The sequence below is a fragment of the Podarcis pityusensis genome (genome assembly GCF_964106645.2).
Source record: "Podarcis pityusensis genome assembly, chromosome: 3".
Lineage (NCBI taxonomy): Eukaryota > Metazoa > Chordata > Lepidosauria > Squamata > Lacertidae > Podarcis > Podarcis pityusensis.
Window position 1 is genome coordinate 72,099,268 of NC_138026.1, and position 288,358 is coordinate 72,387,625.

Below are 288,358 nucleotides of genomic sequence, written 5' to 3' on the forward strand. Positions count from 1 at the left end.
AAAACTTTTGCCACACACACACATACCCCAGCTCTGCTCTGTGCCTTTCTCAAGTGCTTCTCCCTAAGAGGATTGTTGTTTCCTTGATCTGTGATAATGCCTCCCACTGTGATCCATTGCTCCATGCACTTTTCCCATGTCCACCTTTGCCCCCAGTCACACCTACCACTGGGGATGCATGTTGGGATTTTGGGTGGAACTCAGCTTGCAGAAGAGGGATTTGCATGGCGTTAAGGCAGAGAGAGTGAAGGACCTCCACATTCCCAGACTATCCCTGTACCTTTAACCTATCAGCATACTTCTCCATCCCCATGATGTATAGACCGATATGTTTCAGGTTGCATCCTGTTTACAGCTTCCTCCTCCATATCGCACTTGTCTGTCTGATCTCAAGTTTTAACTATGCTCTAAGAGAAAAAAGAAGGAAGCATGACTGCCTTGTTCTTCTCCAGACTGATTAGACTAGCACAAGAAACTTTTCTATCCACGTTATGTATTTTCTACAGTAAACAACTCCATTGTTTTATTACCTGCAAGCATCTCTGGGTGTGTGATTGCATCAGGTAATGTCTACTCTCTAACCAAAATTCGCTAGCTAAACCCTGCTCACTGCATACTAAAGGGTTTCAGAAGGTAATTTGGACCCTGTTATCCCAACTGTGCAGCCCTCCCACTGCCAACTCAGGCTCTCCACAGACTCAAAAAAGGTTCCCTACCATGAGGCTAGACTATTGGGTCTGCTCCTGGAAACCCTGAGATCACAGCCCCCCCCCCCCTTGCTTGGTTACTTATGGTAGCTTATTCAGAAGCCATGATAAAGTGAATGGCTCTGCCTCCATGCCATCTGAAGCCAACTAGGCATGCAAGGTATGTCTGCTAGATGTACTAGATCCAGATGTGAATCTTCATTCCTAGATGCATGCAGCCAGTTCAACAAGCTGGTGTGAGCATCTCAAAGTGGAAGGTGAAAAGTATCCAACTTTCATCGGCAATGCAGCAAAGAAGGCTGTGTGTGGATGTGGCTCTTGCATGCTGGATCATGGTGTTACAGCTTTACCTGTCTTAGAAGGTGTCACATGGGAAGATGCTGTCCAGTGCTCCCAAGGGGAAGAGACAGGTACAAAACTGTCCTTTAAGTGGAGAATGGGATGAATCTGAGGTAGGGACATCACAAAAGGCCATACCGAAGCCAGGGCAATTGTTTTCCAGCAATGAATTTTAAGGAAAACCTGATGTAGGAAGCTACAGATGTTCTACCCATGGATTCATCAATGCTCCACCCCATAAGCTCCTTGGATATGAATGATCTTCAAGCTCCCCCTGGTGGAAGCTCTGGTATCTACTTCTACAAGCAAATTTAACAAGCATTATACTGTTTTAAGTTGGGCACACAACACGAACAGAGAGAAAGCTTAAAACTACTACGATAATTTGCCAGTTGATTGTCTAGAAATCTTTCCCTGACCAACTATGTAGGGGTTACTTTAGATTTTGAAATCACAAGATTTTGTGAAGCTTGGCTCCTTCTCATTAACGCTGTCTAAATGCAGCTTCCGGCAGAGGAGGCAAATCCTTTGAAACAGGTTTCTGGGAAAGGAAGCAAATAACACAGCTCTAAAATGCCAAGAGAAGGAGTTAAATTATTCTTGCCATTTTTCAGGAGTTCAAGCGATAATTACCAAAGCATAGCTTGTAGGAATGTTTGCAGTGTTCATTGTAGTTCTTAAAACCTTCCTCGCAGTGATAAAAATAATTTGAAGGAGTGCAGTGCTGCATGCATTAGAAAGGGCTGAACAATAGCTCCATACCTTAAGGCATCAGGCAGCCATTTGCAAAGGGAAAAACCATCTTTACTGAACCTTTTTTTCCCATTGGCAAGGCTTCTGGCCCCTTCGTCCAAGACCCCTCATCAAAAACATGAATGGTAAGAGAGCTATTTCCCATTTTGCTGTAATGTCCCATGCCTGAGAAATGTGTTGTAGAAGAGGCCACACTTAATTGCAGAGCTACAATTTCCAGAGTTCCCTGGTAAGAGGGGTTGATTGTTTAACTACTGTGTGTGAGGAGAATGAGGTCTCCTAACAGCTCTCAGCATCCTCCACCAAGTATAGTTCCCAGGATTCTTTGGGGGGAGCACCAAAAAAAGCAGGGGGGGAGCAGGGGGGAGCAGGGGGGGAGCAGGGGGGGAGCAGAGACATCACCTTGCCGACAAAGGTCCATATAGTTAAAGCTATGGTTTTCCCAGTAGTGATGTATGGAAGTGGGAGCTGGACCATAAAGAAGGCTCATTGCCAAAGAATTGATGCTTTTGAATTATGGTGCTGGAGGAGACTCTTGAGAGTCCCATGGACTGCAAGAAGATCAAACCTATCCATTCTGAAGGAAATCAGCCCTGAGTGCTCACTGGAAGGACAGATCCTGAAGCTGAGGCTCCAATACTTTGGCCACCTCATGAGAAGAGAAGACTCCCTGGAAAAGACCCTGATGTTTGGAAAGATGGAGGGCACAAGGAGAAGGGGATGACAGAGGACGAGATGGTTGAACAGTGTTCTCGAAGCTACGAACATGAGTTTGACCAAGTTGCGGGAGGCAATGGAACACAGGAGTGCCTGGCGTGCTCTGGTCCATGGGGTCACGAAGAGTCGGACACGACTAAACGACTAAACAACAACCACAACAATGATTATTGAAGTGGTATAATTTAAATGCAAGGTCCAGGTGTGACCAAAGAGAACATGAAGAAGAGACATCTGAAGGGCTCTCAACCTCCTCTGTGTTACTCCAGAGGATAGGATTAAAACAACATAGAGGAAATTACAGGGAAGCAGATTTTAGCTTAAAAGTAGGAAAAACTGTTCAACAGCAGGTTTTCCAATTAACTTTTTTTCTCTCTGTGTAAACAGTATTTCTCTGCTGCAGCAAGCATGACCTGTCCTGGCACTGCACCCAGAATGCCTCACTCTGAGGAGGGACACACTTGGCCCTTCCTCAGCATCAGGCAAGGAAAATGAGGTAGAAGGGGCAATAGAAACCCTTGCTTCACCAAGTGGGTTGTGGCACTGGTGGCGGCAGCAGGACAAGCAGCCGATAATGGGGAAAGTGGGAAGGAGAATCTGGGGTTGAGTGAAGCCACGGCTTCCTGTGCCCCCTGCCTGATACAATTGTCTTACTCCACATTTTTATTGTGCCAGTCTACGCATGGGAAAGATGGCAACTCTGATCAGATCCAGGAATGCAATCCCTACCTTCTGTTGTACCAAAGTCCAAAGAAGAACATTCCAATCACACTTCCATTGATGCCATCCACTTTTGATGGATTTAGCAAATCACAGACCTTTAAGGAAACTGCAATTACTCTTTGGGGAGATTTACCATCATTTGTGGAAGGTCATTAGCAAGCGCCTAATATGCCTGAAGTGCCTCTGAAAGATTGAACAGGCCAGAAGCAAAGGTGCTTGAGGATGAATAATCATTCATGGGTGTTATGATTTTACACCTATTAATATCATCTTGACAACTTGCACATCAAATACTGAGTAATTAATAACTGCTGTAGGAGCTTTAGGGCCTTAATATGACATAAAAATAAGACTACATTCATTTGCGATTAGGTGGCTAACCAACAGAATGGAGTAGCCAGTTCAAGAGGAGGGTTGATTCAAAATGAATTACTCTAGGTGGTGTTTTCAACCAGGCAAGGCCAAAAAGGAAAACCCACTGGCAACAGCAGCTGCTACTTTATGCAGACAATTTCATACATGCACACACACACACACACACACACACACACACAAAATCATACAAATACGTGGAAAATATTTGCAGGACAATACAAGCCTATGGGAGTTAGGAGCCAAATCACTGCCCTAGCACCTAGGACTGATCTACAGAGTAAGTTTGTTAAATGTATGCAGTTTAAATATTAAATTATATATTTTTATTGATTGATTTGTTATGTTTGTACCCCACCTTTCCACCCAAAATCTCAAGTCAGTGTACATGGTTCTCCCTATTTTATCATCACAACAACCCTGTGACGTTGGTTAGGCTGGGATGCAGCCAGGGTCACCCAATGTCAGGAACTGGGCAGAGGAGGAATGGTGGTGACCGCCTCTTCAGCTTGACCCTTCCAGGGAGGCGGAAGAAGAAGAGAGTTTAGATTTACAACATGGGTTTGTGGGAGGTCAAGTTCAGAGGCAGATGAGGGGAAGAGTTGGGAATAGGGAGAGGAGGAGGAGGAGGAAGAAAAGGAAGCACCAGAGGGGTAACAGCTGATGGATACAGTGTCTTTAGAAAGCATTCCAGACCCTCCCCCCCCGCCAGAACCCGGTGAGCCTTGAAAGTAGGAGAGCAAAGAGCCCAAAGATAGAGGGATAGATGAATGAGGAAGTAGGAGAGATGGGGGATGGAGATTCACTTGGGACAACGCCATTATCCAAGAGGCTAGGTTCTATAGTTTGTAAATACTGAATAAATAGTGGATGATAAGAAACATTTCCTATAAAATAAGAGAAGAAGAAGAACATACGTTTAAAGAAGGTTGGAAAAGTTTTATTGAATATATGGGAATTAATTGTGTACAGCTGAAAGTATTAAGATAAATTCAACAGTGTAAATAAGTTTGATGGATGCAATAATGGAATACTGATTGGTATAGTTTTTGTAAAATATGCAGGGATTTTTGATATGTAAAATGAACCATGGAAAGAGAAGAAGGGAAGTCATTGATATCTTAAGAATGTAAAATGAGTATTTTAAATTGTAAAACAGAAAACGTTATATATATATATATATATATATATATATATATATGAAATATTTCCTTGTCCTTGGCAACCAGCCATGAGAGTCACCCGCAGCAGCCTGACACCCGGCGAGCTTCATGGCTGAGTGGGGACTAGAACCCTGTTCTCCCAGGTCTTAGTCTGATACTCTAACTCCTACACTACACTGGCTCTTCATAACGTAGTAAAGTCAATACCTGATTACCAGAGTATTAAGTAGTCAGCTGCTTTACTGAAGCAATGAATGGAATGGCTTTGGGTGTGGCCTGGGGGAAGGGCCACAAAGGGATATAAAAAGGAGAACATTTGCTGTCAGAGAGCAGTTCCTACTCTGGCTGGTGTCAGCTTGCACCACTAAGTCACATGAAAAGTTAGTAAGGCTGCAGTCCTAACACCAGTTACCTGGGAGCAAGCACCATTGAAATCAATAGAATTTTGCTTGAATAGATGCGGTTAGGACTGCAGTGTTAGTAGGTAACTGGGCCCCATTTTGTATGAGATTCTAGGTAAGAAAGTGAGGTTTTAAGAACATAAAAGTCTTGTACAAGCATCACCTGGATTGATAACAAAACATAAATCCTACTTGGAAATCAACGTAGCCTCACTAAACATAGCATGCTTAAGGGGGGTGGGAGGGATATTGTAATTCTGGATAGCAAAAGGAGGGGAAAATACCTCTCCATTCCCATTATTACCTCTGCATATTTTTGGAAAACACCAAAAGGAAACAACAACAACAACCCTTCAAGCAAATACACAGATAAAATGCATCCAGCATCATCCAGACATCCAGGTGCCTGTCAAAACCTCTCAAAACCTTTTCAGCAAGTTGCCTTCAGCTTTAATATCTTTATGCCGTCCAAGTCAGTGAACCAAGTCACAGGCTCCACTGGCAATAAAAGAAATGCACACCCAGGCACTAATCAATTATTTCCCACTAATCAAGCCCAGAACACAAGGAAAAGCCATCTCTCCAGCCTTCCCAAGGGAAAATTTGCTAAAGGCAGAGGGTCACACATACCATTCAAAATCCTGTCAGTACTTAACGGGAGATTAAACAAAGGGATAAAGAAAGTGTTAGGAGATTTCATTGGGCCAGGATTGAAAAACCAGAATAAAATCTGTACTTTATTTTGTTAGAAATGTAGTATATCCCCCCACTTGCCTTTTTTTTTTTTTAAAGCAACACTGCATTAGCATTTTGTGATTGTGCCCCAACGAGTCTGTTTTTCAGTCGATCGTGTCAACTTCACTTCGGTTTACAACATTCTCCTTGGGAGTCTGCTGTCAAGCATGAAAACAGCAAATCAGCCTTTATGACTATGTATTAATTTCCTGCTACTTCACAGGACAGATTCTTTTTTATATAAAAAAGGAGAACATTTAAAAGTGAGCTTTCACCTTACTTGTTCATACATAGATTTATTTGAGATTTTTCATGTGTAAGCATGTTCGCTGAGGTTTTCCTCTGAAATGGAACGAAAACACGTGAAATCATTTTGAAAGCAGAACCTACATCAGTGTTAAATGTATGTTGAATATATCAACAGCGGCGTAGCTACGCACTTGGGGGGTAGGGTGAGGCACCTGTGGGGCAGGACGGGGCAGGGTGCGCCAGAATCCCAATGCCCGAGCCCCTCTCCACTCTGGCGCCCTACAGGCCCATGTTGCTTTTTTGGGCAGCGCAGAGGCTGCAGGCACCCGAGCAACTGCGTCACTCCCAGGAGAGATGTGTGGCTCCAGTGTGGTAAGTGCCACCCCCCGTGGTGTAGTGCCCAGTGCCCCCACCCACCCACCCCAGCTACACCTCTGTGTATCAAATCTCTTCCTTGAATAAATATTGGTGGGGGGAGTTTATTCACACAAACACCACAATGTAGCCTTACGTAAGAAAAGGCTGCTCAGTTCACACAAAGCAGCTCAGCCATTTTGGTATGCTTGGCCTGCATTAAAAGAACAGCCGTGGTTGTTGATACTTTAGATTTCACAGTTCAGCAATGCTCGTCAACGAAGTCACGTGTAAGTTGGGCAACTGGATGCAGCAAAGGATGCAGCAGAGGTCACAACACCAAAGCTTTAATAACTGTAGGGGAACTGAGATCGAGACAGGTTCAGCTAGGGACAGGTGGAGAGCTCTGCTGGGTCAGAACAAAACCCTCTTTAGTCCAGCATCCTGTTTTCCACAGTGGCCAACCAGATGCCTACAGGAAGCCCAAGACAAGTTCGGGCAACAGCACTCTCTTGCTTGTGACTCTCAGCAACTAGTACACCATCTCTGATACTGGAGAGCATATAGCTTAGTAGCCACTGGAGCAGGGCCGTCTTAAGCATATCCAGCACCGTGGTGCAAAGATCCCTCTGGCGCCCCCCTTGCAACTCCAAAACAGGGGAGGAGGGGGTGGAAAATGTCCTCTGCCTCCCCCACCACCCCGATCCCCAGCATGGTGGGGGGCGATCAAGCAGGAAAACGTGCTGGCGGACATGCTCTCTGGCGTCAAGGTGCCTGGGAAAGCTGCGCACCGCCTTTCGCCCGGAAGTAGGAGGAGGACAATGACCCCATCTTTAGCAGATGCAGAGGCTTGGGAAGGAAGTAGCATGCCAACCAGCCATATAGTTGGCGGGGAGCAGCTGGTGGGCATGCAGGGAAAGGGGAGGCTGCCAGCAAAGCCGCGCATCTCCCCCACTCGCTAGGGTGCCCCTGAGAGGCCAGCGCCCTGGCGCAACGAACCATTAAGACCAATGGGAAAGACGGCTCTGCACTGGAGCCTGATCTTCTGTGGACTTGCATAATGCCCCTTTAAAGCCATCCAAGTCGTGGCCTTCACTGTATCTTGTGCTAGCACATACCATAGTCTTAACTCTGCCTTGTGTAAAGAAGAACTTTGTTTTGTCTGACATGAATCTCCCACCATCCGGCTTCGTTGCATGACCCAGGTTCTACAATTATCAGAGAGGATGAAAAACTACCCTTGGACACCACAGACATTAAAGCTTCTATTTTCAGGGGAGACCCCCAGTTGGTCCCTTTCTGCATTTTCCCCCAGCTCTAAAATACCCTTTTTGACCTTATCCTCCCATTCAGCTCTAAGGATAAGAAAAGATGTGCGGCCCAACATCTGTAGTTTTGCGCAAGTCTTCTAATGCCTCTTGAAATCTTAGTTCCAAAACAATTGTTCTATTTAAAAGTAAACACAGTGGAACCTTGGTTTTCTAACGCAATCTGTTCTGGAAGACCGTTCGACTTCCGAAACGTTCGAAAACCGAAAACTCAATACGGAAGCCTCAAAACGAAAAAAGAAAAACTCAAACAGGAAGCCACCTTGGAAGTTCGACTTCCAAGGAGCATTCAAAATTGGAAGCATTTACTTACGGGTTTTTGGCATTCAGGTTCCAAAACATTAGTCAACGGAGACATTCGAAACCCAAGGTTCCACTGTAATAATAATAATAATAATCCATGCATTCCTATATTGCTTCAGTATTGCTGCTCAGGGTGTGGAAAACCCCCACCCCTCCCCCAGTCTGGGTGCAACTTCACTGCCCAGTTGGATGAGCAAGAAGAAGCGATGCTTAGTCTTAGCCTGCCATGTGAGCTGACAGGCACAGAATAATCAGGGCAGGCTGCAAAGGGGTGTTGTGCAGCTAGAACATCTAAGATCAGCAACCTTGGGTCCCCAGGTGTTGCTGGACTACAACTCCCATCATCCCTGGCCAGTTTAGCCAATGGTCAAGGAGGATGGGATTGTAGTCCAACATCTGGGTATCCATGGCTGAAGAAGGCTGATCTCAGCTATGCTGGGTGGCCACACCCTAGGTTTGGATATTCTAAATGGGGAAGGAGAGCATGAAAGGGCAAGGCATGTGCTTCCTAGTCCCGCTCTCATTTAAAGCAGCTGAATCTGTAACCCCTCACCCCTGCCCTTGCAGAGTGGTTCCCATGACTTAGGGACAGGGAACACACACTTCACAAACCGCCCACCCAAAAAAACAGATGCAGGGGTTCCACTTGGAAGAGGAAGCGCAGTTAGCTTGTTCTTCCTTCCCGCTCGGCAACAGATGAGAAAGGTCTAAGGCTGATTTGCTCAAAAATCTCTAGTCCGGAAGCACTTTTAGAAAAAAGAAGAAGAAATAATTCCCTTTAAAGTAGGAGTTTACTCTGAATTTAAAAGAAAAAAACCCGATGGTCAAAAAGAAAAGTCAGGTCCTGCTTATTTCGTGCTGTCAAAACCTGCGTCTATGTTGTAATTTTATTTTTACTGTTTTTTCTTTAAAATTCTTATCTCTGTCCCGCCACTTCATTTGCTCTGAGCGCCGTTGTCAAAATGACTTTGCTCAAAAAAAGAGCTCTTCTCATCTCGAACCGTTTTTCTATTTTATTAGTCTCATTAGTATTCTACTGCCCTTTAAATGTCACAGGTTCAAGAGCACAGCTGTACATATCCTGGAAATATTTCTGTTTGCGGTAATAAAGCACAAGGATACAATTTCCTGGGACATAGATAAGCTGAAATGGTGGGATGTGGAAGGAGAGAGGCCGAGGCTGCGCGATCGGAAACACGGGTCTGAATGGGAAGAAAGGAGAGGAAATGAGGGCCTTTAATGTCCCATTATGATACTTGGCTTATTTGTTTTGCCTGTGCCTGCAACAGGCATAGGCAAATGACAACGGCCCTCTCTGACCCATCTGTTAACTTTTTCAGAGTTGCATAGCCACTTCCGACAATGAACTTTTATTAGCAGTGATTTACGGGAAGTGAGAAGCCTGCAGAAACCTCCTGTTATATATATAAATATATAAATGTGCTAGGGTTATCATCAAGAGCAAAGTGGGACTTGCACCTTGACATCAAGAGCCAGGGATAAGACAATCAAAACCTATAGGTGTGCTGCTGAGAATATTGCTTCCATGGTGGGAAAGGCCATCAATGACTTCTAGCCATGTTGGCTATGCTTCTGAATACCAGTTGCTGGAAGCCATAATGGGAAGACATATAAACGGCCTGCAAGCAAATGAAGACGGATCCAGGATAAATGCCCATTGCTATATCACTGCCCTTTAAACTAATCAAAGTCAACAGACCAGACTTAGGCCACATTCACACCATGCAATTCACATTAAACGAGCATGGCTTCCCCCAAAGAATTCTGGGAGCTGAGAGTTGTTAGGAGACCCTTATTCCCCATCTGCAGTGTGGTTTAACAATCAATCCCTCCCCAGGGAACTAGGGTAAAGTGCACATATATTAGTTTAAACAAAACCATACAAAACTATATTAGGGAAAATAGCTTTGCAAAAATGTGCATACAGTGGTACCTCAGGTTAAAAACTTAATTTGTTCCGGAGGTCCATTCTTAACCTGAAACTCACTCTTAACCTGAGGTACCACTTTATCTAATGGGGCCTCCCGCTGCTGCTGCGCCACCGGAGCACGATTTCTGTTCTCATCCTGAAGCAAAATTCTTAACCCGAGGTAGTATTTCTGGGTTAGCGGAGTCTGTAATCAGAAGCATTTGTAACCGGAAGCGTCTGTAACCCAAGGTACCACTGTATTAAGACAACGGCTGACAACAATGTGTATGTTAGGAGAAATTTCACACTAAAATGTTGATGAATTTTTATGAGGACTTCCTAAAAAAGAAAATTCACACACTGACATGCAAATGTGGAAACTGAACTAAGTGATACAGGATCACACCCTAAATGGTTAAATTGCACACACACAAAAAAATCTCATCTCCTGTTAAATTCAGGCGATGCACAAAGCGCCAGTACTGCACGTGGGTTCCATTGAGGCTCTCTCCCCTTCATTTCCTGTATTCAAGATATTTTATACTTTTAGAATAAATATAGGCACTGCAGAGAATGCATTTCAATGCTGAGTAAAGTGGTTTCCATGTATATAAAAGTTTGAAAGCTCTCCAGCTCCTTTCAAATGAAAAGACACTGTAGCATATATGTATTCATATAAAAGCAATCTAATAGTATATCAAAAGAAGGTGAAGGGTAATTGAATATATATGTTTTTCAGGGCAAAGCACTTGAAACTGCTAGGAGTAATCTAAATGTTCATCTTTAAAAGCAGTGTGATTTCTTTTATGCAAAAGGAAATGAGCAGAAAGCAGAGAGGTGGGTAAAAATGGAAGACACCACTTTTCTTGTTTTGTATTTTCAAAGCTTTCTGCTTTAGGAGACATGAAAGGGGCACATTCTTTTATCTCCTTTGCAGTGTGTCTGCAGCACCACAAAATTGACGTGCTTCCATTTGGGGTGGTATTGCTTTCTCAGAACAAAGGCAAAGGGAATGTGTTGTAAACAGAGTGCATCTTCCCAGGCAGTTCTCGCCATTTTTGTTTCTGCTATTCCCACCACACTTTTGGAGGAGTGAGGGGCAGGAGAAGCCTTCTCTTCCCCATGACTTGAAAGGAGATAAATTACAGTCAGTACCTTTTGTAGTTTTGTGCTCAGATCAAAGGAAAGGAACTCCTCCCCACTGAGAATCAGGATAGCTTCCAAGAGACAATAGTCTCTTTGGCCAGGTACAATTCCGTATCGCTCTGAGCTGAAACCAAACCTGCCATCTGCAATGCAAAAGAGAACCGGGTGGATGTGAATTGCTAAGCAGTGGTGACAGGCCCAGTGCTTTTGACGCTCAGATCCCTGGGGCAGGACTCTCCTACTCTGTAAATCATCACTCACGCTGTGCACGCGTTCCTCAGTCAGTAGCAAATAGGCCTTGTGTGTATCTTAAGAGGCTTTTGTGCATTCTCTAGGCAACATGTGTACTCTCCATTGTTTCCTTTATCTAGTTCCCAGATGTGCAGCTCATTGCTTGCAGTCCACTGCTGAACTTTATGGTACTTGTATGGTACTTGTATGGTACGGTATTGGTATCCCACCAATCAGCTGAGCGGTGAAGAAAACAGGGTGTAACTGCAGTAACCTGTCTCTTGCTGCTGAGCTGTTCCCTGCCAATCAGCTGAGCAATGGGGGAGATTGGGAGAGGAATGAATTTTGATGCCAGAGTGGTTACTGCTGTCACAAAAAAGCACTATACACAGATATGCATACATTGGGGAGTTAATGGGTCTGTGTGACTCCATTCACACCCAAAGCCATACACACCTATCCATCCATTAACAAACCATTGGCTGCAGCAGTGATAAAGTGATTAGTCATCCTTAGCAAGGGTGCTGCCCGCTGAGTGCTGAACCTTCAGAGCTGCCTCTGCATTTTGTGCTCTAACTTTCTTCAGAAATGTCAAATTGACATTTCTGAAGAAAGCCTAGGGGCCCTGTTAGCTCAGGTACATGTGTTCCCCCATACCCCTCTACCAGGGCACCTGGCAGACATGCTCACATTACCTGTACTCTTCTCATCTCTCAGTCAAGAGTATACTTCCTTGCCTGTCACTGGGTCCTTCAATAGCCACAGCCACACTTTGGGGTAAGCTGCGTGCCCTTACACAGTATGGGCTATGCTCTGCCTCTGTAGTTGGAGGCAGTTCTGCTTCTGATTTCCAGTTGCTGGAACCTGTAGGAGGGGAGAATAGCCTTGTACTGGGGTCCCACTTGCAGGTTTCCCACAGGCATCTGGTTGGCCGCTGTGAGAACAGGTTGCTGGATTAAATGGGCCATTGACTTGATCCAGCAGGCTCTTATGTTCTTACAGTCCAGCCCAGAAGCTGCCAGCTACATCTCCTTGGGTAAATTGGAATTGCACTCTGGCCAATGCAGTGACAGAAGTCTTTTAAATGCTCTCCAAATGAGTACCCTCAATATTTTCAATTCTTTTAATCTGTCTTGCATTTTCCTTGCAGACCATGAAGCTGATGATTGGTTTGTTTTTGGCCCAGTCCTCTCTACCATATCCATTAAACATTCATACTTATGACCATGCGGAGCTGGAGAAGGCCAGAGGGTGTACTTTACTAAGCTTAGCACATTTTGGCAATGGGGTTTTATCCTCTTTGCTTACAAGGGGGGAAGACAGCCCACAACGAGGCAAATCTCCAGAGCAAGGAGGAGCTCACGATAGCAAGCAGAGTTTAAAGCGAGAGAAAGGAAATGCTTCTATGCACACAGAAGCACCCACACAAAGAGATCATAGACTTGGATCTAATTCATTTTTTCTGTTTGAGAAATGAGGAGCTGTAAGCTGATGCCCCTCTTAAGTAGCCAGGCCCTGTCAACACTGACCTTAGCGGGTGATTTGTGTGTGTGCCGTCTGTAGCACAGGCTCGTATGCCGTCTGCTGGCACTGGAGAAGACCGTTCATCATCATCTGCCGAATTACTGGAAAGAGATGAAACTTTGTTCTGTGTGCGCTTGCGTAAAAGCCAGGAGAATTTGCTGCTGCCTTGGGGCCTGGCTTAGTTTGTGCTGCAAAGCATGGTCGAGAGAGAGGCTGCTAGAGGGAAGGTCAGGCATGATCACATGCCTATGGTGGTGCCCACCCTCGCTTGACTCAAACAGGCAGTTTGTGTGAAAATATGCAAACAAGGTGTTGGAACTCAGTGTAAAGCCTTGCATCCTGGCCACTCAATATCTAAAACCCCATATTCATTATCTTAGCTGCACAGTGAGCTTGTTGTGATAGTCAAACTAAGTTAAGTCAAGGAACCAAAATATGCACTGAATGCAGAGGGATGGAATCTAAGGTGCACATGACAAAAGATGGAGAAAGCAAACCAAACCTCGCTATTCTCACTTGCCTGTTAGATAACGTCCTTTGCATAATATTCTACAACTTGCAGGCTCCTTGCATGCAAAAGAGGAGCTTGAGGCCCAGCAGCGTGGTGGGCTTCAAAGGTTCCACCAACTAGCTCCTAGGCACTCTCAGACTTGTAGGCCCCCGAGATAAATCCATAGATATTCATTGTATAGGTTCCATAATCACAGGTCTATACACGTGAGAATGCTGGTGCTACCCAGTTGTCATTTCCAGCATATTCAGTGAGAGAGGAAACCCATGAATCGTCACCTCTGTGAGGAAGCTAGAAAACAAGAAGCTAATCTGTGGAGCTAGTTGAAGACAGAGAGAGAATTAAGTAAATACCGTAAGTCTCTCGAGGTCTGTGTATGAATATGAGATGGGGGGGGGGAGTCAGTGAGTTCTTTAATCACCATTATTTTTTCCCAGGGTTATGCTTGCTTTATGAGGAAATGCACAGCAGATGACTGTGCCTCTGCCCTAATGTCAGCCATGCAACCAAATTAAATGTTCAGGTATTCTCTGCAGATGAATAACCTACAGGTATTGCTATCTCCCACCAACAGCAACATAGCAGTTCCCCTTTTGTCCCTATCACATTCTCTCTAAATTTTTATCTAGTTGTCGCCCTTAAAAATATTCAAACCTAGCTTTCTTCCCCACACCCCCTTCTTCTTTGCCATGGTAGGCCAGAATCCTATTTCTCTTGACCATGTTCTGCATCTGCCTTCTTCCTCCCACCAAAAGTCCCCATTCACACACATGCTGAAGCCTGGAACTCTTATTCCCGCTTTTTATCTGTTCAGGGGTTCCTTTGGAAATCCAAGAGACTGCTGTGGGCAGTTTCTTGCCCAGTCATTCTAAATGGCTAGCAGACCCTCCAAGTGTCCCTGTTTTCCAGTGACAGTCCTGGATTTACAGAAGCTGTCCTGGTTTCTGATTTGACTCTAGAATAGCCCGCTTTTCCTTAGGACGTCCCTATTTTCATCAGAGAAATGTTGGAGGGCATGGAGTTATACGACCCCCAAACCAAGGAGATAAGTTACTATACAACCTTTAGAAGACATCTGAAGGCAGCTCTTTATAAGGAATTTTTTTTAATGTTTCATTATGTCTTTATATTTGTTGGAAGCTGCCCAGAATAGCTGGGGCAACCCAGTCAGATGGGCAGGGTATAAATAATAAAATTATTATGATTATGGAATAGGATGATCCTATTTTCACCGGAGAATCATTGAAGGGCCAGCAGTAGAGTCCACACCACGGTCTGGGTAGGTGGAGTCAATCCAGGAACTTCCTCTGCAGTTCAGTGGTTTACCAGGTGGCAGGAGTGCCAGCTTGGCCCAGCGCCCGTGGGTGCCCGAGGCCAAGGGTGCCATGCAGCATGCATGGCCCCAGCACCAAAATTTGTGGGTGCTTGGGCACCCAGAGCCACAGGTAGTTGGCACCTATGCCAGGCAGGGCAGCATCACACAGAAGTCATGAGCTCCTGAAAGACTCCAACTACCTGGTGCCTGACAATGCTAGCCTTCTAATGCCAGCTGTACAACATGAATATCAGCAAACCATTTAAAAATAAGTTAAAATTTGCATTATCAGGAAATGGACTGAATTCTGGGCCCCTCGTAAATTGTAAATGTGACACATTCAACCGATATCCTATTTTGTTCCAGATTAGCTGTTTAGTAGCTGCTGCGTCTGAGCTTGCTTCTCTTACCCTTTTCTGCTGCTGTGTTTTCTTATTTGTTCTCTCCTCCCGGCGCGCACACACCACATTTTGACACAGATGTCCTTAGGTGGGGTTTATCACTTAATTTCAATAGGCCTGGGTACATGGAGCTTGTAAAGATGCATCCATGTGACACAAAAGATAATTAGAAGGAAAGGTCTGGGGTCGCTAGTAAAAGCTGCTTTCTGCCTTCTCAGAGAAACACGGGCATCTCCTGGCAAGGGAACAGATTTTGCATTTGTGCGGCAGTGGCAAAGAGATAAAGCACCAATAAACGGGTAAAATTTATGTGAGCTGAACTTCCTTTTGGCAGAAAGAAAATAATGTTTCGGTTTTATAAAGCATCATGCCACCGTTGTCACTTTAAAGGCCAAAATAACAAGCAGCAGCTCCAGCAAGTTTTGGTAAAGCTGCTGTAACCCTATTCTCCAGAACTGAGAACTGGATCGTATGAGATTAGAAAGAGCAGTTGCAGATCCTTTCACTAATCAAAACATTTAAGGTAATCCAAAGGCGGATCTAGGGGAGCCTGACAGGTGCAGTCAAATTGGGTGCTGAGCTTTTGGGGTGCTGCAGCAGGTGCTGCAACTACGTATGACGTCAAACAGAAGGTGAGAGGAACAGGGTGCCAGATTCTGCCGTCGCACAGGGCGCTGCTGAAATTTGAGCTGCCAAGGTCCACCTTCTAGGCTAATAAGGCAAGAAAATACTTTGCAGCAAAGCTTGAGGACTCTCCTCTGGGGAAAATATCATACAAAGAATGTCTTGTATGAGGAGAATTATTTTGCAAAAATCTGTATCTTGGGCAAAACCGCGTATTTGGAGAAATATGCACCAAACGCTGTTAAATTGTGATGAGGGCTTTTAAAAAAACTGGTGTGGGAATGCGGAGAACATAATTTAAAACTGGGGAAATGAGAAGCTGAAATTGTCAGATTCACCCACCTCAAGAATGAGTTCACACAATCAGTGCAAATCATCAAATTTGTAGTGATTCTCGCACCATCTCCTTCCGTGGCCTGGTTTGTGGGAGGTGAAGCAACTTTTGCACCCTGAGACACAGACAACTGTTGGGGCAAGCTGCAAATTAATTTACTTGAACATGACACAAGCTCCTCCTTCTGCTCCAGTGTGACTTGGTTGGTCCTTGTTATACTGTGGGTTTTGACATGGTTCCCATTTATGTAGGAATTTCCCCCCTCAGGTCCTAATTGGCTTTGGATTTCTTGGGTGTCACATAGCCTTTGGTCGTCAGGTGGTTTTTTAAGGCCTTTGTTCGCCATTCTTTGGGCAGATACAGTGTGGGGTTGGGTAAATCAGGATAGAAGGGAAAACAATTGCTGAGCAGCTTGTGACTCCATCTTGGAGATGAAGTGGTTCTTCCTCAGACTTGCCCATCAACGACACGAAGGGCAGGGACAGGAACCATACTTGAGGACTAGTCGGCTCAACTGCTTAATGCCTCATAGCTTGGGGGGAGTCATAAGGAGCTCAGAATTCCCTCAGCACCATTGGAGGAGGAGGGAGTTAACTACTTTGATCCTCTGATGACCCAGAGATTGAGCAATTATGCTCCCACCCCACAAATTTCTAGGAGCCTGCACTTTTTGAGCGAGTGCACACCACAGTTTTACTCATGTGCAGATCCAGTTGAAATAATTTGATATGCTTGATGCCATTTTAAAACCCCAGCTTTTGAGTCACTATGTCTTATGGGGTGTGTGGGTGCCACAATCGCACGGAAAATCAGATGATGTGCATACATAAGCGGAATCGTCCCAGAATCTCCTTCTGGGTCCTGTTGCTCTGTGAGTTGAGGCTCTTCAGCTGTGGCAGAGCAGCAGGCAGAATGTATAGTTGCTGCAGCCTCACATTTGGGCAGGACTGAGCATGCTGTTGAATGCAGAGGTGAGTCAAGGCTTTCCAGAGGGAAACTGCAGGGTGGGGTAGAGAGAAACGTTGCCTAAAAATAGTTCCTTGGTCAATGCAGAGTGTCTGCTAGGTGTGCTTATCTTCATCCTCATTCTTAAAGCCGCACACACTTCCATCAGGTACATTTATTAACTAATTCCCTCTCCATTTTGGACTCGGCACTATTCTGAACCAATTTTGTGAGCCTCAAAGTACTCCGAATGAGGAAGTTTTAGCAATATTGTAAATGCGTGAAAAGAAAATTAAAGTCAGTTGCTAATGCTCTTCTCTCATCTTTTCCAGCCACTGCTTTTCTATCAACTTCTCCACCTTTGCTGGCTTAATGTTTTCTTAGGCATTTCAATGGGAAGCTTAAACTACATGACACTTCCCCCCCCCCTTTAATGATGGAGTTTTGAGCCTGGGAAGCCAAGGATAGATATAGCCACACTCGTGAACCTTGTGACCAGTCTGCTGTTTCAACATTAAAACCATATTTCCTAAACCTTCCACATGATTGCATTTTGAATCCAAGAGCTTTTAAATATATGCATAGTGCTTGTTCTGCCCAAATAGGGGGAAAATGATTTTTTGCTGAGTGACAGTTTCTCTGTGTATGAACTCTGAAATGTGCAGTGTTGTTGTTATTCCGAAACTGCAATCCTATGCACACTTACCTGGGAATAATCTCCTTTGGACTCAGGCCCGGTCTACACAAGCAGCAAAATAGAGGGGAAAGTGCTGAAGTGGCCAAATGGACTCCACCACTTCAGACTGCGAAATACAGAGACTCATAAGTCACAACCTAAGTTATTACCTACATATCTCGGGTGCAACTATGAAACGTAATACATATCCAGTAACAGCAGCCTCTTGAAAAAGAAGGGAAGGAAGAAATCAGCAGCAACATACCTAAAGTGCAGAAGCTGTACAAAGTGCATATTGTTACGTGCCACCCCAAACTCTGAGCACTGAGAGACACCTGGGTGCCTGCACTTTACCTGGGCCTCAGTTTCCTTGGAATGAAGATCAATGGAGACTGTAGTATTTTAGCTCATTCTTTTAAGATGCAGGTCCTGCGTTCTTAGCTGAGCAGCTAAAACCATTACCTTAACAAAGTTACTGGCTCGACTGGTTCAGCCAGTTTCCTCCTAACTTCTAGCCTCCATAAAGAGGTCTACAGATGTGGAAAGGACTCGGGATATCATCCAGACTGACCCTGCCAAACTTATAACAATATACTTCTCTCTGTAGTGCTCACTTCAGCAGCACATATACTAAAATCGGAATGACTTCTCTCTGTAAAAAAAGTAGCTTGTATTGTGTCTCCTACCTCCTACTCAAAAAAAAAAAAAATGACAAACCCTCTCACCTGGGAGCTTTCCTTTCCTCTCATCCTGAGGGATCTCCACCTCATTGCCTCTCACTCTGGGTCCTTCTGCCTTGTTCAAGGGGATGCAGTCCTTTACTCCATAACTGCACCCAGAAGGAGAGAAACCAAAGGGATTAAGACCCTTTGATGTCTCCCACTGGGGATGACTCTCACAGGCACCAGGCCATCACTGGATGCTCCTCTGTCTGCAATATGTCCAGCTGCTGCAGAGTGATCCCATTTTAAAAATAGTCTCCTCTGTAGTTGTTTTTTAAAATGCCCTATCAATAGAAAATGAGAACAGCTGGCAAAAGGTTTTGATGGAATCTCTCCACATCTGATGTGCTAGTTTTCTATTTATAGGGTAGTTTTTCCCCCCTGGAGAGAAGCATTCATAACTGGAAGCCACCATCATTCTATCATCTCAGCCTTTTGTCTCATCCCCACATTATTCTTCCACATGTGTAGACCAAGCCTTCATGGGACTTATTGCTTAGTAAATATGCTTAGCATCAGGCTGCATCAATTGTACCTTCAATGCACAGTGAGTCAGGCTGCAAAACCATCATACTCTGCTTTTCTCTTTTGTACAGTGGCACTGCTTTGGCATTGTAGGCTATTGCTGAGTTGCAGTGATAGAAAACGTATTCCTTGCCAAGTCTCTTTAACTCCCATGTGATACTCCAGGAGCTTGGCTCCTTCTGAACTAGGGGTGGGCAACCAGGGAACCTTCAGACACTGCTGGACTTCATTTCCCAGCATCCGTCACCATTGGCCACATTGGAGGGCCACAGGCTCCTCCCCCCGCACGTGCCGCTGCACGCTCTAAACCTCTCATTCCTTTAATAGCTGAGGTCCAGCTCTGAGGGCCTTCTGGCAGTTCCCTTCCTGCGAGAAGTGAGGTTACAGGGAACCAGGTAGAGGGCCTTCTCAGTAGTGGCACCTGCCCTGTGGAACGCCCTCCCATCAGATGTCAAGAAAATAAACAACTACCCGACTTTTAGAAGACATCTGAAGGCAACCCCGTTTAGGGAAGTTTTTAATGTTTGGTGTTTTTAGCGCATTTTTAATATTCTGTTGGAAGCCGCCCAGAATGGCTGGAGAAACCTAACCAGATGTGTGGGGTATAAATAATAGGTGGTGGTTGTTGTTGTATGTGGGAGATTGTTTCCTTATATGAAGAGGGTGGGAGCAGAGCTTCACAGCAAGGGATTAAGAACAGATTCAGAAACCAGAACTGGCCCTTTACTAAACTCCTAGAACATTGGACCCATCAATAACAATTTTCCAAGAAATTGGCATGGAGGAACTTGCTGTGAGGACACGGATGCTGCAAACGGTAACAACTCTGAAGTCTGCATTTTGCATCAGCTTCCAATCCAATCCAGTGTACTGAGTTTTCCTTTAGAAGGAACCTGGTCCGTCTGAAGTGCTACTCTCCGAGAGCTGTCAGTTTATCAGAATCTGGAGCCATGACCAGGACAGACAATAGAACTTTAGATCCATGCACATGATATGCTAATAGAACTCTTCTACAGTAGGTTTGGTATCCTCCATCGTTGGAATAACCTTTAGATGGATCAGTTGTGTAGTGTTTTGGATTTGAAGAGAAACGCCCCAAATGTGATCTGCTGGTTAATTTTCTCTGGGAATGCTAAGTCTCCCAAAGGTATTTAGAAAGTGAAACTGAGCAAGAACTCTTAGAGATGGTAGAGGAAGAGAAGGCTCAAGAATTTATAGAACATACTGATGAATCCTCAGTATCTCAGCTACAGGAAAACTCATGGCGCACCGATTTCTAAGGCTGCCCTTGGGCTACATCAAGAGTTTTTATTCAGCAAATCTGACAGAGCAAATCATAGGAGGAACTAAAAAGCCATTTATTGAGAAGAAAACACAGTGTAAAATTATATTTTATGATTCCCTTCTGAAGTGGTAAAAGAAATGGAATGGAATATATATATTTATATGTTTCAGGCCTAATACTCATTTCTCTTTGTCCTTGAAGCCCAGTCTTACACAGGTGTTCAGAAAAGTCAAAAAGAGTGCCCTTGTTACACTTCTCTGTGTCAACCATCCTAGCCCCACACATCTCAGAGCAGGGGTCCCACTTAATAAAATCTAACAAAAAAGTACTTTATTGGGTATCTCACATACTTCTCTTATTTCATGTTGTTGAGCTGAACATCAGCCCCTAAATTCGCAAAGTGAAGTCACCTAGTACAAACCCAGTCATGTGATGTAAACACTAGGACTGGTCCCCAGAAAACGAGCACATATAATGAGTTTGTTTTTGCGGAAAATGCTCAACTTAAAAAAAGAAAGAGTGGCATGCAAAAGATAAGAACAGCACAGAATAAAATAGCATAAAACCAATAAAACTAAAATAATTTCAGATACCAACAATAGCCAGCAGTATGCTTCATATCTGACCAATCTGAGGAAAAGATTAGGGGCAATAAAAAGAACCTGTGAGTGTGTTTTTATCATGTACCCAAAGCATAGAATCATTGCAGTCCCAGTCCCAGCTCCACCTTCCCCTAGGCAGTGACTAAAGTAAGGTGCCCACTAGAGGGGGCCTCTGATTGGCCCATTTAACTTTAACTTCAGGCAGGCAATCCCGCCCCGCATCCTGGCCACATGGCTACATTTCATTAAAATGAAAAGAAAATGTCAGGGCGACCAATCAATCATCTCCCATGCAATGTGCTGGTGGCGTTTATTCTCCTCAGTTATCACTTGTAGTTCACACTGAATCTCAGCAAGAATACTATAGAGCAGGGGCAGCCATTATGGTGTTCTCCGATGAGAACAACTCCCATGATCCCTGACCATTGACCATGCTGGCTGAAGCTGATGTGAATTGTAGCCCCAACCATCTGGAGGGAACCATGTTGCCTACCCCTGATGGCTGTAACATCACCCATGAAGGTGATTCTCCTGGGTTAATGTGCAAAGATCTTTGCTGACTTCTGGTTTGCCACAAGGGGAGAAGGAAGCCAGTGTCACTACCTCAGTGAACCTGCAGCTGATTTTGGCATTTGGGGGAAGTGGAGGGAACCTTTTTTCACATGTGGTAGACATGTAAAAAGGTAAAAGTATATTGGGAAATAATTTATAATGAATTGAAAAAAATGTTTAAAACTACTTTCCAAAAAAACAACAACACAGAGTCCTTTTTGCTGGGAATAACCCAGACAGAAATTCCTAGGTGTCAGAAAAGGTTATTTATATACGCAACAACTGTGGCCTGTGTTTTGTTAGCCCCAAAATGGAAAGTGAGCAAGGTCCCAACTAAAGAAGACTGGCAACTTATAAGTTGATAGAATATGCAGAACTTGGAGATTTAACGCACTGAATAAGAGAGCAAGAAGAACATATATTTAAAGAAGAGTGGAAAACATTTACTGGATATATAGAAAATAACTGTATGCAGCTGAAAACACTGGCAGCACTAAGATAAATTCAACAGAGTAAATAATTTTTGATGGATGTAAAAATGGAAAACTGATTTGAATGGTTATAGTAAAATATGCAGGAATGTCTGATATGTAAAATGAACCATGGAAGGAGAAGAAGGGGAGTCATTGGATATTTTAAAGTTCGTAAAATGTTTATTTTGAAATGTTAAATTGAAAACTTAATAAATTATTATTTTTAAAAAATGTGCAAAGATCTTTGCCACATAAGCTTTCGTCATCTTTCAGCAAATATGACCTAGTTATTGCCCTTCTTCTGATCATCTGGAAAGCCAAGCCAAAAGATGCATATTTCAAAAACTGAACAAAACCACTCTGTCATTGGGGAAGCTGTTTCAGATGGTCTGAGGCCAAACCCAAGTGCTATTTTTAGCTGGCCGCCTGGTATGGCAAACCTCATCCCTTGAAAAGAGACACTATAACTTTTTAAAAGTAGCTAATGAGATTAAGGAGTAGCAAAGCTGAAAAGGTTACCGTTCTTGACCTTTTATAGAGGTCTACCTGTCTTAATGAATTCACTAGCTGTGACAGGTCTGCTGAAAACATTGGATTCCACATCCCTTGCCCATCGCAAGGGAAAACATCTCCTCCGACTTATTGAAGAACTGACTAGTGGCACACGGGGAACAAAGGAAAAGCACTCAATACTGAAGTAACCCAGCTAACTAAAGGAGAAGCAGAGGTCTCTGCAACTATACACAATATACACAGTTGTCAACGCAGAGAATGTCAGTTCAGTAGCCTTCTGGGATGAGATAGATAAAGAGTAAAAAAATAATCATCATCATTTCCCCCTAAAAAGGAAAAGACCCTAGAAGCACAACCTACTGGGTTTTCAAAAAGCTGAATTCTCTGCTTTGTAAAGACGCAGGCAACTGCACCTGCTTCTTAGGATCTCTATGTAAATATGTAACAAATATGCAGTATTTTTGAGCAGTGCCTATCTTATATAGCAGGGGTGAGTAGAAATCAGGCTTCTCAGGTCTCCTTTGTTTTCTACCAGAAGCCACAGACCTACAAACAAGAGTGAGGGTTGAAGAGCAGGATGCCTCTGAGCACATTCTGAGCCTGGGAGTTTGGTTTCAGGATTGGAACTGAGCTCAGAGTGCTTTCACGCAAAAGCCCACTAGCGATGAACTTCATTTCAGAAGCCCACTTTAAGTGCCATTTCATTGTTGAGATTGTTAAACCAGGAATGGAAAAACATTTTCCAGCACAGGGGCCACATTTGGGCAATCTAGCATTCAAAGTCGCCAGCAGTGTCAGAGAGCATGTGCATCAACCTTCAAGTGCTGAATCCATACACATGTTGTCCTCGCAGCATTTGTAAATACATAGGTTCTTAGGGCTAAAAAAGGTCACTGCAAATACAGGGCCCAAGTGAGGGGATAGCAACAGTCTATCCCAAAAGGTCAGCGCAGTGATTGTTTCTACGAGATCCCCACTAAGACATACATAGTGAACCAGGCGAAAAGGAAACCCTATTGTACGTGAACTATTACCTTATCTCACTTCTGGTTTTGCCAGTGTGTGAGACAGGATTCTTCACCTTACACTAGACAGTGCAATTCAGCCTTCTCAACACTCCTCAGATCTTGTCCTTCTTAGACTGCATTCCAGCAAGCATGCTCTTTGTGTGACTTCAAATCTATCATGAGCACGGCAGGTGCATCTCAAAGTGCACCATCTATGTGCACCATCTGCCTACATGTAAAGGTAAAAGACCCCTGGACCGTTACGTCCAGTCAAAGGTGACTTTTTAGGCCAAGGGAGCCGGCATTTGTCCACAGACAGCTTTCCGGGTCATGTGGCCAGCATGACTAAATTGCTTCTGTCACACGGAGGACCGTGGTAAGTGTCAGAGCGCATGGAAACGCTGTTTACCTTCCCGCCACAACAGTACCTATTTATCTACTTGCACTGGCGTGCTTTCAAACTGCTAGGTTGGCAGAAGTTGGGACAGAACAGTGGGAGCTCACCCCATCGTGGGTATTTGAACCGCCAACCCTCCAATCAGCAAGCCCAAGAGGCTCAGTGGTTTAGACCACAGCGCCATCTGTGTGCAGAGTGACATTCAGAAAGGCAATGAGCACTTCCACATTCACTTTAATGGAACTGGGTAGGTCATCCTAAAATCCCACTACTTTGTGTTAGATTGATGGTTTATTCTGTTCAAATTAGACAATAAGACCCTTCATTTCTTTAATAGTGCTTTGGAGAAGCAAGCATTCATCTCATCATTCCCATTTCCCTGGAAGCTGCAACAACTACAAAAAAAGTTTAATCTGATAGTGAACAGTCCTGTGATCCATGGGTGTTTGAGCAGAATATTATGCAGTCTCGTATATCCAACCCTCCTGTGTCCAACTTCTTTCATACACTCGATATTCTTCACACTTTATGGAAGAGAGTTTATAGCTCAGGAACCACAGAATAATACAAGGCTGAGTTAAAAGTATAAGGCACATTTCAAAGATTTATTTATTTTTATGTAAGCTTTCAACACAGAGCAAACAGTAGATGGTGTATTAAAGATGATGCAGGCCAATTCCATATTGCACTAAAGCTAATACTTTTGTTTTCCTAGAGATATTCTAAGAAGCAGCTGCTTCTTTGCGTTCAGTGTTACGAATGGCTGAGAGATGTATTGAGATGCAGGGCTGCAGCAGAGTAAATGTCTTGGAGGGTCTGTTTGTGAATGAATCATCAATTGGAAGTCGCCCCTTTCAGCGACTTGCTTTGTTTGTGTTAGTGTGTGAGAGAAATATCCCCTGTGGTATTAATATGGAAGGTACCTTCTCCTCATCCTCCAGCTCTGCTCTTCTGCTGAGAATATACAAAGCAATAACCAGAGAAATTAAGGAAGCTTCACAGCCTTTAAAAGTGCTTGTCTGAGTTTACTGCCCACCAGTACCGAAGGCCCTTCCAATTTACCAGAACAAGATACTTTATCTTCATGATGACAATTCAGTTACACCATTCAACCTTCTAAACACTGCATAGATCATGTCCTTATTATCTGCATTCCAGGAAGAATGTGATCATGTTGTCCAAGGTCAGGAGACACATCTCTAACAATTATTTCCTTTGGCCAGCAGTCACATTACTTAGCATCTAGCATTAGATTTTAGTGACATGGGACAACTGCAAGTCACTCCTGCATTGTTTTTAAAATAGTGGTGTGGAAAGGGTTGGAGGTGCATTACAATGTCCCAAGAAAGGCAGGACTCCTGACCTGGATGCTCCCAAATCCTGAGCAGTAAAAAGGTAAAGGACACCCTGACAGTTAAGTCCAGTCGTGGCCGACTCTGGGGTTGCGGCTCTCATCTCACTTTACTGGCCAAGGGAGCCGGCGTTTGTCCGCAGACAGTTTTTCCGGGTCATGTGGCCAGCATGACTAAGCCATTTCTGGCGAAACCAGAGAAGCGCATGGAAACACTGTTTACCTTCCCGCCGGAGTGGTACCTATTTATCTACTTGCACTTTGACGTGCTTTCGAACTGCTAGGTTGGCAGGAGCAGGGACCGAGCAACGGGAGCTCACCCCGTCGTGGGGATTCGAACTGCCGACCTTCTGATCGACAACTGCTTTCATGCAGTATGTTGAATTTGTTGGGCATTTTTTCAATTGTACAAAGCCTACATAAAATAAAGATTGTAAGAAGAAACACGGTGCAGAGTTAGGAAGAGAATGAAGTTTTTTGGTTTTGTTTGTGTTAGGAGTTTGAGTTTTCTTCCTTTTTATTTCCTTGTTAGAATCATCATTGCCTTATTTACATGTTTTGGCATCTGCTTTATATGCTTTATGTGCAGTTTCCATCTCGGGCATCTCCAGGTAAGGCTGGGAAAAAATCCTGCCTGAAACCCTGGAGATCTTTGGCCATTCATTGAAGACAGTGCTGAACTTAGATGCATAAATAGCTTGGGAGCTTATCCACATTCACCTTTCCTCCACTCTTTCTAGGCATGGCCTATACTTAAAAGCCCCATTTCTGAGGGTTTGGTTTTTTTAACATGCCCCATAAAAAAAAAAAAACACTCTTTAAAGCTCAATCAGAGCAAATGGCAGGTAGCAGAAACCCTGAATTGTCATTTCCTCCAATTGAGCTTTAAAGAGTGAGTTTTTGTCGGGAAAGCTTGGGGCAAAAAACAAACCCACTTGGACACAGAGTTTTTAAGTGAGGACCTGTGACTGGAAAGAGTAGGACAAAAGAAAAGTGTGGATAAGCCCTGACTCAATATAGGAAGCTTCCTTTGTTCTTAATATGTTCAGCACTTACCCACACTATAAGAAGCATTGTCACCTAGCTGATACTGAGTGCTACAGGCAGTGATGGACCTACAGTTTGGGGGCTCTGTCATGGGGGCTCCTTCGCAACCAGCAACAAGCTCTGGGTAACCACCATTATCTTCTTCAATGGGGTTGTTCCACGACAGATCGCCACACCTTTACAGCATCTGTACTACTGACTCTCAGACATTGGGGTTGTTGAAATATATGCAACAAAAAAATAATCAATTTGAGTCATGTGACTCAAATCAGATCTACTGGACCCAATTTTTTAAAACAATCTTAACTAAAGTTGCATGTGAGGCCCTTTTCGGATAAGGGGCCCTGAAGCTTAGGTTTCATTCGTTTCATAGTAGATCCACCCCTGGCTATAGGAACTGAATATATTCCTCCAACACAGCTTGGTCCTGGGATTGTTTCTTTATTTCATGTCACTTTCCAGCACCGGCTCTGCCATTAGGCAGAGTTAGGCAACCGCTTCAGGCAGTGGTTGCTGCGATATGGAGGAGGCAGCAGCCATCCCTGATTGTTTCTCCTTGACCACTCTGACTGTTGGAGGTTTAAGACTGGGGTCTCTTCCAGCACTACCTGCAGCAACCAGGAATTGAAACTGGGAACTTCTGTTTATAAAACAGATTTCAGTCTCTGTGCTACAGGCCTTGCCCAACACAGGATCTTCAGTAAAGAAAGGCATGGCCCTGAGCATGAGGCTAACTTTCTATTATGGGAGCAAATGTGCAGCTTTGCTACCAATCAAGCAAATGCGGAAGAAATGAAGCAGGTCACAGAGGGACTTGATGGCACTTATTTGCTTTCTGACATTTTCCTTTTTCTTCAAATTTTAGCCATACATCATAGAACTGTAAAGTTGGAAGGGACCCCAAGGGTCATGTAGTTCAACCCGGCAATGCCGGAATCTCAGCTAAAGCATCCATGACAGATGGCCATCCAACCTCTGCCTAAAAGCCTCCAAGGAAGGAGAATCTGCCATCTTCCAAAGGAGTCAGGGTTGAGGAAGAGGGAGAGTAAAGTACTTTGTATTCCAGTTTTATTAGTATAACAGATGCCATACCTTTAAGCTCTGTAATGACATGCACCTCTGCCTTTGCTGAAATGGCAAGAATATTTGCTCATTAACATGTGCTCAGCAATGCCTCTTTAAAAAATGAAAGAGAGGTTCTATGGAGCGTTTCATTCTTCTTTAATTAAAAAGGAATGTCACAGGGCAGTCGCTTTTTTTTTTGCCAAAAGATCAATCCATAACGGGAAAGAGAATGGAGCTATGGTAAATAACCTTCTTTCAGACACCATCTAAATTACTCAAACTATAAGTTGTGACAATCTATTGATCGTCTATTAACTATAGTGAAAACAGAAACAGGGAACAGACAAAGGGACACATCTGCCTAAACACCAGTACAATTCATGGGATATGTGGAACAGCACACTGGTGCTCATGCACAGTTTCCATAGTCATTCAATGGTACATTTGCAGGAGAAGATGTTGCCCTGTAATCATGCTGTTTGTATTTAGGTGGTGTGTTTAAAATGCCAGCTCTTTTTTAAAAAAAAATGGAAGCAGCAGCAATTTTTGTAGGTGAGCTAATAATCACACCTAGTCATCAAGAATGACACATAAGTGCTGTAGAAACGAGGGCCTTTTGTTTCTTCAATAGGTAATGCTTCAGAGGCATCATCCTGGCTCACTTTCTCCCTGAAGTGGTACAAAATGCAATCAAAATATTTTGTTCTTCGATCCTTGCCAGATAGCATCAGGAACGACTTGTTCCATTACAATCATTTAGGTGGGTGATACTACAAAAAGGCAAAAAAGGAAAATAGAGAGAAGAGCAGAACATTATACAGTTATTGAAGATAGGGGAAAAGGAAAATGTGGGACACAGAAAGCTGGAGACAACCCGTCATTAAGCAGAGAAGTGACATTTCAAATAAATGATGGATGTGGAGTGTCTGGGCCTCTGCAGTGCTACTCAGCAGACCTAGCAGAGAGAACATGATTCTGGCTGAATACTCCTCCCCTCCCTCCAAAAATTAATCACCACATCTCACTAACCCTTAGGCTCTCTGTCTCTCTCTCTCTCAAAAAAGTAAACTTTAAGCAGGTACACTGTACTATATTGCCCTGCTCTCTTCCTCTCTTTGTGTGTGTGTGTGTACAAATGATGCCTGATTTTGGTCTTCCAAAGCAGCTACTCTATTCCCAACTTCAGAATGGAAAGCGAAATACCGGTGGTCAACAAAAGGGGTTTAAAGACACTCTCAAGGCAAATTTTTAAAGCACAGATAATTGGGAAACACTGGCCTGCAAGCACTCCAACTGGAGAATAGCCTTTGAAGAAGCACAAACCCAGGACGAAAGGGAGAAATGTGCTAAGAAGAAGGCACGTTTGGCAAATCCTCGCTTTGATCAACTCCCATCCAGAAACCTATGTCCCCGCAGTGGAAGGACATTTGGATCCAGAATTGGCCTCCACAGTCACTTACTGACTCACTGTTAAGACCGTGTTCATGGAAGACAGTCTTCCTCAGCTACAAGTGATTGCCAAAGAAAGATATGACCACCTACCTTGGCCTCAGCCCAGTATACCCGAAGGAGCATCTCCATCCCCATTGCTCAGTCCAGACCCTGAGGTCCTCCTCCAAGGGTCTTCCTCTGGTTCCTTCATTGCAAGAAGCAAAGTTACAAGGAATCAGGCAGAGGGCCTTCTTGGTAGTGGCGCCCACCCTGTGCAACACCATTTCTTCAGATGTCAAGGAAATAAACAGCTATCTGACTTTTAGAAGGCATCTGAAGGCAGTCGTGTTTAGGGAAGTTTTTAATGTTTGATGTTTTATCGTGTTTTTACTTTTCTGTTGGAGCCACCCAGACTGACTGGGGAAACCCAGCCAGGTGGATGGGGTATAAATAATAAAGTTGTTGTTGTTGTTGTTGTTACCAAACAGAAACGTATCAAGGGGTGCAGGTGTCATCAAGAATACACAGCTGAGTGGCAATGATAAGTTGGCCACCATCTTGGACGACATCCAAAGAGGATTTCTCAAAGTCATTGATTTGCCAAATTACATTATTTAACCTCCCTCTCCACCCAAAACATCCTTTAGCCCCTGGGATTATATGCAGAGGCAGGGGCAGAGGAAGGGGGGCCACCCCAGGTGTCATCACTGAGGGGGGTGACATTCGGCACACCACCCACCCGCGACTCCCAAGCCTACCCCGAGCCTTCAGGAGAAGGGGCGGAGCTGCGCCGTCTTGCAGGCGGCCTTCCCCCCTTCCCCCCTTGTTTTGACATCTCGGGGGAGACTTGGGAGTCATGGGCAGGCGGCGCGCCATTGTCCCATGCTCCCAGGCTGCTTCCGGGGGGGGGAGCCTCCCCCAAGCTGTCAAAAGGAAGAGGGAAGGGAAGAAGGCTGCTGGCAAAGCAGCACAGCTCCCCCACCCCAGAAAGCAGCCCACCATGGCCAGCTCGCTCCATTCTCTATGGGTGGCTCGCTCTGCCCCCATAGGTGTCTTGCCCCCTGGGATGCTCACCCTGCCCCCATGGCCTCACCCCCAGGTGCACAGGATGTGCGGCACTCTGGGTGCCAGGGCAGCTAGCTCCGCCTCTGATTATATGCACATGTGCATGCGCACACACACTGTGGTACAACAGAGCCACAATGTTCCAAATCTGACTTGATTACTTTGTAATAACTATTTATTTGTTTTGTCTTTCAAATAGGCTGAAAGCAATGTGAATTACTTTAACAAAGTTGGCATCTGCTAGATATTCCTAACCATTTAATTGGGACCATTTTAATTAGTGAGTTTCTGCCCAGCTCTGATTTTTTCCCCTCAAAACATCAAGAATAAACTGAAGTAGAGTGACTATCAATTTTACTTAGTATTTTGTCATTTTGATTTTTCCCCCCAAGTTGGCTTTCTTTTAAATGGCCCTTTATTAATCAACAGAGCTATTTAGTTGAGATGGCTGATGTCCACTTAATTTGGATAATAAGCTGTCAGCTTAATCCAATTAAAAAGATTCTGATATAACATGATTGAAGGCAGAAAACAAGGACATGCAGAGAATGAAATGGCCAAACTTCTATAATGGGCTTAGTTTCTTGAAGGGAGGCAAATCTTTGAAAGTCTCCACTAATCAAATTGTTCTAATTTGCCTTATTTTAAATCTGGCATCGTATAACTGTGCAATTGGATCAGAATTGTTTCAGAAATAAAACTACATTGATTGAAGCCTGATTTAAATAAAATACTGTTGGATGAAAAACCCATGCATGTGTTCTGAGACCAGCATTTTTTACTTCAGGGCTACAAATCACAGGCACGCAGATGCTGCACTCTGTATGCATTTTGAATTAAAGCAGGCTTCAGAACTAACTGTAAGGTCAGCTACCAAAGACACAGACATAGGAAGAGCCCTGAGAGCTGAAACTAAATGTCTGTCTGGCCCAGAATTTTGTTTTCACAGCGGCCAACCAGATTTCTATGGAAAATTCACGAGCAGAATGTGATCACAACAGCACTCTTCCCACTTGTTTTGGTTTCTCAGTACTGGCTCCTGAAGGAATTGTGATTCTATGATTAAAATTGGCACGTAATTGAGGAGGACCATCAAATAAAGCCAACAGTTGGAAGTGCATGTGCACCCAGTAGTCTGTCCTGCAGGTCTTGTTTGTCAAAGAAAACCCACAGAATAATCCTACCCCAAACAAACTTGGCATAGTGGAAGCTGGTATACTCTGCTTATATCCAAATGAAATTCTCAAAGGGGATAGAATCTAAGTCTAAATCTGAAATGTTGATCCAAAATAAAGTTTCACCCTATCTCTAACAAAACCTGTACTCTGATCATATTTAACTTTCCTCACATCTCTTACTAGATATTAACTTCGGCCCGAGAAAATAACTACAGAAATACAGCCCATATTTTCTGTCACTTGACAGAAATTCCATTTACAATTGTTCAGGAGACAAGAAAATATCTCTAAATTTGTATGAGAGTTATTCTGACCCATTTTGGTTAGATTTTGAGAAACAATCTGTACCCTCAATAAAGTGGAAATAAGTCCTGTGCAACCTGAAAAATAACTGGAAAATAAGGAGTTATGTTTTATATGTTTGAAAAGGGGATTCCAAAACTAGTGGGGTGATAAAATGTGACCTCCTTGGTAGTTGAAAAACATCACTAGTGGGAATAGGAATGTTTAGTATTGCTGCAAACATCCAAGAATAATTTGTTGTGACCTTTTTAGAAATAATGGCCTAAGAACTATCTTGAGCACAATATTCCTAACTCCAAGGCAGTATCAACTAATAACATATTGGCACCACAGCAATAGTTTTTCTCTGTCCTTTGGTGTGTGTGACAGGCGTCCCTGAATGTGGATGCCCTTTCTCATATCCACAGAAAAGCTTTGCAATGTGCATCTTCATCAGCTGCACATTTGCTGGATTTTGTATGATGTTTCTGGTCAACTTAAATGGAAAGAAACTGTAGATGAAAGCCTGTTGTGGTGGTGGTGGTGGTGGTGTTTAGTCGTGTCCGACTCTTTGTGACCCCATGGACCAGCGCACGCCAGGCACTCCTGTCTTCCACTGCCTCCGGCAGTTTGGTCAAACTCATGTTAGTAGCTTCAAGAACACTGTCCAACCATCTCATCCTCTGTCGTCCCCTTCTCCTTGTGCCCTCCATCTTTCCCTTTTCTAGGGAGTCTTCTCTTCTCATGAGGTGGCCAAAGTATTGGAGCCTCAGCTTCAGGATCTGTCCTTCCAGTGAACAACTGCCTTTTTTGCAAGCAGAAAAACTATATTACACTCACTGATCTCCGTTGGGCCATATACTGAATCGTTCGCCACAAAGGTCTTCAAGCAGATTAACACGGCACAGTAAAATAGCTTCTGTAAAGCCACTCCGAAGCATCACATCAAAAGCTCGACTTATGCAAATCTCCAAGCTATGGAATGACAAGATACTTTGTCTGCAAGATCCGCTTATTAACATCTCCATATAACTGATTGACATGATACATTGTGTAAAATCCATCGTGCAGTCTCAAGCTTCTCTGAGTAGGGTGTTTTGCAGCTTATGAGCAGCTCCATGGCAGACGAGTAATGAATTATCTGAAGCGAAAAGACCGCAGGGAGCCATAAACAAAAGGGTTTACAGATTTGTGAACCAGCTGGTAGTTGATATCTGTCATTCACAGAAGACCATGGATGGTCTTAATGGCTACTGGCGCCCTAAGAGACCATGCGAATTGAACTTGTACAGAAGATGCCTTATTTTGGCTGAGGCACTGCTCAGTAAACCAGCAGAAGAGGGCTCAGTATGGAAACTTGATTCCTTTCCCTCTCCACCTGGCCCCTACGCTAGAAGGAAAGAGTGGGTTCTTCTGCCATATTCAGGATGCCACCAGGTTGCCAGCATTTTGTAGAAGGGATTAAAACACATATGAGGATTTCAGGCTTGCTCAGTTTTAAAGTGATTTAAAATGCCGTGTTGCCTCAGCACCGGGGTGGGGAACCTATCGGCTTTGCGTGACAGATTCTAATCAGGAGTGGCCTCACAGGCCCCATCACCAGATGTAACAATAATGTCATTTTCAATGTGCTGATAAAATGAAGGTTTTCTTCCCCTTAGAGAGTCCCCATGGGGTATGAATGGAATCCTACTGAAATGAGCATCAGTTGCAAAGCAGAGGGTTAAATCCTGCTGCTTTGGCAGTATTTGTTTCCTGTGGTTCCCTACTGAGAACAGGCATACTCAGCCAACTGACTTCAGGAGTAACTATAGCAGGTTGGTATAGTTTGAGGGGGATGGCCTTGTGGGCCATATTGGAGCCTCCTGGTGGGCAGGATTAGCCTGCCAGCTGGAGGATCCTCACCCCAGTCCAAGCACAATAAACTTTTTGTCGTTTGCAAAGTGTTGGGGAAATGCATCAAAAGGTGTGGGATAGTTAAGCAAATTATAAACAGGAAGACTTGTAGACACCTTGCACGATTGACAAAGTTATGCCGTGCTGATGTATTTCTATAAAGGGCCAAAGGAAAGTGAAAACCTTTGTATTCATGATCTCATGGCATATTACATTTTTTAAAAACACAGTGTGCTTTAGTGTGTGCTGGAAACCTCCGAACTGAGCAAACAGCAGTTTTTTTCTTAAGCAACCTTGTGTCATTTTTGCGAAAAGAATAGTAATATTAGCTACCACTTTATAGCTCAACCTCATGTTAAGAAATGATATGTTGGGGAATAAACATTCATTTCATCTGGCTCAATGTGTCTTGGGATTTAAGACACATACTTCAACACAATACCAGTTAATTTGGATCAAAATTTCACTAAATTAGGCACGGATGCATAAAGAAAAGTGGAGGGAGGAGAATCATTAACTGTAGCATCCTGCTTGGAGCTGTCTTCTAGCCACTGATGCAACACTATTTGACAAGGAATGTGGCTGTGTACTGAGAGCCCAAGCTTAGTCTAAGGCAGATCTGCCTACTGTCTTAGTTTTCATAACATACATCAGGGATGGGAAACCTTTTTCAGCCAAAGGGCCACACGTATCTCTAAAACAACCTTCCAGGGACCACAGGCTAGTGGTGGGCAAGATCAGAAGCAAATGTAGGAGAGGGGACACTACACATTTGAATTTTACCTTTACACAGTAAGCTCTGTCATACACACAGACACACACATCCCTCTCTATCCTCCATCTAGACAAGCAAGAAGCATGATCAGAGTTTGTGGACATATTTAGCACTCAAGGAGTGTGCAAACTGCAAACCAGGGCCACTAAGTGGCATGGTTCGGGAGGGAGTGTTCAGTGGTGTAGCTTGGGTTGCCAGTACCTGGGGCCACATGGAGGGGTGGGAGGGAGAGAAACGGACAGAGTACACATGCACATTCAACTGCCTAGCAGCATCTGCGTCACCCAGGAGATCGCAGCCGCAGGGATAAGAAAAGAAGAGTTGCTCTATTATCTGGAAAGGTCACTTCATGGTTCACATGTTTCCAATGGAGCCCAGTGACACAAGTAAGTCCACAGCTGTATTGAGGCCACACCGGGTGTTGAAATTTTACACCCCTAACCATTTTGCGCCTGGGGCAACCACCCCTGTGGCCCTCCACACGCTATGACACTGGGTGTATGACCTTGGGAGAGTCCTGAGGGCCAGATACAGAGGTGTGGGGTGGCATGCAGCCTGGGCCTGAGGTTTCCCACCCCTGACATGCAGCTCTGTACACAGATGTGGCCTCTGTGTCTGCTAGCTTTAAGCACAATAGGCAGCCTCTCCAAACAGAGTTCATCCTTGATCCTAAGATTCAGAGCACAGCTTTTCTCAAAATAAAATGAGCAGCAAACAATTTCATTTCAGCTCCTGCCACCCTGAAAAGCTAACTCATACAGACACTTCATTTTTCAGGAATGGGCACTACATAGGAGAAATCATGATGGATTGCAGCAAACGCAAGCTAGTTATCCTGATAAAGGATCTTGGGGGGTCACAGCCATAAGCAAGCACAACCCTTAACATCTTCCTTGCAGGCAACAGTAACAAAAGAATGTGATATCGATTGGCTGTTGATCTGAAAGCAGCGCATTTATCTGAAGCTTTTAAAAAAAGAAAATCGTGCAAAGGGGCATTCTGCTTTGTAAGATCATCGCCAGGGCTGAAATCCATACCATGGAAATGGTGTTTAATTTGGGAGCCGAAACTCCAGCCAGACTCTCCTTTGCTGTTGCTGCTGAAGCAATAGTTTCGTACCATATTGTGCTGCTTACATAAGGATTCGTTGAGGTTTTCTGATGGCAGCAAGGAGAAAAGGGTCAGTGAAGTGTGAGAAGAAGGTGAGTGGGGATATCATGAAGGATGAACAACGTCTTAGAGGCTTGTCAAGAAAAACATTAAAAAATGAGCAGAGTGGTTATTTCTCAGGTGATGAGAAAATCTAACAATGTTTCAAGATGACATGGGCATCTGCCCCCAAGACACAGTTGCCGGGAATATGAGGCCAAGGTCATGGGAGGCTAGATGGCTCATAGGTTTGCCCTGGACCACGTGCCGAAATCTAGCTCAAAGGAGGTGTCATTTAACATTACCATCTTCTGGGGCTTATGTTTTTCTTAAATTGTGTGGCATTGGTGGCCTTAATCGAAGGCCTCCTGCGTATCACACAACCCATTTGAAGCGCATGTCACTGGAGTGCAAGAGAGACATTCCCGTACATGGTTATAGCATTGCAAGTTTACCTCCTCTCTCTTGCAAAGCTCTCCCAGTGGCATTATTATGAGAGGAGCATCTTCCAAGGCCAAACCCTGGAGATCTTTCCTAACCATTCCAAGAGTTAGGTAAAGGTAAAGGTACCCCTGCCCGTACGGGCCAGTCGTGTCCGACTGTAGGGTTGTGCGCCCATCTCACTTAAGAGGCCGGAGGCCAGCGCTGTCTAGAGACACTTCCGGGTCACGTGGCCAGCGTGACGAAGCTGCTCTGGCGAGCCAGCACCAGCGCAGCACATGGAAATGCTGTTTACCTTCCCGCTATAAAGCGGTACCTATTTATCTACTTGCACTTAAGAGTGCTTTCGAACTGCTAGGTGGGCAGGAGCTGGGACCGAAAGACGGGAGCTCACCCCGCTGTGGGGATTCGAACCGCTGACCATACGATCAGCAAGCCCTAGGCACTGAGGTTTTACCCACAGCGCCACCCACGTCCCTTTATTCCAAGAGTTACTCCCAGGCTATTTTCCTACTACTGTTGCCTATTTGCATACTATTCATGTTTACCAGTCACATGCCACACACTAGAGGGGTTTCAGTGTGTGTCTGGGACATAGAGATGAATCAGTGATGATCCTCAGCATGTGTTGCTCTGTGCTGGAAGGATTCCTCATAGCTGCAGTCTATCAGCTTTAACACTTCCATGATGATGGAGCCAGAGGATATGCGATGTAGGTCTTTTAAAAAGAGAGGGAGAGAAGGGGGGAATTGTTTCCTTGACGTGTACAATTGATTTGTGGGCCACACTGGCACAGAGCTCAGTAGTGGCCCGTATTACAACGGAGTGTTCAAAAATTCATACGAAACAAGGGGATCCAGGCCATTGCCAATCTTGGCATATTATTTTACCCCATGTGGTGGTCCTTGCTCACAAATGCTTTGGCATGGCAGTACTCCACCTAGTGGGAAGTATCGTTTTGCACAGGGATGGCTGTGTGAAGCATCTCAGTTGAGTGGATCACCTCCATATCACTGCAAGCCACTGCCAAGGAACAGCAGCGTTGGCAGGGATATTCCAAATGATTGGGATGCCGCAGGAAGTAAGCCCAAATCAACCATGTACAAAACGCAGCCTGCCTGGTTAGTGAGTACTATCTAAGCACTGCTCAGTGCAGTGGTGATCAGATATGCCTGTGTCAGTGTAAAGGTGACCCTAAGCACTTTTTTTCATGATAAAAATAGGTACATTCATTAAATTTATATAAGGTGGTAAGCCTTCATAATGAGGGGATTGTTTTTTTTTTTGAAAAAAATAAAAGCGGCTTTATTTTATCTTTTAAAATAAATCGTATAATGTGATGAAGAATCATAGAATTGTAGAAAGGGCCCCGAGGGTCATCTAGTCCAACCCCCTGCAATGTGGAATCTCAGCTAAAGCATTCCTGACAGATGCCCATCCAACCTCTCCTTGAAAACCTCCAAGGGTAGAGAGTCCACTACCTTCGGAGGGGGTCCATTTTACTGTTGAATAGCAGAACAGAACAGAACAGAATTGAATAGAATAGAGGCTAAAGCAGTATGCATATGAGATCTTGGTGTCAGGTGCACCCCAAGGTTCTGTCACACTCTAGTGTGACCAAGAAACAGGACCCAGAATGGGGCTATATGCATGGGTATAGGATTGGTTCCCAATGAATTACTAGGTGACTCTGAGAAGATCCAGCAACCTGTCTCATGGTAGGAGGAAGTCCTCTGTATAATACCTTATAGCTCAATTTCTAATTTCATTTGTCTCCACTGTTTACAGCCACCATCTCCCAGATCCGTTTTTCTTCATTTACACCTGACTGACAGAAGACCTTTGCCTTTAACCTACATGTTAACAGTCCTTCTTAGCTGCGAAAGAAATAGAAAGGCAGCCACCAAAAATCCACCAGGAAAAGAAAGATTGTTTGAGAGTCATTATATCCCTATCTAGGAAGACACACATTTACAAAGGATGAGGCAGTGAGCCAGGCTGTGCCAGGGACCTCTTACTGAATTAACCTTTGAAACTACCTGGGAAATGTTCATTCTGTACAGCCCAGCTGATCCACAAGAAAGGCAGAACAGGCCTGAATATGCTGTTATGGCAGGGCATAATCTTCTCAGGTTGTAGCTTGGAGACTATCTGCATATCTTTAAATGTCCCATGATAGCGAGAGGAGACAGTCACTGCAGGGTTCGCAATCATGTACCTGTTCAAGATGGGGGGGGGCAGGGGGCAGTTCTTGCTGTGTCCTTATGCATGTCAGCTTGACCAGCTCCCACATTCTGAAAAAATGAAGTAATTGACTTCATTCCTCCAGACTGTGTTGTGAGAACTCCTCACGCAATGGATTTGGCTATTTGCAGTTCTGCTACTGCTAATCATTGTTGACCTTCACCAAGTATCCATTTGATCGCCCCCAGGGGTATTGTAATTTGCATGTCTGAGGGTGTTTTTGCTCTCACCTTCTTGCAATGCTGACAAAGCAGTTTGTGCTTCAGACTTTCCCAACCCTTCTAAATCAAGCTGCAAATACTTATTTTGTCAACAAAAGAAGTTGGCAATGACTTGTGAGTTCTTTGAAGAAGCGGAACCTCAAAGAAAGTGGATGGAACGGTGAGCTAGTTGTTATTCTTTTTAAAAAAAAAAATCCCCACTATTTGGCTATTATTAAAGTTTATTCATTCATTGATCCTGAACTGAGTAGTTGGGCCTGTTTTTGTATGGTGGGAGGGATGGCACTAACAAGTGTCACATCATGCCTGAAGTTTGTACATTTTCTCATGTCTGCGGTTTAATCATGGTAGCACTGTGTTCTCTTTATTTTTCTTTCCATCGACCTTCTCCGGGCTGGCCTGGATAGTTTTTCTTCACCAGGACACAGACTTAAGCAAACTTGATTTTGCAGATGGTAGGATTAACTCAAGTACTCAATGGCCTCGGTCCAGTATACCTGAAGGAGCGTCTCCACCCCCATCATTCTGCCTGGACACTAACGTCCAGCGCTGAGGGCCTTCTGGTGGTTCCCTCACTGTGAGAAGCCAAGTTACAGGGAACCAGGCAGGGGGCCTTCTTGGTAGTGGCACCCGCCCTGTGGAACACCCTCCCACCAGATGTCAAAGAGAAAAACAACTACCAGACTTTTAGAAGACATCTGAAGGCAGCCTTGTTTAGGGAAGCTTTTAATATTTAATAGACTATTGTATTTTAATATTTTGTTGGAAGCCGCCCAGAGTGACTGGGGAAACCCAGCAAGATGGGCGGGGTGTAAATAATAAATTATTATTATTATTATTATTATTATTATTATTATTATTATTACTATTACTACTACTACTACTACTACCACTACCCACTCCATCAAATCCCATCCCATCCAGCATTACTACCTTCCCCACCACCCCACATAATCATGGTAGGTCACAGGAATAGGAGCATAACAATGAATGTTAATGGCTCCTGCCATCACCCCACTCAGTGGCGAAGCTGCATGCTCCACTACCGGAGGCGGAGAGCAGGCGGGGGTGTGGCTGGCGCCCCCGGGGGCATAACACACATCCCGGGGGCGTGGTACACCACCCGCGAGGGCATGGCGCCCGCAAGGGCATAGCGCTTGGCGTGCGGGGGTCTGTGTGACATGTGTCAGGGGGCCACTGCGATGGCACCCTACCGGAACAATGGTGCCAGGGGCGGTCTGTGAGGAGAACCTGAGCTTACAGGGTTAAACAGCTCAGAGTGTACGCCCTGCCTACTATTGGGAGGGAGGAGATTCTGCGTCATATCTGAGAGTCTAAACCCTTTGTCTCTCTCTACTTTCGCTTTTGAGGAGAGAGGACGTGTTTTCACGATGCTGTTCGCTGTGATAAATAATGGATAGTCTGCTGTAAATAAAAACTGCTTCTAGCTGCTAATATCCTGAGTGGACTTTATTTAAGCACACTGAAGAATGCACTGGAGTTTTGCAGCTTTCTCTTACCGCTGCTGATCTCTGCGTGTTGCTCAGAGCCTTTGGAATGTGGCCTTTGAAGTCCGGAGGCCTGGCCAGTAGCTACGCAGCCGAAGCGTAGCTAGGATTTATCTGAGCAATAAGTCTTCTCCAGACGGTCCACTCCCTCCGCACTCCTGTTCCTCTGCCAGTGACCCCAGTTAAGCAGAATTCAAGGGGATACACATTTCAGCAGCATGACAGAGCAGACACTGAAATGGGTTGCGTTTGATAAGTTGCCTTTTGATGTGTTGTTTTTTCCATGACGTTCTGCTAAATATCGCTAACACACAGGATACCTGATTGATTCACAATGATTGCAAGGTGGCGATGGGGCTCAGCTCAAGTGCAAGCTTGATTATTGAGGGAATCAGCATCCTTACTCCCACCACAACCAAGTCTCTTCCAGACAGCCTGGTTGTTCAACATTCGTCCTGATTTGTCTGTGGAGAGCTTATAGGACATCGGCTGCTTATTGAGTATTCCTTCTGATGTGACTAGAGGCCATGCTGGGCAGGGCTGATGGGAGCTGGAGTCTAGCATCATCCAGATGACCACAAGTTCCCCACTGTTACACTAAGGACAAACAAAATCACCCCTTGTAGGGTGGAATTCATGACGTATTGGAGGCACTACGTGTTTTTAAGCCATCTTTCTACAGTGCATAGACTGTCTGCTTATGGTATGTGCTGATCTATGTGGGTTTGGCCTATAAGTGACATGCCAAACTCTTTTTGCCTTTTCATTCTGACTCTGGTGGAGCCCAGAAGCATCTGATGTCCCAAAGGTTCCCCAGCCTGGCCTTAGGAGGCTGAATATGTATGTAGCCATCTCATTCCCTTCTCCTGATAAATCTACCCGCTCTTTAAAAAATAAAATTAAAAAATGCATCCATCAAATGCAACATCAGCAGGAATCTAATCTGTCTTCAAACCACTTACTCCTGAGTAGTTCCGTTGAAGCTTCCTGAGTAAGCCGCATGGAAATCCCTGCCACCCTAGCGAAATGTCTTATCGCTGGCAGAGAAGCATCCTCTCTCCCCCTCCGGTCCTAATCAAACCCTTTTGTTTGCTTCTTTCCTGTGATGAGTGCGATGGGGGTGCTCCTCTCTGCCACTCAGCCACACAGCCTGGTAATCATCATTGGCTGAGCTGCCTCCTCGTCTACTTGAGAAGAGCTCTGTCACTCCAGAGATGAAGGCAGCATCTGGAAGAACCTGAAAAGGATGCAGAGGAGGGGGAAGAGTTTGCTCCAACAGCTGCAGACCATTCAGCAGACTTATCAAAGTACATGCTGATTGGCATAAATTACACTGACTCTTTCTGAATGGGGTGGCGAGTGGGGGGGGTGCAAAGTTTCCTGCTAAACTTGCCAGGATAGTTTTCTTGTTTTTTTTGTCTAAAATAAAGTCAAAGCAGCATGCCAAAATCATCACCATCACCAGAGTTGTAACACAATTAATTATTTAGGCAGCTGGGTATGTTTTTAAAGAATCAATTATACAGAAATGAGGTATTAATCCAGATTGTTATGCTACAGGCCAGATTTCATGAGATGAGATGAGCTTTAAAAAGACCGCAGGCACACTTTTGCTCATCTCTTTTAAGGGCAGGTACAGCCACAGCGAGCTTAGCTGTGCTCACTGCAATTCCCTCTTCTACACACTATCAAAAGCACAAAACCAGGTTCGTCCTCCTTTGAGACAATCTCAAAGTTGCCATCTTGGTTTTGTGAGTCCTAGTACACCTGCAACCTGCCTTACAGGCCTTTTCTACCTGGCCTGGAGTTGAGGCTGCTGAACAGATGCTTGGGCTAGGGTGTTGTTTATGAGGGTTTGTTGGGGCCATTGTTGCTGTTGGTTTTTCTATCTTTATTTTAGATTTTGTGTGATTTATGCGGAATTTGTTTCATTTGGTTGTGTATTTTTTAAAATGTTTTATTGTTTATGGCTCCTTTTGTTCTGTTGTAGTGATGTGTTGTTGTTGTTGTTTTCATGTTGCAAGCTGCCTTGAGCATGGTTTGAAGTGTGGAAAAGCAGCCTACAAATAAAACGATGGATGGGTGGATCTGCCCCCCCCCCCTTAAAAATGGGTTCCTGTGTTTTCGGATGTGTACAAGAAAATGGCAGCAAACCTAAGGAAACAAAGCCATGATTCTCCACACAGTTTCACCAGTTCTGTTCTAGCATAAATCTGGAGCTAGGGGCTAATCAGGCATAAAACTGACTTAACTAAGTGGAGAACCAAGCTTTAAAACTGAATGACTGAAGCTAAATACTAAATATATAAAGGGCAGTTTTACTTGGAAAAGATGGTTTTCTATGTAGCCTTGGGGAGCATTTTAATCCCATCATCTCCTATTCCCAGGACAAGCTCCAAAGCAAAGGCAATCTTTTAAAACATCAATTTCCAGGCGCATTGTAGTAATGAGATTTACTTCTTCAACAGTAAGGCAAAAGTGGGGAACCTTAGGCTTAGAGGCCAAATATGAACTCTCACCAGGTTACACCTCCTCTCTCTAAGCCACACCTCTCACTGGCCCTACTTGGTATCCCTGTTTTTGCATGACTGGAAGGTGTCTTTGAACTCTGATGATAGCTCTTGTTTGTCTGGATGGAGGAAAGACAGGGATGTGGGTAGGTGTGTAGAAACTAACCTACAAAGGTAAAATTCCTATGTGTTGCCCTACATCTCCAGCAAAAACTTTAATACACACAGGACATGATAGTCGTGAGCAGGAGGAGTCATATTAATATTGGCCTGCAGGAGCTGCTGGATTGGTCTGGAACATGAGCACCATTTTAAAGCAGCATAAATATTCTTTTAAAAAAGTAAAAAACATCCTCAACATCTAAAGTTAAAACTATGCTTTCAGGCTCCCCAAACCACCCCTTAAACTAAAAACTGCAGCAAGAGTACCCATTAAATAGACTGCTCGACAAAACAGAAGGTCCAAGAATCCAGATTAGAACTATAGTATCAAGAGGACTTGATGCAGACACAAAGAGATGTTTTGGGCAAAATGAGAAACTAAAAAAACTGAAGATGGTTTATGTTCCTCCAGAGGCCAGGAGTTCCACGACGAAGAAAACTCTAGCTCGGATCATCATGCCAATGCTGGGGTAATGTAATAATCTTTGTAGCTGAACTGGCATATACCAGGAAAGAGAGACTCCACTAAGTATTGAGGGCCTTATAAGCCAATATCAATACTTTAAAACTGGCAGGCAGCCAATACAGGTGTAATATGGCTTTGACTACATGCCACTCAATACATAACATTCCACACTAGCTTCAGCTTCTGAGTTGTCCCCAAGGGTAGACCAATGCAGAGGACATTATCACAATCTTCATTATTGGATTTTTAAAAGTTATTTTGGAAAGCATTTTAATGTCTATACCTTTAAACTTTATCCTTAGGTTTACTAAGTCCTGACTGCATCACTTTCATATTTTATTTCTATTCTTTATCCTTGACACTTTCTTTTCAGGATTTTGCAAAGTTAGCCAGTAGTTCAACCCAAAGGAAACTGTTAACCTGTTGCATATTTGTTATAAATATAAGCTGCCTTGGGAAATGCTATAGTCTTGAAAGATGCCTTAGAAATAGCTGAAATAAAGGAATAATTTTCTATGCAGAATCAGAGCAGCTTAATATTCATTTCTTTTCCCAATCTCCTTTTACAAACCTTTCTCTCTCTCTCTCTCTCTCTCTCTCTCTCTCTCTCTCACACACACACACACACACACACACACACTTTTGCTTCAGCTCCACTGAAAAACTAGGTTCACATTTGCTGATAGGCAGCTAGCTGAACATTTGTCCTGAGCCGCTTGCATTTAAGCAGAAAATGACACTGATTGTCACTAAATATAACGAGTGCCGTATGTGTGTTTCATTGGAACCGCAAGCTCAAATTAGCCTGTCAGAATTTCAACGTACCCTGATGCAAACCTGTCAACTGACACAATTAGCTCAAGAGACTAAAGAAAAGGCTTGTCAAAGTCGTCAAGGCTTTCTTCTTGATCAAGTCCTGTCCCTTTGCTCAGAGCCTTTATTAAATCCAACTGCATTCCACACTTCCAGTTAGGTCATTGCTTATACTCCTTGCCTCACGCCAACACCATCGTTTCAGACTTTTAAATGTGTTAATTCTAGGAAGGGCAACATCTTGTTTGCAGGGCCCTAAATTCTGGATTAGCAAGATGAAGATGATGTTCAGCTGTATGTGAATTCTTATCAAAGACTGAACCCTAGTGTTCAGGAGGATTAGGCAACATATTATACTCAGGATACAGCCAGTCTTCAAGAATGGATTTGCAGCCTGATCATCTTCGTCTAGGAAGAAAGACATACAAACAGTGTGCAACATGTATTTGTTTTGTTACAGGAACGCGGCATGTATTTCCAGGAAAGAAAAATTTCGCATTGGGGAAAGGAGAAGCTCACTGCTACTGTCAGGTTTTCGCATGAGTGTGTCTTAGGCGGGCGAGAAGCACTTGTTAACATGTATTTTATTAAGAGACGCTCATTTCTCGCCTTTACACGTTTATTGAAAACCATTTCAGGATCTCACGAAGTTCAGCCTGGCTGTCTGCAGAGAAAACGGTGTCAACACAAGAAATGGGCTCTGAGTTCACTGAACTTGATAGCGGCCTACAGAAATAAAAGTGAATCCAGAGGGACATGAAAGAAGGAAATTTCATCCTTTCCCAACAAAATGCAGGCGCCCTGTTGGAAGTTGCATCAGACCATTTCCTGGCCCTAAACCCACAGGGCTTCGGTCCCCTGGAGCCAGCGCCTATGTTCTCCCACCTTCCTCCAGAGGAAGCCTCCATTGGGTCACATTCCCTTCCACAAATGGAAGAACCCCTTTTTTCATAGATGGGACACTGAATCCAACCAGTGTCTGTGGATGTCCGTTGGCCAAAGGTAATGGGCTTCTACTGGTTCTTCTACCATCATGGTCCTCTCCTGTTCTCATTCCATTGGGAGGATGCCTATCATACCTGTGAGAGTCTCCATCACATCCATATTCTTTAGGCATTAGCTGGCAGCACAGGTTCTAAGCATGATGTTTTCCTATCAACAAGGAACTGGAAACTGTAGCATCCTGGTTGATTGAGTATATGGAGAAATTCCAAGATTCTTTGCAAACATTTCCATACCTAACAACATTTCAGTACCATGAAATAAAGGAATTTCTCCTTGCAGGTATTACACAACCCCAGTCCAAGGACTGCTAAATAAAAACTTCAGATGAACACAGTAAGAAACTGAAAGAGCATAACTAATCTCTTGAACAGTTAAATATTAATTAGACCAGAACAGGACATGGAAATGTTTAAAACAAATGTTCTTGGTGGTATTATTAAATGTTAACTTTTATGCATACTAAATCATTTTGTAGCCAGTTAAAATAGCTTTTGTGGTCTAGCAAATGCATAATTAATATATTTTTTCCTTGCCATTGATGTTTAATAATTAAATGGTGTGCTGAACATTTAGACAGCAAAAGAAGAGAAGCCCTTTGAAAAAAAATGCTATGTTTCTTGAAGAATGTTATAGAGATTAATCATTTCCATTAAAGCTTTGTTGTTATAATTTATTTTACTATACCAAGTAGCAGGCTGTTTAGATCCCTTTAAAGTCTGATTAGGGAGTTATAAGGCTCTTTGCCTATTTCCTGCATCAAATACATTATTCTACATTTCCTAGTTGTGTGGGCAACCAGCATGTGCAGAATAACTAAATGCAGACGCTTTTTAATTTTATTTTTTCGGTCTCGCTTTGATGAACTAGCCTTTAAGCCTGGCAGACCCAACTCACCAGTTAATATCATGAAAGAAAAGGCCTCTTATTGACTGCTCACTCAATATGAGCTGACTCGGTGCCTAGCAGAGCAAAAGGTTTGCTGACGAGAGCTCAGCAGTCTCGGAAAAGCCAGAAGTTAGAGCGGAAACGGCTGCTTGCAGGTGGGAAGTGGTGACCAGGGGACAAAGAGCATACAGAGCTGTGATCTGGATAAATTTTTCAAGTTCTCATCCAGAGCAGGAGCCACAGGCAACATGGGAGGGGGCCTTATTCTGAGTCAGAGACCATTGGTCTAGTCAATCCTTTCAGCTTGGTATTGTCCACACTGAACAGCAGCAGGATTCCAGTCAGTCACGGTTCTCTCATAGCCCTACCTGGAAATGCCAGAGATTGAACCTGCGGCCTTCTTCAGGTCAGGCAGATGCTCTGCTACGGAGATGCAGCCCTGCCCCACAGGTGAGAAAAGAGGAAGAGGCCAAAGAAAATAGCACCAGGTGAGCTCTTCTTTGTGCCTGACTTCATTTGGGTAAGGAACTGGCAAACCCTATTTATTTATTGCTTTTATTTCCTGTTTGATTATAAAAAAGAAAAAGAAAAAACCCTCAAAGTGTTTTACAAAAAGGTAAAATCACAACCATACCTTAAAACATACCAAAATTTTATATATATTACCTCAGCTTTCAAAGCACCATAATGTTCTAGGCTTCTATAATATTCTAGGCCTCTAGGTAATCTTCTAGGTTATGATGTGAGAGGAACAAGGACTGCAAGCAAACCTCATTGACAAAGCTATTTCTAGGAGACTAATGCTCAATAGATTAATCTAATAATGGCTTTTTTAAAAAATCTAACCCCTACTCCCAAGGTATTCCTGATCCACTACCCCTAAATGCTTGATAGCCAATTTTGTGAAGTGATTCCCCCCCCCCCCAGGGTGTCAAGTTGCATGGGCGGTTACTGTAATACACAGTTCAGTGGTGCAGCAGACAGATCCAAAGGTTCCCAACTCAAACCTCAGCAGATATTGATGGATGGAATTTCCAGTCAACCTTTTTCTTCAGGGAGCTCACTGTGGAGTGAATGGTTCACCCCCCCCCCCTTATTTAATCACCACAACAACCCTATCAGGTAGGTTAGGCTGGGGTAGTGTTGCAGCTTGCCTACATCCATCAGTTAATTTCAAGGCTTATAAGAGAATATCTGAAAGTCAGGTCATCCTAGCTGCAAACATCCTTTTAGTTCTTTTTTTTTTTTTTTTTAAAGAACAAATAAATCCTTGATCTGTTGGGTTCTGGCTCAAGTAAACTGCTGAGCCACCCTGAAGCTAGATGCCAGGTGTCAAGAGAGGCAGGGTGGCATAGTGGGTGGAGTGTTAGACCAGGACCTGAGAGGCCGGAGTTCAAATCCCCACTCAGCCATGAAGCCAGTCACTGCCTAACCTGCCTCACAGGATTGTGGTGAGAATAAAATGGAGAGAGGGAGAGACCATGGATGCTACCACGGGACATAAATGCAATAAAAATAAAAATAAAAAGAGGTGGGAGAAGCTTTCCCTGCCAGCCCTAAAGCAACTGAAGGCACATGAGCTCTCCCAGAAGTGGAATGACTACTCAAGCTCACAAAACTATGTAGCTCTTCCGTTCTGCATTTCTAATGGGACAAAGTGACACTGCAGTGCATTCTTCTGTCAATTTAGTGACAGCTGTCCTCCTGGACTGTATCACTTCAGGATGCAGGCAGCACAGATGCCTATGTAAAAAGCATAACCAAGACCTAAGAGTTGCCACCTAACCATCTCTGCGATCTGACAGCCTCCCGCATGCAAGGAATATTCAAATGTGCTCGCCTCCATCCGCATCCTCAGTTGGTATAGTAGTCAGTCCCATGAAAATGCACCGCATTAGAACAATCATAATGTTTACACAGTCTTCTCTTATTATACACTCAGAGGTCATCCAAGTACTACAAGTAAGGAAGTAACAACATATCAGTTCAAATTTCATGAGAGCTACTGCCTTTTTTAAAAGTTTCTTTATATATTTAACATCTTTTTTTCTATTTGTGTATTCTGCAATCACTTGGATTCCACTGCCATCTAGTGGATATTTGAAAATAAACGAGCTGTTTCAGAAAAAACTGAGCATAGCCAGAGCTGTTGTAATGCCTAAATGGGATGAAATGCAATTGAAATGCATTTGTTATACATGGCGCATCACAGAATCCAGCACAGGAGAATCAAAAGTAGGATTGTGTCTGTTAAAAGTAAGAGTGCATATATCTCATTAAAGGAACCCAAGAGAGGAATTTTGCTTTTGCATTGTCTTCAGCTGTTCCGGTAGAAACTCGCCATAAGCTGAGTTAGTGGTTAAACAAACTTTCTTCCTGATTTGGCCAAGGAGCCTGCACACAGCAGCAACTAACCAAATCACCCAGGCCACACTTTTGGGACACAGCAGGGGCCCATGTGCCAGAGATTTGGTTAATAATGCACACGTTTTCCTCTTTGAACTGTTTAACGCGGTTGCATATATCTTTGTTTACATTAGAGAGTATGATAGGGAACAATTACATAAAAATAAAAATAAAACCACAGTAAACACTGGCTATGCAAAGCTTTATCTTGCCTTTCCCTGTGTTATTCAACATCTACATGAAACCACAGACAGAGCTTGTCTGACAGGTTGGGTCCTGGGTGCCGTTGATACGCTGATAAAGCCCCCAGTTCCCTTCCATCATACTTGGGAAAGCACTTGAAGTCCAAAACCTGTCTCTGAAATCAACAAAGGCCTGGATGTAGAAAAAAAGCTGAGGCTTAATCCAGACAAGAAGTGAAGAAAGGAGGGTGTGGTGGCTTCTCCAGTCCTCACCACCCATTCACTTACCTTCTTCAACATCTGACAGGAGCTGCTCCACATTTTTTAGATTTCCCTCAGGCGGCCTTTATCAGTTACGGACGGAAAAGCCACTTCCGAACTGGAGAGGAGGTGGGGTTGCGGGCCCACCCCCTCCCACTCACGCGGGGGCTGGCTCTTAGCCCCCGCGAGAACGAGGGAATCCTCGGGCGCGTCTCCAACCCGGCCAGCCAATTGCCGGGCCGGGGAGGCGTGGCCTATCACATTTAAGGCCGGCGCGCCCGGGGACCGCCCTCTTTGCCCCGTTCCAGCTGCCCGGTTTTCCCATAGAATCATAGAGTTGGAAGAGACCACAAGGGCCATCGAGTCCAACCCCCTGCCAAGCAGGAAACACCATCAGAGCACTCCTGACATATGGTTGTCAAGCCTCTGCTTAAAGACCTCCAAAGAAGGAGACTCCATCACACTCCTTGGCAGCAAATTCCACTGTCGAACAGCTCTTACTGTCAGGAAGTTCTTCCTAATGTTTAGGTGGAATCTTCTTTCTTGTAGTTTGGATCCATTGCTCCGTGTCCGCTTCTCTGGAGCAGCAGAAAACAACCTTTCTCCCTCCTCTATGTGACATCCTTTTATATATTTGAACATGGCTATCATATCACCCCTTAACCTCCTCTTCTCCAGGCTAAACATGCCCAGTTCCCTTAGCCGTTCCTCATAAGGCATCGTTTCCAGGCCTTTGACCATTTTGGTTGCCCTCCTCTGGACACGTTCCAGTTTGTCAGTGTCCTTCTTGAACTGTGGTGCCCAGAACTGGACACAGTACTCCAGGTGAGGTCTGACCAGAGCAGAATACAGTGGCACTATTACTTCCCTTGATCTAGATGCTATACTCCTATTGATGCAGCCCAGAATTGCATTGGCTTTTTTAGCTGCTGCGTCACACTGTTGGCTCATGTCAAGTTTGTGGTCAACCAAGACTCCTAGATCCTTTTCACATGTACTGCTCTCCAGCCAGGTGTCACCCATCTTGCATTTGTGCCTCTCATTTTTTTGCCCAAGTGCAATACTTTACATTTCTCCCTGTTAAAATTCATCTTGTTTGTTTTTGCCCAGTTCTCTAATCTGTCAAGGTCGTTTTGAAGTGTGATCCTGTCCCACCTACCCTTTAGGCTTAGCTAGCTTTGACCTTGCTATGGACTCTGGTTGGGCGCCGCAAGGGGCCTGGTAGGAATTTTTCCACTTGGCGCACTTCCAGCCATTTGGTTTTTTCGCCTACCTCGTAGCAAACATCACAACTTCCTCGGTACTGGCGGTTAGGCATTGGCAGGGGTAATTGTTATGCAAATGAAGGGGGGAAGGAAGCGCCATCACCTTCCCCCAAGGAAAAGGGTAGTCAGGTAGAGGACTCCGGGGGGCATTGCCCTGTCCGAAACCTAGGGAGGTGAGGGCCTACGGCACGCCCCCGAGCGGTGTCACCCGGGGGATCCTAGTTGGCGTACTTCAATGGGACTCCCCCGGCTGGTGGTTAACCCTTCCCGGTCTCCATGCCGGGTAGTCGATAGGAGCCAATGCCTAAGGCCAATACCTTCCAATTCCTGTAATCAATAAAGTTGTGACCTTTTTACGCCCATTAACCTTAAATAATGTGGCCGGTGTCTTTATTTCACATGGGGGGAGGGGACTTGCCACGCAACAGCACTTGGACACCACTTTGCCCAACTTTGTGGCTGCTCACATGTTGTCCCAGTATCCAGACCTTTGCTCTATACTTTCAAGTAAGCCGTGGCTGTGGTGAGCCAAGTAAAAACATATATAATGGAAACAAATCACTTTATTAAATTTATGGGTATTAATCTGATTTGCATAGTTTATTACAAATCTGGTGCTATTTTGGTTGCAGAATATAGGGATTACACATTGTGCTGTTAATATCTTTTATCAGTCCTGGCCGTTTATTTCTAAGCATATATCACAGACACACCAATGCATCATTCTTGATATGATCCAATATATAGCATTTTTAAAATCTGCTTGATTTCAATGGGCAAGTTAACGTTCTCTAAAATCTCTTCCCCACTGGACTCAATGGACTTACAAGTGCTGTACTTTGGACTGTGCCTTCAGATGTTGTAATATTGTGAGGCATTTCTTTGTCAGACAGATTGCAGGTTGATAGTCCAGAATGCTCTTTGATGTCTCTTGAAGGGAGATAATGGTTAAGAGATACCTGGAGATCTGTCTTGACAGGTAGCTGTCAGCAGCATGGAGAGAGAGAGCGCGCCAAGAGAGGGAGGGAGGGAATGGGTGGGAGAGGGAGCTCTGACTCACTTGAAGGTGTATAGGAGTGCAGGGTTGCATCAAACTCTCTCTGGGAGTTTGATGTGAAGTAGTGGATCCATCAATGCAGTTAGATAATTTTAGACTCTGGTCCACATAACTTGGTGGGGGATTATTTTTGGGTAGATCTACATTGCAAACTTCAAAGCAGCAGATTTCAGTGCACATAATACCCTGTTGGATTGTGGCCTCGGACTGGGTTTGATAGTCGATTCCTCTCCCCAGAGAACACAAGGATCTGCAGTTTGGCAGGCTGGGAGTTTTTAAAAGCCTCCCTCACCAAACTGCAATTACAGGATCTCTGGGGAAAGCCAGTACCATTGACGTGGCATGCAACGGATGGCTACAGCATCTATATTTTGATAGCAAGCCCATGTTTTCTAATTCTTGAAAAGTGCCTAGCAATTTTAGATGAAATCATATATATGTGGTTTAATAATCAACCCCTCTTCACAAGGAACTGCGAAATGTAGCTCTGGGAGAGGGAGAGGGGTTTCCTAACTGCTTTTTGCACCGTTTGCAAACTGCAGCTCTCATAATTCTTTGGGTGAAGACGTGACTGTTTAAAGTGCTATTGCAGGGCTTTAAATGTATGGGGTGAATGTGGGCTAGGTGATCCAGCAGGGTTCTTACATTTTTAGGTACACCTCTGTCTACGATGGCATCATTAGAGTTAAGTCTGTGGTAGCTAATACTACACACTCTTACAGCAACTCACTGAATGATAATGACTGCTTACCTGGTCACAGGGTGGACGGCTGTTGTGGCCCATCACACCAAGCTCCTTCCCCTCAGGTGCATTGCCAGGGCTAGGTGGTCGGCCATTGGGAAATTCCCAGGCCAGTCACGGGCTTTCCTGCCATCTGTTGATTTGAATCCTAGCCGGGCCATGTAGGCAGGGCTTTGGACCTGATAAAGGTGGGTTGTCCAACACTGTCTTACACCAACTCACTGACTGATAACAGCATCTTCTCCCTGCTCCCACCCAGAGCCCTTCATCCCCCAAATATGAGTTTCCATATGGGCTTTGGACCTGATGAATCTTTTTCCCCGCCATTCCTATGGGCACAGCAAAAAGCTCTTTTTCTGTTAAAATTTCCACATTGGAAGTGGAATTAACTAAGGCAAGCCTTACACCTCATTTGAAGCCAAAGAGGCGCATGTCACAAATAATTCTGATCAGACTGCAAATGCGGAAAATGCCTTCATCTTTATATATCCATTGCTGGTATACAGGCTATGACTATGTAACCAAAACAGTAAAATGTATCAAAAGGAGAGCACTACAAAGCGGAAACAAAGAGAATGGCAACAGGGAAGAGAGACCAATTTATTAATGTGGTTCAAATAAATCACAGTGCATTTCAAGCAATGAGCTCTTTGTGAGGGGTCTATCAGGAAAAGGAATTGTTCAACTCTATTGCAGTGTCTTGGATGATTTGCTCCAAGAAGCTAATAAACATTGAATCCTATAATGGTACAAAGGATTTGGGAGGTTATCAAAGAAATTGTAATGGATGTGAGCTAGTCTTTTTTTTCTTATAGACTCTCCAGTAAACAAAAAATTGCACAAACTACTTTGAGACTTTTACCACATGAATTAGTAAATTGGTCCTTTGCATCAGCTGGTTTTTAAAAAACAACAACAATGGCAGTAGCATAAACATAATTGTACAGTGGTTGGGGAGGAGGGCACATAAATATTTCCAAAATTAATTCACACGTAAACCTAATTTTATGGAAGATTGAGAACATGTATTGGAAGAAGATGGGCTAGTGTGTGATTTTAATGACACCGTCAGTGGATTGATTTTATACGTGCCATTTAATGGCATTCAGGGGAATAAATCAAAGTCACAGTGGAAAATATCCTTACAGTCAAACCATCCAAGTACTCCATTGAAAAGTTTGAAAGATTACTCCGGACTTAATTTTGAAGTAGACAATAGTACATATTTTGTAACTGCTGTATCTTCTGTCTGCCATTCACTTTACTTCTTGGGTAAAGGAAAGTAATTAATCTGTTTTCAGTTGTTTATGGCAACAGAACCCAGATTTGCCACAGCAAACTTCAAGTATGGTGGGAAATTTTCTGTCAGAACAAGAAGCAACCTATGGGAAACTAAATTAGCATTTTATAGAGTCATAATACATGTTCACATATGCTAAAGAATAGAGACATATTTCTGGTATGTTTGTTTTTTCAAGTAGCATACAATGCACAAGTTCAAATATCTCTCATCATTCATTTTTCACAGTACTGTTTCATTCTTATCACAAAGAATCATCAGAAGATGATTGTTCTAGTGGCACAAAGCATCTTTCTGTTCCTTCAGGTGTCAAGAAGTCCTCCACCATCCCCCACAGATGCCTAAAAACAAATGAAAACAACAACACACTTGTGGCTAAAACCCACTGTGGCAAGTATTTGGCTGAAGCACCCCACCAAACTGTTCTCTACTTTTTTATTAAAGAGTAGCCTCAAATGTTGTGGGGAAAGAGTAATTTGCTCTCCCATCTTCTCACTATTCCATGTTGATTTAGCACTAGACAATCTACAAGGGAGAAATTGTCAACTGTTCATTTATCTAAGCTAGAAAGACTCAAATTTAGAAAATATTTTACCCTTGCCGGATTCAATGCCCCTCCCATATTCAGAACGAATATGCCCATGCAGTTGGAAGGAAGTTGAAACTGTTATTCATGTCCTACTATACTGCCATTATTACAGAGATATACTTTCAGTATTTATCACCCCAATCATGCAACGAATCCCAAGCAGATCTGATGACCACAACTTAAAATATCTAATAGAGAACAGGGAATCAGAGATTACCTCAAAAGTGGCTAAATTCTGTGCTGCTGCTGCTGCTGTTGCTATACAATTAAGGAGAAAAGCCCTGAATGAATCCTAAGGTCAATGTCTTAGCACACATATTTTAAATTAGCGGTTGTCAGGGGTTCAGGAGCAGAGGCAAGGGCAAGGGAGGAAACAGAGAGCGAGGGGGAGGAGGCAGAAGAAAAGATGAGTGATGACGACGACCCGAGATCTCCGAGTCTTTCCAGTGAATCAGAAGATTCACAGAAAGGAGCACCAGTGGCCAGGGCGAGGGGGGAGCCTAGGGGGACACCCCAGGAAGATAGAGCCAGAGGGGACTCAGAGGGGAGCAGTTGGAAATCGGGACCAGCGTCACCGCCAGAGAGCAGGGAAGAGGAAGGGCGCCAGGGATCAAGCGCTGGCAGCTCACAACAGGGGGGAGGGCACGAGTCAGGAGTGGCCACACCTCCATCGGGGAGCGAAGAAACGGTCAGACGGAAGGTGGAAGGTTGGGCGCGCGTGCCAAGTTCAAATGCACAGGAAGGTGGCGCAGTAGGCAGCCCGGAAAGGGAGCCAGGTCCTAAAGCCCGGCGCAAGGAGACAGGAGGGTCCGGGGGGTCGGCGTCAGAAGAATCCCGGAAGGAAGAGACCCAGGGGGGCAGAGGGACCCAGAGAAGAACAGTCAGGCGGAAAAGGTGGAGCAGGGCTAGGATATTAAGTTGGTGTACAAGGGGCGGAGACTCAGACGGAGCTTCGCCGGTCTAACCATGAGACGTAGAGTTGCACGCAGCAGTTTGAGAATGGAAACTGTAACTCAATAAAGACTTTTATTTAATGATCGCTGGCTAGCGTGATCCTCTGTGAGCTAGGATCTGGAAGCAGCTCTGACAGTAAGCTCCGTCTCTAAATTGTGGGCATCTACGGCCTCGCGGAGAGGAGAGAAAGCGGGTGCCTACTAGCGAGCTCACGAACGGCAGACAACATGACGGCCGAACAGCAGATAGCGGAACTCAGAGAAGCAGTGACACGACTGAATGCCGAGGCTCTTGCATCCAGGAAGAGAGAGGAGGACGCAGCTGCCGCCTACAGGGATCTCCAGGTCAGGTTGGAAGTGCTTACGAAGCAAGGGCAACTGACACCCAAACCGGAGGGGATTGGGTTGGGGAGACGAACAGGCGGTCTGGTCTCTCACTTCGATGGGAATTTGCAACAGTACCCCAACTTTAGAGCAGATGTAATGTGTGCACTGCAACTGCTGAACAAAGACTTTAGAGATGAGCAAGAGAAGGTGGGATTCATCATGTCCCATTTGCATGGAGATGCTAAAGCATGGCTGCGCAATTTGTGGAGAGATAAGGATCCGGCGCTCCAAAATGCGGATGCCTTTATTAAAGCGATGGATGGGTGCTTTTTATCAAGCATTGACGTGGATCTTGCTCGGCAGCAGATACATGGACTGAAGCAAGGGAGGGCCAGCGTAAGGCAGTACCATGCCCGCTTTTTCGCTTTGGTCAGTGCCCTGGAATGGGACAGAGATTCGGCTCCTGTAAGAGACCTGTTTTGGGAGGGATTGCACGGCTCGGTTAAAGATGAAATTGCGAGGGGGGAGAGACCCCGGACCACGCAGGAGATCGTTCAGAGGGCGCTGGCGGTGGGGGTGCGGCTGGAAGAACGTCCGTGGAGCAGGGACGAAGGGCGTGGAGGGCGCGAACCAGCCAGGGGCTCCTCCTTCCTTCCCAGAGAAGCAGCGCGTGCGCAATCCACGCCTCCACCAGGAGGAGGAGCGGAACCTATGGAGGTTGGAGGTGCAAGGGCTCAGTCAGCAGCCAGAGCCCTAGCACCGGCAGCAGTGAAAGCGAAGCCTCCTAGAGGGAACAGGAAGTGTTACATCTGCGATGATCCACAGCATATGGCGAAAGAGTGTCCCCAGAGGCTCCACAAGCACACTGCAGCCTCAGCAATGGTAACTGCAGCAACGCAGCAAGGAGAACCACAGCAGGGAAACGACGGAGTCTGGCTGGAGAAAGAGGCACTGGGGCCCAGCCAGACGTGTCAGTGAAGCAGTCCCCAGAGATTTTACAGCCCATGGACCCCCTCCCGCCCAAACCAGTAGTGAGGCTCACCGCATCGCTCCAGCTGCCCAATGGAATCACCATGGACGTGCCAATCACCATTGACTCAGGAAGCAATGCGGACTTTATAGGGCAGGACTTTGTCGACCGGCACGCTACACAGTTGCTGCCTGCCACGCTGCCCCTGCAGGTTGTCACGGTGGATGGCAGGGAGCTGCTAGGGGGGCAAGTGGTGAAGCAGATGCCACCAATGGTGATGCGACTTGGGAATCACAGGGAAATCATCAGCTTCAATGTCACTCAACTATCGGACACGCCCATTGTATTGGGCATGAGTTGGCTGGACAAGCACAGCCCGACGCTGGCTTGGTACCAGAGACAGCTGACCTTCGGCTCTTCCTTTTGCGCTGAACACTGCATCGTGCCCCGGCAGGAAGGAGAGGAAGAGGAGTCACAGCTGCAACTAGGCACGCTGCAAGCGGTTCCCCACAAGTACGCAGAATTTTTGGAGGTTTTCTGCGAGAAGGAGGCAGACAGGCTACCCCCCCACAGACCATATGACTGCAAAATTGACCTGCTGCCGGGGGCGGCGCTGCCCAAAGGGAAGCTGTATTCCATGTCTGAGGATGAACTGCAGGAACTCAAAGAGTTCATAGATCATAATTTGGAGCGCGATTTCATCCGAGAGTCCAAGGCAGCGGGGGGCAGTCCGGTATTCTTTGTTAAGAAGCGGGACACGCCCCAAAAAAGACTTGTAGTGGACTATCGCATTTTGAACAGTGTGACCAAGCCATCGGACTTCCCCATGCCCCGAATCGACGACCTCCTCGCAAAGGTACGGAAGGGCAGCGTGTTCACCAAGTTGGACCTGCGAGGGGCGTACAACCTCATTCGCATGCGGGAAGGAGATGAGTGGAAGACAGCCATGTTCACGCCCCTGGGCACCTACGAATATAGAGTTATGCCTTTTGGATTGCAAAATGGCTCCCACGTTTTTCAAGCTTTCATGCATCACGTGTTGGCGGGGCTCCTCTACAAGACGTGCGTCTGTTTCTTGGATGACATCCTGATCTTTTCGGAATCGCAGCAGGAGCATGACAGACACGTCAAGGAAGTGCTGAGCAGGCTACAGCAGCATAGGCTTTACGCCAAGCTGGAGAAGTGCCAATTCGACGTGACGGAGGTGGATTTCCTGGGCTACAAGTTGTCTGACAAGGGGCTCGCCATGGACAGCGCCAAGGTTCGAGCAGTGTTGGATTGGAAAAGCCCACGCAACCGGAAGGAGGTCCAACGGTTTGTCGGCTTCGCGAACTTCTATCGCAAGTTTATCAAAGGCTTCGCCATGCAGACAGCGGCCATCACGGACACGCTCAGCTCCAAGAAAAAGAAGTTCATCTGGACAGAGCAGGCGGAGCAGTCCTTTCAGGCACTCAAGCGTCTCTTCGCGTCGGAAGAGCAGCTGCTTCATGTCAACCCCAGCAGGCCGATGAGGGTGGAGACAGACGCTTCGGACAGAGCCGTGGGAGCAGTCCTGCTGCAGAAAGACCAGCAGGGGGCTTGGAGGCCGGGAGCGTTTTACTCCAGGAAGCTCAGCAAGTCTGAACAGAACTACACCATCTGGGACAGGGAGTTGCTGGCCATTCATGCAGCATTCAAAGTGTGGAGGCACTTCCTGATCGGCGCCAAGCACACGGTGCAGGTCTGCACGGACCACAAGAATCTGGAGCACTGGCGCACGGCACAGTTCCTGAACCAGAGGCAGATACGTTGGGCTGAGTTCTTTGCGAACTTCGACTTCCGAATAGAGTATGTCCCGGGGGACACCAACATCATGGCGGATGCTCTCTCCCGTAAGCCACAGTATCTGGAGGAGGCAACGCCAGCGGCCGCCATGCACATCTTCGCACCGACAGTGTGGGCGTGCGCTGCGGCAACAGTTGACCTGGAGGCGGTGCGACGAGCGTTGCAGGATGACTCCTTCGCGCAAGCAAAGATGGCAGAGGTGCGCAGGGGCACGGCAGCGACCGACGAGTTCCAGCTGCGAGATGGATTGCTCATCCGTAAAGGGGCCATCTACGTGCCGGGAGGCGAACTTCGCGCCAAGGTACTGCAGCAGCTGCACGACGCGCCCACTGCCGGGCACTTTGGCAAGGAGAAGACGGTGGACTTAGTCGCCAGAGACTTCTGGTGGCCCGGAATGAGAGGGGAAGTCGCGGACTACGTGGCGAGGTGTGACACCTGCCAGAGGGCCAAACCAGTGCACAGACCGCCGGCCGGACTGCTGGAACCGCTGCAAACTCCGTTCGAACCATGGGAGAGAGTGGCCCTGGACTTTGTCACGGATCTGCCCAGCTCGAGGGGCAAGACGGCTGTGCTGGTGGTGGTGGACTTGTTCTCCAAGATGGCACATTTCATTCCGTGTGCGAAGGTGGCCACGGCGGAACAAACCGCCAAACTGTTCATAGACCACGTGTTCAAGGTTCACGGTCTGCCGCGGTCTATTCTGTCCGACTGAGGGCGACAGTTCATCTCGAACTTCTGGCAGAAGCTGATGGGCTTCCTGAACGTCAAGATCAACCTGGCGTCGGCTAGACACCCGCAGACCAACGGGCAAGCGGAGCGAGTCAATGCCATCATGCAGCAGTACCTGAGATGTTATGCGAATCAACAGCCTGCGACGTGGGTGGATTACCTGCCTCTCGCCGAGTTCGCCTACAACAACACGAAGCACGTGTCCACGGGGGTCACGCCATTCTTCGCCAACAACGGGAGGCACCCCAGAACCTTCCCGGGACTGGAAAGAATGGGGGAGGGGGAGCCGCAGACAGCAGATGCGTTCGCGTCGGAGTTGCAGGAGGTCCACGATCAGCTGCGGCGGCACCTGGAGCTGGCTAAACACGCATACAAGGTACAAGCGGACAAACACAGAAGGGTTGGCGAAGAGATCCATGTGGGAGACTGGGTCTGGTTAGCAGCCCACGCAGTGCCGGCCAGGTCGTTGGCGAAGAAGAAACTAGGGCATAAACAACTGGGGCCCTACCAAGTCGAAGAGCAGGTCAACACGGTGGCTTTCAGGCTGGCGCTTCCGGAGGGTTCCAGGATGCATCCGGTGTTCCACAGATCGGTGCTCACTCCCTACAAGGCACCTCACAGGTTTCAGGAACCAGGAACGGCACCGAGTCCGCTCCGAGAGAGAACCGGGCAAGGGGGAGTGGCACAGGAGGAGCGCATCAACGAAGTCACGGAGATTTTGGACTCCAGATGGGGGGAAGAGGGGGTAGAATACTTTCTCGCCAAGGAGGGCACCCCGGCCAGTGCCAACAGCTGGGTGCCGGGCTACGCTTTAGACGAACCTCTGCTCAAAGAAGAGTTTCATGCCCTCTTCCCACATAGGCCCATGCCAGCAGACTTTTTCGACGACTGGCTTTTCACGCCCACGCTTTCAGCCAGCACGTTCCGGGGGTTCGACTCGGACGAGGAACCGACACGAGACGCCCGTTCCCCGGAGGGGTCACCCTCGGGATCTGCTTCAGAACCCTCGTATTGGTGGGATGATCGACCAGAGGAGCAGTTCCGCAGAAAGTGGCTGGAGGGTCCAGGACGAGCAATGTCTCCAGAAGGAAGCGAGGGAGAGACGGACATGGACGTTTTCGGGGACGACCCAGGTTTCGAGCACGGCGGCACAGAGATGGAAGCGGAGGTGACCGTCGTCGACGAGAGCAGGGAGGAAGAACCGGAAGACTTCAGAGGGAGGCACGCCACGGGAAGTGAACTGTATCCGACATTCGTCCCCCTGACACGGCAGCACCCAGCTCCCGCACCGGAAGGAGGGGAGGGGGGAAGAGGGGGCTTCGAGGGGGGGATGGATGTCAGGGGTTCAGGAGCAGAGGCAAGGGCAAGGGAGGAAACAGAGAGCGAGGGGGAGGAGGCAGAAGAAAAGATGAGTGATGACGACGACCCGAGATCTCCGAGTCTTTCCAGTGAATCAGAAGATTCACAGAAAGGAGCACCAGTGGCCAGGGTGAGGGGGGAGCCTAGGGGGACACCCCAGGAAGATAGAGCCAGAGGGGACTCAGAGGGGAGCAGTTGGAAATTGGGACCAGCGTCACCGCCAGAGAGCAGGGAAGAGGAAGGGCGCCAGGGATCAAGCGCTGGCAGCTCACAACAGGGGGGAGGGCACGAGTCAGGAGTGGCCACACCTCCATCGGGGAGCGAAGAAACGGTCAGACGGAAGGTGGAAGGTTGGGCGCGCGTGCCAAGTTCAAATGCACAGGAAGGTGGCGCAGTAGGCAGCCCGGAAAGGGAGCCAGGTCCTAAAGCCCGGCGCAAGGAGACAGGAGGGTCCGGGGGGTCGGCGTCAGAAGAATCCCGGAAGGAAGAGACCCAGGGGGGCAGAGGGACCCAGAGAAGAACAGTCAGGCGGAAAAGGTGGAGCAGGGCTAGGATATTAAGTTGGTGTACAAGGGGCGGAGACTCAGACGGAGCTTCGCCGGTCTAACCATGAGACGTAGAGTTGCACGCAGCAGTTTGAGAATGGAAACTGTAACTCAATAAAGACTTTTATTTAATGATCGCTCGCTAGCGTGATCCTCTGTGAGCTAGGATCTGGAAGCAGCTCTGACAGCGGTTAAGGTTTTAGCCTACATATTTCGATTGTTTTATATCTGTACTATTTACCGTGTTCTAGCTTATAGAGTTTAATTTTAACCTATTTACCTGTTCTCTATTGCCGTATATGTCTGTGTTTCTGGTCTGTGTTCATAATAAATCAATTATTTCATTCATTTACTTCATAGGATATGAAGCAATGTTCTGTGGAGAAGCAATGTTCTGTGTCTATTATGGTCTCCAAGACTGTTCCAGAATGTTCCTGTCATGATGCCATCTATACAGAAAGTCCTCCTCATAATGAGAGCATGTTTGGGAGATGGGCTCTTAGGGCTCCTCCACACTTACCTTTTGCCCCACACCAACTCTATCCCCCCCAAAGTATGTTGGGTGGAGTTGAGGCCCCCCCCCATCTTGAGGGGCTTGGTCTTGCCGGGCCTTCCTGCGATGGTGGCGGGCTTGCCGGGCCTTTCCATAGCGGTGGCGTGCCTCATTGTCCCCCCTTCACAGTGATGGTGGGCCTCATCAGGACTCGCAGGCTCCTCCTGACATGCATGACACCACACATGTGCATCACATGTGTGATGTCACATGCTGAGCTTTCCACCCCCACCCCACCCCGCTGGGCAGAACTCAGTGTCTCTGCTTTCTAGGCAAAGATCTGCGCTTTCAAGCTCTGTGTTGGACAGCTCCCCTGCCCCCGCTGATTTCCACAGCTGAATCGGAACAAACAGCAAATTTGGGTTTTCTGTGGGTTGTCATTTGCTCTGATTCAATGGTAAGAGTAGGTAAGAGTGGGATTCAATGGGGAAAGCGCTGGGGCAAAAAAACAAAACAAAAAAGTGTTTTTTTGAGCTTTAAATTGCAGACTGTGCTTAGAAACATGGCACAAAGGGAAGCCAGGATGAGGCCAAGGGTGTTCATCTTCTACAAGTGCTAGTTCCTACCTGGGTTGAAGCTGACAAAGTCTTCAGGAGCTTTTTTGTTAGCAGGGACTTTTCTGCAATGCACCTCTTCTCTATCTAGTATGTCCCTGAGCCACTGGATGGGGGATTGCATGTGACCCCAATGAAAACTACTTTGGACATCTCAAAGGTAGAGTGGAGGATAAAGAAATTTAACAGCAGCAGCAACAGCAGCAATAATAACAACATTCGAGCTTACATATGTTGATTTAGGGAGTGAATAGAAATATAAGAATATTCCTCTGTAGTCCATTCCAACTCTAATATCCTAATCTAGTCCCAGTTTCAGTGAAGATACAGGATTTATGCATAACCCATTGCACCAAAATATGGCTGGAGATGTGTGTTTCAAATGTGTGGGCTACTGAAAGCAATTCAGTGTGGACAGGCAGTATCCATACATGCAAGCATATTCATTCCAATGCACATCTGGATATGCATCTGATTCGTTCCTCTAGTTCTTGCTTAGGTTCATGGGTAGGTTGGGCTATGTGTGATTCTATATTATGGAGAGTTGGTAACAAGAGCTAAGCCAGCTGGGTATATTGTGTGCAGGTAAATATTGACTTAGTCACACATTTTGCCTTCAGTTCAGCAGATAACATCACACAGCACCCAAGAAGTTGCTCCTTTGGGGACTGAATAGTCTCGTTATTAATCTGTGCCTTGCCGCTAATTAATGCCATTTAAATAAGCTTCTGAGCACTAAGGGCAAGGGGGGGGGAGATGATCCAGTTCTGACTTCACGCAATTAGACACCCTCCTTCAATTATGCCTCCCAGACAGACTTTGATTCTCAGGCTCCTCACAGCCTTTCAAATTCCCTAATCTATAATGAAGGAGACTGACGCCATCTCCCAAAATGAGAATCATAATAAAAGGAGCACCCTCATTTATAAACTGTCTTATTATGCAAATATCTCCAAGGCATGGTACAATTTAAAGGAATCTGAACGCGCACTTTCACTGGGAGCAAAATTGGAAATCGTCTTAAAAGTTTAACACATTAAAAAATATTTAGTAAGGGCATTTCTTTAACTGTCTCCCGGCTAATTACTTTTAATAATTAACAGCCTATAAAAGAGACTAATTAACCTTGTATCCCACTATTATCTGCTGCTAATTGCCTTAATATTTTATTGCCAATAACCTCTAGGATAGCCATATTTCAATGATTTTAAAATAACACCACTGTGGTTTGATTTGGGTTTTTTAACTTCTGACATAACAAATTCCATTATTCTTGCAGGAAAATGAGCTGTTCATATCCTTCTGCATTTCCCTTTTCCGATGTCATCAAGGCAGAGCAGGCTTAGCTTTTCTCTTCATGGTACTGAATAACAGCACATGTTTTTCTCCATCCTTACAAAATCCCTTCATTGACTATTAGTGACTAACAAATGGATGAATGGAAGTTTGGCTAGAAAAAATCTTTTGGTGACCATCCTCTGACGGCTCCCCCCCCCCCCCCCCCGCTTGCCAAAGGCTCTCACACCAGTTGTCCCAGAGAGAGCTACTGTTTGTTCACCTCACAACTGTAGAGGAATCAGTTATGTTGGTATAAGGCCTTTCAAAGGGTCATCACCACAGATTGTCACAAACAGTGATTGTTTGCTACAGTTTGGGTGGCTGGCACTCAAAAGTGTATGGCTGATTCTTCATAGCACAAGTCCCTTGACTGAATACATCATGCATGCTCTCCTCACAATCCCTAACATGGCACATGTCCCTATGCAGGTGTAACTCAAAGTAAACTCCACAGAGTTCAAGGGGACTTATTTCCAGATAAGTGTCCAGAAGACTGCAGCCTTGCTTAATGTTTTTGTGCGCATGTGCACGGTGTAAATATAATGTAAGGGGGATTCCATAACCAATTTGTGGCAGGTAGTATAAAGAACAGAGCCATATCTGGCTTCAGTCCTCAAGATTTGTTAAAAAATAAAATATTATAGAACTCAGATTTATGTGGAAGCACGGTCTTCTGATCTGGGGACCTTTTTTCCAATGCCTGATGTGCGGCGACTCTACATTTACTCAGTAATGAGAGAAATGCAGTTTTCAGGGTCATTCTCATCTGCTCTTGCTGAATGCACTCCATAGTTAAGCCCTAGGTTACTCTGACTCTGAGTGAGCTCAGGCACAATTTAAGCATCGCCTAGTTTAGAACGTTCAGACTCACCGCTGGCTTTTCTCACTAAACTTCTGCCTCTGTAATGCACTTGTGATTGTCTGCTCAGCATCCTGAGAAACACAAAATGAGACAGATTCTTTACTCGAAACAAATTGGTTGATATAATATACATCCACGCGATTCACAGATGACTGATACAGATATATAATGTTTATTCATAGCTATTTGTTTACATATAGAACTTATAGATATTTATATGTGTGACTTAATGATGCTGACGTACATATACTGATGAAATGAGTGCCATATATATAGGTCTATATATGTAAATGTTGGTGGTATCAGCTCTGCACATGGCACAGCGCAGGAATTCTAAGAAACCAAAAAAGTTTTGAACTCAGTGGTTAAAATCAGTGCAGTATTGGAAAGTTCAGTTTGCCATCTTGATTCAAAATGGCACCCAACTTTATCTAAACATAGATAGAAATCTGTTTTGTTTGTTTGTTTCTTGTTTCAGGAACTATCATGCTAGTTAGGTGTTGTCCAAATGCATAGTGGGCAGAAAATATATAGCAGACTTGTGAAAAGTACCCGGCCTGAAATTTATAAGTGGATAATGTAATTATCCTAGTGAGAAAGCGCAGCATGGGCTGACTGAAAGCCCTTTTGCAAAAAGTCCCACACTGCTCTTTGTAGAGTCTGCCTGCCTCTCCTTCTTCCTGTCCTGACAAAACCCCAGATTGCTGCAGTGTGGTCTGGAATATTTCAGTCTACCATCCTGATTCAAAATGGCACCCAGTAGTGTCCAAACATGGGCCAAAACCCACTCCTCCATCTTGGGATCAGTCACATCAAACAATGATATCTCACGAGATATCTGAACCCATAAAGAACAGACAGACAGATAAACCATTTTCCAAAACATTTCGTAGCCGTAGGGCAAGTACCTTTTCTAATGATGCAGTTTTTGATGTACTGAATGGATGTATTTGACTAAAAAATGAATCAAACTTACTCCTATTTGTTTCTTAAGAAACTTGTTAGATGCCTGGAGCTTTGATGCTTCACCCTGTAAAAAAATCATAAATATGTACCTTCTTAAACGTCTTGCTATCTTTTTTGATCAGCAAAGACTGTAATATTTTGCTAAAGTCATAATCCTATATAATCATAAGAATGTCAAAAAGTAAAGAGCAGCACTACAAATTCAATATTAGAGGGCCCCCCCCCCCATTTTTAATACTTTCAAACCATTTTTATACTTGCAAGCTTCCTGTAAGTTTGTCCAGAATCCCTTACACTTTTTTTTAAAAAATCACCTTCCGGATTGTGGGGAGGCGCTGCTAAGCTCTGTCTTAACTGGTAGTAGCATCATGCTTGGTATTGCACAAGAGGCAAATAAAATGTTGAGGGGCAGTTTGTCACTGTTCAAATAACATAACAGGAAGCTCATGTTTTCCACCTACATACATTGCTATCTGCTCAGATATATGTAAAATGTGTGTAAAAAAAACAAAACAATAAAAATAGATGATCATCCCCTTTCCTTAGTCATGGATTCATTCACTGTTCCTAGCCATTGTTCCTTTTCTAGAATGCCCTGAAATATTGACACAGTTCATTTTGTTTGTGAGTTTCTCCCTCCAGTGAGAAGACTGTAAACTTTTGCTGCACTTTTGATTCAGATTTCAGCTAGCCACAGTTTAGCAATACATCCAAACCCTAAGCTGTGGTTAACCTTAACCAAGGTACGCTTGGTAGGGCCATGGGAGAGGGCCTTCTTGGTGGCTGCTCCCAGACTTTGGCACTCCTTTCCAAGAAAAGTTATACTGGCTCTCTCCTTGTTATTTTCTGGCAAGTAAAGACTTTCTTGTTCAAACAGGCTTTGGGGAACTGGCTGTTTCTTAAAGAAAGGACTCATGCTGTGGTGTTCTTATTTTAACAATCTGCATGTTTTAGTGGATGTGTGTGTGTTTAATTGCATACTCTCCAACTTGTTGCTGCTGGAAATCAGGATGTGTGTCTTCCCAGCTGCGCTCCTGCATGAGTCATGTGACCTGTGTGAGCTCACAGAGCCCCCAAACACATGTTTTCAGGCAAAACTTGCAAGATCACAACCTTGCACGGAATCACGGAGCCCAGAAACATAAAACTAAGGCATACCACCTTCAACAGAATGGAGCATGGTGATATCCCCATCTACCTTTTCATTATACCCTTGGATCTTACCTCTAATTCTTTAACGGTCTTTTCTCGGATGTTGGCGATGCCAGCAACCGCCATCGTTTCTTTAATTTCTTTTTGCATTGCTTGGATTTCCTCCCATGTCGTGATAACCTGGCACCGCAAGGATGCAAGTAGTTCCGTGTTGGAAAGGACAGGAGTCTGTGCTTTGGACGCCTCCTCCCGTTCCTTTTCTGCAGGTGCAAAAACATGATGGTGGTTTGGAATGGAGCATTGCAGCTGCAACCTTGCAATCCAAGGTCAAAATCCAAACAGGTTGAGGAGATAAAAGGAGTGAAGTAGCTTTTCCCTCAGCAGGATGTCTCTCTCAGCAGCCTGACACTGTAGAGAACTATGGCACAATATTAGTCAAACTCAGAGTGCAACATTGGACAACGCCCACTGATTTTACATCAGTCCCATTGTTCAAGCAAAGCTACCACTCACCTGTCATTTTTTCATAAGACTGGCTCATCCACAGCTCCATTTCCAATTCATTTCTTAATCTGAAATGTAAAAGAAGGAAAACGAAACCTCTAATGCATTCCAGACCAGCAGCGGCAGTGTTTTAAGACTTGCACAATATACGCCAGACCCAAGCAAAAGTGGAAGAGCTGATCCTGTTGAATGTGTCTACATGAGGATTACTCCAAATGCAAAATGACTCCAAATGTGCTCTGTGCGTTTGCTCACCCACCATTTGATTAGCTGCATGAATGAAAGGCAGAAGCCCTTGGATAGCAATCAGATTCTCCTGATTGCCCTTTTCTCAAATATAAACAACAAGGGCGATATTCTCCAGTCATTTCCATGTTTACCTTTTGTGGGTATTGTATTTTGTGGGTGTCAGGCGTAAGCCATAAGGCAGGATATCAGTGAATGAATGAATGACAAACAAAACAAAGGGGGGGAAGCACTCCTTGCAAAGGCTGACGTTATTATAAGTGCACATCAAACTAGGTTGGCTTCACTCAGCCCTACAAATTGCAGGTGCTCATTTCTGGGGTTAGCAACATACATAGTTTTTCCCCAGTTCTATCGTATGGGACAATTTGTAAATCCACATGTACAGCTCTGAACATTTGTCAATGCCAGATAGTAAAGTGAGTTCCTTGATTCATCAGGGATGTGTCTACACAATCATTTTAAGAGCCCTATGAGATTTTAGTGGAGGCAACCAAGAAGTCTCCTTCAAGGTTTCAAAGTTACTTTTAATAATATACTGTTGATATCATTCTGAGGGCATGAATATTCATGGATATAACAGAGAAGCAGAAAGCATGACAGACTTTGTTCACATCCTGCTTTTACTGGGAAAACAGCCAATAAGTTCCAGGACTTTTGGCAAGAGATTAAGCCTGCAAGTCCATAACATTGTTATTAGAGAACAAGTCCTGTTGAACTGAATGCAACTGGGAGTAAGTAATTTTGGAACTGCACTGCACAAATGTACTTAGATCCCATTGGCATGAATTAGGGTTAAGCTGCCTAACTGTGTGCAGGCTTGGAGCCTAAGACACCACATATATTCACAGCTGAAAAAATTTGTTCTGTGCCAAGTGGATTATGATGTGATAAGTAAGAAAGTAAAACGGGTGAGACTTTTTGAGTCACAGAAGAAAGACAGAAACAGGAGCAACCACCCAAAACACCTCTCTGTCTGTACCAGTTACTTATTTCTGCCCCATTAATAGCATTATTGAAGGACAATAGTGGAACATTCAGAAGGTGTGGAACTCTGGATATAAGCAAATCTGTCCATTTTTTGTTTCTCTGTTTTCCATTTTTCCACCCTTAAATTCAGTTCTGCACATTTCCACATCAGTTTCTGATTATTTTTAATAATAATAAGGTCCTCTTGAAAATTAAGCAGCATTTTCATGCAAATGTCTCCTCACAGACACAATTCTGTGTATTTTTGCCTAGCCATGGCCCCTTATTACATGTATTTTTATATGCTAGTTTCACCAATCCATTTACCCTAGTATATGCATATTACAACACATTGTGTGGCTGAAGAACCGCATTGCAAAATTCAGAGAAGTGCAAATTTCAAAAGTTGGCTGAGTTTTCTTCACATCCTGTTTCAGAAACTGCAGGTTGGGTAGGTTCACCTGTAAGTGCCAATTGAATTCCCTACCCACATCCCTGCAGGCCAATTCATTTAGCAAAATCTATGTCTAGGCCTTGGTGCTGTGCCTACCAAACCCACAAGAATATTGGCTACCCTGGTTAAGGGTGTGTGTGTGTGTGTGTGTGTGTGTGTTGTAGAAACATTTCACACTTACACAACTTACTCTTCGTTTCTTGCTAAAGCCAGTCTGGATTTCTGCACAAGATCCTGTACCTCCTGCCTATTCTCTTCTATTTCATGAGTCATCGCTGCCCTCTTCTCCATGCCTTTGACTTCATTCTGCAAGGTCTATATTGTGGTGGAACGACAAAGACAGCCATTAGGACATTCCAGCAGGAGGGAAGCATAGCTGTGAGCAAAGCCGGTTTGCGCTATTTTTTCTTAACTGGGGTGACAGAACATATCTTGAGTTTGTGTTTATGTGCATACATTTGACACACCATAGATTTAACACACACACACACACCATTGAATCCTGGGAACTGTAGTTTTGCCCTTCTCTGAGCTACAATTCCCAGCAGCCCTTTTACAATTGTGGTTACAAGAATTTGGGGAGGGGGCTACTTTAAATGTGTGGTGTGTACACTGCCTATGATTCATGTCGCTGCATAAAGGCCAATTACAAATACTGAGCAACATCCAGTACAGGAGAACAATACACAGGCCAGATCCAAATTTACATCAGAATGAGTAATCTGTAATCTGAACTACAGGTGAGGGATAGAATGCTCCCCTGTGTTAGAAACGTCTTAGAAGAAGAAAAATCTAACTCAGCTCTTTGCCTGCTTTTTATACACCTTTAAGCACCAGGCAAAAACTTTCCTCCTCAAGCAGGACTTTGGCTGATTGACATCCAATGCCCTTTCAAATATGCTTTGGAAAGGGGAAATTATTGGTTTGTTTCTGTTCTTATTTTTATTATGTATTATACACACACACATACTGAAGTTAATGTTGTGAACCACTCTGAGATCTATGGGTACAGGTTGGTATACAAGTTTAATAAATAAAATAAAATAAGTTCATTCTACTGCAAGTGCTAAGGAGGCCTAATAGAGCACACACAGAAGGCTAACCCAGCTATACCATGAGACGTAAGGGACACTTGAGTTCTGTGCTGCCTGAAACTGGGGACACATGTTATGTGAAGTGTGGATGGCAGAAAGTGCCATCTATTATGTTTACAACAAAGGAGCATTGGGACAGGCCCAGACAGGTTCATACATTGCATTATATTGAAAAACAAACAATGATTATTTTTTTACTCTGTACTGCATTGTAGGGAGAGATTCCAGCAGGATTAGCATGTAGAGTTCATATTCAATCTGTAAAGCCAAACAAGAAAGTTAAGTTAGACAATCAGATATCTACATAGCTTAGAGACGGCACTTAGGTGTTCTTTGTTCCCACACAGTGATTTTGGAAAGGTGGGACATCTCACTCCTTCCTGATCTTCAAATACATTTAAAATTTCCTATAAGATGCGAAAGAACTTGATAAGCTAGTGGTCAACTGCAAAGGATACTCAGAGTTTTAATTTGTACATTTTATTTGGGAACTACCACTTATTCTATGTAACAATGACTTTTAGTATGTTAGGCAGCCCTCCTTGCCTTCCTGCACTTCAAGAAAAGCCCAGCTCATGAGGTCATGCGGTTTACAGGAAGTGTGAGAATTCAGGGAGGCTGCAGAAGGCAGACCGCCCAAAATATTATTTATAGAGTGAAAGGGGACTCATGAAACTCATTGGCCACATTGAAAGCAGGTTAAACACGATAAAAAAAACCTGCAGCCACCAATGGGAATTTCACTGAAATTTTCCCTTTCCTTTGATAATTCATAAATGCAGTTTCTTTTTTAATAAATTGTCCAAAGTTCAGCTTTCTTTTCTTTTCTTTTCTTTTAGAGAAGGGGGGGATTTCCAGCACATTTACTAGAGAAAACATGCACATCCTTCATAGCATAACTTTGTACAAATGTCCCTTTGTATCCTGTGTTGTGATTGAGAGGTTGTGTGAGCTACATAGAGCCACAATGATGTTGTTAACTAAGCAACTGTTAGTTGAGAATGAATTAGGTGTTAAAGGCATCACAGGTGCCAAAGCAAGCCGCCAGGGGCTCGGGATATACAGTGGTACCTCAGGTTAAGTACTTAATTCGTTCTGGAGGTCCATTCTTAACCTGAAACTGTTCTTAACCTGAAGCACCACTTTAGCTAATGGGGCCTCCAGCTGCTGCTGCACCACCGGAGCCCGATTTCTGTTCTTATCCTGAAGCAAAGTTCTAAACCTGAAGCACTATTTCTGGGTTAGCGGAGTCTGTAACCTGAAGCGTATGTAACCTAAAACGTATGTAACCCGAGGTACCACTGTACTGCCTTAAATGTTAGGAACAGCACATACTTTCACTTCCTTCAGTATGTCACCAAATATCAAAGAACTGTTGCAGATATCTTCAAAAACGTCACCCACAGCCTGCAACCGGTTGAAATGAGGCCGGCTGCAGTCGCAGATATTCCGTAGAGCCTGGAAAGGAAGAGAAGGAAATTCACAAGGTTTATTCAGATCTGATCCCTTTGGCATGCAGGCCAAATATAAATTTCAGACAAATCAGTTAAATCCCAAGCACTTCCAAACCAATTTCTCTTCCAAATAGGGAAGAGGTGTAAGCCCCATCACAGATGGTGTTTTGGTTCATAGAAAGGCAAGCAAGTTCCTGAAGAGAACATTTGTACAATTTATATCCTGTAGTGTCCAAAGATCATGTTACTTCTTCCAGGAACCCAACTTCTCCCTTGATGTGTATACTCCATGGTTGTTGTTCTTGTTGTTTTCTTTTTAAAAAATACAACCAATAAAGTCCTTCATGCCCTGGGCAATACAAATTCAAAGCCAAGAAGGGCTGGATTCTGCTGCCTAAATTATGCAAACTGTTTCTTTGTATAATTTCTCAATTTTTGCTAACTTTATTCATGTTTTGGGAGTCAAGGGAGGGACAAAGTTGCTGGAACGTCAGTAACAACACTAAACATCTCATAGAATCATAGAGTTGGAAGAGACCACAAGGGCCATCAAGTCCAACCCCCTGCCAAGCAGGAAACACCATCAGAGCACTCCTGACATATGGTTGTCAAGCCTCTGCTTAAAGACCTCCAAAGAAGGAGACTCCACCACACTCCTTGGCAGCAAATTCCACTGTCAAACAGCTCTTACTGTCAGGAAGTTCTTCCTAATGTTTAGGTGGAATCTTCTTTCTTGTAGTTTGGATCCATTGCTCCGTGTCCGCTTCTCTGGAGCAGCAGAAAACAACCTTTCTCCCTCCTCTATGTGACATCCTTTTATATATTTGAACATGGCTATCATATCACCCCTTAACCTCCTCTTCTCCAGGCTAAACATGCCCAGCTCCCTTAGCCGTTCCTCATAAGGCATCGTTTCCAGGCCTTTGACCATTTTGGTTGCCCTCCTCTGGACACGTTCCACCACCTATTCTGACTTCTTAGATGTTAGCAGACAGTGAATGTGTTCATAAGCCCCATGGCCCTGTCAGGATCAGGCATGGATTGGCAGGCTCAGGCTGAGGAGAAGAAAGCAGATGGAGGGGTGAATCATGGGAACTGGGGATAGAGGTTCTTCACCTTCTAGCCCTCCTGCTCAGTGGAGAGCCTCACTGGGGCTGAGGACAGTATTGATCACCCACCAAGGATGGCTGAGCCAGAGGCAGCAGAGGCTGAACAGGAGGGGAAGATGGAGCCTCACCACCAAGGACCAGACTCCACATCTGTTGGTAGGAACAGACTCACCTACCCAGTTGGTGTGCATGTTTACTAATTTAGCCTTCTCATAAGGTGAGATACTCTTGCGGCTAAGTGTACCATGCCTCATGTTTGAAAGTTTTGCAGGAGGGGATTGGAAACTTATTGGGACATCTTCAGCTGCTGCTGCACTGTGAGTTGGGAAGGCCGCTCCCTCCTCAGGCTAATTCCACCTGGCCCAGGGGGCGGGGCCCAGACTGACCCACCACCGCCAGAGCTTAAGAGGCCTCATTGAGGCACTGGGACACCGCTGCTGCTGCTGCTGCACTGTGAGTTGGGAAGGCCGCTCCCTCCTCAGGCTAATTCCACCTGGCCCAGGGGGCGGGGCCCAGACTGACCCACCACCGCCAGAGCTTAAGAGGCCTCATTGAGGCACTGGGACATCGCTGCTGCTGCTGCACTGTGAGTTGGGGAAGGCCGCTCCCTCCTCAGGCTAATTCCACCTGGCCCAGGGGGCGGGGCCCAGACTGACTCACCACCACCACAGCTTAAGAGGCCTCATGAGGCACTGGGACATGGCTGCTGCTGCTGCACCGTGGGTGTTGGGGAAGGCCGCTCCCTCCTGTAGGCCCACTCCACCAGGCCTAGGGGGCGGGGCCCACACTCACCACTGCTACAGCTTTAAGGACACTGGTGCTGCTGCAGCAAATGTTAAAAATGTTTTTATATATTTTAAAGTGTTTTAAAGGGGTTTTTACTTTTTACTTTGTTGTACCACCGTGAACGCTGGTTTTTATTGATGTATTTTTATTTTGTTCCGTTTTATTTTGGTTTGGGGTTGAAGATTGAGTGGGGTGGGGATTGGTTTTGTTTGGTACAATTATTTTTGGTTTGGTTTGCTTTTCTATTTTGTAAATGGAGGTTGGTATGAGGCTTGGGATTGCTACCATGGAGGGGCGAGGGAGGTACAGCGGTGGGGGCAGATGTCATAGGCGAAGGGGATCGAGATACGGATATGCTCGTACCCCTTCCAATCTGCGCCCCATCCCGTCACTGGTGTTGTGCAATGCCAGGTCTATAGGCAACAAAACCGCCACCCTGCGAGATTTCTTCACCTCGCAGGGGGTTAACCTGGCTTGTGTGATGGAGACCTGGGTGCGCGAAGGGGAAACTGTTACCTTACGAGAGATGGCGCCCCCGGGTTTCTCCGTCCTCCACCAGTCGCGGACTGTGGGCCGGGGGGGAGGGGTAGCATTATTAATCCGGGAAGATTGTTCTTTCAGGGCTCTACCATCGCCATCGATCCCCGGCATTGAATGTGTTGGCCTAGTGTGGGGCTCCAAGGTGAGCTTGGCTGTCTGGCTGGTGTACCGGCCACCTAGCGCACCAGCAGCCACCCTGTCAGGCCTGCTGGAGGCGGTGGCCGGCTGGGCCTTGGAGTTCCCTAACCTATTGGTATTGGGGGACTTCAACATCCATGCTGATGCCACTGCCTCCTCACAGGCTCTGGACCTGGTGTCTTCCATGGCAACACTAGGGCTCTCCCAGTTTGTTTTGGGCCCCACACATCAAGCAGGCCACACGCTGGATTTGATTTTTGGCGTCGGTATAGATGTGATCATGTCTCCTTCTATGAAGGTGCCATGGTCTGATCACTACGCTCTGAAAGCCAGGATTGATTTTCCACCCCACCCTGCTTAGGTGGTGAGCCAATTTGGGCTCGCCCGCAGAGGCTGATGGACCCTGATAGATTCCGTCAGGCCTTGCGGGACCTTGCTCCCCCTGGCGACTCATTGACTGAGCTTGTTGAGGGCTGGAATATCCAGCTCCTAGCAGCCATCGATGAGATCGCACCTAGGCGCCCTCTGCGACCCCGCAGAAACCGGGCTCCCTGGTTTACCGAGGAGCTTCGGAAAATGAAGTGGGACCTCAGACGGCTAGAGCGAGTATGGCGGGGTGCCCGTGATGGAGCCTCAAGAATATCTTATAGGGGTTTTATGAAAACCTACGAGATGGCAGTGAAGGCCACTAAGAAGTCCTACTTCTCTGCCTCCATTGCCTCCGCTAGCTCTCGCCCGGCGCAATTATTTAGTATAATTAGGTCTTTAACGTCCCTTGAAGGACAGCCAAATTTAAATAACAATTTGACACACAGCTGTGAGGCATTTGCGAGCTTTTTTGCGGAGAAGGTCCTGTTGCTCCGCCATGACCTCCCTGCCAATTTGGATACAATAAAGGAACTGGAGGCCCCTCGACTGTCCTCGGGTCCAGTATTGGACCACTTTGACCGGATACCCCCAGCCGATGTGGACAGACTCCTCCGAGCTGGAAAGCCCACCACCTGTCCTCTTGACCCGTGCCTGTCTTGGCTGATTAGAGCGTGTCCAGACGAGGTGCGGGCCCCCCTGGGTGATATCATCAATTTGTCCCTTGGCACCGGGATATTCCCAGGGGAACTGAAGGAGGCAGTGGTGCGCCCGCTCTTAAAGAAAACATCATTAGATCCCTTAGATCTATCCAATTACCGCCCGGTTTCGAATCTTCCATTCTTGGGTAAGGTGATTGAGAGAGCGGTTGCTGAACAGCTTGGTAGGTTTCTGGATGAAACATCGGCTCTCGATCCATTCCAGTCCAGCTTCCGCGCTGGTCATGGGACCGAGACGGCTCTGGTCGCCCTAACAGATGATCTCCGCAGGCAGCTGGATCGAGGCGGGTTGGGGCTGCTGATTCTTCTAGACCTGTCAGCAGCCTTCGACATGGTCGATCACGAACTCCTGGACCACCGCCTTGCCGACGTGGGGATCCAGGGCACAGTCCTTCAATGGCTGCGCTCGTTTCTCTCTGGTCAGGGACAGAGGGTGGCGCTTGGGGGGGAATTGTCATCGCGCCACTCCTTGGTGTGTGGAGTGCCTCAGGGTGCGATTCTCTCCCCGATGCTTTTTAACATCTTTATGCGCCCCCTCACCCAGCTTGTCCGGAGTTTTGGGCTGGGTTGCCATCAGTATGCAGATGACACCCAACTCTATCTGTTGATGGATGGCCATCCTGACTCAGCCCCAGACACACTGACCAGATGTCTGGAAGCTGTGGCTGGATGGTTACGTGGGAGCCGTTTGAAGTTAAATCCTTCGAAGACAGAGGTCCTCTGGCTGGGACAGGGCGATATGGGATTGAGGGGGCAACTCCCATCTCTTGCGGGGGTGCAATTAGTGCCAGCATCATCCGTTAAGAGTTTGGGTGTAATCTTTGATATCTCCCTCTCTATGGAGGCGCAGATTACAGCTATAACAAAGGCGGCATTTTTTCATCTCCGCCAAGCTAAGCAGTTGGCTCCTTATCTCTCTCGCCCTGACCTAGCCACTGTGATCCACGCGACGGTCACCTCCAGACAGGATTATTGTAACTTGCTCTACGTGGGGCTGCCCTTGAGACTGACCCAGAAACTCCAGCGGGTGCAGAATGCCGCGGCGAGACTCCTTATGGGGTCTTCGCTGCGAGATCACATTCATCCGGTACTATACCAGCTGCACTGGCTCCCGGTGGAGTACAGGATCAGGTTTAAGGTGCTGGTTTTAACCTTTAAAGCCCTATACGGCCTAGGACCCTCGTACCTACGGGGCCGCCTCTCCTGGTATGTCCCACAGAAGAACTTACGGTCTGCAAATAAAAACATCCTGAAGATCCCAGGCCACAGAGAGGTTAGGCTGGCCTCAACTAGAGCCAGGGCTTTCTCGGCCGCGGCTCCAACCTGGTGGAACACTCTGTCACAAGAGACTAGGGCCCTGCGGGACCTGACATCCTTCCGCAGGGCCTGTAAGACAGAGCTGTTCCACCAGGCCTTTGGTCAGGGCGCAGCCTGACCCCCTCCTCTGGCAACCTGCACAGAATTTTGCTTAATGGTTGCCATCAATTTGATTTTAATTAATTTTTATAATGAAAGGTTTTTAGAATGTTGGATTATTTTGATTCAGCTGAGGAGGGCAGGGTATAAATAGAATTTATTATTGTTGTTGTTGTTGTTGTTTCTTTTCTGTTCTGAACTTCTTGCCTGGGCCCAGAGCTCTTCACTCTGTCCTCGTGTTTTGGGTGAGAGTCAGGACAGATTGCCACAAGAGCTAGAAAGCAGCTACTAGAATGCTTGTGGGAATTAGAACATAATTCATTGATACTATACCGGTTGTGTTGGCTATGTATCAGCTTCTGGGCACAATTTAAAGTGTTGTTTTTTGCCTTTAAAGCCCTAATCCACAGTCTGTGGCAGTTTTTGTCAGTTTACATTTCTTGGTGCAGAAAGTATTGATCTGATGTGTAGAGATCTTTCCTATTCTAATTAATTCAAGAGGGTTCTGGAAGCTTCTCCGTGTGAAAGAAACAAGCAAAAGGTTCAGGATGTTTGGGTCACTCCTTCAGAGAAGCTGAGTACAGCTGGCTTAAACTGGTTCTGTTATCTCTTCTGTTAAGGTCATGATTATTATAATAGTAAGGCCAGAAGGAGCCTAGGTTTCACTTTCTCTTTCCATCTCTCCTTCTGGTGTGGTGCTCTGTATATAGTGTTAAGGTTTAGTCTTATTATAAGTTATTGTAAGTTTAAGTCAAGTCTGCTGCAATTGGACTTCTTATGGACAGTGCCGATCCGGAATGTATTGGATTTGTGACCATTATGCTCATTTGCCTTTGGCAGCAGTAAAGCTCTGCTGGATAGTAATAATAATAAATAATATTTATTTATTTATACCCCGCCCCTCCTGGTTCAGAAAACTGGGCTCAGAGTGGCTAACAACAAATTTAAAACACTTAATTGTGATACAACAAAAAACAGCATAAAATACAGTATAAAAGTGTGAATAACAATAAATTCAAAAATCAAAAATCAGTTTAGAGGAAAATCCATCCAATAAACATTAGATGATCACCAGGGCTAGCTGGCTAAATTAGTCCTATGAAATACAATTGCCTCTGGTCTATTTTTGGGGAAACCTGCAAGATGTTTAAGTTTTTACTCTGCTAACTATACGTTGGAATCTGCTCTGGATCAATATTGAGCAGAATTTCGTGACAGTTTTGGCATTTCCAGACAATCTAGTTAAACTGGGTTCCTACAAAGCTGCTGAAGGGTTAATTCAGAATTTGGGGGGACAGTGGGCTGCAGTAGTGGTTGGTGGTGCAGAGTGGGGTGTGGTGGCACTGCTCAAGACTGGCTTCCCAATGTGGAGATCACTGCTAGTAACCAAGAGGGGGAGAGTAGAGGAAGTGGTGGGGTCAGTGTGGTGTGGAAAGAGCAGTGGGGTCTGTCCGTCACCTTTGTCCTCTTGGTTACCCTCAGCAACCTCCACCTTTGGAAGCCGGGTGAGCAGGGCCAACCCACTCCACCCTGCTCCATCAACCACTGCTGATTAATTGAACCCATTCTAACAGATGACAGGTTTGAGAGCTTGAATACCCGGCTGAGGACTAGTGATATTTCTCACTCTTCTAATAGACAACCAATTATCATCTCAAGATGAATACATGGCTTACCCACAACACTGATTCCCCCCCCCCCCCACTTATCATTTTTCCAGAGTTTTACATGTGTTGGGAGCCTGTGTTCCTCTCTCATTCCACACTACCCTTTACTTACCTCAGCCAACGTCCTTTCATGGTGCTCTGCTGAATCGCTCCCAATAAAGTCGTTCTTCAGCAAATCTTGCTTTGCTATCACATCTTTCTGAAACTGCATGAACTTGCGAAACTGGTCCGTTCTGGTCACACCAGCCAAGTAAGAAGGAAAGAATTGGTATTCATCTTTCGTCTCCTCCATGGCACAAAGCCGACTGTTGATTGTCGGTTTGTATTTCAACGTTCTCATCTCTGGAACCTCCAGCTCTTCCCTGATAAGTTGCTCTTGAAAAATGCCCAGTTCCTCCTTTGCCTTCTCAGCATCCTTCTTTCTTTGCTGTTTGAAAGATGTGGAATTGAGGGAAGTGCTCACTGGAGATCTGTAGCTGGCCTTGAATGCCCGAGGTTGAAAACATGACTGAGAAGCAGATTTGGCACGGGTGGGTGTGGGTGTTGAGTCCACACAGCTGCTCAAGGTAGCTTGTGTCTTTCTGGATACCACACTGGATGTTGTGAAATTGGTTCTTTTTGTGAGGATTAGTGCAGATTTCTTGGCACTTTCCCAAAAGTTGTTCTTGATCCATTGCTGGGGCTTGTAAAGCTTGTCATGGTTCAGGTGGCCAGAGGTGTAAAGCTGAATGTCAGCTTTGTGGGCCTTTTCCATTCTGTCTAAGAGGTCCTTGAGGCTGCTTTTTTGGTTCTCGCCTGCCATGAGGAATGTTCGTCGCTGTGCATACAAACAGAATGGTCAGGTCAAGCAAAAGAAAGCAAAACACTCATCTCAGTGTCTCTTGTCTTCCGTCAAGAGTTCTGGAAGTATTTTGGTTCACACTGGATATCTGGATGCTGTTGACCTAACCCCACCACACTATAATGCCTCTCCTTTAGGAAAAAAGCACCGCTCCCAGCCAAAACAAATGCTCCCTTTATTTTGCACCTCTCTTCCCCAATTCATTCTCCAGAGGACTGTTTGTCACACTGGACTATATAGGCAAAAATGCAGTCAGAATGAGTGTGAGAAGAAAGGTTTTCGCTCACTGGCCAAACCTGTGCACAGAGTCTGTGTACATAAAAACAAAAATGCAGAGAACAGGCTGCTTGCGTATAAGTTGTACCCATACGATCTGTTGTACACATAGGATCCGTATACAGCTTTGTATGAACACAGATGTTTGAGATATGGCCAATGGTTGCCCCACTTTCCATGTGTTTATTCTATCTATATTGTCATCTGCAGTGAGCTATTGCATTTAGTGAATACATGTCATAAGAACTGCATGGATGTTTTGTATATGTCCTTAAGCCTGTCCTGCTAAGATGGCTATTTTACTAGGGACCAGTAGGCTGACATGCATCCAAATGCACTTTCAGGTGGTAAAGCTAGATTGTTGTTATTATTCAAAGAAGGGCTACTTGAAAAAAGCAAAGACAAATGAATGCCTTTTGTTTAAATTTCAGACTAACATGCCAGCTATGCTACTCGCATTTCTCAAGGTGTAGGGTGTTTGGCCAAAATGAAGAATCACTACTTGTGCTATGTGGGAAATAGCATCCACTTGGGAATGAAGGCTGGATCAAGTTATAGGATTTAATGGAAATGACAACAACAACAACAACAACAACAACAACAACAACAACAACAACAACATCATTATTATTTAAACCCCACACATCGGGCTGGGTTTCCCCAGCCACTCTGGACAGCTTCCAGCACATATAAAAGCATAATAAAATGTCAAACATTAAAATCTTCCCTGATGCAGGGCTGCCTTCAGATGTCTTCTAAAAGTCTTTAAAGCCAGCCAAATCAGTGGGATATAAATAATAAAATTATTATTACTTATTCTAAGTGGAAGGGTGGAATGTGTGCCCATCATATCCTTTAGTCAGCCTTTTAGATCCCTAAATAGCACCCACTGTCTGGTACAGGGTCTGCCTGCCCATCCTGTGTGTTGTGGCTTGAAGTGTTCCACAGTGGAAAGACCAATGTTCCTTTTCTGCTTAGATCATGATCTCCATTGCCTCCAGACGCTGCATAGATGATCCTTTCCCTCCTGGCCAAGGATTGGTTGAGAAATGGTCCATGTGCAAAGGTGAAAAAATAAAAAAACGACCTCTGGATGGTTAAGTCCAGTCAAAGGTGACTATGGGATGCAGCGCTCATCTCACTTCAGGCTGAGGGAGCCAGCGACTGTCCACAGACAGCTTTACGGGTCATGTGGCCAGCATGACTAAACAGCTTCTGGTGTGACGGGGCACTGTGATGGAAACTAGAGTGCACGGAAACGCCGTTTACCTTCCCGCCACAATGGTACCTACTGTATTTAGCTACTCGCATTGGTATGCTATTGAACTGCTAGGTTGGCAGGAGCCAGGACAGAGCAACAGGAGCTCACCCTGCCACACAAATTTGAACTGTCAACCTTCCGACTGGCAAACCCAAGAGGCTCAGTGGTTTAGACCACAGCGCCACCCGCTCTCTTTTGGTCCATGTGGCTACCACATGTTATGTTGGAATTCTGAGCTTCAACATGATTTCTGAGTTTCCTACCAATAAACACTTTTCAATCACTTAGAAAACAGCAGAGGTTCAAAACAGCAAAACACTGCACATTTTTTTGCTTGGGTCATCTTATAAGAAATTACCTATAAATACACCAGCATGGCTAAGTACAAGAAACTTATTTTTTAATTTAAATATAATGGAAGAAAAATAAATTAACAAGTAGCAGTCTTTCAATAAATTCCAGCTTCAAGTAAGCAAGATATGTGTTGTTGTTTTTTTGTGGCATCTTGCTTTTACTGTTTACTCATTCAACACAATTCCTTACTTGTTCAAAACAGGAAAAAAAACTCCCAACAATTACTCTAACAAACCCGATTACTAAAATGCATTTAAACTGCGCACTAACTTACATTTCACAAACTCCACAAAGTATAAGACGTTAACTGCTGCTTTTATGCTGGTTCGTTCCCAAGGAAACCCGTCAAACATTCCAAGTTCTATTTAAACTGCCTGTGCTTGTTAAACAACAATGCATGCGTGACCAGGCCTGATCAGAAGCAAAATCCCAGTTCCTGGATATTCCACGAGATAATCTTTATTTGCAACAGAGGATATTTTAAATTCTTAATGGTGAATGGTGAGTCCAACTTCTTTGTTTGAAAGGATAGCTGGTTGAAAAGTGTTGAATATAGCAAACTTTCCAAGATAGGATTGCCTGCGGTAGTTTTTTCAAGTTCTGAATTCATAATATACAATATGTGTGCATCAAACACAGTAACTTTAAGGTGTGGTGCAAAGTAAGGTAGAGATGAATGAGAGGCAGGATGGTGGTCAAAAGAGCCAAAAAATGCCACAGCAGCAGAAAGAAGAGTTTCCAAGCTGCTTATATTGTTATGATCAACAATCAGAACAAAACTAATGCTGGATTTTTTGAGCACACAAAAATGCTTCCGTGTGCTTAACATCATACAGCAGTCCTCTCAAATTAGCAAGAAAAGTGAGTTTGATTATGCACCGATATTGAACTATTTATGCAGCTCCCCCTATAGACACATAGAGAGGGAGAGTACACAAACTGAGCAGAGGTTTCTGTTCCCACTTCTCCCCAGAAATTGTAATAAAAATGAACACAAGATGCTTTTTATAAAAAAATCTCTGTATTCAGTAATATTCACAACATGTATATATGTATATGTCTGTATAATTCAATTAAAATTATGAACAATTCTAAATATTTAATGTATCATACATATATTTATATGTATAATTACATATCCACAGAAGATGCCTTGCTGCATTACAGCCAGCTGTTAAAGCAGAAATAGGATTCACTATAGGACTCCAGATATGCATATGTTCTGGCTGTTTGGTTTTGCAGACTTATTTACAACTTATCTAGTCCATAATAAACCATTTATGTTCTATTGTACAAACATAATTGTAAAGATTTGAGATCGTTTAAATACAAAGACTGCAAATGAATACATGAAAATATTACATACCATATACAGTATTTATAATTCATAGATGCAAAGTTAAGACCTATTTAAATTATTGCACTTGCATATTTTTTACAAAGTTTCCTCAGCATTATACATAACTTCCCACCTGAACTCCTTAGATATAATAAAATTGGATAGTGTTGCCTCTGAAGTTTTTTTCTTCCCAGAACAAACCACCAGAACCTGGAAAAACATGGATCTAAATCTACAAACCAGTTACGTTATTAATGTATGGAGTAAAAGGTAAAAGTAAAGGTACCCCTGACCATTAGGTCCAGTCATGGATGACTCTGGGGTTGCGGCGCTCATCTCGCTTTATTGGCCGGGTCATGTGGCCAGCATGACTAAGCAGCTTCTGGCGAACCAGAGCAGCGCACAGAAACGCCATTTACCTTCCCTCCAGAGTGGTACCTATTTATCCACTTTCACTTTGACGTGTTTTCGAACTGCTAGGTGGGCAGGAGCAGGAACCGAGCAACGGGAGCTCACCCCATCGTGGTGACCTTCTGATCGGCAAGCCCTAGGCTCTGTGGTTTAACCCACAGCACCACCCGTACCCAATGTATGGAATACACTCCCATATTACAATCAAGCACAGTTTTTTGGTCAGCAAACTATGAAAATTACTCTGGTGTGCCTTTGATCGGTTGTTATATTAGAACTATATTCTGTGTCTCCTAATGCCAATTTAGGGAGAATGACCTGTTGTCCTCAGAACAAATGTAGTTGCCTTACACATTGCACAACAAGGGGACTGCATCACAGTGCTTTTAAAACTTGCCAGAACCACGTGGAGACTTACAGGTCATCTACTTTTTTTTATGAAAACAAATGCCTTACATATTCTATATAGCTTTAGCACTCACTGAGCAAGTGACTCGCCGACCCGTTAACACAAACCAGAGAATACAGAATTTTGTCAAATTATGTGCTTCACAATCGATTCCATTGGTACAACCGCTGTGCTCCCCCAGTGTCAACCATGTAAACTGCAGTGACATTGGTATGGGGAGGGGCAGCTCCTCAGCCCTGCCCCATTATGTCATCCACTGCACCATCCATTTGCATTTGTGGCCTCTGTAACCTTTTTTCCTCTAACTTCTTCCACAAATGGTTAACAGCTTGCGGCCTCTTTCAACTTTTATTTAGGCAAAATGATTCAGGGTGGCTCCAAATGTGACACAAATGACGAGCAAGCATCTACTTGCAGGTTGAAGTTTGGACTGGGACAATGCCATGTGACCCAAAAACACGCCTACTTGCAACAAAATCCCAGGAGATGGAAGGCTATGCATGTACTTAATATAAGCATGTAAATTTTACACTGTAAAAAGATAGCAGTTACGTAATACTGCCAAGAACATTAAATGACTTCAATCTACCTAACTTCTGAGACTCTTTTATATTGTAAAAAGGAATACAACTCAATTCTGGTTAAAATTTGCTGTGGAGGAAGGGATAGAACATAAAAGGATAGATATATGTATATATACCTAAACCATAAATTAAAAAAATTCAGTGCCAATGGCAGACAAGAGTAAAGTGCATCTGCTGATCATCTGCAGGCAGCCTGCGATTCTGCCATCCATGGAACCACTGCGTATGTGAGTGCAACCTATTTCCATAATAATAATAATAATAATAATAATAATAATTTATTAAATTTGTATACTGCTCTTCATCCGTAGATCTCAGGGCAGTTCACAACTTAAAAATAAAGGAAAAAAACACAAAATACGTAATAGACATGAACAAAAACAAACCAATAACCCCCCCCCCCTTTCAAATGTGAGTCATCATTATGGAAATAGGTTGCCCTCACTTGCAGATGGTTTGTGTAGTGCCCACACATACCAAACAACTCCTAACATGGTCATCGGGTGCATAGATATCAAGCTGCACCATATGTACCATTGCCACTACAGTGTGAACCAGCCTGAAGTCTGAATATTTGGCAATTTAAAAAAATATTAAAATATCACATATATGGAACTGTTTCTTGCATTACTAACTCTGTCATTTTTCTAGGGTGTGTGCGTGCATACTGTGCATAGAAATGCTTTGCATTAATCAGAAAAAATATATAAGACATACATAGACACATATATGCAGTTGTCCGAATGAACAAAATCTGATCATACTAGTTTATGTTCTTTCTTTAATAGGGACTCGGTTCTGCTGGGCAGCAATGCCCATATATGAAGATAAGAATGATTAAAGTGAATCAGCAGACCACCTTTACCCTTAGGGCAGTGAAGTCAACTGGATCCATTCAACAAACTGGGTCTTTAAAAAGACCCCCCAAATCACAGATTTAAATCTAAATGTTTTGTGTAAAACAAAGGCTCAAACATATTTCTGCAATTATATTTCTGACCAGATAGTGCACATTTACATACAAACTTGTAACAGTATTTGCTGTTAAAGCAAATCTTTTTGGAAACCCATTTGATTGGGGGGGGAAAGATAAATATTTTGGGGCTAATGCAGCATTGTGAACAATGTACTGACAGTACAGTCTGTACAAAATGTTGAACAACAATGAAAAAGTCAGCACTGTCTATTAGTCAGATAAAAACTAACAGATATTATGCTAAAGCAACATTGCCTCAAATCTACCATAGGATCTATGTATGTGAACTGTAAAAAGAGTTGTTTATTCTGCACAGGGCATTGGCGAGAACGAAGTCTGCTTCTAACAGTCCTCCATAATGGCAAGGGTTCACTCTTAATGATTGTGCTATATTTAAAGTTTTGCAGCAGCAACAGCAGCAACAAAAAAGTACTCCGAGAATTATAGCATGTGATTCTATTGTCAAGTAATGAACTTGGCACACCAGTTCTTTTCAGGGTTATTAGACCATCTCTCAGATATCAACCTGCATAAAGATATTCTCACAGTACCTTCCATTTCATTGTCACACTGTTGAGAATACATCTAAGCAGCAATAGAAAAAGCACTAGTAAAGTGTCCCCTACCGCTTCTTCACATGCATGTCTTAAATCAGGGGCGGTGACTCTTGAGAGCTGCATTTCCTGTTGGCCATGCCTACAAGGGTTGCATTGCAGTGGTGCACATGACCACAAAAGTAAGCAGGCCAACATGGACATGGCCATTCCACAGTCACACACACGCCACACACACATCACACACAGCATGTGATTTGTGCAGATCAGGCCTATACATGGTGGACATTTTATGTACAGTCATTTAAATGTTACATACAGTACATAAATGGCAGCCAGGCCCATAGGAAAGTGCAATCTTGCTCCCTCGCCACTCATAGACTTTACACACCTGGGAGATTTGAGAGAACAGTGTAAGATAAAGGGAAAAGAAAAGGATATACTAGCTCAAAATTCATTCAAGTTAACAACAGAACTTGCTGAGGTCAGAGGAGTGAGGATTAAACTCAATGGCTTATTTATACATCCTACATGCCTATTAAGGTTAATATGTTTGCACTAGGTCTGAAACTCAATTCTGCAAAGAAGTATACACTGACTTCACATAATGTAATTATTTGCAGAATAGGGGCCCAAGTTAGTACAGACCTTCATTCACAGTATTCAAGTGCAAGGGTTTCCAAATCACTCTCTGGTTAAGAAGGCAACCTGCTTACAATACTAAGGAGGGTGTTTTTTGTTTTTGTTTTTTGTTTTGTTTTTTAAAAGCTCTCAGTTGTTTGGGAATTCAAATGGAAGGGCAGAACAGAACGCACACAGTACAAGTGAGCAACACAAAACCTAGTTTCATTTACTGTGATGGTACCATGAAAACTTTTGTCTGGAAGGTCCTGTTTTTTGTGGATTAGTTGGGATTTGGAGACTTGTCTCTAATACTTGCTAAAATATAAATTTAAATACCTGGCAGATTTCTGTTGCCAAATTTGAAATTTAAGCCCATTACTCTTACTAATGTTGACAGGAAGGCCTCTTAGTACCTTACAGGACAACTACATCTCTACTTATCAGAGGCACATATTCTATTATTTCCATTGTAAAAATGGGCACATATTGTAGCTGATGAAATCACTTTGAAGAACCATAGGTCACACCCAGGGCTTTTTTTCAGGGAATGCACAGGAACCCAGTTCCAGCACCTCTCAAGTGGGCACATTGCCATCATAAGAGAACATGGGAGGTGTCCATGGTAAGCTCTGGCACCTCTTTTTCTAGAAAAATAGCACTGGTTATACCTTTCAAATGTTTAACATGTTTGCAGTAGAGCAGTGTTCCATGATGTAAACAGAATAATTTCTGGAGTCTTCTATCTGGATGTTAAATTCCTCCTCCCCCACACACATTTGCAGCAAGATTAATTCAAGTACTGTAAACTCAAAGATAGTTTCAGTCCCAGATATTTTCTGGTAGCATCTGAGCTGATTGCACAGAGATCAAACATAAACATTACAATAACAATGTGGAAATGTCCTATGTATAGCCAAGAACTCCCCAAGTGAAACTGGCATTAAAGCCAGCCACAGTATAGTGTTGTAAGTACCACTGAAAATCTCTGCTACAAAGACAAAATGCAAAAGCAACACCCAAGATTTGCCTTCCTTGCCCAACAATTTTAAATTAAGGCCTCAGCAAAGTAGCCCATGAGAAAAAGGCAGTCTTATATTTACAAGCCAAGCATTTGCTTTGATAGCTGATTCTGCAATAGTTGAGTTGTTCATCAGTCTCTCTGTACACACTGGATCAGCAAAGAAAAGAAAGGTGCACAAGTCTTCCCAGTTAGAATTTGCAGTATTTTTATCCTTTTAAAAGCCTTAAAAGGTGGTGGGAGTCTCAAAGAAATTTTAAAATGTGAATCAGTCTGTAATTTCCACAGGTAGCACATCTGTTGAAGGGCTATTTGTCTGTGCTGGTATCCATCCATATGCTTCTTCTCCTCGTATCACTTTTTCCCATTGTTTAAGATTTTCCCTGGAGAGGCAAAAAGAGCCAACATTCAACATAAAATTACTTTATTTCCAAACTAAGATATCTATGGTATACAAAAGTCAGCAACAATAATATTTTATAGGGCTTGATCTCTTTGATTTTTTTTTCAAACTTCAGAAGGAGACTCCAGAATGAAACCACTCAGTTACAATTTACTGAGAAGTTCAAATCTGTCACCTTTGGCCTGAATGGGTTTCTGTCTCATTACAAGTACTAATCAGGTTACTAATACCTGGGTGTATGGGGTGTTAGGGGAGGGGTAGTACCTCTGGTGGGGAACATGTTGTGCTCCTTCTGGGGTAGTTTGTCCACCTTTGCTCCCCACCCAATACTCAGCTCTCACTTGTGGCTTCTAGAAGCCATCAGCATGCAACAGTGGCCACACCCCAGGAATGGCTTCAACTGGCCAGCTAAACCAGGTACGGGTGGCCGATGGGTCTCAAATCATCAGTGAGTTAGGGACTTCTCCTGCATGCAAAGGCAGGCTCTGGCTGATTGAACGGATGAGACCAATAGTGGGTCCAGTGGTTAAGAAGGCAGTGCTCTAGAGGGAAATGAGGCGTAGATAGGACTCGACAATGTAGGAAGGTAGCCCATCTAGGAGAAGGAAAACTCTGATCTTAAACCTCCACTGCGTTATGGGATACTTTCAGGAGAAGAAAAGGCTAAAGAGCAAACACTACACAAATCCAGAGTGAAGTCCCTAAGACTGAACAGAACCCATCATTGCGTTTCACTCACCTTATTTTCCAAGAATAATTAATTTAAATGTTTTATTTTCCATCTCTCTTAAATATGTTTCTCCCCCTACACCACGTACAGAGAGTCCTGCTAATCAAATTAATGAGTAAACTATCACATGCTGGGAAATCAAACTGCAATTTAACTGGGGAATCAAGTTGGAATTTAGCTATCAGTTTGTCGTGTTAGATAGCTGCCTGCGGAAAAGTGAGTGTTTTTGCTGATTGCACTGACTGATACGGCTTGATTGCTGGCTGAGTGCATACAGCTGGAACGTGGCTCAGAGCATGACTCACTGTAACAGCAACTCTGGCACATGTGGTGGTGTTGTCACTAAAGGGTATTTACCTTTAGGTTGCTACTTTAGGGAGGCATGTTTAAGTGAAATCATGCACATTTGAAACACAATTGAAAAAGCCTGCAAACACCCTGTTCTGCCCTTGCCCTGCCTCTTTTTGTGATGTTTTCGTGTCACTTCTGTTTGGTGTGATGCACATATGCATGGACACGCCTTAAACTGCCGCTGCCTGTCATAGTGAAATTAGCATATTCTTCCTGCTGGGGTGGAAGCATTTCAGCCCTGCCACTCTTCTAGAAGTTACTGGCAGCTTATGCGTTGAGTCCTCTGGTTTGGTGCTGCTGCTACTGAATGCCAGATCAATCCACAATAAGATCATGCACATCCACAACTTGTTCATGAATGAAGAGGCTGACCTGACATATATATTACCAAAACTTAGATGGATGAGGTGGGTGGGCCTGACCTGGGTGCTCAGTACTACACCAGGAGAGATCAGAGGGTCATGAGGTGTATGTTGGCAAACTGCTCTGTGAAACACCTACTCCCCTCCGTTAAACGCAGCTGCAGCGAGGTTTAAGAGAAAGGGGAGGCTCTTTGGAAAATCACCCTCTGAAGCGGCTTCCTCCTTTAAAAGAGGGCAGGATTAGAGTGAGCTGTAAGTGAGTGTGTGTGTGTATCAAGGGAGGGGGCTGGCCAAGTGTGAGTGAGGGGAATTGGCAAAGACCTTGGCAGGTAGGCAGGGTTGGTGAAAGGAATAAGCAGGGCTTACAGCCCCAAGTACAATGATATTATTATAATTTAATTGACTGTATAATCCAAACACACACAAAAGTAAAGAAGTTACAGGGGGAAAAAGAACAAAAAGTCAACTATGGAACATCTCCAAATCCTCTTTATTTTTGAAAGGCAAGTTACGCTGAGAAGGGTGACTTGTCTGGTGAAGGCATTTAACTTAAGACATGTAATCAGTACACCCACCAAACATTGGGCTGAGATGGCAGTGATGGCAATATTTACTTTTTGATTAAGCTGTTTTTTTACTCCACCTTTCCATAACATGTCTGAGGCAGCGAACCACACCCAAAACCAATGAAACAATACAGCAATAAGGATATCAATGCAGAAGCACAAATCACTAAAACATTCTTTTTGAAAAATCAATTAAAACAGACCAGCAAAAAGTAAAAAGGAATTTTCCACAAACAACTTCAAAATCTAAACCCAAGAGGGTCACAATGACTTGTTACAGCCCAAAAGCTTTCTATAACAAAAAGGTCTTAACACTCACACAAGACCATCAGAGAGAGCAAGGGAGCCTCTTGCCCTAGGCAGTGTGTTCCTGAGACTAGACCTAAGCAGATCAGGCCATCTCCCTAGTTCCATCTTTAGATGCTGGTGGGACACACAAGAAAACCTCCATGCTTATTTATGTGCTTAAAACATGGATATGCTTGCCACATTTGATGGGTTCCATGTTTGTTTATTTAGAAGATTTATAAAGTACTTGACCAAAGAGTGGTGTACAAGTAAACTTGTAAATAAAACACGATGGTTGATACTGCTGGCCAGTTCTCTTGTGCCTCCATCGATTCCATATTCCCTTTAAGTAGCAAATCATTCTTAATATGCCTATAGCTTGTCTATTTGGGTTTGAAGAATAAAACCACCACGAGGCATAGGACAAAGATTAATAAAGTCAGAAGTGGTTTCCGTGGTGGGGCAGAAGGGCAACACTAACTTCTCAGGAGGGAAAAGGGAGGGTAAGGTAGAGGGAAGGTCAGTGTTGTGCAGGCAAACTGGCAGAGCCAATCTGGTATTCCTGCAGAAGCACCCACACTGACTTCCCCCACGACTGCACCTCTCCCTCCCAGTAAGCAGCTGTGACGTACCTGCCAGGAAGCTTGTGTTGAGGGCCCAGCTCATCTACTGAGCTGCTTCTGCATTAAGTCAAGGATCTGCACATGCACTACAATTACTCAGTTCTAGACGGTATCTAGTTAACACCAGGGAGGACTGGCTACCTCTCCCCCAGTCAACTTTTATACTTCAGAAAGAATATCTAGATAGCATGTGCAGTGGTCTGCAGCTGGAAAAAGGATTCTGTGCAAATTATAGCTTACTTGCAAGCTCGAAGTAGTGGCAGAGTGGAAGGGAGGATCTGTGAGAGGGTGTTATAGCAGGGCAAGGCTACAGCATTGAAGAACCCAATCTGGAAAAAAAAATCAAATAGAACAGAATAAAAATCAACATAAGCTGTATTAAGCAAATTGGAAAGGTGTTGTAACAAATTTACTTGGCAGGAAAATTGTCTGGATATTTGTTATTAGCAATACCAGTCTTATAAATGGGGGGGGACGACCCCTAGAGTAACTACTTGTGGGTATGTTAACAAGCTTGCCACTAACATTAGTAGAAAAACAGAGCTCAAGTAAGTACAGCAGTTGTACAACTTCTGAAGCCTGAACTGAAAGTTATGGTAGTGATTCAAAAATCTGAACCTTAAAAGAGAATGTCCAGTGTTCTAACACTCTTTTAGCCTTGTATATGGTTATCTGTCCATGTATTGACTCTGTCCATCTAACCCAGTATTTTCTACTCTTACTGACAGTGATTTCTCTAGGCTTTTGGATACAGAGAGGTCATTCCTAGCACTCTTACCTGAGATAATTTTAACAAAAGAGGCTGGGGACTGAATCAGTGACCTTCTGAATGCAAAAGAAGAGCCCTCAGTTTGGCCGACCCTTCCCTATTCTCATAGGTTGGCACCAGACCTATTTTTTTCAGTATTTCCAGCTTCCAGCTTAAAACCATCTTTATATTTCCTACTAGGGTTTGTCACAAAGTCAACAGAAGATAAACAAGTAAGTAATTTCCTTGGGTTTTTTGTTCTGGGTTTTGGGGGAGAGGGGAGATGACTCACCCACAAACTAATGACCAGACTTCCATAGAATTCCAGCCATCTTTAAGTACCTGCTTATTACAATAAGCGTTGGCAGCCCCTTCTAGTTTTGTTGGCTTGGCTCTAACATGGCCAGATTCTCCCATTTCCTCATCCCATGCCATGCCGAAGGATCCCTCAACCCCCCAGAAGCAGCTTTTTGAAACTTCAAACATTTTTAGACCTACTTGGCCCTGAGGAATTTCATCTTTCTTGTCTCTGTCCATCATAGGAATAGGTTGAATACCTAACTTCTTCATTTCATCACCCTAAAATAAAGTGCAAGACCAAAGAAAGGGTTATTCCAGGTTATTTGGTCCAAAAATGTTTCTCATGTATATACAAACAGGTATTTAGAACTCAATATATTAATATCAGTGGCTTGGGATTAAGAAAAACAACTGAAGGAAATGATTTTTCAGCACAGAAAATCCCAGCTGGATCAGACCAAGGAGAAATCTAGTCCAGCCAGTTAGGTTATCTCCAGAAAGCCCACAAGCAAGGCAAGAAAGCAATAACCCCTCCTATGTTGTCATCCCGCCCACCACCCAGTCCAGTCACACCCTGGAGTTTTTATTCAAGGCCATATTGACCCTAAATTTGAAGTTTCCAGTATCAAACAGCTACTGTGGCCAATATCTGCTGACAGTCCTTTCCTTCATGAATGTGTTGAACCTGATAGATGGGCTCAAATGTACCTTGACAGCACTGGGGTGGTGGGGGAGGGGATTTTTGTGTGAGAAACAGAGTCTCTGCAACTCCCATGTCCCACAAAAATCAAACAGGAAGAAAAATGTCCATGTCCCAATGCAAAGACATAGTTCTCACAGATTCTCACAAATTGCCAGTGGTGGCTGATATGGATGAGTGATCTTCCATATTCTACAAACTCTAGATCTCAGTGAGGAAGGTACTAGTCTCATCTTGTCCCTGAGCTGCGAGTATTGTATATGTAGGAAGCTTTTCTGTGAGGAGAAGCATTCAAACGTGTGCCTCCACCTGCAATCTGCCGTGGTACATACAGGCTCTTTGTTTGCAAGAACTAGGCTTAAAACAGCTGCTTTAATTCTTTCCAAATAGCTGTGTGTGGGTGAGGCCAAAAAGAACAGTGGTCTGGGTGTTCCCTTGGATTCAGCTTTCTCACTAAAGGCCCAGGTGACCTCTGTAGCAAGGAATACCTTTCCTCAGCTTCAGCTGGTGCAACAGCTGAGGCTGTCCCTGGACCAAGGTAAATTGATCACAGTAGTCCAGGGAGTGGTAACTTCAAGACTGGATTACTGAAATAAACTCTGTGGGGAGCTTCCCTTGCTGTTGGTTTGGAAGCTGCAGTTAGTGCAGAATGCTGCAACATGATTACTGACAGGAGTGGGATTAAGTCAGCATTATACCTTTACTCAAAGATCTACACTGATTGCTGATTCACTAGTAAGCCAGATTCAAAGTTTTACTATATAATATATAAAGCCATAAGGTTGCTTTGCTTCCTGTGTCTCTTCGAACACTCCACTCTATGGAACTTGCACCACATATGTAATAAGTATTTCAGTGTGAGAGCTCCTGTGCTTTGCTGCTCCCTCCCTGCCTATAACAGTAGACAGGTACCCTTGTTGTACTGTTCTATACCCCTGCTAAAAACCTTTCTGTTCAAGGAAGTCCATCAGGACATACAATCTTAGCCCCATGTACTTCTCTATAAATTTTGATGCTTTTAATGATAATTGTTTTATATTGTTATTGCACTTCTCTTTGGGGTTGTTGTTATTTTTTAAAAAAATAATATTATTAAAGTGGGTTTATATATATATATATATTCTAAATAAATAATAATCCACTGCATTTTTTTTAAGCTTGGAAAAGGGTGGAGGAGAGAATAAAAGTGTGAGCCCAGCAATGCTTTGGATTCTGTGGTTTGTCCACTCCAACTCCTCCCTTCCACAACTTGGTAGAATTGCTCTGTGAAACAGAAGTACTTGATGCCTCCAATAAAATTAGGTTTAATGATGCACATGCCTATGTGATGCATATGCCAACATATAAACAATAAAATGCACGTACCTCCGCCCAAAATTCTGCATATATATCGCTGGCTGTCGTTCTGGTAACATGCCACAATTTTGTCACAGAACATAAGTCACAAGCTGTCATCATCAGCCCAATCACACGATCCCTAGAATATAACAACTGGAAAGCTATTGTGCAGTTTAAAGAGGTAACATTTGCTATTTTGTTTAAAAATATATTCTTATATTTATGTAGCAGCAGTTAAGATTGCTACGGAAATAACTTAAGTTTGATGTTCAGATTAATATTAATCTGATTAATATTCAGATGTTGCAGGACTCTAAATCCCAGCAGCCTCAGCCAGTCTGACTAATGGTCAAAATAAGGCATAGGCAAACTCAGCCCTCCAGATGTTTTGGGACTACAATTCCCATCATCCCTGACCACTGGTCCTGTTAGCTAGGGATGATGGGAGTTGTAGTCCCAAAAACATCTGGAGGGCCAAGTTTGCCATGCCTGGTCAAAATGATGGGAGTTGTAGTCCAGAAACATATGGAAATACACAAGTTCCCAAACCCTGGTGTAACCTTTCACAGATCTCATTTTTAAAACTTTCTTAAGAAAAGTGGCAGAGTTACGCATTCAAGTTTTTATTATCTATTTGCCTGTGTAAGGCATGTCAGAGAGTAGCTCAGATTTTGTTTCTGCAACTATACTTCTATAAACAAGTTCATATAAGATTTCATGCTTAAAGGCACTGCACAACATATGCTAACACTCTTCTAATGATTCCTTTATTTTTGAAGATTTATATGGACATCAATACACAGTAAACCAAACCTTTAAAGCAAATTAAAACAATGGACACGGCTAAAACAACATGACTTAAAAGTGAATTATAAATATTCATTTGCTCTTTACCTATGTGCTTGATTTTTAAGATTTAGTGATCTTGACTGATGCAACTCTTCCAAATGTTTCCTGTTTCCAAAGTACAGAGCAAGGTCTGTAGCAATGATGGCTTTGCGGATTATTTCCAGCACCTGCTCATACTCACTAGAGCTCAAATTAGAAAAGATATTGTGGCCTTCCAGCTATAAAAACAGAATTTTTAAAATGAACAAGCTAATATATTATTTTGAACTATTTTAAACCATTGTTTTAGAACTGTCTTTTAAACTCGATTCACATTCAAACATACAGCACTGCTGTATGTAACACAAGATTCTGACAACACCCTCAAAAGGCACTGGACTGGATCCAAACCTCGTCATGCTTAAAGTATTACTAACAATCTAAGCATTATGAAGTCGGATACAGCATTTCAAAGCTTAGTTAGGCACACTAACTTTTCAAAAACAATCTCGTGGAAGAGAAACCAAGAGAAAGCAACCTAGTTTACATGTAATGCTAAGCCAAACTATGGCTAAATGTAAATGAGCAAGAGGTCAGGTGCCCAGAATGAAAATCAGGGCCACTTTGCTCCTCCCTAGTTCTACTACATCTGTACTACCCAGAGCTAAGACATGGTTTGTCTCCCCAAAATAACTGGTAAGCTGAGAACAAGCCTTGGCTAGAGCTTGTGGCTTGTTTGGAGCAAGACAAACTACAAGCCTGGGTACACATATAACACTAAGTCAAATCATGGCTCCCTTCCAGGTAGCATGGCTGGACCAGAGAGGAGCAAAAAGACTGTGATTTCCACTCTTTGTACTGACATACTGTACTTGATTGTTCATGCTAATATATCGTTTGGCTGAGCCTTATGTGCAAACCACACCTTTTCCAAGTTGAAACTATGAATTACAAGAAACAGAGATGCCACCAAATAACTCATGGTGTAACATTATGATGCTGTGTTTTCTTGTTCCACTTCATTGGCTGGTGTTTATGGGGCAGACAAGTGCACAATATGATGATGGGGTGCCTTTACACATAACAGGTGAGGGGAAAGAATTCAATACAGGGTTGCTAATTGTAGCAACATCTCTGCGTTGTTTGTAACAAACAGTTGGATGGAAGTTTGGATTGGGTGGCAGTGTGGATCTATGAAAATACCTTAATAATACTTTTGTTTTTTAACTGCACCACATTACTTCATATCATCTCTAGGTAAATTTCTGGGAAGCATGGATTTGAAACACTGTTTAGAACTACAATGCAAATTTAAGAAATCATAAATAAACACAAGTAATGCCAGTATTTCTCCTTAAATGTAATTATGTTTTCTTTTTGGTTTCAAGCATTGTTTCACAAATATTAATTATACAGTTATCTAATGTAGCATGTAGGGCCTCATCACAAGATGACTGATAGGTATAAAGCATAAATAAAAATTCCAGAATAAACCATGAAATAAAGGGAAAATATCAAAATTGTAATGGAAAGATCGTATTTCCAAGAACTCTTTGCAAACCTGTAGAAAGGTGCAGAGCTTGCAGCCAGTCTTGTTCAAGCAGGCTGGGCCCATTTAAATGAAATGGCTCCTATCACAAAATGCTACTGAGATCGAGCTGAAACTCCTGCCTAGGGCTTAGTCAGGGGTCAGCAAACTTTTTCAGCAGGGGGCTGGTCCACTGTCCCTCAGACCTTGTAGGGGGCCGGACTATTGAAGGGGGGGGAAATGAACGAATTCCTATGCCCCACAAATAACCCAGAGATGCATTTTAAATAAAAGCACACATTCCACTCATGTAAAAACACACTGATTCCCGGACCGCCCACGGGCTGGATTTGGAAGGCAATTGGGCCGGATCCAGCCCCCTGGCCTTAGTTTGCCTACCCATGTTTTAGCCTAAGGATGACTGCTGCTGAAACAACATTTGAGGTCTGCTGTTATGAAATCTCCAGCCTGAGCCATGCATGGAGCTATCCAACGTGCCATCAAAGCCTCGCTTTACCTTTTGCTCAAAAAGAGAACATACTGGGAATGCAATTTACCTGCAATATTGATACTGTCTGTGAAAAATGGTGCTGCTCCATTGTTGAAGTAGAATAAAGAGCTGCCAATGGGTGATCAAACTTCTGAAGATAGCTGTTGCTATAACCCCTGTGATCCAGGTCATGACATAAACATGCAACCATAAGTCCTCTTCGCTAGATTGTAAGCAGACAGAATATGTAATCAGTGTTCCGATTAATTTAGTACCACTAGATGTCACTCTATTCCCTCCAAACATTCCAACAAGTCCATTAACAGGAAAAACACCCTGAAGCCTTATTTATATTTTAAAAAATATTTATATCCCACCCTTTGGCCCTCAAAAGACCCTCAAGGTGGTTTGCAACCACAAAACATATAACTTAATATACTAAAAATTAGATGCAATTAATACCAATTTTTTGCTATGGTTTTATCGCTTCTTTAAAGCAAGCATACAAAAATGGAATAACTATTTAGTGCATTAATTATTATTATTATTATTATTATTATTATTATTATTATTAATATCTCGCTCTTCCCGGCCAAAGCTGGCCTCAGAGCAGCTAACATCATACCAGTAAGACAATGCATAAAAACAAGCGATCAATAAATTAAGATACATCCCACAATTAACTCAAATAAATTAAAATTAAAATTAAAAGTGGACAAGTGGCAATCTTCAGGTTAAAATTGAATAGCTATTTAAAAGCCATTAAAAGTTCAGCAGAATAAATATATGTCTTGGTTGCCTGCTTCAAACCACAGAACTTTCCTCAGAAGAGAGTTCCACAACCAGGGAGCTACCACTAAAAAGGCCTGTCTCTAGTGTGCTTCCCTTGTCAGTGCAGGGCTTCTGTAACAGATGGACAGGTAAAAGAGGGAGGAGACCGTTCTTCAGATAACCTAGTCCAAGCCATTTAGGGTTTTATCTTGACTTGGGCTTGAAACAGAAAGCCAATCATTATGAGAAACACCTGGCTGACACTGAAAACAGCAGCCCCGTGTTGAGCTCATACATGTCAGAACATTTGTTTACTATCAAATTTCTGGCAGCAGCTGTTTAAGATCTCATCATCTTTCCTGCCTAATGAATCTGCAAGGCACTGCTTCACACTACGGTACAAAGTGCAATGAATAAATTTAGGAAATCATACATTGGCAAAAATGACTTCAGTATTAGTCCTCAATGCTAATTAGGTTTTTCTGCTTGCTTTCAAACTTGATGTTTTGCAAGTAACCATTCTTGAGCAAAGCAACTCTAAAGCAAAATTTCAGGAGGAAACCGCTGATTTAAAACTTTGAAAAGAGGTTCAGCTCTAACATGTGGCTTGAGGAGAGGTTTTTTCCACAGATGTTATTTTACCTATGTAAAGAAGTGTGTACTATCAATAGTGCTTTGTGAATGATCACTGTAATAATTTTACCTAAATTTGAGATTCAGTGTAATTCCCACGGCTTATATTTCTTGAATTTTATTTCCCTCTGACCTCACTGGTTTGTTTGCTTTTCTCAGTGCCAAAGGTGGCTAACCTGTGGTCCTCCAGATGTCACCAAACTACAGCTCCCATCATCCCTCACCATTAGCTGAGGCTGCTCTACCCCTGTGTGTATATGCCTGCCCACACTGAATAATGCTTCATGCATCTGTATATGGGGATTATAATCTACAAAAGGCCATGCCACAATATATATTTTTAATCTTCAAAGTGCCACAAGATTCTTTTTTGTTTATATATATTCCTATATAGATAATAAATCACACTATAACTACAACGGAGGCATTTTCATGTATGCTGTATGTACTGTTTACCAGAGCAAACTGCACGTCACCTGTGGGCAAATATTCAGTTACTCTGTTCCAGGCACCTGACATCCGCCTTAATAGATTATAAGTCCTTTAGGCAGAGAGCGTGTCACTGCTATGTTCTGTTCAGTGCCTTAAATAGTACTTGCATTGATTTTTCAACATTCAGCTATTTTTCCAAAACAACAGAAGAGAACCTTTTTATATCTGCCATGAATTTTACAAACATTTAGTGGGTCAGAGCACCCGCATATATTGTATCAGGCTGCGGTCAGTACTGTGTGATACAGAGGAAACAAATAATAGTATGGGGCACCACAAAAATGCAGCACAGGGCTTACAGGCTTTGCTGAACTCCCCATCTCCACTGGGATGAGTCCCGAAGCCACCAGGACCCAAGATATCAATTGAAAACTGAACTGTTAACTAGATAACTGCTACGAGAGAGGAAGAAAACTGCTTGGAAAGGGACAGACTCTCCTTTGGACTCAGGCACAACCAGAGTGTGAGCCTCAGGGTTCAGAAGCTTGTTCATAGGAGCAGGATACGCAAAATGAGAACATTAAGCCTTTCCATACTCCAATGGGCAGAATATCTGGTTGCACCATTCCTACTATTTTTGTGGTCTTTCCACTGTACAATTGTCTCTCTCTCTTCCCCCACCTTTCCCTGTCCTTCCTGATGTGGGAGGGAGACAGAGGAGGTGGAAAGAGAATCTAGAGAAAGAGTAGGCTAAGAGTCATCATGTATTGCATGGCGTTTAAAACAGAAAACCCTGCTGTCCCAGCAGAAGCAGAATGAGGACTAGGTGGTGATCTCTCACTGATCGTAGTTATTATAGGAATAAAGCTAAGCCCAGCCTCTGGACACCAATGGGTGATGTTGTCCTTCACAGAAGAATACCGTATTTTTCACCCCATAGGACGCACCGGCCCATAAGGCGCACCTAGTTTTTTGGGGGGGAAATAAAGGGGGGATTATTTTTCCCCCAGGCGCGGAGCTGGGGCGGGGGAAGCCCGAGCTTCCCCGAACCCCAGCCCCCAGAACAGGCAGCTCTCCACAAGCCGTGGGAGCCCAGCACGGGCTCCCACGGCTTGCGGAGAGCTGCGCGAAGCTTGAAGCCTGGGCGCACAGGAGAGCTGCGCGAAGCCTGGAGAGTCCAAGAGCGATGGCAACGTTGCGCGCAGCTTTGCCATCGCTCCCGGAGCTTGTGGGGCTGGGGGCGGGGGAAGCCCGAGCTTCCCCCGACCCCAGCCCCCAGAACGGGTCCGAGAGCGATAGCTTGCCGAGCTGGGGGGATAGCTTCCTGAAGCCTGCATTTGTCCCTTCATTTTTGGAGGGGAAAAGGTGCGTCCTATAGGGCGAAAAATACGGTACTTAAGTTCCTTCTGGCCACCTTCTAATTTTGGGATGATTCCAGAGAGAGGGTTGTGCCCTTCTTAGTTACTAGCAACTTCCCAGGATTTCTACTACTTATTTTAATTCATTTTCACAATGAGTCTAATTACCATGTTCTAAAATGAAGTTTTATGTTCTAAAATAAAGTTTTCTAAAATAAAGGTCAGTGTACAGTAAGCCCGCTACTTACACGGGGTTTCTATTCCAGGGATCGTGGTTAAAGTCAAAATCGTGTGTAGTCAAAACCCATTGGGTTCAACGATGGGTAGGATTGCCAAAATCATTTCCCCTGGGAAACTGCCCCCTTTCTGCCCCTTTTAATTTTTGCCTTGTGTGTAAAGCTGAATGCACACAAATTAAATGTGCATAAGTTGCAGGCTTACTATAGTACAATCTGTATTAAGAAGTCCAAAGGCTAGCTGTGTGTTAACCAGATGTCCTTTGTTATCCAAAGTTGTGCCCCAGAGGTAGTCAATGCAACATCCTCCTGATCTGCCTTAGCTAGTGATGATCAGGGATTATGGGAGTTGCAGTCTGCCAATATCAGGAAGGCACCAGGTTAGCTAACCCTGCTGTGCCCTTTTGGGTTTTCTCAAACTATTTCTGATTTTATGTATCACTATTATACCTAGCTATATCTAAGTAAGGCCGAGGTCCTGGGCTTTTTAAAATAGTGCAGACATTCCTTATTTCAAACCAGCAATGTTCTTTTTCTGAACCACATCATGTCCTGCCTTCATGCTCTGTTTGCAATTGTATACAGAATTCAAGATGCAGATGTACAATTGATTACAGCTGCAATACTATACACATTTGCCTGGGCCTTAGTCACATTGAACTCAGTGGGATATAGTGTATAGTATTGCACTATAAATGAAAAATTTCTTAAATTTAAAATCTTTTTCCATGCTGAATATAATTTTACACTGATCAAAACATGAAATTACACGTCGTGTCTGAGATATGAATGTTGATACTGAGAAAAATCTAAACTTACTTCTACATCTGTGAAAAGCCTGTAGTTATTCTTAAGAACAGCATACATGCAATGCGCAACTGTAACTGCATGCTTCCAGTTGTGATAGGGCACACGGCGGTAATTCTTCTTTACAGACAGTGTGAATCGACATAGTTTTTCTAGTTCAAAACTTTTAAAAAAATAGAATGGTGAGATAAAGCAAATGAAAGAAAAAAATGTAAGTTATTTTAACCAAACAGAATAAAAAGAGATTTTACACTAAACTTTATTTAATGCTCCACTGATAATGTTGCAAAAATTAGCAGAAGCATTTTAGTTTATTTTAATTCTCCTCAAAATTACTGGCCTTATTTACTTAAAATCTATTGCAAATGCATCCAGAGCTTATAATGATATAAGAAAAAATCTATTCAACAATAAGTTATGCTTTGCCATGCAAGCTCAGAAGTTCCTCTCTTCTCTCTGCCCTAACAGCCATGGTAAATATATTTGTGTACTGCGGAGAAATAATACATTTTCACGTCCACCCTCCCCCCCCAAAAAAGTAATAATAAGTTAGCTAACTGAAGGCCACATAAAGTTTTCCAGCTCTTCAAAACATTCTGGTTAAAGAAAAAAGGTCAATGGCAGATTCAATGCCACTGGCTTTTGCAGAGAATGAAGAATGTTGGTCAAACAATGTCTAGCCTACAATTCCGCACACAAGTTGAGTTCACATCTAAATGGAGACCAAGCTGAAAAGAGGAAAGCAGATGCACCTCTGCTTGGATATCAAATGTAGGTTCCCTTCATTGTCTTAGTACAGAAATACCACTAAAGAAACTGATTATACTCTCATTCCTTCCTCACTTCTCACTGCTTTCTTCTGCTGCTGCTGGTCCTTCTCTACAGTGACAGAGGGAACTGTGATGGTCCATTTCTACTACTGCCTCATAGCCTGGTAGGGAAGACACAGGCTTCAAGCAGCACTCCTGATCCCTTTGCTTTGTCACCCTTACTCGCTGGAAGTGTGTATGTGAATGTTTTGTTAACATTTTGCCCTGGGTGCAAAATTGCAGTACAAATTTCCACTTCCAAGAGAAATTGTTTACATTGTAATAATGCAGCTCCAGAGCACACGTGTAGAAGCTGACACACATACAAAGAAGGGCAATATTTCACTTATTCCCTGCAGAGTTCTTGGGATGCACTTCCCAACTCACAGAAGGTGGGACAGCTTCTGCACATGCAGAGTTGCATGTCCACATCAGAGTCCCACAGAGCTTCCAACTATGACCCTGGAACATGAGCTAAAAAATATATATCTGCAAGTAATTTCTCAGCAGCCTACTTTGCTTTTATTTATTTATTTATTAAAAGAGTAATTATTTTGAGAAAAACACACTTGTAGTGGTTCAAGAGCACCACTGCTAATGCCGCCTGTACATTCAAGTTAAGTTATAACAGTTTGGCTCATATTGCAAATCATATTTACATATCCCCTGCACCCCCCACACTCCACCTGTTCAAAGTTGGTGTCTAGGCTAAAAGCTCTAATTACCCTTCCTCCAAAACATCAGATTCCACATAAAGGCTCAAGGCTGACAGCAAAAGACTGGAATCTTCTTTTTTCAACCTGTCTTCCTTTCTGACTGCATTTCTGTGCCTGCATGTGCAAAATGGGGCAGACTTACAAGGCAGGAAAGAGAACTACCTTGCCTCTATGGTTACAATACATCTGACTAAGACATTTTAAAATTCAAAACTGAAAAAATCTGCTTTAAGAGCATTAAAACAGTGCCACTATCTATGGCTTACACCTCAACCATATGCATGTTTATTGAGAAGCCCCACTGGTGTCAGGGGTACTTACTTCCAAGAAGGCATGCTTGTGATCGCAAGCCGAGTCACTATTTAAAGAAACAACCACACTGAGTTGTACCTTTAAATTCATCTACTCAAATTACAGGGCCTTCTGACAATAATCACAACCTGTACCAGGATTCATGAAAAAATGCACATTGTCCTAATATACAGGTTGATTAACTGATGCATTAAAAAAAAAGGCCTGCATTGAAAAAGGCATAACTTTCCATGCAGGCTTTATGAAAACTTGTAAGTGAAAGGTGAACTTTTATACTTTTATAAGGTGAACTATTTCCAATGGTGGATTTGCCCTACTAGTAAGTGCTTCCAATTGCCCAAATTATAGAACATGGTTTTTCACCAACTCCCCACTACATACATAAGCACCCTGCTCCCTCCAGAAAAACTGTTAAAGAGGTCCAAGGAAAACTTTTAATACGGCATTGGCCTGACTCAAACATCATCCTAAACCATACCATGGGTTGAGTTCCAGGGAGGAGATCGTGGCATCTTCATTCTCTCCTGATAATTTTGCAGCTACACTGCATTAAGCCATGGCTTCGTATAGCATGCCATGCAAACCTCGGCTCCTGATTTAGCTCTCTCCAGACTAACTACACCCTTGAACTAAGCCAAGCCATGGTTTGTCTTAGTGTGGCATGCGAACCAGGCCATTATCTGTAGGTCCAATTCTTCCGAGAACTTGTAATAAACTTGTGATACAAGACAGGCTGAAGTTGTAAAATATAAATAATCAAAAGTGAAGCTAGAAATACAGGTAAACATTATACTGCTTGCAGAATGTTTAGCCTAACATCAGAAACTTCTGATAACATTATTCAAGGTAGAAGTATTCAAAAAATATAACAGGATATCCAACTCATAACAAGCTCCCTTTCCCACCTAACTGCTGCATCCAATGCCAGAAGCATGACTGACACATTCTGAGGGAAATGCAGCCCCAAACTCAGAAGCATAAACATGATTTTCCATTATAAAAACAATTGTGGGTTGAACCTACAATTCCCACTCCACTGTCTTTTCAATTCTCTCAGGGAATCAAGATGGAACAGAGGCTCTCCACTGAAGGATGGATGTAGCAGAGAGGATTTTACCTTTCTTCTGCCAGCTACCATGCTGCCTTGGAGGGCCCCTTCCAGATGTGCTTTGCAGGGCGCTGCAGAGGGAAGGGGGAATCAGAGAACATGGCCTCCCCACCCCCTTCCTCCAGTGCGAGTAGAATTCAGTGTGAGTATATTTATGTTGGTTTAAAATATAACCAGGTGGGTGCATATCTGTGTGCGTACACACACACATACACACAGGATACAACACAAAACATAGTGAAATTAAGACTATAAATACTTTTCATGGGAGGGGGAAGAACTGAACAAGATACGACGACTCTCCCAGTCAAAAGCTCTGCAGGGCTCTGAGGCACACATGGAGATCTACACAAGCCAAAACTGCCCCTTTCACTTTAGTCTTCTAGAGATTGAAATACGGAAACAGCCCTTGCTCACACTTAGAGATGTGAAGGCTCCAGGGAAATAAATAAACAAAACTTGCAGAGGGTGGATCTATTTATTTCCCAATGGAAAAACTGTAAATTCTGGAGAAATTTCAAAAAGCCTTTTTGGCAAATATTTTACGTTGTAAGTAAATGCTATCAAAGGCAAAGCTTCTCCCCCACCCCCACCCCTTTTAAACTGTTTTAGCTGCACTTTACTACCTCAAAATTGTTTCTAATAATGTTGTAATAAATTTGCTGTATGAGGCAATTACTATTTCTGTATAGTATAGACATGTACAGATCTCAAATCCTCTTTCCTGCTTCAGTATTTTCAAATACAGTATTTTACATAATCCTATACCCTACACAGCCAGATGATTTCACGGTAATCAAATAAAACATTTACTATATAAAAACCAGTGTGAATAGTTGTAAAATTAAAGGTTAAAAAAATGAATTCATACCAGCTTGACCCACAAGACTGATGGATCATATAGATAAAAATGGATGCCCAGAAATCTTCATAAGGAGTGATATCAAAGTGGAATCTGTTATGAAGGATATTTACAGTTAAGAGAACCAAAGACTCTTAGATGTACATTATGCTTATTAGTTCAGATAAAAGCTTTCTGCACCAGAATCTCTTCTGTTGAACATTAACTTCAAAATCAAAAATGCTGATTTATTCTCACTAGCTTCTGGTATAATAATTCAAGGCTCTATCCTTCTTAAGTCAGTGCCTGACATCACTTCACAAACAGCTTTCTGAGTGGTTTCCCATAAAAAGCAGGGATGGGCTCCTTTTGCTCACTTCAGGCTTTGTTCAATACGAATATGTGAGCCTTGAAATGGGCTAAAGGAGCCCAGGGTGGCATGAATTACTGTGTGCTATTTATGGGGAGTGCTTATCATGGCAGCAGCAGGCTTCCCTCCCCCTTTTTAAAATATCGTATTTTTTGCACAATAACACTCACTTTTTTCCTCCTAAAAAGTAAGGGGAGATGTCTGTGCGTGTTATGGAGGGAATGCCTACGGGTGGCATGCCTACGGATTTTCCTCCTCTAAAAACTACATGCGTGTTATGGTCGGGTGCATGTTATAGAGCGAAAAATACGGTAGGTTCAAAATATTTGCAGCAGTAGTAGTGGAGATCTAGTTGCTGTAACAGCCATAGTTCCACTTCTGCTGCTTTGCTGCCAAAACTGCCACCATAAGCAGTGTCTTTTAACCTTTAAAAAAAAACAAAAGAGGATGAAGCCTTGCCACCCCTATGTACGGTAAGTCCCCACCTCTCAAATTATTGAGGTGGAGTGCTGAATCTTGGCAGTTGAAATGACACTAGAATGGCTGTTCTCAGTTCTCTACCTGCAAATGAGGTGTGGAATTATGGGTAGATTTTGCCTCAGGCCAGGTAGAAGACAGAATTAACTTGAGAACTCTTGGCAGCTGAGTTAAGAATGACAGGCAGTTGCTGTATTTGCTGGGTCGTGCTGCGGTTTATGACTTTCATTTCTTTAATTTCTCAGCAGTTTTTGTGGTCCCCTCCTTCTCTGCCATCCTTATAAAGGATACATGTATTTTGTGTCAATCATTTATTATTTTTACTACAGGATGCCATTTGTGTCCAGGTGAATGCCTGGGAGTTTTGTTACCTGAGGTATTCATTATTAAAATGTTTGAAAGGCATTTTGTTGTTAATTTCCCTTGAATACAGTCTTATGGTCTTACATATAATTAACATAATAAAGTATAATCTAAGTTACACTGGTTCAATTTCATTTGAAGGGTGGGGTCAAGATCTATTTAACATGCAAGTTCTTTCCTGCAAGTTTTGCAGTTCTCAACTGGGTTTACCACTGCACCAGCTGCCAGAACTTTGATGCTGTACTACCTAGACCAAGAAGAGCCCATTAGGGAGTACCCTGAGAAAGAATATTCACAAGGAAAAATAGGTCTCAAGTTTCTGGAAAAAATACTATGATTGTTAGATGTAACAGATAAGCCTTTGGGTACATGAATGTTTAATTAGAATAATGAAAGGAAATGATAATGTTGCTGATAATGGATTTTCGATTATGACAAATTTGTATGCTACCTGAGTGGTAGTGAATATTCTAAAACGAAATAATGCAATCCAAACATTTAAAATTCCACTTTATCATGTTACTTAAAGTTATATTCTTCTGAAGTCAATATTCATAATCTCATGTTGAGGCTCATAACGACAGAACTGCTAGTTGTTTTATTATCAATTAGTCCTGCCTCATAGCTAAATGCAGCAGGTGTTTTATTTCCCTGTCACTGACTTCAGTAAAATACTTGGGTGCATTGGAAACACAGTATTGCACAGCAGATACGCTAGATCTGAAAGTAACCACTCTGTTTATATAAATGATTAATGAAGCATGGCCACCATGACAACCACAGGATTGTCCCAGAGTGTTTCAGACCCTATACCCATGTGAGGTCATACACTTCATTGGGTGTTCTCTGCTGGCCATGATAATGTGAGGTTGATGGTGTTATCCACAGAACCTTTCTCATTAACTGCCTGGTCAGGTGTAGACCTAAACTGCTACCAATGGGGGATTTCCTCCCAATGCATATACTAGCTTCAGATTTTCCTCATTATTACAAGCAGGGGGCAGAAAGGGGTGAATTCATTAAACTTCCACGCCTACTCAAATCCAGTTAATCATCAACCTCCCCTCCTTACGCTGATGCTATTTGTATTTTGAAAAACCTGAATATTCATTGAAAAGATACATTTGCCATGTCTAGTGTGGCTCTTTGATAATCGCAACAGCAACAGCTGCTAAGCTGCCAGTGTTCATGGGGAATACCCTACTTCTGTATCAAAAAGATCACATTAAAAACATACAGTTCTACTTCTTTGCAGAGTTGTGGTGGGAGTCTGCAGTCCATGAGGTTTTTCCATTCTTCTGCTGTACAAACACTGTGATAGGAAAGCTTCTCCATAGTAACACGGTAGATACACTCTGAATGGCGAACTTTGTGGTACATCTAAATAAAGCATTTTATTATATAAGATATGGCTGTTTGCACAGGGTCTAAACTTACTTTCTCAAGCCAAACACTTAGATCTGTGTCTAGCTTCACAGAGATGATATTTCTGAGGGATAATTAGGAATACTTTTAAAAGAGAATAAATTGATATGGTCACTATCATGTGAATTTGAAAACTTTTTTAAAAAATTAAACAAAGCTGTAAATGATAGGATCAGCTTAATCGTAACCATTTTATTAACAATCAAATCTTAATCCCGGAACTTTAAAACTGAATCAGTTTAATCTCTGACACCTCCCTTAACAATTAAATTAGTACAACTGACTTTGCTATACAAATCCAAAATGGATAATATAAATTTATAAAATTTATTAATTTCACTTTTTGTGCACTTGGCTATCTTTGTGGAACAAAACTTACATTAGCACAGTGTAAGGCTAAAGCACAAAAGACTGCAAACATTTTAAAGTTGTTCTCATCAGTTTTAGAGAAGGCACATCCACTTAGTTTGTTCACCATCTGCACGACGCCTATTACACTTCCTCGGCTCACAATAGGCATGCATAAAATATTCCTGGTGGTGTAGCCTGTATAGAGATCTACCTCCCTGAAGGAAAAAAGGGAAAGGGTGAACATTCACTTTCTTAACATGACATCATCTAACAATAATGTTCAAAGCCATTTCATGTGCGTTATCTAGTTGTAATCCTTACAACAAGCCTGTAATGTTAATATTATCATCTCCATGTTGCAAATACAGGATAAAGGCTAGAAGAACCTGGTAAATTCATAACACATGTGAGGCTGAAGCCAGGAACTTTCTGATAGATAAATAAATAAATTATCTGATAAATAATTTAGCCACCATTCCCAACAAGCATTCCAGCCAATTCAAACCTCCATATGCAAGGGATGCCAAGTGTGCATGAAGTGCTTGTTGGAGTTAATAGTGGACAGTATGGTAGGGCAGAGGGGGTGCACTATCCCTGATGGAGCAGGTATGTAGTTTGGGGGTGCTCCTCGATCCAGCTCTATCAATGGAGGTGCAGGTCTCTTTGGTGGGTAAGAGTGAATGTCTTTAACCAGCTTTCACCAGTAAGAGAGGTTATGGCCATTCCTGAATCAGGACAGCTAGAGCACAATTGCCAATGGACAGGTAACCTGGGACTACTGAAATCTGTTCTGTGTGTGGCTACCCTTGAGGTTGGTCTGGAAGTTGCAGCTGGTGCAGAATACATCAGCTAGGTTGCTTTGGGGGGCAAACTACTGCCAGCACAACACCTTAGCTGCAGGACTTGCAGGGGCTGCCGTTCTGCTAACCAGCCAAGTTCTTTTGGGTGGTAAACATATCAGATTCCTACCTGTTAAAACGTGGATCTGCATAGGCATCAGGAATGTTGAGAATTTCACCTGTTCTTGCTACCTGACCAGCTATTCCTTTTTCAATAGAAAATCTGCATGGGACATAAAGAGATATGCACATCTTAAAGCAAGGAAAATGACATTTGAGCAGCTAAATTTCTCTTCCCGTTATTGGCATCCATCTTGTCTCAAGAGACAATGGAGTGCGCCTCTGGGGGTGAAGTCAAACTGCTGCGTTAGCAGCACTGGAGTGACCTCTCCAGGGCACAAGCCTGGCAGTGTGTATGGAGGTCCTGGGTTACCAAGACGACAAGACCCCACTCTCAGCCTCGCTGATGTGGTCCAAGAAAAGCAGAGCAATAGGTAGGGACTGCACTCTGGATTTGTGTAGGGTTTACTCCATAGCCTTTTCATCTCCCAAAGGTATATCGCAAGGCAGTGGAGGTTTAGGACCAGAGTTTTCCTTCTCCTAGATAGGCTACTTTCCCAGGTACTTTCTCAGTGGCCCCAACTGCCCCTGATTTCCCTCTACAACACATACACAAACTACTTTCTTGACATCAGGACCAACCACTCAATCTGCCAGAGCCTGTCTTTGCATGCAGAGGAAGTCCCTATCTCACCAAGGGTTTCAGACCCACCAGCTACCCTCATCTGGTTTAGCTGGCCAGTCAATGCTGTTCCAGGGGTGTGGCCACTGTCACATGATGACAGGTTCAAGGAGCTACAGGTGAGAGCTGAGTGCAGGGTAGGGACCAAAGGTGGGCAAACTACCCCAGAAGGAGCACAATGTGTCCTCCTGCAGAGGTACTACCACTCCCCTAACACTCCATACATCCTTCTCTTGTAGATAAAGAGTTAATTCAGCACTGGATATCATCTCCTAAACAGGGACCAAAATACATGGCTAAAGCCATTTCCTGGGAAGGTGGACTGCCTCTTAACTTTCAGGTAGATAGCAGCCACAAAACACAGCTACAACACAGTTAACATCTAGCTATAATTAGGCCTAATCCCTAATTATACTGCTGAAGAGCTGCGAAGGAGATTGACTTTTGGTGAAGAAAAAAAACTTGAGCTACTCTGGATTTGTGTGACTACACAAGTCAACATAGGCCAAAGCGCAGGAATTCACCACATAAGAATTTCTTCTCCTCTCCTCGTTGGTAGCTGGTCATTCAAAACTCATGATGACATTATAGCATCAGAGATGTTGTTCTGATGGCACTGCAGTTGCCACCTGCAGAAGACTACTTCTGGAGAGGCAAATCCTCATGAGAATAATATCAGTGTGGCAAAAATTGTTAAAGTATCTGTAAATATACACAGAAATGGAACAGATTAATATTGGCATGTAAGAATAGTCAACTCACTAGTCTTACCTTATTTCTTTGGTCTTCTTGAAGACAGGTTTTCCATCATGTTCCTCCCCAATATCAAATAAATCTGAATATAATTCATTGTTCTTGTGATCTACCTGGAAAAGCGCACAGCGATCTGCATTCACCAAGTTTTTTGCATATATCTACAGAAAAAGGACAGAGCTAAAATTAATCACAGTGGGCTTAGACAAAGTCTGTATTATATTTCACAAGTTAGTTAACTATACTTTAATAAACCCTATAAAAATGGATAGTTGTTGCTACTTTAATTATAAAGTTAAGTAATTTGTAACAGTCATAATTCTTTTTGTGCATTGATTGTAATAATTTATCTCTACTCATGAAAATAGCCTGAAGCTTTATTGTATTGTCATTGATGTCTGCTTAAAAAAAAAGAAAAACCTTTATGCAAGCTGGGCATGTTTAGCCTGGAGAAGAGGAGGTTAAGGGGTGATATGATAGCCATGTTCAAATATATAAAAGGATGTCACATAGAGGAGGGAGAAAGGTTGTTTTCTGCTGCTCCAGATAAGCGGACACGGAGCAATGGATCCAAACTACAAGAAAGAAGATTCCACCTAAACATTAGGAAGAACTTCCTGACAGTAGGAGCTGTTTGACAGTGGAATTTGCTGCCAAGGAGTGTGGTGGAGTCTCCTTCTTTGGAGGTCTTTAAGCAGAGGCTTGACAACCATATATCAGGAGTGCTCCGATGGTGTTTCCTGCTTGGCAGGGGGTTGGACTCGATGGCCCTTGTGGTCTCTTCCAACTCTATGATTCTATGATTCTATGATTCTAAGCCTATCCAGATGTGAAATTTTATTGGGTACATTTGTTTTTAAAACTTGATTTTACTTAAATAATCATAGTTTTATTGTGTCTACATGCTTTTAAAGTCTGTTGAATTTTCCTATAAACATTTTATATTATTTTATGGAAACCACTTAAGAATTATTTTCATTAAGTGCTATATAAATATTGTTATATAAAAATAATTAAAATATATTTATTTCTTCTTTTGACAATAGAGATGGAGTAAGTGTTCAATATTAACTTCTTCCTTAAGCACCTCCTGGGATATTCGAGTTTGTGGAGAATGGGAAAGGAAGATTCCAAGAGGAAAAGACAGGTGCTTTAGGAAGCACGAAACAAATTTAAAAATCTGGGATGAATTTAGAGGTAAATAAAGACTCTTCTAAAGTTTATTAGTAGAGAACAAAACTGGTACGTTTTCCATAAGCTTGAACTACTCTAAAGTAGCAGTTATGGGTCTGTAAGATATCCTAGCTTCTGGTCATTTTAGTCTGCTTTAGTAGAAAGCTTTATTTATTTATTTATTTTAAAAAGTTCTATCACATTTAGGCATCTTATTTGGACAAAAACACAGGGAAGTTCTAACATTACTATCCAGAGAATAGTAAATATATTGGGTTCAATATGGAGAAGAACTTCTGTGAATAGATGGAGTGCATAGCAAGCAAAGGCTTTCATTCATGGAATTAGGGGAAGGCATTTTTTGTTGATTCTTCTTCACACTTCTATGCCACCTCCCATGCTATTTTGAAAGGATTCCTATCTCCCCGAGGAAGATTGTGGGGAGGGCACAAGGAGCTGTTGGGGGTGGGAATTGGTGGAAATTGTCTCTTCCTTCAGGAAGCAGCATATTTCCATGAGCAGAACTTTGCTTACAGATCTTTTGATTCAGGCCACTGTGGCATGAACCTGAGTATACTTTTAGGCCACTCAAAGAAGTTATCAGTGTCAATTTGAAGAGCATAAAAGCATTTTTTCAGAGAGAAATACTATCTAGCTATATATCTCATCTCCAGATTTTGTACTACTAGTGAATTATACCATTGTTTCCCCAAGTAATATATAAAACACAAGTCAGAAAGCAGATCCTCAGGGAAGGTCTATGTTGAAAGTGAGTTTTTATGCCTAGCTGCTGTTTCTCTGCATTTAAAACTGTTTTAGGCCACTTTCATATTAATTCCTGTCCAAAACAGTTTGCAAAAAAGTACAACAATCAAAAGAAGCATCAAAACAATGAATAAATAGGAGAACAAGGAAAATGCTGTTTAGCCATTCAATTAGATAAAACCAGAACAGCAGCAAAAGATTTCACAAAGGCAGTCAAAATATCAATGGCCACTCACTAAAACCCATGGTTTTGCTTTGTCTTCTGAATAGTAATAACGTTGGTGCCTTCCTTACCTGAAGAGGAAGGACATTCCACAACTAGGGGACCATTGCTGAAAAGGCCCTCTTTCCAGTCACAAGCACCAGGACACATCGTTCCCATGGGACATTGTGTCCCAAATTACAAAAGGAACGCCACTAGGCTGCTGAGGGCAGCCAAGCCACCGCGTGAAGCAGCAATGTAATGGATTTAAGGGTTGCTCGTGCGTAAGTTGCCGCCACTGCTGGCGAGGTTACCTGGTTAAACCCTTTCTGACTGAACAGCCTCCAGCACTGTGACTGTCTCAGTCACTGGCAGAATCCGTCAGTGGGCATTTCTTGAACCTTTTCCAGCATAAAGGTTGTTTGACGCCAAGACCCCTCCTACTCTCCCTGCGCGGAAGTCTTCTGCGCAGGGAGGGTGTGGGCAGCGGAGTACCCGTACTCTCTCCGCTGGTCTCCGGCGAGGAGTCTTGGAGCCTCCTCTCCGATTCCCCCATCTGCCCCCCTTCTCCACTGGGGTTACGCTGATTTCCTTCCCCAGCAGATGGGCTGCCTCTCTCCCTACTGGGACCCTCTCTGGCATCCCTCTGGAGCCTTCCCTCCGCCTCTAGCTCCGATGGCAGTTCCCTGACAGGCAACAAAGCATTTTTTCTGGAAAAAAGAAAAAGAAAAAACCCTTGGGCACCTTGTCTTTAAAAGGTAGTCCCACTCCAACCAAAAGTTCCTCCCCCTGGAAGCCACTGAATATGCCTGACCCCACTTTCACAGCACATTAACGGTTCTGTGAAAATAAGATACACGGCCAAGCCTTAGAAGGAATAGAACTGAGTTTCCTCAGTGTATGCTGTTGGCACTTCACTCCAAAACTTTGGACAACCTCACCTAGCAATCTCATGAAGATGTTAAAACAGCTCAGGGGCCAAGACAGGAACTCTCTGGAACACCATGGGATAACTGGGGAAATGGCACAGAGGAGAAATGTTGAACAACTCCTCTCCCCCAACTCTACTGCTTCAAGAAAAGTTATAAACCCTGCTAGGTGCAATTCAATATAAAAAGCGTAAGCCATTCCACTCACAGATCTCCCATGTAATGTGCAGGCTTCGTACAATTCAACTACGATAGAATTTTTTGTTTGGATGAAGGCACACACAGTCCTGGCAGAGAGGTGAGGCTAAGATATCTTTCCTTTCCTCTCCTCCCTTGGAGCCATAGAGTAGCCAACAGCAATTAGTGAGTTGCTGCTGAAGATTAACTTTCTAATGGCTCTTAGCTGAGGACCTCACTTTGCAAAAATTCTAGAACTTCTAGATCACCCATGCAGCTCAAGTCTATGTTTACCCAGTTGTGAGTTCTCAAGTGCACACAGGGTTGCCGTCCCAGACAAATCTGCTCAAACGACTTGTGAACCAGTTTTCTTCCCTATCTTCTAAAGGAATGGATTTCAACCTTGTTTCTAACTTACACTTACAGCTACTCAGTGAGGCAACACAGCTGTGCTCCATGTATAGCGTCCCTTCAAAATAAATGACTTATTTCCGTGACAAACAACAAAACCTAAAACAACTATGGATTGCTGAGATTTAGCATATTAAGATGAAATAATCATTAATAAAGCCTTCCGATTAAAAAAAAAAAGATTGGTTTTTCAAGGAACTACTGTTAATGACTTGGTCTTTAAAGGTGCATTGTGGTAGCTGCCATGGACAGAACTATATCACTCAATATGACAAATAAACACACACTAAACTGAGCCAATATGTTATCAATCTGATTTATGCCCCTTTATCTCATCCACAAACACTATTTTCCACCCATCACTGTTGCCATAACAAATCACTAATGCCTTCTGGAGCATCTGAGGTGGACATCCTGAGCTGTATGAGGCTGGTGACTTGCATGACCTGAGGCCTCTGACATGACAATGTGGTGTTTTTGACATTAGCAGCCTGGAAGGGGGTGGGGTGCTACGTGCAATCTGAAACAAGCTGTAGGCATGAACACTCAGTTTTCAGTACGGATTTCCCTAAGGATTGGCTCTTTGACTTGTGGTTTTAAAATATTACCTTGGAAAAACATGCCCAGGCTGGCCAGGGCTTTTCATGGGCAAAGCCTCTGTTGCAGGGATGTGGCAGTGACAATTTTCTCCACACCTGCTATTGAAAGTTCAGAGCCTATGTGAAGAAATGTGGCATGCCCAGAGCAGATTATAGACTACATTCAGAGTTTTGACAGAACACAGAATGGAACTGTTTTGCTCTACACAAAAACCTTTCAAAATGAAACCAAGTTTTCCTCCTGATACTAGTAGCATTTGGGTGGCAAAGGGAGAATTTTCATGGAGATTGTGGCGGAGAACACCCCTCCCCACAGTCTGCCCTGATTGGACCCACAGCAGCACCTATTTACTATTTTTAAAAGATTCATGCAACTATAAGTTATGTATTAAGCACCATAAGTAGTTTGGCCCTGAGAATGTGAGCTATAAAGTTTACCAAAGCTCTTTAAGTGGCATTTGACAAGCCACCAGCTCAGTTCACACTTAACATAAAGCCAAACCATGGCAGAGCATAAAGGTGCAGTCTCCTGGAGAGGAGATTGTGGCTGCTTTGCTCTTCCTCTTGTACTCCTGCTACTGGAAGTTAAGCCATAGTTTGGCTTGGTGCAGTGTATGAACCCCTGGTGGTTCGTAGTTTGTCTCTGCCAAACAAACCATGAGCCTAGGTTCAGGTAACACACCAAGCCAAACCATGCCTTAGCTCACAGCAGCAGTAGGACTGGAACAAGACGTCTGCAGCCTCCTTTCCAGGAACCTGCATGTTCACACATTCATGCTAAACAACTGTCAATTAGCACCAGGGTTGCTTGCTTCACATTCTCTTGGAGATCTTACTACGTAATGGCAGTGAAAAAATATCAATGAGCAAATCAAATTATTTTACAATAGCACTACACAAATTTTTAAATAATTTATATGTAATTCTTCTAAAAAGTAATACTTTGAACATGCACTGATTTGAAACAGACACACAATCAGGACACAGTATATAAACTAGATTTCAAAGAGGAAGACTTGAAAAGTAAGATGTAATGTAGACATTAGAGGGAAAGATACATTACCATGATATTTTCAAGTAGAGCATCTATTGCGACAATGTTATCAAAATATGTTCTGCAGAATAATAGGTGAAGTTCTTATTAATAACATCATTTATAGATTTCACTACCACAATAACCCATGCTGGTTTTCATTTACTGATAAAACAATAGGTTATCATCTATTTATGAAACCATACCATATAAATCTTCTCCCTGCATAGGCTTGTATGCATTGATCATCTTGCTCGACTGTGCCCTATGTGCCCCTTCAAGGACCACATATGGCAACTGGTAGATTCTAAACTGGATTGGATCCATGCACACAGAACTAACAGAAAACTTCATTTGTCATCTTTGGCAGTGCTGTAGAAATGGCCAGTGCTATAGAAATGGCCAGTGCTGACAAAGCCAAACAACCCATCATCTGTTTGTTCTACATGGGGGTATTTATCTATCGCATATGTATCCTATTCTTCCTCCAAGAAGCTCACAGCAGCAAAAATGTTGCCCCTACAACAATCCTATGATGTAAACTAAAAGGTAAGGCGGTGACTAAGTGAACAGGGAATTGAACCCAGATCTCTCTTGCCTAAGCTGCAAATTCCAACTTCTGTACCAGACTGGATGGGGGATCCTTCAATTAAGCAAAAGTTCAGAGCAGATGTATAATCATACAATCCAGTAGATAAGATGATAGTCAAACATTAGTGATTCTTTTTAACATTTCACCCATATAAGCTCCACTTGACCAGGTTATCCATCTTCTTTCATCTTGCCAAAGAAACTGCTTTAGCTGCCTTCAGCAATTTCCATGTGCTGGGCTTATTATAACATATTTTTTCCCAAATTACACCACCTCTAAATGACTTTTTTTTGTACAATAATATAGGCAATGTTTATTTCATTTTTAATATCCTCTTCCTCTTTGCACTGGCAGCAGGACACTGACAGCCGTCTTCTCTATACCTGGTTCTGTGAGCACACCAGCAAATATTCCCGCCTAAAGCCACGTGCAGCATGACTGGAAAAACAAGCTGACCTTGCTTCCACAAGCTAGTACAGCAGCTCTCTCTCCCTGATTAATATATAGTAGCTGTCCCAGGCACCCAAAGTCACTAACAGATAAGCACCAGATGTATTAACAAAAGATGCTTTGAATGTTCCACATTCTCAAGCATCGTTGGCCATTAGATTTCATTATTTCCAAGAGGCAGATATTATTCCAAAAATTGTGTACCTTTTTGTGTGACATTCTATCAAATCAAATTTTATTAAACGGTCACAGACCAGATTAACTCGTACAGCTAGTCAGCGAAGCATAACACCGGAAAAAACAAAGGACAATTTCGATACATAACTGCAATTTAAAATTAGACAGCATAAATAAAATTAAGTATTTGCCTTCGCCTGCATATTGACATTGGAAAGCTCTTGTTTCCTGCGCCTAATAGCGGCTACACAAAATTTGGCCACATTGATCGTAATTTCAGGAACCTTATCTTCTACCAAGGCTCTCATACGTTGGAGTTCTGGTTCATTTTTAAGCTTTTGTAGAACTGGTGCAATAAAGGTCAAACGTAGATCCTCGTAGTAACTACAGTGCAGCAATACATGCAGACTTGTTTCCACTTCCGATGAGCCACACGGGCAAACACGTGACTCATATGGTTTGCCCTCATATCTGCCTAGCAGCAGGGCAGAGGGCAGAACGTTAAATCTGGCCAGGGTAAAGGAGTGTCTGTACTTAGGTATTTGTAAATCAGCCAAATAATTTGCGGGTGAGAACCCTCTCCCAAAGTCTCTAATTATGGCATGTTTATCCATTTTGCCCATATGACATTGCAGCTCTATGTCCCTAATGCGTTGGAGCACTTGACTTCTGGCTCTCTCATATCCTGCCGCTATCAAGATCTGCGGGGAGAATCCCAAGCTTCTTATCTTTTCAAACAGGGAAGCTTTCCAGGTGGAATGAAAGGTGTCTAAGAGTGTTAAAGGAGCCAAACCGGCCGGGGGAAAAATAAGTTTTAACCAGTAGTGTATCTTTAGAATCCACAGCCGCGCATTAACGGGTGGTTGTCCAACTTCTAAGCGGACAGCTATATTAGATACACAGGGGGGGATCCCCAATAAACACCGATAGAATTTTGTTTGAAATGCCTCCATAGGCGCAAAATTTTTAAAACTGCAAACCTGGGATCCATAAGTGAGTTGTGGGAGTATTTTTGCAGCAAAAACCTGGGAGGCCGCCGGAACGTATTTACCCCCTTTCCCGTGAAAAAATCTTGTAAGGGCTTTATTAGCCCTTCCTGCGTTGGCAATGGCGTTTTTCATCTGTTGGTGCCACGAGACCCTTTCCTGAAAAGTTATTCCCAGGTATTTGAAAGTTGCTACCTGGTCAATAGGTTGACCATTAATTCTCCATTTGTGTTTCCTTCTTTTTTTTGAAAACACCATAATTTTAGATTTGCTGTAATTTATTGATAGTTGTTCCGCTTGACAATAGTCAGCAAGTGATCTCAAGAGCTTCCTCAGGCCAACGCAGGAAAAGGAGAGTAGGACTGCGTCGTCCGCATACAGAAGCACCGGGATGGGAATACCTGCCAGTTTGGGAGGGTGGGCATTTTCTTTCGCCATATTTACTGCTAGAGAGTTGATATAGAAATTAAATAGCGTTGGCGCGAGGACACATCCTTGTTTAACCCCATAGTGCGTTTGAATTTCTTTAGTTAGATGGCCTGACCGATCGCATCTTACCCTCACCCTGGTGTTTTCGTATAGACCACGGATAAGGCGTAATAAGCGTTTATCTATGTTTGTAGCGCCAAGCTTTTCCCAGAGTCTATCCCTTGGTATTAGATCAAACGCCGATTTAAAATCCACGAATGCTGCATATAAAGACCCCCCTTTTCTAGAGTATTTGTCTGCCAGGTGTTGAAGGGTAAGGGCCTGGTCTATAGTTGAACGCTTTGCTCTAGTGTGACATTCAGACTGATAAGAAAGAAGAAATATAAGACAGTCTTTCTGTCTGGGTAAGAACTGTCATCATTTAACATCCATTCCTAAACCTTGTAGAAAACATCCTGAGGTCAATGCCGAATGCATACATTTGCTTTCCACAAGAGTAACATAGTGCACAAAATCATTCTTATGAAGAATTTATATTTTCCTGCTGTTTATGTACAATTTATTTATTTATTGCTAAGACTTTTGCAGATAGATGCACTCCGTTACTGAAACCAGGATAAATAACAAGTTAGAATTAATGTTTCTTCCGCCATAGTTTACACGTAGTCTTATGCATGCCTGCTCAGAAGTAAGTTCCACTGAGTTCAATGGGACTTACTTCCATGTAAGTGTGCATAAGATTTCAGTACTTATCTTTCTATACCAGCTGGTAATATACTAAGGGCATTTGCTAACTACCTTCCATGATTCTACATCACACATATTTCATGCAACTAACTGAGAATGAGTTGTAAGTGTGACTTACTTTGAAACGTCAAGCAGGAAGTCATTCAATTCAGTCTGCTTAGCGAGGCCCTTCGATACCTGACCAGAACATTTGAAATACTATTGCTTATATAAGCAAAAGGTTACATTCAAAAGTATGGAGTATATACGCTATCTAAAATTAGATATATATACACATACATTTACACATCTTTAGATTTATTGTGTTTACAGATATGCTAACTCGGATTTATTGTATTTTTCTAATTGTCTAAAATGGCAGCTCTTACACTGTGAGCCTGAAGACTTTACTGTTTGTGCCCTCCTCTGCATATAAACTCTGAATGCAGAAACCTAGGATACCAGCTCACAGTCAGCCCTACTAACCTGCTCAGACAGGTAAAGTGTTCAATTTTCTGCCAAAGAAAGATTGTCTCCCCCCCCCCATTTACTCATCTTATATAAACAACATCTAAGACAAGCAATAACTGAGGTAAATAAGCTATATTATTTTCTACCAAATCCTTTGGCTGAGTAGTATGTACATGTTCTGGGTTCTTAAAAGAAAGAGGCAGACTCAGGCCTACATCACTTACCACCATTGCCAAGTTCATGGTAGCTCTCTCAGATTTGGTTAGATTTTAAAAAACTGAGTTTGGAGGATTTTATAAAAATATATATATACTAAACTGGTGGAAGTAGCTGGGGAAAAAAGTGAGTTACAGAAGTTTTCATGGTGCAGGCAAAGGATTTTGATTGTCCCTAAGAGGAAAGCACTTGTGAGGGTTAAGAACCATTTGGGTTTTTAAATCTCACTGATTCAGTGGCAGAGAGCTAAGTTCATGATTAAGCAAAGACTAGGTGTGGGGAAACACTAGCATGACCTGCCAAATCTCCCCATTTAGTTTGTGCAGCCATTCTGGAGAAGTCATACCTATCTGCCCTGCATTTGAAATCATATATGACATCAGGTGTGAGGCTGGTATGGGCAGTGCTTAAAGCGACAAACAGGAACTTAAAGTGAGTTTCCGGTTTTTCCTTTGCTGGTGCAAGGCACACTTCCACTTGCCCATCAACCAATGTGCAGTGGGAGAGCACCTTGCTCAATGGAATCTGTTTTGTTCTTCCAACACTGCTCTTTGAATCTCTGAAAGCCAGAGGTTCAAATAGCAGCATGGGGCTGCTTGAAAGTCCTTTGCAAACAGCCTGCCCTGCTCTTTAAACTTGGGTAATTCCATGACAATGTCAACTTACAGACCTATCTTTCATTTTCATATGTAGTTAACATGTTCTATATCATTTTAAAGATAGTTTTCCAAAATTTCATCATCTGACAACAGTTTTTCAAAATGGCATTTTACATGTGAGTAAAACAACCAGAAACACGACATGCAAGATGACTCAGAATTTCTCTCATTTTTTTTTTCTAATATTCAGTTAAAGACCTCTCCAAGAAAATAGACAATAGGTTAATGACCTTTTTATTGTACTGACAGTTTTGCTTTCTCATTCTCTTCTCAACTGAGAAGAAACTTCATGCACTGAATAAAATCAGATGAACTTAAACCAATAAAACTTATATTGGTTGGGTATGTAGTCAGAAGAACACATACTCCCTCCTCCCTCAACAAATGAAAATAACTTTATGCTCTTCCTTAAGATGTTAACATCAAGAAAATGTGCTGAGATGTTACCTATCAGATGTCTTATGTGCAGCAATTCCTACAAGCAACATAACACCACAATGTGCACAACTTATATAGAATATATGTGTTGTGATTTTGTCACTTAAATCCCTTTTTAGGGTTGTCATAATTGTTTTCCTAAGAGTTTAATAATTATTAGGCCTTATTATTTGTACCATACCATCAATGCAGGGCACCTTACAGAGTTTTACAAAAAGAGACAGGTCCCGACCCTCAAGAAGCTTACCCTCTGAAAGACAAGTCAGACAAGGGGAAGGTGGACATATGTTAATGCTTTTAGAAGATAGGTAATATAATTGTATGTTTAAACTTTCTAAGTAACTTCAACCTGGGTGTGGTTTAGAAAAGGCAGAACTGGCATTTCTCTACTAGACTCCCCACTTCACCCGCTTTCTTGAAGCATGAAGAAGCTTCTACCAGCTTCCTCTCAGATTTATCAAGGAGCCAGTCGTATTCTGATTCATCTCCCTAGCTAAACTGAACTGAATAACCAGGCTCATCTATACATACAGGTATTCTCCTCAGGAACCAAAGGCCTCTTGCTGAGCCTCAGGTTAACAGTACAACCCTGTAAAAGGCTGAAGGCAGTTTTGAACAGAAGTGTAAATGTTTGTGGGTTTTTTTCAAATATTTTAAACTGAAGAGACAAAGGGGATGATGCCCCTATGGTAAATGTAATTATTCTGAAGGAAAGCACTGAAGCAGAAACAGCCACTGAAGCACTGGTGCCAACTGGGCAACTTTGTTGTTGTTGAGTTTGAGGGAAATTGAAAAGAAAATTTGTTGACCAGGTGCTGGCAATATTATGTTCATGAATATAGAATCCTCTTCTTTAAAACACAAAAAGGACTTCATTAACATTTGTCTTCCCTGGAAATAAATATAAAAGTTGGTTGAAGGGGGGGGGGGAATCACAAGGGGTTTCCACAGCCAAGTTTAAATTCCAATGGGCATTACAACTTCTCATATGGACTTGCTGCTGACCTTCAGCAAATGCACAATAAAGTGTCATTTTCACAGGGTCTTGCTATAAGGCATTTGTGCGTGAGACAGTGAATTGTCACCAACAAAGAGATCTTGGACCTGGTTCTCACCAACAGGGGGAAATTGATCGATGAAGTGGAAGGGCTCGGAAACTTGGGAGGAAGTGATCATGTTCTGCTGGGTTTCAGGATACAGAGGCAAGGGGAAACTGAGTGTAGTCAGACACGCACTCTGGACTTTTAGAAGGCCAATTTCAAAAAGCTGAAGGAGCTACTGGGTGTGATCCTGTGCTCAGAAATACTTAATGAGAAGGGAGTCCAAGAAGGATGGGAGTTTCTAAAAGGAGAAATATTGAAGGCCCAAATGTAGACAATACCAAGAAGAAAGAAAAGTGGGAAGCATCTAAGGAAACCGGTGTGGCTGCATAAGGAGCATACAGATGAGCTGAGAGTTAAGAAGGGCATTTATAAGAAATGAAAGAAAGGGGAAATCACAAAGGAGGAGTATACATAAATAGCCAACAGCTGCAGGGGAGAAGTCAGGCTGGCTAAAGCTCAGAATGAGTTCAGGCTTGCAAAAGAGGTTAAAAATAATTATAAAGGTTTCTTCTGCTATGTCCAAAGTAAGAAGAACAAGCAAGTGGTGGGTCCTCTGTGTGGGGAAGACGGAGAAATGCTATTGGGTGAGAGAAAAGGCAGAACTACTCAACACCTACTTTGCCTCTGTCTTCACCCAAAAGGAAAGCGATGCCCAACCTGGTGAGAACAGAATAAATGATGTAAGTAGGGAGCTGCAGTCCAAGATAGGAAAAGAGGTAGTAAGGGAACACCTAGCTACTTTAAATGAATTCAAATCTCCAGGGCCTGATGCATCCAAGGGTACTAAAGGAGCTTTGTCTATTATTTTTGAGAATTATTGGAGAACAGGTGATGTCCCTATAGACTGGAGGCAGGCAAATGTTGTCTCCATCTTCAAAAGGGGGGGGGGAGGAATACCCAGGTAACTACTGACCAGTGAGCTTGACATCGATACCTGAGCATTTAGAAAAGGATGCTATGATTACTAAGACCCAGTATGGGTTTCTCAAAAATAAGTCATGCCAGACCAATCTGATTTCTTTCTTTCTTTTTCTTTCTTTTCGATGGAATTACAAACTTGGTGGATCAGGGAAATGCTGTGGACATAGTGTATCTTGATTTCAGTAAGGGTTTTTGACAAAGTCCCCCATGATATTCTCGCAAGGAAGCCGGTAAAATGTGGGTTGAACAAGGTAAATGTTAGGTGGATTCATAGCTGGTTGACTGACCGAACCCAAAGAGTATTCATTAATGGTTCTTTGTCATCCTGGAAAAATGTGACAAGTGGGGTGCCACAGGGTTCTGTCCTGGGCCCATTGTTGTTCAATGTCTTTATAAATGACTTGGATAAAGGAACTGAGGGGATACTCATCAAATCTGCAGATGACACCAAACTGGAAGGGGTAGCTAATGCCGCAGAAGACAGAATCAGAATTCAAAATGACCTGAACAGATTGGAGAGCTGGGTGCAAGCTAACAAAATGAATTTCAATAGGGACAAATGTAATGTTCTGCACTTAGGCAGAAAGAACCAGATGCACAAATATAAGATGGAGGAGACCTGGCTTACTAGCAGTACACTGGTACCTCGGGTTAAGTACTTAATCCGTTCTGGAGGTCCGCTCTTAACCTGAAACTGTTCTTAACCTGAAGCACCACTTTAGCTAATGGGGCCTCTTGCTGCTGCCATGCCGCCGGAGCATGATTTCTGTTCTCATCCTGAAGCAAAGTTCTTAACCCGAGGTATTATTTCTGGGTTAGCAGAGTCTGTAACCTGAAGCGTATGTAACCCGAAGTACCACTGTACATGTGAAAAGGATCTAGTGGTCTTGGTGGACCATAAGCTTAACATGAGTCAACAGTGTGATGCAGCAGCAAAAAATGCTAATGCTATTCTAGGCTGCATCAACAAAAATATATTGTCCAGATCAAGGGAAGTAATAGTACCACTTTATTCTGCCTTAGTCAAACCATACTTGGAATACTATGTCCAATTCTGGGCACCACAATTTAAGATGGATGTTGACTAGCTAGAACATGTACAGAGGAGGGCAACCAAGATGATCAAGGGTCTGGAAACTAAGCCTTATGAGAAGCGCTTGAAGGAGCTGGGTATGTTTAGCCTGGAAAAGAGAAGACTGAGAGAAAATATGATAGCCATCTTCAAATATTTTAAGGGCTGTCACATGGAGCATGCTTGTTTTCTCCTGCTCTAGAGGGTAGGACTCAAACCAATGGCTTCAAGTTGCAAGAAAGGAGATTCTGACAAAACATTCAGAAAAAACTTTCTGACAGTAAGAGCTGTTCTGCAGTGGAACAGACTCCCACAAGAGGTGGTGGACTCTTCTTCCTTGGAGGTTTATAAACAGAGGTTGGATGGCTATCCGTCACAGATGCTTTAGCTGAGATTCCTGCATTGCAGGGGGTTGGACTAGATGACCCTTGGATCCCTTTCAACTCCATGATTCTATGATGGCCACAGCTCATTTGCCAGAAAACCTTTTAGCAGCAGCATCTACCATTATTTTCCTGGCTTCTTGATTATTTTAGTAGGGAAAATCATTCCAGTAAGCACACAAAGAGTTTAGTGTTAACCCAAATAGTGTTATATAAATAAGTTTACAATGTTATGTTAGTTACTATGGAATTACCCACCTACAATTTAAACTCTTTAAACCTCCATTTTTTTGGAGGTTTAAGGAGCAGAACAGGGCTGCTTGCAAAGGGCTGCTCTTTGAAGTCCTGACAAGTGGGGCTTCAAAGCACAGCATCACCTGATGTCACTATGTCAGATTGTCTGACGGACAGACAACGACCCTGCCCACATCTCAGTTTTGACCCACCAGAACCTAGCTTTATTAACAGGAACAATACTTCCTATCAAATTCTGGCAACACACTTTACATTATGGAGGGGATATTTCTTGCAGTACTGTAAAAACTTTATGTTAAAGGTGCATTTTAACTGACTTTGCGAATTTCTCCTGGTTGTACCTGTTGGCTATATATATACATTGCCATCTGTTATGTTGACTGTTATACCATTCATTTCAAATCAATAAAACATTGTGGGGTTTTTAAGTTGCCCCACAAGCAGTTGGCAGATAAAGATCTGGCCCACCAGCCAGAAAAAGTTCCCCATCCCGGCGTAAGACTCTGAATCTGGAGGATTTCATACTCAGATTCGACACACAGAAATCAATGGATTGCAATAACATAAATCCTTGGGTCTACTCTGAGTATGGCTAACACTGGCTATCACCCAAAATATTTTTAAAAGTATTGGGTGGGTCTTGGGAAAAAGGAGGCTCAAACTGAACTTTAGGACACACACATGTCATGCTCATAGAAATGTATGTTTTGACTTGTCCACATCCAAACTTGCATCTCGTGTGGTGAGAGCTTGATGTGAACTGGGTTCAAGTCAAAAAGTAATTATTAAGTAACTGAATGACTCTCAATTTATTCTGGGGTTACATTCCAGGGATAGCACCTAAAGCCAAAATTGCATGTAGTCAAAACAAATTGGTCTCAACGGCAGATGGAATTGCTGAAACCCTTTTCCTGGATACCTGCCCCCTAATTTGCCAAGCGCATAAAGCTGAATGTACATAAATTAAATGCACATAAGTTGCAAGTTATCTGTACACCCTTTTGAAATACAGATAATGAAATATAACTTGATTACGTTGTCAAACAGTTTACATCAATCAGATATTAAAAAGCTGATTGATCATGTTTTATATTCCTAGAATCTGTTTACTGCTTTCCTAAAAAAACAAAAACTTTTTCCACGGTCTTACCTCTACTTGATGTATTGCTACAGAAGCCCATGCAAGATTCGCTGTTGCAACCTGAAACAAAAGAAAATCCTTATTTCCTGAACTGTATTAGTGACCAGCCACTCTGCTCCTGCAATGCCCCGTTTCTGAGTCCTCCACTGGCGACAGCTGGCAGTAACATAATTGGCTGCACATTACACAGAATCATAGAATTGTAACTTTCAACCAGCATGTGCAAGCATGCTGCTCATTCACATTCAACCACAGTTTACTTTCAACCATAGTTTATTTTCAACTTGATGTGATAAGTCAACCAGATCAATGATTTGGCCCAGTGGATATTAATAATGTAAAATCTGATCCACAGTTATGAAAGTGGCTTCATCCCTTCCCCATAGCAACATTCAAATACCCACTATCACATTTAGGCTTTACCTCCTGATGGCTGAGGAGGAAGGTGTCATTGCCCCAGTGTCGATAAAGCTCCAAGATACCAATCAAGTCACCAAGTGTAGTAACTATTGGCAAACAAAGCACAGACTTGATGCGAGTTCCTGATTCCAGTCCAGTACCTTTGGGAAACCGCTCATCCTGGGAAGGCAAGCACAGTTTTAAACTTAATGGTGTGGTTTTTTCCCTTATCGCTAAAGTTATGTCAGTTTTGTCTATAAATCTGGGATATCTCTGTTGAAATCTTGAGGACAAACTCACAGCCTAGCCTTCAGGTGTATTACAGATTCTGTTCAACATTGGCAAAGGGGTGTATAAACACACTATCAATGCTAGGCCATGTTGATTTATAACTGGATAGATTTTGTTCTTTCTGAAACAGCCTGCATTTTGGGGACTGCCTGATTCAGCTCAGGGTCTGAGGTTAGGTCCACTTCAGGAAAGAAATTGCACCATTGTTTAGGAAATACATGAAGAAGAATTACCGGGAAACTTGTTTGAAACCTCTTTTTTCTTGATTGAACTGATGATTTAAATCAATCCACTTTGCCTGAACAGAACTCACTCCCACATAGGTATGAAAACATTTGCAGCCTGACATTATTTTTTAAAAAGACAGTAATTTACCCCCAAAATATCTTCTACTAATAATGTTTTTCTAGATTTGGCTACATATGCAGATACTGTGGTGCCAAGCATAATGGGTCCCACAGGAACAAGATGTGGTTGTCCATCCTTCACTCCTGGTGGCGTGAACACACAGAGGCTCTAATGGGAGGAAGTACAAAAAAAGAAAACTGCATTTTAAATGTTTGACTCTTTCCATAGTAATCACAATGTTATACGGTACTAGAACAATCCTGAAATCAGTAGTTTACATTCATTTACATTTTTTGAAATGCTGAAATACGGCATTGTTATTTGGGGGCAGGGGAAGGTTAATTCACTATTTTGTCCTTATGAAACTTTTCCAACTCAACTGATTTTGCTAAATTATGCAACGCTCCAAATGAAAATAAGCATGGATGGAAAATTGCTATGGAGGTTATCATGTAAATGGAATTCTGCTTAAGGAACACTCTTGCCAATGGGAGCAAATTCAGAATCCCAGCCATTGCTTTTATAATAAAATCAGGTTGAGTTGTAAAGGAACTTCTCCCACGCCCCAAACAGTCTGTCAGGTAAGAGAACATGGTAGAAATGGGACTCTGCTCCGTGTTTGTTTGTTTTTGAAGAGGATTATCATCCTCTGTACTAAGATACTTAGGGGGTAAGTGCACTATTACTCACATATGCTTCTATCCTATTCCTTTCTTACCACGAACTGCTACTTGGGCCCAGCAATTCCCTTCACCCATAAAAAGAGAGGTGGAAAGACTTTGGGGAAATGCAGGGCTGAATCTTGCATAGAAAAGCACTGCTTCACTGAGGGATGTGGGGAATGGTACTGAATAATGCTGCTTTGGATCTTGTGCTGGGAGAAACTTCAACCCCAGTGTGATGCAAGGAAGAAGGAAATGAGCTTCTTGGCTAAAGAGAATGTATATGATGTTTCTTCAAGTGGTGGGGGGGGGGGAGGAGGGATTCTGGTGGACTGCAGCCATTGCCAAGAGCAGCTGAAGAGTTCCAAGGGGATTTCCCTGCCCATTTGCAAAGCCAACACATGGAGATGGGGATGACAGCACAATGAGGCAATGCCAGTACTAGGATAATGCCAAGGCATATGGCATATCAAGTGGGAAGTGCAGAATAGGCAGGGAAGAGAAAAACCAACCTTTGATGTAACAAGCTAAGGGCTGTTTGTCTGTGGGTCACCTTGAGCTTTAAACATGGTTTATTAACAAAAACCATGCACAAACCATAATTTAGTATTACATATTAATGTGGCTATTGTGAGTTACTCTGAAAGCTCTGCTATAAAAGAAACCATCAACAAGAGCTGGGCTGTCAGCAAGGAGTGCGGCTGTGAGTAGGTTGGCGCACTGACAATGGCATGATCAGGAAACCACCAGCAAATGTACTTGTATGCTTCAGATTTAGACTTCAGAAGTGCAGCAATGGCCTAACTATTATGTGTCAATTTTATGCCCAACTATAGTTTAACCTACCCAACCTTCCAGGCGAAAATCCCATCATCCCTGATCATTGGCTGATGGAGTTGGAATCCCAAAGCAACTGAAGGATACCAGGTTGGCCTGATCCAGTAGGAATCTTCTTATGTTCTTAAACAAATAATGATTTGCCTCATCTAATCTCTCCCCAACAAAAAAATGCATGAAAAGTAAGTAACTCTGGCTTGAGTCTAAGGGTGTTTTGAATTAGCGGAAAGACACTTTCACTTGCCCGAGGCAGCCCCCCAAATTCTGGTGATTTCTCCATTATGTACATCCCCAATGCCTCTTCCCACACCATCCTGGAAAGCTCCACAGCCCCCAAGAGTGGCTTTGGGGAGCTGAAGAAGGTTGCAGTGCAGAGGAGGTTCCAATAAAGTCCTGCTATATGAATAGAGTTCCACTTGCAGTTCTCTGAATTCAACCCATAAGAAATACAGTAATTCCCATTACTAGGTTCAGTAAGGGACAGCTATAAGCTATTCCATGGCATAAAATGTTTAGCAGAGTCACTAGGTGGCACTGCACATTGTGTAGAATTAAGTAAGAATTCAATGTTTTGTATTCTAGAATAAGAGCATAATAAATTCACCTTAAAGCATAAGCATGTACTGTTTCTCTGGCTTCTTACTTCCATTTTCAGAGTAAATGTATCATGTCAACACATATGGAAAGGTGAAACCTACCCAGCAGTGGCTGACAGGGCTGTGTTGCTGATATGGGTTCCCAATGCCACACATTGCTGCCCATCACTAGGAGGGAAAGGACCAAGGCAGTGGGGAGCTCAGCACAGTGTGAACGTAATAGTAGGAGCTTAAGATTGATTCTGCTAAGCTCCACGGTGCCTGGCCCCTCCTTATCTCAGCAACTGGCAGCCACATGTGGTGTTGAGAAGCCAAGTCAGCAACACAGTCATGCCTACAGCACCCCGCCAGCCACTACTGAACCCATCTCATAGCTACATTGCTATTCTCATCCATTTGTCAGGGAGGTAATGCTCACAATAATTCTTAGAAAGGAAGAAGTTCTCAACTATCAAACTCCAATAGATTGGTGTCACTAGAGGGCATATACCCAATAGTTCTTCAAGGACTTAAATGTGAATTCATGGGGGGGGGGGAATATAACAAAATTAAAATAAGCCTTCCTACAAGATGTTGGCCTATGAAACATAATTTAATTAGAGGAAAGCACTTTTAATCGCAGAATTGTTAGATCTGTGGATAAATAGGGTATATAAAAGCAAACATGGTTTTTGCAAAAGACCATGCTACGTACGGTATTAACATTATCTGAAGATATCAACAAGGATGTAGACAAAGTGATCCAGAGAAAACCACGTGCTTGGTCTTTCACAAAAACAATCCATAGCTTTTCTCAAAAAATACCCCTAAGGTAACTTATGAGCCCCAGGACAAGGGATGGACCATGTTAATGAAGAAAAGAAATGGGAAAATTTGGAATTTTCACAATCAAAGGAAAACAGCAGTAGTCCTAAACTCAGAGGCCTATCCCACAGAGTTCAATGGAACTTACTCTCTAGTATGTGTACTTAGGGCAGTAGCAAGAAGTCAACCCATGACATTCTCTGGTTTCGTAATACAAATTTAAACAAAGCTATTAATTAATGGAGATTCTTTTGGTAAGGTCAGCAGAGACCAATTTGTTCATCAATGCAGATTGTTAGCTGCATTTACAGAACCACATCTCATAATCAATGCATAGCTGGTTAACCCCTGTTAAACCTTCTACAGTACATTGCATTAAGTGCCTTGCAGATGGGAGTTCTTTACATAGTTTTACATACTTACATTATTGCATTCACCCAGGAAATATAGTGCAAATCCATCAGCATTTGTAGCTGCCAAAGAACAATTAAAACATTAAGGAAAAGACTGATATACTTGCTGAGGTTATATAGGGCATGCCCAGCTAGCTTCCTTTATTAATCTTATATGAAGAACTATACTAAACTATACTTCACTAAAAACGAAGTTTATGAATAACACAAAATCACTTTAGGAATTACATTCATCTGTGATGCTGTTTACATAAAATATGTTCTCAATGGAATTTGGCATAAAATATATATTAAAACATTCTATTTGTAAGCTCCTAGCTATGGACACAACAAATTATACAATGGTCTTGTTTTGTTCAGTGAGTGAATAACTATCTAAGCATAAACTGAAAATACAAGACAAAACTTTGAAAGCTAGAAAGAGCTTCCAGTGGGGGGGTATAGGAGGGAGATTTTCAATGTCTTGTATAGTTACCATCAAAGCCATCAGTCTTGTCTTATCATTAATTATTCCACCAGCTCCTGTTAACAACCTGCAATCTTTTTCAACCTGCCTTGATTCCCATTCTTCTTTGCATTGCCAAAAAAAAGGTAAGAGCAAGATGAAAATGTGAACAAAATTGTTATGCAAAAATAATTTGCTCCACCTATTATTAATTATACTTATTGGTTTCATTTGTATTTCATTTTTTCCCTCTAAGTGCAATGCAATGAACCATTTTCAACCTCGCCCAGTGAACTACTTTTCACAACTGCCCTCTAAACCAGGGGTTGCTGATCTGGTGCATGTGGATGAAGGCCTTTCTTTGGTGACCCTGGGATAAACCATAATCCCTAGATGCCAAGTTTTCTCTTATTTCCTTTATGTAAGTTTCTATTATTTTTAGAACCTGAGATACGAGGCAAAACACAGACACCATTCTTCACATTTTTTCCATGGGAAATCAGCCTGATCCACGCTTTCGGTGTTTTATTTTATCCTCTGCTGAAAATACCCCTGGTGGGAAAATTCCTGTAGGCACCCATGTGTGTGAGAGAGAGGGGGTGAGAAGCACCTGGGAGAGCAGGGAGAAATGCACATGTAGCCTCTGTAGACAAGAGGCTCTGTAGATATGTAGTCATCAGTTGAGAGGGAGAGGTGGATGGATGGGGTTGTTTTGGTTTTTTGCAATTTTGAAACCATGAAGGAGCATCTCCACCCCCATCATTCAGCCCAGACACTTAGGTCCAGCACTGAGGGCCTTCTGGCGGTTCCCTCACTGTGAGAAGCAAAGCTACAGAGAACCAGGCAGAGGGCCTTCTCGGTAGTGGCGCCCGCCCTGTGGAACACCCTCCCATCAGATGTTAAGGAAATAAACAACTACCTGACATTTAGAAGACATCTGGAGGCAGCCCTGTTCAGGGAAGTTTTTTATGTGTGACATTTTAATGTATTTTTAATCTTTGTTGGAAGATGCCCAAAGTGGCTGGGGAAACCCAGCCAGATGGGTGGGGTACAAATAATAAATTACTATTATATTATATTATTATTATTATATGAGGGGGAAATAGTTTTCTTTCAGTGGGTAAGGGACTGGTTTTTTTGAAAAACTGGAAAAAATGCAATACTATGTTTGTTTTCTTAAGTACTCTTTTTTAAATGTATTTTTATTAAATATTTTCTTGATTTACAAAAGTATGTGCAATGTCTCTCTCTCATATTTTTTCCATGTAACATTTTTACAAATCAGTTTCATTTGTTGAGACATTAGGAAGAAAAGGGGGAATCCCAGACTGCACTCCCTGGCCAAAAACTGGAAGATATTCTATACTCTGAAACATTTGAAAGTACCTTTCCAACATTAAGCCTTAAGTGCGCTGCTTGTTTAGTAATTCAGTCAAATACAGAAGCATTTACTGTATATTTCTGCCTTTGAATCTTGGATCCAACATAATAAACATAATAAATATTTTCTTACCCATTCGAATGATGCTACTCAATTCATATAAGAGCAGTTGATTGTGCCCTCCTATATCCATTCGCTGCTCTATAAAGCCGTTCAGGTCATATACCACTGCTTGGATATCAGGATTCTGGTACTATTGAAAAACAAGCACATATTGAAGAACCATTAAAACTTTTATGAAAAATCAGTATAATCAGAAGTTATTGGTGATTTGGTGTTTTACAGCTCCTATTTTGGAAATAGGTTTGGTGTTTTTATTGTTTAAATTTTAATAAAAATTATTAATAGAGCAGCAGCAGTAGTAGTAGTTGGTTGATCTAAAGCAGCAGAAAATCCAAAAGAGAAACAGAAGAGAAGTCAATGCTTAAGGAGAAGGAAACCAGGGAGCGGTGAAGCACAACAACCTAAAGATACTCTCCTTTTCTATGAGCACAAAAGAAGTAAATAAAGAACTCTCATAGCTCAGTGGCAGGGCCCATGCTTTGCATGCAGAATATTCCAGGATTAATCTCTGACATCTCCAGGTAAGGCTGAAAACCCTGCAGAACTGCACGTAGCTCAGTGTAGACCACAGACTGGATCCAACCCATTATGTTTGCCTACAGTGTGTAGGTCCTGCACAGATAAACATTTTGGCAATGCTAACTGAAGAATCAATATATTGATTTCTTACATGGCAAAACTTCCATATCAGGTTTATATTGAAAACTATTAACCTATGATCCTTTAAAAGCAAGGATCACAAATTCTTTGAACTGTGCATGGTTCAACTGCAAACTAACATCTAACATGAGCAAATATAGTCAAAACTAATTGTAAATTAAGTGAAAATTTATTAAACTAATTCAGCTATCCATGTAAAAGAATAAAAGAACAGTATTCTTTCTGAGCACAAAATTTTAAACTACTTGTTCAATTTTAAACAGCCTAAATATGTGTGTGTGTGTGTGTGTGTGTGTGTGTGTGTGTGTGTATTAAAACATTTTTATATATTTTTTAAAAAAGCTTCCTTTTTTTAGATGAATAAAACCACACTTCTCTTTGCTGTTCATAACTACATGAAAAAGTTCCTCTTTGCATTTCTTAACAATGATAAAGGAGTGAAGGACCTGAAATATTAGATCATAAAATGAAATTAAGAGTGCTTTTTACACTTGACAGAACAAAGAGTATTTAAAAAGTGACATTTTTAAGTTTTAAAAAGGTGCTGTTTTCATTTAAAGGCTAATGAGAGCAAGACAGAGGGAGCATTATTACAATTCTAAATTTAGAGCTTAGGATAAATTTTCAGATAAAGCAGAAAATGGTCTTCAACTTTATATATATATATATATATATATTAGTACTGCGAAATAAAATACCATAATTTAAATTTCCATATTGCCAAGGCAATACATTAGTAAAGTATTATTTCCAGGTCTTTCTGTCTATGACTTGCCCATCAGCCAGCCATAGAGTCACCACTCCTTCTCCTCCCAGTTCAGTTGGTGGGGGGGGGGTCAAACACAAATCCCTGGACACTCCATTCCTCTCTGTTTTCATCCCCTTTTCTCTCTCTTCCTGCCATGTCAAGGGATGTATGAAATTAGACTGAGGCCACATGCAGCCCTAGGGCAACACACTCCTGCCTTATGCTCTCACGTTTCAGCTTCAGATTAAGAGTTAGACAAATATCCAGCAGAAAGTTATGGAAGAAAACCCCAAGTAAATGCATTATAGATAACTTACTGAGGATGATGAGCTGAGTGACAAGCATAACTTAAAAGTGCACATCTTCTAATGTATAATACACAACAGCAGAAGATTCTACACCCACAGGGCACATGTAACCAAGTCTAAATATGGCTGAATGCCAAGGAAGAAATGTGAGCAAGCACATACTGCCAAATGAGCAACTTGTCGCTCTCAAAATATATATGCATTCTTCTCCATGATATGTCTTCAATATTTTCTCACAAAGACGGCAAAACCTAAGCCTGCTTGATGGAACTATCCTATGCATAAATTTCAATGGGTGTTACTACCAGTGTATATAGGACTGCAATCAGTTGTTGTGAATGTTGCAGCCTTACTGTTGTAATTTCCTCCAACACAACACCCAGTTCTGTAAGAGGGTTTGGAAACAATAACACTTCACAGAAGTACAATTCCCAGGGTCCCCTGAAGAAACCAGAAAGTATAAACATTTATAGTGTCCATGTGCCCTTAAAGAGATACAGCAGCAACGCATGAGAGAGCTACTAGCAACAGATGGCAATGTTTTATTGAAAGCATGCCACGGCAATCAGTGAAGTACTTCAACAGTTTTCCTAGTGATATCTTCAGTTTGGCATAGGGGGAAAGAGCTGGAAATAAAATACATGCAGCATTCAATGGCTGAATTTCACACAGCTGCATCTCAAATTACTAGCGTCAGGTGGGAGGTGTATTTCTTAAAATGACTGCAAAAATTACAGAAAAATAACACCTCATGTTGATATTTCTCTAACTAATCCTTAGCAGTGAACTTAGATCCACCTGTAGTCTAGAAAGCTCTGTGCTAAGATGCGAGAAATAAATAAAGAGAGGGGATTATAGCATGGTAAGTAAGGAAGGGAAAATGTCTGCAATTTCCACTCCCTGACTCATCAATCAGAAAATGCAAAAACATTCTACTTGGAAAGAACAGAGGTGTGTTGCAAAGAAAATCTCATGCAAGTATTTTCCATTTTTGAGGGGCTACATTTTATATTGTGATTAAGCGCATTCGTACAGTAGGACTCCTACAGCTCAGATTGACAGTGATATCATACCAATAGAACAAAGACTGCTTGGACAAACTCACTCCAGAAATTATGGCAGGACACTCTGATTTAATAAGAACTAAGAGTCTAGTATTTCTTTTTACTGTTAGTCAGGTTTTTATGGCACACAGGGAAATGGTTTAGCTAGAAAATTTTAAGTACATTTCCATTTCAAAACTTTTAATAATTTAAGGCATTTCCATCAATGAACTACTTTTCAAAACAGTAAGATGCTTTTTATTCAGTGATTTGCTCACAATCTGCATAATTTGGGAAATGGTTTACAATGTTGCAACATTTCCAGCATACCATTTCTTCTTATCAATGTTTCAAGTTGGCATTTGAAAGGAATATGTTCTGTAAATCACAACGACCAAAAATAACTTGAGTAGGTCTCAGTTCAGAAACTAATCCGACCTTTACATGGTAAAGGATCAGCACCAATTTTACCCTCACAAGTATACATAAAATCATATATAATGCAGATACCCAATTATACGCAATTCAGGATAGATTAATCTCAGGGTTCTGCGTTCGAGCCCAACGATAGGCAAAGAATTCCTGCATTGCAAGAGGTTGGACTAGATGGCTCTCAAGGTCCCTTCCAATGTTACAATTTGTACAGTTCTTTGTTACAAAGTTCAGGAAGATCACTTAGGACTGGGTACCTATTTGGTGCCACTCATTCCTTAGCTAAGCCTAATAGATTCAAATGTTGCTCCATATACAATTGCATGAGAAATCTGGAAATATTAATTCTTCTGGCTGTGATTCAGAGAGCCCTTGAATTATACACTGGGATTTCTGTATTCACAGCAGCACTCTGGAGCACACAATAGCCTCATTCAAAGTTAACAAAAGCAGTGTGGATTATTTAGGGGGAAACTGCACATTACATTGCAGCCATGTGTGACATTAACCTGACATTCCTTCTATACCGCAAAATGCTCTTGGAAGGGGGTGATTTGTTGACAAGGGATTGGGAGGGGGGAAAGGAAGTTTTTAATCAGGCTTGTTACCCCTGGAACTCCCCCAGCTGCTTTTGCCCCAACCTAGTGCCTGTGAAGTATGCACAGATCCAGAGTAGTACAACTGTTTGAGCAGGGCAGTTTAAATAAATAATAATAAATTTTATTTATACCCCACCCTCCCCGGCCGGAGCCGGGCTCAGGGCGGCTAACACCAGTAAAATTACAGTAAAAACATAATAGGGGGGGAAACCAATTTAAAATACAGGTTAAAATACAATTTAAAATGCAGCCTCATTCTAAAAGTAGCGCATAGATCAAAACCATAAGGGTCAGACTGAGTCCAAACCAAAGGCCAGGCGGAACAGCTCCATCTTGCAGGCCCTGCGGAAAGATGTCAAGTCCCACAGGGCCCTAGTCTCTTGTGACAGAGCATTCCACCAAGTCGGGGCCAGTACTGAAAAGGCCCTAGAGAAATGGTTGCTGCCTAAGCCATTCCTTACCTCATGTTCCTTCTACAATGCAAATAATTTCCTCTTGAAAACACTTAGCAAGAGAAAACCAGCTGCCACAGCTAGAGCTAAAACAAGTATCTGAAAGGTGAGAGATGGAAATGCACACTCTGTGCTCAAATAGACTACGATTCAGCCCCTAAGGGGCCTTTTCTGCTCGCCACACCTGCTAGCCGTTCCCCCTTCCTCAAAGGAAGGCTTTTTTGCAGGGTGGAAGGAGGGAGGAAGAAGGTTTCACAATGCAAGGCAAGAGGATGGAAAGAGTGATGAAACTTAGGTAATAGGGGATTTTTGTTTTTTCAAACTCGCTTAATTTTCAGGGCAAGCTGGAGGTGGCTCACACATTCCTAATCACAGTTTCAATACATTTGGTTGCAGTGTACCATGTCCTTATTTACTTCTTAAGGCTCTGAGTGGTATTTTAATTGGTCTGAAAGTTGTTAGTGTGCTCACCAGCAATTTCTCTGGAGCTAATTCGATGAATGAAGTGCAACGCATCAGGAAATTCATTTCAAATCAACAGAAGGCTGCTTGGACAGTTTTATGTTCTGGGGAAGAGAGACACACCTGTACGGTACTTACCCTGCTGATATGCTTAGGAGTCGAAACATCTGTAAGAAAAGGAAGCAAACAATTAGATGCTCCTGGAAAGTTCAGAATAATTTTAATTTTCAAAAAAATTCCAAAGTTAAATAATCCTACTGCTGCTTTCAGTGTCTATTACATCACAATATATTTAGAATTGTTTTATTCCACATCCTTATCTTCAGTAGAATACTTAATTTTGGCAAGTTTTAAGAATTCAAATCTATTCAACATATTAATCTATGGCTCATATTAGCAGCTTGCAGCTTGAACTAGGAATAAAGTCCCACTTCTACGTTCCCTGAATCTACAAGCCAGACCCTTGGGCACATGTCCATCTTATGGCACCTCAATGCTGCTAAAGGCACTGGTAAGATGGTATAAAATATGAATTGCAAATTTCCAATGCATTCTTCCCTGGTGCACCCAGCCAAGCAATGGGCAAATGGAAGTTACCAGAGGCTGCAGCCCCACCTGCAGCAGGCATAGGAAACCTCCCAGTATGAGGCATTTTGGGGGAGGGCATGCTGCCGTCATATGACAGCAGTGGTCTCATCCAGACTTCTTTGCTGCCCCATTCTGGGAACTGGCACAGTGAAGGGGCATTTTCTTCCCTGCCCACCTTCTGCCTAGGCCACCATGAGTGCCAGGCTAGGGGTGGTCTGGCTCTTTACCTTAATCAAGACACATGAAACATATTGGTGGAATAGAGCTGAGAAGTTTCCTTGTGCCTTCTCTAGCAACACTGCATCAAGTGAGTGCTGACACAGCCTGGTCCAGAGAAGGAAGACACACGTCTAATAATTAACTCTTTATTGGCAAGAGAAGCACTTACAGCAGCTTCCACAATACTCTGTATACACATGCTTTTAGCCTCTAGGCAACTGCCCACAGGTCTGGCCCTATGGAGCAGGTGCAGCAACAGTGAGGCCACTCACCTCCCCTGCCTTATATACTTTCCTCTGACAGGTTGCATGCCCACAGCCTGAGACTTCTCCTGCATGGAAGTCATTGCTGCTCTTCCCTTTTCAAGCCCCTCCTGGTTCTAGGAGACACTGGGATGGGGGAAGGTGAAGAATCTACTCATCCATCCCACACCAGAACCATCCCTTCTTCCTCCACCACATCCTGTGCACCTTCCTCCATCTCCAAATGCCCTTACTCTCACTTCCCTGGCTCCTGCTTTGCAGGAGGCGTGACACCCCATAAATCACTGGCCCCCTCTCCTGGGTCACTCTCCTGGTCCTCTGTCTCTGCTGCACACTCTTTGGAGCCCTGCCAGTCCCTTCTAATGCCTGCCTGCCAGATTAATAACCCACCAATATATATGGTATTATGAATTTTAAAATTGAGGACATGCTTATGGGATGGGGCAATACCTAGGGGAGTTTCAAGTTGCTAAGAACTGGTGTTTTACAGACCAGCCAAAGTCTACATTTGGCTCAGTCACATAAGAACAAATTGTAACAGTCTCTGTTTTGTTTTTGCTATACTGTACAATGTTTGGAAAGATTTCAAGCTGAATGCAAATGGTTGCTTTTCCTCACTAATCAATGTGATGTTCTGACTGATGTATCTTTTTTTTTTCACCTGTATGCGTTGAGGTTCCTTTATTTCGTATAACAAAATAACCATGAAACAATAATTCTGTATAATAAAAACAACAAGAGTAAATTCCTGTAACTTCTCTCCTCCTAATGTTAATCTGTCACAGAATATAAAATATATTGTCTCACTGGCTCACTTGGTTTCTATGTTCTTGAGTACATTGAAAACAAACAGACTTTTGCTGAACTTTGCAATGCAATCCTCAACATCTGCAGAAAAGTCAAGACTGAACAGTTCCCTCTTTTCAGACCAGCTGACAAGAGAAACAAAAGGAAATACCCCTTGGGAATTGTCTGCTAACGTCAACAAGGGTAAGGGGATCATTAGCAGTAGAAATGATAGGTTACCACATGGGAGAGAGCAGGAATCCAATGTAGAACAGATTTACGTCAAGGGAACGATTTCATTCTCTCCGAAGGAACCCTACTGTAACTACAACATACGTACATTTGTACTAAAGACGTATTTTATGCACGGTACTCTAGGGACTGAAAATATGACACTGAGTAAATGTTCAAATGTCCTCTGGACAAACATGAGCACTGGAAAAATGACAAGAACATACATTCCTTTATTTCTTCAGGATATTTGAACAAATCTGTTTTGAATAATACTCTACCTTTTTCCTAAGGGCTTATCCGCACTTCCTCTTGTCCTGCTGCTTTCCCCCCAGGGAAAACCACTCTTTAGTGCTCAGTCAGAGCAAATGGCAATTCAGGTTCTCTCCAGATTGAGATTTGCTCTCATTTAGCACTAAAGAGTGGGAAAGGAGTGGGACAAAGGGATGAATGCTGTGGAGTACAGATTCATGGTAGAACAGAACAGAACAGAATAGAATAGAATAGAATAGAATAGAATAGAATAGAATAGAATAGAATAATTGAGTTGGAAGAGACCCTGAAGACCATCTAGTCCAACTTCCTGCAGTGCAGGAATATGCAGCTGTCCCTTACGGGGATCGAATCTGTGACCTTGGCATTATTAGCACCACGCTCTAACCAACTGAGCTATCAACATATAGAAAAAGCATGAAAATTATATTATTTCATGTGACATGTTCATTTCATCTGAAATACATAGAAGAAAAGGAATGCAACTCTAAAATGTTTTTCTCTTCACGCATTTCTCTGTAGCCTCCCTATCTTTTCTTCCAAATGAATTCATACCTGCCACAACTCCCTGAATTTAATGTTATATAGCAGAAACCTCTCCAAACAGAATTAAGAGCTTTCACTTTACTGTAACACAGAAAGGGCAAAAGCCTTTAAAATGGTTCGGAGCAAGGAGACTCTCTATATACAGGACAACCCGAACTGTTACTTTGTGCCGTGCCTGCTTTGCTCCTGCAGGCTGCTCAGCTCAACATTCAGTGATGAATTCCCTCAAGGGATCTTCTGAGGCTGTTTCATCACAGTGCTTTGTTCTATGACAATAGAGGTATGCTCACCTCTGCAGAGAGAAAGCAGCCTTGAAGAAGCAAGGCTGTTTTATGCAGGCGGATGAGTCACCTTTGAAGGTCCAAGAGGCTCCCAACGCCCCCAACTTTGTAATGAAGTTCTTGTATCAAAATTTAAGAGCAAATGTCAATAAAATGACATCAACGGTCTTGGCAAGCAAGTACAGAGATCACATTGACTGTGGTGAATAATATATTAAATTACACAATGTTTTTATTGCATCCCAGTAAAGTCTAAAGCTGGATCTGGGTGGAATACTGGTCCCTGGGATATGAGGTCTGGTAGGATTGGGAGTGTCCATGCAGTGATCACTTTCAGAACTAGAAACTCAAAGAAACAAAGACGCTAGGGTCAATGGGGGGTACCACTAGGACTAGTTGTGCCTGTTCCCATATCTTGTACAGAATTCTTGGTAGGATCACCACCAGAGGAAAAGCATAATGGAATCCAAGAGGCCATGGTGATATCAGAATGTCCCATGCCTCTGCTCCTGGGTCCTGGAACCTCTAGTAGTAGTATGGGAGGCAAAGAGGTCTACATTGAATGGGCCCAGGGTTCACTGAAGGTGTCTGAACACCAGGTTGTGAAGCATCCATTCCCCTGGATCCAGCCTGGGGCAACTCAGACAATTGGCCTGTGTGCTGGATGCACCAGAGATGTATTTCAGAGAGATGCTAAAGAGATGCTTCTCTGCCCAGAACAGGAACAAAGTAGTCTCTTGTTGCAGATCTGTTTTGGTCCCTCCTTTTCTGTTTATCTAGGATTGCACACTCATGTTATCTGTTCCAATCAAGTCATGAGGCAGGCACCAGCAGCAGAAGTGCTGAATGGCTAGTTGTGCTGCAGAGAGTTTGATCCACTTGACGCTGTGTTGGAATTTGGTGGCTGTCCAGTCCACTGAGACTAACTGTCCCTCGCAATGTGCTCCCCAGTCTTGTAGGCTGATGTTATGGTTCTTTGGTAGCCAAACCTTTCCAAAGGTTAGCCTCCCTGGTCCACCAATGCATGCTCTCTTGTAAATATAGAGGGATTGGAACATAGAGATGATTGCTGTGGATAATCAACCATTGGTGTGGTAAGAGGAACCACTGAAGCGGTCTCACATGCAATTGGGCCTGTGAAGTGAATTGTGAGGCCAACATGCATAGACCCAGGATACAGGCTAACAACATGATGTCCATCCTCTTGGACAGTATCAATAGTTTGGCATCAGCTTTAATCTTGACTAAAATTGTAGAGAAAGGAAGATCTCTGGGCCTGCGTTGAAGTGGAGGATGGGCAGAAGGATAATCCTCAAAGCCCAGGAACTCCTCCTCAGAGGAAGGAGGGGAATGACAAGCCTATGTCACAACCTGTGCTGGGCTAGTTTCCTCTGGGGCACTGAACTGGACATGCAGTGGCCAGGAAAGAGAAGGGAGAACAAAGGTAACTGGTCTTAACTTGTCTCTAGAACGATGGGCCCACTTCTCCTGCTTTTCCCACCTAAACTGCTGCTTCATTGCACTGGCAGTAGGTTGTAGATGCTTGGTGTTCTGCGAAGCCTTATGGGGCTGCTGGGTCTCACAATCGCCCATCAGGGCTTGCTGTGAGCCCAAAGAGGCCATCTCACCCTTTAAGGGAGGGCAGAGTCTTATGAAGGAACAGAGGGTCACCCCACACAACTGCTGCAAGGAAGCAGTGGGTTCCAAAGGCCTGATCTTGCCTGCTCAGGAGCACTGGGCCCATCTGGGCCTGGTCAGGAAACCCTTTGGAAACCCTTTCTGTCATGGATTGCGGGGGGGAGGGGGATTGGGGGGAACTTGACAAACATAGTTGTGCCTGTAAGAATCCTCTGGTACCAAAGGGATGCAATCTGTAACCAAAGCTGCAAAGGGCTGCTCTGATTTCCAGGGTGGGGGCAAGCACTGCCACAGCCACTTGCAGAGCTTCCAGGAAGCTTTCTAGCATCCTAGCCGCTGCCAAGCTCAGCCCACAGCCATGATCGGTGAAATCAGATAAAAATTGTAGCCAGGAGTAAACGCCCCAGGCAAGCTGCCTGCTTCTCCCTCTTCTGAAGAGGGGAAACAGGACAGGGGGGAGAAAGATCTAGAATTTCTTTTCTTTTTTAAGAAATAAGAATAATAATAAGAGGGTTAAAAAGTGAAGTGAGAAAGAATAAGCTAAACCAAGATGATGAAATAAGAAGAGCCAAAGGCAATGAAACTGCTTCATCGAGGCAAGAGCAAAAAACTGAAGAGGGGACAGCCTATCTCCTTGTAATAGCTACTCCTGCCTTTGCCCACTAGAGGCACAAGGAAGCCCAACTCAGTTGATTTATGGCTGTGCTTCTAAGTCAAAATAACTTCTCAGAAAGGAGGAGGAGAAGACATACTTACTCTCCTTCCTTGGAGGTTTTTAAGCAGAGGTTGGTCATCTGTCATGGGTGCTTTAGCTGAGTTTCCTGCATTGCAGGGGGTTGGACTAGATGACCCTTGGGGTCCCTTCCAACTCCATGATTCTATGACTCTGTTTCTACTTCTGCATGTTCAAAAATGTATGGAAATACAATTCCAGAATCAGCCCAATCATCAGGAGAATGATTCCAAAAGTTACTGAGATATTACCTTCCTCTGTGTTGTGTTTCCTTCTCAGCCATTTTTCCACTGTTTCAGCACTTACACTTTCTGACACAAATTCATCCAGTACCTGGGGATGGAGAGAAAGATAGGCCTTCACTTTTTCATCTGTCAAACCTGAAAAAGAGAACATTGCTGTTTATACTATGACTATTTTAATGAGAAATGTTATGGAAATAACAAAAAAGACAATCAGGAATGAGCTCTGTTGTGCCATGTACATCAGAATCACCTGGCCTGAAAACTTTGCAATAATTCAAAAGGTGATAACAGAAAGATATAATGGAGGCCTGCACTCTGCAAGTAACAAATTGCATGAAAGTCCACTAACTGACCACTATGAAATCAACCCATGAGCAGAAAGCTAAAGGTAGGCAAACAGTTGCTGAGCCACTGGCAAATGAAAACCAATGAAGGGCCAAGTGTCTGGAGGACCTTGAAAGAGAGCCAAGTAGACAAGTAACTAAATGGATTTTTTAAAAAAATTAATTAAAGCAACAACTTTAATTAATGTAAACATGCATTAATTAGTGTGCATTTTGTTAAAGTAGAAACAGACTTTTGAGGAAACATTGCACTGAGTTGACAAAGCAACACTTCAGTGATTTCAGATACATGTGTCTGAACAAGTTTCAGATGGCACATGAAAAATCTGGCGGGGGGGGGGGCGGATCTAAAAATAAAGATTACCAGACATTTGCTGTATTCCAAAAAGTGAAAATCAGGACACAAGGTGTTGAGCTTCCGATAAGGGTTGCCAAATTTTCCAACACATTTAAGCAATTTCTGCCCGGACACTATTTCCAACTGCTGTGTTCCAGTTATGTCCAAGAAATTCCGGACGTATGGCAGCCCTATTCCCACCCCACCTCACCTGCGTGTGTGCTATCCATTGATATAGATCTAAGAAGCAATAGTGGATGCACATGGGTTGAAAGCAATACACAAGTCTCTACTGCTAAGTGGGGGGCGGGGGGAGCAAAGAGCGAAGAAATTGCCATTGCCAGATAGCACTGTGTGATAGCAACTGAATGATGGCGTGTACTAGGACTCCTCTCAGCAGCACAGTGCAAGGTCATGACCTGGAGAGTACCCTATTCATCTCATAAAACAAAACAAAATAGGAGCTATTTCCAAATATATTTCTTCTTCCAAAGAAAAGCATACACATACGAATAGAGACAAGTATGCACACGCACGCACACACACATACACACAGGCAGAGTAGTTAAGATTTGGATATAACCACAGACCTCAAGCTATTGCACTGAAAGGAAAGAGAAAGTGGAATCTTATAAAGGAGGTATTGTGATGATTTTTTTTCAAAGGAAAGGAATTGTACTTAATGAAAATATACCATGTCCCACTGCAATGTCACCAGATTCACTCCATTGGAATTACAATTGGCAAAAACAAATAAAGCCTGCAAACGGTACACATGTAGTTGGCTACTTAAGCAGACATGGCCCAATTCTGAGCTTGAACCGTTGTTGCTCTTCAATGGTTCAAATGTGACTTTCCCACAAGTTCCAAAAATGAAACAGGGCAACAAATCTCTGCCAGCATAATTCAAGCTTGACCTAGCCTCACACATCTTCTAGTCATTACACAAAGACAGAGGTGCTAGTTCCAACAGTATGTATTCCCAGAGAAAAATGGCCAAAAAGCTCCCTTCATAAGTTTCAAACACAAGGCAAAAATCTTGCATGCGAGTACTGACAAACCTCCTAAAGCTGGTCCACCTGTTTTGTGTGTCACGATTCATCCCTGCTTGATTGTTGATATTGTTGAACCACAGCTCCCATCATCCATGACCACTGGTCATGATGACTGTGGCTGATGGGAGTTGTAGTCCCAACAACATCTGAAGCATACCAAACTTAAAGAAATTGGTACTAAACAAGTTTGTACTAGGAATGTTTCTTGCCTGCTTTGAATAGACAAACCAGCAAGTATGTCTGTCTTTCATGCCTGCAACTTGTACAGCAGGAATGGGAAATCTCCAGATGTTTTGAGGCTATTGCTCCCATCATACTGGCCAAAATGCGAGTTAGCATCCTACAGCATCAGGAAAGCTGCAAGTTCCCTATCCCTGTTCTACAGCATGAAAACAAAGACTCTCACTTTAAAGATAACGAGCAGATAACAGCGGCAAACAACAGCACAGTTCTGAGAGTACTGAAGTAATCAAATACACAAATAAACTGAAAGCAATAATAATAGCCTGACAGACATGGTAGAATTTTAAACAGAAAATGTTAACATACATGACAGAATGTCATTATTCATGACAGAGTCATTTCTGTGTCCTCACTTACCCTTACTTAAAGCCCATTGATGTCCATGGTCCTGTTTATGCATAATAATGCAGGATCACAGTCACTGAGACTAAAACAAGTATCTTCAAAACACTGTACTAGAAAAACAACAGCTTACATTTAATAATAATTTTAAAAAAGCAGCTCTGGTCGCCTCATAACTTTGAGTTTAGCATGCAAGGTTTTCCTCATCTTACAAGTTTTTCATTGCAAAAATCCATTTCCTATCTTCACGTTGCAAGAGCAATACGATACAAATATTTTTCAAAGGTGTGTCGGAAACAAGTGCAGCAAATCGCCTAGAGGGAGTAAGTTGCATGTTTTCACAAACAGAAAACACACTGAATACAAAAGTGATAATTAGTTCTGCTGGGGACAGAACTAATTAGAATAACTCCTTAACTACTGCTTCTCACTGTGAATGCGTGGATAAGAAACATTTGTTTTAGCACAAATAATAAAAAATTATTCCTTCATCATCGTTATTTCTACAATAATAATATTTTTATGTAATGCTTCTAAAGCATTCAAAACACTTCATATAAACTCATAATCCTTATAACAACTGACTTGTAAAGTCAGTATTATTCTTATGGGGGTATTGTGGCTGAGAGATGTACCTTATTTATGCATTGCTCATGTGTAGTACAACTGGGTGTCAGGGGACTCAGCTACACAGCTGCAAATAAAACGTTTTAAATGTGTTGTAAAGCGCAATATACAAATGTGACACAAGACGGCGACAGTGAGCTATGCCAAATTCAATATATTTTTCAAAACTTTTTTTAAAAAAGCATTTTCACAGCATTGTTTATATGTGTGTAGATTCCATCCTGAAGTAACATCTAGGCACAAGGAGCGTCTTGCAACTCTGCCATTCTATTCAGACAATTGCTCACAATGCATGTTTGTTTACTTTTAAAAATCCAAAGTCAGGAGTAAGACTAAAGATGCGCCCCCACTCTGGTCTGTGAACATGGCCTGTAAGCAAGTTACACGTGTGCAGGGATACATGGTCTGCCTAAGGCTACCTACCTAGTGAGCTTTGAATTATAGACTTACCAGCTCACAGTGCCTTTTAACAGCTTTGGGTCATAAACTTCACACTTAAGTAGGTGGAGATAGCCTTGCCAGTTATCCATGTTCTTGCTACCTTCTTGTTAATATTTTATTACAATGCGCTTTGTGTGGAGCTGGCTTCAAAAACAGTCTAGAATTTTTTGTCAGTCCAAAATAGGGTGGCAAGCTTGTTAACTGGGACTGGGCAATCTGACATTACTCCTGTCCTCCGAGAGTTGCCTCCCAGTGTTTCTTGGCTCAGTTCATGGTGCTGGTTAAGTCCTGCATCATTGCTGATAGATCACCTCCTCCCACATATAGCTACGCAGACAATGAGGTCACCTCTGAAGGCCCTTCTCCAGGTGCCCTCACCAAATAAGGTGAAGCAGTTGGCTACCAGGAAGAAGGCTTTGTTGGCTATAACACCCTGATGATGGAATGTCCTCTTCAGAGAAGCTCCCTTGGTGCCCACTATATCCTTTTTGATATGAGGACATTCTTATTTCCCCAGAATTCTAAGCAGATTTTTAATGGCTCTTTAGCAGCATTTAATGGATGAAATTCAACATGGCACTAAGAGGGTTTTTTCATCAATGCATGCATTTCTGCTTGTCAGACAGAACCATGTCTCCTCTCCACCCCCACATTGTTCTGTTGGTTCTCCTGACCCTCCAGAGCAGATTTTCTTCTGGGAGGGAACATTGGGGGGGGGGAGCTCTTGTGCACTAGCTGGAGTCCTTCTGCTGGCTTTCACCAACACGCCAGGTTAGTTGAATCCAGTCAAATGTTTTTGCTTTTAGATCTGTTGCACTGGTTGAGAATTCTATTGGATTGTTTTATTCTTATGCTGCCTAATACTTTTCAATGCCACATTCTGCATTTTAAAATTTCTAAATTGTATTTTTAGAATATTTTAACTGATCATTGTCAGATGGCCAGGGAAACTTTGGTTATGGAGCAGAATATAAATGTAAGTGAAATCTCTTCTGCTTTTAAGTTATAGCCAATGCATGTGTATACCACCATTTAATATTCCTGCTGAATGATGGAATCCAGTGCTAAGAACACCCAGGATTGCTTCAAGAGAGTTTGTTTTATTTATTTGTTGTTTTATTCAAGAGAGTTTGTTTTATTGTTTCCAGGGAGATTAGAGGACATTGGGTGTTTACTGAGCATTCATTCTGATTAGCTCGCAGGGAGGTTAGGTGACATTACACCAAGCAGATGCTGTCCCACTTTCCAGTTTCTATGTCCTGTCACTTTCCTTCTTGCAAAAGTCTGGTGCCAGGACTGGTTGGTTGGGCAAGAGCTCCAAACCAACTTTAATTATGCAACCTGAACTGGCCAATTGGATCCCACCCAAAAATAGAGACAAACTGGAAGTGCACAGCATCATAAAACACAGTCCTGTTTACATTGCATATAGATGCAAGTAACACAATCCATAGGTTCACCCAGCTCTTATGTTCACAGAGAACCCCTGAGTACGTTAGAGCACAATAGATCAAGATGCATTACTGTAAATCATTTTTTAAAAATGAATTTTGTAGAACTATGAATATATGAGTTTCTAAAAACCAATGTTAGAATCAGATATCCACAACTGTAATAATCCTAACCTACACCCCACCCCCAAGCACTGCCTGTTAATAAGTCTTACTTCAGAGTCTAGACTGATTGCAAGGCTGTGACCTTAAATTGGCCTTTACATTCTGGGAAAGCTTTTCCCACCCTGAAGTGGGAAACCACATGAGGCTCCAATACGGTTTTTTAAAAAAAATATCCACTATGAGACAGGATGGTACATCCCAAAGAGCTAAATAATGTCCTGCATATCCTGGGAACAGGAAATTCCTACCCTGTGAATTCCTGTTTCAGCATGCAAAAGGGGGGATTCTGCAGTTTATTGGGATGACAGAAGGACTGGCCATGCCTTTGTGGTCCATGCAAGAGGAGTGAATCATAACAGAATACCTTCCTGCCTCTTATCAAGACAAAATCCACAGGTAAGAAATCCCTTTTCGTAGTAATTTTTTAAGGCATCCATGGCATGTGTGTACACTGCTTCATTTGGATTAAAAGCTAATCCCATTAAATGAATCCCTTCTTTGTTCAAAACATCAGAATTCAACGGTAATTTTATAATATCCTTTTCAAGTCAGACCTTTTTTTAAAAAATAAAATAAAGAATCACAATCCATTTAAGTGAAGAATGCACAGCACAAAAAAAGCCCTAAGCAGTACCTAACAGTTGTGCTTGGACAAAATCTGTCAACCACTAATAAACAGAATGTGCTTTAGTGGAAACAAATTGAAAGTATCATTTTCAGTTACAGAGAATATAATTGATTTATTCTCCTATCGAATCCAAGCTTTGTTTTCCCACCAAAAAGCCCTTATACCAGGCATAGGCAAACTCGGCCCTCCAGATGTTTTGGGACTACAACTCCCATCATCCCTGATCATTGGTCCTGTTAGCTAGGGATGATGGGAGTTGTAGTCCCAAAACATCTGGAGGACTGAGTTTGCCTATGCCTGCCTTATACCTTCTCCAACTGCCCATGCGGAGTACAGGCAACTCGCATCTTACGCTTGTTTTATTTACATGATTGCAGCGTTGCGTGGTTGGTGGAGGAAATAAATAAATGGAGAGGGAGGAAACCCAGTCTCTGTTTATCTATTTCCCCCATCCCACATGCGCAAAGTTGTGATCACGGTTTACCCAGCTTTCGGAAGATGCTGCAAGGGCTCTGTCAGCATTTCAGAGGCCTCACACAGCCCTTCCAAAGCTAGGTAAACAGAGCATCAGGCGCAAGGGCTCTGGCAGGGTCGTAGACTTCTCCCTTCTCTTTCCCAAAGCTGAGCAAGCACCTACTAGGCTTTGGGCAAGGAGACAGGAGGACTCTAGGACCTTGGCAGAGCCCTACCTTCCCAAAACCAGATAGGCAGTCCTGCACATTGCACAGGAGGCAGTTCCAGGGGTTCATGGCTTTATGCATTTTTGCATACAAACATGGACCCCTGGAACCAAGATGTGAGTTACCTGTAGAAGACAGGGTATTCAGGGACTGAAGAGACCTCAAGTTCTGAAGGGTGGGCAGCATATAGTCTTAAAACCCCTTTTAAAAATAATGCTTTGTCACATGCTACCTTGATATAGATCTTTTATCTACTACCCAAAAGGCAATACCATTTCACAACTGCTTTTCCCATTTGTTATGTTTCCTTTTACCTGCTTTCAGTCTTTCATTCCCACTATTTTCAAAGGAAAATAAGGAAGTACAGTAAATAAGAGCAAGGCAAGGGAAACCTTTAATTAAGAGGCATGATTAGAAAGAAGATGGATACTTCTTCCCAAGAAAATGTTTCATCTGTTAGATGATAATCTAAGCCTTCAAAACCAACATATTTTTTTCTGTGATAACTGTTATTACATGTAATCTGTGGGCTAAATTACAAAGTTCAGCCTTAATTATGATCACTCTGCATAAGCATTAGGAGAAGCAGACCTCAAGTTTTTATGGATTGTTCCCTGCTTAAACTAAAGAAAAGCAGCGACTTCCTTCAGCACAACTGCAACAAAATTATCATTTGAACTTCTTGTTAAATTCATTTGACAGCAATTTCAGATTTATAAATCAGATATATTAGCTCCCTCTATTCATTGGTTTGCTGTTACTGAAGAAGATTGACAGGAAACCACATGCAATAAAGTTTCATGCTCAATTGTGCATATCCAAATATTAGCCCACAAAAACTTTCAAAGACACCATTTACTGCTCTTTGCCCATGAGCAATCCATACACAGAACACTAAAATACAGTGGTACCTCTAGTTACGAACTTAATTCGTTCCGGAGATCCGTTCTTAACCTGAAACTGTTCTTAACTAGAGGCATGCTTTTGCTAATGGGGCCTCTTGCTGCCGCTGCGCCACTGGCACACGATTTCCGTTCTCATCTTGGGGCAAAGTTCTCAACTCGAGGTAACTCTTCCAGGTTATCAGAGTTTGTAACCTGAAGCATTTGTAACCTGAAGCATTTGTAACTCGAGGTACCACTGTATTAACATTAGTTATTTCAAAAAGTTCATGATCTAAGATTTTTGCTGTTTTGACATTCCGCCATTTCCCGCCAGTGGACATTACCGACTTTTTAATCAGTTAGCACAAGATTAATTATTTTAATTTCCCACCCTCGCATCCCAAATACAGTTTTAATCAGTTTCAAACCATAATGTTCTCTCCTATTTATGTGATCTAGTGCCATCTCATTTGCTAAGCTCATATAAACTGAGCAAAATGAAACCCAAGGCCATTAAATTGATGCACCCTGTGGGAACATATAGAACACTTAGGTTACAAAATAAAGTTATTTAACACGCTAGACGATAAAGGGAAAATAATCCTACTTTAAAAATCACTAATTAAATTCTTCACTAAAATATTTTGTAAGTTAATCGTTCCAGGAAAAAACAAAAACCAACGTAGCATTACATTAATGAGCAAAATTTACAAAGATTTTTTACCAATACAAGGGGCTCACTGAACATCAAGGATGTTACATTTCTTCTGATGTAGTACGATTGCATCTTGCAGAGGAGTTACATTCCAAGGATGGTGCACATACAGTGGTACCTCGGGTTACAGACGCTTCAGGTTACAGACTCTGCTATCCCAGAAATAGGACATCGGGTTAAGAACTTTGCTTCAGGATGAGAACAGAAATCGTGCTCCAGTGGCACGGCGGCAGCAGGAGGCCCCATTAGCTGAAGTGGTGCTTCAGGTTAAGAACAGTTTCAGGTTAAGAACGGACCTCCGGAACGAATTAAGTACTTAACCCGAGGTGCCACTGTACAAAAACCTGTATGCCAGAACCCCCTTGCTTGACCACCCTAAACTTTCAAGCAAGGCAGAGCTGATGAAACATATAGGCACAGGAGCCCCTCAGCAGTAGATTAAGCCTGCCAGTCCAAGGAATGGTATCCAACTAACTTGTTCCATCAACACAAAGATTCCACATTAATGATATTATCCCACATGCTATCAGTTATATTCAAGAGTGTCCAGCTGTCTTTAGTGATTTCATACATGAGCTAAATCAGGGGTGGCTAACCTATGGTCTGCAGGCTGAATTTGATTCCGCAGGTGATTCTGGATGGCAAACAAAGCCTCTCAGTAATTTGGCTGCATTTTCAGAAAAAGGGTTTTGTTTTTTTTAACAACAGGTGGCACTGTTGTCCTCACACTGTTTTGGAGAGATCTTCAACAGTCTGACAGCAGGGCTTCTTACCTTTTCAAGAGAGTCCCTCCTCCTTCTGCTGCAGCACCATTCTTAGATCTAAGAAGCAGAAGAGCATCCTTCTGTTTCCTATCTCAAAAACTTGGTGATGATGATGTGCCAGAGGCAGAAGGGGTTCTGTGTGTATGTCAATATGTGCAGGCTCTGTGTGTATGTGTATGTGCACGTGTGTACGTGTTCATCTGTCCCCTCTGAGGTTGAGTGTGCATGTGCACATATAAATTGGGCTCAGATTGGCACGTGGTTCTCAGAGAGGTGGCAAATCCTCAATGTGGCCTTTGAGCCAAAAGAATGTTTAGCCGCCCCTGAGCTAATGACTGCAGCCTAGGTATGTAATAGCTAGATATGAATGCTAATTCAATTCATTATTTAAGGAGATGGGGACATAAGTAGAAACTTTCAAATCATGGTTCAGCTATGGACTACAGAATATTTTAATGGGTTGTTGAAGTTTTTAAATTACTGATGGTCATGCAACTCTGAAAGAGGAAGACACATAAATATGGCAAGAAGAGGCAAATACCATGAAACCTCAGTTATATTTACGCAGCTGCAAACATAATTAGGCCATATTTGTATGGAATCATCACTGCATCCACTAGATGTGGCACTTAAGAGCTGAATAGCATCAGTAATTATGGGTGATTTTAAAACTCCAAGTAGACCTGCTGAAATCACCTGCTGAAATCAATATGCTTATGTTACTTAAGTTCATCCATTTTAGTAGCTCAACTCTGAGTATGGGTAATGCCAGATATCACAGTACAGTGGTACCTCGGGTTAAGAACTTAATTCGTTCTGGAGGTCTGTTCTTAACCTGAAACTGTTCTTAACCTAAAGCACCACTTTAGCTAATGGGGCCTCCTGCTGCCGCCGCACCGCTGGAGCACGATTTCTGTTCTCATCCTGAAGCAAAGTTCTTAACCTGAGGTACTATTTCTGGGTTAGCGGAGTCTGTAACCTGAAGCGTATGTAACCGGAGGTACCACAGTATTAAATTTTAAAGCTAATACCTTTCAGTGAAGACATCCATTACTCAAATAAAACCAGTATTATCACTCTTCCCTCACATAATAGCTGAAATATCACACAGACACCTTTCTCACTGATACAGGCTAGCATTCATGTTAATGTTAGATTTTGGCAGATCATGACTGCTTAGAACAGCATAAAAAAAGGGAGGATACACAGCTTGCACAGCATTTCTAACATAACATAAAAAATGGACCCGGAGAAGGGTGTGCACAGTACCTGCTCATGCACTTACAAGGGGCTCCCCTTGCCAATACAAGATCAGCTCCATCTATGTTGGCAGCTTTTATCTCCAATTGAGAGAGGGAAGGTGAATTGCACCTACCTAACCTGAGTACTGAGTGTAAGTCAACAGCTTTTTAGATCCAGAACTGCTTTCTGCACAAGGGTCATATGAGTGTGCATTACACTTGAAACTGTGTGGTAATAATGCATAGCACAGAACTCCCTGCAGAGCACATATGGGCTGCATGCAGTCCTCACAAGCTTTCCCTGCAGGCAGCTGTGGGTTCAATCCACGCCATTCAAGCTGTGCCTGCAAAGGAAACGTGTTCTTTTGTATCCCTGACTTGAATTCAAAGAGAAAATCAGGAACAATCCATCCTAAATCTTCTTTCCTTTTTAGTCACAGCTTGAAGCAGCCTTCCTCAACCTCGGCCCTCCAAATGTTTTTGGCCTACAACTCCCATGATCCCTAGCTAGCAGGACCAGTGGTCAGGGATGCTGGGAATTGTAGTCTCAAAAACATCTGGAGGGCCGAGGTTGAAGAAGCCTGGCTTAAAGTCTCGCGTCACAGTTTGAGCCTTCCCATAACTCATGCCATATATGACAACAGGTCTGGAAAAGTTGGGCATCAATTGCCGTAAACAATTGTACAGGAAAGTTTTTAATGTTTGATGTTTTGATTTGTTGGAAGCCACCCAAAGTGGCTGGGGGAAACCAGGCAGATGGGCAGCATACAAATAATTTGTTGTTGTTGTTGTTGCTGCTGCTGCTGTTATTATTGTTATCATTGCTATTAAACAGCCTGGCTGGCCAACCTCTGATGGGTCTAATTAGGTCCATGAGCTGCAGGTTTCCCTCCAGTGCTGCAGCTCTTCCTTAAATGGTTTTAAATCCATAGACTACAATGCAGGAAGTTCAGCATGCTGTGAATACAGTGGTACCTCTGGATGCGAACGGGATCCGTTCCGGAGCTCCATTTGCATCCAGAGCAGAATGCAACCCACATCTGCGCATGCACGATTCACGATCTGCCGCTTCTGCACATGGCATGACGTTATTTTGAGTGTCTGTGCATGTGCGAGCAGCGAAACCCGGAAGTAACATGTTCCGTTACTTCTGGGTCACCGTGGAGTGCAACCCGAAAACGCTCAACCTGAAGCAACTTCAACCTGAGGTATGACTGTACAAGTCTATTTTCATGTCAGAAACAGAGGCTTAACATTATTCATATTGTTTTCTTCTACTAACTTCCTAAAGTGACATCTGTCTCCAACGTACATGACATTCTTGTTAGATCTCTCATGGCTCTGCTTCATCTATCCATTATGCCCTTTGATTTTGCTTCTTTCCACAGCCATGCACATTAAAACAGGGGTGGAGACCAGCCCTCGGGCCCAATTAATCCCATCAAGCCTCTCCATTTGGCATACAAGGCAGAATTGACTAAGCCACATCCACCTGCCCTGCACCTGACATCATATGATCCTCAGGCCTTGCAAAGCGCCACACGCCAGGCTCTGCAAGCACCAATGGCCAGTTGTATGTCATGCCTTGCAAAGCACTGTGCCTTTATCCCCAGTCTGATTTCAAACTACAAAGACGAAAAGAGGTCACCTGATGTCACTGTGGCATCAGGTGATTGACACGTGGGTAGCCTCACCTCACTGCCAAGCCTGGTCCACTGGGTGTCTCCCCAGCAGCAAAGGGAGAAAGGGTTGCTGATTTATCCAGAAGAATCCAATAATTTTCTCCATTCTTCTCTAAGTAATTGTTATGCACGTCTTACCTAGTATCTTTTTTCTTTCTTTCAGTAAGCCATAATTCACTGTTCTCAAGGTACTTTGTAATGGCAATGTAAAAATTATACCAAAAATAACACTCATTTAAACATAGCTCATTATCCATCTGTTTTCATAATTTCCATTTCACATGAGAAATGTTGGAAGAGCTATTTGAGAGTGGGAAATATTGAGGGAAGTAAAGTTACTTCTATAAAAGGACATGAAGTTACAGCCATGGAAGCCCCGTCGGACATTCGGATTCCAAAGAAAGTTCGCAAACTAGAACACTCACTTCCAGGTTTGCGGTGTTTGGGAGCCAAAACGTCCGAGTACCAAGGCATTCAGGATCCAAGGTATGACTGTATGACAAATTACTGGAGGACAGATCTATCAACAGTTGTTAGCAATGGTAGCAAAACAGAACCTCCAAGTCCAGAGGCAGAGTTACAGGTGCTGTGAACCCAAGAAGAACCTAGTAGGTGACTGTTAGAGAACGAATGCTGCACTAGATGGAACCTCAGTCAGAACCAATGAGGTTCTTTTAGTCTTATAGTACACAATTTAAGAACTGTTCTGTGTTGCTGAATCTTAAATGTCTGACAAATTAACAAACATGTTCTCATGTCATAGAAAACTGTTTTTCACTGTCAGCTGATAAATCTGAAAAACTCAAATAGAAAAACACAAAACTGTCCTACATAACAACCCAGAGGCATAACACAGGCAGAACTGTCTTAAGTTTGAAACAGAATTATTTGGGTTGCATAATTAAACAAATAGTCTCAAGGGAAGAAAAAAAAGGCAAGGTAGTAACTATGTAATAATTTGTTGCAATATACATACATTTCAGTAACAACCAAATATAGGCATGATGAGTGTCCAAATAGCTTTAAAAAATTAACGCACATTTAGGAACATTATTATTTTTTCTTAACAGAGATATATTGAGTAAAGAAATTATTTCTAAAGAAATATATATACAGCCATTCTTGGAGTATATCTGAACGTATTTAAACATCTATTTACAACCACCAAAATTGAAATGCAGCATAAACTGTTATTTTTATCATTGTATTTACATCCCACACTTTTCTCCAAGGAGCTCAAGGGGGCATACATGGTTCCTCCCTCCTCATTTGATCCGCACAACAACCCTGTGAGGTAGGTTAACCTAAGAGGCAGTGATTGGCCCAAAGTCACCCAGTGAGCTTTGTGGCCAAATGGGGATTTGAACCCTGGTCTCCCAGATCCTAGTCTGACACTCTAATCACTATGCCATGCTTGGGCCAGCAAGAACTCCAACTAAGTAAAAAGTTGGAGTATGTGAAATTTTCAAAAAAAACCTATTTGCAAACTATGGGCTACGTAATGTTTTGAAATAATGTGCAAATTCTAAGAAGTCATTTGCATTTGGTACCCTCTCTCTCTTTTCTGGCACAATATATGGACTTGCACCCTAAGCTTCTATGGGGAGAAGTCCACTCATGGAATGCTCCAACTGGTCAAAGGCGCAATTTTCACTTACTTCTCCTGCCCCCACCCCACTCCCGAACAACCTGCTCTAAAAGATTGGAGGACATTCTGGAACAGGGGTCAGCAAACTTTTTCAGCAGGGGGCTGGTCCACTGTCCCTCAGACCTTGTGGGGGGCCGGACTATATATTTTTTGGGGGGGATGAATGAATTACTATGCCCCACAAATAACCCAGAGATGCATTTTAAATTAAAGAACACATTCTGCTCATGTAAAAACACCCAACAGGCCCCATAAATAACCCAGAGATGCATTTTAAATAAAAGGGCACATTCTACTCATGTAAAAACATGCTGATTGCCAGACCGTCCACAGGCTGGATTTAGAAGGAGAATGGGCTGGATCCAGCCCCCAGTCCTTAGTTTGCCTACTCATGCTCTGGAACCATGCAGGAAGTGGTGCTGGAGACTCCAGGTAAATGAGACTGAAAATAGCCCCCCCTCTCTCACAGACAGACAGACAGACAGACACACACACACACACACACACACACACTGCTTTCACAAGTAGGAGCATTCATTATACCAAATACGCTTTTCATGAACATGTTTTCATGTTTTAGGGCAACTGAAGATCAAAGCTCTGACTATTTTGCAAGACAAACTTCAGAACTTACAAACAATTTCCTTAAGCCATGCAGAATTTAGCTGAGTCTTCCTTTTTTACAAACACTGCATGTTGCATTGTGTATCTGATTCCAACAGCACAATGAAGTAAATATTGCACACGGTGATTTAAACACTTTTCTGGTGGACATTCGTGCTTGCCAAGTAATTTAGGAATAATACTAAATAGTTTGAACAGACAGGATTCTGGCTCTGTTTCAAGGAAAGCAATAAGATGTTTTTAAAAATGCTTCAACAGAGCTGCCTTTTTCAGACAAAGAACCTTTCTTCCTCTCTGGCGCACATGTTTGGGAAGAGAGCCAAGGTGCTACTTATCAGCTGTTTGACATCAGGGGAGGACTGTGTGCGTCAGAAGGCCCAGTGGGGACTCCTGAGTTATGGCAATGGACCATGTGGTTCTTATCAGCTTGTAAAGCCTTGCACTTCAACTACTGCAGCGTGAACAGGGAGAAAAGGAGGGGCAGGAGAATAAGGTGATTTAAATAAACGTGAAGACTTGAAGGCTTCCCAGGCTTTTGCAGGCTAAGTGTGCTGCATCAAGTAGCACTATGAATAAACTTCTTTGGTTTAAGCTCTTCTCACCTCCCTCCTGTAGTAATTGCATAAGGACAAAGTGTTCAAAGCAGAGGAGGAGCCCTGTTTCCAGAATCGATTGTTCATAAAGAAACAAGAGTATGTACCCCTGGGATGTGGAATACAAGGTGGACTGTTAAACAGCATCCTCATTATTTCAATAATACTCACATACATTGTGAATACTCTGTCAGGTCTGGCATTTACTTCTGAGCACCAAAAATAGCATGCGTTTTATCTGTTCTGTCTTCTGCAGCAAATAGCTTGTTCAGTGGAATTTCTTCATAGGCTGCCTCATGCCAGTTTCTAATGTAAGGGCCAGCTTAGTTTGCAACCCTGGAATAATCCATAGGCAGCATGGAAGTGTATGAATTGTTCCTTCTCCAACTACTGTATCAAGGTCTGAAGCAATATTCAGCCTAGAACACATGCTGATAGGCACCACTGAGTCACAGAGATGGAAGGGAAACATTAGCAATTTACTTCCAGAAATGTTTTTTCAACCTACAGCTTGCTTTAAAAAAAAAAAAGTTGCTGCAATTTTTTTTCAATGGAAGTATTTGCTAAATTATTAACTTGTTTTTAGCTTTCATTGAAATGTCTATAGATATGTCATCTGAGCAAGTTCCCAAAATCTATCATGAATTTTGCTTTGTCAGAATCTGTTGGCAATCAAACTAGGCAGACCTTCTACTTCCCAAGTAATTTCACTCACTTCAATTGGAATTCTTTAACTTCCATTTAAATATGTACAGATGATGAGTGAAAGTGAATGGTACCTGTGTACAAACTGAAAGGACTTCTGCTTGCACAACAAGGCTTTACCCTTCCTTGTCTCCATCCTGCAGCTACATGTGCCCTCCTTTAATCTGCTCCAGAAAGCTGGAGAACCCTCAGAAGCCACTGGTGGGAGGTGGCTGACATTATCTGTCATATAGCTTCACTTTTAAAAAGTCTAGCTTTGCTTCTGAAAACCTACACTTGAAGAATGAAGGAATTCAGAAGTTCACAAACGCAGCACTTGTAACTTTAGTTCATCAAAAAAAGGTGGGTGTCCTTCCCAACTGCAGGTTCTATGAGACCAATACAACTACACAAAAAATATGAATTCAGTAAATTTTGTTGAAGTCTTTGCTTCAAGGCATGTTTAAAGAAATGCTGTTAATGACAAAAAGAATGCTTATTAGAGTTTGACTCTAAATGGAAATACCTCCTTATAATTATAACCTATGTTATGACTTTTGCATATATACTACTAGTAAATATTCTGGGCCACACTAATATTATGAGTTTTAGCCCCCACTTAAAGTGACAAGGAGCCATAGTTTAGCAACAGAGCACTGGGTTTACATATGTAAATCAGGCATCCACAAGTCTGCTTGCCATAGGAGAGTACCCCCCCAAACACCTGGCAAGCAGAACGGCAGGCATCATATACACTCTGACCCCAGTGGTCTCATTTCCATAGCGGTTTTTCAGCAGGTACAAAACAGCTTGAGTCCTTTCCAAATAGGGCAGGCTACCACTGTTGTTGCTGCTGCTCTTTTGCCTTCTATATAAACCACATAATTGAGAGAAAAGGTTCTGCTTCTCCTCAAACCCTCTAGGTAAACCAGAGAATGCAGGGGAGGGGATTGGTGAGGACCACAAATACTGAACTTCTGCATAACACAAAATTCCTGGATCCAACAGTGGCATCTCCAGTTAAAAAGATCTATAGTTGTAGGGCTTGAAGACCTTGAATAGCCACTGCCTGTCAGAAAGGTAAAGTACAGATCTTTCGCCATAGAGAATGACGTTTCAAATAGCAAGTTCTTAAAATTCCATTCGCTCATGAAGTTTTATTTTGTCAGCAACAACAAAGTCCCAGTGATTCCCAAGGTCTTAGCTGCCGATCAGAATAGGTAGTACTTGGCTCAGACAGACTAATATTTTAATGCAGCTTTATATTTCATATGTACCAAGTACAATGACAAAGAAAAGCCTTTTCTGTTTAATAAAGAAAAGTATATCCACTCCCAGTACAGCAGCTACCCTAACTGCAAATTTAGTGAAAATGTTCATACACTGCTAAATAAGAAGTTTCCTTTATATGCTATGTATGTGTTAGAAATTGTGAGGATGCAGGGCTGTGCTCTAAAAATGAAATTTCTTTTTAAATTTAGCACAGCTCATCAGAATACCAGAGTTCACTTAGCCACAAATTTACACCACATGAAAAGAATTGTTTTATTCAAGCTTCACTGAAGAGCTGGGTAAAATGCCTATGCAAGTCCTTGAATTATCATGACAATGTTGTGTTTCCATATTCTAAGTTTTGTTACCATATTCAATGAAGTCCTATTGCAAAATAATTTTTGTCAAATTTTCTACAGCAAAAAAATGTTTGGTGTGGAAAGTATTTCCTGAACCAAAAACCATTGCGTAATTGCAGAACACCATACTGACTTCTTCTTTTAATACCAAAGGATTTTGTTTAATTTAATAAAACTGTAGTGTCTACATGACAACACATTCAGTAAATTCACCAAGCGTGTTGTAGAAAAACATACTATTCAACATAAGTAAGAGGTAAGGATTGGATTACTAGACTTAATTCTAATCTAAACGAATGGATGATGTGACCCCTAGTCCATAAAAGAGTATGCCATAATATATTTCAAGGCTTAAAAATGCCACAGGATTCTTGTTTTTCCTGCAACAGACTACCATGATTACCACTCTGGAAATCTAAAGTGCATAGAGCTGTTGATGAAGAATGTTCTCCCTAAACTTTACACCTACTTTTACCATTTGCCTATTACCAGCAGTACAAATGTACATCTCCCACTTACTTCACTATGGTTCAAGTGAGCAGAGTGTCTTTACGGTGTCCATGGAATGGGATTATTCCAACAAAATGCAAGGTGGGGGGGGGGGGTTACTTTCAATATCACACTCTTTGATATCTGACTAGATCTTAACAGCCAAGTGAACTCATACAGGGAGAAATTGTTACTGATAAACCCAGGCCATTTCAAGCTTAAAGGGTTTAAACCAGCACCTTGAATTGCTCCCAGAAGCAAATATTAGTATCCAATGAAACAGGTGTAGAACAGGCTGAACGAGAAGCATATAAACTCAATACAGTGGTACCTCGGGTTAAGAACTTAATTCGTTCTGGAGGTCTGTTCTTAACCTGAAACTGTTCTTAACCTGAAGCACCACTTTAGCTAATGGGGCCTCCCGCTGCCACGGCATGCGATTTCTGTTCTCATCCTGTTCTCATCCTGAAGCAAAGTTCTTAACCCGAGGTAATATTTCTGGGTTAGTGGAGTCTGTAACCTGAAGCGTATGTAACCCGAGGTACCACTGTAATAACAACGACAAACAACAGTAATAGTAATATATAAACATTGTATTGATACGTTTATGCATTCAAAATATATTCGTTGTATTGGCTGCAATCCAAATAAACAGACAAGTAGTTGTGCGCTCTGTCCTTGTTTTCCTTAACAGCAGCCTCCCATCTTGGACTGAAGTGAAAAACTAGCACTAGGATTTATCTATGAACAGCTTTTAATAAATCTCATTGACTTCACTCACCACAGCCAACTTTTCTTATAATTCACATACCACAGAAGAGTGCAATGTCTGAACTATGCTTAGTTATTATGTATTGATTTATTAAATTTAGTCATCACTTTTTCAAAGCAAGTCTAAAAGCAATTTACAAAGATTTAAAAATGTAAGTCTAAAAACCTACATAACAACCACTTAAATAAGGATTAACTACTAAAAGACAAGCACCAAGACAAGTTAGAGTGTTGGACTACTCAGGCTGAAATCCCTACTCAACCATCTCATGAGGTAACCTTGACTAAGTCACCATCTCTCAGTATAACCTACAATATAGGGTTGTTGAAACGCAAAAAATGGAACTGGGAGAGAATCAGGTATGTTGTATACATTTACTAACTAAAATAAATGAATAAGCTACTATTTCACTAAGCAGTTTGCTGCTCCTGTAAGAGAACATTCACGCTTTCAGCTGAAAAATGCTCACCAATTTTTTTCTCTGCCACTGAAATACAGTTCTCAATTCTAGCTCTGAGGCTGGCTCTACTCTCTGTTGCTGCTAAGTTGTCTGGTATTTTCGGTGAATTTCTTCTAGATGATGCGTCACTTGGGTTCTGAAAGTATTCATCCATATTTCTCATAACAAGCACCCTGAAAAGTAACAATGCTGGCAGGGCTACAAAAGTTTAGTAGAGCACAAGACATCTAATATTCTCATGCTACCTCAAAACAGTGCCCAGAAACAGTTTTGGGCTAAAGGAAGTTATGATCTCACTGCATTACAGATAACAGATAAAGTTACGATCAGCAGATGCCTTCAACTGACAAAGTGACTCGTGGAACTCTCACCCCTTCATCTCTATGACATCACTTTAAATGCAGTAAGTCATTACTCATCTTCTCTCAACACTATAGCACTCTAAATCAATCCAGAAAGTTTTTAAGACTACAGTGGTACCTCGGGTTAAGTACTTAATTCGTTCCGGAGGTCCGTACTTAACCTGAAACTGTTCTTAACCTGAAGCACCACTTTAGCTAATGGGGCCTCCTGCTGCTGCTGCGCTGCCGGAGCATGATTTCTGTTCTCATCCTGAAGCAAAGTTCTTAACCTCAAGCACTATTTCTGGGTTAGCGGAGTCGGTAACCTGAAGCGTATGTAACTCGAGGTACCACTGTACCTATTCCCACATTAAGTAGTCCACTACCACAAAATAATAGTTATACAAATAAACATCCACACAAAATGACTCCAAATGTACACACACACAAAACAGCCAATACAGAAATATTCAAGCCTAACAGTTATGGCCCCTCACTATAGCCTCTGCCAAGTTAGACAGCATGATCAAAGGTCCCAGAACTTTTGCATGACTGCAAAATAGTGGAAGCCAGAGAAGGTAGCCTGTTGTGGTCTATTGCCTGTCTGACTCTACAATAAATATTGCTGCAAACACACTGTCTGTGGGTAAATGGTTAAGGAATCACTCCCAATTCGGAGTTTTAGCGCTTCTAGTCTCACGGCCCTCTGAACTGATCTTTTGCCCTCTGAACTGATCTACAATTTTGTTTTCAACAAAACCAATTACTGAATGTTACTAGCCATACAGAATATGATGTATGGTAGAATGGGATGCTAATGACCAATACCAAGATGAAGGTCCACTAGGCTTGCATGTTGAGCACACTGCTTTATGGAAGTGAATCAAGGGCAACTTACAGCTGCCAGGCGTGATCCCTCGATGCCTTCCATATGGGCTGTGTCAGGAAGATTTTAGGCCTCGCATGGCAGGACCAAGTCTCAAACAAAGATGTGCTTTCCCAAGCCCACATTCCCAGCATGTTTGCACTTCTGTCTCAGCAATGTTTACACTGTCTTGGTCATGTGCACGGAATGGAAGATGGCAGGATCCCCAAGGACATGCTCTACAGGGAGCTGGCTTCAGGCACCATACCTGTTGGCAGACCAACCCTGCTTTGCAAATATGTTTACAAACGTGACATGAAGTCTGACAACATTGACCCAGCAGTATAGAAATCCACTGAAAATGAGTACAGTGCCTGGAGACAGACAGTCAGGTTGTGTATCCACAACAGTGACCAGAGGAGGAATGACCACTGGGAGGAGTGCAGTGAGAAGAAATGCCATGGTGCACCCATAGTAGCAAAACCAGACACCTTCATCTGCCTCACCTGCACATGTCTGTCCTATAATCCATCTCTACAACCACAACAGGCACTGTAACTCTTCAACAGTTTGACTTTACCCCCAAAGGCTCAATTTCCCATAGTCAACTGAGATAGATGGATGCTGACAATTAGCTATAGATGTAAGCTTTGACTTGTTTGAACACATAAACTCAAACGTGCAAATAACTTGCTTTCTCACGTAGTGTAAAATAAGCATTGTCCCTAGCTAGGCAGGAAGCACCGCTTGAGAAACCCAAATTGATAGCTTGTTTCCAGCTCAAGGACAGTTATTTTATATTTACAAATAAATAAATAAACTGAGCATGCTCCTTACATCTTTCAATTGCATGGGGGGGGGCTGTTTACAACTGGCAGAAGCTTATAATTGTTGCGAGAAATGCAAATTAAGCCTGACTTATAGCTATTGACTCTTTTAGTACTATGGAATGTTAATTACCTTTGTTTTGGTTTTTTCTACTGTGTTTATTGCCATTATCACTTAACCACAAACATAACATTCTTGAATGCCAAATTGGACACCATTATCTCCTCTTTTTATAGTTGTTTATTTTCATACTATGTTAATTTGTGGTACGTAGGATACTCGTGCCTTTTCCCAAAAATTTTCTCAATGGCAGGCAAAGAAGAACTATGAATTTCCTCTCAGGCTTTCTTCAGGATCTAAAAAGTGGACACTAAAGCATGTTAGAAACCAATTCTCAATTTAGATACAAATTGCAGGAAACTTTTATGTCCCTTATACTGTGCTCATAACTTGAAGCCTAAATATTTCACTAAGAAGAACAAAGTTCCAATTTAACCAGAGCTCCTATAGTGCTTTAATTTAGGAACCAACTAGAGCTTGATGAGGGGAGCCACATTTGTTTATTTATATGCCTGACCCATTCATGTCTAAAGCGAAGTGGGGTGGTTTAACTTTTACAATTAAAATGTGTGTGCAAGGGAACTCCCCTGCCTTATCTCAATATGCTATAGTGGTTAGCGTCTCAGACCAGAATCTGGGAGACCAGGGTTCAAGTCCCCATTCAGCCATGATGCTCACTGGGTGACCTTGGGCCAGTCACTGCCTCTCAGCCTGACCTATCTCACAGGGCTGTTGTGAGGATTCAATGAGGGGGGGAGCCATGTATGCCACCTTGAGCTCCTTTAGAAAAAGGTGTGTTATAAATACAATAAAATAAATAAATTTGTATCCTGTTGCCTGTAGCACTTTCATTTACAATTCAAGAACTAAGCCAGGAGACATTCCTGCAGCAACAAGTCACAGGGGGGTAAGGGAGAGGAAAGCATTAATTAAGTTGCCCTCATGCTGATTTTGCTATAAAATATAGGTCTCCATCACCCACTTTAGAGGCAAACAGGTCACAGCTAAATAGGGCAGGCGAGAATGGAAAAGGTCCAACTATTTTTGTTATATTTGGAGATGGGGTTACAGAAAGAACTGCAGTGATTAAATATGAAGAGAAGACCATGAGGAGTCCACCCTCATTTTCTTAAGGGGTCTTTAAATACATGCCAGGGAAAAAGGTTTAATGCCAAAGTGGAAGTGAATTACATCAGTAGAGAGGACCACTACTGGCAGAGCTTCCGAGTGGTAGGTGAAGAAGGGAGAGTTGGCCAGTCGGTCCACCCCCACCCCAGTGTGGGTGTTTGTCTATCCTTCCTTCTACTTTTTTGCTGCCATTAGGTGGGTTTTGCTTTCCCCCACCCCCACCCCGGCTGCCTTCAGCAAGCAGCTGAAAACTCCCTTGTCTTCTTCACAACATTTAACTCTTAAGATGTTACTCATGTCTTACAAAAAGAAACCTGAGGTCGTTTAAGACAAGGTTGGTACCTCAAACCACCACCTTTATATGGCCAGATAGTTACTGTCCCTGAGTTCTGTTACAGTTCAGTATATGTATGGATAGCTCAGTTGGTTAGAGCGTGGTACACCAAAGTTGCAGGCTTCCACCTGCACAGCAATGGGCACAGCCCTCTACATTTGAATTGTTTCAGCAACCAAGTAGTGTGCACTCTTTGCTCAAGAAATGCAACAATCATAAAACAGGAAACTCAGTTTAAATCAGTGGTTTAAAATTAATATTTTGTTCTCAGTTAGTTAAATTGTCTCCATCTTTCCTGGAGTACATTCTTTATACTTTGTGGTTTGCTACTATTTTCCTATATGTGTAACAGCCCACTCAGCTGCATGCTCTATTTTTCTGTTAATGAATGCCTGTCCCTCACTATATGCAGACGGAAAAGGCATGTTCAAGCAAATAATTGCATCCAACCCTCAAGTGCCAATATTAATGCACTTGAGCATTTACATTTCTATTCCTTGAAACTCAAGGACGCACGGGATACCTGGTTCTCCCCCTTCTAATTTGATCCTCACAACAATCCTGTGGGGCAGGTCAGACTATGATTACTTATGGTAGTACTGCATGTTCAGCCTAATAGCTTGTTGTTAGAAAGGCCCTTTTTCAACCTTCCAGTCAAAGCTCCTTGTTAATAGTACTAATAGCATTACATCTCCACAAGTGCTGTTCTGCATTACAGATCAAAGGCAATTCCTGCTATTTGAATTTTTTATGAGGGTTTCTGATACTCAGGCATGCTGGAATATTGTGTGGCGTCTTTTCATGTGCATCATGTATGTGAAAACTTTGGTTTTTTTCTGCATGTAAGTCCTGTGATGTGGAAGTACCTTCTATCTGCCATTTTGTACACTGAATAAACATTTAATATATAGCTGAAATGTACAGTAACTGTATTATTAGGGAAGGCCTTTTTTAAAAAAAAAACAGCATTTGGTTTAAGAGGACAGCGTTTCATTAATTATCTTATCTTTGTTTTACACTGGTGCTTTGATATAACAGTGCCATGTGCTAACAAGGTACTATTACACCAATCCTAGAGTGCCTTCTAAATATCTCAACACAACTGGTCAAGTTGTGAGTAGAAACTTCTGGTGGAGAACTGAAGTAGCTGTATTTATTTGAAGTTTCCCTTGCACGCGCCCCCCCCCCCCACACACACACAAAAAAGAGATTTTTTGCCAGTGACAGTAAAGGATGGGTTTTACCCTCCTTTTCTGAGCGGGAAAATATTAGACGAAAGAATGAACAGAAACAGCCAACATTCCTCAGTAATTTGTGTACTGTGTGGAAGATCAGTCCATTAATATAATCCAACTGTAATCAGCATGGCAAACTATAATGAATCCTTTGGAGCTGACTTCCTCAAAGTCCCTTTGAAACCAGTAAGTTTTCATTAAAGGGAATGGAGCACTGCTCATTTGACCACAACGGTGAAGTCAGAGGGAGTTGCTCTGGCTGGGGGATAGTGACATTGGGGGAAAAACCTACGTCATAGTTTTGCTACGAGGACAAAAGGGGGAAGGCAATATATACTGTCTGAAGCTCCTTGGAGGAAAGGTGAAATATCCATACTTCTGAATAAATAAAACAACCCCTTTCATCTCAAGCTATTTTTGTGGTAAAATTCCACCGCTAAAAGGGTGCATTCCCATCCATGGAAGAAAATACACTGGTATCCATGGGTAGAGTTCTAGCAGCTTTATTTTAGGAATGAAACTGCCTACCAAAGGAAAAAATACACTGGAAATAAGCAAACAAGGAAAAACAATTTTAACAAATTGTTAAAGAACCATTGAATTTGTTAATACTTTGAAGCTGCAACCCTATACGTAAGTATGCAAAGGGATTTATTTCTGAGTAGAACTGCATAGCAGGCGCTGAATTGTACAAGAAATCTAGCTCCGTTTTTTCTTCTTCTGATTTAATGATACTATACCTAGAAACAGTGTTTCAAGGCCCGGGCAGAATCTGGCACGGAGTAAGAAATCCTTATCAGCAGCAATCCTTAGCAGTCTAGTGGTTTAAACAAATCCACATTTGATTACCCAACATTAAATAATGCACAGAACAGAGTAAATATACTAAAGGAAACACCTGCAGAAATGATTTACAAAACTAGTTTGAAAGAAAAGTTATTTGAGAAAGAATTAACTCAGAGGCAGAAGAAAAGCTTGTGGTCACTCCTTCCTACAATTTGCTTGGTTCTCAGCAAAATGGGTGGGTGTGGGTGGGTGTGAGTGAGGTCTGTTTTTACACTAGCTATTGGATCCATAAAGCAACTTGTGCAAGTGGAAAAACATTTCTGCTCTGATATCAACACAAATAGCATCAGCAGCCACACCATTCTGAAGGATCATGCAATTCCAGAAGCGGATCAGAAGTAGGAGATAAGAATAGGATTGAGTTGGATTGTTTACAGTTCAGCAACCAGCAGAGGGAGTACAAAAGTCTAAATTATACTTATTTGTTTAAACTGGCATTTTGAAATAAACATAAGAATGTTTTGTACACAATGTACAAAAGTATGGAGAGTATTCTAAGAAAAAATGCTGTTTTGAAGGGGGGGAAGAAATAGGAAAAGTGTGCGTGCAGGGATAATTAGCAGATTATATGCCTTATCTACAATCCAGCATACATTAAAAGTCCTATTAAGCCTGGTTTAATGCAATATTTTCCAGAAGTCACATTGAAATCAGTGGGACTTACACCCATGTAAGTGTGCATGGGATTGAAACACCAGGAAATTCACAATTCCAACATTTCAATAGGATTTTGAACAAATTTCTGTGCACAGAACTGTAGTCTTTGTTTTTGTATTAATAACATGCATGAACAACTTTGAAGCATCTGGAAGTCAAAGTGAATATTTCCCCAAACAAACGAGGATTACAAGCACTATGTCACTGTTAATAAAACAGAAACAGTTTTCTGAACATGTACCAAAAAGTGACACCCTTTAAGTAATTTTTTTAATAAATAAATGAAATGATCTGTGTGCAATTATTTGCTCTAAATACTTTGCAAGTTATTTGCCGATACGTCTTTATTTTTTATTACTCGGAATCTTAAGCATCATGAGCAGAGTATGGTTTGTGGAACGGTGACATCCAACCTTCTCCGTCCTGTTGCAGTTCCCTGTGACCCCTGAAAGGTTGCAACAAGGAATCAGCAGAAATCAGACAAACCCTAGATTGAATCTAAGCGACATGCTGCACCACTTTTTTCTCATATGTCAGTATACAAAGGTAAAATCTGCCAGGCACTGCAACTGAACAGTTTGCCATTAGAAGTCGTCCGTTGGAAGGGTCGGATCAGCAGCCTCCACCCCCCCCCACCCCAGACCTGCACTTTGGGGGTCCTGAACATGGTTGGGCTTAAAACTGTGAACAGGGCATGGATGTGCCCACAGGTCCTACCCTTGTCTCCAGGAATATGGGCTCCATTTGAGACCACCTTGTGTTTAGCATGGATTATAAGGAATGGTTTCGAAGTGGATTCAACTGAACAGGCTTAGAAATCTATTTGCAACCAAAAACCTGATAAGGCAAAGTTTCAGTTAGAAACACATGATGGTCTAAAATGAATCCTGTAGACCTTGGAGTGCTGCACGCCCATATGCCCCTGTCCTGCCACCAGTTTTAAGCCCACCTGTGCTCAGGCAAATACCTAGGCAGGACTAGCGTGATTTGCCTTAGGCCCCAGAGTCCCCAGGGACAGCCCTGCTTGCACTGCTAGATAAGAAAACAGCAGCACCTTGAAATACTGAAATAGAATGGAGTCAATACCAGGGTGGACTTCTTCTGCACATGCCCTAAATTAAAAATGAATAAAACAAGTGAAACACTCTTTCTGTCGTTGTAAATGCCGACCTTATTTAAAAAGCAAGATCATCATTAAATCATATGGGAAGAGTTAAACGGCATTTAATTCCTGGGGGGAAGCCATCTTTTGAAAATTAGTGTGCTTCAACATCCGTGCAGTTAATCATTGCTTGACAATAATCCAGTTCCTGAGATTCCCATAAATGTTTTGTAAAGAAGTGGCTTCTACGTGTCAAATTTAACTCTATTGTTTTAACAACATTTAAAGGAGCATGTGCCAATCACACAGAAATGTTTATGGAACTCGCTTGAAATCTTTTAATGTTATTGTAAATACAGTCAAATTTACCTTAATTTAACAGTGCTTTATATTATGCAAGTTATAACTCAGAGATTTAATTTTCAGCAGAAGAATGGAAACTGGGCATTTTACACAGACCACCTGAACAGCAAAATAACTCAAGAAGCAAGTTGTTTAATGAGCAATGCTTAGTTGCTAACAAGTCAAATTCAGGACCGCAATACCTGCCTCTCCCCATCCTGGACTCTGTGTTCATCACCTGAGGCCCTTTTCCATGCACCTCCTCCACATGAGTTCCAGAGGGTGGCAACACGATAATGGACCTTCTCTTTAGTGCCCCTCCCCATTTGTGGAATGTTCTTCCCACGAAGGTTTGCTTGGTGCCTTCTTTTTTTAGGCACCAGGCACAAACAGGCCTCTGGCTTATTAATATTCTGTAGCTCAGAGGTTTTCAACTTTTTTGAGTCCACAGCTTCCTTGACCACTTATCCATCCATTCCCAACAGCAAGGTCTGGTGGACTGGTTGCCTGCCTGCTTGCTTACTCTGAGGCCACCTAAGCTCCTGGCAACCAGCACAACCTGGCCAGCCCCAGAGGCATCATTCGTCTGTGGAGCTTGTAGCCAGGGTTGCTGCAACAAACAGCTGTGCAAGCCTCTGGAGGCAGAGACACGAGAGGACATCAGAGGAGGGCAGGAAAGAGGGATAGAGGCCAGTGTTGCCCACGGCACCCTGACCATCATTCAAGGCACCCAAGGGTGCCAAGTCACACTGGTTGAAAACCACTGCTATAGCCTTTTAAATGTGTCTGTGGGAAAGGGGGTTATTGTCTTACTGTTTGGATTTACTTATTTACTTCTTTTTATCCTGTATTTTATTTTGTGAATCACCCTGAGATCTTATAATGAAGAGCAGTATATAAATCTAATAAAATAAAATAAAGTAAATAATAATAATAATTGGGCTCACTGCAGCTTGTCCACATAGCATTAAACTATGGTTAAACATTGTGTGAGAACCCTGTCTGTAGAGCATCTAGTATCAGCAGTTCTGAATGCACTGCCCACAGGAAAAAGAGACATTTTCAAAACAGTGACTGTTGGGAAGACAACCATCAATAGTTTGCTCAGCGTGGCACAACAGAAGTAAAACTGTGCAACAACATCTTAAAATATTGCAATTTTAAGAGCATAGCTACATCATTCATTTTCACATGCTCTGTCACTGAAAGTAATGTATCTTGAGCACTAAACTAACCCTCACCACTTTACCAAAACAAATTAGTGATGTCTAAGGAAGATATGTTTACCTTATACTCAATATACAAAAGCAGGGCGGCATGGTAGTGGTCGGGTTAAGGGAAGATATCTATTCAAATACAAGCAAGGGATATAATGGGAAGGTTGGGATCTCTTTAATCAGACTGTCTTTCAAAGGAAGAAATCAGGAAATGGGATGTTTCCAACATTACAAAAAACTATAATCTCAAAGAGGTATCTCAAGATTCTGCTGAGTTTTTATGAAAAGCACCAAATTATTTGATGTGTGCATGTGAAAAGGGATACACTGGTAAAATTGCATCTACACATTTGTTTCTTTCATTTCTAGCCCACCCTACAGCTGAGCTCATGGGGTTCACAACCGATCTAAAATGAAATAAAACAATCAGAAAAACACATCCAACAATGCAAAAACAACAGTGGCAGAAGACAATTATTCAACTTAAAATGTATTGCTACAATCTCCACGCTTCTCTGGACAGTGGTGCATTCCTGGGGCCCAGACCTCACCCTGACTTAGTCTATTTTGGAAGGAAGTCAGTTGAGGTGTGTGGTGTTTTATAACATTTGAGTTTATCTGCAAGTAAACAGCGACACATATAGAGGTAGACCTTAAACACTCCAACAGACAACCCACCCACGTACTTACAGAGCCCAAACCTCAAATATCTGCCTCTTCCTCTGTATACCACTTGAAAACATCAGGCTGCCCATATGTACAGACAAATTTAGCTGGTGGGGACACAGGGGAAACATATGAATGTAAGGAAAATGCGAATTATCAACATATATAATCCAGAAATCTCCCTAACAAAACTGCTAAAAGAGTCTCCAGCTACATTTCTGGTTCCATGTATCTTCTCCTGTCCAAATCCCCCAGTCTCACAACATTATTCAGCATTTTGTTATTTAAAGAATGACAAGTATTATTGTTATTTGTACGCAGGTAGATATTACATAATGACTTAGTATTAGAATAAGGGGAGGCAAACTGCAACTAAACAAACTGTAATAAATTATTTCAAGATGTTTTGTTGCTAGTACCTAACACTTGAAGCATTTAGCTAAAATCTATCCTGTTAACAGATGTTGGACATGTAAAAGAAGGTGTTGATTACATGCATGTATACCGGAGATGAGATATGTAGAATGTGAAAAGTTATTCTGTACTATTAAATTCCATCCAAGTATTATTGGGATATTTCAACCAAATCATATTCCTTTAGTTATTAAGAGCAACCAAGATGTTGTCAGCTGTGAAATGGCAACCTGATAAAATTCTCACCGAAAGAAAATGATTCAGCAACTTTCAGATTTGGTAAAGTTAAAAGATGGACAATGAACACGATTCCCCAGTTGGTAAAGTGAAATAAATGTTTAAGTTGGAATTATTTTACACTTTTTCACTGCTAATAAATGACTAGAATCAATTATCTATTTTACTTATACAGATTTTGTAAAAGGGTTTAAATATTATTTACCTATTTAAAGTGATCTATTACATATTTAACATAAACCTATAAGCACAGAATTAAAGGAACATAATTCTATATAAAGAAGTTAATTTGAATACAGTGAATGTATTTATAATGTTAACGTCTGCTATTACATGAAGCATTAAAAAAGAAAAAAGAAATGTAGTAAGAGACACAATGTAGATACAGTGTAGAAAATATACCAATGGTTGCAGAGTTATCACAACTCCCACAAGTAAGCAAATACTTGGAAGCAAAAAGGAAAGGTTCAAATTAGCCAGAATGCCTTGTGACCCAGCACGTTATTGTGCTGAATCCCTACAAAGCTGTGGGGTAGGAGAGACTGAAGCAGGGAGGCCAAATTTTTCCTTTACTCACATTTCTCCCAACTTCTTCCCCTTTTTAACAGGTTTTTCTCCTGCGGTGGGTAACTTCCAATCCTCTCATAGGAGGAAAATAGCTTTAAGAAGCAGTTGAAGGAAACACGGGAGAAAGGGTTATTCACACATAAACTTGCATCCGGAATAACCCAATCCTGAAAGTCCAGTATGGCCCTGAAACTCATTTCAAGTTACTCATTCCTTTTAACCCTCATGCAAAGGATTTCCAAGGTGGTGAAGGGAGGTGGGAAACCAAGAAGTGGTGGCCATTCGTGGCTTTTCAGCCAAATGCATCTGGGACGCTTCACAACCTTGTTAATTCATCTATTTTGTCACACCATGTGCTCTTCTTCCCTCAAAACTGCCTATGATTTTAATCACAAGTCCCCACTCCACTGCCCATCACATTTTATGGGAGCTCTACTGTCATGCTTTTTTCCCCCAAAACTTTTTTTAAAAAATATGCAACTATTTGCAACCCTTCCAGTGTGTTTCACACTCAAAGAGCCTGAGAGGGCAGAAGCAAACTAATAATCCCATTTACATTTTCCCTAAAGTGGTCAGCGAACACTTGTACAGATTTCCCAATTACAAATAAATAAACATTAAAATGGGAAGTTTGTAAGGGAAGTTGTGTTCCATATAAACTTTGGGAGATCTATCTAAATAGCCATCTAGTCACTATAAATAAATGGGGGATACGTTATGGGTCCAATAATGAAGATGAACTATCAACATCTTCACAATGAGAAGATCATTCAACAGATCACGCACCTGTGCTGTATTAATGTGAAGTGATGACAACCCCCTAATTCTGTTTTCACCACAATTACCAATATACTTTTAAATCAGGTTGCCATAGAAATAGAAACTATACACTACCCCGATTACTCAAGAATGAAGATTTATTATGGTAGAACACAATTTTTGTTTTTATATGCCTCTGCTAGTATGTGGCAGGTTAATATTATTCCATGTTCATCCATTTTTCATTTGTTAACTTCCAAGACCTACGACTGTCCTAAGTCCTAGTAAATCTTGGTCACTTGACAGGACTATTCCACGTCATTTGTCTACTTCAGGTTGCATGCCATTCAAGTTCCTGCATTAAAAGAGGTGTCGTGATGGGACCCATGAAAGAGCCTTTTCAGTGGTGGCTCCACATCTGTGGAATGACCACCCCACTGAGGTGCATTTCACCCCAACTATGATGTTTTTTTCAGGTGCCAAGTAAAAACCCACCTTTTTAGTAGCTGATGGGTTAAACAATTCTTATGGTGTTTTTAAATATGCTATTCATGTAATTATGCAAATTACTATCATGTTTTTGCTTATTGTTTTAGAGTACGTTATTTTTTGTAAACTGACCTGTGGCTACTTTTGGCAAAGGACACTGTGGAAATAGCTTAAAAAATAAATAATTTACCACCGCATCACAAATGTGTTCAGTTCTACTGAAATGTGAATCAGAGAACAAAGGGGGAAAGTGAATGCAAGAGAAAGTAACAAATGATTGTTTCTTTTTTCATTATTCCTTCCGTAACCAACTACTCTCTGGCATTTGTACTCTGGTGTGCTTTCCTTCTTCTTGTAATGTTTCCAACAAGAAAAATTCTGAAATCTATTGTGCTGCTTTCAGCACGCCCTAGTAAAGACTGTACTGCTTGCCACACCGTTAATAAGCAAACTTGCTCTGAAACAGGACATCCCATGTTTAAAGCATCTTCAACTGAGGGCTATGCAGTCTTGAACAGAAAGTATCCAAGGAAGACGATTTCACTTTCTTGAAGGAAGATTTCACTTTCCTGTAGGAAGCGTCCTCCCTCGCTAATCCATTTACAGTGAGCACACTGCTTCTGGTGGTGGTTTGATCTCACTCTACCTTCCTGGAATTTGAACCCATTTATTTCTCGCACTATCTTCTGACGAGCAATTGTTCCTCCTCCTTTTGTTACCCCATTCCACATCAATAGATAGGTACCACCCTCGCATCGCAGGGGCAGCAGTGCTTTATTTCTAAAAAGAGCGGCGCCTGAGACCAAGTTTCCCTGGAAGCACCCCCCCCCGTCTCTTTTACACACACACATACGGGGGGGGGCACTCCCGCATCCAGACCCCCTCGCCCTCGCCCTTAAAAGCAATCAGCCGGAGAACAAAACGCGAAGCCACCTACTTGCGCTCAGGAAACACTCGGTAAACCGCCTAAAACAGCTGCCCGAAGAAGATCCATCTTCCATGTCTGGCCCTAACAAGAGCTCGGCGGAGAACGGGGAGAAAGTGGAGACGGCGCTTCTTTGTTGCTGCCGCTGCCTGCAAGCCCAGCTCCTGCCTCTGGGGCCGTCGCCACGGGCGGCCACTCTTCTTCTTCTTCCTCCTCCTCCTCCTCCTCCTGTAGCTAACCGATTACAGGACCACAAGCGAGAAAAAGCCGGGCAAAGAAGCGAGGAGCCGGGAGGCGAGCGCTGCTGCCGATGACGACGCTGCCCGGCGGCGCCTTCTTGGGAGCTGGGAGCAGGATGGAAAAAGGGGGGCAGAGCCGCCGCCACCGCCGCCTCCTGCTTCCGCCGCTGCCGGGGAAGGCAATCAAGGCAGCTGCTGCTGCTGCTCCAACATCTCCTGCCGACGCCGTGCTTGCTTTCCCCTCTCCTTCCCTCCCGCGGGGACTGGGGAGGTGGAAGGGAGGCGAGGAGGGGAGGAACGGAGGTGGTGGCAAGGAGTGGAAGGAAGGAGAAGGGGAGGGAACGGAGGGGACTGGAGGAGTTGCTGCTGCTGCTGCTGCTGCTGCTGGGTTGGAGAAGAGGCTGCAGGAGCCTGTCCCCGCGGCTCCCGCTGCTCCTTGCGAGGATGCGAGTGCGGCCGCAGGCAGCCCGGTCCCTTCCCGGGGAAGGAAGCCCCCCGCCGCCTCCGCCCCTCTCCTGGCCGAGGGAGTGGAGCAGGCTAGGATTGGAGCCCGGGTTTTCCCCTCCCGCCCCTGCAGCCGGGGGGGGGGTCTGGGGGCGGGCTAAGCGCGCTTTCTCCCGGTTGGCCGTCGAGCTCCGTTCCTGCCCTTTCCGCGCGAGTTTGAGGCAGGACTTTTGCCGAGAGTCACACGGCGGGGCGGCGAGGAGGGAAGCAGAGGCAGGCGAAGGGGCCGGTTCGGTTGCTGCTGCTGCTGCTGCTCCTCCGCCCCTTTCCCTGCACGCGAAGGGTGGCCGGCCGCCTTCCTCGGGTTTAGGATCCCCTGTCAAGAATCATCTTAATATCTTGCTTTTTCCCCTTTGAGGAGAACGAGGAGTCTTCTGGCGCCCCCCACCCCTCAAACCTTGGCGTTAAAGCGCGCGCGCGCGAACGCACACAATCCACCCCTTTCCTCTGGTTCCTTCTCAGCAATGCAAACATTTCTTTCTGTCTGTAAAAAAAAGGCAGAGCGAGGAGCGTGGAAAAAAATAGTTCACTGCAGTGCTGCTTCCAATTTCCAACCCCGGCTCGCCGCCAGAAAAACCGCCCACTGGCGGAGCCTGGTGCCTCAGAGCCGCCTCCCTGCTCACCTCCCCGCAGCGATGCCAAGGCAAGCAGCGGACTGGCCGCCTGAAGAAAGCGCGGGAAGCGAAGGGATTTGCCCCTCAGCCGCCTCTGCGCCCTTTCAGCACTTCCAAGTTCACAAACACCCAGAGTTCCCCTTCACGGGCTTGAAGAGCGTATTAAGCAGAGCCCGGGTGGGTCTGACCCAAAGGCCCGGCACATCCCCCTGGGAAGCCCACGAGCGTAAGCGCAGGAGCGCTCTCTTGCTCGCCTTTGTGTCACGCTTTGACTTCAGCGCTCAGTTTCTAAAAAGACATAAGCTCGGTGTCCAGTTTGGGAAGGGAAGGGGCTTCCAGCGAGCTCCCAACGACAACTTCGGGCTGTGAGAGGCGGAAAGCACTCTGCACGTCCCCAAAGGCATTCAGGCTGAGGTTGCCTTCGTGCGCACACTATCTTGGCGGGAAGCCGCCTTGAACCAAACTGGCTTCTGAGGCAAACGTGAGGGGCGCGCTTTTCGGGACTCTGCCCTGAAGAGAGTCTGGCGCCGAACTTGCCGCCTGCGACGAGAAACAAGGCCACGCGCCGAAGGCACCTGCGCTCCTTCCCGTTTCCCAACTTGGGAACACGTGTCTGGCTCGCTGCTCGTGGCTGAGGGGGTCCCAGAGGCGGCCACGCGCCCTGCCCACAACGTGACTGCGAGGGAAGAAGGGGGCTGGCCCAGCCAGCGTCCTTCTTCCTCACCTGAGCGCTCGGTCTCTCGGGGCGCAGCCCGCCTCACGGCAGGTGCGCTTGTCCAGGGGGAGCCGCTCGCCACGCAATTCTGGCTTCGCTGCCTGGGCTGGCAACTGTATGTTTCGTTCGCGCGCCAAAGCTCCCGTTTCAGCACCAACGGGAGAGGAAAGGGGACTGAAAAGCCTGGCTCCCGCTCCCTTCCTTCTTCCTCCGGCTCTCTCGCCCAGAGGGGCGCTAGGAGAGGGCTACCCTGGAAGGGCGCGGGTGGGACGCAAACGGCCATTACCTGGCAAGCCGCCTCTCTGCGCGGGCGGCTCCTCTCTGAGGGAGCCCACGGCTCCCCCTAAAAACGTTCGCCGACTCTTTTGCGGAGCGGTGCTTTAAAAGGAGGCTCGTCGGGAGCAAACCAATCGCGAAGCCGATCGCGTTCGCAGAAGTCAACGGTGCCCGAAGTTAAGGCGGCTCCTTAACGGCAAGAACCTCGCCCACAAACGGTGCCAAAGCCTGTGGCAAAGGAAGAGAGGCACCGATCTTCACGTGGTACTGGTTTACATCCCCCATTCCTTTGATGAGAATAGTTGCCCCATTTCCTCATCCCAATGATCACTTAGTTTCTGTGGTGAAGAAGAAGAAGAAGAAGAAGAAGAAGAAGAAGAAGAAGAAGAAGAAGAAGAAACAATAATACAATTTGGTATTCATTAAAACTGGTCCGATCTTAGTTGTAAGGTTTCATCTATTTGATTTCTGGATCCTTACTGGTATATACGAACAAAAGAGACATTTTGAGATGAAAAAAGGACAGCTTTCTATAAATGACTGGAAGATAACTGTTAGAATTCTTTTTTATCTGTTATGGTACATTCAAAGCAAATGAACCTGATTTCAGTCCTGAAGTTTTCCTTACTGAGGGGCGGGGGGGGGGGTGGATCTGTTATTGCATTAGGTTGCCTTTGCGTTATATGTCTGCAACCGTTTTGAAAACGAGATATTTCATCTGTTTTCTCATTCAGTAATTGGTGCTCTATTTAAAATTGTGCAGTGGGCACTGGCACTCAGTAGAAATACACACAGGGTCTCGTTGGAAAGCCTTTCCATTTATTTTCCTTATTCAGTCAGCTGTGATAAAGAACGGGACGCTACCCAAACTTACCAAGAGGGCAGTTTTTTGTCTCCATAATCGTTTGTCATGTTGGTAAATAGCATCATTTAACATGCCTCCTGGAATCTAATGCTGGCATTAGTAAAACAGTGCAGACGTGGTTATTTACAAATGTTTATAAAACAGAGAGCTTGCATGTCACTTATTCACATGCACAGGTATCTCCTATACATTCTTTGAATAATTTGAAGAAACTAAAATGATTGGATGACTTTTAAAATGGTATGCAGTTCTTTGTCTTAAAATCTTATTGTCTCCTCCTGACACATATCTACCTGAAATCTGCAAAATTGTTTGCTTCTTTTTCCTACTTTTTTCCAAAGAATAATTGAATTGATCAGATTTACAACGTAACTGCTATGACTTATGTATACCCTGATCAAAATAGTGTCTTCAGCTACACATTCCAGGAAAACTATCAAGTATCCAGTTCAAACTAAATGTATAATTTGCTCAGTTTATTTGTTTAACTGTGTTACATTTTCAGACACTAGATGTGCAAAACATATTTGTAGCTGGAAATAACAGTTCTGCATACTTCAGTGTTCCTCTAAGTACTAAGAATAAGGCATTCATTATTATCCAACATTACAACTAAATAATTTTGCTCATTTCTTGAGAATGCACAATCTTTCCATTACATGTTTTTGTCAATTATTCAATTATTGAAATCAAATTGTCAAAGCAGATGGGAGAAAAATAATAGAGCTATGGATATTACCGTATTCATAAGGTGTTGGTTTACTTATATATTTAGGAATTTAAGAAGAAGAAACAACAAAGTCCAACGTTGGTTTTATTATGATTTTACATAACTTTGCCATTCCTAAAATTTGCCTTCAGTCAAAACATTTTAAAATTGTAATTTCCATTGCCTAATAAGCTAAAACATTCATTTGAATACTACAACATCTTGCACAGATTACATTTGCTTTGTAGATGAGTTACAGCCTGATACTAATTTTACTAGCACTTCTGAGTGTGCTTCGGATGGCAGCCTTAACTTTACATCTTACTTCTGCAGATGCAATTGACTTATGTGCTGTGTTTTTAATTGTAATGTTAGTGATCCTTTAATTTCTTATTTTGTATTTAATTATATTAAAATTTGCATTCCATAGAATACAAATTGTAATGCAATAAAATACAATATGGGAAATAAAAGAAACAATAAAAATAAAAATCAATAGGAATATTTGATATGGATATGCCATAGAATACCTGGAGCTTGCAGACCACAGGTTGGGTACCCCTGCCATGGAAAGCTGGTTCAGGAAAACAAATCTGTTATGTAAGAATGTGCCAGTTATATGAACTTTACACAATCATTTTAAGATTAAGTAATTTTTAGCATTGTACATGTTCTATACTGAATATGTATGTTTTGTAATTCCTAACATCAAACACACAGTAGCCCCTCCTCTAAGCATAATAAAATGGGTCTAAAATGACAAATAAGAATAAAATAAATTATTGAATAGGCATGAGCTTGGTTTATTTTTAGAGCCAACTGTACATTTATGGAACTATGGAATTGCAAATCTCCATTTTCAAGTTTATACACAAAATCTGTTGTAATTAGAACCATGGGCATAGCCAGGATTTTTTTAGGGGGCAGGCTTGTGGGGGGGCAGGTAGAAGCTCAGATTTGTATTGATTTGTATTGATTTAGGAGCACCTGGCCCCCACCTTGTCTATGTCCATGAACAGAACAATCTGATTCCATCAGACACCAACTGGTTAAAGGTTAAGTTTCATTGGGAATGGCTTAGCAGCTACTCAATAAGAACTGAAGTAGTAGAAAGGAAATGGAGGTATCCTGAATGTTACATACAGGGAGTATAGAGAAACTACAAGATATTCTTTTTAGCTCTTCTGCTGAAGAGGTTGGGTTATGACAGAAGCAACATTTCTGTGTTCTAAAGACGCATCACATCCTTGCATTCCAGATACTTCCCAATGCTCAGAATACTTCTCTCCACCACTGACAGACAGTTATAGACACCAGAGCCTCCAGCAATCTTTGCAGTGTCACCCTGCTAGTCCCTTAAATGCCCTGACAAGAAAACAAAAATTTAAATCAGCTAGTGATTATGAATAAGCCTTTAGCATGTATTGCTAACAAAGGAGAAACATCTCAATGAAAAAAGCACCAATAAATGAACCCAACTACACAACCTACATTTAGCACTGGTCATTCCCCCTAATATTTCACTTTTCTATTAGATACTTCCTATCCATGCATAAATCTTTTTTACATTTATAATGGCTGGGATCCAGACAAGTGGAAGGTTCACCGAAGGTGTTTCCCCATGTTATATGTGAACTTCCTTCACCCACTATAAGCCACCTTATTCTATGCCATTATGGAGGATCCCCTGAACCTCAGCTGGGGGCGTGAAGGGAAAGGGGGGCAGTAAACCCTGTTGCTGGGGGTTTCTCTTGTACATCTGGATCCAAACCAATTTTGTGGGAGTTATAAAGGCATTCGACCTTTATAACTATACACAGAGTTTATTTCAGCTGGAACTCACCAGAACTCAATTCCGGCACCTCTCAGATGGGCGCTATTGCCATTCTAAGAAAACGAGGGAGGTCTCATGGTGAGTTCTGGCACCTCTTTGTCTAGAAAAATGGCACTGGTTATACACAAGTAAAATTGTCTGTCTCTCCCTAACTTACCCATTCCCATATATAACACTCTTAACCTCTTTAACTGGGAATGCTCTTAAACATGCCCTTCCAGTTATCTGACCTTACCAAGACCCTAAGGTCTTCATCAGAGACACTTCCACAGGCGTCCTCAGCAAATGATATACAGCAGGAAGTTGCTACAGAAACGGCCTTTTCAGTGATGGAACCATAACAATAGAACACCCCCTCCAGATAGGTTTGCCTTGCACCTACTACAGTGGTACCTCAGTTTAAGAACAGCCCTGTTTACAAACTATTCGGTTTATGAACTCTGCAAAACCAGAAGTAGTGTTCCGCTTTGCAAACTTTACCTCGGTCTAAGAACTGAATCCGAATGGTGGAGGGGCACCGGCAGTGGGAGGCCTCATTAGGGAAAGCACGCCTCAGTTTAAGAATGGTTTTAGTTTAAGAACAGACTTCCGGAACGGATTAGGTTCGTAAACCGAGGTATATAGCATTTTCATTACCAGGTGAAAACCTATTTTCCCAAGCATTTTAAATATCAATTTAAGACTTTCAGAGTTTTTATCTGCTTCTACTTGCTGCTGCTGCTGCTGCTGGTCTCATTTATGTAGTTTTCTGCTGGGATTTTATAATGTTTGGTTTTCAGGGCTCTGTTTGTTTTTATGGTTTTTATCTTTTATTGTAAATCACCCAGAGAACATTGTTTATTGGCTGGTATACAAATGACGTTAGCTAGTCAGTTAACATAGACACTGAGTTTCATCAATAGCACCTATTCAACATATTGTTCTAAAGCAGGGGTTCTCAAACCTTCTGCCTCCAGCATATACTTGACATGGCTAAAAGTTAGTGAGGTCCACCAGTCACAAAAGGGTGGCAGGTGTAAGCAGAGTTCGGCATAATCAACTGGCAATTCTTGGCAGCACTTTTTACTGCTATCTAATTCATTTTTGGAAATTGTGGTTTTTTTTGTTTTTTTCAGCTGTAACATTTTCCTTGTGACATGGAGTTCCATAGCTCAGCTTTCCTCAAAGTACAGAAATTTCTCTAGAGCTATTATGACTCAGGCTCCCACCCCCATTTTAGGCATAAATTGTTGATTCAGAGACTCTAAATGGAAAAGGCCTTTCCTTTCACATTTCCCCCTTCCAAATCCCAGGTGTCCGTTCAAAGTATTTTTTACCCATCTCCTGTAATTTTTACCAATTCTCCATTCACACTCAACTTATAACTTATTCCTTCCCCCCAAAATACCTGCCAGTTTATATCGCTCCTCCTCCCTTGGTCTTTTACATTCCTTTCTTCCCCTTGTAACAGTTTTCCTCTATTATCCCCATCCTTTCTATTTCCAGTTTATTAATATTTTAATTTTTTATATTAATTTTTAACTACACTTTCTAATTTCTTTCAACTACTCTCCCGGTCCTTTCCCCTCCAATAAGAGAAATGCCCACCCACCCCACACAAAAAACACACCTTCTCTGTCTCCTGGCCGCCTTTACTCAGCAGGCAACAAACTGCTGCTGCTGGCATTAGTTCAGGCAAAAAGCTACAGTACAGTTAGGGGACAAGGCAGGTAAGTAAGGATGCCCTCAGCACTGAGGCCTACCTAAAAGTAGCACAAAACCCACTCTTGAGAAACACTGCTCTGAAGTGTTACTTGTTCTAAATCACCCTTTAATATTGATCCTGTTTTCTTTTAGTTTGTATGAGCATGGCCTGAGTTCATCCTGTTCATCATGAGTACTGCTCTCAAATTACTAGTGTTGAACAAGGACATTTGGCAAGCAAAATAAAACTGTTTTTCCTTTTATAATCACAGTATGTCAAAACACTTGGGTTAATTATGAAAAGTATTTGATTTCATCTGCCCTATTCCACTACCTACACTGTTCCCCAAGAAGAAGGGACTCAATCCTGGGTTTCATATTCTGAACAGAAGTGTCCTGGTTTCCATTCAAAGCACACAGGCAAAGGACCTTACTCATAAGTAAGAAATAACTCTTTGTTCAGGCAAGTAGCAGCATGGGCTCAGCAGCAAGCACAGTGCTCAGGAGTCACGATTCAGGAGCTCAAGAGCAGGGCAAGAAATTCAGAACTAGATGGAAGCAATGAAGATGTCCCAAGGAGTTTCCCCACCCATCTTGCCAAGTTTTTGTAGATGAAGTGCCTGCTTCATCAGGATGCGTGGCTCTGCTCCCATCTGCAAAGATGGCGTATGGTTCTAAGTGACAAGGCTGTACCCTCACCTTCAGACTCCTGTTCAGTCACTGCTGTGTCTTGTTCAGCCTCCTACTTCAGCTGATCAAAGCCCTCCCTAGCGCTGGCTGAGGCTCTCGGCTTTCCCCTCCAAAGGAGCTGAAGTCAGGACAGAAAGAGTAGATCCTCCCTCCTCCAATTCAAGCTCCTACCATTCAGCTCCCCCCTCCAATTTCTTCCTCTTCCTCCTCCACCTGAGCCTGCCAGTACAATACTAATCCTAACTATGGCTTCATGGCAAGAAGCTAGAAACACTTTTAAGAAGGAAACAATATATGCCAGCTCGGATCCATTACAGTCTACCAGCTACATAAAGTGGAGTCAGTATTAGTAAGATTAGCTACTTTTCTGCTTTTACATTATGAAAAACTGCATATATTAATATAAGAAATAATTAAAATATTGATTTCAGATGATAAGCAATTAAGGTATACTCAGAGTAGACCCAATGATTTCAGTGGGATTACTCTGAGAATGACTAACATTGGTGCTCAACCTATGCTTTTATTGCACATTAAAATCTGCTCGTTTCAAACTACTTTTATACGAATCAACTATTTTATACGAAATCAACTATTGTACAAAGTGGTCATGTGAAGTCATCCTTAGTCATGGTCCCAGTGGAATGTATCTTGTTTCAAATGACAAATTTTATGTATTGCTTTGGTAAAAACAGGCTTTCAACACACTGCCATATATTTTTAGATAAGTAAATTGAGTGGAATTTTGCTCTGTCATCTAAGCAACTACAGAAAGATTTCATACACAAATGTAGAATCAAAATGTTTTTGATAATTTTTGTAACGCTATCACCCTCCTTCTACTGTATATATAGCTCAGACTTGGCTATATTTTGCTGAAAGCATTACAGGGGACAAATGAATAAGAGGCAGAAAAACATCTGATAGCTCTTGTGCAGCAGTATTGGGGCTCCCAAAGACACCCAGGGCCCTACACTAATCCCCAAAATTAGGTACCAGTGATTAGATACCAGCCTTTTTCTAGATAAGGAGGAGAAAATCAAATCAATTTGCATTTAAAGGCAAACTTTCTGAAGGAATTCACACTTTCCGAAATAAATGTGATGTGAAACACAGAAAGCCGTCAAAATTTGCAGTTATCTGAATTTTAAAATGCAGTTCTCCAGCCAGGTAGTGTGTATAAAAATTACAGATACTTGGGTTAAATGTGCACAAAAATGCAACTTGTTGTTGTTGTTGTTGTTGTTGTTGTTGTTGTTACCTGTTTCTCTCGAGAGAGAGAGAGACTGGAACGCACCTCTGGGGTTGATGTCAAATTGCTGTATTAGCAGCACCAAAGTGACCACTCTGGGATTTAGGTTTGATGAGGCCCTAAGCTACTGAAGGTAATGGGGGCCTTTATATGTCCAGCTGTCCTTTGTCAACAACAAATTGTCACTGTTTTTTTGTGTTGCATATATTCTATATGGTAATTTATGGACCTTATAGGTATCTACAGCCATTTGCACATAACAAAATATGTATTTTATCAAAGTAATTGTTATATTTTGGAAATGTACATCCAGGAGGTCCAAGAGAGTGGGACCTAAACTATAGGTTGTTTAGCTTATACGTAAATCCGGCACTGCTCTGGGATGCAAGTCAGGGCAGTGTGTATGGAGGTCTTGGGCAGCCCAGACGACAAGACCCCTCTCTTGGCCTCACTGATATGGCCCAAAGGAAAGCAGAGCAATGCGTCTGACACCAGCTTGGCTGCAGCAGTTGCCGGAAGAAGGCATACAAGATGCCATCCAAACATCTTAGGGCTCCCCTCTGGATTTCTATAGAGGTTACTCCTTAGCCTTTTCTTATCCCAAATACGTCCCACAAGGCAGCGGAGGTTTAGGATTAGAGTTTCCCATCTGCCATGCACTTCCCTCTACAGCATGTGAAGAAACCACCTTCTTGACCACTGGACCCACTATTGGTCTCGTCTGCTCAATCTGCCAGAGCCAGTGTTCACACACAGAGGAAGTCCCTAACTCACTAAGGGTTTGAAACCCATCGGCTACCCTCACCTGGCTCAGAAATGCAGCTATTAGCGCAAATAACATACAAAAATGTGAAATGTGCTTTGCAAAAATGTGTATAGTGTGCAGATTTGCACACAAAATTGTTTTATATTAGGCAAAATTCACACTTGAAGCCCTGTTTGGTTTTCATGATGAACAAAGTGATGGCAATATGTAGCAAACTGTTGGACAAATTTTACAAATGAGAAAGTAAAATGGTCAGACTTGCCCATCCCTGCCCTCTACCCAGTAGTGCCTCCACAAACAAATGAAACATAAGAAGTGCAAAATGCAAGAAAGCAATCATTCTCAGATTGGTTTCTTCTTAGGTGCAGGGTTCTGCTTTCCTTTGGCAGCTCTGGATTCCTCTCCAAGACCCCCAGTTTTCTGAGATTGGTTCTCTACCTGCAAACCTTCCCTCTGTCTGGAGTTTCAGTCTTCCAAGAAGAACTGAGCTCTTGTGCCCCCATTTCTTCCTTGCAACGACTGACTGTTTTGCCTGCCCAGCAAAAGAAGGGACCTATTGGTTCTCTTTGAAGATGGAAGTTCTGCCCTTCCCTCCTCCTGGGCCATACCTTCTGCATACCTTCCCAACTTCTTCTAGCTCCATTGTCCTAAGAATATGGAAGGCAGACCAGGTCTAGGCCAAGTTTCCATTTCTCCAGGATCATGGCCCTGGCTGCTACATCTGTCCATCTTCTCCCTGGTATGCACTGCTTGTCAGAGGCTTGAGAGTAGCTATGCCAAGGTTGTGGAGGGGGGGTGTTCTGCCACGAGGGCTTGCATGTTAATTGTTCTGCCTGACAAAAAATAACTTATCATTTTAAATGCTGAATGTCAGAATGAAATTTCTTTTTCCACGAATCTCCATTGTCTCTTTGCCAGATGATGAGGCGTGCTTAACAAAGAAGCAGGAGGATTTCTGTTGCACTGTTGCTATATTTACAGCTTACAGATCTGTTCAGTTACAAATGAACAAGCCATGGGACGTGCCAGAAGATGTACAAAGCAAACAGGCTTCCCACTTTTATGCTTCTCCATGTAATGTGAGGCCAATATGAGCAAGGAACTTTTGGTACTTGTTTCTGTCTTCCCCCCTCCCTAGTTACTGCATTCCCCTGCCCCTTAAATATAATACACCATAAATGGTTTAAGAACAGTCCATCCTTGGTTTGTTGCTCTGTGCATTGTTCAGTTTGGTAATAGGCACAAGCAGATCCTCTGTGGGAAATTCTGACTTATGAAATCAGAGTCCTAAAAGACCATCTATGTTCTGCACAGAGGACTTGATCCAATACAGCATTAACCCTCTGTAGCTTTGTCCATCCTTTATTTCCCTCCACGTATTTCCTACTGCTTCCTGTGACATTTGCTCATCCAGCTCCTTCATCCATCCAAAGATCTCCTACTCCCTGACTCTGCCCATTTCCCCTTAGCAGTTTCGTATGTCAAGAACTGCCCACCAAACGGCCTCCACGTGGACCACCTCTTTAATTTGTTTTTTAAGTCCAGCCTCAAAACCCTTAGTTCCTATTGTAACTAAGCCAAAGCACACATTAATTGAAGCAATCACATACAGGCGTCCCATTCCCCCCCCTTACATGGTGGTTACCTTCCCACGCGCATAAGTGAAATTGTGTAAAGTGAGGAGCACCCTCTAAAAAAAGTCTCTGAGCACCCATTTGCTCTCCAGCTCTCTCTCCCACTCTCCAGACCAAAATATCTGAGCTCTGAGGCTGGCTGGAGACTAGAGAACTATTTATTAATTTGTTTGCTTATTTATTTATTTCCCAGTGCTGCACATATATGCAGTCATGTGCATGTTGATTGAGTGCCAGTGGAGGGACGCCTGCAATTTAATCCCCCTGCCTACCCATACCTCAATTTCCTCCTTCCTCTGTTATTTCACTGTACAGTGGTACCTCAGGTTACAGACTCCGCTAACCTGGAAGTTAAGAACTTTAGCTCAGGATGAGAACAGAAATCGTGCGGCGGCATGGCGGCAGCGGGAGGCCCCATTAGCTGAAGTGGTACCTCAGGTTAAGAATGGTTTGAGATTAAGAACGGACCTCCAGAACGAATTAAGTTCGTAACCAGAGGTACCACTCTATTATAGACTGTAATCCTGTGGGTACAGACCTTCTATATCTTTTCAGTGTAATGTGACATGTATATAGATGGCACTATATTAAAAACATCACTATTGTCAGGGGTTGCACTGCTCACGTAACCTGCCCACCCTCCATCAACCACCCACCCTCTCCCTTTACAGATCACCCCCAAAACCCCATCCCCTCACAGCTCTTTTACCTCCCACATCCCCACCTACCCACTACCCTCACACCATCTACCCTGCTATTGACACATTGCCAATCTCCTCTCCCCTCACAACTCGCCCCAGTCCCAAGATCCTGCTGCTGCTGCCGCCATGCACCGAGGAGAAAGGAATGAAGAGAAGAAAGTCTTTCTCCCCCTTTGCCCCACATTGCTGTTCACAGAAGTACACTTCCTGAAATGCACCCTTCCTTCTAGTGGCAGTGGAAGGTTTGGAAGGCTTCCCCAGCCACCCTCAGTGGTGGTAGCGATGGCGACAATTCATATCATGCTGTGATTTGTTCTACTGTTTACTGCCTTTATTTCCCACTTTTTCTTCAAGGAGCTCAAGATGGCACACATACTTCTCCTTCTCATTTCATCCTCAACACTATTCTGGTAGGTTTAGTTGAAAGCGAGTGGGTGGCCCAGTCACCCAGTGAGCTTTTTGGCTGAATGGGGATTTGAACCTCTCAGATCCTAGTTCAACACTCTAACCACTACACCACGCTGGCTCTCTGGTGGGAAAATGCTTTGAATCATGAACTATTTAGTTTAGCTAAGTCTGGCCCCCTGTTTTTGTCAACGCTCTTACTACAAGTAGCAATTGTTACACTTTTCGCTTGGAAAGAATTGGTATCACAAGGAAGCAAATCCATTCTGTTCGTCTACTAACAGTCCACATAGTGCCATTTTAATGAGAAAGCGGGATGCTTGTTCTGTGATGACTACAGAGCTATGGAAAATATGATTTCTGTTTGTATGCATTTGCATTAGCACACATGTTTGGCAACAGAACAGACAGCTTTGAGAAATTAAATGGTAGACTTGCACAGCTTCTCTCAAACAAGCTGTAGCAGAAAAACAGTTTTAAATGCTGTTTTCAGCCATTAATGGGGGGGGGGGACACCCTGAAGGTTTGTTTATATGCTTTTCATAAGCAGGAAGGAAATGCCTTGCATTACTCAGCAGTGAATCCTCCAAGCAATTAAGAGTGACGTTAATAAACAGATGAATATTTTCACCAGAAAGATGGATTTTACAGGCAAGAATGCACCAGCAGAAAAACTATACTTATTTGAAAATGATGCATGCATTCTCCTGCCCATTAAGAGACGTACTTTACATTCCATAATATTAAATCAGCAAGTACCGTATGTAAGACAGGGTCTTTTCTGTTGTGGCTCCAATTGAACTTCAACTGTGTCCCCAGGGAGGCCCCCAATACTGGACACTTCCCTTTGATCAATTTAAAACACTTATTCCATCAAGATATTATTCCATCACCACCACCCCCACATTTTATTTATTGGTTCACAGGCCCTGCTTCTGTGATGTTAGGAGCAAACCGAGAACAGAAATTTAGTGACACTTTTCCTGGTGTTGAGATAAGTGGTGCGAAAAACATTACCTGCTAGATTCTTGTGTATGAAGTTGCTGTTCATTGTTTAGGAGCAGAGCTAATAAAAAGAGGCAATCTAACTTTGATTTCTTTATGGCAGTATGTTGCCATCTGTATTTTGCAATATTGTTATTGATGTAAGATATGCAAGATGACAGAGGTTATTGTTTAGTTGCTTTTGTTTTAACTATTTATTTGTGAGATATATATATATATATATATATATATATATATATATGCACCAATACATATAAATGAACATATGGAAATTTTATGCCAGTTAACATCCCTTTTTTGTGCTTTTATTTTGAACGATATCTCTTTTGTGACACCCTACACAACACAGGCCTACGCAGTTCCCTGTCCCAGAATGCTGCAGCAGCTGAATTGTCAAAAGAGGTCTATATCATTGGGAGAGCACATCACAGTCATATCTCTCATCCCTATACATGTTATATTGAAACAATGGCTCCCGGGGTGGGGACGACAAAAGCAAACTCTCTTGAGCCGAGAAAACACATATATTATTAACATTTTAAAAAAAAACTGAATAAAGGAATAAAGATGGTGTGGGTACACAGACAATTATGACATTACAATTCAAAGTCCAAAGTGGAATAAATATAATTGGTGAATAAATAGGTTTTCTTTCTTCAAAGGGCATACATTTATACTTTTCCAGAACAGCTGAGAAGCCATTTTGAGTTTGAGCCACATTGTTTAAGGAACTGTGAAATAAAAGCCTTAGAAAGTAAAACCTAAAACTATTAGTATGATGAATTGAGGCAAGGGAGCTGCATACAGAAGAATGAAACAATTTCATACTAAGCGGGAAATGATTAAGAGAAGAGGCATCTGAAATATCTAAACTAGCCAGGCCCAGGAGCCATTTTAAATTACTGCAGTAGAGTCAACTGACACTATTAAAATATAAAATTACATTTCTATAGGGAAAAGGTACTGACCTACTTTAACCTCAAAATATGTGAGGGGTTTAAAAAAATGCTTGCTGTTGTTTAGCTGTATGTTAACATTATTTTCTATAGATTTCACTGTTTTCACGGGGCATGACTTTGACAACAGTAATAAGAAAGGCAGTGGCCCTGAGTAGCAGCAACAAAATCTTAAGCAACTTTGAAAGCATGCAGAGAATGACAGGTTCTGAGGCTGCAGCAGCCAAGACCAGAATGGATGGGCCAGCCAGAAATATTGATAGTTATTGGGGCATGACTTTAATTTTTTTTAAAGACTTTGATTTTCGTAAGAAAACTTCCTATACTACTGGGTTAAATTAACTGCCAGTAATCAGAAAGCATTGTTACACGTGGGCACCCTACTTCTGAGCAGTGAAAATTTTCGGGGCGGGGGGAAGCATTCACCTAGGGCTCCATTTCATTAGGAATGAGGTCACTGGAGGCTTCCGGCATTTTTTTGCTATAAAGTCTATTTACACATCCGTAAAGGCTGAGCGTAAGTGGAAGACACTCTGCGTTAACATTCCAACAGAACCTGCTCCCCCATTAGGGATAACCCAAGGTCCCTCAGAGCTCCCAAGAAATTGTACAACTCTCACCTTTTATTCAGGCTGTTCCCAAAACCAAATACAATGACATCTTTTCCCACAATTCCCAAATGGCCCATTCGTTGAGACATCTCCTTATTGGAAGCAGACCACTTGACCACTCTGCCAGATTCTTCAAGATAACCTCCACCAATCCCATTAACCCTCTCTTTACTAAACTTTAGTCTAAGAACCAAGAGTCACAGGGCTATAAGGAATCCCTGACCTGACCTTCAGACTAACTCCCCGTCAAATGCACAGCAGCATTTTCATCCACTCTGAAGGGTCAGTGAGCAGCCCAAACTTAGATATTCCTGAAAGAGGAGTTGGAGCTTTCTGACTTTGCCTTCTGCCAGGGATAAAATCTACAGTACCTGAGTCCATCTCTAGTCACACCAGAATCTGCATGCAGATGCAGATTTCAATGTGCAGCCAAGCATACGTCCCATTGAAAGCAACACAGTGCAGATAGAAGATAGTCATGTTCCCACAGGCATCCAAAGGAGCACCCAGCACATCCCCACAGGCCCCTGACAACACTATAGGAATGCCACTATTCCTTCGGTTCTTGTGCAGAAATAACTCAGATATATTGGATTATTTTGCTGGACTTCACTGACTGTCTGAAAATAATATAGCAGGCCTCTACCATTTCTAGGATTACCAACCTATGCTGGCACATCTTTCTTGGCCTAGCAAGGGCCACTTCTGTTCTAAACAGCTATGGACACAACCAGTGCTTTTTTCTGGGGGGACACAGGGGTACGCATACCCCTAAACATTTTGTGAATCTAGGTTTAGCAGTATTTCAATGTGAGTAGGAAAATGAGAGTACCCCTAAACATTTTATTTTTGGGGGGAAAGCACTGGACACAACATGATCAATCCCAGGTAAACTGGCAATCCTATACTGGTGCAATTTGTATTATTTTTGCTTATTGTGAGGCACAATTTATTGACATGTAGGACTTGTAGGCATAAATTCATAGATGCAAGAACTTAGTTTATTTTGTGCATTCTGAATTTAGCAGCACTCTGTTTCCAAAGCTAAAAAATAGTTAAGGAGTTGCAGACATGAACAACTGTTAAAGAAACTTTCTCGGTGAACTCATGGTGTCCTTTCAGCAAGCAGCTCTAGTCCTAAGCACCACCCGCAAGGGAGTTTAAAATGCAGTTTAGAGGCATGGTTGGGGGAGCGGCTGAATGGAAACTCAGAAAATAACTTGAGCATCTATATATGCACGTCTCTGTGGATTGGACTGGAAGATTGATGTACTAATTAATTGCACTGTTCTGGAGCTGAAGCATTGCGATTCATGATATAGTTTAAAACGTATCAACTGCATTTTTGAATGTTTCACTGCTTATGGAGGAGTGACATGTCATTTAAATGTTCACCCTTCCATCTACAAAAGGAACTGTTGGTTCTTTGAATATATTCAGATGATGTGCTTACAAAAATATTCAATAAATCAATAGGTGGGTAGACAGATGCCATTTTAGTGCACAAGTCCTTCAGCAACTTCAAAATTACTACCAGATTTAGAACCATCAGATTGTCACATGGTAAAATATCTTCACTAATGGCTGCTCTAGTATCAAACAGTCTTTTAGGTTACAGCAGGTCACAGTGCAAAAGATCCTCTGCTGATAGCCTTAAGGCTGCCAATGGCTACTGGCACAAGCAGAACGGCGAGGGATTTTTGTTACTCATCTTCAGTGACTTTAGTAGGGCTGGTGAAAAAGCATGCAAGGGAACAGTGTCTTCCAAGCAATAAAATACCGGTATGCCATTTTGAGTACCAGGAACATGAGATTGCCTTGCAACAAAAGGGATTCCTGGAGGGAAAAATATCTGGATCAGTCATACCTGTTTAGATATGACCTTATATAGGTTTTATACTGCTTTAACTGTCTTGGCTTGCCCCAAAGAATCTTGGCAACTGTAGCATATAGCAATAATAAGAATATTCTATATAAAATCCCTGACTACTTCCAAACTAAACTACAATTCTCAGGAGCACTTACAGGAAGAAGGAATGTCAGCTAAACTGGTTCAGATCTGGAATATTGGCATGCCTTCAATAACAAATGTAATTTTATCACACACACAAAATTTTCCACATAGATCCTTTGTAGTTTTCATGCATAGCCTAGTGTAACGGGCTATGTGCCAGGTCAGATATGGAGAGGGCAAAAGCAACAGCAAACTGTAAGCACCCATCAAAAGTATAATTCTGGGGTCAATTAATATGAAACTTTTGCATTTTGCTACCTATTACTCAACTCTGGGTGATGAGTTGTAGCCTAAATTTATTGCTAAGTACAGGATTGCATCAAAACTTTTACTATGCATTTTCATGTGCACTTGTGTTGGTCAACCATGTTCACAAATGTATAGTTTATGGTAACGGTTGGACTTGGTGTAGAAGGAAAAAGAGCAGCAATAATGGTATTTGGAAGACTAGCTAAATTGTGGGCAATTGGTAAGGTGGGAGTAGGTTGTGGGGCGGGGGGAAATAAGGGCAGAAGAGCTAAATGAACAACAAAAAATGTGCTGATGTATCATTTCCCCTGAAGTTTGTTTTGTAAAACCTGCTCCAATGATGCAATCCCCATGGAGAGAAAACAGCAAGAAAGGAATGCTCAACTATTTCATAGTGTCATCTATGGCTGGCATGTCAGGAGTTACGTAAGCTGTTTCTGAAACAACTGTGGGAACTCTCAAGTTCATTGTATGATGCGGGGAGGGGGAATTAAAGACACGGTGTTCCACACCCTTTCCCAACTAGAGAGCCAAGAAAAACTCCCATGGAAATTTCATAAAGCTTTATCATAATGATAAAAATCAGAGAAGATTTTTTAAAATCTATTAACATCAACAACAAACTCCTAAACAGATATTTGCATACAGCAAAAAAAGAAAAAGCTATATTTTATAACTAGGATCTTTCGAAAATGAATCACAAACTTCTCTCCGATAGTGAATTCTGAGCCAACACCACAGTGGTGTGAGCACAGCAGATGCTACAGGGCTTAATTGGGAAATGAAAAGAACCAAGGAGAAAACGTGGCTAGAATGTGGTGGAGCATTCCTAATGTCTGAAAGCCCACAGTTCTGAGCATGTATTTACCCAAGGTGAGTAGGCAGAAATCTTGCAAAAGGTGAAAGCATCCAAGGCTAACTGAAGCATATGGATAATATCAAGAGTCATTTATAACTTGTTTTCCCCTGTATTTCATCCGAAACGTTCCCCCTTTGTTTAATTTATTGAGCTTACTATAAACCAGATATGAAAGCTGCGAGTATAAACCAACATTTGCAGACATCAGAAGATATTTAGCCAAGCCTCGCTAAACAAACGAGCACATGGGATTTAACCCGAGGCAGCTGAACTGTGTGTCACTTGGCTTAACTCTTCCCTCACTGAAAAGCATCCAGCTAGACCAAACACAGCTCTTTCAAGTGGAAGGCTGTCAGATGGAGAAATAAACATACTCTCAATAGGAAATGCCTTTTCGGCCAGACGGTGGGGCTGTCAGCACTCACACTTTCTTTTGCCATTTCATCTCTTCGCCATTGTTATTAGCAATCAAACATTGCCAAACCACTGTAGGATATACTGCAACCAAATAACCAGCCCAAATATAGACACCCTTCAACTCTAGACATATTGTGCTTTGAAATAGGATACTGTTATTGAAAGATTAATTCTTAGGTGGTAGACTGGGCTGTTGTACTTCAGACTGCAGGGTCTACATTTCTAATGCTTCCCAATATTAAAGCAGAAAAACTGGCATAGCAGGCTAAGTGCTGGACTAGGAACCCCCTCCCCCATGGGCTAGTTTTCTATTTTCACTTGGTTTTGTGTGGCATTCCTCACTTTTAACCTGAAGTGGCACAGTCAAGACCATTCTACCACCTCAACTCATTCAGCTGCATGAATTGATGCAGTTGGAGGAATTCAATGTCACACCCTTATGATGGTTCTATCAGTGCTAGCATTTTTGCTTGTCAGAAAGAATGGTCCCTCCCCTCCCCTTCCCCTGTGTGCTGTTCTAGGGGTTCTCCCAACCCTTCAGAGTGGATTTGGGGAATGCCTGGCCTCCTGATCCTCCCACCAGTGCAGCCACACAGTACTGCCCTCCTCACCACATCAGCTCTCCCCTCCTAGTAAGCTACAATGACAACGTTGCCAGGAGGCCATGTGTACCCCACCACACCTCCATGCCACTCACCGCTGAATGCATCTAAACCTAAGACTAGTTAATATAGCACAGAGATGGGGAAGTTTTTTTCAGTCTGAGGGAGATCATAGGCTGCATACCAGTGAGTGGGACCAGAGGCAAAATCTAAATGGGAAAATGGATGGGATGTTGCAGATATTAATATTGCACAGTTTGAACTGCCTAGGTGCATGAAAACTGACTCCTTTTGGAAATGAAGCATTATCTAGACCCATACAAATATTATTCAAATTTTACTAGCAGAACTCTTCAAAATAAAACAGAAACATTAAATGATACATCCAAAATATCCATACAGTGTCTTGTGCTCAGTATCTTACTAACTGTGAAATAATTCCAACAGATCTAGAAGCAGAGGTCTGTCTCTTCCCACAGCATCCATTTTTAGCCTGGAACCGTTTTCTCTCTCACTCACTCAGAGAAAGTCTTTTACACGTCCTTACTTCACAGAGCCTTGAGACAAAAGGCACAAAGGCAACTCCCTTCAAAATGAAGATTTGCAACCCAATACCTTCGTCACATGATCTAAGGTTACAACACTCACATGTTAGTTACCAGACAACAACAATTAGTTAGTTAATTATCAACTCAGCAAGAGCTCAGAGTCCTCTCCTTGGTTTTAATATAGTCCCATGGAAAACCCCCATGTTAGCAACCCTTCATCCATTTTTCATTTCTGTGCCAATTAAACCATTATATTTAATATGGGACTCCTACCTTTGTATAGCAGACTACAGTTCACTCAAGTCAGACACCCTTCTCCATTCAGACACATGTTCCTCTCCATTCAGGCATGCAAGAAGTGTTGTCACAGTTCAAGGACACATTCTAGCATTTGAGGATGTTGCTGAGCAGAATCTGCCAGGGGTGTGGCCTAGGGAAGAGGCATGGCTTAGAATAAGCCCTGAGGACCAAATAAAGGGGCCTGGATGGCCACATTCACCCCCACCCAAGGCCTAATGTTCCCCACCCTCAGGAGAGAGTGTTGGGACTTGGACTTGTATCTTGTATTTGTGTCTTAGTTTTCATCCAAGTCCCACTCAGCCATAAAGTCTATTGTGCGACTTTTCCTTTATCCATCACTGTCTCTCAGTTTAGCCTGTGTAAACGAAGCCTGAGCGCTTTGAAGGGAGAGGGGAGGCTGGAAGTGGAATATCTCTTTTTATATATATTTTTTAAAAGTCATGTTATTAATTGGCTTGCTATACGTAACTACCAATAATTTGTCACAGAAAGCATCAAGCCAGCATAAGTAATCCCCAATAACTTATCACACAAACAGTAACAAAGTTGGGTGGTGGATGGAAATGACTCGTTTGCAAATGGAGCCAACAAATAAGTCTCTGGCAATGCTGAGCTTTGTATTTTCATGTTTACATCTGCACAGTGTCAGAACTGGAGATGTGCATCTGGTTGGGATCACTAACGTGGAAGTAAAATTTGTTCAACAGGCTGCGTAATTTCTGCATGCTATAAATCAACTCAGACGTCACATAAGGAGAGACACAAACAGCCTTTCCCCAAAAGTTCAAGCTTCTTCCTGCAGAGTTTCAAATGAAATGTTCGTCAAATTTGGGGAAATCTAAAATGTGACAGGAGGACGGGGAGGGTTTTCTTTTTTCTTTTCTTTTCTTTTCCATCTGGTGGTGGGTAAGCTAATAAAATCCCTGCCGAAAAACAAACTAACAGGATGCTTTGCTTCTAGCCTTCCACACACTTGTTAAGTTGTTACACCTAAAAAAACCAGAGCAAAGATACACGTGTGAAAATATGTTTAGTGTTATGTGCAAATGGCCTCTCAAAATAATCCACCCTGTCAGTGAGCGGAGCTTTGGGCCATGGGGAGGGGGGCATTTTCTGTGGTTTCTCAAGTGTGCTACTCATCATTCACAGTGGCAATAGCACAGTTGTTTTCATTTTGCTTAAGGTGCTTTGTTTTGTTAGGCTGCAAGTAGTAGCAGCAGCAGCAGCAGCAGCAACAATGATGCTAGCAACCTTACAGCCATTTTGCATTCCCTGCAACGCCCTAGCATCATTCCAGGCCATAGGGAGAAAAGGGTGGTGGTGAAGAACATTCAGAGAAAATTCTGCAGAATAGCCTGCTTTATTTTTTATGGTGGGGAGGAGGTGAGCAAATGGAAAATCTCAGATCTCAGAGATTTAAAACGTTGAAAACAACTTTCTGCTCTCTTCCATGTGTTACAAATTCAGGAAGGAGGGGAGATCATTGCCCAGGGAAGTTAAAATATATGTTAATAAAAAGCAGATGTGACAATGAGGGTTGTCTTCAGCATAGGCTGCATACACAGTATACCTTTAAAGCACATTCGAAACACATTAGTTCCCGCAAAGAATTCTGGGAACTGCAGTTTACCCCTCACAGAATTACAATTCCCAGCAGCCCTTAATGAACTACAGTGCCCAGAATTCATTGAGGGGAAAGAATGTGGTTTGAATGTGCCTCAAAGGTATGGTGTATACACAGCCTACGTTTTATTCGAAGTAGATGCATTAGAAGTTAGTCATGCCTATTAATTTTAATGAGGCTATTCTGAGTGTGACAACCCTATGAAGACAATTAAAAAATGATTATTTGATCTAGTAATTCACTTGTATTGGATTCATGAGAGAATGCACTCCCCCAGTGCATTTAGGTGTAGCAAAAGGAATTCTACTGTAGTATAGTAGAACATCATCATCATCATCGTTGTTGTTGTTGTTAATGAACAAGGGACCAGACCCAACTCCCATATTTTTATATTGCTTTTTACATGGAAATATTCTGCAGCACAGCACATAAAAAAGGATGTTACATAAAAAAAAATCTATTGCCCTGCATTTTTCTACATTAGTTCACTGTTTGCTTATGAGTGCCATAGAAACAGAGACTTATGTAAAGCAAATGCTGCTCTTCAAAATAAGCCCAGCACCAATCTTCTTAGCACCAATCTGAGCAACATAAAAAGTTTAATTCTGAAAAACAATGGATTCGAAATAAAACTGCCGCCTGTTGCCTGCAGAATTCAGTGCTAAATTATTCAGAACTATATCTTTGTACAAGGGAAGAATATTGATGCAGTCTGAGCTTTTGAGAAACGTTATAATTCTTCTCATATTGGCTATTCAGAGAAAACATATTGCCAGCAGAGCCTTATTTCTCTGAGCCCATACAAATAAGCAACATGGACCACTTTCTCTCCCCGCCCCCCCCCCCCCGCCCAAGGAAAGCTCTTTTCAGAAACTGGAGCGCTGAATTGTGTCCTTAAGTTTCTTTAGGTCCACTTGCTTAATCTCCTTACATTTTGGGCTGCTTGGCTTGTATTTATACTCACACACCGCAGGATGCCATGGGTGTATATTAATTACTCATAAAATGCCCATTTATTTCCCGCCCCTGGGATCTCGTATCAGGTTTTTCTGTATTCTCTGGGTAGCAGGAGCCTAATTCATTTACTCACATTTGCTGGGATGGCTCACATTTACCCCGGTCCAGCAATCTCATTCTCCATATGCAGAAAATGGCAACAGGAGCTAAGGAACTCAAAGTTTTAGTTGCGTGTCAAAGCCCCAAGCCACCCCCATGAGAATAAAGACACAAGGACCCAGAATTCTAGGTTAATGTTAATGGGCAAAATTTAGGCTACAACTTTATTGGTTACAGAATGTGAGCGGTATTGGCTTAGGCATTGGCATCAACAGACTATACAGTATTTGACTCCTGCCCGCCTTGCAGGGAATCTGGTAAGGGTAAACCACAAGTAGGGGGAGCTCCGCTGATGTGGATTGACTTGAGCATCCCCTGGGTTCCCGCTGGGGTCATGGCATGGCCCTAGCCCCTCCTCAGGCTTCGGACGAGATCCACACCCCCGGATTCCTTTAATGGAATACCCTTGAGCATGGAGGGGCAGGTGACGGCTGCACCTCCCCTCCCCCACACATTCCTATTCCAATGCCTAACCGCCAAACCTTACAAAGTTGCGACAATTGCTACGAAGTAGGCGAAAACCAAGCGGCCAGTGCCAATTTGCCAAGTGGAAAAAGTCCTACCAGGCCCTCAACGGCGACCAACTGAAGTCCATAGCAAGGCCAGTGACGCAACCTGAACAAAGGGTGGGAGGGCGGGAGATCCATGGCACAAGGCTGAAAAGGGGTGATTCAGCGTCGCGCCGTGGTTTCAATTGGCCCCGGGCACGCCCCCCCCAGCTGCCTGATTGGCTGCTTGGCTAACTGGCGCGGCCGGGCCTCCCCAGGGTAAGGTGGGACACAGTCCCGCCCCCCACGCTGAGTGGGGAGGCTTGGCGGCTCACCTGCAAAGTGTCCCCACAATGAGGTGGAGCCGATTTCTCAATAAAGCATGTCACATAGGGAGTCATCTCTCAAACTATCTTAACATTTCTTGTGGCAGCTCACTGTTCAGATCATTGTTCTGTTCTGACACTGTTTCTGATTAGCTCCAGGAAATCTCACAAGATATTGCAACACTTAGACATGCTATAGTCCGTATAAGTACAATTTATAAATCGCTAAAAGGCTTGGGGTGCAAATATTTAAAGAAGCACCTCACCCTCTACCTTCTGCCCTGGTCTCTGAGATCTGCAGGCAAGCTCTTTCTTGTGGTTTTGCCACTAGACATGGGTTGTTGTGTGGTGACTCAGTTCAGGATCTTCTCTGTTGTGGCACCCATTTGTGCAGAACCCTACCCCTGGAATCGTATCAGGTTTCTTCTTTAGCTTTCATCATCAACTTAAGACACATTTATCCAACAGGCTTTTGGAACATTATGTTGTTTCACATTGGGGTACTTAAAGAGATTTTTTTCTGTTCATGTGTTATTATGATGATGATGATGATGATGATGATGTGTAAATGTTTGTTATTATTTCTATTGTATCACAGTACAGTCATACGTCGTGTTACGTTTGCTTCACGTTGCAGCTTTCCAGGTTACGAACGCGGCAAACCCAGAAGTGTTTACCCCGAAACGGATCAGGTTCGTAAGTAGAGGTACCACTGTATGCAGGGATATTGTTTCGTATTTGATTCACAGAATCATGTAATTGTAGAGTTGGAAGGGAACCCTGAGAATCATCTAGTCCAACCACGTGCAATACAGTAATCCTAACTAAAGCATTCATGACAGATGGCCATCCAACCTCTGCTTAAAAAACATCCAAGGAAGGAGAGTCTCGTGGGAGTTTGTTCCACTGCCTGGACAGCTCTTACTGCCAGAAAATCCTTCCTGATTTTTAGTAAGAATCTCCTTTCTTGTGACTTGAAACAATTGGTTTGGGTCCTAGCAGGAGGAAACAAGCTTGCTCCATCTTCCATGGGACAGCCCTTTAGAAATCTGAAAATGGCAAACATATCTCCTCTCTGTCTCTTCTTTTCCAGGCTAAACATACTCAACTCCCTTAACTGTTCCTCATAAGGCTTGGTTTCCAGACCCTTGATCATCTTGGTTGCCCTCCTCTGCACACATTCCAGCTTGTCCATATCCTTCTTAAATTGTGGCACCCAGAAATGGACACAGTACTCCAGGTATGGTCTGACAAAGGCAGAGTAGAGTGGTACTAGGGTTGAAATGGCTCTCTTAGCCACTGTACAAATAAAGGCAACAGTACAAAACAATACATTAGGGCTGCCAAGCTTTTGGCTACATACATTTTGTTCATTAAGACACAAAGAAGAAGTAAAGCAATGTTAGAGTTGAAAGGCAAAGTCAGGGTTGGAAGGCAAAGGTTCTAGTCTCTGGAAGGGAAGGACAATAGCCGGGAAGGCATTATGTGAAATTTAAGGTAAAGGTAAAGGGACCCCTGACCATTAGGTCCAGTCGTGACCGACTCTGGGGTTGCGGCGCTCATCTTGCTTTACTGGCCGAGGAAACCAGCGCACAGCTTCTGGGTCATGTGGCCAGCATGACTAAGCCGCTTCTGGCGAACCAGAGCAGCACACGGAAATGTCATTTACCTTCCCGCCGGAGCAGTACGTATTTATCTACTTGCACTTTGATGTGCTTTCGAACTGCTAGGTTGGCAGGAGCAGGGACTGAGCAATGGGAGCTCACCCCGTTGCGGGGATTCGAACCACCAACCTTCTGATCGGCAAGTCCTAGGCTCTGTGATTTAACCCACAGCGCCACCCATGTCCCTATGTGAGATTTAGTCTGCACCAATTGTACAAAATGTGCACCACTTTAACAGGCATTCTGTTTCACGTCAGCAATAGGAAGCAGAGCACAAACAGTGGTATTTCAACAATAGCGGTCTGGTCTATGCCCCTCTCCTTCCTGTAGAGGACCATACTGGAGAGGAACCTAGAGTAGGTATAGCCGAAGGAGATAAACAGAGGATAAAAAGCAAAGAGGTATGCCACCAAGACATACTTTGCCCCATATCCACACACACAGAAGCTGTATATGCTGTATCTGTCACACAGCAGACAATAACCCCTTGGCATGTCAGCACACCCGGAAGAGAGGAAGGATCTATGACCTCACTGCCTGGATAGTGTTGAAACTAAATTTATTTCCTATTCCAGCAATGTAAGTTTATCACAGACTGCTGGACTACGGCACTGTCTATGCTATCACTTTTATTGTGCTGGCCCTGCATCACTGATACAAATAGTCTGCTGAACATCCTCCTCTGACTCCGTGCAGCTTTCCCTCCCACCCTCTCCAAACTTGTTCTGGGCAGCACATGCCAGAGTCAAGCTGGCTCCAGCTAGTTCCCATTGTTCACACTGTTTTCATGTCAAGTGCAAGACAGAGATCTCTTTTTTTGCCAGAACAGACCCTGAAAGCATGCTTGCTGTCTTCGGCAAAACAGATCTCTAACTCTTCACAAGACTGGGAAAGAGGAAAATCTGGGAAAGACTGGGGGAGGGGGGGAGCTTTGAGGCTAGGCAGTAATGACTTTAATACAGTGGTACCTCAGGTTACATATGCTTCAGGTTACAGACACTGCTAACCCAGAAATAGTGCTTCAGGTTAAGAACTTTGCTTCAGGATGAGAACAGAAATCGTGCTCCGGTGGCACAGTGGCAGCAGGAGGCCCCATTAGCTAAAGTGGTGTTTCAGGTTAAGAACAGTTTCAGGTTAAGAACGGACCTCCAGAACGAATTAAGTACTTGAGGTACCACTGTAACTCGTAGGAAGCCTTAAATATGTGAAGGCGCTTCTCCAACAACTGAACTTACAACACCAGAGAAAGCCTGTTTACCCAGCACAAGGAAGCCTTAAAATGTGTGTGTGTGTGTCTACTCAAGGTAGTATACTTTGTGTCCACTTAATGTAGTTAAGAGAATTAACTGTCCTTTCCCAGTTCCTGTATTTGAAAATTAATGCCCATTTCCTAGCAGGTTTAAATATAAATGTTATTGTCATAAAATAGTGCAGTCCTTTTTTATGAACTCATCCACAAAGTATCATGGATAATTACAGCAAAGTCACACACAGGAGAATATCAGTACATTGTTCCGTATATATGAGCAGCTCAAACACTATCTCTAAAATAGATGGTTATGCAGAGAGGGGCAGTTCTTGCCTGTGTACATCTAACCAGCTATTCAACTCACATAATGTAGTGTAATTCTGTACAGTGAAACATCTTTCTAGCTTATTTCTGTGCAGTGAAACATTCTAGTTTTGAAGTCATCTCTATAATCATTTTAATTTTGTCTCAATTATTTCTTCCCATGTTTGAAACAATGTGCAAGACTAGTACCTGTGAAAATGAAGTGGATTTAAAGGGTACAATTCATTACAGGCTCTCTTGGTTTAAGATTCATATTTTAAATTGTGCATGTCCCAAACTACATACTCTGCTTTAGAACTACAGGAGGAATGCAGACAGAAGAATTGCCATGGACACCTTCATCTGCCCACCTGCACATCTGTCTCCCATATCGGTCTCTACAACCACAGCAGGTGCTGTATCTCTTCAACGATTTGACTTTACCCCAAAAGGTGCACTCTTCCATTGTCTCTTAAGACAGAGGGTTGCCAGCAATGTTCTCATGAGCAAAGTGTTCATTTTGGAGGGGAATCCCCTTATGTTATAGGGACGCGGGTGGCGCAGTGGGTTAAACCACAGAGCCTAGGACTTGCCGATCAGAAGGTCGGCGGTTCGATTCCCCGCGATGGGGTGAGCTCCCGTTGCTCCGTCCCTGCTCCTGCCAACCTAGCAGTTTGAAAGCACGTCAAAGTGCAAGTAGATAAATAGGTACCACCCTGGCGGGAAGGTAAACGGCATTTCCATGCGCTGCTCTGGTTCGCCAGAAGCGGCTTAGTCATGCTGGCCACATGACCCGGAAGCTGTACGCCAGCTCCCTCGACCAATAATGCGAGATGAGCGCTGCAACCCCAGAGTCATCCACGACTGGACCTAATGGTCAGGGGTCCCTTTACCTTAACCTTACCCCTTATGTTAGCATAAAGCATTGCAGGTGTGCCTTATTTAAGAATACCCTCAAGCTGCATAGCACTTTCTAAACTGACAATTTGATCAGCAAGCCAATTAGGATACAGCCAATGAAAATATTGCTTTAAAGGCTGGAAGCCACCTCTGTATTGTCTAGTTCAGGCATCCTCAAACTCAGCCCTCCAGCTGTTTTTGGCCTACAACTCCCATCATCCCTAGCTAACAGGACCAGTGGTCAGAGATGATGGGAACTGTAGTCCCAAAACATCTGGAGGGCCAAGTTTGGAGGTGCCTGGTCTAGTTTCATGCTACTTCATTTAAACTGGAACCAGGAGGGACAAATGATTACTTCCCACAGAGGCACTCTCCTACTCCTGGCAAACTTACCAGGGGATCTTTGATGGTAAGTGAAACCCGCACCTTCCAAGAGAAAAGGGGATATAGCTGACACAACCCCATAGGAAGAACCTTCACATCCAGGAGTAAAACCAGATCCAAAATTACCTTCTATACTGAAAGTCTGATTATTATTATTATTTTGACACGGAGAGGATGAAATTGCATCTAGAATATATCTTCGGTGGTGCAGTTAGGTAATTTTAGTTACTGGTCTTAACAGTCTTCCCACCTCTTTGGATGGCAATGTGTATTATTTCACTTACTTCAAAATGTTGTAAGCCAGTCTTGCTACATTAGGGGGCTCACCTGGAACCCTCTCCCAAAGTCTTGCCATGACACCACCACCACTGCATACCACAAGCATTCCTGAATCACACTGACCACGATCTTCAGCATTTTGATTATTTGCCTCCATCTAGCCCATAACGGCCTTCAAAGTTCTATTGAGGGAAACATTATTCCTGAATCCAAGCAGAATGGAAATAGAGCTAGGTGCCACCAGAATGTTGATAACACTGCACTCCAAACATGCAGATGATCTTACCCAGTAGTTTCATGGTAGATATGTTCCATTATGGTTTGGTTTTGTGATATGCCATTTTTCCACAGTGGAGTGTGCCCAGATCAAAACCAACAGGCCAGAGACACCATCTTCTCAAGATGATTGAAAGGTCCCAACACAACATCCTGATGTCACACATGCAATGCCACTAGGAGCTGAGGGTGGAGCGAAACACTCTCTTAACATTGAGGGAGCCCAGCCTCAACAAACAAACAAACATGGGGTAGGGGACAAAAATACCTCAGCCCCTAGGAACTGGGACCTATGCAACAGGCTATAAAACACAAACACAAACACAAACACAAAACACAAAACACAAAACACACACACACACACACACACACACACACACACACACTCCAGGGGTAGTCTTTCTACCATCCAAGAGACCAAAGCAGCTGGCTTAAATACAGTTCAGATTATTTTGGGAGTGAGGTCTTATCACCAGACTTTGTGGTTCACAGCTGGCTCTCTTGTCTCTCCTTCAAATAAGTTTGATGGTGGTGGCAGCAGCAGCAGCTGCTAAAAGAAGATGCTGAGGAACAGGCAATGGCAAGCTCTCTCTAAACCCCACAGCCTCCCAGGTCTTCTGTGCTTGTTTTACTGCCCTTTACAGCCAGCCAATGGGGGTATATTACAGAAAAACAACATCTCATTTACACCATCTAAATAGCTGCTGGGTTGTGAAGGTGGATCAAAGTCGTCTGTGGCCTCCTTTTCTTCAAGAAAATTAATAACACTTGAGTAATAATTGATCAGACTGGAAACTTTAATACAACATGTTTTTTATGATACTTCAGTTCCTGCCCAATAAATTAAGGCTCTAGGTAGGAACATTAGGATGAAGGTTGTCTAAGCTACCTTACTATAATATTTTAAAAGGCTCTGCCAATTAACGTCACTACTTCACTGTAATGTAAGTACTTTTCCAACCAGGTCAAGTCTTCCCCATCAATACAATTATTCTATAGTAATGCAGTAAACAGTTCTTGCAGTCAACTTGTTTGGAGGTTTGCAGCTTATATAACCCAGGAAATGAAGTCATCATACATGGTGGTGGGGGACCTGCCTATGATAATCAGTTTCCTGATTTCTAAAAGAGACAAGGACTTCAGACATGCTAAAAATCCACAAGCAACAACAATTTAATTTACTTTTTTTAAAAAAGGGGGAAAGAATGCAGAATAAATAATGTTACATCTTATTCTATTTAGTTTAAGTGTCAGGTAATGGTGTGAATGTCTCATATGATTTTGAGTTATTTACTTACACTTTATTTATTAAATTTATAATAACTTTAGTAACTACTAACCTGGGGAAATGGTTTCATGTCGAATTAATTTTTGCTGCTACATCCCACACTCCTGGCTGAGCTTATTTACACAGCAAAGAGCCCTGGATTTTCTACAGGTCTCCATTTGCTCCTCTCCCAGTTTTCCAAAGTCTGCCTGCTCGTTACTTCCTTGCCTCCAGCAGCATCCTGACCAACCTTCTTGCCCTGATTCCCTGAAAGCATGATTTTGCTAGCCCTGACAAGATCAGGGATTTCACACAGTGAAACCTGGTTTACAGAGCCACTAAGCCCATGTGATTAGCCCATCTAGGAGACTGAAGTATCCACACACACACATTCATCACAGCCTAAGTGGATGGAATCACAAAGAAGCATTTCACATGTGGTTTTGAGTGTGTGAAAGGAACCTTGCTGCACCATAAATGAGATAAAGCTACAGCTACTAAATCTACATTCCCGACGCACCAAATTCACTAAATCAATTGGCTTGATGAAACCTTTTAAAATCAGGGACTGCCAAACATTTATGCCAAGGCCTTGTTTGGAATTTCAGATTCTATATGATTCTGGGACCAGGGCGGCACAGCGAGGCAGAATTAAACCCTGTTCTCCCACCCACTTGCTGTTGTCACCAGTGATTTCATCTGATGGGCAGGTGGCGATGGTTTGGGGGAAATGACCTGGTGAGCCAAGATTGGACCTGGGGCTGGAGGTTCACACTCCTGCTTTCAAAACACAAGGCTTCCCCCAAAGAATCTCAGGAATTGTAGCTTGCTATGGGTGCTGGCAATTCTAACTCTGTTAGGTCTAAAATACAGTTTCTATGATTCTTTGGAGGAAGCCATGAGTGTTAAGTGGTATAAAAGTGCTTTAAATATGTGGTCTGGATGTGAGTCAAAGGTTCTGGCATGAGTTTGAATCCACACCATAAAATATTGACAGTCTTTGTCTGTTTTTTCTTGAACATATTTCGTATGCTTTCCCCAAGATATCAGAAATGTATTGCTATTGAAGAAAGCATCCAAAAACGCCCCCCACAGTCACCAAATATAGATCACAAAATTGTAGGCAGAATATTAAATCACTCTATTAATTTATGTCTAAGGCTAAATCCACAGTAGAGTGACTGGTGCTATAAAAACAGCTGGTAAATACTCTTGAAAGTATTTTGGCCAAAGGGTTTTTGTGAGAATTTCACTCTCTCTAAATGTGCTTCTAGACAATCTGTTTATTGAGCATTCATCCTGGTTTGTTTGCTGGGAGGTTTGATGATGTTGATTATTTAGTGAGCATTCATTCCCATTTGTTTTCAGGGAGATGAGATGGCATTCTGTCAAGGCAAGTGTTATCCCACATTTTCCAGTGCACTTTCCCATCACTTCCTTTTTTTTTAAAGTCCTGTCTTTGGGGAAAGTGGGTTTGTTGCACAAGAGCTCCCAATCAACTATTACCATGTGACCCAAATTTGTTGGTATGTGATTGAATCCCACCCCAAAATAGTGACAGCCCGGAAGTGCCCTAGGAAAATCTATTTTCAATTCCAAGATGTTAAGCTCTCATTTTTAAAAGGAAAAAGGGGGGCCATCTGAGTAATAAATGTTAAAGTTCATTTGTTCACAGGTCTTACCCAGAGGATAACTGAAAATCTTAACTTTGTATGAATGAACCAAAATACACCCAAATATGGATTGGAAAAATGTCTGGAAGTACAAGCATCAAACAAGGAGTTGCTGAGAATTTCTAACTCTCAAGATAGCTGCCAAGTCAACTGCTGACTGAATCTAGATTGTCATCTAGCTGACTCATCCATTCTGACTTATCCTTCAGTTCCGTGTTGTTTGGAAGCTCTCCCTGCCCCCCCCCCCCGCCCGCCATTACTGCTGCAAACATTCCTGGAGGGTAAAAAAATGTTTTGACAGAAAAAGTGGGGTGGTATGTTGGAAGTGCCTCATGTTTCTTCTTTAAGCTACCCTTGGAATGCTTTTGTTTTCTATTTGCAAATGTTACTAATTCCCAATATAGCAATACAGTGAAATCAGCCATTACGTATCTGAAGCACAGAGATCAGGTCTATCCTCTCCCTCCCAAATATTCTCTTCCCCTCCCCTCCCATAAGTCAATGTCCCATTAACAACAGAAGCAGCCAAAAAAAGACAGGGAGTGACAGTAAAGGGAGGTTGCGGAGGGGGAGTATGTGGTTAAATGTGGTCAAGCCAGGATTGCACTGTTGGGCTGCAGCACAGTTGTTTTGGTCCCTTGTTTAAACAACTCCAAAAATCCTTTCATGCCTATTCAGTGTTTCGCATCTGTTATGCACATTTCCCCCTACTATTGCTGGACCCAACACATCCTCTGTACAACATTCTGTTCCATTTTGGAATTCTTGGACACAAGCATCTTTGAAGTACAAGAGTCCCTTTGAGGTTGTGATGGACAAATCAGTTCATTTCAGTTTCTCTTAGTTTTGCATTTTCCCAATCTTCAATTCGGTTCACCGAATTCCACACCGGTGTGTGAATTTTTATTTTTTTTAAGTCTGCACAAAGAATTGCATGCACTTTCATGCTTTTCTCCTAATTTCTGTTCACAGTTCTGCCTAATACACACATTTTTGAAGTCTTTTTATTACATAAATTTTAAAAGCTTTTAAAATGTTATATATAAACATTGTATTGTAATGTTTGAGAAGTAGTTTTTTAATGTATTTAACTATTATGAATATACACTTTGGGGGCAAGCAATATTCCCCAATGTGATGCATTTTGGCATGTTATTTCCATGAATGTACATGTTTGGACACAGTTTCTCCTAATATATGCATGCTTGTATGCATTATTTGATGTACAATATTATATGGAGTTCCTTTCAGAAGAGTCTATTATCACAGTAATACTGAATAGATTTCAGCTGACACTCATCTTTCTATTATTCCAAACACACAAGGAAATTTTTAACACTTAACTACCTCTGCATGTAGTTCCCAAAGTTCCATCTCTGACAATAAAAGGCCCATAATGGGATTTCTCTATATATGTCTCTTCTATATTTCTGTTCTGTCAACTGATCTCTGATGGATTCATAAACCAATATACAATAGCTACCATCTACACAGCCATATACAGTGGTACCTTGGTTTAAGAACAGCTTAGTTTATGAACAACTTGGATTAAGAACGCTACAAACCCAGAAGTAGGTGTTTTGGTTTGTGAACTTTGCCTTGGAAGCAGAACACGTTCCACTTCCTGTTGAGTGTTCCATTTGTAAATTGTGTCCCCAGCTGCTATGGAAAAGCACACCTTCATTTAAGAATGCTTTGGTTTAAGAACGGACTTCCGGAACGGACTAAGTTCGTAAACCAAGGTACCACTGTACTACAAAAATTCTTACCTCAGTGGTACCACTGGTTACGAAATTAATTCGTTCTGGAGGTCCGTTCATAACCGGAAACCGCTCATAACATGAGGCACACTTTCGCTAATGGCGCCTCCCGCTGCTGCCGCGCCGCTGGAGCGCAACTTCTGCTCGTATCACAGGGCAAAGTTCGCAACAAGAGGCTTCTACTTCCAAGTTAGCAGAGCGCGTAACCCGAAGCGTTCGTAAGGAGGAAAGTACATAACACGAGGTACCACTGTAAGCCTGTTTCAGCCATCTATTTTTTGTATGTAAGGTCATATACGATAATCTTAACCTTTCCCCTAAAATTATGTATCTCTTATGCAGAAGCCTATGCACGTTTACTCATTAGTAAATACCAGTGTGCTCAATGGGGTTTGTGGTTGGCATCCATCTGTGTGCAACTCCAGGACTGAAGTCAAACTGTTGAAGAGTTACAGCATCAGCTGTGGCTGTAGAAAGCAATAAAGGAGAGACATGTTTTGTTGCAGCTGGGGCAGATGAAGGCATCCACTTGTGCTGATGCAGCTGTACTATGGCATTTCTTTTTTCTATGCTTCTCCCAGAGGATATTCCTGCTCTGGATACACAATCTAACTGTCTTTCTCCAGGAACTGCAGCTGTCTGCAAGGGATTCCCACACAGTGAAATTAACATTGCTAGCCTTCACGTCACAATTGCAGACATCTTTGTTATGTAGAGTTTGTCTGACAATGGGCCTGGTACCTGAAGCCAGCTCTCTGTAGATCATGTCCTTGGGGTTTATTCGCTAATAAATGTGTTTTTAGAACTACAAGTTTACTTTTATTTTCCTAGCCAAAAACAGCAATAAGAAATGTTTATCTCAGAAGCATCAGAAAGGTACAAACTGAAATAATGCGTTTCCCTGTGGTCCTTGAGCGAAATGCTTTAAATATTTTTTTCCTTCAAGCAAAAAAAGAAGAAAAAAGGCTACATGTTCCTTTGGAACAGACATTTTAACTCTCATTTTCAACTTCAACTGAAGTTTAAGCATGAAACAACACAATGAAGGGATTAAGTTATCATGGGAATTACTGACAAGATAATCAACTTCCAGGAGTTTGTCATCCTCAGTAGCAGCTTTGAAGCTTCACAAAAATCACTGCACTTCTCAAAGGAAGCCATGTACTGATAGACACACCCACTGCTAGAAATCCACCTACTCCTCTAAGCCGCCCCCACCAGCAGAGCCTGGCAGATTAAGAACCGAGGCCAGCCAGAGCCTGGTAGCACATTCAGCAATTGCAGGGGCTCACAAGCCCCCTGTTCCCCAAGCAATACTAGCCGCTCATGAAATCAGGCCACTACAGATGAACCTAAGAATCCAAATTACCACTGTGACACAATAAGAATGGAGAAAATAAACTACATGTAGAACAGACACATCAAAGAAGTAAATCAAGCCATATATTTAATGATCACAGAATTAAGTGTGTCAAGGATTTTCTAAATAACATGTACCCATAAAGATGGGGAGCATTACCTATAACGGGGTAGGCAACCTAAGGCCCATGGGCCACAAGCAGCCCACGGGGGTCATTTAACTGGCCCACGAGCCACCCCTGCACCAAGCTGCCCACTCGACGAGTCCCCGCATGCTGCGCTAAACACAGCACAGCATGGGGACTAGCTTCCGCGGTGCCAGAAATCACGTCTGCACATGCTCAGACGCCAGAAATCATGTCTGTGCCCACTCATACACACACGCGATCTGGCCCACAGAGGGATCTCCGCTGGAGTGAACTGGCCCAGGCGAGGTAAACCTTGCCGACCCCTGACCTATAAGTACAAAGACGTGGAGGAGGTCTGTGAACAAGTCATAGCTCAGTGGCTGGGGAAGGTCAACAAAAGAGGTTTAAAGACTGTCTCAAGGCAAATCTTAAAAAATTTAGTATAAACACTGACAACTGGGAAACACTGGCCTGCGAGCGCTCCAGTTGGAGAGCAGCCTTTACCAAAGGTGTCATGAAGACCCTCGAACTCAGGACGCAAGGGAGAAATGTGCTAAGAGGAAGGCAAGCTTGGCAAATCCACACCGTGATCAACTCCTGCCTGGAAACCAATGTCCCCACTGTGGAAGGATGTGTGGATCCAGAATTGGCCTCCACAGTCACTTGCGGACTCATTGTTAAAACCGTGTTTATGGAAGACAATCTTACTTGGCTATGAGTGATCACCAAAGAAGAAGAGCAGCTCATGTAAAAAGTTCCAGGTTCAGTCTGCAGCCTATCCAGGTGGGCCTGGGGAAGATGTCTGGAGAGCTGCTATGTTGCCAATACTGAGCTAGATACGCCAGTGGTCTGACTTGGTATTAGGCAATTTTGTGTTATCATATATATCTCATTGACACAGGCATGGCTTATACACTCTTCTCTGAAAGAGTTAGCAAACAACAATGAACACTGTTGCACTCGTGATGTTCGTGTAAGCTTCTCAAGAGGCAATATAAGTGACCACTGCAGCAAAGAGAGATGAAGAGAGATGAAGGACTAGCCACAAGCCAAATATAAGGCACTGATTCTGAAACTTAAAGTACTACTTTGATCCCATAATTGCATCACAACACCCATTTTACAGAAAGCAAACCCATCTGATCACCCTTCAGTTAATTTTTTGCCATTCATTACCCAGCCAGATTCTATCAGATCATTTTCAATTGACCTCTAAAGCACCCCTCTCCCTGAAAGAGAACCTCCCATTTTCTCTTACATTCTGCACTCTGATGAAGAGGACTCTGTTGGTCATGATTAGCTGGTATTTGGAAGGGAAGGAGATGGAATTACCAATGCTGGTGGACAGAAGATAGTACCAATCATACAGATGATGCAATGGAATCACCTGGCATTCCCAAAATGTTAGTTGTCCCCCACCCCACCCCACCCTTTTTTTACAAGGACCCAAACTAGAAGGATAACGCAAGTACAAGAAGCCTGTGTCCATGTGAAGATTCTTCAAGCTGCTTTTAAACATGTAGTTCAGATGGGGCCTGAATGTGGATCCTATGCCTTTCCTTGGTTCAGGATCCACATTTACTATACAATTAAAGGCATAAAATCCTCCCCTGTCTGCAAGGAGAGAACTACAGTGTCCTCCATTTTGATAATATGAAGCCCTATGCAAGAGACTTTTGGGGGCCAGTTGATTGCACATTGACTGTTTTGCAGTTTTGCTCTTGTAGACGGCTTTTGATGTCAGTTGCGGTGGTCAGAGGAACCTCAGGTAGAGAATGATTCTTGTCCCAAAGTAAAGCTACTGGATGTTTGAATGATCTCATGGCTGTGCTATGGGTGGGTGGGTGGAGATTGCTATTTTGACAGACAATAGGGTATATTTTTTCTTTTAAAAAATTACACTATTGTAAATCTTCCTTTAAAAATTAGGCTTCCCTGCATGTTTTATTGCAGAGCTGTTAATGTGAATGTGTAGTGGATTGTTCAGTTATATAGTGCCGCAGTGCTTCGCAGAATAACACAAGCAAAAATAAAAGGATCCTTGCCCCGATAAGTTTACAATTTAAGCTTTGACAAGTGGAAGTGGGGAGAATAGAGAAGGAAAGGTAAAGGACCACATCCTTCTTGCAGAAGCTCAGAACTCTCTGGGAAAGAGGGCAGTGATGCCTTTATTGCCTCTTCCTTTGCTCCGCTGTAAATATACTCTCTCTCCTTGTAGCTGTCAACAGCTTTCCACAATAAAAGTCTAGCATACAAGTTTTCCACGAGAAAGTCCATTTTTTAAATCAATAACACTTACATATGAGTAACTGGGCACAACACTTCAGACAAAGACAATCTGTTGGTGACAGTTTGTTCTTGTATGTGTAAATTTAGCCCCTTTTCGCCTTGAGCTGTTCCCTGGACAATGAGAGCACAAAAGAAGCATTTGAGCAGAAGACAGAATCGGCATCGAAGGAGCTTTTGGAATATTGTCGTGACTTAATTCTAATTCAGGCTTTCAGGGATTTAATAATCTTGTGTATTAGAGGAAAATAAAGCTGCTCTACTGACAGAATGATGAGCTTCTGCGATGGGGATACAGAACTTTAAAATGAACAATTTTGTTTCATTTACTGAATAGCAATGTGTAGTTCAAGCAGCTGAATTTTATGAAGGAACAAGAACAAGTGCAGGTGGGTGGAAGGAAGATTAATATATGGCCAGCTAGACTTGTGCTAGAATCCATAGGGAAACCTGTCTGACCAGAGGTTCCTCTACTCATTCTTATTCTACCTTTGTATGTTGTTGCACGCCCCTCAAATCTCTGAGCAGTATGAGATTCCAGGCACTTACTCAGGATCCATGTGTCCTTTTGGAAGGAGGCACAGTGGAGACAGTGGTGTGGTGTCTTTAGGATATATGTTTTGTTTATACAACCTGAGCCTACGATGGAGAGGTTCACAGCATCAACACCCTAAATGGGTCTTGCTTCTCCCATAGCCACAGCCTTAGTTTCAAGCAGAAATCAGCTAGTACTCTCTTTGCCTGCAGCTTTTCACCTTCCATTTATAGCTCACATAACTCCAAACTCTCAACTCTGGCTTTATTCCTTCTCACTATCTGTGAGATGAGGGACGTTTTCCAGAGAGCCCCTTCCTTTGGTTTCCTTACACCTCACCAAGAGGCTAGCCTGACTTGATTAGCTTTTAACACTTGCTGGGTCCAGGGATTAGAAGTCTGACACCCAGGGTAACACCCCCAAGCCTTGATTAAATTCTAACACTTACTGGATCCAGGGATTGGAGAGGTCTGGCACCCACAAACTCCTAATAATATTTATCGAGATAATGTGGCTGCAGTACAAGCTGAATTAGTTTGCTCTCTACTTTCTGTTCCAAACTGATCTAAAATGCTAACTGTAGGCGTCATGTTAAATGAAGTGACATGCCATCTAGTTTCATTTTACAAGTAGCTCTTTATCTTCTGTTAAGTAATTTTAAAAATATATATTTTGCAGGGTCCTCTGTGAATTGCATCAGTCATGATTACATTTACTGCAGCAACTCTTATATAACACAGCATTTATGTGCAACATGATATAAAAATGAATGACCTGTGACAGATGGGCAAGAGATTTGAGACGGATGGGGTTGGGGAGTATTCCAAAGTCTCAGGGACATAAGCATGGCTGGACCCATCATTAGACACACTGAGGCAGCTGCCTCTGGCAGCTGATTTCGAGTGTCATGAAAGGCCAGCAAATAGTTAGCTATGTTATTATTGTTGCATTTTCACTGCCTGGGAGGATGAGTGGAACTTACAAGGTTTTCTACCAAAAATAAAATAATATGCCTGGCCTTAGGTGCTGTATCCCTCATTTGCCAGGGGTGGGGGCTCATTTGTTGTGCCACAATCAGTGCATTAGGCTGTGCACACACCATAAATTTAAAGGACACCCCCCACCTCAAGAATCTAGTTTGTTAGTCAGTCCATAGCTTTGATACATCAAACATCAAAAAACATCAAAAAAAAAACCCGAAGATCATGGCCACTGGTCCCATCACCTCCTGGCAAATAGAAGGGGAAGAAATGGAGGCAGTGAGAGATTTTACTTTTTTGGGCTCCATGATAACTGCAGATGGAGACAGCAGTCACGAAATTAAAAGACGCCTGCTCCTTGGCAGAAAGGCGATGGCAAACCTAGACAGCATCTTAAAAAGCAGAGACATCACCTTGCCAACCAAGGTCCGTATAGTTAAAGCCATGGTTTTCCCAGCAGTGATGTATGGAAGTGAGAGCTGGACAATCAAGAAGATGTTGCTGAACTATGACTACCATTGGCTCTGGTCATTGTCCATGCTTACTGGGGTGACAGGAGTTGTAGTTCAGCAACATCTGGAGGTCCGTATAGTTAAAGCTATGGTTTTCCCAGTAGTGATGTATGGAAGTGAGAGCTGGACCATAAAGAAGGCTGATCGCCGAAGAATTGATGCTTTTGAATTATGGTGCTGGAGGAGACTCTTGAGAGTCCCATGGACTGCAAGAAGATCAAACCTCTCCATTCTTAAGGAAATCAGCCCTGAGTGCTCACTGGAAGGACAGATTGTGAAGCTGAGACTCCAGTACTTTGGCCACCTCATGAGAAGAGAAGACTCCCTGGAAAAGACCCTGATGCTGGGAAAGATGGAGGGCACAAGGAGAAGGGGACGACAGAGGACGAGATGGTTGGACAGTGTTCTCGAAGCTACAAACATGAGTCTGACCAAACTGCGGGAGGCAGTGGAAGACAGGAGTGCCTGGCGTGCTCTGGTCCATGGGGTCACGAAGAGTCGGACACGACTAAACGACTAAACAACAACAGCTTTGATACTGAGCATTTGGAGAAGGGTCATGGGAGCAGCCTTGTCTCTGACCCCAAACGCCATACAATGGCCATTTATTGTCTGGGGGCAGTGGGTAGAAAAGCCTCCTTCCATACCAAGAGACCAAATCTGTTTGCTTCATTTCTGCCAGTCACCATATTGCCAATATGGACAACTGGAGCACACATTTTCCTCTCAACTTGTCAGCATGCACTGGCTGAATGCAGCTCCCTTGCACATATCTACTGCATGTTTAAGAAAACACAGAATCGTAGAATTGTAGGGTTGGAAGGGGCCCCAGTGGTCATGTAGTCCAACCCCCTGCCATGCAGGAATCTCAGCACAAGATGCCCCATTCAATTTGAACCCATACTGGACTCTGCTTAGCTCTGCAAATGTGCTAGCAGTTTTACTGTTGCACCACTAGTGTAAAACACTGGGGAAATAGGAAAAATTGTCCAGAAAACATTGCTGGAGGGGTAATAGCTACGTGGTATGATGTTGTATGTCGAAGGTTTGGTCCTTGGCATGTCCAGTTCAAAGGATTGTGTAGCAATCAATGTGAAAGACCTGTGCTAAGTTGCTGGAGAGTCACTGCTACTCAGCCTGGACTCTAAATAGACCATTGGGCTAACTCATGGCAGGGTTCCTTCAATGGCACCACATCTTCACTGCAGCAAGCACCAAAGTAGCATAGGAAAACCAACAACTGTGATTGTTTAATTAGGGGATTGGATTTGGTGTTTCAAAGGAATCTTTTTTTTATGTTTAAAATAAATTTCTTTTTGAAAACAATGTATTAGGCAATGCCATAGGGTTAGGGAAAGCTGACCTAAAAATGAGACGGGAATAATCAGAGAGCAAACAGAAATAGGGCTTGAACATTTAACAGCTTGCAGCTGAGAATTATTCATTTTCATAATAATATTAAAGCTTCCAAATTAATGTAAGGCTGGGTGGGTGGGTTGCATATTCAAAGAAGCATTTTTTCCCCTTGAAGATTTTAGACATGTCTTCAGTGTGACATTTGCAACACCCACACAGACCAACCTCTGGAGACCTGACAAACCCTACCTGATCAGATTTACTTTACAAACCATGGCAACACATTTGCATCGTCACCTTCTATTACTGGATACTATGAAATGTTGCATCTAACTTCAAGAGAATGCAGAGCTGTCCTTTCTCAAGCCCCGCGTACAATCAGAACTATGAATTCTGTCCCCACAAATCTGGTCACGCAGCTTAGTCTCCAAACTATTTAATACATCTTTCAATGAGAACAACTCTTCCAGTGCTGCATGATTCACACACTGCCTAAAACAATAGCCCCCTTCAGATACTATATGAAGATACGGAGGCTGAAGAGGCAAGATTGCATGTGCCTGATCTTCACAGGTTTGTCATAAGGTCTGGAAGGAGCCTTCTGCATGAACAGAGGTATACACACAGAACAGCCATCCTGAACCTGGTGTCCTTCAGAAGGTTTGGACTACAAATGCCATCAACCCCAGCCAGCACAAGCATGCCGGCTGAAGCTAATGGGAGTTGTGGTCTGGAGGGCACCAGGTTAGAGCAAGTTAATGTAGAGCAGTGTTTCCCAGGTTTGGGTCTCCAGCTGTTTTTGGACTACAACTCCCATCTTCTCTGACCACTGATCCTGCTAGCTAGGGAGATGGGAGTTGTAGTCCAATAAGAGCTGGTGACCCAAGCTTGGGAATCGCTGGTGTACAGCAAGGGAAACCACAGAATCGTAGAGTTGGAAGGGACCCCAAGGGTCATCTAGTCCAACCTCCTGCAAATCTCAGCTGAAGCATCCATGACAGATGATTAGGGATGATCAGAGTAAAGGTGGAACTACTCAACACCTACTTTGCCTCTGTCTTCACCCAAAAGGAAAGCAATGCCCAACCTGGTAATAACAGAATACATGATGTAAGGAGGGAGCTGCAGCCCAAGATAGAAAAAGAGGTAGTAAGGGAACACCTAGCTCAGTGGTGGAACTTCATGCTCCGGCACCGGGGGGGGCAGAGAGCAGGTGGGGGCAGGGCTGGCGCACTTGGAGGCATGGTGCGCATCCTGAGGGCATGGCAGGCTGCCTGCAGGGGTGTGGCACGCCACCTGCGAGGGTGTGGCACCCAGCGTGGGTGGGGGGCAGCCGTGATGGCATCCCACTGGGATCGCGCTGCTGGGGGCGGTGCGCTCCCCCCGCACTCCTCTTCCTCTGCCAGTGACCTAGCTACTTTAAAAGAATTCAAATCTCCAGGGCCTGATCAGATGCTTCTAAGTGTACTAAAGGAGCTTGCAGGTGTAATTTCAGAGCCTTTGAGATTTGCCTTATTGTCAGTTCTTGTTGTTTTTTTAATCAGTTCTGTTGTTATGATATGGTATGGTTTTAAACTTGTACCAAGTTTATATTACACATATGTTGGATGATGCCTTTGGAGGCTTTGTTTTAAACATGTATTTGCAAACAATAGATTGTACCCAACTAAATTCTCCTCAGAGTAGACCCATTAAAATGAATAGGCCTAAGTAAGTCATGTCTTTTAATTTCAAAGGGTCTACTCTGGGCATGACTAGCACTGGAGTCAAACCAATGCAAATTAATAAATGCACACTCTACACACACTTTTTCTCTGATTGACCTTCATATAATTGTTATATCACATGTGTGTCCTCATATATCAATATGAACCAAATATTGTTCAGAGTGGGTGACAATGTTTCTTTCCCTCGCTTGCCCTAACAACAACCATCCAAGGGGAGGTATCACCTTTCTCATTTAGCAAGTGAGGAACTGAGATGGGGGAAGGATGGCTTGTCCAGGTTCTTGGCTCCGGGTTGCTTTTGAGATTACATTTCCCCCACAATGCAGAGATAATTTCCATATAGGAAATGTACACGGCATAACATCTGACTTGCAGCGTATATGTGCTTTTGCTGTTATGAGCATATGCATCAGACAATAAATACATATATTGGGGAAGATGCGAGGAATGAAGCCCTCAACTTGGTACACAAATCCTAGTCTTATTAAGTCAGCCCTGCTAAAAAGCTACCCAGTTAATAATGCTTTGAAAAGTAATGCAGCTACATTGTCATTTTTCTTTCTTTCTTAAACTGCTGTGAAAACTTCGGTGGCTCTGAACTTTCAACGCTACTGGAAAAATACTGCTTCCATTAGCATGGATTGGAAGACCAAATATGGAATTTAACTCAACAGGATCATTGCATAACTTTGAGAAGTTATTTTATTTTAGGAACATTCGAGAGGCTAAAGGCGAATGGTCCATCATCCAAACATTATGGAAAATGAATTTTACAGGCAAGCTCTTCTAGATATTGGAATACCTGTTGCTAAACCTGAACTGCCAAAAACAACACACAAAATGACTGTGGTTTATACTGAAGTATCCAATTACTTAGAACATAATAAAAACTTTTATTAGGCACAACAATAAATAGCATCGTAGAAGCGCTTTTGAATAAGCAGGTGACAGAGTGCTGATGGATCACTAGGAAGAATGGAAGAAGGCATTAAGGGTTACCAGAATGAAATGGTTTTCTGTGATTGTTGTTGCTGCTGCTGCTATTTATATCCTGAAGTTCAAGGCTGGCAACAACGTCTCATAACTCACCACCAACACCAGCAACCCTAGGAAGTTGTTCCTAGTGGTAGAGCATCTATTTTGATTTCATATTTTTTTAAATGATATTTATTGAGAATTTTAAGGTTGCAAAGAAATAAGAAGGAAAAACCAAGAGAAAAAAAAGGAAAGAAAAAAGTAGATAAAAGTAACAATTAAACAATACAAATCAATAAAAACCAAAGTCAAAAAGAAAAAACAAAACACACAATACATCAAAAGCAAAAAGCAAAAATAAACAAAAAAATTAAAAACAAATCCAATATTCCCAGATCCTTAACAGTCATTACCTTATTTCATCGACCTCCTCGCACCTCCCTTTTTTGTATTCTACTTATTAATTATCTCAGCAAATCCTTTCCATCTTTCACAATATTCTGTCATTAAATTACCTTAATCTATTTTAACCTTATCTTACCATAAAAAGTCCTAAAACTTAAAACTTAAATCTTATTTATACCAAATTCTCTTAACCATTACATATTCTTACATAATTCTTTTTAACATTTCTGCTAAAGCCCAATAATTTCATTCCAACATTTTTCTAATACTCATTAATTTTACAATACTTTTCTAAATGAATTTTTAAAACTTTCTTCCAATCTTCATCCATCGTCTCTTCTTCCTGGTCTCGGGTTTTGTCAGTCCTTTCTATCCCATCCATCTAGTCCATCAACCTGGTGACCTTATGTCCGAGGCTCTTAAGTCTCTTCCATGTCCCTTCCGCAGGTCTTCTTCATATTTATACCTGTACCTTACTTTGTCTTCTGCTCCTTTCACTCGGGGAGACTCCAGCTTGACAATATTTTTGTCCCTTCTCGACAAGTCAGCCCCTTTTCCATAGTCAACACCAAAATCCACGTGGTATTTGAAGGCATGTTTCAAGGCCCCTCCAAAGTTAAGGGCCCCCACAACTCCGAGCTCCCCCCAGCCCAAAGCCAGACTTGAAAAATCAAAACATCCCTGCATAGGGGGGTCCATCCAGCCCCCCATCTCCAAGCCAAACAGAACTCCATCTCTCCAAATCTGACTTTTTCCAGGTTCATTCGTCAAATCCAACAACTCATGTTCCTGCTGGGCCACAGCTCCCTCCATCTCTGCCACCCGGGGTCCAGCAACAGCCTCCTCCTTCATCTCATCTGTCAAAGCACATTCCTGGATTAATTCCTGAGTGGGTTCTATATAGGTACCCACTGTCTGTCCAAAATTTCCGATCGCAACAGTAATCAAATCCATCTTCTCATGTAACTGTTCCAATAAAGCACTTGTCTTGCAAAAGGCAAGCACCAGAGCCTCCGAGTACATTCTTGTTCAAGGTCAAAGTCTGGTCCCACAATCTTAATCTATTACAGCTGCAAAGCTCCCCAGTTCGGTTTTAATAACAGTTTCACAAGCTCCCTCTAGGGGAAACAATTTCTTTTTGTATCCATCCTTTTTTTTTTTTTTTAAAGCAGATCTAGCAACAAAGTTTTCCTTTTTCGGATATTTTGTCAATATTTTGTTCCTTTTAAATGCGAAGGGGAACAATGGAGTCAATATGTTTCTCTTCTTCTAACTATCTGTCTAAAACGTTTGTCCATAGTCAATGAACTTCCCCAGAGCGTCTGTCCTGACACCCCGCTCCCAGGTTCAAGACGGTGGAAAATTGCCTTTCTTTACTCTCTCTTCTGCAGGTTTAAACAGTCTAAAAAAGGTTCCCCCCTCTTCTCCTGCTTCCAAGGGGGGTTCAGTAATTTTAAATGATGAAACTTTGGTCCTTTACAGACGACTTTCTAAACTCTAGCTTGCCGTGTCTTTGCTTCAATCTATCTACAAAAAGCGGAAGGCAGACTTCCTGTTTAGACCTTCCCGCTTCAGTGCCAAATAAAAAAATTTCTTAATCCAATTTTCCGTTCTACTCACGGGCAGTTGTTTAAAATCCAATTGTCCACAGGAAAAAGTCAGCGCTCTCCGGCAACAGCAATGCGGCTTCACTCCGTGAAAGAAGCAGTCGATTCAAAGCACCGCGCCACTCACCCCACGTCGCTCCGGATCCCCGAAAACCGGGTTTCCCTGCGAGTAGGGGGGCGCAAAGGTGCCAGCCGAATCCCATGTCCACAGGCTTCTCCCGCCTGTGGTTTTTGATGGGTCTCCGCCTCGTCGTGGCGGTTCAGACCCTGTTTTCCACGGAGCGGATTCCTCCCGATCGGAGGAAATCCACCATTGCCAGAGGCACCAACCCGGAAGTCCCCATCTATTTTGATTTCAGAAGGTCCCGGGTTCAAGCCCCAGCATCTCCAGCTAGGGCTGGGAATATCCCTAATCTGAAACCCTGGTGAGCTGCTGCCAGTCCGTGTAGACAATAGTCAGCTAGATGTACAAATGGTCTGATTTGGTATAAGGAAGCTTCCTATATACACGATTATTCCTTATTTACAAAGTGGAGGAACTGCAGCAAAGAGAGAGTGCCATGGTCAAAACTGTTCAGGCCTAGACAATGATTTGAACACTGACCTGTCAATACCAAGTCTAAGGGGCATTCATGGGGAGGGGGAAATGGAAAATTTCAACAGTTTAAAATGCATGTGCATGTGATGACTGTGCACTGAACATCATGTTCATGGCACAGGTGCATGTGGCAGAGACCTGGGGCTCATCATGTCTCCCCATTGCATCAATATGTAGTAGAGAACAAGAGGCTGTCATTGTGTAGTAAGTCAAGTGGCCATAACTCTACTTTGGGGGCATTTTTTTTCCACCGTCACAAGGGACCAAGGGGTACTTTCTGTGATGAGCTAGAGCCAAGTTGAACTTTTAAAAATTAAATACCTCTAAAAATATATGTATTTGTTTTTTTAAAAGTATGCTGCACTTTCTTGACAGATAACACAAATCTGTTAACAACAACATTTTGAAAAACAGTGGGCTGCCTACAAATTACATTGGCTGAACTCAGGACACACAGAAGTTAGGACAAGTTTAGTCATGATGACTTTGCTTAATTAAGTACATCTACCTTGCAGGTCAGTCCTATACTATTTAAAAGTAAGCCCCACTGAGTTCAATGGGACTGAATCATAGATAAATGTCTTTCAGATGACCGATTCAGTCTGGATCAAAACCAGTTAAGAATCAAACTGAGAAACACATTACTGTAAAACAAATTTCAGTGTTTTGAAAGTTTGGGGGAGGGGTGTCTGAACACCATCAGTTTTTCTTTGAAATAGGTATTTTGTGGTATCTACAACAGTTTCTTAGATTTTCAGATATATCTATAAGCCCCAAAAGACTGGAGACCTCTAGATTAGAGAGAAATAACAACATAGGCATTGATAGCTTTCTCCTCCATGGGGTCATGGTTTCAGCCTAAAACACAATCTCGATCTCCTCAGAGAAAAAGTGGGATGCAAATTAGGAATAAATTCATAACCAGAGTTTATTATAATTATCCATGCCCTCTTTTAATTTATATTTATTAATTTATTAAATTTATATCCTGCCTTTCCTCCCAAAGGTGCAAAGGGTGGCATCATGGGGGTCTTAATGGAATATAAGAGCAGTTTTAGAAACAGCTGTCCCCAGGTTTTCACATACAGATTACAGGTTATAGATTTTCACATACTGGGATTTTCATATGTTAATGCAGATAGGGCCAGCAACAAGTTGAGGAATAAAAGGAAGGAATATTTTGAGCAAAAGACATAGATGAAAACCAGCTGGTAAAGCTCGAAAAGTTGACTCGGGGGAGGTTTCATGTGAAATTAAGCTTAGACTCTTCGCAACCAAAGTGTTTGAGTGACAAGCTGCTTAACTTAATTGCAAGTAAAAATGAAGTTCTTTAAAACTGAAGAGAACGTGAAAACTGCAGCATTGTTAGCTTTAAAAGGAACATCAGAAGGAAAGTAAAGATGATTTTTGAAGCGCATAACGGAATAATGAGACACAAATAGCTAAAAAATATGAAGGATAACAATAAGATTCCCACAATGTGCAGTTGGGCTATAAAAACACACAAGCGCAAGCAGTTTCACGTGTGGTAAAAGATAGGGTTATGTAAATATCAGTATTTGAAAGGAAATTAATGAGATGTGCTTTTCTAAACATAAACACAAATGCTGAAAGCTCAGGGTATCTCTACACTACAGACGTCTACTGCAGCTTTATGGTAGATAGTCATGTGAGCTTGACCTCACCCCCAAAGGCACACTCCTCCATTGTCTCCCAAGACAGGTGCCAAACAGTCATGTTGTAGAGAGCAGGGTAACCAACACTGCCCTCCAGGATTTTTTGGACTCCCAGCAGCCCCAGTCAGTGTGGGCAACAATCAGGGATGCTGGGAGTTGTAGTTCAAACATCTTTAGAGGGCACCATGCTGGCTAACTCTGGTACTGGACTTTGTCTAGGGAGGTCTGGCTTCAAATCCTTAATCGGTCTTTCTGCACACTGGACACCCTTGAGCCAGTCGCCATCTTTCAGCCTAACTTCCTCACAGGATAGTTGTGAAGATCACATGCTAGCATCTCTTAACTGCACAAAAAAGAGTGTGGTCTCTTTAAAAGATAAGAATAACTGTGTGAAAATTTGCTGAAATTTAATTTTACTGTTTGTCTGAAAATGTAAAAAAAACACACCAACCCACGCACAAAAATCTCTTTGAGCAAGAATAAACTTTAGGCAAGCTGCTATTTTCTTGCCTTGCGCTAACAATACTGCTGACCTACCTTTCAGGGTTGCTGTAAGCACTGCTGAGATAATGTGAAGCACTTCAAATATAAAGCACCTATATAAGTTCTAGGATTATTGGATCGGTTGGTTTGCTTGTTACATTTAGATCCTGCTTTTCTACCAAATGGTGCTCTCTTTTTAGTTTAGGTGGGGGCAGTAAATTTTAGAAAAATTTGGAGTGAGTTTTACTTTTGGAAGACTATCTACAACCAAGTAGAGCTTCTGAACATGAATGTATTTAGGAACTAGGTGATGGTGCTTCATAAGGTGACAAGCATTACTTTCCAATTTCCCATACTTGTCTTTGGGTGTGAGCAGGTGACAATCAAACTCCACCCCTGTTGATCCAGGGTTTTTTTCCTCCTTATTTTGATTATATTTGATTATTTGGAATGGCCTGTTTGTTCTACAAGGCAAAGCTGGAAGGAAAGGAAGACCATTGTCACCGTGGCACATTCCTTTTGTCTGACTTGCTTCACATCCTCCTTAATTGCGTAGCTATGCAACTTATGTGGCAGCAAAGTATGCGGCTGTCTGAGGCCCTGGTCAGCCAAAATAAACACGAGGTCAGAGAGAATTAAGGGAAAGTGAGATAAGGAGGCCATAAACATGCTGTCCTCAAAAGCACCCGCTCCGTCCGGTGGAATCAAATAAGGCCCTCAATCTGGCCTCATTGACGCAATTCCCGACACTTTCCAGGTTTTCAAGTTATCGATAAGGCAGTGAAAGTTAAAGCAGCTGCTCAAAATGGTTTCCCCAGCTTCCTTAAATTGACAGAAGCCTCAAGCGGAGGAAGCTGCCAGCAGCACACTGTTCCCTTTTGCGGCACTCAGACATTTATCTCTGCATGCTTAACCCCATTGTCTTAATGGGGTCAAACATGCATAGCTCAGTGCAGCTTTGCACTGAGGAGGAATGAGGAGGCTTAAGCGTAAGCTCAAGTCAGCTCAGGAAAGTGGAGATGCCACACAAGCATATCCATGTTAAGACAGGAAGGGCTTCATAGGGTAACGTTTGATTTTCCTTGTACGATGCTTTTCTACAAACCAGGGACAGTTTGGGGGGTCTCTGTGTTTCCCCACTGCGCTTTGAATATGTGGTGCAAACAGCCTAAGTGGAAAAATGCTTTAATTGTGATTTTCCCCTATTCCAGCATATCTACACACACACACACACACACACACACACACACACAAAATTCGGAGACTTTTATGTGTATGTGCGTGCTCTGCAATAGTCTTTGAATTTGGAAGCCATAGAATTTATGTGGGCGGGGATAGAAGGGACAATGTTTTCCACTGTTGCTTAGAAGATACACCAAAGTATAGTGGCAGTCCTTAACAACTGTAGCAGCATACCTGATACTTTGGGAAAGATTATGTACTTGTAAAAATACGCCCTGTCACAAATAAATTCAAGTCGGCAACTACACCATATTAACTGAACTATTATGTACTGCTGTCTCCCCATGATCTGGACAACCTTCATTGGCTACAATCCTAGAGATTTGCCCTGCAGCAGAATGGATAAACAGTTTTCCTGCCAAGTCATCGTGGATTAGCTACAGCGGTGGCGAGGATAGCAGGATATGTGCAAGGGTAAGAGTTACAATGCATATTCCAGCTGTAACGTGAGATGGGATATTCGGAATGAGGCAGCATCATTTGAAGGAACGTTTACATGCTGTGGAAACGATGCCCAGCATTTGGACTGAGCAGAAGGGCAAGTTCAGTGTCATGCTTGTCCTGACATCAAAGCACAATGGCCCCAAACTATTGGTGCTTAATCTCCAAAGATTCCACCACAAAGCTTTAGATACGAAAGCAGATTTATGCTAAGATGGGAGATCACCACAAAGGGAGAAATTGCACGTGACATGGGAAACCAGTGATGAGATTCCCAGTTTGTTTGTTTTTTTGTTTTTAAACTGGAACACAGGCTTGGAGGGCTGTGGTTTTAATTGCAGCAACTGTGCTGGCATGGGGTGCTTAACCCTTTCCCCATGGGTGTTTTTGTGAGCAGAACCACATATTGCATGGTTCTCCCCCAACTTGCAGTGGGGAAAAACAGAGAACCCTCCCCCGAAAAAAATGTCCCTGGTTTGTAGGAAAGCAATGTATTCGTCCACGATTATTATCACAGACCTGGCCTCTGGGGTGGGGGGAGTTAAGCTAGTACAGCTGCTGCAGCAATCAAATTTGTAGGTCACCAAAGCAGCATTTCAGCAGTAAACTAAAATTGGGATGCTCATTACATGTCTCTCATGTATTCTTTAGTTTGGCTGTAAATAAAATTATACTCAAATGCAGTAGCAACAACAGTTCAAGATTCTGAAGTTTTATATCTACACTTGATCTTAGCCAAAAGGCCAAGAAGCGAAGTTTAATATCAAATACATCCCAGGTGAAGGAAAGGTAGAATATTCAAGACTGTGGACTGAATCACACATGGATGTACCTCTTTTAGCTATTACACATTTGATGATCTACAACTCAATGTGTGGACTGATCCATTGAAATACACTCATTTATGTTGACGCTGCATGCTCCCTGCACCCCCCTGGGATGCTCCCCGCTGCTGGCGCACCCCCACGGGTGGCTAGCCCCGCCCTGCAGGCTGCTCCAGGTGCCGGAGCAGCTAGCTCTGCTTCTGGCAGGGTGGCAGAAGAGGCCTAAGAGGTAAATCTCCCAGAGGCAATAAACCTGTGGGGACAAATGGGTGGGAATCACAAGTGGGAGAGTTCTGTTACACTCATGTCTTGCTTGCAGGCTTCCCACAGGCATCTGGGTAGCTTCTGTTGGAGCAGGATGCTTGACTTAGATGGACCATTGGCCTGATTCAGGACCAGCAGACTCTTCTTCTGTGCTTATTCATAAGGTCTGAATACTTGTGAGAATGCTGAGGAACACCCTTCACTGCCGGAGTACATGGGAACTGTTCCAATGCCTCCTGTCCCATTTCACTGAACCAGCAGCCACTGGATACTCCTAAACCAACGCCTACCTAAGACATTTTGCAAGCAGCAAAGAGTGCTTCCTCCCCCAAGTCAAAGCCCACAGTGCTTAAGGCCAACCAAGTTATCATGGTACCTGAGTCAGAAAGCACCACAATCACTTCTCTCATTCTCTAACAGTAAAAATTTTTTAACAAGCAATAATAATAAATTACTGACAGTTTATTATCGTTTACCTGAGGCAGCTGCCTCATTCTACCTAATGGTAGGTTCAGCCCCACAAAAAGCTGCTCTCATTAGGAAACAATTCTCAGTGGGTTTTTCCTATGCATGTGTGAGAGGATTTGTTCTGGGGTACTGCTGGTATGCAGGCAATGCCCTTGAGAGTGTAACCTGCAATAAAACGAATGATTGCCTTATCAGCTGCCATCCACTCATGCAGGACATTTTCCCTCTGACATTTCAGTAGCTGGAATGAATTCTGGCTTTCCTGGCTCACTGTGTCAGGGTATGTAGCGTGGACCTGATGAAACTTTGGATGCACTTCTGTCTTTTCCCAGCTCATTTTCATTGGGATCTCATGTGTGACCTCAGCAACTGCCCAGTCAGCAAAAGAGGACTTAGTGAAAGCATTATTCCCCATCTGAGGATGATTGACATTTCTGTCTGCAAACTACTTGCCACATTAATATGCCTTGTCTCTATTTTTAGTGCCATACATTTTCAGGAAAAGGGTCTACTCTTTTGACTTTCTCTGTCAAGGGCCTGAAAGTGTGGTTTGACCCTTGGACCCTTGGAACTAAGGCCAAGAGATACAAGCTTGCTTAAAGTAATAGCTTGCAGCCAATTACTTCAAAGTCACCTTCCGCCAGCATGCATTCATTCATTCATTCATTCAATCATTTGAAGTATTTATAATCTGCACCTTCATAAAAGTATAACAAGGTGATTGTACAACACTGTAAATACTGGGTTGTTAAAAAGCAGGAATTCCTATTGCAAAGGCCCATCTGAACAATTTCATTTTCAGAAGACATCTAAAAGAAGGCTGAGGTGATTTCTGCAGATGAGTATAACATTATTCATGTAGTGTGGAAAAAGTGGATACAATTTTATCCATCTCCCGTATTACTAAGACCCAGGTTCACTCAATTAAGCTAAAGGATGGGGGAGTCAGGGTAGAGAAAAGCAAATTCTTCGTCCCACAGTGCGTAACTAAACTCTGGCATGTACCGCCACAAGATGTAGTGATGGCCCCTAACACAGACAGCTTTGAAGGGTGATAAGACCAAATTCATGGAGGATAAGGCTACCAAACGCTACTAGTCACGATGGCTATATATTTCCTCCTGTATCAGATGCAATGCACTTCTGAATATCAATCATTTGGGAGAAGAGTGCAGTCATGGTCGTGTCATAGGAACAGAGGAAGAAGCTGCCTTATACCAAGTCAGACCATGGGTCCATCTAGCTCAGTAGTGTTGACACTGACAGCAGTTCCTCAGGGTTTGAGGTAGGAATCTTTCCAAGCCCGACCTGGAAGTACCAGAGACTGAAATTGGGACCATTTAAAATCAGGGCCGGCCCACCCATAAGGCAAGGTGAAGCGACTGCCACAGGTGGCAGGTCTACCAGGACAGCAACTCCCGATTTTGGCCGTTCTTTCCCCCTTGTTCCTGATGTAGATCTTCCCTGGCAGGGAGCGGGTCTCTATTTCGGGGTCTGCCTCAGATGCCAAAATGGCTTGAGCCTGCACTGTACCACTTAGCTACAGCTTTTTGTGTTGGCCTGCTTCTAATTTGGCTGGTCACTGTGGCGATCACACAGGGTCCCCGGACGTTTCACCGTCTATTGATCCCTGTGGCACCACTTTCTTTCTCGCTGCCACCACCCAGGCCCTACCTGGTACAATACTGAGTCCAGTCATGGTTAAACTGGAACATAAACTTTTGTTTATTTATTGCAGTTTAACAAGCGTGTGGTTTCATAAATGGTATCTGTCAATTACAAACATGGGGTGCCTATCCAGTCCTATAACTTCCGCTACCTGCTCTCACTCACTAAACCACCTCTCAGATATTTACTTGTCTTCCTAGTTCCTAACTGTTCCTGACTCAGCTTATTTCGCTACACTAACTCAACCTCCCCAAAGACTCTATCCCAATTCACTCCCACTCCAACCAACCACCCAACTCCCAACGAACTGCTCCCTTTGCCCCTCCCAGTGCTGGTTTTATGGTCCCTCTGACTCCACCCCCCTGGGTTCTGATTGGGTAACTTCTTTAACTATTTCACCTCCAGCACTCTCATATGTTAACGTCACAGTCACTATGTGAACAGAACACTGGACTGGACTGAACTGGACTGGACTTTGGTCTGATCAATTAGGTTTTTTTCTTAAATTCTACAGCTTAAAAAAATGGCCCTACAACATTCCTTTCCTAATTGATTTCTACATCAAGGATTGGGAACCTGTGGCTCTCCATATGATAATGGCTTAATTCCCATCAGCCCCAAATAGCATGGTCAGGAACCATGGGAGTTGTAGACCAAGAATATATGGAGGGCACAGTTTCATAACTCTGATCTACAGGGATTAAAGATGCAGACACATAAAAAGTCATCTTCCTTGTTTCACCTCCTTTCCAGAATTATTCAGGGGAAATTGCCTGTGCTGATTATGTTTCCATGCAAGTCTTTCTCTTAGCACTTAACAGCTTTCTGACTAATTCTGAATTAGTTTTATGGGGGAGGGGGGAGAAGAAGATGATTTCAGTTTCTCTGCACTCCAAACATTTTCCTGCTTGACAGCTCTGCCAGTGTGGGGGAGAGATCTGTGATGGCTTGAACTCACGCAATAGAAGTTACTTTTGAAATGTCTTAGCTATTCAAATGCAGATTTTGCTAGCACCACATATCTGAAGAATTTCCTATACAAACCTGTGTAGGATTTTATTTAAAGCAGGTGTCTGTCTTTTTCAGCATTTGTTTACATGGCCAAAGAGACACCAGTGTGTTCTTTGCGCATAGTGGTATGTACATGGCGGACTTGGAATTTCCTGTGTGGATGCAATGATCTCTGCAAGAAAATTATTATGTTCAAAACGGAGAGGACAGAAATAAGACGATAAATGTAAATCAGCTGGAGGAAGTAACTGTCTTTTATGTCCGGAGAAGAATCATCTTGCTGAACCACAATTGCTACACAATTGCAATTTTTAGTGGGTGGTTCAGTCATCTTCCCTGTCAAATTGTGCTTCTGTTGTGTGAGGACAGCACATCTTTCCAGCACCCAATCAGCAAGATACAGTCACTGGGAAAAGTGCATTTCTTCTCCTAGCTACTATGTACTAATGACTACCGTATTTTTCGCTCTATAAGATGCACCAGACCACAAGACGCACCTAGTTTTTGGAGGAGGAAAACAAGAAAAAAAAATATTCTGAATCTCAGAAGCCAGAACAGCAAGAGGGATCACTGTGCAGTGAAAGCAGCAATCCCTCTTGCTGTTCTGGCTTCTGGGATAGCTGCACAGCCTGCATTCGCTCCATAAGACACACACACATTTCCCCTTACTTTTTAGGAGGGAAAAAGTGAGTCTTATAGAGCAAAAAATACGGTATATTGTGAAATTACCCTGAGTCAAATACTGTTCATTTTTGGCACAAAGAAGCGCTTTGGAGGTTAGGAGCTTCCCAAGCTTATCTTTTTATTTTTATTTTATCTTTATTTTTTCCATTCCCCCCCAAAGATCTTTATTGAAACTTAACATATATACATAATAACCAACATTCCCAATGATTCCCTCACATAAAATATAATATATAAATTACAACAGCTACTTAATTATACACTTAGTTTAAAAACCCACCAACCACCCTCTACTTCCCTCCACAGCAATTCGACTTTCTTTATATTTTTTTCTACCTTTTTTTCCTTGCATTCTATAATAAATTATTTTTGTTACATTCTGATTTTTCCTTCTTTCTTTATTGTTGTTGCTTACATTTTTTTTTATTCTAAGCCTATTAGCATGTCATTTTTAGAACAATATTTTGACATATAATATTCGAAAGACTTCTGCTCCATTCTTAACTTTTGATTTGATTGAGATCTTATAATTGAAGTTAATTTTGCCAAAAGAAGTGCTTGGGAGGTTAGGAGCGTCCCAAGTTTATCTTTTTAGTGCTGCCCTCCTTCCAGATAATCTGCTGCTCTAACACCATTTTTGTTTTGTTTTGAAACCACAGCGTCATGATAGTAACAGCAGCACACTCACACAGCTGATTAGATTTAGCAATCTGACCTAACTTGGGGAAAGTAGGATAATTCAGAATTAAGTAAATGCTCTCACTCTGAATGAGCTTCATTTGTTCTCAAAGGCGTTGTCAAGGAGGTGACTATGTTGCTGCTATGAAGAAAAAGGACAGAGGAAAGAAAAAGTCGTGTTTGGAGCTTCAGCCAGTCACAGCTGCAAAGAGATTCACAATGGATGCTGTTTCCTGAATGCTGGGTGTGTGGAGGGCACAGTGATGAGGGGGTGCCTTCTCTCTTCATTATCTCTGGGCAATCACTGAGTCACTGAAAAAGGAGGGTGCTTTTCATGGCGAGAGAAGAATAAAAGTCTTCAGACCACCCACTGGCTGGCCTGCCTTGGTTTGGCTCGACCCAACTGGGGACATCACAGGGAGCAGCCCTCAGACACTGAAACCTTTGACAATTGAACAGTTTTTTAAATAATATACAGTGGTACCTCGGGTTACAGACGCTTCAGGTTACAGACTCCGCTAACCCAGAAATAGTACCTTGGGTTAAGAACTTTGCTTCAGAATGAGAACAGAAATCACGCAGCGGCAGTGGGAGGCCCTGTTAGCTAAAGTGATACCTCAGGTTAAGAACGGTTTCAGGTTAAGAACCGACCTCCAGAACTAATTAAGTTCTTAACCCGAGGTACCACTCTGTGTGTGTGTGTGTGTGTGTGTGTAGTGTGTAGTCCCTTCACCCCCACTTTTGTGTCACATCTTGCTCTATGAAGAGCAACACTTGACACGATAAAGGTTTTGTCTAACTGTAGATTGGAGGAGGGTTTCTTATGCACCAACATCTTTGCTTTTTATTTTACAACCCAAAACTACTTCGGGGCATAACCAGAAAGGAGTGGGAGGAAGCCAGAGTTGGCAATTCTTGAAATAATTATTCTTGAATGAGTGAAATAATTCTGGTACCAGGGGGAGGGTTAGAAGTAGAGCCCCCCAGTGCATCATTTGTGGCTCTGTGGCTTTTTATTATTATTATTATTATTTATTATTATTTTTGCAGGAATGAGGTCTGGATTCAACACATTTCTGTTAACTGAGAATTGTATGTAACAACATACAACACTTTTTTGCAGGCTTCTGTGGGCTTGTTTAGTTGGTTATATTCACCAATGCTGTGCAGCCCAAACAAAACTACATGCTAAGGGGGGAAAGCCCGTCGTGTTTTTCTGACAACTGGCCCAGAAACATGCCAGCCAACCCTGGCTTGACTAGGCTTCCTCCTCCACCCCACCCTGATTAGCTGAAAGCCTAGTGACTGCCTGCTCCTGAAAAACTAATTACACATTCCCTCTCATTTGTAGCACGTTGTTTTCCTTTCTGCCTGTGTGTGCAGGGTACGCTCATAACAAAACAGCATTTTCTTATTTTTCCCAGCGTCCCAAATATTATTCTTCCATGATTCCACTGAATGGATGCGCAGGCAAAAGGGTGTTCAGTCCAGAAGAGAGAACAGTGCAAAGGCAGAGACACAGAAGTCGTGCTGCCCTCTAGTGCACAAAATAACAATAGCATTTGGAGCATGCTATTTTCTAGAGAAAGCACAGAAAAAAGTATTTGTGAGGAGATATAATAAAGCACAAATGAAGGCATATCCTTGCCACGATTAGTCTATAAGATCCCTCTTTGTTCTCAATGTAAATACAACGAGCAAAACAGCAATGTACATTTTGAATCAAGCAAAATGGCTCTGTGCAAAATCACTTGGGTGAAGACATTTCATTCAGTGATGTGTGTGGTGTGAGAAAATTTCATGAACAGCTCTGGTTCTTGCAGGACACCCATCTTTCAACCCTGTACGTCTTTCAACCCTTCACAAAATATCCTCATGGAGGAAACACATGCAAGCAAAAACAAATGCCCCCTTCTCTACCTTTGCCGTTTGTTTGGGCTGCAATTCTAAGCATACTTACCAGACAGTAAGCCCCATTAAACTCCATGAGACATTCTTCTGAGTACACAATATTAAGATTGCATTGTGAGATTCAGAAGTAAGAGTGTGAAACGAAAGGGGAGACGGGTCCATTGAATCTTTTGACCTCCTACTCATACTGTGACCCCTAACTGGCTGTGAAAATAAATACACATGCAGAGGAAAATTAAATAAGAGAAGATCGGGATGGTGTACACCACAGCAATGGGGAGGGCAACTGGATTGCAATGGACAATATCACAAAGAGCCTATTTACTTTTTTAAATCCTTCATAATAATTATACAACCATGTCATAAACACAGTGAGATCATTGGTTTTTTTATTCATTGAAGGGATTTGTGCCTTTGGCTTGTGCACCTACCAAGCAGATCCATTTGTTTATAATAATAGTCACTCTGTGTGCAGAAGCAATGAGTCGGCTGAGATAGAGGTGGTCCTGATAAATCATGGCATGTAGCTTGAGCCATAGCAGTGAGGAGAGTGGTGCTCTGCCATCCATAAAAGGCATCTCCTCATTGTACAACATTCTGTGGAGTGTATGCAGCCTGTTATTATTAATGCCCATTCCTGTAGCACTTTAAATGTGGAGAATCGTTCAAAATCTCTCCCTGTTCATCCCAATCATCCTGTTTATGACTATTCCTTTTTACATGAGAGCAACCAAGACACAGAAATGGGCCACCCAGCATGTATGTGGTTGTGCAGAGGTTTCACTCAAAGCTTTCCAAGCCAAAATTCAACATCCAACCCACTAAACCACAAACAGGCCCCCTTTTTGTTAGGACTATCCTTCCTGCACACTATTAATAGCATGCACACTTCTTCAGATACACTGAAGAAGTATCTGAAGAAGTGTGCATGCACACAAAAGCTTATACCCAGAACAAATTTAGTTGGTCTCTAAGGTGCTACTGGACAATTTTTTAATTTTTTGTATTTATTTCGACTGCGTCAGACCAACACGGCTACCTACCTGAAACTATTAATAGCAGTTTTACATTTCTATGCATTTACATCGGACCATTTATCAGTTGCTTCAAGCATGCATGTGTACATGTATGTGCAATATTATATTTGCATTCCCTTCCATCGCAGAGCAATAGCAAAGCTGTCAAAACCAAAATAAGCAACAGAAAGAGCATGTCAAAAATGACTCTTAAAATCCTTCACAGAAAGCACAGCATTCCCAACCAAAATGTCAAAATTCAGGTACTGGTGCACAGAGGAGTAGCAGTGACAGCTTTACCTTCCTAGCCAGAAGAGAGAGAAATGTCAAATGTAAACAGTCAGAAAAACCTTCATATGCAGCTCTTGCTACCCAAGTGTGTGTGACCAGAAGAAGCATTAAATACACTGAGGAGACTGTTGTAGGAATCAATGTGGGTTTGCTCTGCCCTACTCCACTACCCCAGCCTGCCACTGGATACAAGCTTCAATTCAAATAAGTCTCTTACCCAGGCATGGTGAGAGCATTTACTAGCAAATCCATAAGAAAATTCCAAATTCTCAAGGATCTGAGCTGCAGTATCACCCTTCTTGAAGTGGACTATCTGGGTATGGAAAATACTGATCAGAACAGTTTTCAGATCCTCTATCTTTCTTGGGATTGCAATTCATGTTAGGGATGCACCAATGTTCACTTGTTCCAATATGGGAGTGAATGCAATGCTTCGGGGCCACAGTATTCACTGAGCTCACACACATGCACACACCACATTTCCTGATAGGCTTTTGCTTCAGTGCCATTCTCATTAAGCTGGGTCTTCTTCTCAGGACCAGTGATTCCAATCGATAAGGATATCACAGGGCTAGGCAACCAATCAGACCTGAGAGTGAGGGCAATGCTTCTTTCATCAGCATTGCCCCAAGTTTTGAACTGATGGGTTTTTCTCCTTTTCTGGCTCTTAATTGTCACAGCTCCACCTCATCACACATCCTGTTTCTAACCTGAATATTGAATGTATGGAAGATCTGCTGTGCCCCCATTCCTGCGTTATCGAAGTGCCGCATGCAAGTGTGGCAGTGTGGGTTTTCGATTGCTGTTTCCAAAGGCTGTTAGCAGCTCAACTCTTTGCTGCTGTTGAGTAAAAGATACAGGTAACAGAGGAAGTAGCATTGCTTTCTATCTCTTTAAATCTGTTGCAACGGCGGTTGCCAATAGATGCAACAGTAACCCACCCCAATTCACTTCTCCAGCAACCCACAGAACATCAATGATACATTGCAGCAAAATTAAAATAAACCTAAAATGACAAATGTCACCAAAAGAGGAAAAAGACAAAAATCACTGTGGAGGAAATGAGCAGTTTAGTGAAAGTATCTCTGAAGAATTCCAGGCTGAGAAGAACGTCAAGTTATAAAACTTAAATCACATCATATTAACACTATATGGAGAAGATAACTTGATGAGGCAAGGGGCCTTTATAATAGCTAGGAATGTAATTCAAAATTATTTTGGCATGTTTCTATTGATATATTTTATTTTATAAGATATAGATAATTATTTGGGCTGTGCCGAACATTCTCCATATTCTCCAGGCCAAAAGCAGCAGATCATAGGGGAAATGCTTGGGGATGTTTTTAAAATAATTTGCTTGGGCAAATAGTCATCTTTTGTATCCTGTTTGGCACCATTGTTTCCCACCACTGTTTTGACACATTGTTTCTCAACTCTGATTATCCCTTCCTTCGGCTTCCCAGACTGGTCACATGCATGACACCAGCCAATCACCATATAGAAACAGGATGATGTCACAATGCAAAATAGTCAGATATGGCCATGTGATTATGTCACTGATCGCAAGAAAGGGCAATAAGAATGAAACAAACGTTTTTGGAAGCAAAGCCAATGAAGTTGTTGAAAAACATGAGTGCTTTTTTAACACTGCAGAAAATGATCCTAATAAATTCGGCTCAGCCCTTCTAATTATTGTTATTTTATTAAATTTCCAAATAGCAAATGATTATATACTATACCAGTTAACTGCTGCAGAGTGCGCTGCATCAGGCATTTCTGTACCACAAAAGTACTTTCTGAGTTTGTTCCTATAAAGATACCAAACAAAAGAGAAGGGTCACAACATCCTTAGGCAAAGGGAAATCTAGATTTAAATTCTACTGTTTATTCTTCCCCTTTTCTGACAGCCATTGGTGCAAACGTTTTTCTCCTTCACTGTTTGTATTTTATTTAAAAAAAAAATACTTCTACATCACCTTTCTAGGCAATGCCTGTCCAAGGCAGCTTACAGCAGTAAATAATAATAATAATAATAATAATAATAATAATAATTACAAAATTTCTAATGAATGGGATATAGTCTCAAGTGCCAAGTTCATACTAATAAGAATTGCAGGACTCACATTTCAATCACACCATCATCGGCGGTAATAATAGCAGCAGCAATAGTAGTATTTATTTATTTAAATGTTATTAAATTCTTTCAACATATAACTACAGCCTACAGAGAAATAGAGAGGAAGAGACGCAGTTACTGAAAGCAAGGACTGAACATTCCATGCATCAGCTGATGCATGGAGAGTTCAATCCTGCTTTGTGCCACATCTCTGCCCACCCCAGTGGGATGACCCATCTGCTGATTTTGTGATGTCAATAGGATGTCAGGTGGCTGGGAGGTGGGTGGGCCAAAATAGCTTCTTTTAAACTTCTGTGTCCTATCAATATACAGAATTACCAGTAAATAAAAATTATTGTGGGTATATAAATAATAGATTGAAATGCTTTTGCAAGACAAATCTTTCCTATTATCCTTGCTGAAATTTGAGATTCCAATGTCTGCCACTGCTGCGGATCCTGCCTGAAGTGGCTGCCCCTTTGCCTTATGGGGGTGGCAGTCCTGGGGGTGGGGGTATAAAGATCTGGCCTGCTGGCCCAAAAAGGTTCCCCATCCCTGCCATACACCCTACACTTAGTAGAGGGATGAACTAGATGACCTCATGGTCCACTCTAAAATTACATCATTCTATGCTAGCATAAAGATAACTGCATAAACTTGGGAAACAAAATGAGAGGATATAAAGCTTGTCCACTGCAGCACCACATCATAAATAATGCATTCCCAGCCAATTCTACTTGGATAAAAAGAACTAAATCAAAAACCTTCAGTCAACAAGCTACATTGATTTCTGTACAGAATTATTATACAATAGACTTAAAATTCCAGACTTTGGGTTAGACTGTTGACTTGGGAGCAAACAAATCTTGGGCTTAGCAAGTTATTTATGAAAATATTAAAAAGATTCTAATCCATCCTCCAATAAATTATGCCAAATATTAAATTGCCAGCATAACAGCAAATCTGTCCCCTACTCCTCTAATCCAGGCTGCTTTTCCTTCAAAGCTTATTTCACTACTAGGCTACACAAACATGTGTGTCTTCCAATCGACCATGTGTTGCAACAGACTGCCTGTTCTTGGTGGGCAATTTAGGACAAGATGCAAAAAGTCTATGAAGAATAGTTAGAAATGAAGCAGTGGTGACCAGATTTCAGTGATAAAAGTGGGCATTAAGTGCACACTCACAGTGCAGTTAAACATACGTTTTCTTGGAAGTAAGGCCTACTCTATTCAATGGGACATCCTCCCTAGTATGTGTGCTTGCGATTGCAGTCTTGGACTACAGTCTCCTCTTATATGGTCATGTCCTGCTTGTAGGCTTCCCATGGACATCTGCTTATGAAGAAAATGCTAGGCTGTGGGCTCATCCACACTTCCTCATTGTCCCATGCCTAGAAAGCATAAGGCTGAGCAGTTGAACTGCCATCCAGCATACTCCTTCACTCTTGGTTGACTTCTTGGTCCTGTATACCTGAAGGAGCGTCTCCCCCATCGTTCAGCCCGGACACTGAGATCCAGCGCCGAGGGCCTTCTGGTGGTTCCCTCATTGCGAGGTTACAGGGAACCAGACAGAGGGCCCTCTCAATAGTGGCGCCCACCCTGTGGAACGCCCTCCCTTCAGATGTGAAGGAAATAAGCAGTTATCTTATCTTTAAAAGACATCTGAAGGTAGCCCTGTTCAGGGAAGTTTTTAATATTTAATGCTGTATTGTTTTTAACACTCAGTTGAAAGCCACCCAGAGTGGCTGGGGAAACTCAGCCAGATGGGTGGGGTATAAATAAATTATTATTATTATTATTATTATTATTATTATTATTATTCAGTGGGATTGAAGCAAGTTGCCTCCAGACTGCCAGTATTTTGCAACAATTCAATTCAAGCAAATACTGGGAATGTAGGCAGTTCAAAGCACTCTGTTTTTCTAGCGCAACAGATCCACTTTTTTAATTAAAAAAACCACAGACTTTTGCAGCTAGGAAAATGATGGGGAATGCACTGAAAAGTGACAGATGATTGACAAGAAGACACGTAACTACTATGCAAGCAAATCAGAACGAATTCAGGATGAGTGCTCAAGCTAGAGAACCCCCCTGCAAAAAATTCAGAATGAATGCTCCTTAAAGATGAGACATAGCCTAAACTCTGCATACGTTTTGTGCAGATGAATCAGGATGATAAAAAAATGATCACAGGTTGGAGAATCTTCCAATGAGGAAAGGTTACAACACTGAAGACTTTTTAGAAATGTGACTAAGATAAAATTTATAAAACCCTGCATGGCATGGAGGAAAATTTTTATGCTTCTCTTGTAACACTAGAATTCATGGACATCCAACGAAGCTGAGTGCTAACAGATGGTTAAAAGAAAATACTTCTGCATGCAGCACATAATTCAATGATGGAACTCACAGGAGGCAGTGATGGCCACCAACTTGGATGGATTAGCTAAATTCATAGAGTATAAGGTTGCCAGTGGCTGCTAAGTGTGATGGCTATGCTCTGCCTCCACAGTCAGAGATGCTTCCAAATACCAGTTGTCGGGCATCACAAATGCAGGGAGTTATGTTGTACTTGGGTCCTGTTTGTGGCTTCCCATAGGCAGCTGGTTGGCCACTGTGACAACAGGATGCTGGACAAAATGGGCCACTGGTCTGATCCAGCAGGCTCATATTATGCTCTAAAGCTCGTAACAGGTTGTCTGGAGGAATCTATCTGCAGAATTCCATAGAGATATCTCTGTGTTATGACACCTTAAATACTAGCAAATTTATTTCAGCATAAACGTTTGTGGGCTACACCCCAATCCATCAGATGCATGAAGAGTTATCCCCATCAGGTAATGTTTATACATCTGATGAAATGGACTGTCATTGATTAAACTTATCCAAGAATACAGGTGCTAGTCTTCCTTGTTATATATGCAGAATGGCAGCCTATATAGTAACATGATCCTTCTAAGATAATGTTCCAGAAGTTCCTACTTCACTTTCATTGTTTTGCAGTACAGCATACACAGCATGCCTTCTTCATAAGCGAAAACCTCTCTGTTTATGAGTAAGGAAGCAAGTTGCCAGAGGTGTCGCAAGCGTACAGGCACTGCTTGTTAATGACACATTGCTGGTTATTCTACAGGGACCCTACTGTTCTTTTAAAAAAAAAAAAAAAAAAAGCCTTTTGCCTCTGCAAGATGCACAAACTCTTTCCGGCTTCAGAACTGACATCTGATGAAAGGTGTTGCCCCAGGATTGCTGAGAGGTGATACGTTAGTTTTAAGGCCTGCTTGCTGGGTGGACTCTTTCTTCTTCTCTTGGGAGCTCTCACAACAAGGTGCTGGGCTATGTATTAACATTCTGAATCTCTGCTGTTGGATTTGTTAGCATCAACAAAGATTATATAGTATAGCACAGAGGCCTTCGCTGTTCCTAAGCCAGCTACTCCTCCCAACAGAGATCAAAGACAAAGCATGTTTTGGCATCCAAATTTTATTCCTTTGAAAATACATATCTAGTATGTTTCTATTTGCTGGAAGCTTGCCATTACATTATAGTGAATCTATATTATTAGCATGTTCTGGGTCTAAGATGAAGCAAATGTTCAGTACAACAAAATCCTCACTTTTGTTTTGGGTGATCATAGAAATACCATTATTTTACCTGTAGCAGATTTCTCTTTTTGGAATTACAGGACTATAACTGGTAGACTATACCTCCCATCTTCTTCATTCAACCATTTTCAATGGCAAAGTGTAAAAACAGAGCATTAAAATCACCAGTTGTTCTATTCTTAACTCCACATTTCATGAAGAAACTGATTGGAGATTGTTTTAATATACTTAATTATATCCCATCTTTCCTCCAAGGAGCTCAAGATGGCGTACTTAGTTCTCCTTCCCATTTTATCCCAGCCACAAACCTGTGAGGCAGGTTAGGCTGAGAGAGGGTGACTGGCGCAGGGTCACCCAGTGAGCTTCATGGCTGAGTGGGAATTTGAACCCTTGTCTCCTAGGTCCTAGTCCAACACTTTAACCACTACACCACACTGGCTCTACTCTCCTATTTAGAGAGTTTACACACTGCTTCAGTATTCTGCAGGAGTGGTAATTTTTGTTGTTGTTCATAAAGTCCTGGATCGTTCTGTGAGTTGGGGGGGGGGGAGTCAAGAACAAGGGGGTCTTTGTCTTGTAAATAAAGAAACACATTCCCTGTTTTTATGTACAAACTAAAATTAAGAGAAGGAAACAAAGAGTGCACAATGCCCCCCAAACAGCTTAAGCAGTCATGGCATTGTTGCTCATCTCATTAGAGACTGCAGTGTGGTAGCTATTGAAGTTGGTCATAACTCAGACTATGCTTACATTTCAACAGAGCCTTTGCCTATGTGTTCTCCTAAACATAACACTGTGACTAAATATTTTATAAACACATCCGTTTTTATTTTTTTAAAGATGGGTTTGGCCAGGCATTCAAATATTATTAATATTTCAAATCTGCAAGCACTATGCAGAACAACATCCTGAGAATGATTCAGGCTAGAACCAAAAAGGACAGCTTGAAGAATTGCCATATACCGGTAAGCAGAAAAAGAAAAAGAAAAGGCCATTGTAAAAAAAAAAAAAAAACAGGCAAGCAAGTGTAAACTCCTGTCACAGACCTGAAACCTGCATGTGAGGATAGCTGATGGTTGAACAATTCTGGAAGTTACCATATAGGCCTCCCTATCATGTCTCTTCCAGTCCCAGTATGTCACTGCTACTTTAGACAAACACAGGACCAAACCAGGAACAAGACATTAAATGTAGGCTGACCATCTTTACAGAAGGCGCTCTTCTGTTTGAAGGACTGCATGAGGGTCCTCTATCTGAAGGGTTGTCTGGCCCAAGTACATCTAAAAATAACCATAAGAAGAGAATGGAGAGGGAGGGTTGAAGCTAACCCGACCCTCTCCCCAGTTAATAGCTGGACAACAGACTGAGCAGAAACATAGGTGCCCTGGTCATTGTCTTCAGGAGCCCCCAACGGCTCTCCTTTCTTATGGTTCTTTATCTTTAAACTGGACTTGGGTCATGTTATCCACTTAGAATCTTAGAATTGTAAAGTTGGAAGGTTCCCCAAGGGTCATCTAGTCCAACCTGCTTCAATGCAGGAATCTCAACTGAGAGCCCACCATGTTCCAAGGGAGTCCATTCCACTGTTGAACACTCTTACTGTCAGAAAGGTTTTCTGTATGTTTAGTCAGAATCTCCTTTCTTGCAGCTTGAAGCCATTGGTTCGGGTCCTACCCATTGGAGCAGGAGAAAACAAGCTTATTCCATCTTCTGTGTGTCAGCCCTTTAGATATTTGAAGATGGCTATCATATCTGCTTTCACTCTCCTCTTTTCCAGGCTAAACATACACAACTCCTTCAACTGTTCCTCATGAGGCTTGGTTTCCAGACCTCTGATCATCTCGGTCACCCTCCTCTGCACACTTGTAACATATTGAGTAGCTGGACCCATAAGCAGGCTGCTAACTTCCAGATGTGTTTCACTTGTCAATTTCTAGTGGCTGCTCTTCCTCAGGGCCAGCTGTGTGATCCAGGTGGGGTGTGGAAGGAACTCACCTGTCAATCAACAGCATGGGCAGATCAGCAGCCAGTATACCAGTATACCACACTCACAGAGAACAAGACTGAGGCTCATTTCGAAACCAGCCTTTGCAATGCACTTAGGGCTGTCATGTGTCCTATTTTTCCTAGACACATCCTCTTTTTCAGGGGTAAAATTCCTGTCCAAGATTTTTTTAATTTGCCAAAATGTCTCTGGCTGTACTTTTTGGATGAGACACAGACATAACTGGTGGATGAAGACTTCCTTTCCTCTTCTTTTCTCCTCCTCCCTCCACCACCTCCCCAAACAATATATCACAAGTTCTATAGCCTACATAGAGTAGGGGTATTTGAAATAAGAGTCATTATTGCATCCTCTTTTTTGCTCTTCAAAATATGGCAACCCTACACTGCACAATTCATACTGCACAATTCACCCACACACACCTTTCCAATTTTCCTGGAAGCCTCAGGTTTATTAAATGCCTGACATGACACTGCAGTTGCCAAGTTCAAGAAGAAGGTGGCAATGATTTGCTTTACTGACACAGAATGAATTTTCATAACCATCAATCAGACACCACATTTCTCAACACTATTATTAAGAAATCTGACTCTCTCTTTGGCTCTGTGCCCTACATTAAAGTGACAGCATTTCACTCTAGCTGGCTTATGAAATGTTAGACTCTGGCCTAAATGGCCTACTCTTTATATGGCAATATGTATTATTTCTTTTAATGGTAATTCACGCTGTGGAGGTGGGGGGATGATTTGCTGGTTTCCCACGTGAAAATGTGTCCGCCCCCACCTGGTGAGAAATGCTGGTTACAGCCCTGATTTTGTTCTTATTATATTCCCTTTGTATAAGGCTGTGTAGGCGGTGGTCAGGGAATTATTTTCCACTCCTTCTCTCATGCCAGAATGAGGATGAGCACTCTAGTCTATAGATCACTGCACACAATGGCAGTAGTATATGCATTTAACTGCATACAAGAACCTCTGCATGGCCACCCGTGTAACTGACTGATGCTAGGCTCCCCCTAAAAAAAAAAAAGTAGAGTAAATCAAAATCAACATGCATTTCCAATGATAAATATTCACTTTGTTTTCTTAAACACAGAGTCTCAGGGTGATGGTACCCAGGGAATGTGTGCTCCTCTAACAGCTCTTCTGTTTCAGTTCCGCTTCTACTGGCATTCAACTCAAATGCTAACATCTTCTATTTGAAGGGCTGCTTGGTCCAAGTCCAATTTAAATAATCATAAGAGGAGAGAGTACTGGCCTTGAAGTTGCCCATCAACATGAGCAGCAGACTATTTGCTCCATTTTTGCTATGGATAAAACATTCAGATTAGCAAAACTGAGCATCTGTTGCTCTGTCTACCGCAAGGTGGCAGTAAATGCTTACAGGTAGATTAAAGATGCTTGAGCACCCAAACAGCCAAGCTACCTCTTTTTCGAGTATTCTCGGCCAGTCAGCCTCTTGCGGCATTTGTTTCATTGCAACTTGTGTCTTGTGATCCTGGAACTAATCTGTGCAAAATCCTCACTTATACACGCTTCCTTTCTCAAAATTGTGGCTTCGGGAATTTTAATTTTTTTACAGCACTGAACAAGCGCAAACACACTTCATACCCACAAACCAGACCAAACATGTTGATGCTATGCATAAAAGAGGGGAAAGGGGAGTGTTGATATGCGAAATAGCTGGCACAGTGCCTTCCTCATATTCTAACCTCCCCCCCCCCAAAAAAAAAAAAATAGCAGAAGAGATTAATGAGGTGGATAAGGCGAACACCTTTATAAATTCAGATTTAAATCAAAAGGAGTAACTTCCATAAAGCTGGATGAGTGGATCCACTGCAAAAGCAGCTTATTTAAGCTTGCATCCTCTAAGTAGGAGGAGTGAGGCAATGCCTGACAGGAGAGGCAATGCAATATATTTACCCAAATATAAACAAAGGACATCAAATATGAGAACAGTATAGATTTAAGAACATAGGAAGTAGACCGCTGATCACATATTGCAACAGTTCCTTGCACAGTGCAGAAATGAAAGGTATTCTGGCACCAATTAGAAAGCATGGCAAAGTTACTCTCTGCCTATTGACATCCGTCAGGCACCTTTGCTGCACTCTTTTTGATAAAAAGTGCTATTTCTGAAGCAAGGCTCGGGGATGCCTGGCTTCCCCCAACCCCCAAAATGCTTTTAAGAGTAGGTATCCAATACACAATGTGACAAATATATATGTTATCACAAAGGGAGCTGGGGAACATTTTCTTTTTGTTGTTTGTAAACTTTGGGTTTGCACTTGGCCCAGTTATCAGGACTGATGGGAGATGGAGTCCAACAATGTCCAGAGAGGGCCACTAGTTCCCATCCCTGCTTTAAATGATGCCTGACTGACTTGTAAGGAGTGGCTGAACCAGCCAGAAATTTCATGACTTTTCCAATAGACTAGAGGTAAAGATGGGGGGGGGGGGGGAATGAGCAGGGAGAGTTCTTTTAGGAAACCTATTGGCTCTCTTTTCTAAACTTAATTTCATTATGTGATGCTATATGGAGTGAGAAGCCAAGAGAAACGGAAGAACACAAGAAAAGAGGGGCTAAATTTTCAGGGGCATTTGACCAGCAACTTGAGATTTCAATATGTCTGGAATTACCTCCACCAGATAAAACAGGCAAGTACTTTTGTCACACACAGAGACACACGAGAAAAACACGCACACACTTGAGAGAAACTCAGTCTTGCATTTTTCTTTCAAGATTAAGAACAAAACTTTTGAAGAAAATGTGCAGGACTGGGCAAGTCAGGATTTATTCTGGGATGTCATCCTTGTAAGTGTCTCTCCTTCAGAAGATGGTCATTCTCTTGGTTTCGCTCAGCAGTCTAAGAAAGAAATGATTTTTGCAGTCTTCTTCAACCTTTGTGCTACAAAAATAGACCAAGCATGCTGATGTCATACTGTTGCTCAGCAACCTGTGCTGGTTGTTGTTTGTTGGGCTTTTCTTTCTTTCTTAGTGTCCCTGTTCTCTCATTTCTCATTGGCCTTCACAGTAGTCAGTCTGCAGAAACAGCACAGCCCACTAACGTTGCAGTAGAATCCATTTGCAGGTGACTATTTGAAAGAGAGATCACTGCGACTGTAGGAAGGATCGAACTAAGGGGAAACTGCTATAAAAAAGGGATTTGTTGAAAAAGGTTGTGCAGCACCCTCTTACAGCAAATGTTTAACTCCTCAAAGTTCATGAGTTCCTACAGAAATGAGGGGAGTCTGATCAGACTAGGCTTGCAATGCTAGTTTACCTACTGAAGCTATTTCAAGGGGAATTCCTTTGCCCCTGAAAATGGAATTCCTCTCACAAGTTAGTTCAAGAGTCTCAAAAGCTGATGGGTCTATTTTGGGGGCTGTGTGATCTCCTTACATACACCCTATGACAGGGGTGTGGAACCACTGTCAGACTGAGTGCTCCATTCCCATCTAGGCAAGCTTCTGGGAGCCACATGGTTCTAGCAGTTGGGGCCAGAAACCAAAGTGTGCATCGCCACAAATGAATATTTAGCTGTTATTTCTGCACTGCAGGGGGTTGGACTAGATGACCCACTGGCTCCCATCCAACTCTACAATTCTGTGATTCTATGACATGCAAATGTTTTCATTGTACAGCAGGCTAGTTTCTGCACATGCTCACATACATTCTGCACATGCTCCAGGGCCTCTCAGAGAGCCAGAGAAGTCACAGCCACTTCAAGCTTTGGAGGCCCCAACCCATAATCAAAATTAAAAACAATGAGTCAACAAAATAAGGCACACTGGCAAACCCATTCAACAACTAAAAGCTGCTTCCTGGCTTGCTTCAGACAAAAAATAAAAATGATTCGCATGAGAGCAAGTCTGTGAACAAAGCACACGGAATGAACGGAAGAAATCTGCACAGTGGAAACTCCTCTGATTCTCAGATATTTAGGCTGCAATCCTAATCTCACTGATTTGGGAGTAAGCCTCACTGAATGTCACAGAATTCACTTCTGAGTAGATATGGTTAAGATTGTGCTGTAAATTGTTGTGCAAAAAGCATGTTTAGAATATGTTGTGGGGCAGGGCTCTTTTAAAAGAAGACTTAGAACTGCCCAATGGTATGGAATTATCATTTGTGTCCACACACCTGTGCATTTTCCTTCTGTGTGCATACAGGCTTTCTTGCTTAGAGTCACATTCCATGATATTTAGAATCCTACACAGAGAGGGAGAAAATTCTCAGAACTGGGATTCAGACAGTGCTAATACAGAAGATTAGTTATAGTCAAGCTTTATACAAGAGCTGTATTGAAAGAGGCCAACAATATTTGTGATGGATATTTTAAAGAAGAAGAAAATAAGAAACCACGGAAACACTTAGGCAATAAAACAGGGCTGCAGGCTTCAGCTCACACCCTTCTTAATACACCACTTTTCATACTATTTAAAGAAATACTATAGTGCCCTAACACAAAATGGCCACCACCTCCAAAAGAGCAGAAAATGAAAAGAGACAGGAATATAAAATTGTAAAAATAATGATGATTTCCCCTCCATATTATCATTGGTAATAGTAATGATGTAGTAATGATGAGGATTATGCTTCTGCAATCTGCTCCCCAACACCCCAACAACTTGGGAGAAAACCCTCAAGCCTGATGTGGGGAAGGCAGCAGGAAAAAGATAATGATTATAATGATGCCTCTGAACTGGGCTGCCCCACACAAACAAAACAAAACAACAACTTTGGAGAAATTCCTGCTGTGGAGCAGGCAGCAGGAACAAGAAAGGATTGTTGTCTTGTCCCTGCCCCAATATGAGGCTCAACTAGAGTATCTGCTTCTTCCTCCAATTCCTACATTTCTAAAAAGCGGCCAATGTGCATACATATTCGCAAAGTACCTCAAGTAGCTGCCTGCCAACTGCTCCACATGCCTGGAAGGCAGCAGACCCACTCTCACGCATGCAAAAGCTTCTTAAGTAGTTGTTTGACATGACTGGTAGGCAGCAAAACAAATACAGCAGCAAATTAGCTAATCCTGACACGTCTTCTTACACCACCCACCCCCCCCACACACACTTTCCAAATGCTCCTCTATGGCCAGGTCAACAGCCTGTTGCTTATTTCACTAGGGCAGCAAAGTGGACAGGAGGCACATAAACTCTGGTGCTTCTTCTCTTTCCTCCCCACACCCCATTTTCAAAAAGCCCATCCGTAGGCAGCAAACTTCCCCCCCGCCCCCGAAAAGGTCCCTCCATGGGCCAAGCAAAGCTGAGTAAAGAACTGAACAGAATAAGAAATAGTGTATTCTGATGGAATCTTCTGCAGAGTTCTAACGAAACGGTACATAAAGTGGAAAACTTGTATATCACTTCACACTGGAGGTGGGGCTCATATTCTTCAATGCTGTTCCAAATAAACAAAAAACAAGATGTGCATATAGAAAACAGCCTTTCTCCCATATATACTAATATTTTATGCAATAATATTTTTTTTCAGTATGAAGGGGCATTCAAATCTTTGCCCCCCCCCCCACTTCTTCACCTGAAGTTGCATATTCCAGTCACAGATTTGCCAACGGATGTGAATGTCCACCATCAAATGCAGTATGTCTCTGTATAATAGTTTCTGGGAATCACAAATGTTTGGGACAGCTTGTGCCCCTTGTGTTCTCCTTGCAGTCTTCCCATAGGTATCTGGTTGACCACTGTGAGAACAGGATGATGGACCAGATGGGCACTGGCCTGATCCAGCAGGACTCCTTTTATCTTCTTATGTCCTTAACAGGGCCTATACCATCCCTAACGTTTTGCAGAAGCTCAGCAGCTTGTTCTAAATGAGTGAACAGCCTAGAACAGTGGTGTGAAGAACTGTTGCACTGAGCTTCCCACACCCACAAAGCAGTTGTCTCTTCCAAGCTGTCCAAAAGAATAATGCTAGAGGCAAACTTCAGCATTTGCTGAAAACAAGGTGAAATGCTGCCTGAAGCACAGTTGTCTAGTTTCCCAGATGGTCCTCAAATCTGTTATTTTGACTCATGTTAAGACAAGACAATCAACCCGGACATTTGCAATACTTTAGGCTGCAGTTCCATGCAAACATATTTGGCAACAGTAGTTTCCATTAAAAATCAGTGAGGTTCACTTCAAGTAAATGCATTTTGGACTCGACCATTGGTGAAAGTTAACCATATATGAAAACTGAGTAAGTGACTGTTTAGACAATACAGTGGTACCTCGGGTTACATATGCTTCAGGTTACAAACTCCGCTAACCCAGAAATAGTGCTTCAGGTTAAGAACTTTGCTTCAAGATGAGAACAGAAATTGTGCTCTGGCGGTGCACCAGCAGTGGGAGGCCCCATTAGCTAAAGTGGTCTTCAGGTTAAGAACAGTTTCAGGTTAAGAACGGACCTCTGGAACGAATTAAGTACAGTGGTGCCCCGCAAGACGAATGCCTTGCAAGACGGAAAACCCGCTAGACGAAAGGGTTTTCTGTTTTTGAGTTGCTTCGCAGGACGAATTTCCCTATGGGCTTGCTTTGCAAGACGAAAATGTCTTGCGAGTCTTGAGATTTTTTTTTCACTCCCCCCCCTCTTTTTCTAAGCCGCTAAGCCTTTAATAGCCTTTTAGCAGCTAAGCCGCTAAGCCGATAAGCCTTTAATAGCCACTAAACCGCTAATAGCGCTAATCCACTAAACCGCTAATAGGGTTGCTTCGCAAGACGAAAAAACCGCTAGACGAAGACACTCGCGGAACGGATTAATTTCGTCTTGCGAGGCACCACTGTACTTAACCCGAGGTACCACTGTACATAATTTTTAAAGGAAATAAGCTTCTTGATTTAGTTACTATTTTGGAATGTAAAGCTTCCCAGTTCAGATGGTTACCTTTTGTATGATGATAGACCTTTGAAATAATATAAGGATTGTTTAGCTGGTCTTCCTCAGTTGTACATGAGCACAGAAAACAACCAAATCTCTATATTCCAGGGAGTAAAGTATTTTTGAAAGATACTGAGGCAAGAGTGCTTTCATTCAGGAAGAAGTCCAACAACAGAAGGCGGCTCAGGTTGGGGAAAGCTAGTTTAGATACTGAGGCAGGAGTAGTTTCTCAGAGCTACTGAGGCACTGTCTGGCCAGAATGTGTCCCACATCTGCCAAAATCTATACCCCTAAATTCCCCCTAAAACAACAACTCAACAACCCAAAGCCATGCCTGCTCCATAGGGTTGTGAGGAAACCCCACAACAAACTTTGGAGGCATGCAGGGGAGGCATGGCATAAGTCCAGTTGCACAAGTGAAGGCTGTTCCATTTTCACAAGGAATTACTTAGTGCCAAGTTGAATGCAACCCTAACAAATGCATCGTGGAGATTCATAAATGCTTCAGGTCCAGTAAACCATGCCATATTATTTATTCATTCATCATTTTTTGAATTATTAAAGAGTTTGTGTCTAAAAAGAACAAAACACACACTGTGCAATAACAACTAAAGAACATCCCCCAACATGGGGGAGGAGATCAGACAGGAGACAAAGAGATTATGTATGGATCATGTTACAACGTCTGCTTGATTGTACAAAGGATTGTTATGTTGTCCACATGTCTTCAGCTGCTGTTGGCAGGTACATCCGGTTTAGAGGTATACAAGATGAGGGCCCACCATATGGCACTAAGTGATTGTGTTATTTTCTTGTCTTGTATCAAATGTATCCTGTGTGTTATTTTTCCTGAGATCACAATAAAACAGATGTTCTCAGACTAAGCCTGTAAGGACAACTTGTCCAAAGTCCCCAACTGTTGGACTACAGCTTGACGGACAACAATTAAAAGAAATACCAGTAAATCCTTCGATGTAACGTCTTTGTTTGGCCTGCAAAACAGTAATAGCAAAAAACAACTCAGGTGCATAAATTATATTATCCCCTGTAATTTTTGAATAATATTTGGTGAACTAAAGCCCAAAGGCCATTTGCAGGCTTTCCCACCAGAGGTGGAAATATGATCCTTAACACTGCATCCTTTCCAGCAACAAGGAAAAGCAAATAATCACCCAATAAGATACACACCCCAAGAAACTTATTTACAATGCCATACAATTCACCAACACAACCTTCCAAAGTGTTTGAAGCATTTGGACACATATGGGAGGCCTTTAGGCATTTTCACCTGCAAATTCCAGCTTCTCCAACCATACTGTGCGAAACATAAACAAATAAAAGAAATCTTCTTATTTTGCAACACTGATAAAGACAAATATTGGGAATGTTTATATTACACACACAGGTCGTTTTTTCTAAGTGTCAACATTTTGAGAATGTGTAATAATGCAGCCTTGAGGTTCCCATAGCAACATGTTTCATTTCCTAGGTGACAGTGATAGTACGTCATCACTAGTGAACTAAACTATCACTAGAAACACATTGAGTTTCCTTCCAATGTAGCTGTCCAGAAACAGCTATCCTCACCTAATTACTAGTGACAACACTGGTGAACTCTGTAAAGCTTTGAGGACAAGTTATTTAGGCTCTCTATTTCATCACGTTTACCTTCCTGCTGGAGCGGTACCTATTTATCTACTTGCACTTGACGTGCTTTCAAACTGCCAGGTTGGCAGGAGCAGGGACCAAACAACGGGAGCTCACCCCGTCGTGGGGATTCAAACTGCCAACCTTCTGATCATCAAGCCCTAGGCTCTGTGGTTTAGACCACAGTGCCACCCATGTCTGTGCATTTCTATGCACTGCTCTGGTTCACCAGAAGCGGCTTAGTCATGCTGGCCACATGACCCAGAACCCGGAAGCTGTCTGCGGACAAACGCCAGCTCCCTTGGTCTACAGCGCGAGATGAGCGTGCAACCCCAGAGTCATACCTTTACCTTTACTATTTCATCACATCTCTCCAATAGTCAAGGGAAGTAGGAAAAAGCAGCATGTTAAAGAATGAGTTTGTACTATAGATATCCTTTAAAAGCAAAATGCATACTGTAGAGATCAAGAGCACGCGATCTTCCCATCATGCCATAGAAGCGCCATTTCTACCTCTTAATCATGTCTTTCTACAGCAATGAACATTATGCAGAAATTCCAGACATGTTTTAAGGACAAAATAGGAAGGCAGGGTAAACATGTGTGCCACTTTGAACTTCTTGGAGGAAACGGGGACCATAAATATAATAATAATAAACCTTTGCATGCAAACACAGGGCCACTGTAGACAAGATTGCAAAGATTCAGGACTGGCAGGACTTTGGGTGTTTTGAAGCAATACTGGGCACTTCCAGATGACCTGTTTCTTGAGCATTCATACCCATTTGTTTGCAAGGAAGTTAGACCACGTTGACCATTTATGGCGCATTCCTTCTGGTTTGTTTGCAGGGAGGTTAAATAATGTGTCTCAGTAAGTAGTATCACACACTTTCCTGTGTATTTCCCCATCACTTTCCTTATTACAAAAAGTCTGCTCATTTAAGGAAAGGGGTTTGTTTTGCAGGACCACCCGATAAGCTATAACCGTGCAACCTGAATTTTTGAGCACATGACCATTCTAGGGGTGGACCTTGGTAATATGGCACCATATGTGAGGCCAAAATTTGATACACACTTCAGCCCTCACACCACCTTCTAAAACTGGGTAAGAGAGGCGCCAGGCTTTGGGAAAGTGGTGTGAGGGCTCTGGCAGGGTCCTAGAGCCCTCCTGTCTCCTTCCCAAAGCTACAAAGGCACTAACTAGGCTTTGGGAAGGAGGCAGGAAGGCACCCCCTTGGCTCAGCGCCCTGTGCAGGGGAGCCGGTCTTGCTGCCTTAAATCTGCCTCTGTCAAATTCTTCCAGAAAATAGTGGCAGCCTGGAGGTGCCTGCTGTTTCAAATCCAGGGGACAGAACAAGCAGCTTCTGCTCCTCATGCCCCACCTTGTGCCTCCTGCTGCTCACCATTCCCTTCAGAGCAGGCCTTGAAATAGCTCGGTGATAAGCATATTCGATGCTCAAAAAGTATCCCACATAAAAAAGCGAGTGGGCTTTTTTTATTAAAAAAAAAACACCAGCGCCTATCAGAGTCCCAGCATGTAGACAAGCATAAATTAGCAGTTCTTGATAATGCTACATATGTGCATTGTGGCAGAGCTAACATTGCTATGGGAACATTAACGTGGGAATAAATAATTAAATCACAAGAGAAAATAATCATTGCAGATTGTGGCAGAGAAGACCACAGCCAATTCTTGGTCTGCAATCTGTTGGATCCAGAAGTGTGAGATCTCAAAAAAACAAAAACAAAAAACAAAAAAAACCTGGCAAAAATCTGGAACCAGGTAAAACGCTTCATCCATGAGACCTGGAGATCCTGGCAATGGCCATACGTGATCTAGTGCACTATTTGCATTTAAGATTGGCATTTAAAACCAAGTATCTCATGCAATCATAAATTACCATTACAGCAAAACTTTCTCAAGAAGGGAGAGTGGTGGGGGCAGACTAGCCTGCGTGTGTTTTTACATATTCTGATGCATTACATTATTTTTGTTCTGCAGACAGAACATTAGGTACTGGCATCAACCTTTTCCAGTACAACTTGATTCTAAAAATCAAATTGTTATTCTATGGTGTCTTATATACACACAACATAGTAATCAAGACATATTATGAGTGCTTAGAAACAACCACCCAGGATCTGGATTTTTCATTTCTGTATTGAATTTCAGTCGGTTTCAGCCTTACATTTGCAGAACAACAAAGTTTTGTTTCTGCGTATTTCATGATGGCAGAAATGGGCGGAGAACTTGTGCCCCTATAGATGTAGCTGCACTACAGTTCCCATACGCCCTGAGCATTTGGCTATGCAGGCTAGGACTGGAGAACAATGGGTTCCCCATCACTATTTTAGGCAAAACAGTGTCAGGCGAGACTGCATGACCTTTTGCAATTGCTTGCAGTGCTAATGGAGGCATGGATGTTCATGAGTCTAAATGAAAACCTATAGGAATCTGGAGGTTACTTCTCACAATCATCCGGCCATGTGGTGGCCTTCTGGAATAGCTTTATCTGTTAGCTCCCTCCTTATGTGCAGCATGTTTAAGATCACCACTGCTAAACCACAGAGGATTGCTTGTAGAGGCAACACAAAAATGTAATTCTGCCAATGGCAACACCTGCATGAAACAAGATTAGCACAGCCAACGCATGCAGCAGCTGTTTCATGTGGGCTTTAGCCAGCTTGTGCCAATGGTTTTGTGGAGAACTGGCCACCCATCTTTTTCCTGTCCTGGTCACTGGCCTGCCGTACTGCACTAGGCCAACCATTTCCTCTCTCTCTGGCTCATCCACACTTACCTTTTGTCCTGTGCTTTCTAGGCACAGTTCCGTGCTTCAAACCTGTATGTCTGAGTGTGCTGTTTTTGCCACTTTGCTTTCCAGAGGGAAAGTGGCTCTTTAATGGTGAATTGGAACAAACAGCAATTCCGAGTTTTCTGTGGATCACCATTTGATCCAATTTAGTGGTAAAGAGGAGATTTCCATGGAGAAAGTGCTGGGGATATATATATATATATATATATATATATATATATATATCACTTGGACAAGAAGTTTTAAAACATGGATCTGTGCCTAGAAATGTAGCACAAAAGGAAGTTTGGATAAGTCCTCTCCCTCTGCTGTCCTGCCGCCCTCAAGCTTTATGCTTCAAAATGGCATTATTTCGGGCATTCTCTTCTTGGCATCAGTTGTATAAATTTGGAATATGCAGCAAGATGTTTACACCAGAGACATGTGGTTGATGGTATCCTAACTACAATTTAAAATTAAGGTGCGTGTTTCTTCCTCTCCTCCTATAATGAGATGGTTAAAACTAAGTTTTGAGCTGAACGGAAGGTGCTCCTTAGAAGTTCAAGAAAATGAAGAAAGTGCAAGTCTTGAACATGCATATCCAGTTAGGATACAGTAAAGACTAGTGTATTCATTTCCTCAGCCTTATAATAAAACTAAAGAGGCCAGAGGGAAGTTTCACAGTATGAAGACGTGGTTTGGAGCAAGTGTCAAAAAAACCATTTTAGGAGATACTTGTTATAATCCACTGCAACCACGCTGTCAAGAGTCATTGTTTTTACAGGCAATCCTCATTTTGCACGGGGGTTACATTCTGGACCCTGTGCATGTCATCAGTGACCTCGTAAAGCGTTCCATTCTGCTACCATTCTGCCCTTTTAGTGACATTTTAGGGTCACTTCTGGGTTCAGCACCATGTGCATGTGTGCAATCACACACAAATAGGTTGTTGCCTGTATATAGCAAAGAGACAAAGTGATGTGTGCTTTTGACATTCTTATTATTGAGCCTGTGTATTAGGTCCATGTGTATAAGGATGTCCACTCATTGAGAAGAATTCAGCATTGCTCTAAGGTGATTGTTCTGTCAGGACAAGCATTTTGGCAAGATTCTCCAATTTGCAGATTCTCCAGACACACACACACCCTGCAAAAAAAAGTCAATTTTGGGAGCACACAGAGGAAGAGGGGCAAATACCTTCGTGCAAACAGAAGTTCTTGCACAGGGCTTTCAATGATAGGACTCATTTTAAAATGGAGGTGGCAGGGATTGAACAAGAAAGATAGAGCAGCCACACATGCATCACCAGAAAAAGAGGACAAAAGGTGACATATTTGCAGAACAGTTGCACATGCTGGTATAATTTACACACAGAAATGCAATACATCTCACCATAGGAGGCAAGGCCAGATGACCCGAGCATCGACTCAGTCTGCTGCCCAAGCACTAATTATTCTGGAGCACTTGTGCTGCTTTCCTTTCTTATGGTCCCTTATTTAAAACTGGGCTTGATCTCGACAGCCCTTCAAACTGAGGACTGTATTTTGTAAGGTAGGACATGTGACCACCCTAACTTGGGACCTTTTACATGCAAAGCATGAGCTCTACTAAGGAACTACAGTCAAATGAACCAACTGCTCCGTAATCACTCCTCTCGTCCATGTCAGAGTAGAACAGAGAGAAGGAAAAGCTGACGTGCCTCAGAGTTGGACGTGGCAGTGCGTGAAGCAAGACGATGTCCAAGGGATCAAGTGAGTTTGCTCCGCAAGGTTTGTGAAGAGTGGGGCAATAACCTGATCAGAAGCCTAGAAAAAAGTAGAATGGGGGCCTTGTATGTCTCAGAAGAATGTTCTGTGTGGTTCTTAGGCTTATAGCCAAATTCTAGTTACTTGGAAAAATACAGTGGGACTGTAGCCATGCCTAAGATGTCAGCCTTATATAACAGCTGCCCTACATTATTAAAACATAGTGTTTGCAATGTTTGCTGTGTATCACAGCCTTTAAAAGTAGCACCCACAAACTGAGTTTCACATCCACTTCATATTCATATGGTAAGAACTCAGAAATTCTTCTACACGAGGTATTATTAAGAAACAGAAAGGCTAGCTAGCTTTTCTCCCTATTAAGACGATGGAATGGAGCTCAGGATTTATTACAGCGCAAGTCTGCAACCTGACAGCTTTATCTAAAATTTCCAAATTCTAATCCACTTATTGAAACATATTAGGAGATTACTGCCGGCTTTCAATAAGCAGCTCTTCATATTTACACCTTTGCCTTTGCAACCATGAATTTCTCCTCCACCACCAGTGACAGCAAACCTCCTGGTACTGCCAATCAGTGATGTATAGCTGCATTGTTAGTGTCATGTTTATGGCCCTTTTAGGCTGTGAAATATTGTTCTCTGTTCATAGTAGGTCCATTACATACACATAATGTGCTTGGATAGGATGAACAGTTTGACCAAACACACCTTCCATACACCTCTGATCATCCAGAGTCCAGAGGCAGCTGCAAAGGGACTCTTGATAGTATAACCTCAGTAGACAAAAGGGAAAAGTGAGCCTTGTCAGTTCACATTCGTTTTCCAGACACCTGCTGGCCATCTGATATGTTATCCCAGAGTCTGATAATGAGAGAGGCCTCTGGACCTTGGCATATTCCAGTGATGATGCACAATGCAGACTGCCATACAAGCATAATGCAACATACAGTGAAGAGCTGCTCATTGATCCTGTGAGTATCAATACCTCCTTTGCCCTCTGCAACCTCAGTGTTGAAGCTATGCTTCATGGAACCTGGGAGAGAGATGGCCAAAATGATCTGATCCATGCTGTGCAATCTGAAACAGGTAGCCTCTAGTCCGGGCTCATCAGTGCAGCAGTCAGGAGCACCCATGTGCCCACAGATGTCTTCTCTGGCACCCACAGGGTCCCATGCCCTGCCGAAATGAGGCTTCAGAGTAGCATTCCTGAACAGAAAAGGCTGCAAGTTGTAGTGTGTGTGGTACCTGTGACAAGTTATTCAGTTTGCAAAGCTGCTCACAGGCCCCCAAACACTGGCCATCTCTGTTCTAGGTTCTAGTGCACACCAAATGGCATTAGTAGTACATGCCACAGCCTCTAGACCGGCTTTGCATAGCCTGATGCAATAGGGAAAGCAATCTAGGTGTGGTTGGAAATGGCCACAGCATCTGTCATGCTTCTCTGCAATTTCACAGTAGGTTTCAATTCACCCGAACGCCAAATCCTCAGGACCTCAAGCTGCCTTTATGCCTGGATGGACAGAAAAAGCTTCAGAGTGTTTAAAGGGCATCACCACTAAGTTTCATTTTGTCCTGATGACCCTTTGTATCTTTCCACATGAACCACAAGAAATGTTTCCTGCGGATCCTCTTCTAAAGATTTGTATGGACCAAATGAAGAATGTAAAACCCACCATGCCTTCCTGCCAGCGCCCTGCTACATTATTTGTTTGTTTTAATTGACAAATTTCATGGAAGCTGCATTATCCTGGATAAGGTTTTATTTTATTGTAAACGCAAACCTATCAATTGGGGACAATTATTGAGTGATCCTAAGCCCATTGCTCCATCTGTCCTTGCCATTTAGACTTAATCCCTTATTATTTCATAAATCATAAAAGTGTTTTCTGAACAGAAAAAGCACCTTATCAAGCACAATATTGCTCACAGTACCAAGTTGTCCAGCAGAGGGCAATAGTACACATATTCAAAAGTTGCTTAAGATTTTTTTTTAGAAGAACAACCACCTGGTTTTCAGCTTATATCTTTATGTTTTGATATTTTGTTTTAAAATATGCTCCCTCTTTCAGCACTGTTCATTTTAAAATTGCTTAGCACAACAATATATGTTTTGTTTTTCAGCTTGCTGCAGCTATAGACTATTAGAAGCACATCTCCATTCTCCACAGTTTAGCCAAAACTTCTCATGTATTTAAAACCAAGGCTTTGAAGATTTAGTCACTTGAAATAAGGGCTGGTAGAGTGTCTTAGCCACAAATTAACTTGTCTGTTGTATGTCTAAGAATAGCAGCACACAGGACCGGCCCAATACATTTTGGCACCTGAGGCAGACTTCAAAATGGCACACACACCCCGCCCCCATCAGGGAAGAAGGGGTCAGGGAAGATCTACATCAGGAACAAGGAATGGAAGAAAGATAAATATCAGGATCTGCGGCCCTGGTGGACCTTGCTGCCTGAGGCGGTCACCTCATCTTGCTCATGGGTGAGTGGGCCGGCCCTGGCAGCACAGTTAAACTTGCTATTTCAGCTTTGTGTTAAAAAACAGAGAAATCCACATCATTCTCATGGGAAGTATAGCAGAAGGAGTTCTAATCCAGGGCCCAGTGATGGACTGCATTTTTTCAGGGGATCTCCAACAGTGGAGGCAAAGCCATCCAGGGACAGGTTTCTACCTTTTGCATGGGGTTCCCACATGCAACACTTTCCTTAGGGCTGGCTTCCTCAAAAAGGTCTAAGAAAAGATTTTCCAGATAAAAATGTCCAAAATGTCAGTAGCGGGGGAGGGGGGATTTCCTCCAAACTGCTGGAGAATTCCAGGTCCTCCTGAATAATATTCATCACCACACACAGAGAGAGAAAACGTATTTGCCTGGGAATAAAGCGGCACAGCTATGGATCAGCTTTAATTATTGTTTAGTAATTTAATATTGTTGAAGGAAGTGATGGACTCGCCACTGCTCTCACTTCCAGTTCTCCTTCCTTAGCCCATTGCTTGAGGAAAGAACATTTGAGAAAAGCAGGGATGGAGGAATACTGATGGGTTGTTTTATATGAAAACAAACAAGGGCTCGATCTATACACATAAAAAAATAAGTTACTGAAAAATGCATTATAAAGCTCTTAATGGAAAATCTCAATGGTGATAGATGACAGTTCTACAGCGCCATCTGGTGTTGGATGCTTATAACACAGTTCCAAGGACCAATAACAGAAATGGATGCAACACAAAGCCAGCACCAAAAAAGCTAACACAATACTTTTCTAAACTCCCTTCTTGCCATACTCAAACTTTTTAAAAACTGCCACTTCCCCCATGTCACCTCCACAAACTTTACACAAACTTTTTCCACCATTTAAAACAGCCACCTTTTTTCTCCTTTCAGTGTTTTCTCCTTCTTGCTGTATTCAAGCTTCTCTCTCTTTCATTTCTTCTACCTGAAACCCCAGGAAGCCACTGCCAGTCTAGCTAGATGGGTGAGTGTCTTGACATTGTATAAGACAGCTTCATATATTCCTAAGGGCTGTCATGCTACTCTTCAAAGTTTACTGCTATAGCACTACTGTCTCTAACAGCTACTTCAAGTCTGGACTCTGTTAAAAGCTAGTTTAAGCAAATATTTTCCTGTAAAAAGATAAAGGTAAAAGACCCCTGACTGTTAAGTCCAGTCATGAATGACTCTGGGGTTGTGGCGTTCATCTCACTTTAATGGCCAAGGGAGCCGACGTTTGTCCACAGACAGTTTTTCTGGGTCATGTGGCCAGCATGACTAAGCCACTTCTGGCGAAACCAGAGCAGAGCACAGAAACGCCATTTACCTTCCTGGCGGAACAGTACCTATTTATCTACTTGCACTTTGACGTGCTTTTGAACTGCTAGGTTGGCAGGAGCAGGGACCAAGCAACGGGAGCTCACCCCGTTGCGGGGATTCGAACCGCCGACCTTCTGATCGGCAAGCCCTAGGCTCTGTGGTTTAACCCACAGCACCACCCGCGTCCAATGTTTTCCTGTACTCCCAGCTAAATTCGTCTATACCACTAGGAACCTGCCAATCCCATATTATGCAGAGGTATTGCATTCTGTTTCCTTCTCTGTTTCACCTACTGTTTTGCAAGGCAAGAACAGATGGGAATGAATCAGTGGGCAGCTACAGTTGCCAGCACTGCAGTCTCCTACATATGACATGCTATGAATCCAGTCATTATTTAGTTAAGCAAGCCAACTTGTTCCGTAGTTGAGAAAAACAATTCCCTAATTAATATTTCCTTCTTGCTTGGGTGGTTAAAACAAGAAGGTCAAATTATCAGACATAGGAGGTTTTTCACATGTGCTCCAAAACCCTGAAGAAAGAGAAGCATGTGCTGTGATGTTCTATGGAAGCAATATGAATGGGGATGCAGAACCGTGTAGTATAGCACACTGCTCTTTATTTCAAAGAGTTGATTGAACAGAACGTAACTGCTGAAAAGCAAGAGCAAATGTTGGTATAGTAAACCTGTTGACAACTGCAATTAGTCCTACAGGAAAAAGCAAGGAATGGTCTGCAGATGACCAAAAATAGCTTTAGCATATGTAATGAGACAACAGGTTTACCGTACCCATTGAGTCAATCACCCATCTCCTACTACCCTTCAGAGAAAAACCCCATCCCACCCTCCCACTATATATAAGGGTCTGGTGACTTCTGTTTCACTGTATCAGAAGAAGTATGCATGCACATGAAAGCTTATACGTAGAACAAACTTAGTTGGTCTCTAAGGTGCTACTGGACAATTTTTTAATTTTTTAATTTATTTCAACTGCGTCAGACCAACACGGCTACCTACCTGGTCTATAGAGGCATTTTGACCTACCGAAAAAGATTTCAGGTCACTTGGGCCTGGTACTTTCATGTTCCACTTATCTATTTCCTGCCCAGGAGGTGAGACAGGGTTAAGCCATTTATTTTTGGTAAATTTGGTTTGTCTGCTTCATATTGACAAAATCTGAAACTCCACTAGGAGTCTCCACTAAGGGAAATACAGATTTGCTGAAAACTTGGAAATGTTAATTTATGGAGATAGATGCAAATTTAGAAATAATTGCTATAATTTAAGCACATTGCATGACTTACCACAGCAAGGGGAAACTGGACAGCCTGCTTAGTTTGCTGTCCAGCTGCTGATGGGAAACTTCAAGGTACCTCCTGCTTTCCCTCCTTAGGATCCTTTATCTTGTAACCAGGCTTGGGCCTGGCCAGCCCTTCAAACAAAGGATTGTCACCAATAAACTAGGACACATGACCACCACCAATTCCTGCCTGTACTAAAATGAACGTTTGCAATCAAAAGAACTAGAGTCAAACAGTTGGAGGCCACAAGTTCTTCCAGTCATGCCACAGGAGGTGACAAATTTACTTTCCCCTCTTTAACTCATTTATTTTCTTATTGCATATACATTCCACCTTTTTATTCAAGGAGCTCAAGTTACCATACATGGTTCTCTCCCTCATTTAATCCCCACAACAACCCTGTGAGGTAGTTTATGCTGAGAGGCAGCTACTGGCCTAAGGTGACCCAGGGAACTTAATGGTCACATAGAGGTTTTCACACCACACTGGCTCATGAGCAAGTAAGGTGGACACGTCCAGTCCAAGCCAGGTTTAAACCTTCTTACTAATAAATGGGGAGGGGAGGGCCATAGCTCAGTGATGCCTGCCTAAAATCCTGAAGAGCTGTTGCCATTCAGTGCAGACAGTGCTGAGCTAGGTGGCCCCAGCCAGTTCCCTATGTTCCGAACCCTATGCACAAATGGAATTATATTTAAATATATCTAATTTGAGTATAAGTGCAAACCTTCTCCCAAATAAAATCAAGAATTATTATATCCTGTAAAAGAGCTTTAACTTCCATTTCACTGAATCTTACAACATCTTTATTTGCCTTTGGTCCAGAATGAATGTTTTTAACTGAAGTCTTCCTAGCCAAATTTGGGATTGACAGCAGTGCCCTGAAATTCAGCCAAAATAAGGCAAAATCCACTCCATAAAATTTTTTTTTGGGGGGGGGAGTTCTAGGTATGAACTTACATTTGACGAATGTCTGCTGAACTTTAGACAAGACTTTACAGAAAGTTTTATGTTTTGTTTCAGAATAAGCAATGATGTTCCTCTAGGGAGGTTTTGGATTTTATGGAAATTATGCCATGCCAGCCCTGCTGTGACACACATAAATTGCTTGACTTCTTGGGAAGAAATGACCTAACAGGCTTGCACTTCATGATACTCATATTGTGGGGTGCCATACAACTTCCATACAAGGAGCAGAATAAAAAGCAAGCAGATATACCAAAGGGGAGGAGAATGCTTACTTTTCAAGTGAAAATCTAATATGTACCCTCTGTTTATATCCTGAAGTCTAAACATTTCACCTACTTAGATGTTCCCCACCTCACACCCCTTCAGAGCTGGCTTTATACATGGCCAGTCCTACCTTTATGCAAAGTGAAGTAGCTGCCTTTGGATGTCACAAAAGAGCAGCAAACTACTAATCCTTTGGTTTAACGTATTATTATTGTATTATTTTTTTTACTCTCAGTGAGGGTTAGAAGAACTTCTGGATATATTGTCTCAGATGCTGACCCAAGCTGACTAGTCTTGGGTACTATGTACCTGGGATCCCAAAAATTGCCAGCACGTCCAGCAGCTGCCATTTGCATATTTTTTATTTTTTATTGAAACATGAACATGTATGTTAAGTGCAAAAACAGATTTAGTGTTACACATGGTTGGACCCTTAACCTGTAAAATGATGGGACCACAATTCAAGATAGGATGAATGACAATTAAGATAGGAATAGTGACACTAATATCTGATTACAAAGTTTCAGAAAGAACAGTTCCACATTCAGCTCCTCTTGTCAATTAATACATAAGTACAACTACAATGTTTTCAGAAAACTTCCTCTACTGCTGGAATGCCTTACCTTATGTATCCCTGTCACTTTGAACTTCAAGAGAGATACTCCTAGTAGTGCTGTATGCTCCTGAGATTTGTCTTAAATCCTCCGAGACCAGGGCCATTAGTGTGGCAGCACGTGCCTTTTAGAACGTGTATCTAATGAACATCTGTCAGGCACCTACAGTATTGCCATTTAGACACTCACCTGTTATCATTACAGTATTACTAATAATAAACAATTTATAGAAATGCCAAAACAGGCTTCTTTGTGGTTTTACAAGTATAAAAGGCAAGCATTCAACAAAAATGCCCATAATTAAAATACGGAATAAAACAATCCTATGAAAAAAACACAGCAATTTTGAAGGACCGAGGTAAAGAGATCAAAGGAATGCCTGTGAAAACCGATGCATCTTCAAAGCCAACAGAATGACAATACAGATGAGACCTCTTGTATTTCAGTAGGGAGTGCATTTAACACCAGGGCCAACCAGTGAAAAATCCCACCTCCATAACCATTAGGCTGTGGCAACTGACAAGACTAACCAGATTTCACTGGTTGATTTTAACACCATTACCAGGCATTGGAGGAGAAGTCAGCCTTTCAGGGAACCTGGTCCACAGCTGCTCATCTCGCCTTGCCCTGAGAGCTGATCCAGGCATGTTGATGTCTTAATTTGATCCACAGAATTGTCCTGTATTCATTTGTTTTACGGATGCAATTTAATTGTTGATTTTATGCTGTTTGTCACCATGACATTTTTTCTTAATATTGGTGGTGTAGACATTTTTGCAGACAAAATAAATAAACTGAAAGCCAAGGTACAGCAATACGTCAATAATGTTCTTGTCCCTAATCCCAGCCAGCAGTCATCATGCTTTTCTTTTCTGGGTATTTCTGAGGGTCTTAATTCTGAGCCCCACGTTGGCCAAAAAGATTCCTGCATTTCAAGGGGTTGGACTGAAGACCCTCATGGTCCATTCCAGCTCTACAACTCTATGATTCTATGAGTTCTTCGTTATCCTAGTTTTCTCAATATAGTTTTTCTAGAGCAGTCTAGAAAAAAATAGTTCTGAGCATAAAAAAAAATGTTCTGACATTTACACCTCACCTTTCTTCCAAGGAGCTCCAGGTGGCATACGTTGTCCCCCCCCCCCTTTTTTTCTCTCCACAGCAATTCTATGAGGCAAATTAGGCTGAGCGATAGCGATTGACCCAAGGTCAACCCGTAAGCTTCCTGGCTGACCAGCGATTTGAACTCTCATCTCCCACTACTCTAACCACTACACTACGCTCACTGTGCCTTGTAGTTTGACAAAACCTTATACAAAATCCAGGGGCAAACAAAAACAGTTAAAGGGAAGGCTCAGAACCTAATTACAGGCATTTTAAAAGAAAAATTAAGACTAACATTCTAATAAATACTCATGAGATTGCAATATTTGCAATCACAGCTCAGTACCATTAGAGTTAAATTTTACCTGAACTATTTTGTTCACCGAAACCTGTAATCTTCAGCCTTTTCAGAACCCAGATCCATCCTTAGCCATGTACATTTATGGCGGTAGTGCTGCTGTGGCGAGCCACTTTAGAACAGGTTGCGACCTGGTAGCGGTCCAAGCCAACTGGTTGAAGACCAAATTCCATTTCATAAATCAAATCCCATTTCCCAAGCCTACAAAGTAATACATACCCTCCAACATTTCTCTGATGAAAATAGGGATGTCCTACTCAACAACAACAACAACAACAACAATTATTTTATTATTTATACCCCACCCATCTCTGGGCAACTTCCAAACATAATAAAACATTAAACATTTTTTTAAAACCTTTCCTACACAGGACTGCCTTCAGATGTCTTCTAAAAGTTGTATAGTTACTTCTCTCCTTGGCTCAGGGGACACATAACTCCATACACTCCAACATTTATCCAATGAAACTAGAGACATCCTAAGGAAAAGTGGGACATTCTGGAATCAAATCAGGAACCAGGGCAGCTTCTGTAAATCCGGGATTGTCCCTGGAAAATAGGGACACTTGGAGGTCTGGTAACCCTGAATTTGTAAATGTGTCAAAAGCAATGCCAGCAAGAAGTTACCAAATAATTTGACTGCGTGTCAGAAAACAGTTTACAGTTTATGAAAACAGAGCACAAAAAAATGATGATCTCAATATACTTTCAGAAGCAACAGACAGTAGGGGGTGAGTAGCTCAATGTTGGACCTTAAGCACATTTTATATTCAAAGTTGTAACAACCTCAGTTTAGGCACATTTCATTATTTTCCAAAAAAGTGAAGTGGCAAAACTGTAAGCGCTACTCCTGTTTACACGTTAGTATTATCTGTGCTTGTGTCTTATTCAACAGTTGCTAGGTTTGCCTCTCAGTGACTCAGCTCCTTTCCTCAGAATGAATTGGAAGAAGGAAAAAGTCAAATAAGGTACGTCTCGGACAAAATGTGATATAATTCCTGTTATGAAGAACTTAAAAGCAATTTGTGGGAAAGGTAGTGGGCACTGTAGACAGAGATTTAAGAGAAACAAAACACAGAAGTGTTCCAAAGACTCATTCTGTAGTTTATTCAGATTATAGGCTCACTCTGCTTGAATTCACCTTAGTGAATACACTTCAATGAAGAGCCCTCACAGCCTGTTTATTAATACAGTTAAAAAGAAAGATGTGCCCCATGTACTAAGCCCTGAAATGGCTTGGAGACTACATAAAACAACAAAATCAACACTATGTTAAAAGCAACAATCCGAATCCATTGCAGAATTGCAAAGTCAAGGAGAGCAACCCATTCTCTTTCTTCAGTGACCTAAAGTTTTTTTAGAGAATAAAGACCTTGGCCTAAAGATGTGAAGAGGTTTAGCCCAGGAGTTGGGGTGCAATAAACAGGATGCCTGCCTCAATTCTTGCATCTAGCACCTCGGGATAATATTTTCATTGTCCCACCACCAGAAACCTTCCTGGTGAGGGTGCCCTACTTGGAGTATTCCCTCCGCACAGAAGTATGACTGGCAACAACATTGCTGACATTCCGACGCCAGCTTAAAACCTCTATTTTCCCAAGCATTTATGGGATACTATTTTGCTGCTGTTAATTGGTTGTACTTTTATGTCAGAAATGTTTATTTTGTGTTTTACCGGTATTTTACCTGCTCTTAACTTGCTGGACTGTTGTCACTGCTTTAAATCAGAATAGCAAAATAATGACGATAACAGTAGTAATAGTTATATTGGTGAAAGGTGAATTTAAAATGCTACTGATGAAAAGGCAGGCAGGGAGGAAGCAAATAAGAACACTAAAACTGCTTGGCAACATTTTAGATACTGTATAGGAAGGTGCAGAGGGGGTGGGAATCAAGACCAATGCTTTATCTGCTACTTTTTCCAATCTTGTATAACATAAGCTCCTCCCTCAAAAAAAAGAGAGAGAAAAGCAGGATGCTGCATAAAATGTTCGTTCAAAGCTGTATGATTTCTTCCAAACACAGATTTTAGTCTTTTGGTTTATTGGCAATCCAGTGCAAAATTTCTAGACTGCCAAGTCCAAGGCAGCTGATCCCTGACTGCTGAATGTCTTGCCCAGTTCCAAAGCAGACTTGCAAATCTGGCTACTGCACTCTTCCTCTCAATCTATTCCTGGGATCTGATGACAAAGATTGCTTTAAAAATGAGGTTTCTAAGAAAACTCATGTGCCTGAGTCCGGACTGAAAACTACAACCCTAGCCGGTGGAATGTAAATTGCTCTGGTTCGTCTAAAAGGCTAGTGATAAACAAAATATTCATAGCTGCATTCACCACTACCACAACATTCAAATATTGTCTGTGTTCTTCATAGTTTTACTTTACCAAGAACAATTGGCACTATTTTGATAACTTGCAGGATATTACAGAACTCAACCAGCTACTGTTATACATATAAGGCAAACTATTTTGAAAATAAAGGAGAAAGAATCAATGTCAGGATAAGCCTCGTTATAAATAAACATGCTACAAAACCAATAGTTATGTACAGTGCTTTTTTTCCTTAAAAAAATGTTTAGAGGTACTCCCATTTTCCTACTCATATTTTCCTACTCATACTGCCCCTCAATGAGGCCAAACTTAGATTCACAAAATGTTTAGGGGTGTGCGTCCCCCTGCGTCCCACCAGGAAAAAGCACTGGTTATGCTCAGTTAGTCATGGAATATTTTAGTTATTCTGCCCTTTTGTCAACAGGTTAGAACAAACAACTGCAACCTCTCACCACAAGCCAAAAGGCACAGCTGCAGTCACACCATGGGTTGGATCCAGATAAAGGCTGCAACCCTAACCACACTTACCTAGGAGTCAGCTCCACTGAATTTAATAGGACTTGCTTCTGAGCAGGTCACACAGTGAGCTTCATGGCTGAGTGGGGATTTGAAACCTAATCACCAGCGGCGTAGCGTGAGTTGTCAGCACCCGGGGCAAGGCAAGTAATTTGCGCCCCCCCAACCCCTAACCTGCCGATCTGAGTCGAGTTGCTGCTGGCGCTGCCGCCCAAACCACGCCGCTTGCCCGGAGGAGGAGGGGGGCAGAGAGGCGAGGAAAATGCAACATGGCCCAGCAGCTGCAGCAGCAGCAGCGGAGGCGGGGCTGTGAGGAGGGGCTGCCTGGCACGTCCTCCGCGGCCCTGACGTGCGGGGCTGAGAGCCGCTGCCTGCCGGACGCCTTCAGCCCGGGCGCGCGCACAGCTCGTCGGTTCCACGAGACATGGGGCTCTGCTACAGCCTGCGCCCGAGGCTCTTCGGTGACTCCGGAGGCAGCGAGCGCGCCCCCCCAGATGTTGCGCCCGGTGCGGCCGGCCCCCCTGGCACCCCCCACGCTACGCCACTGCTAATCACCCAGGTCATATTCCAGCACTCTAACCATTACACACTGGCTCTCAACACCACACCAGTATGAAGAGAACATGATTAGTGCCCACTGATAGCCTTGCCCTCCATGAATTTGTCTAATCCCTTTTCAAAGCCATACAAGTTTCAGGTACTCCTAATACTTTCCTGTACTACGAGAAAGGGGAGGGAAAAGTCAGGGTCAAACTAGATGTGGCATTAAATGCATTTCTGCATTTAACATACAGTGGTACCTCAGGTTAAGTACTTAATTCGTTCTGGAGGTCCGTTCTTAACCTGAAACTGTTCTTAACCTGAAGCACCACTTTAGCTAATGGAGCCTCCTGCTGCCGCCGTGCCGCCAGAGCCCGATTTCTGTTCTTATCCTGAAGCAAAGTTCTTAACCTGAAGCACTATTTCTGGGTTAGCGGAGTGTGTAACCTGAAGCATATATAACCTGAAGCGTATGTAACCTGAGGTACCACTGTATTTTGAAAAATGTAGACAGAGCTTCTGGCGGAGGCTGGTGAATAATGCAATCAGAGCTGACTGGACATTGGGGAAAGTACAACGCTTTCTTTCTCTATTGCTAACAGGAAGAAAACCCATTTTCTGAAGCTAGTATTTACTCTGGAGTGGGAATCCCCCAGTGGCATCAAATGAGGGGAGATTTTTAAAAAACTACCGTAACTAAAAATTGGGGGGCGGTTTCCTTACAGTGCAAATTGCCACTTCAAAGAAGTGGTTTTTCTATAGACAACAGGAGGCAAGGAAAGCGTTAATCTCTGCTTCCCCTGCTGGGATTCCAGCTGAAGGAGCTCACTTGAGGAGATGGCGCCACGTTGCCAGTGCATCTGCACAGCAACAACTACCCCTCCTGGTAACAGCAACACACCTTCCAGGAAACTAGAGTCCACTAGTGGCTCCAGGCTACCCAAGAAAGCTGTTCCAGATCCCAGTAATAATCAGTCTCCCTCAGCAGCTTCTATTTGCATTTTAAAAAACCGTGCACACATAGCGCCACATCCACTTCAGCCCTCAGAAGCCCACCGTTATGTGTTAGAGCTTGGTTTATGCCTGCAGCCAGAGACCTCTGACTTTGCTGCATCCTTAACACCATAGGCAGGATGCCCTGCATGGAACAGAGCCAGATGAGGTGCCTAAGTGAATCCCATATACAACATGATCAGCCCAGGAACTGCTCAGCCCTTGGACATCCGGACCTATGTGAATGCTTCCAGAAATTTGGATGTTAAGGAAGCAAGAGCTGCCATCAAACTAAGCTGTCCTGGGAATGCTGTTTATACTCCTCTATTTAAATTCTACATAGAAATGATATGCTTTAACCAAAAGCTGCCCTAAAATATTACGCTAACATTTTTTTTAAATTTATGCTGATCTCCTTAAGACCACAGTAAGGGTTTGTCTGCATCGCGAGAGACATAAGATGAACATCAGATGGCTACACTGATTTTTTATTTTTATTTTATTTTTTGCATTCTAGATGTGACACTTTACAGGAGGCTACCTGTCTCTCAAAAGTCTCCAGATGTTTCAGCTGTTTGTGGGTGCTCGGTTGCACCATTTTGCAACAATGCACTGGTTACCAGTTGGGAATAATTTTGGGTGCTGGTAAATACCTTTAAATTCCCAAATGCCTTGGGCCAAGTTTAACTGAAGGACCATAGAAAGGCCAATTTCTGCATCCCAACTAAACAGATGCAAGACTGTTTGAGATGTATAACATTGACCATCTTATATTTTGCTTGCCTAGTTGAAATTTTAGCAGCTGATCTTGCCACTGGAGTTGTCTAATCTTAATGACAAATAAAAAGCTGATTTTATTGAAATTATTATTATTATATTATTATTATTATTATTATTATTATTATTATTTTGCTTTTTTATAATGGTGCAAGCACTGTTTTGACAGTGGAAGGATAGGATACACAAAATAAATATTGCACATTTTTTGAAGAAGTTAATGTTGTCCTGCTGCAGTAGAGACTACATTCATTTTAAACATTTGCTTCATTTAGCTAATGCCTTCCTGTTCTCATAGATGGCTGATTTCAGACACTACTTTTAATCTCATATTTAAGCTGAAAGAATCATTCATACTTGCAAATATCCAGTAATAAAAAAGCAGTAATATCTGAACATCAGATATTCAGCCGAGTCTCCTTGGATTATTTGGAGCACACAAATCTAACTAGTAATAAGTTCTATGTATATAAACTAGTTATGTCATTGAAGTTCATCATAAACAGCCCCTAGTTCAGTATATGAATTTGTCCAGTCCATCATGTTTGGCTTTATTATGAATCAAATCCTGTTCTTCTCCAGCTCAGAACGCTAAGAGAGATTCTGTGTGTGCACCATCAGCATTCAGCAGACCATCGTTCAGTCGTCTGCTTTGTTGCATGTGCAGAAAAGCAGGATTCAGGATGTCAAAATTATACGGCATGGGCTTGTTAATATAATAAAAGGCAAGGAGAGGAGAACTCATTGTGATGTTATGTATGAATTAAGTGCTGTTGGCCAGAGATACTTAAGAACCACACATGTCCTTAGAAAAAGTCAATTTGCTTACTAGCAGATTATACCCTCTATTTACCAAATACTGTAAAAAATTACAACGGCAAAGCTTTGATCGGTTGCTCCAATCTCCAGCCTTCATCTATTCTTTTCCTGTTGTTACATGCAAAGCAGGAAGGTTTTTGCAGTCCCCCTGCATTTTTGCAATTTCTAGAAATCCTAGCAGGGTTAATAAATAATATCACCTGTCTAAATTAAACAAAACTAGGGATATACGTGCCCTATGTAGATTGGAAATTTATGTTGGCAGACTTTCATTGGGTTGAATAATCCCAATGTAATGCATGTTGGAGCCTAGTAAGTATTTTGTCTCTGTAAAACACAAGTGTTTTGTATGTATAGTGGTACCTCGGGTTACAGACGCTTCAGGTTACAGACGCTTCAGGTTACAGACTCTGCTAACCCAGAAATAGTACCTTGGGTTAAGAACCTTGCTTCAGGATGAGAACAGAAATTGTGCGGCGGCACAGCAGCAGCGGGAAGCCCCATTATCTAAAGTGGTACCTCAGGTTAAGAACAGTTTCAGGTTAAGAACGGACCTCCAGAACGAATTAAGTTCTTAACCCGAGGTACCACTGTATACAGCAAATCATTTTAGGATAATCCATAGTGGTACTATAAAAGAGAACACCCCCTCACACACACACACACACTCAGATATTGTGGCATCCTATATACTTCAAATGGTTTACACAATTACATTTTCACAAAATTAGAAAACAGAATTATTTTTCCTGCCAACTGGGAAGAAAGACTTTTAAATATGCTTATGTAAAAATAAGTGTGGCAAGTCAAGCATTCTAAGTTTAGTTCCATGATTTTACAGTATCAATGAACGTACATGAATCTGCAGTGGATACACATAATATAGGTGCACAAGCTTTATCTGCTCTCTGAAATGAGTACTTGTAGCATTCACTGGCACTGAGTGCCATGCAGACACTTGTTTCACCACTGCCCAGCATTAGAGCTGAGCTGACGCATTTGGAGCTTGAATCCTCCAGCCTACAAAGGACCAACAGCCATTGAGGCTTTGAAAAAGATCATCTGGACCATGCTCAATATCTTGGCTGCAATGGAAGTGAATCGGAAGTTAGGTGATCAGAGCAGAGGCTAGGCGATCACTCGCTAATTAAACATTTGCAAATCTGAGGAAGTATGCTCATCAGTTCTACTTTGTTTCCAAATAAAGGTGTTGTTGCTAACATAATGTGCTTTTGTCCGCCATTACATGAGGTTTCTTGACAAGCAGCGGTTTTGAAACCATCACATTTGCACCGCGCCAGTGTTCTCCGTGAGCTTCCATGTTCACTGCAAGCAACCCAGTAGTGTAAATAGCACTTCACTTGCAATCTAGCTTTCAGGTCTCTGTTCAATGAAGGAAGGAAGGTTTTCTGAAAAAATTATTCACTTCCAAGCAACTGAAAAGAAAATAAACTGCATAGAAATATGCACAGAAGGTTTGGGTTTGCCTGCAAGTGACTGGACTTGTTTTCACAGACAAATAGTTTAGGATTGGAAAGGATGGCTTTCATTAATTTGATGCTGAAGGACTCTAATACAGAGGAAGAACGAAAACCTTCCAGAAGCCCCTTCAAAGCAAATGGTGGAACGCCATGACTGCGTCATTGTGAAAATGTTTGCAGAGCACACCAAGAACTGGGCTTGATGCAATGAAGACAGACGAAAACCCACATCATATCACCCCCAGAAACACATCCATGGTGGAGACTGAATCTCCCAAGTCTTGATCGGCTTTGACGGCATTTTGATCCTCAACATTTTGAGAACAAGGACAACTGACTCCATATTGGATGACATGCATTCCCTCTCTTTCGGCTCCAGTCTCAGGTTTTTCACCTGCCAACAAGGCAAATGCACCGTCTCAATTCTGCCATGGGCAGAAACACATTTACAGTCCACGGGGGACACACAATCTCCAGCTTGCTCTTCACAATCATTGCTTGGACCACTGACCCCCCAACACACCCCAATCCCTCCTCTGCATTGTAATGACGAGCCATTCAAGACTGTGCCTTGGCTTGGAGTGAAACCTAGGCCCCAGAAAAGCAGAACAAGCACCAAAAGAGAAAGAAAATGAGCAGGTGAACTGAAAGAACAAACAACTGCAAAAGTGCCTAAGAGATCAAAGGAGGGCAGGGCTGATCTGCTTTCCCACACCAGCTGCTAAAGTGCATGGCAGCTCCCCACACACAAGGGGGGGGGGTGCAGCAAAGAAAAAACCCACAACTTTCTCTCAAGTGCGATGCAAGTACAATATTTGCAGCAATCGGCATCTTGCAACTAGCACCTTGGCAGAGATGGAGGATTTGCCAAAGGAGGAAGTAAGGAGACCCTCCACCAGTCTTTCCCACAGAGAAATGCACTCTCACTCACCAGCTACCCCCACTCCCACAACACCGCCAAACATACTGATCTCCATATAATATTTTCCCAATGCTCCAGAGACAGACTGAAAGGAGCACACCATATGCAACTGAAATTAAAGGGCTGGGGAGGGAAGAACGATTGATCAGCCACCCTGCAGCCCCTCCTCCCATCACTTTATCAGCCAATCAATCAATCAATCAATCAATCGTCCCTTTTGTTTCCTCTCCTGCCTTTTCACCCTTCACTCCCAAAAGTTCAACAGTACCCCGAGACACACAATAGAAGTATATATACAATCACAGAGCCTGGACTAGAGGGAATCTGGCCTAAATTTGACAGTCGCCAGCCCAACTCAAGCAGCTGGTGGGGGATCTGATCGGCTCAAAGATGCATTCCTATGCTGGGATCCCACTCTTAATATTTTCCCCTAGCAGGCGAACCAGCTTTCCGCCCCCCCTCCTACCTTGCTCTTCGCTGTCCCCCAACTGGGTTTTGGGTTCCTCCTCGGGGAGGCCGGATCCTCCACCCTCGGGGGTTTTGCGTTTCTTCGACATCTGGACGGGGCTTGGGAGTAGAGTTTCCTTCCCCCCTCGCTCTCTCTCTCGCTCTCTCTCTCTCTCCAGGGAGATCGGGAGGGAGAAAGCAAGACACACGCGCGCGTAACACACACCGCCGCGGATGGAAAGGAATCGCTGCTTAAAAAGGGGGAGAGACTTTAGAGTGGCTGGAGAGCAAGGAGGAGGCAGGGTCTAAGTAGAGCAATCCTACAAATCACAAGCCCATCCGCGCAGCCCCACGTCGGAAGAGGGTTGCTTGGTTATGGGATCTGCTCCCCACTCCCCTCCGGACCACCATTATTATTATTATTATTATAGCCTTTTTCGGGAAACTAGTAAGTAGAGGTGCGAAATTCAGAAAGTGGCCAACTGATGATGGAAGGGGGGTGTTGGAAATTAAGGGACGCTGCGTAACAGCAATAGGGAAGTCCTTCTAAATATATTAAAATATACATATATATTAGAGACGGGGTGCAGCGCGAAATGTTTCTAAATGAACCTCAATGTAGGTGAGGAGGACTTGCAGAGAGCGAGGAAGAGGAGGAGTTATTAGCCTGAGCCTCACAGGGCTGCAAGGGGCCCGAGTCGCCTGCAGGGGGGGCGCTTTGCTTTGGGAAGCGGCGTGGGGTGCGCGGAGCGCGAGTCCTAGCGGATGAAATTCACGCCAGGGGGCGGAGAGGGACCAGATGATCCTTCCAGCCGGAGGAAGGGGGGCAGTGAGCTGGAAAGCCGGATCGGGCGTGCTCGCTCCTCCTAGCTCCGATCCGGGATCCCTTCGGCTTGCTAGCGCCGAAGCACGCTGCCTAGGAGAGAGCCAGTCCCCTCGAAGGAAGTTGCGCCGGACTCTTAAGGAATCGTTGCGGGCAGCCGGCGCTTCGCAGCTGGCCACCAGGAGTTCACGCGCAACTCGACTCTTAAGCACGCGCGCTCCCCGGTTACGGAAGGTGGAATCCCAGCAGTCGGACAGGATCTCTCTCCCCACCACCACCCGCACCTGCCCCAAATGCCTCTGTAACCCTTTCCACTCCAGGCTGCCTCGATGCAAAAAACGCACGCGCTGCTTTGGCAGAAGCTGCCACACTTTTTCTTTCTCTTTGTCTCTTTCTCCCCACCCCCCACCCCCCGCCAGCCTTTGCGGCTTTTCTACCACCTGCTCTGCCCTCCGAGGTTGCTGCGTTCTCCACGCCGCCTCCCCCCCCCCCGCCCCCGCTCTTCACGGACACTTACCCTCCAAAACTACGCAGCGAGCTTGATCTCGGTTGTTTCGCCCTCTGGGGCAAGTTTGAAAGAAAGGGGTTCATTCCGGAAGGCAAAAGAGAGACGAAATCGGGGAGGACTCGCCGCAGAAGTGGCTGGAAGTTAAGGTCCCCCACCCCACCCCAATTCCCAGCTTTTGCTGGTGCAGACAGTAAGAGCAGCAGGTGCCCCAAGGGAACCTGGACGCCCCAAGGAGGGAACCCCGCGCTCGACAAGTCTTGCTTTAAGACATGTTGGCTGCTTGGTTCCCTCTCCATCCGTTGCCCGGAAGCTTCTGCAAAGCCCTTTTGCAAGGCAGCCACCCCCAAATCGACTGAGTTCATGATTACTTCTTTTTCTCCTCGAAGAAAGAGAGAGAAAAAGAATCGGGCTGGCTGATCCCTCTCCGGTCCGTCTGATAGGGGGCTGCTGGTGCCCAGGATCTCTAGGCAAAAGACTGCGCGCCTGGCTGGAAGTTGCAGAGTTTTTCTTGAGCGCGAGAAGGGGGCTGAGGGGTTGGCCGCATCTCACGTCCAAGAGGAGGCAATGACGTCTGTAGCTCCATTGCTATAACAGCGCCAAGGCTGCAATTGGCATTTATTGAAATGATAAGGGGCGCTCGGGCGTAAGCAACCTGCACCCTTTCAGCAAGAGACTTGGAAGCCGAGATGATTTGCAGCAGCGCTCACACCCTTCCTAAAACAAACGTAAAACAGTTTGGAAAAGGCTTGGAGTTGGGGGAGCGGGGGGAGAGAGAGAGAGGAGGAGGGAGGGATCTCTGCAGTCGCCGACGCTTCTGTGGAGCCACAAAAACACACGATTCCTTACGAGAGACCCACAGCCGGCTGAGAACTTGAACCTGATGAGGCTGAAATGAAGAGAGGCTGAAAGTGATCCGACGCCCAGAGCGCCCTTTCTGTCTCTTTCCAGGCTGGGAGATGGGGGAAATCTCCCTAATATTAAAATTTAGCCCTTCTATTCCCAAGGGCTCAAGATTTTTATTAGTCTCTCAAGAGACTATAAATCCAACAGGTGAAGCTTTTCCCCATCAAGGAAGCTGGTCCCTACTGAATCTACGTCACGTAGTTCGCCCGGAGGAATGGCGCAGCAGCGAGCCCCAACTCCCCCCCCCCCCGCCCCATATTGTGATCGGCTAAATGAGGGGAAGGGGTGGAAGCAGCTCAGGAGGTCTTGAGTTCGATCCTCGGGTTGGGTTGGGAAGGTCCCCTGCCTGAAATCCCGGAGAGTCGCTTGCCAGTCAGTGTGGGCAATAGATGGGCCAAGGATCTGACTGGCATAAGGCAGCTTTCTTTGTTATAAGGAGCCATTTCTGGCTACCAATGGCCCCGTTTCTGGCTATGGATCTGCGGCTGCAGCATGGTGAGGAGGAACGTGGCAAAGCCTCACAGGTGTGTGACGCAGGTGGAGACGCTTCCGTTACTCTGTGTTAGCGTACGTGTATGTGTACTTTAAAAGGCATCGCAATTCTAAATCCACGTCCCTGGACGCGCTGCAGAAATAAAGAATACACACGTGCCCCCACCAAATGCCATCTCAGCCAAGAAGAGGGAAACCAGAAAGGTAACCTCCACCCCCGGCCGCCCCACCCCCTCACCAGGTCCTTCGTCATTCCCAGCTAAAGTACAAACTCGCGCTCTCTCACGCGCCGCCGCCGCTGCTCTCCTGCTCTCAAAAAAACGACAGCTTGGAAAGATGTTCAATAACCCAAAGAAACTGCCTGCCAACAGCACGCTGCTCCAGGATAGGAGCAAGCCCGGCCGCATCAGCGCTGCCCAGCGCTCCCATTGCACGTCGCGGAATCAAAACACGCACGCAAGCAGACACGCGTTCTCCACTGCAGAGCACTCCCTCCCCCGCCCCCCAAGCGGGCCCACTCTCGGGAATCGCTCCTCCGCCCCCGCTCCTTAAAATCCGGATACAGCATGGCATTCTGTTGTGGAATGCGTCCGTGGCAGGCGTGGGTCCATAAAGTCTAGGGGCTTGGGAGGAACACACACGTATCAGCCGTGTTCACGCTTTAAGAGTGCGGCCCTAGACATGTCTACTCAGGAGGAAGCTCCATTAAGTTCGATGGGACTTATGTCCAGGTAAGGAGGCATAGGAAGGATTTCAGCCAAAGTCAAGTGTCGGGTTGGAGACCAGAAAGATAAAGCTACCTGCACTTGCCTCTATATCACATAATTGTAGAGTTGGAAGGGACCCCGAGAGTCATCTAGTCCAACCATGTGCAATACAATAATCTCAACTAAAGCATCCATGACAGACGGCCATCCAACCTCTGCTTAAAAACCTCCAAGGAAGGAGAGCCCACCACCTCCTGAGGAAGTCCGTTCTACCGTGGAACAGATCTTCCTGTCAGAAAGTTCTTCCTGATGTTTAGTCAGAATCTCATTTCTTGTTACTTGAAGCCAGTGGTTCGAGTCCTACCCCTCCAAAGCAGGAGAAAACAAGTTTGTTCCATCATTCAGTGTCAGTCCTTTAGATATCTGAAGGCCCCAGTTTCAATCCCTGGCATCCCCAGGTGGAGCTTTGTCCCCTGTCTTAAACCCATGAAAGCAGCAGACAATCAATGTCAGCAATACTAAGCTAGATGTTTTGACTCTGTATTAGGTAGCTTCTTATGTCGGAAGGGCAATTTGGGATGGGCAACGTTATAGGAGGAGGAATGCTTGGCTCTTCAAGTAGGAAGCTTGGGGTCCTTGTCCTTCTCCCTGCCAAGGACCTAACTATGAAGACAGCCAAATGTTGCCACAAATATCGCAGAAACATGGATCCCAGGCAAAACCATCTTCCCTCCACAGCATCTGGGTCATGGAAGAAAGAAAGCTAATAGAACATTCACTGCCCTCCAGCAGACTGCAGAATCCTGGATCAAATGTGTAACTACATTCCAGAACTGTAGATCCATTTACCTGCCACCTGCACCCAAGACATATACCCTCACCCTCTTTCTGTGCCATAAGGTGATAGCATTGTTATCCTTCCTCTCTCTCTCTCTCTCTCTCTCTCTCTCTCTCTCTCTCTCTCTCTCATATTATTTAACATGCAGGCCCCATTGGGCAGTGAAGGCAGGTTGTACAACAGCAATGGCCAGTGCAAGTGAGTGAGAACGGAGGGACACTGAGAGGGGGGAAGTGGAGGTTTAAATAAGGACAGAAGTTTGTGTAAAGCAGGGAGAAACCAGGAGGAAATTGGTCCCAAGTTATTTATACAATGCCTTCCTAAAGTATAGTACAGTGGTACCTTGGTTCCTGAACGGCTTAGTTGTTGAACAAATCGGCTCCAGAATGCTACAAACCCAGAATGAAGTGTTCCAGTTTGCAAACATTTTTTGGAAGCCAAACATATGACATGGCTTCCGATTGAGTGCAGGAAGCTCCTGCAGCAAATCAGAAGCTGCGCCTTGGTTTTCAAATGGTTTCGGGAGTCAAATGGACTCCCAGAATGGATTAAGTTCGAGAACCAAGCTACCACTGTATAACAACATAAGTACAAGAACCCAAGAAAACAAATTAATAAAGCATACACCCAATGTATTCTAAGCCCACTCAATAGAAAGAAGTGGAACAGTGTGCCCTGTGTAGTACAGAGCTTAACTTTTTTCTCAAGGGCTTGGGCCCTTGTCTTGGGCCTCGTACATGTTGAGCTCCCTTAAAAGTACTGTACTCCAAGCAAGCCTTGTAATTAAACTTGCAGTTTCTTTATACAAAGGGCCACCCAAACAAGCATAGCAGAAATCAGAAGATGTAGACTTCGATCTAGAGCCTTGATAGATTCATAGTGTCAGGATTCCATCTGAGTCAGAGGGTGTCAGGCTGAGCTCAAGATTACTTCCTTAGCAGCTGCATTGTACTGCTGGCTCATGTATAGCTTATGCTCAACTGAGATAGTCTCCAGACAGGAAGGTGTGTTAGTCTATTGAAATACAAACAACAGAGTCTTGTAACACCTTAAAAACTTAACACATTTATTATGGCACAAACTTTCTAGGGCTACAGACCATTTCAACAAGTGCATGAAGTGTCACCCTAAGTTTTGGGCCTGGGGATTGTAAACAGTGAAATCGGAAAGAAACGAAATGCAGAAAAGTACAGAGGATGATAATTACATATTTAATGGTGGCCATTCACACACACACACACACACACACACACACACACTAAACAACAACAACAATTTTGTCTGTAACCAAGACATCCTGGTACAGGAAACCAAGAAATACATGTAGTGTGATAAAAATCCGTTGTGCTGATTCATTGCACAACTGATAGCACTGAGGCTCTTGATATATTGTGATTCAACCATATCACATTCCAGTCTCTCTTTCCCTTTTCTTTGTTACAGTGTGGTCATCTTAAGGTTAGTTACAATGCGTCTGGGAAGGTTAAAGTGTTCCCCTTCTGGGGTTGTTGTTGTTTTTTAAAACCATTGCAATGTCTTTCTTTTTTTTTATAAATATTTTTATTGAATTTTCAGTTTTTTACATTTCAAAATAAACATTTTACAAACTTTAAAATATCTTAAATATCCTTCTTCTCCTTCCATGGTTCAAATTACATACCAGACATTCCTGCATATTTTACTATAACCATTCAAATCAATTTCCCACTTTTATATCATTCAAATATTGTTTGCTCTGTTGAATTTATCTTAATGCTGCCAGCGTTTTCAGCTGTGTACAATTATTTTCCATATATTCAATAAATATTTTGCACTCTCCTTAAATATATGTTCTTCTTGCTCTCTTGTTCTGTGTGTTAAACCTGCAAGTTCTGCATATTCTAACATCTTAAGCTGCCAATCTTGACATGGGATCTCGCTCACTTTCCATTTGGGGGCTAATAGAACATGGGTCGCTGTTGTTGCCTACATAAATAAACTTTTCTGGCACCTGTGAATTTCTGTCTGGGTTATTCCCAACAAAAAGGACACTGGGGGGTTTTGGAGGGTAGATTTAAACATTTTTTTCAACTCATCATAAATCATTTCCCAGTATTATTTACCTTTCTACATGCCCACCACATATGAAGAAAGTTCCTCCCATTTCTTTACATTTCCAACACATATCTGATTCAGCTTTATACATCTTAGACAACCTACTCAGAGTTAAATGCCATCTATGAATCGTTTTCAAATAGTTCTCTTTCAGAGAATAACACACGGTAAATTTCAAATCTCTTCTCCAGAGTTTCTCCCAGAGGCTTAGGTCTATATTGTGTCCTATATCTATTGACCAGTGTGTCATTGATGTTTAACTAGCTTGTCTTTTGTTGTGTAATGGGATGTCTCTCCCTCTGCTTCCCATGTGCACCCCTTGAATCTGTTCTAGGGGTTCCCCCAACCCTCTGGAACAGATTTGGGAATGGGGTATGAAGTATGTGTGAGGAAAGGAGAAGGAAAGTCTTCTGCTGTGCAAGTGGAAATCAATGCATTGACACAACTTGTTACTAGAATACCATCTATTGTCATGCACATATCTACTCCAGATACCAAGAGCAAGATAAAATTACCGTATTTTTCAGTGTATAAGACTAGGTTTTTTTCCTAAAAAAAATGTCAAAAATTAGGGGGCACCTTATACACGGATACATCTCCCCCCCCAAAAAAAATTGGGGGCGTCTTATACATGGGGGCATCTTATAGACAGAAAAATACGGTAAATCACAGACCAGATCTGTCCCCAGGGATGGTGGTGTGGTTGGGGGATGCTCCACAAACCAGGTATAAAGAGAGCCTCTTAATGGATTCAGAATTAGGCCCCAAATAGTTACTCCAGACCCTGTGGCATGAAGGCTTTGCAAAATTCATACCAAGGCTGTGATTGCTATTAATATCATGAATCAACCAGGGTATTTCTTAGCTTTTTGTCTTCTAATTCTTGTCTCATCACAAGGCCCCTCCATAAACACATCTCAATTTGCAAACACTTTATTTTAAATCAAAGGAGCTGGTGTCAGTCTGACTTACAAAGAACACTTCATGACATTATTTACTGGCTCGGCAGGACTGACTGCACCATGCTTTAAAGGGCATAAGATTTAAAAACCAGACAAGAGAGACAAACAGCAGTGCCTGGCAATCCCTGTTCTCAATTTAGACAGTGCAGAGACGCATAAGAAAACATTCTGCCCAGGGGCAGATGAGGGAAACGTTCAGACACAAGAGCTTAAGACTGAAAGATGATATAATACCATGTGATGTTATACAGTGGGACCTCCAGTGACGCACTTAATTCGTTCCAGAGGTCCGTTCTTAACCCAAAACCGTTCTTAACCTGAGACGCGCTTTCGCTAATGGGGCCTCCCGCTGCTGCTGCGCCACCGGCACACGACGTCTGCTCACATCCTGGGGCAAAGATCACTACCAGGAGCACCTACTTTCGGGTTAGCGGAGCTTGTTACCCAAAGCGTTCGTAAGGAGGACGATACATAACCTGAGGTTCCACTGTAATCTGCTTCACCCAAAGATTAAGATCCCAGATCTAAACAACTAAGGATGCTTTCTAATGAAATAGTTTTTGCTCATTTCAGGCAAGCTTAATCAATATGTCTGACCCCTAGGAAGTAGCAGCACCAAGAAAAAAATACATAAGAGGCACGGAAGGAGCAAAGTGCTTGCAGGAGGCAGCTTTGGGCCACAAGTCAGATTTCTGAAAGAGACATAGTGGCTGATTTCACATTAATGATCACATTTTTTTAATTCTCTCTCTGAATGAAGCTCCATTGATTTTGAAGGGTGTGTAAGCACCCTTAGGGTTGCAGCTTGATTTTAATTTCCAAGCTACGATTCTGTTAGCCATTTGCATATAGTTTCCTTCAATTAATAAGAGGGGCCCGTGTGTGTGTGTGTGTGTGTGTGTGTGTGTGGTGGTGGTGGTTGCCTGCCTGCCTGCCTGCCTCTTCTTTCCCTTCTCGGGTGCCACCAGTGCGCCTGCATTCCACCTGCTGATTCTTCGGCTGGTGGCAGCCAAGCAAACTGCCATGCATGGTACACCTTCAGTCTACAACGGCAGCATTAAATCATCCTTGCTACTTGATGCCTCTTCCTAGAACAGGGATTCCCCAATTGTGTGCTGTGAGAAAGTAATCCAATAATTAAAGATTCCCATGAGTCTCTAATTCTCTTCTCCCCCCCCCCCACTTCCAGAGGAGGCCACCCACCACATCTGGCCTCTTTCCAGTCTGCTTTCATTAGAGGTGGGTGATTCTTCTATGTCTCTGTACTGGGTGTGATTAGGCCAGTCAATCACTCCTCATGCAGGAGGCGAGCACAATTGCCTGCCCTCAAGGGAACCATGCCCAGAAGAATGAATCATGCAGAAATTCACCATGCTGGTGGGCTTCTCTAAGGGCAGGTTGTTCTTACTCTCTCACACTCTCTACAAAAGGAGGAGGGAGGACGTCCAGATATTGCTAACTACCATTCTCATGAGGCCTGGCTTGGATGATGGGCCAGAGGTCCCCTACCCCTTCTCTAAAACTAAGTCTTCACAGGCATGGAAATGTGTGCCCTAAAATTTAAATTAGGAGTAAAACCTTGGGAAATGATGTCCAGAAGGCATTTTCCTCCACTTCCTGCATCTGCTGGTGAAAGCTACTGGGACTTTGTAGCCAAAGGAAGTTCGGTTCAGTTTGTTTCCATACATTTTCATTACATTTCAGCTCATTTATCATTATTGTGGTGCTAACCTTAATACATAACCCATACCTTATGTTTCTTGTGACTGTGGCCACATATTTGCAGTGGCCGACTTTGGGCTCTCCAATTTCAGTAGTGCCCTGTGTGACACTAAATTTTTTGGGGGGGGGCATCTCTCACACTCTGTTCTACAGCGTTGTTGTGGCACCCCCTCAGCGCAGCACCCAGTGCGGCCAAATTGGCCTCGCTACCGTAAAAGCCCCTCTACATATTTGTTTGCTGCATTTCCACAATTAGTTTATGTACCCATTTTGCCCTGACCCAGGATGCAAAGCAACACAAGGACTGTGGAAGCTCCTTGTCCTGCAAGGAATGAGAGGCAATGTGGTGTAGTGGTTAGAGCATTGGACTAAAAGCTCCACTCAGCCATGAAGCCCACTGGGTGACTTTGAGGCTTGGGCCCTGCCTCTGCTATTAAAGGTAAAGGTACCCCTGCCTGTACGGGCCAGTCTTGCCAGACTCTAGGGTTGTGCACTCATCTCACTCTAGAGGCCGGGAGCCAGCGCTATCCGCAGACACTTCCGGGTCACGTGGCCAGCGTGACAAGCTGCATCTGGCGAGCCAGCGCAGCACACGGCCTCTGCTATTAGATGCCTGCTAAACATGGCACTATTCAAACAGGTCTCTGGAATATGAACTTATTTCATTTACTGATGTTTTCCTGTTGCTTTCAATGATGCTTTTATTAATTTTTTGTTATTGTAATTTTGTATGGTGTACACCGCCTTGTTGTACTGTAGTATGAAAGTGCAGTTTATAAATATCAAAATAAGATATTTAAATAAAAGACTTCATTTACTTCAAAATGTAGGAAGCCAGCTTTGTTTTGTTTTAGGGGCCCTTTTGCTTATTCTCTTATTCTCTTGAGTGCGGCTCAAGACGTCTCCCCTGAAGTCTTGCCCTGACAGCACCGCTGGGCCAGAGTACACATTCATTATTCTAGAAAGGGTTGTCTGCACAGGCCTCCCTGCACATTCTAGAGAAGCGTGCAACTTAACCATTCCAGGGAACTCTTTCAGGGCCTATTTTGGAAACCAAACTGTGTTCCTGGGTTTCTTGTAAAGGAAAGGTAATAACATACTAGCCTGGAACAAGTCCTGTAATTAAATTAAAATTCCTCACAAAAATGGAATAGAGGAAGAATTCGTGCCAATAATCTAGAGATGTGTCATTTGAAGTTTCTTTTGGCTTACAATATCAGTTTCTTTGACAAACGTGTTTCCTCATCCACAAAAGAATTCAAGGTATTTGGAGAGGGCAGGATGGAGAAATTGTTCGGATGTAGCCAACATTTATTGTCACCACAATCTGCCATGTGTCTTGTCAAAACAGCTAGCCATAATTATGCAACAATAGTTACCTTCATTACTATTATTTTTTAAATGTCAGTTTGTTTTGTGCGCGACTGCAACTCAAATGCAAAAGAGGTGCCAATTTTAGATGCTGCGCTGTGAATCTATAGACCAGATTTCTCAAGCACAATGATTTTGACTGATGCACAAAGGGAACAATACATTGCCATTGAAAGTTAGTTGTGATCAAAAGTAGTTCATTTCCATTATTCCTTTTCATTAACTGGAGCAATGGTATGACATCAGAATCAGCCTAATATATGATGGTTGGACATTCTTTAGGGCTGATTCACACATCCTTTCACCAGGTGGCTGCAGCACCAGGGACCCACTTCCTCACATGAATGCACCATCACAGATCAAATGCCAGAGGAGACGCCACAGCTCAGGGTAGAGCACAAGCTTTCCATGTGGAAAGTCCTGGATTGAAAACCCATAGTTAAAAGCATTTTAGGTACTAGGTGGTGGGAGAGACTTCCTTGGGCTGAGATCACACAGAGTTCTTTTGTTGTTTGTTTGTTTGTTTGTTTGTTTGTTTGTTTGTTTGTTTAGAGAATGGCCATTGCTTACAGGTAGAGTACAGTGGTACCTTGGTTCTCAAACTTAATCCGTTCCGGAAGTCCGTTCCAAAACCAAAGCATTCCAAAACCAAGGCGCGCTTTCCCATAGAAAGTAATGCAAAATGGATTAATCCGTTCCAAACTTTTAAAAACAACCCCTAAAACAGCAATTTAACATGAATTTTACTATCTAACGAGACCACTGATCCATAAAACGAAAGCAATAAACAATGTACTGCAGTCACACAACCAATCCATCAGCAGCTGAGCTGGGTTCCACACAGTCACAAAAACAAAACAAAAAAGCCGCAAAAACAAAAACGCAAAATAAATAGCAAAAACAGACGGACCTCAGTGTAACACTCAAAATGGAAGTGTGGCACTCAAATCGGAAGCGTAAAAATCAAAACAGAGCACATTCGGCTTCCGGGAAAAGTTCGCAAACCGGAACACTAACTTCCGGGCTTGCTGTGTTTGGGTTCCAAGTTGTTTGAGTACCAAGGCGTTTGAGAGCCAAGGTACCACTGTATGTGTGTTTCCTGTAGGAGGTCCCAGGTTTAATCCCCAGGTAGGCTGGGAAGGTTACCTGTCTGAAACCCTGGAGAGTCGCTGCCAGTTTCTATAGGCAGCACATACTGAGCTAAAGGTATCAATTGTCTGTTTTGGTATAAGGCAGCTTCCTATGCTCACCACATATAGCATCTCAAATACGTTAGAACGTAAGAACCCATCTAGTCCAGCAAGCTGTTCTCACATTGGCCTGTCAGATACCTATGGGAAGCCTGCAAGCAGGATATGAACGCAGCAGAAAAAGGAATGTGAACAATCCAGAGGTCAGTCAGTGTGAGGAATGGTACAGGATTAAATTCAGCATCACTGGGTCCCATGTTTATAAGCATGTATAAGCACACCTTCCCTAGGGAGGCCAGGTGAGATGGAGGCCAGGTCTCCTGGATGTTTAATAGTTCTGCAGAAGAGCAGAAATTCCCTCTTCTACACAACTATTCAAGGGCAAGGTTTCACTTGGCCACCCCAGCCCCAGTAAATTTCCATTCATGTCCTGAGAAGTGAGAGGAGAATTTTATATTCAGAAAGTTAATCCTCATGGAAAACAACATCCCTTAGTGAGCACAGCACACATGACAAAAATCATTTGGGTATTTAAAAGTCCTGAGTAGGAAGTGAGGCATTGGTGAATTACCGTATTTTTTGCTCCATAAGACTCACTTTTTCCCTCCTAAAAAGTAAGGGGAAATGTGTGTGCGTCTTATGGAGCGAATGCAGGCTGCGCAGCTATCACAGAAGCCAGAACAGCAAGAAGGATTGCTGCTTTCACTGCGCAGCGATCTTTCTTGCTGTTCTGGCTTCTGAGATTCAGAATATTTTTTTTCTTGTTTTCCTCCTCCAAAAACTAGGTGCATCTTGTGGTCTGGTGCGTCTTATAGAGCGAAAAATACGGTATTTTAAAGGCAGCTCCACGGCCCAAGTTCCCATTGACTTCATATGTTTAAGCTATGGAACTGTTTGTCTCTTCTCTTCTGCCAAGAGTTACGTTGAGGAAATCAGATAATACACAGCACTCAGAAGCTTCCCATAGGCATCTGGTAGGTCACTGTGAGAACAGGATGCTGGACTAGATGAGCCTTTGGCCTGACCCAGCAGGGCTTTTCTTACATCCAGCGGCGTAGCGTGAGTTGTCAGCACCCGGGGCAAGGCAAGTAATTTGCGCCCCCTAACCCGGGGCAAGGCAAGTAATTTGCGCCCCCCGCCAACCCCTAACCTGCCGATCTGAGTCGAGTTGCTGCTGGCGCTGCCGCCCAAACCACGCCGCTTGCCCGGAGGAGGAGGGGGGCAGAGAGGCGAGGAAAATGCAACATGGCCCAGCAGCTGCAGCAGCAGCAGCGGAGGCGGGGCTGTGAGGAGGGGCTGCCTGGCACGTCCTCCGCGGCCCTGACGCGCGGGGCTGAGAGCCGCTGCCTGCCGGACGCCTTCAGCCCGGGCGCGCGCACAGCTCGTCGGTTCCACAAGACATGGGGCTCTGCTACAGCCTGCGCCCGAGGCTCTTCGGCGACTCCGGAGGCAGCGAGCGCGCCCCCCCAGATGTTGCGCCCGGTGCGGCCGGCCCCCCTGGCACCCCCCACGCTACGCCACTGCTTACATCCTTGTGACAGGATCCGCCCCTGCCCCCCTGATGCTTCTGAAATTCTTCTTATATGGATATCTTCTGAGAGTTTGGGAATTACCTGGTTTCTGTTTGTTCTTTTCACTTCTTTTCTGTTTGTTCTTTACTATTCATAAGGTGTGTGTGGAATTCAATGTTGTGATTGTTCCATCAACACAAGGAATTTGACTCACCAGACAGAATGCTGTTCTGGGTGTTCTTGCAACCCTCAACCCCTCCCCCCCCCCCATGACAGTTTCAGGGCCATGGGGGAAGGAGAAGGGTGGGAAACTCTGTTGCACAAGTGGAAGTTCTTGCACAGAGCTTTTATTGACAGGACACATTACTGTAGTTGAATCAATTATCTTCATTCACAAAAAAATGAAAGAACAGTAAACCATAACAATGTGCAACCAAATAAGTGTTACTTAACAACCATCAACACACCCCATTCTTTTCTGTTCTGTAACCTGGTCTTGTTTCTGGAGTGAAACTGACGCCTTAGGAATTCACACTCTGCACTCATAGCGTCCCATCTTTTTCCTGGGGTTTCTCTGCCAGAGTCATGGGCGTAGCCAGGATTGATTGGGGGGCAGGCTTCGGGGGGGGGGGCAGAACCTCAGTTAGATATCTTTATTTATTTACTTGATCTGGGGAGGGGTAGCTGCCCCCCTGTCCCCCCAGCTACTCCCATGGCCAGAGTTGCATAATACTCTGTCATCATAGGCTCCTCTGGGTGCTAACCCTTGCTTGTTTTTGTTCTTCATCTGTGGCACACTACTGTATGCATGGTGTTCATGCAGAAAAGCGTGCCAAAGAGAAAGTGAATGGGCCTTCTCACCAAGGTGGGTTTCCATTCATATTAGAGCCCAACTGAAAGAACATATTAGAGACCTATTTCTATACAACTATTAAAAGTGCCTTTGAACCTCTCTCTGGCAATTTGTTGTGGTGTGCATGGGGATCTTCCTGGGCACCCAGATTTGTAAGTCATCTGTGGTGAGAATGCTAACCTACACCAGGGTGAACTTAGATTCCACTTCCCTTCTCATCCTCATTCTGTTCCATTCCAATGCACATGTACCACACGCAAATCAAATTGTGCATGAAATGCTCAAAGGCCCCTTTGGGGAAACAATCGGAATGGTGTCACTGCAGGATAGGCAGTGGGGGAGGGAGAAGAATTCATAAATCAGTTGTTCATTCTGGCCAGTGAAGCTTTTAACATTGATACTGCAGAATCTGAAAATGCCAAAAGAAGAGCTGCTGCCTTATCTGAAAACACCAGCATGTTCCCATCTGAACTCATGAGGAGAGTAGATGTGGTTATGCCTTTTATCTACTGCAGTGGTTCCCAGTGAGCTAAGTAATGCAGACTCTCTGTTTTTCAAAAGCCAAGCCATGGACCCCCTACATTTGAAAATGCTGATATATCTATGGTAGTTTTTGTTATGTGAATGGTGACAGAGACCCCTGGGTGGAATACGGAGACCCCCTGAGGTCTGCAGACCACCAGCCGGAAACCACTGGTCTACTGCATTTATATCCCTCTATCTTCTCCAAGGAGCATGGTTCTTCCCCTTCACTTAATCCCTACAACAGCCATGTGAGGTAAATAAGGCTGAGAGGTAGTGACCAGTCCAAAGTCATCAACTGAGCTCCGAGGCCAAGTGGCAATTTAAATCATAGTCTCCCAGTTCCTAGCCCAACCATTACACCACACTGGCTTTCAGGACTGGGGTGGTCCTGCTTTAGTTTTAGGCCCTTGGCGGTTGGATGCCCAGGTGCAGATCATAGAATTGTAGAGCTGGAAGGGAACCCAAGGATCATCTAGTCCAACCCCCTGCTATGCAGGAATGTCCCATGTCCATTCGCAGGGACATTCGCAGGGAAACCAAAATGCTTGTTTACAAAGCTGTTGTACTACCAACCTTACTACAGTGGTACCTCAGGTTACATGCGCTTCAGGTTACAGACTCCACTAACCCAGAAATAGTGCTTCAGGTTAAGAATTTTGCTTCAGGGTGAGAACAGAAATCGTGCTCCGGCGGTGTGGTGGCAGCAGGAGGCCCCATTAGGTAAAGTGGTGCTTCAGGTTAAGAACAGTTTCAGGTTAAGAACGGACCTCTGGAACGAATTACCGGTAAGTACTTAACCTGAGGTACCACTGTATATGCTTGTGAAACATGGACCACTTATAAACAACATCTCCAACTCCTCGAAAGATTCCATCAACGGCGTCCCCAAAAATTTTTACACATCACTTGGGAAGACAGGCAAACTAATATCAGTGTACTGGAAGAAGCAAAGGTCACCAGTGTTGAAGCAATGATTCTTCAACATCAACTTCGTTAGACTGGTCATGTTGTGCGGATGCCTGATGATCGTCTTCCAAAGCAACTACTCTATTCCGAACTTTAAAATGGAAAGCGTAATGCTGGTGGTCAACAAAAGAGGTTTAAAGACTGTCTCAAGGCAAATCTTTAAAAATGTAGTATAAACATTGACAATTGGGAAACACTGCCTGTGAGCACTCCAGTTGGAGAACAGCCTTTACCAAAGGTGCCATGGGCTTTAAAGACACTCGAACTCAGGACGCAAGGGAGAAACATGCTAGGATGAAGGCACGCTTGGCAAATCCACACCGTGATCAGCTCCCGCCCAGAAACCAATGTCCCCACTGTGGAAGGACATGTGGATCCAGAATTGGCCTCCACAGTCACTTACGGACTCATTGTTAAAACCGTGTTTATGGAAGACAATCTTACTCGGCTACGAGTGATTGCCGAAGAAGAAGAAGAAGTATGCAGGAATCTTTTGTCCAATGTAGGGCTCGAACCCACAACCCTGAGATTAAGCGTCTCATGCTCTACTGACTGAGATGCCTCCCGCCTCACCAAGTGAACCAAGCCTGCTGCCTTCGCTCATCCAAGCCCAGGCTGGCCTCCCCTGCAGCCTGCTATCTGCACCCCACCCTTCCCTTGGATCCCTCTTCCCGGGACTCTGCTGTCTCCAGGAGCCAGGACAACCCTCCCCTCCCTGCCCAAGCCTCTCCCCCACCCACGCACCCCAGGGACAGATTGGGAGCAGCCGGCCCGGCCCTGCTCTCCGTGCCTGGCCCCTTGATGCAGGCTGCGGGGCTCGTAGGCTGCGCGCCTGGTCGGGGCTGGGGGAGGGGAGGCGCAGCGGCTCTGGCTGCGGGAGTGAATGGAGAGGCGCCTGCTCCCCCCCCTCCCCTCGCGCGCTCGTGTTCCATTCACCCAGTCCTGTCCCTGCTGCTGAGGCTGCTGACGTCAGCGCTGCCTGCGTCAATGCTTGCCTCAGTGACACACGTGCGGGCTTTCTCCCTCCTCCCCCTGCTGCTTTCTTCTGTGTTTTTTCTCAATGAGAAGCCTAATGGGATTTTTATTATCCTGCTTATAAATCAAACCATTAGGGCAACTTGCTGCTGCTGTTGCTGCTGGCACGTTGAGAATCAACGATGATCCCCTTTCTCCTTTCTTTTCACCCCCCGCACCACCGCCCCCGCTCTCTTTAACTCTGTATTTCTGGGTAGATTCTGGAAAGAGAGAGAGAGAGAGAGAACGTTTCTTGTGTTCTCTTGGTGCCTGCCATACCACACGGCGACTCTGTGTGTCTATATTTATGCGGGATAAAAATACACGGGCAGAGAGGACTGCGGCGAAACTCTCTTGATTTACCCCCCTCCTCGCTTTTTTGTAAAGGCTTCTGGCTCGATTTCTCCTCCTGCTCGCTCAGGAACAAAGCCCCACGGGGCAAGCTAATAGGAATAAGCACAATCTCGGCTTCAAGAAGGCTAGTGCCAGAATCCCTTTGCCCCACCATCAAACTCCCCATCAGGGGTACCAACTTGAATAAAATCTGGGGGGACGCAAGTAAGCCTCGTCCCGCATAATCGATCACATGATGCGGTGTACGCGGACTATTTGAATGGCAGTTCCCATCAACAGGGGGACAACCCCCTCAATATTTTATTGGGGGCAAATACCCCTCGGCCCCTAGGAATTGGCTCCCATGCTCCCCATTGTCACATTCTTTGAGCAACTAAGTAGATTTAGATAATCAACAACAACAACAACAACAAAAGGAAAGCTATAGGCAAGTTTGAGCATGGCTGCCTGTTGTATATTTGCACTGTTCCTGCAGCAGCCTTCAAGGCCAATGGAAGGGTTTGAGAGTCCCCAGTTCTGTTTGAGTTTACTGGAACCCGGGGCTAAGGATGTGTCTGCATTGGGGGCAGATTTTCAGGAGCAGCCATTTTGGGCAGGGTGAAGCTGAGCTCCCAACACCCAGGTCGCTGCAACTCGATGCCCCAACCCATCTCTCATGCTCCATCCTAAATCATAGTTGTGGCAGCACCTGCAGCACCCCCAAGGCTCCGTGCCCAGTGGCACACTCCCCTAAATCCACCTCTGGTGGCAATGCGATGAGGCCAGGGCTATGCAGGTACACCAGTGCAGCAAATCTGGCACAGCAGCTGCTGAATCTGCCCAGCCATAATTTCATTGCCATCCTGCCTCATACAGGTCAGCTGCCTCTATGCCTCTGTCACAAGGGTGACTCCATTCCACCACACCAGCAGCTTCTGAAAACTGGGATTTTGGATCCACATCAGAATTGCACTGATGTGTCACATACTAATTTATCTAATTGTTTGTTTGTTTGTTTATGTAATTAATTTATTGGATTTATAGCCCACTTTTCACTGTATGTCTCAAAGCAGCTTGCAAGAACAAAACCACATACAGAATTTACAACATAGATTGAAACATCAGAAATCAGAAACATTAGAACAATCTTTGTGGTGCAAAGGCCTCCTGAAATAACATTACCTTTTGTGATGAATCCAGGTTTACTTGCAGGCACAGAGTGGGGAGGAGTGGAGATTATAGTGCTAGCATGACTGGCACAGTTAAGTTACCGTAATTTGGAGAGCCTTCCTTGGGCCAGTGCAGAAATACAGGCAACTCCCCATTTATGCAGGGGCTACACTCCAAGGCACCGTGCCTTGGAAATGAAAGTGTGTATATTGCGAACACCATAAAAAAGCCTGCAAATACCCCAATGGCTCCCTCCAAACTTCCTTGCCCAAACTTCAACTCTCCACAGGCCTCAAAGGTTGGTGCAAAGGCTTGTGGGATTGCTAGACGCTGTTTTCACACCATTTTTGCCATTTTCGTGCCAATTCCAGGTTTGCAGCAGTGCACACATGTGAGGTTGCATGTGCCTTGAATGTGCATAAATGGGGAGTTGCCTGTACCCCGATTCCATTACAGCAAATGGAGAAAAATGAATGTTCATATTGCTCACGTGGGTGACTAGCTAATGAGAATAGATTCTAAAGCCCAGTAGGCAGAAGCAGCTCATTGGATGGGGCAGCCCAGCTACCATAGCTTTCTGCCAGGTTGGGTTGCTGTTGCTTACTGGGAGGGGTAAGAAGGTGGGGAGGGCAGCATGGTGCAAATGCACCAGCAGGAGTGCCAGATTGGCTCTGCCGTTGTGTTTGCATCACGCCTCCCTCCCCACTGCCTCGCCCCTCTCCTTCCAAGTAATTAGCAGTGACCAACCTGTTGGGAAGTTAGCATAGTGGCTCCACCCCTCCAGGAGAGCTGCTTCTGCCAGTATGAGTCCACTGTACCCAGCAGAGTACACAAGAAACCCCATCATGGTGCTGCTTAGACAAGGGAGCGGCACGGCCATGTCATGTGGCAATGATAGCTTATAGGGCAGGGCGTCTGTTGCTAGGGAGGCTTATTCTTAGCAATGGTCTGGTGCCCACATGGTTCCGATCTCTGCCCCCTGCTGTTTTTTCCCCTGTTTCACCCCCATAAAGATAGTTCCAACACGCATGCACTTCTTGTGGCATGGGTGGTGGATCACCCATGTAATTCAAATGGAAGCGTATCTCCACACTGCAGCTAGGATTTTATGAAGAGTTTGGCAAGGAGTCCCAACTGGGACTTCCTGTTTCCAAATGAATGTAGCCATTTAGGAGATGATCAGTGCGAGACAAACAGTGGACATAAAGATGGAGTTGTAGAATATCTCCTTCTGCATCATGGACCTGCTACCCAGGTGGTGGCTTGCAAATGGGAACATGAAGTGAGGGCTGTGTGTTGCTTTAGACTTTTCTTAGCTCTAAAAAGTTTTTCATATCGCTCCATCTCACTGCATGAACCATTGTTATTACAGCACAACAACAAGTGGAGGAGAGGCCTTATCATTATTGCTCGATTGGATTTCTTACCTGGAATCTCAAGGAATCCTTTGATTGGATTTCTTTGAGCCCTGTGAACTGTGGCACTTGCTCCTGAGTAGACATGCATACAATAGTGCTGTTCATCTCTATTGAAACACTTGGTTTCAGTGTAATTTCTGGACTACCACAAAACCAACCCTATTGGCTATTACTAGTGCTAGGCAGAGACTCAGATATGGTAGGAATCTCTACTGATGTGGGCCAAGTTGAGGCTGACATGGGTCTCAGAGATTGGCTCCAAGAGAGGTGGAGGGGAAGAAACTCAGAATTCCCCCTGAAGGTGGAGCCCAGACATCCGGCTCTGTAGCCAAGGCCACCAAATAACACAAATGGAGAGCTCAAATCCTCAGCCTGGAGAATTCAATAACAATCCAACTCCCATACT

General features: G+C 43.0%; 2 protein-coding genes and 3 long non-coding RNA genes across 8 annotated transcripts; 1 reads left to right on the forward strand and 4 right to left on the reverse strand.

Annotated features, from left to right (window-relative positions):
• Positions 1–24,443: 24,443 nt before the first annotated feature.
• On the reverse strand, positions 24,444–27,508 carry LOC308474471. Its single transcript, XR_013984754.1, has 2 exons — positions 27,348–27,508; positions 24,444–24,811 (listed from the first exon to the last, which is right to left on the reverse strand). It is a non-coding gene; the product is annotated as an uncharacterized lncRNA (long non-coding RNA).
• Positions 27,509–34,880: 7,372 nt separating this feature from the next.
• Positions 34,881–36,329, reverse strand: LOC308472984. The gene is made up of 2 exons (XR_013983848.1): positions 36,086–36,329; positions 34,881–35,104 (listed from the first exon to the last, which is right to left on the reverse strand). It is a non-coding gene; the product is annotated as an uncharacterized lncRNA (long non-coding RNA).
• A 15,515-nt stretch (positions 36,330–51,844) lies between these two features.
• PDE10A (phosphodiesterase 10A) lies at positions 51,845–171,939 on the reverse strand. Its single transcript, XM_081000765.1, has 30 exons — positions 171,631–171,939; positions 140,113–140,241; positions 134,442–134,470; positions 129,609–129,729; positions 127,661–127,710; positions 124,366–124,506; positions 123,724–123,879; positions 123,310–123,360; positions 116,781–116,839; positions 113,312–113,363; positions 108,011–108,153; positions 106,628–106,720; positions 105,687–105,873; positions 105,120–105,262; positions 102,703–102,786; positions 98,899–99,049; positions 94,717–94,872; positions 92,698–92,870; positions 91,831–91,942; positions 89,964–90,044; positions 88,958–89,046; positions 76,860–77,556; positions 69,888–70,010; positions 68,751–68,810; positions 67,649–67,773; positions 65,799–65,857; positions 65,358–65,545; positions 64,144–64,197; positions 63,177–63,238; positions 51,845–52,905 (listed from the first exon to the last, which is right to left on the reverse strand). Exons 1-30 carry the CDS (start codon positions 171,692–171,694, stop codon positions 52,809–52,811), a joined length of 3,729 nt encoding a protein of 1,242 aa, XP_080856891.1. The 5' UTR covers positions 171,695–171,939; the 3' UTR covers positions 51,845–52,808.
• LOC308474458 (uncharacterized protein) lies at positions 78,751–113,290 on the forward strand. Of its 4 annotated transcripts, XM_081000761.1 has the most exons (5): positions 78,751–78,930; positions 79,817–79,980; positions 89,667–89,698; positions 109,039–109,189; positions 111,665–113,290. In XM_081000761.1, the coding sequence occupies exons 1-5, from the start codon at positions 78,914–78,916 to the stop codon at positions 111,673–111,675; spliced, it is 375 nt and encodes a 124-aa protein (XP_080856887.1). In that variant the 5' UTR covers positions 78,751–78,913; the 3' UTR covers positions 111,676–113,290. The 4 variants fall into 4 exon arrangements, 2 of the variants coding, with proteins under 2 accessions (XP_080856887.1, XP_080856888.1); XM_081000762.1 differs by lacking the exons at positions 109,039–109,189; positions 111,665–113,290 and adding an exon at positions 101,781–102,693 and having other exon boundaries at positions 78,849–78,930; XR_013984733.1 differs by lacking the exons at positions 78,751–78,930; positions 89,667–89,698; positions 109,039–109,189; positions 111,665–113,290 and adding an exon at positions 81,995–82,226 and having other exon boundaries at positions 79,760–79,980.
• A 57,465-nt stretch (positions 171,940–229,404) lies between the features above and the next one.
• LOC308474467 lies at positions 229,405–270,560 on the reverse strand. The gene is made up of 3 exons (XR_013984749.1): positions 269,893–270,560; positions 232,240–232,308; positions 229,405–231,340 (listed from the first exon to the last, which is right to left on the reverse strand). It is a non-coding gene; the product is annotated as an uncharacterized lncRNA (long non-coding RNA).
• Between the last annotated feature and the right edge of the window lie 17,798 nt (positions 270,561–288,358).

What these genes read in the sequence shown, in the direction of transcription:
- LOC308474458 (XM_081000761.1), top strand. An exon ending in TAAATTCTTAATGGTGAATG is followed by an intron (nt 79,981 to 89,666) that starts GTGAGTCCAACT and finishes ATTTCCTACTAG; the next exon opens with GGTTTGTCACAAAGTCAACA. An exon ending in AGTCAACAGAAGATAAACAA is followed by an intron (nt 89,699 to 109,038) that starts GTAAGTAATTTC and finishes TTTTGACAATAG; the next exon opens with AGATGGAGTAAGTGTTCAAT.
- PDE10A (XM_081000765.1), bottom strand. Translation starts at nt 171,694, where the DNA reads ATGGAAGATGGATCTTCTTCGGGCAGCTGTTTTAGGCGGTTTACCGAG. An exon ending in TCCTCCTCAGCCATCAGGAG is followed by an intron (nt 123,361 to 123,723) that starts GTAAAGCCTAAA and finishes CTTTTGTTTCAG; the next exon opens with GTTGCAACAGCGAATCTTGC. An exon ending in CTCTGCAAAGAAGTAGAACT is followed by an intron (nt 102,787 to 105,119) that starts GTATGTTTTTAA and finishes CCTTCATAACAG; the next exon opens with ATTCCACTTTGATATCACTC.